This window comes from Pristiophorus japonicus, chromosome 1 (genome assembly GCF_044704955.1).
Source record: "Pristiophorus japonicus isolate sPriJap1 chromosome 1, sPriJap1.hap1, whole genome shotgun sequence".
Taxonomy (NCBI): domain Eukaryota; kingdom Metazoa; phylum Chordata; class Chondrichthyes; family Pristiophoridae; genus Pristiophorus; species Pristiophorus japonicus.
The window spans coordinates 322324599-322612956 of NC_091977.1; the positions used below are offsets into that span (position 1 = coordinate 322324599).

The window sequence follows — 288358 nt, forward strand, 5'->3', positions numbered from 1 at the left end:
CACCATTCAGATAATAGTCTGTCTCTCTGTTTTTACCACCAAAGTGGATAACCTCACATTTATCCACATTATACTTCATCTGCCATGCATTTGCCCACTCACCTAACCTATCCAAGTCACTCTGCAGCCTAATAGCATCCTCCTCGCAGCTCACACTGCCACCCAACTTAGTGTCATCCGCAAATTTGGAGATACTGCATTTAATCCCCTCGTCTAAATCATTAATGTACAATGTAAACAGCTGGGGCCCCAGCACAGAACCTTGCGGCATCCCATTAGTCACTGCCTGCCATTCTGAAAAGTACCCGTTTACTCCTACTCTTTGCTTCCTGTCTGACAACCAGTTCTCAATCCACGTCAGCACACTACCCCCAAGCCCATGTGCTTTAACTTTGCACATTAATCTCTTGTGTGGGACCTTGTCGAAAGCATGGGCCTCGTGTGCATTTATACTGTGTAGTAAGGACATATCAATGGCGACAAGAAACTGGGATTTAAACCACGCGAGCATGGCCACTAGCAGAACAGACGAGAGGTACTGTGTTAAGGAATGGTTGGACAGAGATTCAACATTGTTAAAGCAGCACACAGTTTTCCAGGCAGACAAGGGCAGTCAGGCATGCCCCAACATGTAGTCGAACCCAGAGCGGGAGTTCGACAGAGACAATGGCAAGCTGAACAGCGATTCACGCCATTGCAAGGGACAATGCGGCCAGTAATGGGGCCATCAACACCTGTTAATGGTGCACTCAAGGACAATAACAGGGGCAGTCAGGGACGATCAACTGGCAAGGGACCTTTTGTTTCAAACCGCAACTCATGCTGGAGGCGTGGAGGCACACATTCAGCCGGAGTTTGCAGAGATGAGCAAAATACCTGCAGAAATTGCAAAAATGGACACTGGGGGAAATCGCTGGAAGCTGAGGTTCAGCGAGTTCATGTGGAGCACGTATACAGTTCATACACCAGGACGCCACCGATAATGATGAAAGTGCTCCTCAATGGCATCCCAGTATCAATGGAGTTAGACACGGGTGCCAGCCAGTCGCTGATGGGTATCAAACAGTTCGAAAAGTTGTGGGCATCCAAGGCCAGGAGGCCAAAATTATCGCCGATTGACGCACAGCTACGGACTTACACAAAGCAGATTATTCCGGTGCTAGGCAGCGCCACGGTAGTCGTGACCCACAAAGATTCGGAGAACAGGTTGCCACTCCAAGGGAACGGTCCCGCACTACTGGGGAGGAGTTGGCTTGCTGTCATGAACTGGAAATGGGGCGATGTCAATGCAATTTCCTCTGTGGAGCAAGTATCATGCTCACAGGTCCTGGACAAATTTGACTCATTATTTCAACCCGGCATTGGCACTTTCATGGGGGCCAAGGTAGTGATTCACATAAACCCGGACGCCAGACCAGTACACCACAAGGCCAGAGCGGTGCCGTACGTGATGCGGGAAAAGATAGAAGGCGAATTGGACCGCCTGTTGAGGGAAGGCATCATCTCGCCAGTCGAATTCAGTGACTGGGCGAGTCTGATTGTGCCGGTGCTCAAGGCGGATGGGTCGGTCAGGATATGTGGCGATTACAAGGCCACCATCAATCGGGTGTCACTCCAAGACCAGTACCCGCTATCGAGAGCGGAGGACCTCTTTGCGATGCTATCCGGTGGCAAACTTTTTTTCAAAATTGGACCTGACCTCAGCTTACATGACCCAGGAGCTGGTGAGTGAGTCGAAGAAGCTGACCACTATCACGTCACACAAGGGGTTGTTTGAGTACAACAGATGTCCGTTCGGGATTCGCTCGGCCGCCGCGATCTTCCAACGAAATATGGAAAGCCTCCTCAAGTCGATTCCAGGGATGGTGGTTTTTCAGGACGACATCCTCATTACGGGTTACGATACTGAAGAACACCTCCACAACCTGGAGGAGGTGCTACGCAGACTGGACCGGGTAGGTCTGCGACTGAAAAAGGCGAAGTGCGTCTTCCTAGCTCCAGAGGTAGAATTACTGGGGATGAGGGTAGCAGCAGACGGGATCAGCCCTACTGCATCCAAGACGGAAGCGATCCAGAGAGCACCCAGACCCCGTAACACGACGGAGCTGCGTTCGTTCCTGGGGCTCCTGAACTATTTTGGTAACTTTCTTCCCAAATTGAGCACGCTGCTAGAGCCGCTACACGTGCTCCTACGCAAAGGTCGCGAATGGGTCTGGGGGGACAGCCAGGAAAGGGCTTTTAATAGAGCACGCAATTTGTTATGTTCCAACAATCTGTTAACGCTATATGACCCATGTAAGAAACTTGTGTTAACGTGCGATGCGTCGTCCTATGGTGTCGGGTGTGTGTTGCAGCATGTCAATGCCAAGGGTCAGTTACAGCCGGTAGCTTATGCCTCCAGGAGTCTGTCCCAGGCAGAAAGGGGCTACAGGATGGGAGAAAAGGAGGCGCTCGCATGTGTATATGCGGTAAAGAAAATGCACCAGTACCTGTTTGGCAGGAAATTTGAGCTGGAGACAGATCACAAACCCCTAACGTCCCTTTTGGCCGACAAGGCCATAAATGCAAAGGCATCGGCCCGCATACAGAGGTGGGCACTCACGTTAGCTGCCTATGACTACACAATAAGGCACAGACCGGGCACCGAAAACTGCGCCGATGCACTCAGCAGGCTCCCATTAGCCACCACTGAGGGGGCTACCGAGCATGGTGCTGAGATGGTCATGGCTGTTGAAGCTTTCAGAAGCGAAGGCTCACCCGTGACAGCCCGTCAGATTAAAGTCTGGACAAATAGAGACCCGCTATTGTCTCTAGTCAAGAAATGTGTCTTGAATGGGGACTGGGCAGCCACGTACAGGGCATACCCTGAGAAATTTAAACCATTTCACAGGCGCAAGGATGAACTCTCGATTCAGGCCGATTGCCTACTGTGGGGAAACCGCGTAGTCATGCCCCAGATGGGCAGAGAGGTGTTCATCAGAGAGCTCCACAATGGGCACCCGGGCATTGTCACGATGAAGGCAATTGCCAGGTCACACGTTTGGTGGCCAGGGATAGACGCCAATCTGGAACTTTGTGTTCGCAGGTGCAACACGTGTACCCGGCTCGCCCATGCGCCCAGGGAAGCCCCCCTTAGCCCCTGGCCCGCCAAGCCTTGGTCACGCATCCATGTGGACTACGCAGGTCCTTTCATGGGGAAAATGTTTTTGGTTGTAGTAGACGCCTACTCCAAATGGATCGAGTGTGACATTTTAAATTCAAGCACATCCTCTGCCACGATAGAAAGTCTACGGGCAATGCTCGCCACCCACGGTCTACTGGACATCTTGGTCAGCGACAATGGCCCGTGCTTCACAAGCACTAAATTCCAGGACTTCATGGCAGGCAATGGAATTAACCATGTTAGAACGGCACCGTTCAAGCCGGCCTCAAACGGCCAGGCAGAACGAGCATTGCAGATAATCAAACAGGGGATGCTCAGATTCCAAGGGGGTTCCCTACAAACCCGCTTATCACGCCTCCTGTTGGCCTATAGATCCCGACCACACTCGCTCACAGGGGTTCCACCCGCAGAGCTACTAATGAAAAGGATGCTCAAAACCCGATTATCCCTTATACACCCCACCATGAAAGAAATTGTCGAGAACAGGCGCCAGTCACAATATCACTACCGTGACAGGAATGCGAGGGCGCGATGTGTTGATGTAAATGATCCTGTTTTTGTCCTCAACTACGCTGCAGGGCCCAAATGGCTCGCAGGCACTGTGGTTGCCAAAGAGGGAAATAGGATTCTGGTAGTTAAACTTACCAATGGACAAATCTGCCGCAAACATGTGGATCAAACAAAAAGGAGGTTCAGCAACCCCATAGAAGAAGCAGAGGAAGAACACGATATAGAGTTCACTCCACCACAGGTGACCGAACACCGGAACCAAAGGGAGGAGAGCCCAGTCACTGCGGCAGTCCGGACAGGCCTGAGGCACTGCAAACAGCAGACACTCAGGCCAGTGCCCAACAAACGGAGCCCCAACTCAGGCGCTCTACAAGGGAGCGTAAACCACCAGAGAGACTCAACCTGTGATCCCAATAAGACTTTGTGGGGGGGGGGGGGGAGGTGATGTCATGTATTCAACCAGCATTGTAACCCATGTATAAACTGACCTAAGTTGTACACCGTGAGAACAATGACCACATGGTGGGAGACACTCCTAACCTGGACCTTCAGGTATAAAAGGGGAAGCTCCACCCACCTTCATCACTTGAGTGCTAAGGAATAAAGGACAGGTCACAGACTGACCTTCTCTCAAGCATGGGCCTCGTGTGCATTTATACTGTGTAGTAAGGACGTATCAACCACTATCAGGGAATTGTGAAATATTCACAGCTTTCTGCAAGACGTCAACTTCACACCAGTCTGAGAATCAATTAAATACTTTTTGAATAACAAAGAAACACTTTAATTGAAATACAATATAACATTGCTTCCGGGTATGTTTCATGGAAAGAATTCAAACATTTACAGCAAATCACCTCAAAATCTCTCTTCGGCACCTCCCCAAAATTTACCACACACTGAATGAAGAAATTTCTCCTCATTTCAGTCCTAAATGGCTGACCCCTTATTCTGAGACTGTTGACCCCTGGTTCTAGACTCCCCAGCCAGAGGAAACATCCTCCCAAGAATTTTGTATGTTTCAATGAGATCACCTCTCATTCATAAAAATCCATATGTTAAATAAGATGAGTCATCACAGAAGTCATCCCAAAGAACTGCTGTAATGAATAACAAGATCCGATTTCCATGAAATGGATTTCTGTTCTTCTTGATGAATCTTTTTGCGAACATGACAAATACAAACCCTGCTATTTTTAATAACATACAGATATTACGAATAGGATCAACAGTTTACAACATAGGAATGAAGCATAAAAGTAGGATAAATAAGACAGACCAATGTATTTTTATTTACATTTCATAGAATAACTTGGGAATAAAGTCAAAAGTATTGCTTTCTTTTTAGAACATTGATGTTCACCTTTTGCGGTACCTTTAGATCCAGTAACTACAAAATGCCACTCAAACTGCATCATTACCTGGAGTCACATAGCTTCCAAATTCCATAATTAATAAATATAGGTGAGTTGCAAATGTTGTAAAGCTCCCTCAAATCTTGTTAAATACACCAACTGCTTCACCACCTCGGAAAGTGCAGGTTTATAGTTCTCTCACTCATAGCTAAACTACTTGAAAGCTAAGAATTTCCGTTCAACTCTCAGAGCATTATTACTATAGCAAGAGGGCGGGCGGCCTTCTAATTTATTTCTCTTGGGTTGTGAGACAATAGAACAAATAAACATTTTTATAAAAAGTATGAAGATCTTCAATTCACATATCCATGCATGAAAATGCAGGGCCAATTTCCAGGCAGGTAAGATTCTGGCAAGGCTACTCTTTAACTTTTATGATATGAAAATTTTGAGCAGAAATAGGAATAGGGGTAGCCCATACGGTCCCTTGGGAAAGCTCTGCCATTCAATAAGATCATGGCTGACCTTCTACCTCAACTCCACTTTCCCGCCCGATCACCATATCCCTTGATTTCCTTTGTGCCCAAACATCTATCGAACTCCGTCTTGAATATACACAATGACTGAGCATCCACAGCTCTCTTTGGAGAATTCCAAAGATTCACAACCCTCTGAGTGAAGAAATTTCTCCTCATCTCAGTCCTAAGTGGCCGACTCCTTATCCCGAGACTGTGACCCGTAGTTCTAGACTCTTCAGCCAAGGGAAACAGCCTCTCAGCATCTATGGATATGATGTCCTCCTCCCAAGGAAAGGGCAGGGGGTGGCCGAGTGGGGTGTAAGCAGGAAGAAAATGCCTCCTTCCACATTTCCCCACTTCAGTGTAGTCGAAGTGTGGTAGAAACACCGACCTGTAAAACACTACCTGCCCATTTGTTCAAAGAATGGTTTATAGTGTGACAGGCTCAACAGATAATGAAAGTTGCTTAAAAACTAGATGAAATTGATAAAAATAAGTATATTTGATGTTCATCAGCTGAAATACTCATAACTTTGGTTTAAGAATGGTATACAGAGGGAAAACAAATCTCTCTCCTTACTCTCTCTCACCATCAAAACAAGACCAGATTAGAAAGTTGATAAATTGCTGTTAATGGCTCAAAATTACATTTCGGTTGCAGCGTAGAACGAAGATGGCAGAAGTGGTCTGAATGTTTTGACGTCAGCTGATGCACAATATTATTTAATTCACATTTGAAATGGTAATTACAATGGTAACCTGCAAAGATGTGCACAAAGTTTCTATAAACCCTATGCTTTCAATACAATTACAATAAAGCATTAAGTTAACCAAAACACTTATACCAGGAAGTCTAAAACTGACATATAGACTAATAAATCCCTGCTGATTCACTTGTGGTGTACAATGTTGGCCGTTTCTCACTACACTAAAGGAAAAATACACAATCATCAGTCAAAGAAGTATTCTGCAATTCAATTTCAAGACAAAGAATGTTGCACATTTTCTAAGTAGATGCAAAAAAAAAACCCCATTACCTTTAACCATTAATACATTATCAACAAACGTATTTACAATATGTTGGAAGAAAACTGGAAAGAATTTTAAAAATTGTAATTTACTTTAAGTTCATAAATAATTTGTAAATTATTGAGGATAATTAATGACAGAAAAAAGCAATGTACAGAAATAGAAATTGTAAGCATTTATCAGCCACATGCACAAACAATTTTGCTTAGAGACGATGAATGAAATATCAGTTAAAATTTAACAGCCAATTTATTTTCTCCCCACAAGTTGGTAGATTAGGGCATGTTTAAAAAAAGGTTTATTTCCAGTACAATATTTAAGAAAACTAGGCAACCAATCATGACATTTTAGGTCTCAAAATTAATTATTTTCATGTTATGAATTCAAAGATATTGATATTAAATTGAGCAGAATATCAGTTGCAGCAATAGCATGAGGCATTTGTACATTTAGATATGTAAATCAGAAAAGCGATATAGCATGACTAAAGCAAAGGAATTATGAAAATAAAAGCATACACAATGAGAAGAGGTAGAATATACAACAAATTGAGCCATTTATTTTCTACCAAGATCTTACTCAAGTGAGATCCTCCTTGTATAGTGTTTATTGAAAACTGGCAATAATTTAAAAACAAACTAATTTCTCTTATTTTGAAGTATACAAACTGCAGTTACACTTCATTATAATGTCATGAAGGACTAGTTATCCTATTCTTTTGGCTGACTTTTTGTGCTAATTATGATGAGGGATGCCAGTGCTGGGAATTAGAACACTTTTGTTCCCCCACTGTGAACATGCAGCGCCGGCATTAAGTACTCGAGATCAGGAATAGCACAACCAGCAACAGAGTAAAGCACCTATTATGATGTCCCAACAATGTGTCTGAAGCATAACACCATTCATTTAAATATAGTGCCACCTGAAAAGCTTTCTTGCGAGGTTTGGTGTGAACCAATCAACTTTAGATAGGCAGTTAAGTAACCTGTATAGTGATGAGTGGTACCAATATATGGCCCTGAAGATACAACATAGATTCTGAAACTTTAACCACTGCAGTGCAACAGGAGAAAACACACCTATATACCAACTCGCCAAGGCTTCTTCAACAGTACCTCCAAAACCAGTGACCTCTACTACCTAGAAGGACAAGGACAACAGGCGCATGGGTACACCACCACCTCCAAAGTTCCCCTCCAAGTCACACAGTACCTGACTTAGAAATATATCGGCTGTTCCTTCATCGTTGTTGTGTCAAAATCCTGGAACTCCCTCCCTAACAGCACTGTTGGGAGTACCTTCACCACATGGACTGCAGCTGTTCAAGGCGGCGGCTCACCACCACCTTCTCTTTGGCCTTTAGGATTGGGCAATAAAGGCTGGCTTTGCCAGCAACGCCCACATCCCCTGAATGAATTTTTAAAAAATGATCAGTGCCCTCATCAAGAATCATTTTGTTTGTGCTTACTTCAAAATAAGTCATTTGAATGCCAATTGGTGCTAAATTGTGAGTGGTTTTGTGTTGTGAACACAAAACTACAAGGAGCTGGATTAAGAATGCTCAAAGAATTTTCCATAGGGATGTGCTAAGCCACTACTCCATCCAGTCCACAGCTAATGGTTAAACTACAACAGTGTGACTAGCAGAAGTGTGTGCCAGTGTTTATTTCACCAGTTTATGCTGAATTTAGTCAACAGAAGTAAAATCAAAGGATTACACGAGTATTTCAGGAAATTAACAAAACAGCGTATTCTTTTCATACCTTCTATTATTGGGGAAGTTAAGACTATTTCTGTATCCCCCAGCTTTCTGTCCCTCCACCTACCTTATACTTAATTCGTAAATCATTTTTCTGGTTAGAAATTGCCTTGTTAAATGCAATTATTTGATACAAGTTCGAACTTGTTCTTGTTCAAAATTAAACTTGAGTAGTTATATAGTGGATACTAGATACAGTTTAAGATTTCTTTCCTTTTTTTTGCACAAATATAATGCAGTAAGTCAGTACAGTGGTTAATCACTAGATACCTTTGCATAAATTCCCCTTTCCAGCAAAACAATGTTTTAAAATAACGTTTCACCACAGTGGAAGAGTGTCTGGAAAAGTTCACCTACTGTAGTTCTAAAAATCAAAATTGCAATGATAATTTAGACTCTGAAGACAGTAAAGAGATTATTAAACTTTTCAATGCTATTGCGATGGTGCAGTGTATTAAATATTATAAAAAGTGGATTTTGCACCATTAAATATAGCCTACTTGGAAAAATAAAAGGGACGTTCACTTAGGAAAATCACAATGTAATGGGGCACAAATGTATGTAAAATAGTTAAGGAGCAGCATTAAAAATTCTATTTGGTACTACACAATGCTACAACATACACAATAAGACCAGTAGAAACGAATAAGGTGACACTTTCATTTACTCTGTCAAGTCAGTGTTGTTAGCATAGCACATGCAGATTCAAAAATAAACAAAGTACAGCATGTATGTGCGTAATAAATATTGATCCAGCAAATTCATTGACAGATCATATTAAATACAATTACAATTAGAGATCACTAGTACCGTTTGTTATTAAGCCACAGTGAAAGTGCAACCATGCGCTCAGATCTTTGACACAATGCCATGGATCAGAATATCTTGATTTCACGTGACACACCTTGTTGCCTTTAACTTCAACATCATAAATTTAAAGCTGTATTATCCCTTTTCCAATTATCTGCTTTTTTTGCCCTCGTCAGCCCAATTTTAAATATAACGAACCATGAGTTGTTTGAGTTTTGGTATTTGCAATTTTAACACCGTCCCCTCAACAAAACAAAAAAATCCAGCCTCTTTCAGATGCTTTTTGCAGGGTAAACCTAGATCTCAATTGTGATGATTTTCCCCTCTGGCCCCGATTTTAACTCCAGGTAGATTAGAGTTAAAATTACAGTCGGGTCTCAATGATGTCATAAGGCTGCGACATGCATATGTAAAGGAGGATCCTGTTGGCTCCAGGCGCATGTCTTGGCTGCCTGCTCAGAAGAGGTTAAAATTGCAGATGTTGCGATCATGGCGGCTTTCGGACAGCTAAGAGCCAGGGCGATTTAAACCGCCCAACCACCAGGTTTCTGTTAAGCGGGTAGAGTTAAAATCACCCCATATGTCACTATGGTTTGGCTGAGAATGGGTAAAATCCAAAGAGTAATGGAATTAGAATTTGAAATCATGGTTGAGACGTGAATTTCGATCTTGTAGGCGGGCTAAGTACAGCCGAGGTAGGTGGCAGACTGAGACCCCGTTCCGGTTCCATCGCGCTCTGTTAAAGTGATTTTGCCCTGATTGGGTTTGTTAAGCCCGCCCTGTGAGGTTCCCGGACAATTAAAAGGAAGCAGGTCTGATGACGGCAGTTGATGATGCGTCATCAACCGGTTTCCTTAAAGGGACCATGCCCACATTCATTTTGACAGTTGTGCTTTCAGTGTTATACAGCACTGAGCTGCTGTAAACACTGACAAGCACTGCACAGAGTGCACGGCTGCACCCAGGGTCTCCCATGACCCCCTTCATATGCTTATGGAGGGAGTCACGGTACGCAGGGAAGTTTTCTTCCCTTCCAATTGCGGAAGAGACCTCCCCAGGACACCAATGCAGCCTGGTTGTACATTGCACAGGAGGGCACAAGCAGGAATGCTGTCAGGAGGAGCAGGCTGCAGTGGCGCAAGCCTTTCAATGATCTCAGTAGATCACGAAATATTACTGCAAAGCCACACTCAACCTCATCCTGCTGTGCCACTGATCACATCCCAATCACCCTGCCTTCCTTACTCTACCCTTACACATCCTTACTCACACCAACTTACCTTGCACCTCCACCCATTTCTCACTCTCTACCTACATTATCACATCCCGATCTCACTAGCCACCCCTCACACTCACCCTCATCCTTGTACAACCATATCAACTAACAACACACATGGGTAAGCACTTGGATCTTTTAGCCAATGTTCATGTCAAGTTTCTGTTAATGTGTTGTCAAACATTGAAATCTTTATTTTTAACACTTTGCTTTCTTGGACAGATTTTGTGCTTCTTTGGAAGTGGTATAGTGAGTTGTAGTGAATGGTGAGACATAAGGGTACTACTTGCAATGGTGATGAGCGTAAAAGGAATGGCTTGGGCATTGAGTGGATGCTTTATGGTGTTAGTGTGGGATGGTGCCAACCTGGTGCATCATATGACAGCCAGGGTGCACAGCATCAAGTGAATTAAATCAAGCCATGCTGAGGCCATCCTTGGCCTCCAGGGCAGCAATGTGGTTGGGTGCTGATGCCCTATGTCTTGTTTAGCATCAGGTGATTGCAGAGAAGGTTGGTGTTGTTGTTGGTGCTGCCGGTGTGCCTGGTAATGTTGGTGTGCCCTAGTGATGTTGGTGTTGGGGCTGATTGTGGTGGGATTCTGAGGATCAAGGTGAGATTTTTACAAGGACACCGATGCTGATGGAATAGATGGCAGCTGAAGTTGAGATGACAGAAGTGATCTGTCAATGGTGAGAGGTTGTTCCAAAGAGGTGACAGTAGATTGAGTGTATGCTCCAAACACTTCCAAACTGCATACAGCACAAAAGTGTGTTCGAAATCCTGAAGGTTCCAGCTCCTAACAATGGAAAGTGAACAGCTGTGAAATGGTAGCTTTTATACCAATTTTGCAGCTGTCACCTATTCAAAGCAATGGAGAGTCACTGAAAATCCAATGTACTTACCTGATGTGATCCTCGAGCGACAAGAACCTCGTGAAAAAGTTGGAAAAATGGTTAGTAGTTGGTAAAATGCTGTTTAAATACCCTCTTAGGTATTTGAATTGGCTCACCCGCCGCTTAGTGCCGGGCCTACAAAGCGCAGACAGAGCCGGCACTTGGGAAACTGACAAGGAGGTGGGTGCAGAGCGGGATACCGTCCCGCTGCCAGACTTTTACTTTGACAGCGGACATGCCTCCGAACCCGCCCTCTGAACGCCGGCAAGATCCAGCCCGCAGAGTCCAATGTTCCACCATTCACCTATCCAGTCATCTCAGCCCATCTGTGGAATTCGACTCAGAAACAGGGCTATATAATCAGAACTTCAGTCTATTAGCTAATAAAAAGCTTTAAAAATAATTACAAAAATTCGAACTGGGGACAACACTTTTTATTTTTTGAATATGTAATCTTGCAAAAGATAGGAGGAAACAAGTTACTGCAACTTTAATTATGTTATACTGACATGAAGAAGTCAATATTGCACACCTCTAGCTGATTGAAGACTGGCTAGAGCAGTTTGCATTACAATATAAATGTAGCCTCTTACAATATCAAGCTGCTAACAATAATGTGCTTGTTAAATATTTTTTTCCTGCCATTTTGTACATCAAAGACCTAAAGATGTTACTGGACTCAAACATGATTTTTGTCATTCAGTATCTCTGTCCTCCTTGGTCAGGAGTTCAGCTTTTTTTGTAAAGTAGTGAATGTAAAAGATGTCAAAATAAGAGAGCCTGGTAGTGGTTACTAAATCTAAAAACAATGGGGACTCTAAGGGCACACCCTGATCTGCAAAGTTAACTCTCACCAATTATAAATGTAATAAAATCCCTAAATTGTACAAATCTGTTCAAAAACAGAAAAAATTATTTACAAAGATCCTTTCGATTGCAGTAGTAAAACTTTGGCACTATGGATATCATTGAATCTCTCGCTCTCTGAAAGATGCTTGTACGGGAAGTCAGTCCTTCATTCTGCCTCCATGTTTGCTGTTTCACACAATACAGAGTCAGAGCCAAAGTCTCAATTACTTTCTTTGCGTCACAGAGAATAGAAATGGTAGTTTTCTTTAGACAGATGTTGCAATGTGTGTCAGTATTTTCCTCATTTGGTTTCCTATGAAGGAGAAACAAAGAAATGTTACATGCTTAAAAGAAAGATACAAATCGTTAACCACTAACTTTGGCAAGCTATTTGCAAATCAATTGTGCCACATATTGTTGCAAGGAATTTTCATCCCTGATTTTCCACAAATTGTGTTCCTCGATCCCATCTCAGGCAAGTAGGTTTGCCGAGCATTTCGTCAGTGAGCCAGCCAATCAGATGTCAAGTTTATTTTGTCCTCTTCTTAGTCATAGAAACATAGAAACATAGAAAATAGGTGCAGGAGTAGGCCATTCGGCCCTTCTAGCCTGCACCGCCATTCAATGAGTTCATGGCTGAACATTCAACTTCAGTACCCCATTCCTGCTTTCTCGCCATACCCCTTGATCCCCCTAGCAGTAAGGACCTCATCTAACTCCTTTTTGAATATATTTAGTGAATTGGCCTCAACAACTTTCTGTGGTAGAGAATTCCACAGGTTCACCACTCTCTGGGTGAAGAAGTTCCTCCGCATCTCGGTCCTAAATGGCTTACCCCTTATCCTTAGACTGTGACCCCTGGTTCTGGACTTCCCCAACATTGGGAACATTCTTCCTGCATCTAACCTGTCTAACCCCGTCAGAATTTTATATGTTTCTATGAGGTCCCCTCTCATTCTTCTGAACTCCAGTCTTTGGCTCAATGGCAGTATTGAGAGATTTGTGGGGAAATGGACAAAGTCAAGTTGGGAAAATTGTGTGTAGGAATTGAAAAGATGAGTAAAAATAATTTTTTTTTTGAGGGGTGAAAGAGGTGAGAAACAGGTATGGGATGATTTGTTTGCTTCCCAACTACAATAAAAACCAATCTTCAGCAACAATTTGCATAGTTCCATTAAGATAGAATATTGTCCCAAGGTGCTTTACAGAATCAGAAACAAATCCTCAATCTATAAACCATTTTGTCTTCCAAATACTAAAGGAAGTTTCAATGTCAATGGAAAAAAGTGATGGGGGCAAGGTGTTATAGGGAGTGCCATCACCAGAAGGACTGCAGTGGTTCAAAAAGGTGACACGGCACTACCATCTCAAGCCATTAAGGAATGGACAATATTTGTGTTGCCCACATACCAAGAACAAACAAATACATTAGGGATCAATGAAATAGGCAGTAAGTGTGGGCAATTGGTATGTGTGGGACAGTATGATTTGTTTTCCCTTCTGTTTGCCACTTTGCCCCATTTTCATCCGCCTTATATATTCCGATGAGAAGGAAAGACTGTAAGAGAAGGGATAACTATCCGTGGCTAACTAAGGAAATAAGAGATGGTATAAAAACGTGAAAACAAGGGCATACAATGTGGCTGAGACTAGTGGGAGGCCAGAGGATTGGGAAACTTTTAAAAGCCAGAAAACAACTAAAAAAATAAAGAGAGGGAAGATAGATTATGAAAGTAAACTAGCACAAAATATAAAATCAGATAGTAAGAGTTTCTACAGGTACATAAAAAGGAAAAGAGTGGCAAAAGTAAATGTTGGTCCCCTAGAGGATGAGACTGGGGAATTAATAATGGGGAACAGGGAAATGGCAGAGACGTTGAACAAATATTTTGTATCTGTCTTCACGGTAGAAGACACTAAAAATATCCCAATTGTGGATAATCAAAGGGCTATAGGGAGGAAGGAACTTAATACTATCACTATCACTAAAATAGTAGTACTCAGTAAATTAATGGGACTAAAGGCAGACAAGTCCCCTGCACCTGATGGCTTACATCCTAGGGTCTTAAAAGAAGTGGCTGCAGAGATAGTGAATGCATTGGTTGTAATCCACCAAAATTCCCTGGATTCTGGGAAGGTACCAGTGGATTGGAAAACCGCAAATTAATGCCCCTATTTAAAAAAGGAGGCAGGAAACTATAGACCAGTTACCCTAACATCTATTGTTGGGAAAATGCTGGAGTCCATTGTTAAGGAAGCAGTAGCAGGACATTTGGAAAAGGATAATTCAATCAAGCAGAGTCAGCATGGTTTTATGAAAGGGAAATGATGTTTGACAAATTTGCTGGAGTTCTTTGAGGATGTAACGAGCAGGATGGATAAGGGGGAGCCAGTGGATGTGGTGTATTTGGATTTCCAAAAGGCATTCGATAAGGTTCCACATAAAAGGTTACTGCATAAGATAAAAGTTCACAGGTTTGGGAGTAATATATTAGCATGGATAGAGGATTGGCTGACTAACAGAAAACAGAGAGTGGGGATAAATGGGTCATTTTCCGGTTGGCAAACAGTGACTAGTGGGGTGCTGCAGGGATCGGTGCTGGGCCCTCAACTATTTACAATCTACACTAATGACTTGGATGAAGGGGCCGTGTGGAATGTAGCCAAGTCTGCTGATGATACAAAGATGGGTGGATGACACAAAAAAATCTGCAAATGGATATAGACAGGCTAAGTGACTGGGCAAAAAATTGGCAGATGGAGTATAGGGCCCAAGTTTCCACAAGAAAAAAAACGGGCGCCCCTCCGAGCTGGGCGCCCGTTTTTCACGCCTAAAACGGCGCCTAAAAAAATCCTCGGTATTCTCCACCGACTTACAGGTCCTGTGGCACTCGGCGCAGCCAGCACGAGCTGTGGGGGGGGGGCGGAGCCAGGTCCCTGCGCTGAAAACAGTGCCGGGACCTCTGCACATGCGCGCTACAGTCGGCACGCAAGTGCAGTAGCTCCAGGCGCCGAACTGTGTGGGAGGGGCCCAAAGCACGCAGCCCCTAGCCCTGGCCCAATGGCCTCACTGGGGCTGCGTGAATGAGGCTCCTCCCATGGCCAGCTCCTGCTCCCCGCCCGACCAGACCCGACACTCGCTCTCCCCCCCCCCCCCCCTCCCACCAGACCCGACTCGACACCCGCTCTCCCCCCCCCCCCCGACACCCGAGACCCGCTCCCGACCGAGACCCGAGACCCGCCCCCCCACCCCCCGACCCGACACCCGAGACCCGCTCCCCCCTGCCCCGACCGAGACCCGAGACCCGCTCTCCCCCCCCCGCCCCGAGACCCACTCCCCGCCCCGAGGCCCGCTCCCCCCCCCCCCCCCCCCGAGGCCCGCTCCCCCCGCCCCGACACCCGCTCCCCCCCGACCCGACACCCGCTCCCCCCCCCTCTCTTTCCTCCCTCTCCCTCCCCTCTCTCCCTCCCTCTCTTGCTCAGCGGCACGAATAGCTGCAGAATTCTCCCTGGCTGAAGCACTTTCACACAGGTAGGAAGATGGTTTATTTAATCTTTTCTTGGCTTATAAATGTTTATTCAGGTTGGATTTATTTGTATAATATTTGTAGAAGTATAAATAAGGATTTATTGTCGAATTTAATGAGTTCCCTTCCCCCCCACCTCGTTCTGGACGCCTAATTTGTAACCTGCGCCTGATTTTTTAATGTGTAGAACAGGTTTTTTCAGTTCTACAAAAATCTTCACTGGCGCCATTCTACTTTAGTTTGGAGTACATTTTCACTGTGGAAACTTTCAAATCAGGCATCAGTGGCCGGACACGCCCCCTTTTGAAGAAAAAATTCTGTTCTAAACTAGAACTGTTCTACCTAACTAGAACTGCAGAAAAAAAAATGTGGAGAATTGCGATTTCTAAAATAGTCCGTTCTCCACCAGTTGCTCCTAAAAATCAGGCACGAATCATGTGGAAACTTGGGCCCATAATGTGGGAAAATGCAAGGTTATCCACTTTGGCAGAAAAAATAATAAAGCAAATTATATTAAATGGAGAAAAATTGCAAAGTGCTGCAGTACAGAGGGACCTGAAGGTCCTTGTGCATGAAACACAAAAAATTAGTATGCAGGTACAGCAAGTAATCAAGGCGGCAAATGGAATATTGGCCTTTATTGCAAGGGGGATAGAGTATAAAAGCAGAGAAGTTCTGCTACAACTGTACAGGGCATTGGTGAGGCCACACCTAGAGTACTGCATACAGTTTTGGTCTCCGTATTTAATAAGGATATACTTGCATTGGAGGCTGTTCAAAGAAGGTTCATTAGGTTGATTCCGGAGATGAGGGGATTGACTTATGAAGATATGTTGAGTAGGTTGGGCCTATACTCATTGGAGTTCAGAAGAATGAGAGGTGATCTTATCGAAACATATAAGATAATGAGGGGGCTCGACAAGGTGGATGCAGAGAGGATATTTCCACTCATAGGGGAAACTAAAACTAGGGGACATAGTCTTAGACTAAGGGGCTGCCCATTTAAAGCTGAGATGAGGATGAATTTCTTCTGAGGGTTGTAAATGTGTGGAATTTTCTACCCCAGAAAGCTGTGGAGACTGGGTCACTGAATCTATTTAAGGCGGAGATGGACAGATTTTTGAGAGATAAGGGAATAAAGGGTTATGGGGAGCGGGCAGGGAAGTGGAGCAGAGTCCATGATCAGATCAGCCATGATCTTATTAAATGGCAGAGCAGGCTTGAGGGGCCAAATGGCCTAATCCTGTTCCTATTTCTAATGTTCTTTTGAAGAGGTTTACTTCTGCAGGGGTATTGTTCCATAGGTAATAGTAACCTTCAAGTGTCTCGCACCAATGGCCATTTCTAAACCTGTACAGCAAGTGTCCGGAGGCTGTTAGACCATATGGAAAAGGGACATCACAACAAAGCACAATCCCGTCAGGCATTCTTACACACGCACTTTCCAGGTAGTCACCTATAAGCATTCATGAACAGGAACCATAGCTAATTCCCCATGTCCCCCACAAACCCCATTAGCACAAAGCTCATGGATGCATTTAAGGGGAAGCTAGATAAGTACATGAGGGAGAGAAACATTGGAAGATAGGGTGATAGTGTTTGATGAAGAGGGGTGGGAGGGGACTTATGTGGAGCATAAACACCGGCACGGGCCAGTTGGGTCGAATGGCCTGTTTCTGTGTTGTAAATTCTGTGTAATTGTTACCCTGAGAACAGAATCGTTCCAAGAACCATCATTCTTTAAAGGAAACATTCTATTGTTGAACAGGAGTTCATCTTTCCACTATTAATATCTACCCAATTTCTTTTTTTTTTTACAGAAAATGGTAAATTGTTTTTAGATTGTATGTTTTTTGGAAGTAACAATACAGTAATATTAAAAAATAAAACATTTAAAAACTGCCATTCACTGACTTGAAAGGTACAACAAAAGGGTCCAAGGTCATCACTGGGCTGTATTGTAACAAAGAAGAAACACTTTTGAGGCCTTGATTTTTAAAGATCCCTCCTCCTTCTCCCCTCCATCTGAGAAACCAAGAGTGCAACACAACTTATACTGGCGAGGAATACTTCGGAGAGAAGTTGCAGCTGGTGTTATTTTCAGCTCTTGGTTCTTTTCCTCACCATTTCCTGAAAATCCATTGAGAAAGGGCATTTATATTTGTGGTGAGGTCCTACCCAAGGGAAAAATGTGGAAAGCCAAAGAGTACATGTGAAGAAGGGGAGAAACTACCCAAACACAATATAATGCCTTTCACGACTTCAGTACATCTCAAAGTGCTTTACAGCTAATTAAGTACTTTTGAAGTGTAGTCACTGTAGTAATGTGGGAAACACGATGGAATGTGATAATGACCAGATAATCTGGTTTTTTTGAGTGATGTTGACTGAAGGCTAATATTGGCCAAGTCACCGGGGAAGAACTCCCCTGCTCCTCTTCAAAATAGTGCCATGGAATCGTTTACATCCACCTGAGAGCACACAGTGCCTCGATTTAACATCTCATCCAAAAGACGGAACCTCCGACAGTGCAACGCTCCCTCAATATTACAGTGGAAGTGTCAGTCTAGAATTTTATGCTCAAATCTGTGGCGTGGATCTTGAACCCACGACCTTCTGGCTCAGTGACGAGAGTGCTACCCACTGAGCCAAGGTTGACATTTGGCACGCGACATAAAATAAACAGTCTTTCTCAAATTACTTAAGTTGAATGCCAGTAATGTGAACACTGTTGGAAAATTTACAGGAGTACATATAAATAAAGTGGCATACTGCAAGCTAATAGACGGAAAATGTCTTGAGTAGTCTAGGCCTATATTCGCTGAAGTTTAGAAGAATGAGAGATGATCTCATTGAAACATATAAAATTCTTAAGGGGCTTGACAGGGTAGATGCAGGGAGGATGTTTCCCCTGGCTGGGAAGTCTAGAACTAGGGGGCATAGTCTCAGAGTAAGGGGTCAGCCATTTAGGACGGAGATGAGGAGAAATGTCTTCAAAGTGTTGTGAAACTTAATTCTTTACCCCAGAGGCTGTGTCATTGAGAAAATTCAAGACAGAGGTCGATAGATTTTTGGATACTAAAGGAATCAAGGTATATGGGGATAGGGTGGGAAAGTAGAGTAGAGGTAGAAGATTAGCCATGATCTTATTGAATGGTGGAGCAGGCTTAAAGGGCTGAATAGCCTACTTTTGGTCCTATTTCTGATGTTGTTAGTTAGCATAAGAACCTAAATAGTTTTTAAAAGGCATACCGTACGGTCGTGGAGTCTTGGGAAGCTATCACCCAGAACAGAAGTCACTGGCACAAAATATGGCAAAGCACTTGTAAATTTGAAGCAATAGTGACCCAGTTAGCACAGAATAAGAAAATATCAAATAGAATCAAAGGCTGTGATTTTGCTGATCTCAGCAGGTCCATGGCAGGCAGCATTGGAGGCAGATCCCAACCCCGCTGCTGTCTCCATCCTGGCCTCTGAAGCCCAACCAGCGTGTTTTCTGGCTAATTAGAGGAAGCGGGTCTAGTGACGTCATTTGATGATGCGTCATCAGCCGGTTTCTTTAAGGAGACCATGCGCAAATTTACTTTGACACCGTCAGTGTTTGCAGTATTGAGGTGCTGCCAACACTGACAATCACTGCACAGAGGTGCAAGGTTGTACCCAGGCTCTTCCATAACTCCCTCCATATGCTTATGGAGGGAGGTCCGCTTCTCCTCCCATGGGCGGAAGAGACCTATCCAGAAGACTAACACAGCCTGGTTGCACATTGCAGAAGAGGGCACAAGCAGGGATGTGGTCAGGAGGACCTGGGTGCAGTGCCACAAATGTCTCAATGATCTCAGATGATCAGAAATGTTAGTACAAAGCCACACTGAACCTCATCCTATCCTCATAACTCTGCCTTTCCTGCTCTACCCCTGCACATCCTTACATAAGAAAATAATAGTAGCAGGAGAAGGCCACCTGGCCCTTCGAGCCTGCTCAGCCATTTAATAAGATCATGGCTGATCTGATCATGGACTCAACTCCACTTCTCTGCCCGCTCCCCATAATCCTTTACTCCCTTATCTCTCAAAAAACTGTCTATCACCGCCTTAAATATATTCAATGACCCAGCCTCCACAGCTCTCTGGGGCAGAGAATTCCATAGATTTACAACCCTCTGCGAGAAGAAATTCCTCCTCATCTCAGTTTGAAATGGGCGGCCCCTTACTCTGAAACTATATCCCTTAGTTTTAGTTTCCCCTATGAATGGGAATATCCTCTCTGCATCCCCCTCATCATCTTATGTTTCAATAGGATCACTTCTCATTCTTCTGAGCTCCAATGAGTATAGGCCCAACCTACTCAACCGATCTTCATAAGTCAACCGTCTCATCTCCGGAATCAACCTAGTGAACCTTCTCTGGACAGGTTCCAATGCAAGTATATCTTTACTCACACCAACTTACCTTGCACCTCCACCCATCCCTCTCTATCTACATTATCAGTTTCACATTTCATTATCCACCCCACACACTTACCTTCATCCTAGTGCAATCATACCAACCGACAACACAGAGGGGTAGGCACTTGGGTGTTTTATGCAATATTTATGAAAAGTTTCTGTTAATGTGGTGTCAAATATTGAAACCTTTATTTTCAACAGCTTACATTCTTGGACAGATTTGTGTGCACCTTTGGAAGTGGCTTAGTGAGTTGCAGTGAATGATGAGACCACCGCCCCCCCCCCCCGGTGATGAGTGTGAAAGGAATGGCTTGGACTTTGTAGGGATGCTTTATGATGTTGGTGTGGGGTGGTGCCAACCTGGTGCATCATTTGGCAGCCAGGGTGTACAGCGTCAACTGAAGTACATCTGGCCATGGTGAGGCCATCACTGGCCTTCTGGGTAGCAATGTGGTCAGATGCTGATGCCGTGTCCTGTGCAGCATCAGGTGATTGCGGAGAAGTTTGGTGGTGTTGTTGGTGCTGCTGATGTGCCTGGTGCTGCTGGTGTTGGGGCTGATCATGGTGGGATTCTGAGGACCAAGGTGAGAGTAGAAGGGCACCCATGCTGATGGAATAGATGGCAGGTGAAGTTGATGTGACAGAAGCGATCTGTCACTGGTGAGAGAGGTAATGAGGTCAGACTGGGATGGAGACTTATATAAAAACTTGTAGCATGTGAATCTGTTGTGGAACTGCAGCGAGGAAGAGCTTGTGACTGAGGGAAGATAGTTATGTAAGATGGGAGCTTTTATGTTACATTTGAAGCTGTCAACTTAACAGCTGATTCAATACTGAACTCCCGCCTCAACTCGACAGATGTGGTCCACAACCAGTGTGGACCCCGTGGGCGAGTTGTCAAATGTAAAAGCTGAGCTGAAATTCATTCTTAAGTGGCTCAAAACAAGCCACAAAACTAATGACCTGAATTGGGTCCCCCGCCACTGTGTGTAGGGACTGCTCTGCGCTGGCAGACCCGACATCAGGGAAAGGCGCGTGGTGGCAGGGTCACAGCGGGGTCCTGAGCTGCTGGGGAAAAAAGCTTTCCCATCCCACCTGCCACCGATTGTGCCCGCTGACTCACCTGGAAAATTCCAGACATAGCTTCTATGGGCCTGAATTTGATGGACTCACCACCCACTGCCGCCAACATTCCTCTTCGGGTTCCACCCAGTGCCACTTTCCATTTGGCCTGGAGCGGGCGGGAGGGGAGAACCGCCGGGAACTGCCCGCTGACGTCAGCGGACGGTCGAGTGGCATAAGTGAGCTCCTGCCCGGCGAGATGCCGTATCCACGCAGGCGGGAGTTGGCGGGGGCCGGCGCCATAACGGGGGTGGACCACTGCGAGGAGGCTGGTCCACCCCCGACGGTAGGTATGAAGATCCTGAAAAAAAGGTTAGTGAACTTAAAAAAAAATATATTCTTTTTCACAGCGACTTGCCTCAATGGTGTCCCCTGAAGGTCATCCGATAGAATTTCTCTGATGATTTTAATTTTTAGTTCTTCGACCCTCCATGGACCAAACTCCAGTCTCGGTGGCACTTGGGTGGCAATCGCCTCTGCCACCAAAAATGAAAGCTTCCGCTGGCTGCTGCCCAGATTGGCGGCGTGCGTCACAGATTTGCCGACCTTCGAGGGACCTGGGTGATAAAGATCCCACCCAAAGAACCGTCAGGGACCTCGGCAGCCATCAGCGGTCCTTTGGGTGGCACTTGGGTGGGCAGGCGGGGGCCTTCATCAAATTTGGAGCCTATGATTCTATTCAGCACAGAATAAGAGAAAACTCAAATAGTGAAGAGCAATTAGCTTGGAGAGTGATCTCTGTGCATGGAGTGCAGTACTGACGGCGATACATGAAGTGTGGTTATGCAAGCCAACTCCATGTTCATGGCTGAAACAAACTCATCACTCAAAGAAAATGCTTGATGGTGTTGAAGGAGTAACAGAAAAATAATTGAATTATTGTTCTTAAAAAGAGAATCATTATAGGCTGGAGGACCCCATAGCCAGTTTCCCAACAGGCCACTCATTCAACATAAGCACTTAATTTTCTGTCTCTTTCTTATGTGGCTCGGTGTCAAACTTTTGTCAGATAACATTCTTGTGAAGCATCTTGGGACGTACGTTAAAGGGCGCTATATAAATTCAAATTTTGGTGTTGCGTTTAGCTATGACAATCCAAAATTGAAGTGATTTTTTTTGGTACTGAAACAAGGAGTGACATGCATTGGAGAAAGGAACGTGTTCCATTCAGCATCAATACGTGACTGATAAAATGCATCTTATTGAGGCGTATTTCAGCCTGCACTGTGAGGAGTTTTTCATTCCATCAGTCTGGGATGGATTTAAATCTAACCCACTGAGCCATTTCTTTCCTTTAGCTGTTACCTAAACAAAATGTTTGCTATTTTCTTCGCGAACTCATTTTAAGGAATATTCTTCAAATTTTAAAGATAGTGGGGATATATAACTAACTTAAAACAATTGCAAACTGCTTCTTTCCACTGGCAGAATGGTTCGTAACCAGAGGGCACTGATTTAAGGCGATTGGCAAAAGTATCAAAGGTGACATGAGAACATTTTTTTTACAGTGAGTTGTGATTTGGAATGCGCTGCCTGAAAGGGAAACAGATTCAATAGTAATTTTCAAAGGGAAAAATTTATAGGGCTAAGGAGAAAGAGCAAGAGATTGAAACTAATTGGACAGCTCTACTAATGGCCGGCACAGACACAATGGGCTGAACGGCCTCCTGCTCTGCTGTTTGATTCTATGGTATTTTTGATTTTGATGATAAATGCCACAGCTCTAAAGAATTAAAAAGATCAACTAAAGACATACAAGCCATTTATTTCAACAGTTCTCTATGGTGGTCTGTTATCTACAATATTGGCGTGTCAAACCCTTGACTACAGAATGCCCCCCTGCTAAAAAAACACTACTTTCAGTCTTAACTGATATTCATAAACCAGTTTCACTCTGCCAAATCTAGGGAAATTGCCAAGAAAACTGGGCTAGACCCTTTCCTACATCACCAAAATATGCTTTCTGAGTAAACATGATCAACCCTTTGAGGATGTAACGAGCAGGGTGGATAAGGGGCAACCAGTGGATGTGGTGTATTTGGATTTCCAGACGGCATTCAATAAGATGCCACATTAAAGGTTACTGCACAAGATAAAAGTTCACGGGATGGGGGTAATATATTAGCATGGATAGAGGATTGGCTAACTAACAGAAACCAGAGAGTCGGGATAAATGGGTCATTTTTCGGTTGGCATCAGTAACTAGTGGGGTGCCACAGGGATAGGTGCTGAGGCCTCAACTATGTACAACCTAAATTAATGATTTGAATGAAGGAACCGAATGTAATGTAGCCAAGTTTGCTGATAATACAAAGATGGGTGGGAAAGCAAATTGTGAGGAGGACACAAAAAATCTGCAAAGGGATATAGACAGGCTAAGTGAGTGGGCGAAAGTTGGCAGATGGAGTATAATGTGGGAAAATGTGAGGTTATCCACTGACAGAAAAAATAAAAAAGCAAATTATTATTTAAATAATGAAAAATTATGAAGTGCTGCAGTACAAAGCGACCTGGGGGTCCTTGTGCATGGAACACAAAAAGTTAGTATGCAGGTACAGCAAGTAATCAGGAAGGCAAATGGAATGTTGGCCTTTATTGCAAGGGGGATAGAGTATAACAGCAGAGAAGTCCTGCTACAACTGTACAGGGTATTGGTGAGGCCACACCTAGACTACTGCGTACAGTTTTGGTCTCCTTATTTAAGGAGGGATTATTCATCATAGGCAGTCCCTCGAAACGAGGATGACTTGCTTCCACGCCAAAAAGGGATGAGTTCACAGTGTTTCAATGAAGGACCTAATATTCCAGATTCCGAACCTTGAAGGGTGGAAGATGCCTGTTTGTGGCTTTTTTTAATGTGGGATGGCCATTGCACACCAGCCACTACCCAGGCTTGATAGAGCTAGGTCTTGGTCCAGTGGTAAGGATTACCCAAGACGACTGGAGACCAGCTCTGCTGCACAGACTGAGCGCACACACATATCGCAGTGTGGGCTGGTCAGTGCTGTCCCTGGATCCTCGCCTCTTCTGGGTCCCAAATTCACGCCTCTCCTGGGTCCCGGTCACTTCCCTCGACAAACTCTTGCCGGTCCTTTGCCCCGACTTCGCCATTCCTGCTATGCCTGCCCGCACTGCAATCAGCGACCTGGCTTCGCAGCCATCGCCCTCCTGCAGCAGCACACGCTGCTCCCTGCTGTGGTTTGACGCCGCACATTGCTCCCTCTAATGGCCCCGGCCTGCTGATGGTCTTGGAGGGATATACTTGCATTGGAGGCTGTTCAGAGAAGGCGCACTAGGTTGATTCCTGAGATGAAGGGGTTGACTTATGAAGGTTGAATAGGTTGGGTCTATACTCATTGGAGTTCAGAAGAATGAGAGGTGATGTTATTGAAACATATAAAGTAATGAGGGGGTCGATAAGGTAGATGCAGGGAGGATGTTTCCACTTGGGGGGAATCTAGAACTAGGGGGCATAGTTTCAGAATAAGGGGTCGCCCATTTAAAACTGAGATGAGAAGGAATTTCTTCTCTCAGTGGGTTGTAAATCTTTGGAATTTTCTGCCCCAGGGTCAATGAATAGATTTAAGATGGAGATAGACTGATTTTTGGATAAGGGAGTAAAGGGTTATGAGGAGCGGGCAGGGAAGTGGAACTAAGCCCATGATAGTGACTAGTGGGATACCACAAGGTTCAGTGCTGGGACCCCAGCTATTTACAATATACATTAATGATTTAAACAAAGGAATTGAATGTAATACCTCCAAGTTTGCAGATGACACTAAGCTGGGTGGCAGTGTGAGCTGTAAGGAGGATGCTAAGAGGCTGCAGGGTGACTTGGACAGGTTAGGTGAGGGGGCAAATGCATGGCACGGTAATGTAGATAAATGTGAGGTTATCCACCTTGCTGGCAAAAACAGGAAGGCAGAATATTGTCTGAATGGTGACAGATTAGGAAAAGGGGAGGTGCAACGAGACTTGGGTGTCATGGTACATCGGTCATTGAAAGTTGGCATGCAGGTACAGCAGGCGATGAAGGCGGCAAATGGCATGCTGGCCTTCATAGCAAGAGGATTTGAGTATAGGAGCAGGGAGGTCTTACTGCAGTTGTACATGGCCTTGGTGAGGCCACACCCTGAATATGGTGTACAGTTTTGGCCTCCTAATCTGAGGAAGGACATTCTTGCTATTGAGGGAGTACAGCGAAGGTTCACCAGACTGATTCCCAGGATGGCAGGACTGACATATGAAGAAAGACTGGATCGACTAGGCTTATATTCACTGGAATTGAGAAGAATGAGAAGGGATCTCATAGAAACATATAAAATTCTGACGGGATTGGACAGATTAGATGTAGGAAGAATGTTCCTGATGTTGGGGAAGTCCAGAACCAGGGGTCACAATCTATGGATAAGGGGTAAGCCATTTAGGACCGAGATGAGGAGAAACTTCTTCACTCAGAGAATTGTGAACCTGTGGAATTCTCTACCACAGAAAGTTGAGGCCAGTTCGTTAGATATATTCAAAAGGGAGTTAGATGTGGCCCTTACGGCTAAAGGAATCAAGGGGTATGGAGAGAAAGCAGGAATGGGGTACTAAAGTTGCATGATCAGCCATGATCATACTGAATGGTGGTGCAGGCTCGAAGGGCCGAATGGCCTACTCGTGCACCTATTTTCTATGTTTCTATGATCAGTTCAGCCATGATCTTATTAAATGGCGGAGCAGGCTTGAGGGGCCAAATGGCCTACTCCTGCCCCTATTTCTTATGTTCTTACCAGTGTCATTCATAACATCTAGAATACTCATAGTATCAACCATCCCACTCTCCTGTCCAAGGAACCAAATACATTCGAGTGGTGGCCGACAGGAAATGAAATAATGAAGTCCTTTACCTTAGCTATATGTTGGAATTTTCAGCAGACATGCTTTCAGAATCCAGTTCATTAAACTCAGTTGAGCCACATTGTGATGTGTGTGCCCAGTTGCCTGTGAATTCAGAGACAACATATTCATCTCTCTCACTGAGGTCCTCTACCTCACCCCACTCTTCATCCTCCTCGCTGTACTGGTCATCTCTGCTATTGCTCTCCGATGTGTCCATGGCATCTTCTGTTTGCTTTTCTGCAAACCAGTCCCTGACCTGTTCATAGCTCATGCTGGACTTCGAAACCAACTCATCAAGGTCTTCTTCCCTTAGCTGCCTGTGTCGCAAGTAATACTGTAATAGGACGGTTTTACCAGCACGGCTGTATGTGGAATGCGCTATTCCACTCCAAACGCTAGCTGTTTTATGTCCTCTGCTACTTCCTCTTCGTTCATTTACTCCACTGCCATTGTGGTTATTCTGGCCATTATGACCTTCCGTATTTGCTCTTTGGTACTGGTCAAGCCATTTTAAGTTGCCATTTTTAATTGCATATCTGTTGTCGCCAAACCAACGTACTATGTCGTTTCTTGGCAACCCGCTTTGCACCGCTAAACTGTCATATTGCTCTACTGTTGGCCACTGTGTGCGCGCAAATGCACTCTTCAGGATGTGCAGCTGTTCCTGGCTTTTCTTATGAGTCTTGTCAATTGGACTGGTTGTTTTAATATGTTGTATTCCTGCGTTTGGTGGAGGGGTTCCAGGCTTGGATGGATAATTTGGACCTGAATGGGAGGTTTTCATATGGATATTGTCAGCTATTTCTTGTCCTTCTGATTTTATATTTTCTTGTTTCAAATCCTGATTGAGGTGCAGTTTGCTTGCTTCTAGAATCTCTCCTTCGAGCGAGTCTCTCAGTTTTCTCCGTTCAGAGAACCAGGCATCAATCTCTCTCCTGGTCAGCTTGGACTCTGTCCTTAGTCTTTCCTTTTCCTCATCTGTTGGAAAGGAGCTATACTGGAAACTCTCCTCCAGCACCTTCAGCTGTTCCGTACTTTTCTCTTTAAATTTCTGTGGTGCAAAATCAGAGAAAGTATTCCATGCAGATTTCCGATAGGGGTGGCCTCCTGAAGGAGAATCGTGGGGGGCGGTGGTCATGGTTTCAGTAGAAGCATGACTGGAATGGCCCTTTTGGGTCCGGTAACGGTTATCACTGAACCACTTCTTAATTTCTGCCCTGGTAAGTTTAGTGACCTGCATCAGCCGGAAAACTTCTTCATCATCGGGGAACTGGCTGACGGCAAAGCTGGCTTTCAGTTCTGCCATTTGTTCTTTAGTCTTCTTACGACTCGTGTTTACATCCGTGCCCCCTGGAGAAAACATAACTGAACTCCCCTGCGAGGTAAGCTGGCAAACCTGGACAATGTTTGCACGTTTTGAATCTGCAGTTACTTGTGAGGGCGCCAAACTCCGCTTCTGAGATTGGGCTTGACTTGCACTGCCAGCTACAGTCAAAGTGATGGGAGAACAAGACACCGCTGATCCGTTTGTAACTTGCGTCAATACAATACCTGTCTGACCAACTAACTGGCATGGCATTCCTGTCTGGATAACTTGCTGTGTAGTGCCTTTGGTAGACGATGGCATTTGTGCTGGTACAACATTGATTGTTGGCGTCTGAATGGTGCCGTTAAACATCACTTTTCTGGCCTCTTCCACTTCCTCAGGAGCCCAACTGATGCCATGTTTAAGACGCTGTGTTGAGAACCATATTTTAATTTGTTCTTCTGGATGCTTTGACACAGCTGTCAACCAAGATAGTTCTGCCTGTGTAGGATAGGGGAATTTGTTAAAGGAACCTATTAGGTTTGTGTTAACATCCATAGCAGCATTATATTTAGAGCCATGCATGGGTATCATGACTTTGGGTATTAAATTGATGTTTGGTGGTGACTGTATAGACGGCATCACATGAGGCACTCCATCCTTAATCACAGTTTCTGGAATAACCAATCCACAATTGACATTGTGGATAAGGTCACTGCTATTCACTTCCGTCTTGTTTTCATGTGTAGTACCATATTCATCTTTCACTCGTGGCAATACATTTATTCTTTTACCATCTGCTTTGTTTTTGATCATCTTCATGATTGGAGTTTTACTTATTGAGATTCCAGCTGGAGAAGTTTCCTCTTTATCTGCATTCCCACCATTAGTGGGATCTTCAATAGTTTGCTCAAGGATAGTCTGATTATTGCGCTTTATCAACTTCAACTTAAAGTTGTTCTCTCCTGGATGATGTCTACCATTATGATCGGTAAAGGTGTCATACCTTTTTGTTGTAAAGTTACAAACCGCACAGACATAAAATGGATTGAGGATAACATTTGGATGTATAGTATCAACATGTTCTGTAAACTCATTCAAGTCTTGTGATTCAAAGGTGCAGTATTTACATTCATAGCCTCCTTCTAGTTTCCTGGTCCGTTGATTGTCTAAGGCAGCTTTCTCCAAAACCTGATCCCCATCACTTATTCCATTATCTGTTGGCCAGTTCTCATCAGACAACTGATGTGGAGACCCATCGGCCAAAGTTCCATCCATCTCCAAATCTGGGTCCTGCTCCACGACATCTGTGGCACGAACCATGCAAGGTGTTGTCGACTTCCGTTTACTTGCCATGAGTGGTTTGAATAGAGGAGCAGCAGTTGGCGAAGGGCCTTCTTGAAGCCTCAATGGACCAGTGGCCTCTTTAAGGAAGTGTGCCCAGTACTACGTCAGATTGCAGTAACTCAGATTTTACTGTTTACCATCGGCTCCAGCTAGCAGCTTTGTTGGCCCACATCACAGGAGAATTTTACCTGCAATACAGAACAGTTGATTCAGAGTGCTTTGTAAATTATTTAAAATAAAATACCCATACAGCATTGAAAAATAGATTAAAAAGGACTTATTAGTATGTATTGTGACACCAGTCCCAGTGAATGAAGGATTTAGAAAACCACTTGTTTATTCGGACCATTTGAAGTTCCTCAGGACCATTTGAAGTTGCGTAGGCGCCAGCTTTGATTGGCTTCCATCTACTTCTGGCGAATTTGTTTTCATTAAACTAAAGGTCAGCACTGAGGAATAGAACACTTACTGCAACATGTCTACATTAAGCAGTCACAATGGGGGTTCGGTGCAGAGTTAAGCATTCTCCACTCCATGGGCCCAAATTTGCCCAGGAGTTGCTCCATTTTTTTTGGAGCAACTTCATTTTTCTGGAGTATCTTAAAAATCCCCGTTCAGCACATTCAATTTGCGCCAATGTAAGTGAGTCAGTTAGGATTTTTTTTTAGTTTAGTTTTTTATTTTCAAAAGGGGGCGTTACCAGACACCTACACCAGTTTTGGCCATTTAAGCCAGTTTGCACAGCTAATAGTTGCTCCAAACTAACTTAGGCCAGCGTATGTGGCCACTTGTAGCCGCACAGAAAACCCCTGCAGAGTGTTAAGAAATCAGCGCAAGTAGGTACTTAATGACGACTAAAGAATGTGAACAGGATCAAACAGCTATACAGGACATATGACAAACTTCGCAAAGTTAATTTACTATACAACAGAAGCATTCATGGAAGCTTAAAGTACAAAAATAATAGTAAAGAGACAAAACATATTTACATAACTGTTTTTATTTGGATATTTTGAAAAAATTATCACCCGCCCATCAAAGCTTTCCTCCCCCCCCCCCCCCCCCCCCCCCCGATATCAAAACTTTTCCCCCCACCCCCATCAAAACACTCTCCCTCCTTCCCCTCCCCCCCCAATCAAAACTCTTCTCACTAAACAAAGCACAACCATCAATAAATAAAAAATAAAACTCAAGTCCTACCTCGGCCCGGGAGGCCATTCGGCCGGGGTTAGGTGCGGGACTCTCTATGGTGTGCAGCAGGGCGCGCATCATGCCGCCATTCGGCCTGGAATAGGGGTGGGACACTGGGTCCCACGCTGCAGAGGAGCTACTGCGCATGCGCGAAACCTCCAGTGCACATGCGTTGAGCTCCCGGCACTTTTTTTTTTTGAGCGCAGGGCCCGAGCTCTGCACCCTAATTCAATTGCCATGGAAGGCACCACAGAGCGGCCAGAATGCGGGGACAACTTTTTGGCACCGTTTTTATCCTAGGAAGTTGGCACACCTCGGGTGAGTGCGGCAAAAATCGACAGGGGCCAAATTTGAGCCCCAACAAACTGCCCGTGCGATATTCGAATTTATCAGATAAGGTAACAAATCACCTATGAGAAAAATCTGCTCATTTTATGTTAAATTATGAATAATTTGTGAGCTTTGGATTCATTTGCAATATATTGATTGAAACTGCCTGAGCACATTTTTACACAACAGGTCTTTAAGATTATGAAGGGGTTCGATAGGGCAAACATAGATAAGATGTTTCCACTTGTGGGGGGAAACCAAAACTAGGGGTCATCATGTACATAAGATAATCAGTCACTAATAAATCAAATAGGGAATTCAGGAGAAACTTCTTTACCCAGAGAGTGGTCAGAATGTGGAACTCGCTATCTCATGGAGTAGTTGAGGTGAATAGTATAGATGCATTTAAGGAGCACCTAGATAAGTACATGATGGAAAAAGGAATAAAAGGATATGTTGATAACGTTAGATGAAGACAGAGGAGACGGCAGCAATGTAACTAGCAGTTTGAGCTGAATTTGTATCCACAGGTAATGTTCAAAATGCACTGTACCAGCTGTTTTGCTGTATTTTAAAACATTAGGAGCCAATTCAGGACTGGTTATCGCAGCAGCGGGTGGTAATATCATGCTTTACCCAGTATTGCTCCACTATTGGTGACCGTGCCTTCAGCTGCCTAGGCCTTAAGCTCTGGAATTCCCTCTCTAAACCTCTCCACCTCTCTCCTTTAAACCTACCTCTTTGACCAAGCCTTTGGTCACCTGTCCTAATATCCCCTTATATGGCTCGGTGTCAAATCTTGTTTGATAATGCTCCTAGGAAACGCCTTAGGATGTTTTACTACGTTAAAGGTGCTGTATAAATACAAGTTGTTGTCGTTGTATAATCATATGAACCAATGTTAAAGTCTCACCTATGGCTCACAAGGCACCACATAAACACGCACATTGACATGTTAAGATTTTTGGGTTCAAATCTAGCTTAGACTGATGGGATGAACGCTTCCTTGAAGAGTCATACACAAAATGAGTTTTAGCAATCTTCAATCTCGATTCCAGTAGAGATGGCCATGGGTCAACAGGACAAATTGGCCCTTAATTCAGCATGAATTCACAATCCCACTACAAGGTCCTAGGTTGGTTCATGTGTAAAATGGACAAATGTCAAACTGGTGCAGTTGGAGGGGGTGGGGGAATGCCCTTCTGATGGCTTGGCTGAAGCACATTGTTAGGGCAGAGTAGAGGAGTGTCACTGACATGCAGACCGTGGGTGCTTGAAATAGAAAGGCCGGAATTTTAATCCTTGGGTGGGTTGGAAGTGGAGGGGATCAGAAACGGTCAAGAAAGCTGGGAGAATGAGTTTTCTACAGTCCTTGCCGAATTTAACGGCAGGGCCTGATTTGCTTTTGAAACCTGTGTTTCTCAGCAATGAGTCATGCTGCAAAAGCAAAGTAAAGGGAGGGCAGAAAATAGGCAAGACAAAGAAAACAAAATACAATTATTGGTACAATTCTCGGTGTACTTTACAGGCCAGTAGAGATAAATTGGTGGTGGAGATGTGCAAATAGTTCAAAGAAATATTCAAGAACAATAAGATAATATAATTGGATGATTTTATCTATTCCAAGATAGGTAGGAACAACAGCAACGCTTGTGGTCAAAGTGGGGAATGCATTTTAGAATCAATATGTTTCGAGTCCAATAAGGAAAGAAGTCTTGCTTGATTTACTTCTGGGAAATAAAGTAGGGCAAATAACTGATGTGAGAGTAGGAGAACAATTGTGGAGTGGTGAGTCTGTCCTGCTGGTGGGACAGGATATACCCTGGGATGGTGACGGAGTAATCCCAGTCTCCTGCATCACCATTGAGGGCACAGCAGCAGACAGCTGGTGGGAGGGGGGGGGGGGGGGGGTGGGGGGAGGGCACAGAGAGACCTGGGAATCCTCAACACTGACTCCAGACCCCATGGAGTTTCACAGCTTCAGGTCAAACATGGCAAGGAAACCTCCTGCTGATTACCATCTAAGTACTCCTCCGTGTTGAACACCACTTGGAGGAAGCACGGAGGATAGCAAAGGCACAAAATGTACTCTAGGTGATAGCCATCTCCAAGAGTGGTTCGGCAGTACCAGCACTGGCTGAGTCCTCATGGAGAATGTCGCCAGGATGAGCTTGCAGTGGGTAGTGAGTCAACCAACACAAGGGAATAACCTACTTGACCTGGTCCTCACCAATTTGCCTGTTGCAGATATGTCTGCCCAGGATAGCATTGATAGGAGTGACCATCACACGGTCTTTGTAAAGAATAAATCTCGTCTTCACAAACTCTTATCGTGTTGTGTGGCACTACCACCATGTTAAGTGAGATAGATTAAGACCAGATCGAGCGGATCAACACAGGGCATCCTTGAGGCACTGTGGGCCATCAGCAGCACCACAATCCGTAACCTCATGGCCCGGCATATCCATTATAGAAAGGGCATTAAAGCTATATAGAGCATACAATGTAGAGTAGATTCACTAAGATGCTGCCAGGGAAGGGAATCTATGATTATGAAGGGAGACTTGAGGTGTGGGGATATTTTCACCAGAGCAGCAAAGGTGAAGATTTTTAGTGGAGGTCACGGTCATGGCCAACATTTATCTATCAACAAACACCACTAAAAAAAAGGTTGTCTGGTCATTTATCTCACTGCTGTTTGTGGATCCTTGCTCTGCACAAATTGGCTGCCTACATTACAAAAGTATTTAATTGGCTATAAAGCACTTTGGGACGTACCGAGGATGTTGTATAAATGCAAGTTTGTTCTTTCTTTTAAAATTATGAAGAGATTTGTTAGCGTCAATAAAGAAAGAGCATTTCCTCCAGTTGGGAAGCCAGTGACAGGGGATCATTAATTTTAAAATGATTAGAGTGTGAGAAGAGATGTTAGGAGAACTTTCTTTACACAGAGGGCTTTTGGAGCATGAACTGCTTTGCGACAGGAAGTAGCTGAGACAGAGACAATTGCACTTTTTAAGGGAAAATTGAATAAATATTTGAAGTGGAAGATACGAAGCTATGGGGAGAGAGCAGGGTGTTTGGTTTGCCATAGCAAGGAGTCGGTGGGCAAAGTGGGCTCTCTCTGTGCTGTAAACTGGTTTGGTTCCATGTGACTAAGTTAACTAACTAACCCTTCACTACGATTTAGGTCCAGCTCAAACTGATCGGATTTCATAGACGTTAATGTGAGAAGAGCCTATGAAATAGCTTCTTTTTATTCGGTCATAACAACATCAGACTATGGTAACTTGTACAATTTATAGTTCACTTACAACACAATGACATCATTAAATCATGGGCCCTGATTTTGTGGTCAGTGGCAAACGAAAAGCACTCACTGTTAATTACATTTACACTTGCCCACAGAAAGTTTTTACACTGCGATTTGCTGTAATTAGAGAGTGAAAACAGCACGTCGCCCTTTACAGTGGATCTGGGGCTTGTGTGAATAGGGCAAGCAACAGCAGGTCTTCTTAATCAATCAAACTGAAGAATCCTTACTGAGACACGCAGAGTCTAAACCAGGAAGTGTAAGTTAGAATAGTTAATTCAATGCCAAGTCATGTACAGAAAGCAATGTAAAGAGAGGGAAAGAAAGATGGAATGAAGAGAGAGAGAGAGAGAGAGAGAGATAAGAGCCAGAAAGAGAAAGTAAAATTTTTAATTTTTTTTTAATCTCCAACAATAATTAACATCTGAAGAAATGAGACTCCACTCTTTCTAAATTAAATTTTCAGTGTCAGAGAAGTTGTTTGGCAGTAATTAAGACTCATCACTTACACTTGAATGGACAAGTCCTAACTTTTTCTGGCGTATTTAGTGGGTATGTAGTGGGTAAGTACAGCACCTTCACACCCTTCCATGTATTTGAATGCCAAGTCTGTCGACGAGATACTGTAAGCATGAAGCTTCTGGAGGAACAGGGCAACTTGGACAGCAACTTCCTGATTTTGTGTCTAACTGCGCATGTGTGGATGCCAGAAGTTGCTGTCCGATTTATACTTTAATTACAGTGACGCTGAGAGCCTCCTGTTATTTCTACTGCAAAATCTGGGCCAATATCTTTGCATAGATAGCAAAGAGTCTGTACAAATTCCATTATATTCAATCCATTCTGTTCTCAGAGAAGTATTAATCTGTCGGTAACAAATCTAGTCTAATTAAAGTATGATTCACTTGTAAATATCTCTTAATTTTCAATACCTGGTAAAAAAGACAAAGCTAATTTATCCACAATGCACCTTATTTTGTTTTGTTTAAAGAGAAGTAATTTCTTCCACTTGCCAAGGCTGTAAATTAGAATCATCGGAAGAACCCGTAAAACAAATTGTGGAAATGCAACAATGATACTGTTCGACACACACTAATTAGCGCCCTGAACTTTAAAGACTGAGATAAAGAGGTGGTACTCAGTAAGATAATGGGACTAAAGGCAGATAAATGCCCTGGACCTGATGGTTTGCATCCTAGGGTCTTGAGAAGTAGCGGCAGGGATTGTGGATGCATTGGTTGTAATTTACCAAAATCCCCTGGATTCTGAGGAGGTCCCAACAGATTGGAAAACTGCAAATGTAACGCCCCTATTTAAAAAAGGAAGTAGACAAAAAGCAGGTAACTATAGACCAGTTAGGCTAACGTCGGTGGTTGGGAAAATGTTGGAGTCCATTATTAAAGAAGCAGTAGCAGGACATTTGGAAAAGCAAAATTCAGTCAGGCAGAGTTAGCATGGATTTATGAAAGGGAAGTCATGTTTGACAAATTTGCTGGAATTCTTTGAGGATGTAACGAACAGGGTGGATAAAAGGGAACCAGTGGATGTGATGTATTTGGATTTGGACTTCCAGAAGGCATTTGACAAGGTGACACATAAAAGGTTATTGCACAAGATAAAAGTTCACAGGGTTGGGGGTAATATTAGCATGGATAGAGGATTGGCCAACTAACAGAAAACAGAGAATCGGGATAAATGGTTCATTCTCTGATTGGCAACCAGTAACTAGTGGGGTGCCGCAGGGATCAGTGCTGGGACCCCAACTATTTACAATCTATATTAATGACTTGGAAGAGGGGACTGAGTGTAATGTAGCCAAGTTTACGGACAATACAAAGATGGTAGGAAAAGCAATGTGTGAGGAGGACACAAAAAATCTGCAAAAGGACATAGACAGGCTAAGTGAGTGGGCAAACATTTGGCAGATGGAGTACAATGTTGGAAAGTGTGAGGTTTGGCAGAAAAAAAAATCAAAGGACAATTTATTGTTTAAATGGAGAAAGATTGCAAAATGCTGCAGTACAGCAGGACCTGGGGATACTTGTGCATGAAACACAAAAGGATGGTATGCAGGTACAGGAAGTGATCAGGAAGGCCAATGGAATCTTGGCCTTTATTGCAAAGGAGATGAAGTATAAAAGCAGATAAGTCTTGCTACAGCTATACAGGGTATTGGTGAGGCTACACCTGGAATACTGCGTGCAGTTTTGGTTTCCATATTTACGAAAGGATATATTTGCTTTGAAGGCAGTTCAGAGAAGATTCACTAGGTTGATTCCGGATATGAGGGGGTTGATTTATGAGGAAAGGTTGAGTAGGTTGGGCCTCTACTCATTAGAATTCAGGTGATCTTATCGAAATGTATAAGATTATGAGGGGGCTTGACAAGGTGGATGCAGAGAGGATGTTTCCACTGATGGGGGAGACTGGAACTAGAGGGCTTGATCTTAGAATAAGGGGCCGCCCATTTAAAACTGAGATGAGAAGAAATTTCTTCTGAGGGTTGTAAATCTGTGGAATTCACTGCCTCAGAGAGCAGCTGGGACATTGAATAAATTTAAGAACAGAAGAACATAAGAAATAGGAACAGGAGTAGGCCATCAAGCCCCTCGAGCCTGCTCCGTCATTCAATAAGATCATGGCTGATCTGGCCGTGGACTCAGCTCCACTTACCTGCCCTCTCCCCATAACCCTTAATTTCCTTACTGGTTAAAAATCTATCTATCTGTGACTTGAATACATTCAATGAGCTAGCCTCAACTGCTTCCTTGGGCAGAGAATTCCACAGATTCACAACCCTCTGGGAGAAGAAATTCCTTCTCAACTCGGTTTTAAATTGGCTCCCCCGTATTTTGAGGCTGTGCCCCCTAGTTCTAGTCTCGCCTACCAGTGGAAACAACCTCTCTGCCTCTATCTTGTCTATCCCTTTCATTATTTTAAATGTTTCGATAAGATCACCCCTCATCCTTCTGAACTCCAACGAGTAAAGACCCAGTCTACTCAATCTATCATCATAAGGTAACCCCCTCATCTCCAGAATCAACCTAGTAAATCGTCTCTGTACCCCCTCCAAAGCCAGTATATCCCTCCTTAAGTAAGGTGACCAAAACTGCACGCAGTACTCCAGGTGCGGCCTCACCAATACCCTATACAGTTGCAGAAGGACCTCCCTGCTTTTGTACTCCATCCCTCTCGCAATGAAGGCCAACATTCCATTCGCCTTCCTGATTACCTGCTGCACCTGCAAACTAACTTTTTGGGATTCATGCACAAGGACCCCCAGGTCCCTCTGCACCTCAGCATGTTGTAATTTCTCCCCATTCAAATAATATTCCCTTTTACTGTTTTTTTCCCCCAAGGTGGATGACCTCACACTTTCCAACATTGTATTCCATCTGCCAAACCTTAGCCCATTCGCTTAACCTATCCAAATCTCTTTGCAGCCTCTCTGTGTCCTCTACACAACCTGCTTTCCCACTAATCTTTGTGTCATCTGCAAATTTTGTTACACTACACTCTGTTCCCTCTTCCAGGTCATCTATGTATATTGTAAACAGTTGTGGTCCCAGCACTGATCCCTGTGGCACACCACTAACCTCCGATTTCCAACCCGAAAAGGACCCATTTATCCCGACTCTCTGCTTTCTGTTCGCCAGCCAATTCTCTAACCATACTAATATATTTCCTCTGACTCCGCGTAACTTTATCTTCTGCAGTAACCTTTTGTGTGGCACCTTATCGAATGCCTTTTGGAAATCTAAATACACCACATCCATCGGTACACCTCTATCCACCATGCTCGTTATATCCTCAAAGAATTCCAGTAAGTTCGTTAAACATGATTTCCCTTTCATGAATCCATGCTGCGTCTGCTTGATTGCACTATTCCTATCTAGATGTCCCGCTATTTCTTCCTTAATGATAGCTTCAAGCATTTTCCCCACTACAGATGTTAAACTAACCGGCCTATAGTTACCTGCCTTTTGTAAACAGAGGCGTTACATTAGCTGCTTTCCAATCCGCTGGTACCTCCCCAGAGTCCAGAGAATTTTGGTAGATTATAACGAATGCATCTGATATAACTTCCGCCATCTCTTTTAATACCCTGGGATGCATTTCATCAGGACCAGGGGACTTGTCTACCTTGAGTCCCAATAGACTGTCCAGCACTACCCCCCTAGTGATAGTGATTGTCTCAAGGTCCTCCCTTCCCACATTCCTGTGACCAGCAATTTTTGGCATGGTTTTTGTGTCTTCCACTGTGAAGACCGAAGCAAAATAATTGTTTAAGGTCTCAGCCATTTCCACATTTCCCATTATTAAATCCCCCTTCTATCTTCTAAGGGACCAACATTTACTTTAGTCACTCTTTTCCATTTTATATATCTGTAAAAGCTTTTACTATCTGTTTTTATGTTTTGCGCAAGTTTACCTTCGTAATCTATCTTTCCTTTCTTTATTGCTTTTTTAGTCAATTCTTTGCTGTTTAAAATTTTCCCAATCCTCTAGTTTCCCACTAACCTTGGCCACCTTATACACATTGGTCTTTGATTTGATACTCTCCTTTATTTCCTTGGTTATCCACGGCTGGTTATCCCTTCTCTTACCGCCCTTCTTTTTCACTGGAATATATTTTTGTTGCGCACTATGAAAGAGCTCCTTAAAAGTCCTCCACTGTTCCTCAATTGTGCCACCGTTTAGTCTGTGTTTCCAGTCTACTTTAGCCAACTCTGCCCTCATCCCACTGTAGTCCCCTTTGTTTAAGCATAGTACACTCGTTTCAGACACAACTTCCTCACCCTCAATCTGTATTACAAATTCAACCATACTCTGATCACTCATTCCGAGAGGATCTTTTACTAGGAGATCGTTTATTTTACCTGTCTCATTACACAGGACCAGATCTAAGATAGCTTGCTCCCTTGTCGGTTCTGTAACATACTGTTCTAAGAAACAATCCCGTATGAATTCTATGAATTCCTCCTCCAGGCTACCCCGTGCGATTTGATTTGACCAATCGATATGTAGGTTAAAATCCCCCATGACTACTGCCGTTCCTTTTTCACATGCCTCCATTATTCCCTTGATTATTGCCCGCCTTACCGTGAAGTTATTATTTGGGGGCCTATAAACTGCGCCCACCAGTGACTTTTTCCCCTTACTATCTCTAATCTCCACCCACAATGATTCAACATTTTGTTCATTAGAGCCAATATCGTCTCTCACAACTGCCCTGATATCATCCTTTATTAACAGAGCTACCCCACCTCCTTTCCCTTCTTGTCTATCTTTCAGAATCGTCAGATACCCCTGTATGTTTAATTCCCAGCCTTGGCCATCCTGCAACCATGTTTCTGTAATGGGCACCAAATCATACCCATTTGTAATGATTTGTGCCATCAACTCATTTACTTTATTTTGAATGCTGCGTGCATTTAGGTAGAGTGTTTTAATCCTAGTTTTTAAACCATGATTTTTAGTTTTGACCCCTCCTGCAGCCCCTTTATATTCAGTGGCCCTTTTTGTTTTTTGCCTTGGGTTTCTCTGCCCTCCACTTTTACTCATCATCTTTCTGTTTTTTGCTTTTGTCTCCTTTTTTTGTTTCCCTCGGTCTCCCTGCATTGGTTCCCATTAGTTTAACTCCTCCCCAACAGCACTAGCAAACACTCCCCCATGGACATTGGTTCCGGTCCTGCCCAGGTGCAGACCGTCCGGTTTTTACTGGTCCCACCTCCCCCAGAACCTGTTCCAATGCCCCAGGAATTTGAATCCCTCCCTGCTGCACCACTGCTCAAGCCACGTATTCATCTGCGCTATCCTGGGATTCCTACTCCTACTTAAGACAGAAATAGACAGTTTTTTAAACGATAAGGGGATAAGGGGTTATGGGGAGCGGGCGGGGAAGTGGACCTGAGTCCATGATCAGATCAGCCATGATCTTATGGAATGATGGAGCAGGCTTGAGGGGCCGTATGGCCTACACCTGTTCCTAATTCTTATGTTCTTATAAAGCATTAAAAACATACATGGGTTAAGTTTAATTGTAAGTGGGTTTATTAAGATTGCTTCAGGCTCCATTATTTTAAACCAATTCTAAAACATTATTTGATCCGTTACCCTTGAACGAGTAGAATATAATCTTCATTCTGCAAGTAGTCAATTCTCTTTATTTTCTTGTAACAATTGAAAAACAAAAGCACTGAGAAATGTTGTTTACCTCAGGAAAGTTTCAGATTGGAGCCAGAATCAGCTGATGTCTGATTTGTGCAGTATTCGCTGAGTAACTTTATTAGAGCTAACTTCAACTAGTAAGATTTTTTTCTGCTAGGTTACATTTTCTTTCTGGAAAAGTAGGTTTTCATTTTTAAAGGGGACAAAAAAAATTATATACAAGTCTGGAATTTGCAGTGCATCAGCTGTGAAATAGCACTGCCCTGAAGCCAGCAGTCAAGCCCAATACCAGATGCCGACATCTTGTGCCAAATCGTAAAGAATCACCACTCACACATGTTAAGGAGACTGCCACTTTACATTCTCGTTTTCACCGAGCATGTCACAGAAAATAATCTTAACCTAGTGAAGCACAGCTCTACAAAATAAGACAAAGATTTTCCGAACTGCCTGAATGGGTAAAAAATAAAGTGTTCAGCACAATGTACTATGGAGCCAATGATGATAAAGAAATAAGCTCCCACTAAGTAGGGAAGGGTTTACATGTTATGAATAGTAAATGCATGCTGAGGGCATGTAATGACACAAAATAAGTCACTGACTGACAAGTATAAATGTTAAAGTGGCCAAGCCATGGGCAGTTTATTTTTTTGCAAGCAAGCTATAACAGCCACACTATGAGATTTACTTTGCATAAACTGCCAGTCTCAATAAATGCTGTTTTTTATGCTTTTATTGAAGTATGACAAAGAAATTAGAGTGTGTCACTTGAGTCTGTCGGAATGCAAAATAATCTCAGTCTCAGGATGGTATTCAAGCAGCAATGTTATGGAGAAGGTAAATCAAGAACACTACTGTAGGTGAAGAGAACTTGCATTTATATAGCACCTGTCATGAGCACAGGTCATCCCAAAGTGCTTAAGTACGTTGGGCCGTTTTACTACATTAAAGGCACTATATAAATGAAGGTTATTGTTGATTACAGCCAATGAAATACTTTGAAGTGTGGCACTGTTGTAATGCAGGAAATGTGGGAGTCAATTTGCACACAGCAATCTCCCACAAACAGCAAGGTGAATATGGCCAGTTAATCTGTTTAATGATGTTGGTTAAGGGGTAAATATTGGCCAGGATACTGGGGAGAATTTCTTCAAATAGTGCCATGAGATTTTTTACATCCACTTGAGGGGGCAGACAGGGCCTCGGTTTAATGTCTCATCCAAAAGTGCAGTGCTCCCTCAGTAGTGCACTTGGACTCGAACCCATGACCTTCTGTCTCAGAGGTGGATACCATGTTCATCATCATAGGCAGTCGCGAAATCGAGGAAGACTTGTTTCGACTCTAAAAGTGAGTTCTTAGGTGACTGAACAGTCCAACACGGGAATTACAGTCTCTGTCACAGGTGGGACAGACAGTCGTTGAAGGAAAGGGTGGGTGGGGAGTCTGGTTTGCCGCACGCACCTTCCGCTGCCTGCGTTTGCTTTCTGCATGTTCTCGACAACGAGACTCGATGCCCTCCCGGATGCTCATCCCCGCCACTTAGGGTGGTCTTTGGCCTTGAACTCCCAGGTGTCGGTGGGGATGTTACACTTTATCAAGGAGGCTTTGAGGGTGTCCTTCAAACGTTTCCTCTGTTCACCTGGGGATCGCCTGCCGTGTAGGAGTTCCAAGAAGAGCGCTTGATTCGGGAGTCTTGTGTTGGGCATGCGGACAATATGGCCCACCCAACGGAGCTGGTTGAGTGTGGTCAGTGCTTCAATGTGGAGGATGTTGGCCTGATCGAGAACATGGACGTTGGTGCATCTGTCCTCTCAGGGAATTTGCAGGATCTTGCAGAGTCATCGTTGGTGGTATTTCTCCAGCGATGAGGTGTCTACTGTATATGGTCCACGTCTCTCAGCCATACAGAAGGGTGGGTATCACTACAGCCCTGTAGACCATAAGCTTGATGCCAGATTTGAGGGTCTGATCTTCGAACACTCTCTTCCTCAGGTGACCGAAGACTGCACTGGCGCACTGGAGGCGGTGTTAGATCTCATCGTCGATGTCCGCCTTTGCTGATAATAGGCTCCCGAGGTACGGAAAGTGGTCCACGTTGTCCAAAGCCGCGCCGTGGATCTTGATGACTGGGGGGCAGTGCTGTGCGGTGGGGTCAGGTTGGTGGAGAACCTTTGTCTTACGGATGTTTAGTGTAAGGCCCATGCTTTCGTACCCCTCGGTGAAGATGTTGATGATAGCTTGGAGTTCAGCCTCAATGTGCGCAGACGCAAGTGTCGTCCGCGTACTGTAGTTCGACGGCAGAGGATGGGACGGTCTTGGATTTAGCCTGGAGGCGATGAAGGTTGAACAGGTTCCCACTATTTCTGTAGTTTAGTTCCACTCCAGTGGGGAGCTTGTTGAGCGCGAGGTGGAGCATTGCAGCGAGGAAAACCGAGAAGGTTGGCGCGACGACGCAGCCCTGCTTGACCCCGGTCCGGATGCCGATTGGGTCTGTGGTGGATCTGCGGCCTGCATGTCGTCGTGGAGCAGGCAGAGAATGGCGACAAACTTTTGGGGACAGCCGAAACGGAGGAGGACAGTGTCAAAGGCCTTTGGATACCATGATAGGAGGAGAGGGAGACACAGGTTCAAAGAAGTGAAAGACAAATTATGGTCAGGTCATGTCAGCAGCTTCTTCACACAATATCCAGGAAGGATTGTGGATGCAAAGACCTGGAAATCATTTAAGCAACAGTTGGATGTTGTGATGGGGTTGTTGGCAGGGGGGGGGGATGGGAGAATTACAGATCTTTTTCTGGATGGATGATCTTAACTGGCTGAATGGCCTTCCTCCTCAATCTATCTGGTGATCTTGATCTTGTGACAATGGATACAGGTGGTTGGGATTTATTTTGAAGACAGATTGTGGCTGCGGGTTGCTTACCTCCTCCTGTAACATATATTAATTAGTCTATATTTGGCTCCACCCAAATTGATACTCGACTTCTATTAAATGACCTGAAGTTGAAACCCATCAAATCAATTTTGCTTCTGACACCTGGTGTATCGAGATGCTAACAGGGGTAAACCCATCTCTCCTGTGCTTGTTGACCTACATTGATCTGGCAACGCTTCAATTTTAAAATTCTCATCCTTGTTTTCAAATCCCTCCATGGCCTCGCCCCTCCCGATCTCTGTAACCTCCCCCAGCCCTACATAAGAACATAAGAAATAGGAGCAGGAGTAGACAATTTGGCCCCTCTGAGATCTCTGCACAATTCTGACCTATTGCGCATCCCTGATTTTAATTGCTCCACCATTGGCGGCCGTGCCTTCAGCTGCCCTAAGCTTGGGAATTCCGTCCCTACACATTTCCGCCTCCCCCACCTCTTTTAAAAGGCGCTTTAAAACCTGCCACCTGTCCTAATATCTCCTTTTGTGACTAGGTGTCAAATTTTGTTTGCTAACTCCTCTGTGAAGTGCCTTGGGATGTTTCATTACATTAAAGGCGCTATATAAATGCAAGTTGCTGTAGTAAACAGCTGAACTCAGCTTTTTAGGGCGAAGTGAAGCAGCCTCAGTTTCCATTTTTTTTCAATTCAACCTAAGTTGACCTCAGACCAGATGTGAACGATGAAAATCTCTCTGCCAAACACAATAGCGCAAGGGGATATCTGGACTCAGCTCTAATTTCATCATCAGCTTTAGATTTCTTGACAAAACTCAAATTGTGCCTTTTTAAAAAAAAACAAGAAATGTAGTTCACTGAAGCCTTGTTTTGACTTAAGATTAGTTTAGATGTATCTGTTTCAGCTCAGCATTGTACCATACTTAACACAATACCCTATGTAGCCCTTTCCTTGAGCTTAATAGTGGGAGTTAGGTCTTTTCTGCCCTGTAACTCTAGATTTTTCAATTCCATCTTTTAGATTCCGTCTTTCAGATGAGACGTTAAACCGAGGCCCCGTTTGTTTTTTCAGGTAGACGTCAAAGATCCCATGGTACTATTTTGAAGAAGAGCAGGGAAATTATCTCCAGTACCTTGGCCAAATTAGGCCAACGATGACTGAAAAATTTACACATTTGCATTAATTTAGGCTGCGACAAGGTTTCTGTGAATGCAGCCGTTTCTCTTAACTCTTGTGTGGCGTTGCTGAATTAAAAGGAGCCACGACCAGGGTAACACTATTTTAAAAATGCTTCAATGTTGTCATTATAAAACATATGGTTATAAAAGTTCCAAACAACTTGTATTTCTATATACCGTTCGTGCTGCGCGGTCTGGAGGTACCGCACTCACCGGCTTTTAAATGAAAGAAACCACATATGCGCAAAAATCTGAATGGGCCACACAGCTACTTAAAGGGGCCGCACACGCAAAGAAAAATGAGAGAGAGCAGTATTTATATCACGCATTTAACGTAGTAAATCACCCCAAGGCATTTTACAGGAGTGTTATCAATCAAAATTTGACACGGAGCCACATAAGGAGATATTAGGGCAGATGTAGGTTTTAAAAAGAGCGTCTCAAAGCAGGTGAGAGAGATAGAGAGGCGGAGAGGTTTAGGATGCGAATTCCAGAGCTTCGGGCCTCAGTGACTGAAGGCACGGCCGCCAATGGTTCCAGCTATGTACAGTCCAAAACCACACTAGATTCAACATGTGCAGATCGATCTTTGCCATGATATATTTGGCTACAAACAGCGACAGCACTTCAAAAAAAGAAAGGAAATAATTCAGATTGAAAGTGCCCTTTCGTCAATTAGATGCTGTGAAAACTCATTCAAAAAAAATCTTACCTATTCATAGTCTTAATTTGCTCTTCTCCTCAAGTCAGCCAAGGAACCACTTCTCTGATATCAGCAAGAGATGACTGGAATCATGGTTGCTAAGAGAAAGGATCCCAATTAATTTGATGGGGGTGGGGGCAACTTACATAGTTGATGCGATTTTATATACATGAATTCAAAATTAATTTCTAAAATGCATTTCTATTCTTGTATCACATAGTATTCAAATGGGACAGTGTATACATTATTGTACTGAGGATTACTGTATAATTCTAAAAGTTACAAAAAGATATAGATTCACATACTGGTGTCTTCTAAGTCACTCCTTTTCCCCCGTTTCCAGCTTTACAACTGCTGGTTAGAGGCAGACATTTTGTAGAGAACTTTGCTGGACGTAAAGTACTCTTCCTATGACATCATGAATGAGAACAATTGGACGCGTGCATTACTTCACATTGATGCTGTTACTGGAGCAGAACTTTGCACAGGGGAAAGTTCTACTCACAATGTCTGCTCAGAAGAACTAAGAAACAGGAGCAGGAGTAAGCCCTTCGAGCCTGCTCCGCCATTTAATAAGATCATGGCTGAACTTCGACCTCAACTCTACTTTCCCGCACTATCCCCATATCCCTTGATTCCCCCAGAGTCCAAATGACTGGGCATGCACAGCCCTCTGGGGTAGAGAATTACAAAGATTCACAACCTTGCCCTTTAGAGGAACTCATTGCTAGATGCTGCTGCTCCAACATTGCTGTGGTGTTATGGAATTGAAAGCCCTTAGACTTGCTTAGCCTATTGGGAGCCTAACAAAACTTTGTCATACTGTAAATGCAGTGCGTCCAAGGCCTAATGAGCTCCCATTACCATAGAACCATACAACACAGGTCCATCGTACCTGCGCCATCTTTTTGCAAGAGCTATCCAATTAACCGCACCACCCCCCCTCCCCCCGTCCCCGCTCTTTCCCCATAGCCCTGTAAATGTTTCCGTTTTATTCAATTCCCTTTTGAAAGTTACTGTTTAATCTGCTCCCACCACCCTTTCAGGCAGTGCATTCCGAATCATAACAACTCGCTGCATAAAATTAAAAAAAAATCTCATTTTCCCCCTGGATTTTTTGCCAATTATTTTAAATTTGCGTCCTCCAGTTACTGAACCTCTTTCCAGTGGAAACAGTTTCTCCAGCCCCCAAAGCCTTGGTCTGGCTGTCGGACTGTGCCAATTCGTTCAAAGTATTCAATGAAAAAAAATCAAAACTACACGATTAGAAAGATGGCACTACTTTCTGGTTATATGTACATTTAGCACCTCAAATAGGTTCGTCTTAGGACCCCAAATGAGCTTGAAGGTTCTTTATGTTGCAATTACCAGTCATTGTGGCTGCAAATTTGGCTAATAAACTAAAGGACGTGTTAGTTTGCAACACCTAAAGCTCTGATTGGGTCCCGTTGACTACCTGATTGCTTATTGGTCCCCTTGCTAAGACACACCCAGCAGCATTTCTGGAATGTGTAATTCGAACCGTCCTGCCTACATAATCGGTGACTTTCGAACTATTCTGACTGCCGACTCCAGACAGCACAGAGCTCACTTGGAACAGACAGGGCTCGCTCTCACGGGTTAAGTCATTCTCCCAACCCCACAAGCAAGTTCCTGCCCCCATCCCCTACTGCCCAAGTGCCTGACCTCCCCCCCCCCCCCCCAACAAGCCCAAGTTTCTGATCTTCTCCCCCCACCTAAGTGCCTAACCACCCCCACTCCATCCGGCCCAAGTTCCTAACCTACCCCCAACCCTCCCACCCAAGTTCCTGTCCTCCTCCTCCTGCCCAAATTCCTGACTTTCTCCCCCTGCCCAAATTCCACCCCCCCCCCCCACGGATTCATGACCTTCTCCCCCGCTCCCCCCCCCCCAACAAGTTCCTGACCTTACCCTTCCCCCACCCCACCATAGATGGGGCATTGTGAGTGGGTCACGGAGTGTTAATAGGTTTATTGGGTGGGAAGTGAATAGTGAGTGTCGTGACTTCCGGATTTCGTCCAGTTCAATGATGACACTTGCCACACATGCACCGAGCTTTCCGAGAAATCAAACAGGTGTAGGGGAAGGAGATGGAGAACGTGGTGCGGGTGAAAAGGAGGTGGGGTTGGAAGAATATGATCTGTCTTATCATCTGGATCATGTTTTTGCTCTCAACTCCCTCTCCTCCTTCCCCCCCACCCCCCTCCCCAACCCCTTTCGACGTGATTACCTTCTTCCCCCCATCCCCAAATCGAGTTCCTGACCTCCTTTCTTCCTTCCGATCCCCTCTCCCTGCCTCCTACCAGTCTCTGTCCCTCTCTTCCTGCCCACCCTCTCTCTCCCCCCACCCCACTCTCTCTCCCTCCCCCCAGTCTCTCTCTCTCTCTCTCTGTCCCACCTTCGATTTCCTCGCTCTCTCAGAAGGCCGCAAAAATGTTCATGGAGATAATCACAGCGACAGTCCTGGAGTCTCCTTTAGTATAGTCATTGATTTTCCATAGATAACCTAAAAGCCCCAGTAGCAGGTTCAAAATCGAGCTCCAAGCTCGGCAACGTAGTTCGGCCCCACTTCCGCCTTCTTCACATATCGTACTGCGCCTCTGCAACCAGATCGAGCGAGCATGCACAAAAAGGGGCAGAGTCCACGGTGCGCATGCGCAAATGGACACAAAAATATTGGTGCACATAATCACTCCGTAAACTAAAGGCGAAGAATCCATTTCAGTGTTTTGGTTTATTTCTGAGGTTAAGGAGCCGCAATTGCCCTTCGCCCCAAACGGAATGCACAATTCGGGAAATTGGCCTCTTAAAATTTTTTAAATGTGACCGGGCGGTGTTTGGGGCAGACGTGCTTTGGGAGCGGGGCGGAAGGCGGAGCGAGGCAGTGTCATCAGCGCCACGCTGATGTGTAGCAATGTCCCTCCCTTTCAGTTAAAGGGGAGGGACGCTGCGAACTCTACAGTCACTTTGTGGTGCCCACTGGGCCTCCAGGGAGGGTTTTGGTTGGGCCAGCGGCCCAGCACCCAAGAAGGGGTGTGGGGCTGTCTGTTGGCGGCCTGGCCAAACCCGTGGCCGCCACGGTCAGGCCGACTTCAGAATCAGCAGACAATTAAAATAAAATGGCGACCGCGGCGGCGGGTCCTCACCTTTCAGAGCGGATGTGCCGCCCAGCCACTTGCAGCTTCCCGCCAGGAAAAGCTGTCGGGGACACCGAGCGGCGGCAGCTTCGCTCCCGTGGGGCAATTTCCTCGCGGGGCAGAACGTGGTCACCGCCGGGCGGTAAGGGGTCGGCACATGCCCAACGGGGCGGGAACACGGGCGGGGCAGATTCCCGTTTCCGCTGCACCCATCCTCGGGAGCAATTTCGGATGGGCTGGAGGATCCACCTGCCCCCGGTCGGAAAGGCCTTACCACCCCAAAATGGACCATAAAAAAAGGGGGTCAATTTCGGCCCCTAAATGTCAAAATGTTCTGTGGAAGACGACTGTTGTATATAAGTGTTCCATGCCCACAACTGACTCCGCTAAGATAACCGTATGGTGCATTGATGGCTTCAGTCAAGGGAAAATGAATTCACTAATCAGTGTCATTTAAATAGCATAGCCCTGTGAAGGCTAATACAAGATTAACTGTTATGTTTTCATACTGTGACCATCGAAGAAAGATATGTTGCAAGGTACCAAAAAGACTATGTAGAAATACACAAGATTTATGAATAATTTCATGGCTAAATTAGTATATTTAGTGAAAAATTATCTTCACAGCAAAGAAATGCAAAAGCTGTACTGCCATTTCCCTCCGATTATTCCTGGTAACCCACAATTGGCAGTGTGCTGCACAGTGCCAACACGTCATAAAACTTGAGATTGAAACCGAAGATCTTTAATGTCATCTCAACCAGAAATGTGTTCCTTCTTTAGAACATGTTCTAGAATGCTGGCATGTACAACATAAGAAAAATGAGAGGAGCAGGCCATACCAGCCTTCAAGCCTGCTAGGCCATCCAGTAAGATCATGGCTGATCAAACATAGAAACATAGAAAATATGTGCAGGAGTAGGCCATTTGGCCCTTCGAGCCTGCACCGCCATTCAATAAGATCATGGCTGATCAATCACTCAGTACCCCTTTCCTGCTTTCTCTCCATACTCCTTGATCCCCTTAGCCGTAAGAGCCATATCTAACTCCCTCTTGAATATATCCAATGAACTGGCATCAACAACTCTCTGCGGCAGGAAATTCCACAGGTTAAAAACTCTGATTGAAGAAGTTTCTCCTCATCTCAGTCCTAAATGGCCTACCTCTTATCCTAAGACTATGTCCCCTGGCTCTGGACTTCCCCAACATCGGGAACATTCTTCCCGCATCTAACCTGTCCAGTCCCGTCAGAATCTTTCTATGAGATCCTTTCTCATCCTTCTAAATTCCAGTGAATAAAGGCCCAGTTGATCCAGTCTCTCCTCATATGACAGTCCAGCCATCCCTGCAATCAGTCTGGTGAACCTTCGCTGCACTCCCTCAATAACAAGAACGTCCTTCCTCAGATTAGGAGACCAAAACTGAACACAATATTCCAGGTGAGGCCTCAACAAGGCCCTGTACAACTGCAGTAAGACCTCCCTGCTCCTATACTCAAATCCCCTAGCTATGAAGGCCAACATACCATTTGCCTTTTTCACCACCTGCTGTACCTGCATGCCAACTTTCAACAACTGATGAACCACGACACCCAGGTCTCGTTGCACCTCCCCTTTTCCTAATCTGCCGCCATTCAGATAATATGCTGCCTTCGTGTTTTTGCCCACAAAATGGATAACCTCATATATATTCACATTATACTGCATCTGCCATGCATTTGCCCACTCACCTAACCTGTCCAAGTCACCCTGCAGCCTCATAGCGTCCTCCTCAAGGCTCATACCTCCACCCAGTTTAGTGTCATCTGCAAACTTGGAGTTATTACACTCAATTCCTTCATCGAAATCATTAATGTATATTGTAAATAGCTGGGGTCCCAGCACTGAGCCCTGCGGCACTCCACTAGTCACTGCCTGCCATCCTGAAAAGGACCCGTTTATCCCGACTCTCTGCTTCCTGTCTGCCAACCAGTTCTCTATCCACGTCAGTACATTACCCCCAATGCCATATGCTTTGATTTTGCACACCAATCTCTTGTCAAAAGCCTTTTGAAAGTCCAAATACACCACATCCACTGGTTCTCCCTTGTCCACTCTGCTAGTTACTTCCTCAAAAAATTCGAGAAGATTCGTCAAGCATGATTTCCCTTTCATAAATCCATGCTGACTTGGTCCGATCCTGTCGCTGCTTTCCAAATGTGATGCTATTTCATCCTTAATGATTGATTCCAACATTTCCCCCACTACTGATGTCAGGCTAACCAGTCTATAATTACCCGTTTTCTCTCTCTCTCCTTTTTTTTTTAAAAAAGTGGTGTTACATTAGCTATCCTCCAGTCCATAGGAACTGATCCAGAGTCGATTGACTGTTGGAAAATGATCATCAATGCATCCACTATTTCTCGGGCCACTTCCTTAAGTACTCTGGGATGCAGACGATCAGGCCCCGGGGATTTATCGGCCTTCAATCCCATCAATTTCTCTAACACAATTTCCTGCCTAATAAGGATATCCTTCAGTTCCTCCTTCTCACTAGATCCACTGTCCTCTCGTACATTCGGAAGGTTATTTGTGTCTTCCTTCATGAAGACAGAACCGAAGTATTTGTTCAATTGGTCTGCCATTTCTTTGTTCCCCATTATAAATTCACCTGAATCCGACTGCAAGGGACCTACGTTTGTCTTCACTAATCTTTTTCTCTTCGCATATTTATAGAAGCTTTTGTAGTCAGTTTTTATGTTCCCTGCAAGCTTCCTCTCGTACTCTATTTTCCCCCTCTTCATTAAACCCTTAGTCCTCCTCTGCTGAATTCTAAATTTCTCCCAGTCCTCAGGTTTGTTGCTTTTTCTAGCCAATTTATATGTCTCTTCCTTGGTTTTAACACTATCCTTAATTTCCCTTGTTAGCCACGGTTGAGCCACCTTCCCCGTTTTATTTTTACTTCAGACAGGGATGTACAATAATTGAAGTTCATCCATGTGATCTTTAAATGTTTGCCATTGCTTATCCACCGTCAACCCTTTAAGTATCATACGCCAGTCTATTCTAGCCAATTCACGCCTCATACCGTCGAAGTTACCTTTCCTTACGTTCAGGACCTGAGTTTCCGAATTAACTGTGTCATTCTCCATCTTATTAAAGAATTCTACCATATTATGGTCACTCTTCCCCAAGGAGCCTCACACAAGATTGCTATTTAGTCCCTTCTCATTACACATCACCCAGTCTAGGATGGCCAGCCCTCTAGTTGGTTCCTCGACATATTGGTCTAGAAAATCATCCCTATTACACTCCAGGAACTCCTCCTCCACCGCATTGCTACCAGTTTGGTTAGCCCAATCAATATGTAGATTAAAGTCACCCATGATAACTGCTGTACCTTTTATTGCACACATCCCTTATTTCTTGTTTGATGCTGTCCCCAACCTCACGACTACTGTCTGGTGGTCTGTACACAACTCCCACTAGCGTTTTCTGCCCTTTGGTATTCCGCAGCTCCACCCATACCGATTCCACATCATCCAGACTAATGTCCCTCCTTACTATTGCATTAATTTCCTCTTTAACCAGCAACACCACCCTACCTCCTTTTCCTCTCTGCCTATCCTTCCTAAATGTTGAATACCCCTGGATGTTGAGTTCCCAGCCTTGGTCACCCTAGAGCCATGTCGACCTGAAAACCACTTTCCCGCCCTATTTTCTGTCTTGAATATACCGAACGACTGAGCATCCACACCTCCTTGGGACAGAGAATTTCAAAGATTCACAACCCTCTGAGTGAAGAAATTTCTCCCAAATGGCCGACCCCTTATCCTGAGACTATGCCCCCTAGTTCTAGACTCTCCAGCCAGGGGAAACAGCCTCTCAGCATCTGTTCTGTCAAGCCCTCTAAGAATTTTATATGTTTGAATGTGATCACCTCTCATTCTTCTAAACTCCAAAGAATATAGGCCTAATAGAATGGGCCTATAATCTCTGAAGTTCAAAGAATGAGGTGATCTCATTAAAACAACATATAGAAGCACATCAATTTCCAACTATATTCCCTTTTTATTGCTGCCAGGGTTGTCACAACAGGCTGCAAGTGGACACAACCTAAGTCAACTATTTGAAAAGCAGTGAGCAATTTGAAAAGCAGTGGTATTGTACCATCTGATTAGCTTAGCAGGGATGCTTAGATTCTATGGATTGATACACAGGCTATCGTAGGTTTGTGTAATCCATAATATTGAAAGTCTTATGGCCATTACTTTGATCAGTCAGATTCCAGAATCAGAGATCAATTTTCCTCTAGTCACCTGATCATAACTTGATGAGCAATGTCCACTAGTAGATCGGCTTTTGTGCTGAAGGGTTTTCTTTGAGCAGATCACTGAATATCTTTCTGCTTGTGCTTCATATAGTTATATATAAAGAACACGGGCTGGATTTGAGGCTTGTTGCTGTCTCTGTTTTCGCCCCAGAGGGGAGGCAATGGCGGTGGTAAGCTCTTCTGGGCAGGCAGCCAGCTTCCAGTGCCCTGCCGGGGTTTTCGGGTCTGGTTTCGGCAGGGCGCGAAGCATTATCGCCCGGAGGCGGCGAGCCGGTGTACAACACCCCGGTTGCGACACTGGCTCGAGTTTTGGCCCCGACTCGACCCATAGTTATTTTTTCTTCCCAGGTCTCTCAGAGCGCTCCGAGGCCGGCTCTTTAGCTTGGAATCTATGCATGCTCATAAGGCCTAGTGTCCTAAGAGAGATGTGCAATGCCTCCCTTAGCGCTCCACCCCACACTCAGGCCCAGCTGCCCAATTTTGCTGATTGAGGCAGTATCAGGACCGCTCCACCACCTTGAACGCTCTGAAATCTGAAAAGCTGAAAATCCAGTCCCACACATCGCGCTCTCTATTGCCATCCTCAAGTAGGATTCCACTGTATTTCAGGACATAAAAGAGACTGTATAAATTATTCCCATTACTCTTGTCTTTACCTTCCCCCCCTCCCAAATGCAGTTCTGCTTTTGCTTCATGACAGTTACAATTATTTATACTACTGCTAAATGCAACAGAATGCAGCTGCAAAATGCTAGTATTAGTGGTGACAATCTATTGGGAGATAAATTAATGAAGCAACATGCATTTGTTCTTTCGATTCAAGGTTTGTCTTGAATTAGCTGAATTTAGCCAGAGGAACAAATGCAATGCTACGATTAGCCTCAAATGCCCATAGGAGGGCAAGGAAAGGGGGAAGAGTAAGGATTAGCCGGGGTTTTTAATCCTGATCACTTTTGCTGGATGTTAGACAATGTGAGTAGCAGTATTGCAAGCAAAAACAATAACTTGCATTTATACAGTGCCTTCAATGTCGTAAACATAGTTTGTTTATGTCTTTATAATACTTCTGTGAAGCACCTTGGGTCGTTTTACTATGTTAAAGGCGCTATATAAATAGAAGTTGTTGTTGTTGTAGTAAAACATCCCAAAGCGCTTTGCAGGTGCATTATCAAACAAAATTTGAATCTGAGCCTCATATGGAGATATTAGATACAGGTGGCCAAAAGCTTGATCAAAGAGGAAGGTTTTAAGGAGCGTCGTAAAGCAGGAGAGAAGTAGAGGGGCGGAGCGGTTTAGGGACGGAATTCCAGAGCTTACAACCGAGGCAGCTGAAGGCACGGCTGTCAATGGTTGAACAATTAAAATCGGGGATTGTCAAGAGGTCAGAATTAGAGGAGTGCACATATCTTGGAGGGTTGTAGGGCTGGAGGAGGTTACAGAGATAGGGAGGGGCGAGGCCATGGAGGGATTTGAAAACAAGAATGAGAATTTTAAAACTTCAGACATTGCTGGACTGGGAGCCAGTGTAGGTCAGCGAACACAGGAACAGTGGGTAAATGGGACTTGGTGCGAGTTAGGATATGAGCAGCAGAGAAAATATATTTGGAACTAATTTTCTCCCCAGTTTATAGCCATAAATGCATTAATGATTTCAGGGAAGAGAACAATTAGTAATGCATTGACTATATTAAACGGTGTACTTATTGTGTACAATGAGTGGCTTCAGACTGGGGTTGCCAGACAGGTACAGTCTACTATTTATTTAAAGTTGTTTAATTCAAATTATACGATAATGCACCAAATTTCGCTTTGTTGTGTCATTTATACAGGTGCAAGACATTCTGAAAAGGGAGGGTGAACAGCCAGTTGTCATGGTGCATATAGGCACCAACGATATAGGTAAAAAAACAGGATGAGGTCCTACGAGACGAATTTAGGGAGTTAGGACTAAATTAAAAAGTAGGACCTCAAAAGTAGTAATCTCAGGGATTGCTACCAGTGCCACGTGCTACTCAAGAGTAGGAATCGCAGGATAGCTCAGATGAATATGTGGCTTGAGGAGTGGTGCAAAAGGGAGGGATTCAAATTCCAGGGACATTGGAACCGGTTCTGGAAGAGGTGGGACCGGTACAAACCGGACAGTCTGAATCTGGGCAGGAACATAACCAATGTCCTGGGAGGAGTGTTTGCTAGTGCTGTTGGGGAGGAGTTAAACTAACATGGTAGGGGGATGGGAACCTATGCAGGGAGACAGAGGGAAATAAAATGGAGGCTGCAGCAAAAGATAGAAAGGAGAATAGTAAAAGTGGAGGGTAGAGAAACCCAAGGCAAAAAACAAAAAGGGCCACATTACAGCAAAATTCTAAAGGGGCAAAGTGTGTTAAAAAGACAAGCCTGAAGGCTCTGTGCCTCAATGCGAGGAGTATTCGGAATAAGGTGGACGAATTAACTGCGCAGACAGCAGTTAATGGATATGATGTAATTGGCATCACGGAGACATGGCTCCAGGGTGACCAAGGCTGGGAACTCAACATCAAGGGGTATTCAACATTTAGGAAGGATAGGCGGAGAGGAAAAGGAGGCGGGGTGGCATTGCTGGTTAAAGAGGAAATTACTGCAATAGTAAGGAAGGACATTAGCCTGGATGATGTGGAATCGGTATGGGTGGAGCTGCGGAATACCAAAGGGCAGAAAATGCTAGTGGGAGTTGTGTACAGACCACCAAACAGTAGTAGTGAGGTTGGGGACAGCATCAAACAAGAAATAAGGGATGTGTGCAATAAAGGTACAGCAGTTATCATAGGCGACTTTAATCTACATATTGATTGGGCTAACCAAACTGGTAGCAATGCGGTGGAAGAGGATTTCTTGGAGTGTATTAGGGATGGTTTTCTACACCAATATGTCGAGGAACCAACTAGAGGGCTGGTCATCCTAGACTGGGTGATGTGTAATGAGAAGGGACTAATTAGCAATCTTGTTGTGCGAGGCCCCTTGGGGAAGAGTGACCATAATATGGTAGAATTCTTTATTAAGATAGAGAGTGACACAGTTAATTCGGAAACTAGGGTCCTGAACTTAAGGAAAGGTAACTTCGACGGTATGAGACGTGAATTGGCTAGAATAGACTGGCAAAGGATACTTAAAGGGTTGACGTTGGATAACCAATGGCAAACATTTAAAGATCACATGGATGAACTTCAGCAATTGTACATCCCTGTCTGGAGTAAAAATAAAACGGGGAAGGTGGCTCAACCATGGCTAACAAGGGAAGTTAAGGATAGTGTTAAAACCAAGGAAGAGGCATATAAATTGGCTAGAAAAAGCAACAAACCTGAGGACTGGGAGAAATTTAGAATTCAGCAGAGGAGGACTAAGGGTTTAATTAAGAGGGGGAAAATAGAGTACGAGAGGAAGCTTGCAGGGAACATAAAAACTGACTACAAAAGCTTGTATAAATATGTGAAGAGAAAAAGATTAGTGAAGACAAACGTAGGTCCCTTGCAGTCGGATTCAGGTGAATTTATAATAGGGAACAAAGAAATGGCAGACCAATTGAACAAATACTTCGATTCTGTCTTTATGAAGGAAGACACAAATAACCTTCCGAATGCACTAGGGGACAGTGGGTCTAGTGAGGAGGAGGAACTGAAGGATATCCTTATTCGGCTGGAAATTGTGTTGGGGAAATTGATGGGATTGAAGGCCGATAAATCCCTGGGGCCTGATAAGTACTCTGGGATGCAGACTAAGTAAGTGGCCATAGAAATAGTGGATGCATTGGTGATCATTTTCCAACATTCTATTTACTCTGGATCAGTTCCTATGGACTGGAGGGTAGCTAATGTTACACCACTTTTTAAGAAAGGAGGGAGAGAAAACAGGTAATTATGGACCAGTTATAGCCTGACATCAATAGTGGGAAAAATGTTGGAATCAATCACTAAGGATGAAATAGCAGCGCATTTGGAAAGCAGTGACAGGATCGGACCAAGTCAGCATGGATTTACGAAAGGGAAATCATGCTTGACAAATCTTCTGGAATTTTTTGAGGATGTAATTAGCAGAGTGGACAAGGGAGAACCAGTGGATGTGGTGTATTTGGACTTTCAAAAGGCTTTTGACAAGGTCCCGCACAAGAGATTGTTGTGCAAAATCAAAGCACATGGTATTGGGAGTAATGTACTGACGTGGATAGAGAACTGGTTGGCAGACAGGAAGCAGAGAGTTGGGATAAACGGCTCCTTTTCAGAATGGCAGGCAGTGACTAGTCGAGTGCTGCAGGGCTCAGTGCTGGGACCCCAGCTCTTTACAATATACATTAATGATTTAGATGAAGGAATTGAGTGTAATATCTCAAAGTGTGCAGACGACATTAAACTGGGTGGCGGTGTGAGCTGTGAGGAGGACGCGAAGAGGCTGCAGGGTGATTTGGACAGGTTAAGTGAGTGGGTAAATGCATGGCAGATGCAATATAATGTGGATAAATGTGAGGTTATCCATTTTGTGGGCAAAAACACAAAGGCAGAATATTATCTGAATGGTGGCAGATTAGGAAAAGGGGAGGTGCAACGAGACCTGGGTGTCATGGTTCATCAGTCACTGAAAGTTGGCATGCAGGTACAGCAGGTGGTGAAGGCGGCAAATGGTATGTTGGCCTTCATAGCTAGGGGATTTGAGTACAGGAGCAGGGAGGTCTTACTGCAGTTGTACGGGGCCTTAGTGAAGCCTCACCTGGAATAGTGTGTCCAGTTTTGGTCTCCTAATCTGAAGAAGGACGTTCTTGCTATTGAGGGAGTGCAGCGAAGGTTCACCATACTGATTGCAGGGATGGCTGGACTGTCATATGAGGAGAGACTGGATCAACTGGGCCTTTATTCACTGGAGTTTAGAAGGATGAGAGGGATCTCATAGAAACATATAAGATGCTGACGGGACTGGACAGGTTAGAAGCGGGAAGCATGTTCCCGATGTTGGGGAAGTCCAGAACCAGGGGTCACAGTCTTAGGATAAGGGGTAGGCCATTTAGGACTGAGATGAGGAGAAACTTCTTCACTCAGAGTTGTTAACCTGTGGAATTCCCTGCCGCAGAGAGTTGTTGATGCCAGTTCATTGGATATATTCAAGAGGGAGTTAGATATGGCCCTTACGGTTAAGGGGATCAAGGCGTATAGAGAGAAAGCCGGAAAGGGGTACTGAGGGAATGACCAGCCATGATCTTATTGAATGGTGGTGCAGGCTCGAAGGGCCGAATGGCCTACTCCTGCACCTATTTTCTATGTTTCTATATATACTGCTTAATTTAAATTAAGAGATAATTCAATTTTGTTAGCACACAATATTGACTAAATTATCAGGAGATTGTACTAGATTGTACCAGAAATTCTGTTTTTTTTTTTAATAATCAAAAAGCTGAAATTCTCAAAACTAATTCTGCAGAAAGTTCAGGTCTCCAACATAATCCCTGTCATCAGCACCATTTCCCCCCAGTGATTTTGCCTCTAAAATCTAAAACATTCTTTAAATATCTCAAGAATCATTCTAGGTCCAGTGTAGCACTAAGCCAAGCAGAACAGATTTGATTCAGGGTCTGTGTTGAATTAGCTGAATTGAGCCAGGCGCACAAATGTGCCACTACAATTAGCCTCGAATGTCTCTTGCGCAAGGAAAAGGGGAAGAGTAAGGATTGACAGGGGTTCTTAATCCTGATCGCTTCCCAGTGACCTCCAGTATGAACGTGCACCTGTGTGGAGGTCAGGTGAGAATGGGATTAGCTCAGATCTCTACGGCGAAAAATCGTGGCACCACTTGTTGGTTGGTTCACATGGGCAAGATACCAGAGCGCTCTTGGTGTGTGTGGAATTGTTCCAGATAGAGTCAGTACCTTCAGGAGGGGGCAAGAAATTCACAAAAAAGGAGTTGATCAGTAAAGATAAGACTAACGAAAGCTAGGAATTGACTTAACAGGTTGCTACTTAGCCGTTGCCCTCTCTTTTAGCAGCTGTATAACGAGTGATTACATGATACAGTTCACAACGATTGAAAATAATCCCATGAAAATTGCTATCACGTTTCTCCGTGATATAAATATTTTCACTTGCGATACTGATTTGTGACTACAATTATAAGGAGAGACATGAGGCTATTCCACTGGAACATAGAAGGCGAAGAGGAAACTTAATAGTAGTCTTTAAAATTACAGAAGGGTTTTGATAGAGTGAATAGGGAAAGACTGTTTCCTCCAGTTGGGCATTCAGCGATGAGGGACCATGTATTTAAAATCATCACTGAGTGAGTGAGGCTAAAAATGTCAGTTTTTTGGAGAGTGAAACCTTTTTACATAGAATTACATATTATATACAGCACAGAACCTGCACATTCGGCCCGACCAGTCCATGCTGGTGTTTTTGCTCCACTCGAGCCTCCTCTCATCCTTCCTCATCTAACTCTATCAGCATAATCCTCTATTCCCTTCTCCCTCATATGCTTATCGAGCTTCTCCTTAAATACCTCTATACTATTCACCTCAACCACTCCTGTGGTAGCGAGTTCCACATTCTCAATACTTGCTGGGTAAAGAAGTTTCTTCTGAATTCCCTATTCATTTCCTGGTGACTATCTTATATTTTGGCACAAGGCATGGTTGAGGCAGAGGCCATTGCACCTTTTCATGATAATTATCTGAAGCCTTTTAAGATACAGGGTCATGGGGAGAGAATGGGTCAGTGGAATTAACTTGGGATTGCTCTAGCAACGAGCCAACACAGACATGGCCTCCTTCTGTGCTGTAAAACTGTATGGTTCTGTTTCCATTTGTGAATGATATGATTGACCACTCTTGCAGGGGTGGTGGTCACTACATGTATCACAGAAGCAGAGTTGGCTTAATCCTGGTAAACTACAATGAAACAGCTCACCATTTCAGCTTTTGTCAATGGCACAAGCATTCATGCTCCATCTGTCCTTTATCACAAATGGAAGACGGAGGGGCCGTGATTGTGCTGTGCTGGGTTTGGGGTGGTCATTTCGCTGATGGAGATTTTTTTGTGCTCACGTGGGATGTGCCTGTCCAACGTGGATTTAGGCTCTTTGTGCAAAAAAAATGTTGACTGTGCTAACCTGGCGTTCCCCCGGCACTTGCGTAGTGCTCGTGGAATGTGACGCTCAGTAAATCAGTGCCATGCTGATGGCGTCAGTATGTCGCTGATGTGCCGCGTCATGGTGCCGCATCGCAATGTACCTCTCCTTCATTTAAAGGGGAGGGATGCTGTGATCTGTGCAGCACATTCAGTTAAGCCTACTGGGCCGCCAGGGAGGGTGTCGGCCCGGCACCCAAGAGGAGGTGCTGAACTGCCTGTTGGTAGCCCCGCCGAACCAACGGCCACCGCACTACTACCTATCCTTTAATGGCGGCCGGGACACCGCAGCTTCGCACACTGAGAAGCTGTCGGTGGCATCGCCCCACGCAGACCTCGCTTCCATGGGGTCCGAAGGGTGCAAAGGAGCTGGCGAGAGACGATAAGGGGTTGGCGCGCACGGCGTTGATGTCATTGCCATGTGCGCGAATCACGGGGCGCGACGCAAACCACCTTTGCCAGCGGAGCCCCAGGGGGCGAATTTACACAGGTTGATCCAGCTGCCGCGCTCATGTGCTAACGTATTCGCCCTGTAGCGTGTAAAAACAACAGCATAAACTGTTACCAGTGAGAACCCCTAAAAATGAACTGGACCAGCTACATAAATACTGTGGCAACAAGAGCAGGTCAGAGGCTGGGTATTCTGCGGTGAGTGTCTCACCTCCTGACTCCCCAAAGCCTTTCCACCATCTATAAGACACAAGTCAGGAGTGTGATGGAATACTCTCCACTTGCCTGGATGAGTGCAGCTCCAACAACACTCAAGAAGCTCGATACCATCCAAGACAAAGCAGCCTGCTGGATTGGCACCCCATCCATCGCCTTAAACATTCACTCCCTCCATCACTGACGTACTGTGGCTGCAGTGCGTACCATCTACAAGAGGCACTGCAGCAACTCACCACGGCTTCTTCGGCAGCACCTCCCAAACCCATGACCTCTAGCACCTAGAAGGACAAGGGCAGCAGGCGCATGGGAGCAGCACCACCTCCAAGTTCCCCCCAAGTCACACACCATCCTGACTTGGAAATATATAAGCTGTTCCTTCATAGTCGTTGGGTCAAAATCCTGGAACTCCCTACCTAACAGCACTGTGGGAGCACCTTCACCACATGGACTGCTGTGGTTCAAGGTGATGGTTCACCATCACCTTCTCAAGGGCAATTAGGGCTGGGCAATAAATGCTGGCCTTACCAGTGACACCAACAACCCATGAATGAATTTTTAAAAATTGGAAAAAATACCTTATTTTAATCATTCCACAGTAAAACCAACATTAAACAATCAGGAGGAGGTCGGTCAGTATAAGCCTTTAGGGCGGCTGTGTACCTCCATCTGAACAGCATTAATCCCGGCAGGTAAAAAAGAGGCGAGATGGTCCCAATCCATCAGGTAAGTGCCTTTACAGCACTGCTTGTGGGCCAGGAGGAGCAGGAGTGTCCGGCCCAACAAGCAAACCTCCTGCATGATCGGCCGATCCCACCAAGTGATGTCAGACTCACCTGATATCCGCTCCCTGGATGCTTTCCTGCCCGACAAGACTGTCAATCACGTCCTATGGTTAATCTTGTCAAGACGTCCGGGAAATCCTAACTTCCAGATTTCCTGCCCGAAAATCCTCCCCCTCTCCCTGTCGCCCCCACTCTTTTCCTGGCCCCCAGTAAATATCGAGGCCTTAGTGTCAGTATCAAGGTATCTTCAAGTGCCTCAGCTCAAAGTGAGAAGGGCATCCTCATTCTACAACAATCTGAATTATTCTCTTCCTTTGCCAACCATTCCTGTGGCCTGAGTGAAATTGCCAATTATGTACAAACTTTCTACTTTGAACAAGGAACTGACTTCAGGCGGCCCAAATAATCTTAATTATGGCCTTTAAGGTTAGAGGAGAGTTCCACTCAATAACGCTGGGCTGAATTCAAATCCACCGGGCTATCTACTTCCCCTGGAAATTATTACAAATATTTGAATGTGATCCCTTAATTCATCAAAATATGTCATAAATGATAAATAGCTCTACAAATGAAGCTGGTTCTACAAGATTTAGGGTGATATTTGTCATATCAGTGTATTTTTAGCACTTGGAAGTCAAATTTACAGAACTATGGCCCAAATTTTCCTCAACACTGGGTGCCGTTTATTCAGCGAAATAGCTATTTGCACTGCACTTTTCTTTGACAGACAGCCGTCTGTCAAGCCCCGCCCCCCCCCTCCCGGCCAAATCATTCCATGCACATGGTGCCGAGTAGCGGGATTTGAGGCTCCGACTTTCTCCCCCACACCCGGCCAGTGCCGGTGTGAGGAGGTCAAGAGTGGCCGGCAGGGACCAGATAGCGGTGGTCCTGGGCCCGATAGCGAGAGAGAGAGGCTGGGTGGGTGGGGGAGGGGAAAGAGACAGACTGGGGCGAGAGTGAAAGGCTGGGGGTTGGGGGGGGGGGGTGGGGGGGAAAAGAGAGGGGAAAAGAGTTCAAGGCGGGGGGGCGGTTGAGAGAGCGGCTGGGGGGAGAGAGAGAGGGACTGATGGGAGGAGAGTGAGAGGCGGGGGGGGGGGGGGGGGGGAGAGAGGGGGCTGGGGAGAGTGAGAGACATGGGTGGTGGTGGGTGGGGAATCGGAGGGGAGAGAGGGAACTCAGGGAAGACGATTACGTTCTTCCAAACCCCTGCAAGGAACATTGTTGGAGTGGATGATATCCAAAAGTCACGACTGTCATTATTCACTTCATACCCAATAAATAAACCTGTTAACAATCCGTACACAATGCCTGTCCCATCTATGGTGAGGGTGGGGGGGCGGGGGGATGCAATTGCGCTGGGGTAAGGCACTTCGGCTGGTCCTTGCTGTCTCTGGGGAGCTCTGTCCTCTGTTGCTTCAGGAAGTCAAAGTGGATCAAGTTACAATTTGCAAAGTCAGTGAGACCTTGGGATGGGCTGTTCCAGTGACAATTTCCTGTGAAATTTCAGGGTGTGGCTTATCCTCCAAAGGGACCAATCAAAAACAAAGAGCGGAGCAGGTTGGCCATTTTGGCAGTACAAATAAACGCATCCTTTATTTGGTGCCCAGTGAGTTTTTTGCGCCGAAGGCCAGTTCAAAGATTCCCCAGTGTCGGGGCGTGTAGGCGTGTACTACCAGCGCCAGAATGGTTGCCGCCATGCATTCTGGCGCTGGTGTACCTGTGAAGAAGGTTCCCGTGCCATTTCAGGGCTTAAGGCCAAGTTTCCACCCTACGAAAAATTTTAACCCGGCGCACAGACCCTATAATCACCGTAGGAAAAAACCTGATCTTCAGTTGGTGAAACCATCGCTGGCCCACTCCTATCCCCGGCCAAATGTACTCCCTCGCTAAAACTTTAAAATACTATATTATTCCTGCGAAGTTAAACTGTATTCAGGCCAGTTTGGTTCTTATTTGGCAGGGGGGGGGGGGGGGGGGGGGGGGGGGGGAGTTGTGCGCATGTGCAATGCGTTTTTTTATTTTTCTTTGCGCATGCACAATTACTTGCCCGTTTTTTTTTTCCTGGAGCGCATGTGCTGTGTGGTTCCAACGCACACTGGAAGCTGCGCCCTGCGAATTCAGCTCGGGTAGCGCCAGCGCCAGAAGGTGCACATGGTGGAAGGAGACTTCATTTTTTTTATTTTCAGCACTGAGAGGGCCAAATAAAAACAGGCATCCAGGTAAGTGAACGCCATTATTTTTTTGGGGGGCAACTTGGGCCCATTGATTTTTGTTTCTACTGGTATTCCTTCACCCAAGATTTCTTGTGGATATATACTGCTATTGAAAGCATGTACTTTTCTTTTGTCATTGCTTATGCTGGCTCCCCTTTTGCACCCAACATGATTCCAGGCCATTGCCATTTGCACAGTGGCACTTCAACATGTAGTGTCCACGTTAGCTCATAAACTTCTTTGAATTTTGTAAAAGCCAACTTGTGTTCCCTTCCCTAGGCTGGAAATTGCCCCTTGCCCAGATTGGGGGCGGTAACCTTCCTGCAGAATTGGGCTGTACCCCCCTCAAACGAAGCGAAGCGCTGTCTCCGGCACCCCGCTTTCGTTGAGGGGTACTCCCGGGGCGGTAGCGCAGCGCTGAGTCCAGTGCCGTGAGGAGCAGGCCAGCGCTATGTGGATGGGCTACAATGCCCCTCCCTTTCCATTAAAGGGGAAGGCTGCTGCGCACTCTGCAGGCCCTTTGGTGGCCGCCACTGGGCTACCAGGGAGGCAATTGACCAGGCCGGCAGGCCTGGCACCCAAATGGAGTGCCAGGCTCCCGGTCGATGCGAGGGCCGCCATTGTCGGGCCGCCCCAAGAGTCAGCCGACAAATAAAGATGGTGGCCTGGGGCATAAAAGCCGTCCCCTTTAAATAAGGCCCTGGCAGCAGATGTCCACCAGCTTCGCAACCCGCCACGCTGGTGTTAGCATCGACCCGCAGGGCAGAAAGGGGTCGGCCAGAGATCGGTGCGCATGGGGACGATGACATCGCCGGTTGTGCGCTGGCCCGAGGTTCTAACCATGAGGTGCGGCGCTGCGCCCCCCCCCAAACCTCCAGGGCAATTTCCCGAGAGGCGGCAGTATCCCCCACCCCCCCCAAAGGGTGAAAACGCCATTGCGCTCTGTTTACGCCCCGTCCCGGTCGGTGCAAACAGGGCTACTATAAAAAGGGGCAATTTGCCCCAATATTGATAGCAAAACTTGGATACATTTGAAGCAAAACACTACAATGTAGCTTTTTGCAAAATGGATTCCAGTTGCCAAATCATACCATAAGATCATCAAATTAACAGTAACATTACCTTCATGCAGCACACAAACAGGCCTTTCATGCAACAAGTCCATGTTGGTGTTTATGCTCCACAAGCCTTCTCCCACCCTTCATCTAACCCCATCAACATTTCCTTCTCTTCCTTTCTCCCTCATGTGTTTATCAGCTTCCCTTTAAATGCATCTATGCCAGTCACCTCATTTACTCTGTGGTAGCCAATTCCACATTCTCACTACTCTCTGGGTAAAGAAGTTTCTCCTGAATTCCCTTTTGGATTTATTAGTGACGGTCTTATATTCATGTCCCCAAGTGGAAACATCTTGGGCCGAAATTGCCTTCCACCCAAAACAGGACGCACCTACCATTTTTTTAGGTGCTCCGCCCCTCCCAATGCATGGGGCAGACATTCTGGCGATTTTCAGCTCTTTGGTTTATATTTCCGGTCGATGTGATGTTGGGTGTACGGAGAGGGGCGGAAGTGCGGTCGATCGGAGTAGTCGCCAGAAAGTGGGGGCGGGTCGGAGGAGCCGACGCTCCAAGTCATCAGCGCCGCAAAGATGACGTCATCACACTGACGTGTCACAACGTCCCTCCCCTTCAGTTAAAGGGGAGGGCCGCTGCGAACTTTGCAGCAACTTTAATAGCAAACACTGGACCACCAGGGAGGGTTTTGGCCGGGCCAATGGTCTGGCACCCAAGAGGGGTTAGGGGTGCCAGGCTGCCTGTTGGCGACCCGGCCAAACCCGCGGGCATAATTGTCGGCCCGACCTGGCAGTTGGCCAACAATAAAAAATAAAATGGAGTCGCTGGCAGTGTGATCTGGCTTTTAAGGGTGGCTGTGCCGCCCAGCCACATAAAGGATACCTGTAACGCGATAAGGTATAGCGCCCTCTAGCTAGGAGGTATCAATAGAATGTATAGCGTCTTCTAACTCGGAGGTATAGGGAGCTGTGAGAGAGGGGGTCTGTGAAGGAACACCATCTTAAGCTCCACATGGCTGTCTGAGATCTCCCAAATAAATATAGAGTTGTTGAACTAAGAGTGTTCAAGAGACAATAAAATACATGGTTCCGATCTTTCGTCAAACAGCTTTTTGTAGAGCCTCGATTGAAAAAATATTTCTACAAATACATGCCACAATATTTTACTATTAGACTTGTTCTAGTCCTCTGGGTATTTGAAATGTATACATGTATGTGACAAACTCAAAGTCCTAAACTATAGTGAGCTATCATGCCCACCACGTGCCAACTCTCGTGCATGTTCCTCTCCCACCTCTATTGCCGGTGACTGGTGATTTGAAAGCCAACTGGAATAAATTCAAACAGCTGTGGGACAGCTATGAAATTATCACGAATATTGTGGAAATAGCAGATAGAGTTAGGGGTGCAACGTTTATCATTGCCATTGGCAGCGATGCCCTAGATATTCACAATAACCTTCTCTACAAATCAGAGAAAGACAAGCAGGAAAGTGAGATTATTTTGAAGCTCTGGGAAGAGCACTGTAAACGTACAACCAACATAATCTATGAACGGTACCAGTTCAACAACTGTATATAAGGGGACGAGCAGTTTGACAGATATCTCGTGAAAGTGAAAGAGAAAGAGCTAGCATCGTCATTTGATTTTGGCAATTTGAGGGATGATTTCATCAGACACCGCAAAGTCTGCGGAATATCTGATAACACTCTGCGTATGAGGCTGTTGCAAGAATCAAGCCTAACACTCAATAAATGTGTGATGCTCTGTAAAGCTACAGAGGCCACAATTCCGCAAATTAAATCCATGAAGCTCACTAAAATAGACTCCGAAGATGTTTCACAGACAAAGAGTTCACGAACAATTGCAGATATTGTGGCAAAAGACATGAGCTGTCAAAAATTAAATGCCCAGCATATGGGAAGACCTGCACAAGTTGCAACAAATTAAATCATTTTTTCAAAAGTGCAAAGTGGATCGAGGCAGAAGTCTACACATAACCCTAAATATAAGGGCAAGCCAGAAGTTCATGCACTATATGAAGAGAGTTATGATTCTGATTTTGAAGTCATGACTGTAAAGATGCTAAGGATAAGGGGTAAGCCATTTAGGACCGAGGTGAGAAGAAACTTCTTCACTCAGAGAATTGTGAACCTGTGGAATTCTCTACCACACAGAAAGTTGTTAAGGCAGTTCGTTAAATATATTCAAAAGGGAGTTAGATGTGGCTCTTACGGCTAAAGGGATCAAGGGGTATGGAGAGAAAGCAGGAATGGGGTACTGAAGTTGCATGATCAGCCATGATCATATTGAATGATGGTGCAGGCTCGAAGGGCCAAATGGCCTTCTCCTGCACCTATTTTCTATGTTTCTATTCTTGGACAAAGCTGGCTGAAAGTATCCTATCAAGATTATGGCTACCTTCTCCATTAAAAGTCAAATGGTAAAAATGCAAATAGATTGTGGAGCCACATGCAATGTGCTATCTCTTAGGTACTTACCTAAAGGCTTAAAGGTAAATGAATCTAAGACAATACTGTCACTATATGACAACCATGCAACCATTCCTGTGGTAGGGACTTGTAATGTGCCACTGGAAAATACAAAGAAGAAGCAAAAGTACGTTGTGCTCTTTGTGATCATTGAGGGCCAAAGTGCACCACTGATTGGCTCACGCACTGCTCAACAGCTACAAGCGATAAAAGTGCAGCATCAGAATATCGCGGTGATAAATGAACCACGCGAATCGCAAACTACAAACAAGGCAAACATCTCTCTTGCATCAAAAACTGTTGTCCACAATGCGTATCCGGATGTGTTTAAGGGACTTGGACACATGCCAGGGACAGTTCACCTTGAACTTAATGAATCAGTGACACCAGCTGTAATGCCAATAGCGATCAAACAAACACTAAAAGAGGAACTTGATCGTTTGGAAAATCGGTAAATCATCACAAAAGTGGTTGAACTGACGGACTGGGTATCCAATCTAGTGACTGTGCAAAAACCAAATGGAAAGATACAAGTATCTGAACAATGCCCTGAAACGTGGACACTATCCACTTTCTGTGATCGATGACAGCTTGCCACAGTTGTCAAATGTAAAGGTCTTCACTAAAGCAGATTGCAAGGAGGGTTTCTTGCAATGTGACCTAGACATAGAGTCCTCCTACCCCACGACGTTCCAGACACCATGGGGACGATATCAATATAACAGAATGCCATTTGGCATCAGTCCTGCCCCAGAAATCTTCCGGCAGAAACTAGACCTGAACCTTGAGGTTCTAGATGGAGTCTACAAGATTGCAGATGATATCTTGATCACGGTGAGCCACTTAAAGAGGCCAATCACAATCATGATGCAAATTTACACAAATTCATGGAGATGCAGAGAGTGAAACATCAAACTAAACTTCGATAAGTTCGAATACAAGAGCTCCTAAGTGAAATACATGGGACACATACTGTCCAGTGATAGACTCAAAGCCGATTCAAGCAAAGTGGTCGCAATCAACGAAATACAGAAACCACAGGATGTCGCAGGTGCACAACGATTTGTCGGCATGACAAAGTAGCTCGCAAAATTCTTGCCCGATCTTTCAGACCTCAGCGAGCCTCTGCGACGGCTTACTCAAAGACACGGTCTGGAAATGGACTGAAGAAGACGACAAAGCGTTTGAAGCTATCAAACAACACGTGACAGATTCTCCGGTGCTCAGGTACTTTGACCACAAACTTGCAACCGGGGGAGAAGGAGATGCTTCGAGCAAAGGTCTTGGGTTCGTCCTTATGCAACAGGGACAAGCAATTGCATACGCGAGCCGAGCGCTCACTGTGGCAGAAACGCGATACTCTCAAATCGAAAAGGAGCTGCTTGCTCAAGTTTTCGGAACGAAACAAAACCATCAGTATGTATACGGTCGCAAGATCACGCTATGGACAGACCATAAGCCTTTGGTTGCTGTACGATGCAAGCCGTTATCTGCAGCACCTAAGCGACTACAACGTCTGCTCATTCGGCTCAACCTATATATCGTCGAAATAAAGTATCAACCAGGAAAAGAAATGTATCTAGCAGACACCCTCTCACATGCATACCTCGAAAACGTGGAGTGATCACTGACAGAAATTGCAGTGGAATGCATCTACCTGGTGGACTTTCTCCCACTCTCCAAACAAACACTGACTACCATATAACGCGCAACTGCAAGCGACTCCACACTACAACTGGTCATGCAACAAATCACAAAGGGATGGCCAGAAACGACACATGAATGCCTGCCTGAAACGCATGCATACGCCAAAGCTCGTGACGAACTCACAACACAGGATGGCATAGTCTTCAAGGGCTATCGTTGTGTCATACCAAAATCACTGAGATCCGACATTCATCAGCGACTTCATGCTGCACACACTGGCGTCGAGAGCACTCTTCGACGTGCCAGAGAATCCGTTTACCGGCCAGGACTGAACAGTGATAGAAAAGACTACGGGCGCAATTTTCACCAAAGCTGTTTTTTTGGCGTACTTGAAGAGTTACGCCCGTTTTTTTCAGGCCCAAGTACGCCAAAAACAAATTATCCAAGTTTCCCCGTTTGAATTCTTTCTTTTGGCGCCGTCTAGCCTGCCGTTTAGTTTTGGGGGCTGGAGCCCAAGATCTGCACCAAAAATATTGGGTTGCCACAGAAACCAGGGACACGATGCGGACGGAAGCTGGAAAGTGACACATACAGCCAGCTCATAGCAACCTGCACAAGCACATTACAGCAACATACCTCCATTAAATTATTAAAGTGTTGTGACAAAAGTCTATCTCGCCCCACCCCCCCATCCTGATGCTGGTCTCCGCTCCTATCCCTGGCCGAATGGCCTCCCGGTCCCCGCTTCTATCCCTGGGCGAACGGCCTCCTCCCTCCCGGTCCCTGCTCCTAACTATGACCGAAAGGCTTCCCCCTCCTCGCTCCTGCTCTCACTTACCTCTCTGCTGCTGCTGCTGCTGCTGCTGTACGGGCCCTGGAACTGCATCTGCTGCGCTGATTTACTTACCTGCGCGATTTTCTTAACTCACCAGAAAGTTTTTCCACAGAAGCCACATACACCATCCTAAGAAGAATTGGGAGTAAATCGCAGCTGGCCAAACTTGCTTAAATGGTGAAAATTGGTGCGGGTGGCAGGTTACGCCCCCATGACACAAAAAAAAACGAACCTAAAAAATCGTAACCGAGTTATGCTGGCGCACATTGATTGGGGAAACTTGTATTTTTTTTTTTAAACATAGGCCAAAAAAACTGGCGCGCGCCAAAAAAAGTGCAAATCATTGAAACATAGGACTCAATTTTCCCCAAAGTGTGAAACATGCAACACTTGGATAAAGAATCAATAAGACAAAGTTTTGTTGTTGTTTGTTAAACTTAGTTGTTTACTACATGTATTCTTAAGAGGCTGAGTACTAGTTTATATTGAAGCTAACTTTAATTCATTTTTTGTTTCTTACGAAAGGAAAGGTGTAACGAGATAATGTATAGCGCCCTCTAACTAGGAGCTATATTGAGAAAGAGGGTCTGTGAAGGAACGCCATCTTAAGCTCCACGTGGCTGTCTGAGATCTCCCAAATAAATAGAGTTAAGTTGAACTGAGTGTGTTCAAGAGACAATAAAATACAGCACCGACAGAAAAGGTTGTCGGGGTCATGTCCAGCAGTGGCATCGCTCCCGCAGGGCAATTCTGCACGGGGCAATTTCCGAAAGAGGATCACCACCAGTTGGTAAGGAGTCGGCAAGTGCACGACGCGATGGGAAAACGGGCAGGGCGGTTTCCTACTCCGCTCCAGAACTAAAGGAGGGCAATATACAAAATGGCAGCCCCTTACCGATCTGTGACACGGCCCTTATAGAAAGGGGCAATTTTGGCCCCCTTCGCTATGTCTACCCTATCAAACCTTTTCATAATTTTAAAGACCTCTATCATGTCACTCCTTAGTCTATTTTCTAAAGAGCCCCAGCCTGTTCAATCCTTCCTGATTAAGTATAACCTCTCAGTTCTGGTATCATCCTAGTAAATTTATTTTGCACCTTCACCAGTGCTTCTATATCCTTTTTATAATTGGGAGACCAGAACTGTTCGCAGTACTCCAATTGTGCTCTAAAACTGAGGTTCTATAGCAATGTAGTTATGATAAACTCTGATAATGTAGTTTATCATAACTACATTGCTTTTCAATTCTATCCCTGTATAATTTTTAGTGATTTGTGTATCTGTACCCTTTTGCTCCTCTGCCTCATTTAGACACATGGGGGAATTTTAACCCTTAAAAATGGGTGGGTTAGGGTCGGGTGTGAAGTTAAAGTGTTAAAAGTCTGAATCCCAAGCCTAACCCACCCACTTCCGGTTTTAAACGGGTCTCCTATTTAAATATTATAATGAGGCTGCCATGCCTCAGATTTAACCACCGTTTTAAATTTAACTTTGCACTTACCTCCAGGATCCAGCATCCCTGCCTAACCCACCCCCCACGATCAGAGACCACCACACTCCCCAGGAGGCGTCCGATCCCCACCCCCCCGACCTCCGACTCCCCCATGCGATCCCTCCCTCTGCGGTCTAGTGCTGGAGGCCTACCCGCCCACTGCCAGACAGCTTCTCAATTTGGCTGGTTGCGGGTGGGGAAACAGAGGTTTCCAAAGCAACTCAACCCCTGCCGTTAAATTCAGGTGTACTCTCGTGTTTCCTGACTGCTTCCGAGCCCCCACGCTCCCAACCCACCTCCCAATTAAAATTCAGGCCTTATTTTTCCAAAGAGTATGTGGCCTCCTTAGTATCCTTACCAAAATGTACTACCTCACACTTACCTATATTGAAGTTCAATAACATTATCACCTCCATATATCCTACATAAGGATTATTTCACCTGGGATGAAAATGATTTCTACCTCTACTAACCCAACATTCAACTCTCAACCCGTAAATAATCAAGAACAAATGTACTTTCGGGAAATAACATGAATATAATTATTTAAATGTTTGTGTAGATGGTGTCCTGGATAGCCAATTTCCACTCTTTTGAAATGAGATCCACATTTTTGTCCTGTTCCACACATCCCACCACATTGTTTGAAAATACACCCAGTCCAATTGTTTGCATGTGTGTGCATTTGTAATCTGTTTCTCCCTTTAGGCTCGTAAGAATCATACTTCTGGCTGGGGCTGGAAGCTGATAGGAGTTCTTTTCAGTTGAGTGGACTGTAAATTTCCGATCAATTTATAAACAAGGATTCAGTGTAATGTGCAACAAACTTAGGTAACTAGTTAAAACCAGATCAGAAGTGGTAGATTGCAAACAAAAAAAAAGGAAAAAAATGCTACCATGCCGGTAATACATTTTACACATCCATCAACTACCTGCCAGGTCTAAGCTTGTCAAGGGCACGCCTAAACCTTCCCAACGCAGCAAATTATTAAGACATGTTCAGCCATTGTGCTGGGAAAAATAAAGGCGTCAAGCCTTCACAACAACAACGGGCAAAATGACTTTTTTTTAATGTCACGCCATTTTATGTCAAGGCAAGTTTGTTTTTTCCATGTCGAATCAGGCTGGCAGAAAAGACACAAGTTATTAAGTACTTTAATACTGCAGTTGGTCAGCACAGGGTGTTGTCATAGGACATGGCTTTCTTTACCCTCTACACTGCGCACATGATATTACTCAATTCAGCTGTTGTGTGGAGCTGCCAAGTAGTGTCCAAGGGCTTCCTCAGATGGAGAGAAGGGAGAGAAAACGGAGATAGGGCCATTTTGGGTTGCTGTTGATGCAGATTTCCTATTTTCAGGAAGGTTTCAGACTAGCACTGTTAAAGATCTAGCAGGTGGTCATTCTTTCGGCTAGGAAGCATGTGTCACATGGGAATATACCTCAGAAATGTGGCCTAAAATTCATAACAAAAAAAAACCCGATAGTACAGAAGATTACAACCTAAAATGCAAGTTCAACCAATAGAACTGTTTTGATACAAAATGCGTACTGCATAATCATCTTTTACTACTTGTAATCCGTTTACTGTAACCAATAAGGGGCGATGAGGAGAATTAATTTTTTTTAAACGCGTGAATTGTGATCTGGAAAGGGCAGTGGAAGCAGATTCAATAGTAACTTTCAAAAGGGGAGTGGATAGATACTTGAAAAAGAAAACATTTGCAGGGCTCCGGGAAAAGAGCAGGGGATGTGGGACTAATTGGACATCTCTTTCAAAGGGGCCGAATGATCTCATTCTGTGCTGTATGATTATATGACTTATGTCTGGTAATCTCTAAAATGCTTGAAAAATTCTGTGATAAAAATTTAGGAAAGGATCTAAAAAAGAAAATCTGTAAAAAGCCTTTTGTATCCTAAAAGAGTACAGGTTGAATTCGGTACTGAGGACAACATTACCATACCAGTATACTCGTGTGCACTTAAGAGATTATGCCGAACATACGTGGGTTTCTAGGTCAGTCATGTCAACGGGAACTTATCCCCAAATTTCCCGTGGATCACATTAGCAATGGTGTTAAGCAAATGGAAATCATCATAAACAATTGGGTCCCGAGGAAAGCGCAGAATAAACGCCATCTTCCTTCTTTAAGTCCCTCTTTATCGTGTTGGTGTTATGAAAGTTAAAGTCTGAAGTCACCAAACCATAATATATATACTTTAAGCACAACATGTTTAAGAAAATGCAATTGTGGAAGATTTTCTCAGTCTATTATTGTTTATGGTGATTTCCACTTGCTTAACACCATTGTTAATGTGATCCACGGGAAATTTGGGGATAAGTTCGCATCGACATGACTGACATAGAAACCCACGTATGTTCGGCATAATCTCAATCATGGAGATGATGGAAGAAGCCATCAGTAGCACTATCAAGCGACACCTACTCACCAACAACCTGTCCACTGACACTCAGTTCGGACAACGCTAGAACCACAGGGCTCCAGATCTCATCACACTCTTAATCCAGAGATGGAAGGCAAGAGCTGAATGCCAGAGGAGAGGGAGAGGCAGTATTCCATCAAGAGTGGAGCCACAACAAAACTGAAGTCAATGGGGATTATGGGGAAACCTTCCAAGAGCTGGAGTCATACCTGGCCCATTAGAAGATGATTGTGGTTGTTGGAGTCTGATCAACAGCCCTAGAATGTCAATGCATGTGTACCGAAGAGCAATATCCTCAGACCAAACATCTGTACCTGCTTCATCAATATTGTTTCCTGTCATAAGTCAGTGCTCGTCTATATTCACAACTCTGATAATGAAGCTGGCTAGCAGCAAGTAACTTTCACGCCACCCAAGTGCTGGTCAATTACTATATTGGTCTAGAAAAGGCCCAATCATGTCCCCCTCCCTCCCGCGACCTTCAGTGACACCATTACCAAGACCCGCACGATCAACATCCTGGAGTTCACCACTGAGTAGAAGCTTAACTGCACCAGCCATATCGACAGTGACTACAAGAGAAAAACAGAGGCTGGTACGATGAAGAGCATCTTTAAAAAAAATTAAGTCCTGGCATGTGGGCATTGCTGGCAGGACCAGCATTTATTGCCCATCCCTAATTGCCCTTGAGAAAGGGGTGATCCGCCTTCTAAAACCGCCGCAGTCCTTGTGGTGAAGGTACTCCCCCATGGCTGTTAGGGAGGGAGTTCCAGCATCTTGACCCCGTGACGATGAAGGAACAGCGATATATTTTCAAGTCAGGATGGTGTGCGACTTAGAGGGGAACTTGGAGGCGGTGGTGTTCACATGTCCTTCCAGGGGGTAGAGATCGGTAGTTTAGAAGGTAGACGAGCACTGTAGAAGAAGCCTTGGCGAGTTGCTGCAGTGCGTCTTGTAGATGGTACACACTGCACCCATGGTGCGCCGGTGGTGGAAGGAGTGAATGTTTAAGTTGATGAATGGGGTGCCAATCAAGCGGATTGCTTTGTACTGGATGGTGTCGAGCTTCTTGAGTGTTGATAGAGCTGCACTCATCCAGGCAAGTGGAGAGTATTCCATCACACTCCTGACCTGTGCCTTGTAGATGGTGGATTGGCTTTGGGGAGTCAGGAGGTGAGTCACTCGTCGCAGAACACCCAGCCTCTGACCTGCTCTTGTAGCTACAGTATTTATGTAGCTGGTCCAGTTAAGTTTCTGGTCAATGGTGACCTCCAGGATGTTGATAGTGGGGGTTTTGGCGATGGTAATGCCGTTGAATGTCAAGGGGAGATGGTGAGACATGGAAATAGCCACTGCCTGGCACTTGTGTGGTACGATTGTTACTTGCCAATTATCAGCCCAAGCCTGAATGTTGTTCAGGTCTTGCTGTATGCGGACATGGACTACTTCAGTTCTATTCGCAACTCCTCAGATAATGAACAGTCTGCAGTCAAGTACATCTCCACTTCTGACCTTATGCTGGAGGGAAGATCATTGATGAAGCAGCTGAAGATGGTTGGGCCTAAGACACTGCCCTGAGGAACTCCTGCCGCAATGTCCAGGGGCTGAGATGATTGACCTCCAACAACCACCTTCCTTTGTGCTTGGTATGACTCCAGCAAGTGGAGAGTTTATCCACCGATTCCCATTGACTTCAATTTTAGTAGCATTCCTTGATGCCACACTTGGTCAAATGCTGCCCTGATGTCAAGGGTAGCCACTCTCACCTCACCTCTGGAATTCAGCTCGTTTGTCCATGTTTGGACCAAGGCTGTAATGAGGTCTGGAGCCGAGTGGTCCTGGACGAACCCAAACTGAGTATTGGTGAGCAGGTTGTTGGTAAGTGCCGCTTGATAGCACTGTCGATGACACCTTCCATCACTTTGCTGATGATTTGAGAGCAGATTGATGGGGTATAATTGGCCAGATTGGATTTGTCCTGCTTTTCGTGGATAGGACATACCTGGGCAGTTTTCCACATTGTCGGATAGATGCCAGTGTTGTAGCTGTACTGGAACAGCATAGCTGGAGGTGCAGCTAGTTCTGGAGCACAAGTCTTCAGCACGACAGCCGGGATGTTGTCAGGGCCCATTAGAGTTAGTGTTGTAATCATCTTCTGCTTGAAAGTTTCCCATTGTTTCGCCATTACCCTAGCTACCATCCCCCCACACCATCCCCCAAATTTATCTGGTCTAGTTCCCTATTTAGCTCACTGAAATTTTCTTTTCCAGTCAAACACTTAACATTAACTGTTCCCTCTCCTTTTCTATTTTAATTTCAAGCCTAATCATCTTAGTTTCCCAGATGTTCCTCCATCCTTACATTACCAACTTACCTCACTTCATTTCCCAGAACAAGATCTGGTGCTGCCTCCTTCCTTACTGGACTAAAAACATACTGATCTAAAACAAACAGCCCAGGACACATTGTAGAAACTCTTCGCCTTCTTTGCTAGTGACACTTCTTTCACCCCAGTCCATCTGTGACTAATTAAAGTCATCATTATTACATCTCTGTTATGTTTGCATGTTTCTTTAATTTATCTGCATATTCTATTTCCATTCCACTTTTTAGCGGTCTATAATAAATTCCCAACAGTGTAATAGTTCTCCTCTTATTCGTCAACTCTCACCAAATAGATTCAGCTTTTTTTTTTATATAACCCCCCTACTGCGCCTTACATTCTAGTTCTAAAATGGAATTCCATCCCACCACCTTTTCCTCCTACTCTATCCTTCCTAAATACTTTGTAACCAGAAATATTTAGCCCTCAGTTCTGCCCTAGCCCAAGTCACATCTCAATTAAAGATATTGTCCAGTGTTTTGTGGTAGAAATAACAGTGAGGCGCTCTGCACTCACTTTTATTAAGGAGTAAATCCTTAAACTTCCGGCGTTCGCACATGTGCAGTTAAACATGGAAATCAGGAAATTTCTGCCAGAGTTGCTCTGATCCTCCAAAAGCCGTGCTCTACCCTGTGATATGTACCTTGCCGAGGGACTCGGCATTAAAACACATGAAGAGTCTGAAGTTGCAGTATTTACCCACTAGGTACCCACTAAATATGGCACAAAAAGTTAGGGCTTGTCCATTCAAAGTATGTCAATTTTTAAACAGTGAGAGAAGTCTTAATTACTGCCAAACAACTTCTCGGACACTGAAAATTAACTTTTACAAATGTGGAGTCTCATTCCTTCAGATTTAATTATTGTTGGAGATTTTTTTTTAAATGTTAATTTCTTTTTTACTTTGTCTTTCTGTCTCTTACGCTTTACGCCTGCTTTTAACAGTCGTAAGAATTTCAAGGACAATCGTTGGGCAAACAGCCCAACTCTCCACCCGCGGAGGCCCTTTACTTCTGTGCGAGCATTCTTGACAGATCGCAAGTTCCGGGTTTAGGCACATGCGCTTCACATGCCTAAACCTGGAACTTGCAGGGCTCCTACGGGCGCATGCGCACCACGTACGCACTCGTAGGGGCCGTGAATTCAGGGACAATATTTGATTGCAGTCAGGAGGCACTAGGTGGTAAATGATGTGTTGTGAAGAAAGGAAATTGCTTGAAGTAACCAAAAGAAGATGACAAAGCACAACCGATATTTTATCACTTATAATGCAAGTTGCTGTATTGTTGACCGCACATATTCTTGCAAGAAAGATTTTAAATCACGGTATAATTCTTTTGATACCTTGATTATAAAACATGCAGGATCGGACAACTCTGAAAGAATGTAAAGAACATGAATTATTATTTAAAACATCTTCAAATCTGCACTACCTATTGCTGCTAGGTACAAAACTATTCAGTGAAATATACATTTTGGGCAAATAGGTTCACTCATGTGGATTAATGAATCTGTACCTTGAAATTGTTACCAATACCCAAGGGCAGAAAATTATGTGGTTAGACCACACTGCATCTTTAAATATCACAGCTGTTCTTATTTAATAAAAGCAAAGATGCAAGTTTCATTTATCCTATTGTTTCATTTAACATCTTTACAAGCATCTGAACTCCAAAATACTGGAATGTGGCATTTGTTTATTATTTGTTTGAAGAAGAGTGTAGGGGGTGGGGGAGGAAAAGAGGGGATGCACAATAGAAAATAAATATTTGCCTTCAGTACTGACATCCACCTGTAAAAAGGCCCCAAATCTGCCATTTCTGCAAAACACGCAGTTATTTTGTTCCCCTTTCAATAGAAATGATAGAATGTTAAGTATCAGTTGAGCAGAGTGTCCCTCTGCACTTTCAGTTTAACTACTTGTTTTTGTAGGCCTATATCCAGGGCTAATTTTGGGTGTCCAGCTTTTCATGAAACTGCTGGCCAGCCTTTGGTTGGGAATTATGTAGAGGATCAATGCTGTTCCAGTATCCCAGCACCAGGCATATTATCTGGTAGCTCATTTTCCCCCAAACAGGCTCCATTTATTTACCTTCCACCACCCCCTCAAGAAGTTGTTATTTGACAACTGGCAAACAAATTTGTACCTAGCAACATGGGTAAACTGATTTAAGGTGATTGGTAAAAGAACCAGAGGCGACATAAGGGAAAACTTTTTTACACAACAAAAAAGTGGTTGGGATTTGGAATGCACTGCCTGATAAGGTGGTGGAAACAGATACAATAGTAGCTTTCTAAAGGGAATTGGGTAAATATTTGAAGGAGAAAAAATTGCAGGAATATGGAAAAAGAGCAGGGGGAGTGGGACTAACTGGATTGCTCTTCGAAAGAGTCGGCACAGACTCGATGGGCTGAATGGATTCCTTCTGTGCTGTACTATTCTATTATTCTATGAAACACAGATTAGTGTCTTTGCGTGAGAGATAGCAAGTACTGCAAATTTTTCCTAATTGGCCTGGTAAGCAGCACAGCTCACTGCAATATTTGCATAAATGGCAATGGCACTAGCATGGACACACACCAGTACTAGCAAACTTTGGTTTTACCAGTATGACGTTTAGGCGTTTCACAGCAATTGCTTGCTTCCAACTAAGGGAAGTAACACATTCTGGATAGATGAGCATGTGTTGATATACCAATCTCCAAGTAATGCTTTCAGCGGCTGTTGTTCCAAGCATCGGAGTTTCTGCAGCAGCTATAGGACAGATATCTCCCTTCAATTTTAAAATTCTCATCTTTGTTTTCAAATCCCTCCATGGCCTTGCCCCTCCCTATTCCAGTCCTGCAGCCTTCAAGATCTCTGCACTCTTCCAATTTTGGCCTCTTGCATATCCCTGATTTTCATCGCTCCACCATTGATGGCTGTGCCTTCAGCTGCCTGGGCCCTAAACTTTGGAATTCCCTCCCTAGACCTCTCTGCCTCTCTGCCTCTCTGCCTCTCAAACGCTCTCTCCTCCTTTAAGGCTCTTTGTATCTCCTTGTGTGGCATGGTGTCAATTTATTTTGCTAACTGCTCCTGTGAAGTGCCTTGGGACGTTTTACTACATTAAAGACGCTATATCAATGCAAGTTGTTGTCGTAATTTAATTACGATGGAGGACCTATGTAGAACAGCTGCAATGTGCCTACCCTGATGTCCTGAACATTCAGGTGCAACGCCTAATACGAGGTTTATTTGTTTACTCAAGATCCTCATGTAAAAGGCTTTGGCAAAGAGAGGTATCTACAATGAGGCTGATTTCCCCTCCAGGGTGCTGAGCAACAGATTGTGCCACAAATTGACCTCTCAGCTTGGTTCTGGACCTTGCACATAGGCCAAGGGAAGCTTTTCTGTTGCATACTTAGAAGCAACCCCTGGGGACCAAGATTATCATGATTGAGAACACACGAATAGTTTACATAGGATATACGGCACAGAAACAGGCCAGTTGGCCCAACCAGTCCACGTCGGAGCAGGCTCGAGGGGCTAGATGGCCTACTCCTGTTCCTAATTCTTATGTTCTTATGTATTCGCTTCAACCACACCCTGTGGCAGCAAGTTCCACATTTTCAACACTGTTTGGGTAAAGCATTTTCTTGGTGACTATCTTACATTGATGGCCTCAAGTTATGCTCTTCCCCACAAATGGAAACATTCTCTCTGTAGCCACTCTATCAAAACCTTTCATAATTTTAAAGACCTCTATTAGGTTGCCCCTCAGCCTTCTTTTTTTGAAGAGAAGAGGGACCCAGCCTGTTCATCCTTTCCTGATATGCAAACCCTCGCATTTCTGGTATCATCCATGTAAATCTTCTCTGCACACTCTCCAGTGCCTCTATGGGGCCAAGTTTCGGCTTGAGTTGCTCCTTATTTTTTGGAGCAACTGGTTTAGAATGGAGTATCTTAGAAATTTGAATTCTCGGCATTTAGTTTGCTCCAGTTCTAGTCAGTTAGAACAGAACAAAAATCTTTTTCAAAAGGGGGCGTGTCCGGCCACTTACGCCCGTTTTCAAAGTTTAGGCAATGAAAACTTACTCCAAACTAACTTAGAATTGAGTAAGTGAAGATTTTTGTACGTTCGAAAAAACCTTGTCTACACTTTAGAAAATCAGGCATAGGTTACAAATTAGGCGTAGGGAATGGGGGGAAGGGGGTTTAAAGGGAAGTTTACAAACATAAAACACTTCAGTTTTACAAATAAAGAGCCATCATCAATAATAAATGATAAATACATCAATAAATCAACCACTAAATCAATCAAAAAAAAATTAATAAAAAATAAAAAAAGGTAAAAAAAATAAAACAAAACATTTTCTACTTACCAACTGCAGCACCGGGAGTCCTCAAACAGTGTGCTGGGATGCCCCCCCTCCTCCCCCCCTCCTCCCCCCCCCCCCCAGTGTGTCTCTATCTCTCTGTCTGTGTGTGTGTTTCTGACAGCGAGGGAAGGGGGAGAAGGGGGGTGGGGAGGGGGGAGGGGGAGAGGAGGAGGGGGAGAGAGGGAGGAGGAGGGAGGGGAGAGGAGGAGGAGGGGGAGAGGAGGAGGAGGGGGAGAGGAGGAGGAGGGGGAGAGGAGGAGGAGGGGGAGAGGAGGAGGAGGGGGAGAGGAGGAGGAGGGGGAGAGGAGGAGGAGGGGGAGAGGAGGAGGAGGGGGAGAGGAGGAGGAGGGGGAGAGGAGGAGGAGGGGGAGAGGAGGAGGAGGGGGAGAGGAGGAGGAGGGGGAGAGGAGGAGGAGGGGGAGAGGAGGAGGAGGGGGAGAGGAGGAGGAGGGGGAGAGGAGGAGGAGGGGGAGAGGAGGGAGGGGGGAAGAGGAGGAGGGAGAGGAGGAGGGAGGAGGGGGGGAAAGAGGAGGAGGGAGGAGGGGGGAAGAGGAGGAGGGGGAAGGGAGTGAAGGAGGCTGAACGGCCGGGCCCAAGACTTCGGGCTGGATTTACAGGTAGGTGGCGTCGGGTCTCAGGGGGGGGGTCGCGGAGAGTCGTGAAGGTCTGGGGGGGGGGGGGGGGGGGGGGGAAGAGAGAGAAGAGTCGCGGAGGTCGGGTCGCCCGGGGGGGGGGGGGGGGGAGGAGCAGAGGTCGGGTCCAGTCGGGTGGGAGGAGCCTTATGCACACAGCCCCAGTGAGGCCATTCGGCCAGGGCTAGGGGCTGCATGCTTCGGGCCCCTCCCACAGTTTTGGGCGTCTGGAGCTACTGCACATGTAGCGCGCGCATGTGCAGAGGTCCCAGCACTGTTTTCAGCGCAGGGACCTGGCTCCGCCCCCTACAGCTCGTGCTGAGCTGCGCCCGGCTCCAGAGGACCTGCAGGGAGCCGGAGAATAGGTAAGTTTTTTTTTTAGGCGCATTTTGTGGCGCGAAAAACGGGCGTCCAGGTCGGCGCGGCCCAATACTTGGGCCCTGTATCTTTTTTATAACGTGGCGACTAGAACTGTATGCAGTTTGTTGTTAGATTGTTATAAATTTTACACATCTCACTATTCTCAGCAGGGCTGCCACACATGATGAATTGCAGATTGAACAGCATTGTTCCTAGCTGGGAAAAAATATTTAGATATTGTGCAATGTGGGTCAGTGTCACCAAACATCAATATGTACCAATGTAGAAAATGTCACTAGGATCACCACCAGCATGCACTTTCCCCAGAATGTTCATGTCTCTTTCACACACAAATGGGTTTTGCACATGCAAAGTCGTGCGCACTTCCAGTTAACTTTTGTAAGACGAGTTATACTAATTTTTATAATGTACAGTCTTCGCATAATAAACAAATTTATAATTGAACATTCACGTCCCAATAGATTATGAGCAAGATGACTTGACTTGTTTTTTTTTGGCAGAAAATGGATGGAATCATGATTCTTGAAACACGGGTAAGTATCCAGAAAATTGCACGCAATGAAAATAAAATGTGACTCATTCAATCATTGTAATCAGTAGCCTTAATTCTGAATTTGAAATTCCAAGCTGCTACATTTAAGAGACTTGCCTTAGATTTAGCAAAACTTTAGCTATTCTTATCTGGTTCCTCGTTATCATATCTAGGAATTAAGAGTCGCTAGCTGGTGTTGCTGCAGTCGCCAGGAACAACACAATTATGACCTAATGGCTTTGTGATGAATGGAGGCAGAATTTCTATGGCTTTTAAAAAATAATTTACTATTTTTCTCTTGGAGTCTCTAAATCATTAGTTAAATTGCTAAACCATTGTTCGTTTCACTCCAAAAACATTTTTTTGGGTGTACTGTGTAATCTGTAGTCAAGAGGGAGCTTTGAATGAGCATAAATTTTTTAAGACTTCCATTAGCCAACTGTACTGCCTTTGGTAAATAAACATTAGTTCATACTACAATTTTACTTCCAGTGCAAAACTGATCAACAGAGAAAAAGAAAATTTCTCGCTTCCTGCAACTGATTTGTTCTTTTCTATTCTAATTCTGTTCCTGTCTTTCTTTTAGTGTCTCATTCTTTTTCTCCCCCTCATTTTAAATGGCTCTGACATGTGTTTCTCATTGGGGTGTCTGTATCTTGGCTTGTCTCCAACACTTTTTAATTATAATTTCTCTCTCTTTATTTGCCTGTTTCTTCCCTATTCCGCAAGTCCCCCAATCTCTCTGTATGACTCGCATACAAGTTCCTTTATCAGCTTTTTAACCTCTTTCCTTTTTTAAAGCCCAGGATTCATGCTGCAAAGTAGTCCTGAAAACCAAAACTAGGGGCCATAAGTACAAGATAGTCACCAATAAACCCAATAGGTATTTCAGGAGAAATGTCTTTACCCAGAGAGTGATTAGAATGTGGAACTCACTAGCACAAGGAGTAGTTGAGGCGGATAGCGTGGGTACATAAGCACATGAGGGAGAAAGAATGATATGCTGATAGGATGAGATGAAGAGGGGTGTGAGGAGGCTCGTGTGGAGCATATACGCAGACATGGATCACTTGGGCCGAATTGCCTGTTTCGGTGTTGTAAATTCCATGTAAACTGCTGGAATATCCATCCATGCATGAGGCTGTGGGAAGTTGGGAAAAGGGAAAGGTCTGGAAGTACTCAGGATGGGGTGGGCTGGGCTACAAAGAGTGGTTGCCACATTCTGGAGCAGAGAATGCAAGAATTTGGGCCAAGTTGAGTAAGAAAGACATGATACAGAAACTGACAGCACATGTGCAGAGCAGAGGAGACCAAGGGCTTTGAAGATCACATATGTGGGGAAGCCCAAAAAATATCTCAGAGAAAAGTTTAAAATCCACGCTGCAAGAGAATACAAGCATACTGTTCGGTCCACTTTAAGAACATAAGAAATAGGAGCAAGAATAGGCCATTCGAGCGTGTGCCACCAGTCAATAAGATCATGGCTGATCTTCTACCTCAACTCCACCTTCCTGCCCTATCTCCATATCCCTTGATTCCCTTAACATACAAAAATGTATTGATCTCAGCCTTGAATATACTCAACGATTGAGCATTGACAGCTCTCTGGGGTAGAGAATTCCAAAGATTCACCACCCTCTGAGTGAAGTAATTTCTTCTCATCTCAGTCCTAAATGGCCGACTCCTTATTCTGAGACTGTTGACGCCTGGTTCCAGACTTCCCAGCAGGGGAAATATCCTCCCAGCATCTACCATGACAAGCGCTTTAAGAATTTTATATGTTTCAATTAGATCATTCTTCTAAACTCTAGGGAATATAGGCCTAGTCTACTCAATCTTTAAAAAGCTCTTACTTGATTAACGGTCACTTGGTATCAGAGGACGACAGGAGCCCATAAAATGATAACCCCTGCAAGGAGTCATTTGGATTGGAGGAGGAAGAGACAAAATTGGTGAAAAGAACATTTATGCTGCAGATCCCTTGATGGCTCTAATAGGTAAACAACTTATATATATACACATACATGCATATACACACACACACACACAGTTGTTTTGTATGTTTACCTAAAATTTGACACCGAGCCACATAGGGAGATATTACGGCAGATGACCAAAAGCTTTATCAAAGAGGTAAGTTTTAAGAAGCGTCTTAAAGGAGAGGTAGAGAGGCGGAAAGGATTAGGCAGGGAATTCTAAAGCTTAGGGCCTTGGCAGCTGAAGGCATGGCCGCCAATGGTGGAGCGATTAAAATCGGGGATGCTCAAGAGGGCAGAACTGGAGGATCCCAGATATCTCGGAGGGTTGTAGGGCTGGTGTGTAACTGATTCATACAGATAGACCAAAAGGTCCCAAGTTTATTCTTTTCCTTTGCCAAGTTAACCAACCTCAGCTGAATGGCAGGAGTGCTACAATTGACCTCAGCCATTCTGGGTTTCCAATCCTGGTGGCTGTCCAGCAATCTTTGTACTCAAATGCTCATGAAATGTACCTCAGCAAGGAGTCAATAACTTCAGGTACAGTAGAGAAGAAATGAGGGAAAATGGTTGAAAAGGAGGGTTAAAAAGAATGACTGGCAGGATAAGGCAAGCTGCTAACCATCTTTATCCTGCTAATCATCTTTATCCTGCTAATCATCATCGTCATCATCATAGGCAGTCCCTCGGAATCGAGGAAGACTTGCTTCCACTCCTAAAATGAGTTCTTTGGTGACTGAACAGTCCAACACAAGAGCCACAGATCCTGTCACAGGTGGGACACATATTCATTGGGGGAAGGGGGGGGGGGGGGTGGGACTGGTTTGCTGCATGCTCCTTCCGCTGCCTGCGCCTGACCTCTTCACGCTCTCAGCGTTGAGATTCGAAGAACTCAACGCCCTCCCGGATGCACTTTCTCCACCTAGGATGATCTTCGGCCAGGGTCTCCCAGGTGTCAGTGGTGATGTCGCACTTCACCAGGGAGGCTTTGAGGGTGTCCTTGTAACGTTTCCGCTGCCCACCTTTGGCTCGTTTGCCATAAAGGAGCTCCGCATAGGGCAATTGCTTAGGGAGTCTCGTATCTGGCATGCGAACTAAGTGGCCTGTGGTTAGTGCTTCAATGTTGGGGATGTTAGCCTGGGTGAGGACACTGATGTTGGTGTGCCTGTCCTCCCAGGGGATTTGCAGGATCTTGCGGAGACATCGTTGGTGATATATCTCCAGCGACTTGATGTGTCTTCTGTACATCGTCCATGCCGCTGATCCATAAAGGAGGGCGTGCATTACTACAGCCCTGTAGACCATGAGCTTGGTGGTAGGGTTGAGGACCTGGTCCTTGAACACTCTTTTCCTCAGGCGGCCGAAGGCTGCACTGGCGCACTGGAGGCGATGTTGAATCTCCGCATCAATGTCTGCCTTTGTTGACAAGAGGCTCCCGAGGTATGGGAAGTGGTCCACGTTGTTGAGGGCCGCGCTGTGAATCTTGATGATAGGGGAGTAGTGCTGTGCGGCGAGGACAGGTTGGTGGAGGACCTTTGTCTTACGGATGTTGCGTAAGGCCCATGCTGCGGGATGGAGTTGAGAACACTCAAGTCAAAGACAGAGTCTCGATTGAGGAGATCTTCAAAGTGATCCTTCCAGTGGGCCCCGACAGCCCTGGTGTCCTTGATGAATGTTTCCCCGTTCTTGGCCAGCAGTGGGGTGGGGCCTTGGGAGTTTGGACAGTAGGTGGCCTTGACTGCAATGAAGAATCCTCGCATGTCGTGGCTATCGGCTAGTTGTTGTATCACCTGCGCTTTCTCCATCCACCACCTTTAGGTCCTGTTCTTTAGTTCCCGGGTTTTTTGTTGGACCTCAGCCTTGAGCCATCTGTAACGTTACTTTGTAGCTCCCTAGTTGGGTTGTTGCTTGAGACTCAGAAATGATCTGTGCTTACGATCTGTTAGTTCTTGGATTTCCTGATCGTTTTCATCAAACCAGTCCTGGTCTTTCCTGGTTGAGTAACCAAGTGTCTCTTCACAGGCACTGGTTATGGAGGCCTGGAGGGCAGACCAAGCGCTGTGGGCATTCAGCATCTCAGGGTCATCAAGGCACGCCAGATTGGCTGTGAGGCGTTGGCTGTATAACGCTCTCTTAGCTGAGTCTTTAAGTGCCCCGGTATTAACTTTTTTGCGGCACTGCTTCTGCTGTCCTCTCTGCTTTGGGGCTATGTTAATATTGATAACGGATCGGATTAGGCGATGGTCCGTCCAGCAGTCGTCAGCTCCTGTCATGGCGTGGGTGATGCGCACATCCTTGTGATCCCTGGCTTGGATGATGACATAGTCCAGCAAGTGCTAGTGTTTGGAGCGAGGGTGATGCCATGTATTTGTCCCTCCGCGGAACAGGATGTTAGTGATAAGGAGTTCGTCTTCTAGACATTTTGTCAGGAGTAGGGTGCCGTTGGAGTTGGATTTCCCTACCCCTTCTCTGCCAATCACGCCTCCCCAGATGGCTGTGTCTTTGCCGACCCTGGCATTAAGGTCACCTAGGAGGATCAATTTGTCGCCCTGCCAATATCAGTAAAGGAAATCTCATCTCCCACATCAGATACAAAACTACAAACAGCTGGATTCTACAGCCAGTTTAATGAAAACTTCACCTAGAAGTTGCGGGAGAGAGACAGATAATAGGTTCCTGAACGTGATTAGTGTGGAGAGAAGTAAAAATAAAACGCCAATAATGTGAACAGGTGTAAAGAGAGCGGTCAGGAAGAAAGCTATCAAATGAGAAGCAACCTTAAAAGCAAAATATTTTTTAAAAAAGGGGGAAAAATTAAAGCAAAAATCTCTCAAACAGCAGTATTGCCCACCATTATGCTTAACGGAAATGTTAGTGGCAACCCCATGTGTTCGTGGTAACTGGCAGAAAAGATTCCCAGTGTAATTTTAAATCAGCTGATATTTTAGAAGCACATGCAACTACAGTACCATCATCATCATCATCATAGGCAGTCCCTCGAATCGAGGATGACTTGCTTCCACGTCAAAAAGTTCACAGGTGTTTCAATGAACAACCTAAAATTCCAGGTCCCGAACTACATCTTGAAGGGTGGAAGATGCCTGTGCATGGATTTTTTTTTAAAACTTGTGGTGGCCGTTGCACACCAGCCACCACACGGGCTTGACAGAGCTAGGTCTTGGTCCAGTGGCAAGGGTTAACCAAGACGACTGGAGACCAGCTCTGCTGCACGGACCTAGTGCGCACACATATCGCAGTGTGGGCTGGCCCATGCTGCCCCTGGGCCGTCGCCTCTTCTGGCCCCGAACTCCCGCCTCTCCTGGGCCCCAGTCACATCGCTCTACAATCTCTTGCCGCTTCTTTGCCGCTCCTGCTGTATTTACCCGCACTCCAATCAGCAACCTGGATCTTGGTGACGTCTCTCTTCACTGCAGTTGCTCTCCTGCTCCAGAGAACAATTCCAGCCTCTCCAATCTCCCCACACAACTTAAGTCCCTCATCCCCAGAACCATTCTGGCAAATCTCCTCTGCACCCTCTCCAAGGCCCGGACACCGCCCCCCGCCAAAGTGCGGTGCCTAGAATCGGCCACAACACAGCTGGGACCCAACCAGCGATCCACAAAGACACAGCACAAATTCCTCGCCCCTGCACTCCACGCCTCTATCAACAAAGACAAGGATCCCACTTGCCCCCCCAACAGCCTCTCAACCTGTCCCGCCACCCCAAAAGACATGCGCACACACCCCCGCAGGCCCCTCCGCTCCCGAAGGTCCCCCAAAACTGCATCATCTCGTCTACACTGCCTCTCCTCACTCGTCCCACCAAATGTAGCACCCCACACCCCTCCGCGCCAAACCTCTTCCGCCACGCGTCCAGCCATCTCACCAGTCTGTCCATGTGCTACTTCCGCTCCCCGGCCTGCTGCAAGGACTTTCAAAAGGCTGTTGAGATTGATTCCAGAGGTGAGGGGTTGACTTATGAGGATAGTTTGAGTAGTTTGGGCCTATACACATTGGAGTTCAGAAGAATGAGAGGTGATCTTATTTGAAACTTATAAGATAATGAGGGGGCTTGACAGAATGGATGCAGAGAGGATATTTCCACTGATGGGGGAAACTAGAACGAGGGGACAAAGTCTCAGAATAAGGTCCTTTGGAATTGTGTCATTTGGTTTGTGTTACCTCTCCTCATTCGTCCTGCCGGGTGTGGCACTTTGCACTTTTCTGCGTTCGATTTCATCTGCCACGTGTCTGCCCATTTCACCAGTCTGTCTATGTCCTCCTGAAGTCTGGTATTATCCTCCTCATTGTTTAATACCTTTCCGAGTTTTGTGTCATCCGCAAACTTTGAAATTATGCCCTGTATACCCAAGTCCAGGATATTAATATACATCAAAAAGAGCAGTGGTCCTAATACCCCTGGGGAACACCACTGTATACTTCCCTCCAGTCTGAAAAACAACTGTTCACCACTACTCTCTGCTTTCTATCCCTTTAGCCAAATTTGTATCCACACAACCACTGTCCCTTTGATCCCATGGGCTTCCATTTTGCTAACGAGTCTATTATAAGAAGATAAGAAATAGGAGCAGGAGTCGGCCATTTGGCCCCTTGAGCCTGCTCCGCCATTCAATAAGATCGTGGCTGATCTGATCATGGACTCAGCTCCACGTCTCTTCCCGCTCCCCATAACCCTTGACTCCCTTATCGCTCTGTCAATCTCCACCTTAAATATATTCACCAGCCTCCACAGCTCTCTGGGGCGGAGAATTCCACACATTTACAACCCTCTGAGAGAAGAAATTCCTCCTCATCTCAGTTTTAAATGGGCGGCCCCTTATTCTAACTACAGTACATAGCTGTTTAGAAAACAGTTATTAACACTACCATTATAAGCAAGAATCACATATTGTTAAATCATGTAAATCAGTTCTCTACATCCCCATTTTGATGCAAAATCAAAACTTTAAAAAAAATTTCATCATCGAGATGCATACTTAAAACAGTTTTACAACAGAAATTTAATTTGCATCATTTTAAAAAAGATTAAGCAATCCAAACTTGCGGTCAAAACCTTCAATTTAGAAAAAGTAGCATGAATATAAAAAGGAAAAAGAAATGATCACATCATAGTCAAACTCTGTACAAACTGTACATTACTGCAGTTTGTATCCTCCAGCCCCACAACCTCCGAGGTCTCTGTGCTCCTCGAATTCTGGCCTCTTGAGCATCCCCTATTTTAATCGCTCCACCATTGGCAGCCGTGTCTTGAGCTTCCAAGGCCCTAAGCTCTGGAATTCCCTCCCTAAACCTCTCTACCTCTCTCTCCTCATTTTAAAACGCTCCTTAAAACCTACCTCTTTGACCGAACTTTTGATCATCTTATGTGGCTTGGTGTCAGATTTAGTTTGATAATGCTCCAGTGAAGCACCTTGGAACATTTTACTACGTTATAGGTGCTGGATAAATACACGTTGTTATTTCCTTCACACATCTTCTCCAAGATGAAAAACCGTACCAATCATTTGACTAATACATTTTTGAGTTTCCATATGCATCTTAATACCAAACAACCAGAAGTTCCATTTCTAAAAAATAAAGAAATTCACATTCAGAAATATTACTAAAATATAAAAGTTCAAATATGGGGCATTAAAATCTCAAATAGATTTACTAAGATGCTTACTTGCAACTAACTCAGATTCTGTACCACTCTTTTGTACTTCATTGGCTGTAAAGCACTTTGGGATGTCCGGTGGTTGTGAAAGGCACTATATAAATCCAATGATTTTTTTCTCTTTCTTTCTGCCCAATGCTGGTTTTCAAGTACATCTTAATCCTTTATTTACTCATTATTTAGTTCTTCAAGGACCCATTAATTCCCAAGTCTGAAAGTGGAAGAATACCTAAATATACAGAACAAAAAGCAGCTTTACCTGCTGGAGTGGAATACTCTGGACAAGAATGGGAAGATTAGATACACTATACAGCCAGGCTCGCAGACAAAGCTACTAAACCGTGAGAAAATCCACAAGTCAGGTCAAGGCTTACAAAGATGACTCTTAAGTGACAAATACTGGCACTGATTGACAACAAAAATCTTTAGGCTGGTTCCCTGGCTTGTTATGGATGCTACCGTGGATAGTGAAGACAGGTACAAAGGCAACCCTTTTTAAAGCAAAATTCTAGCTTGGTATAGACACTATACTGTTGCAAATCAGCAAGATAGATTACATTAGAATACTGATTGTTCAAATGGCTACCTTTAGTCTTACATTTTAGTGTTGTTTAGCTCTTTGACAAGGTGGGGAGTCCTCAAAACAGTTTGTTTTTTGTATTGTGTCCATACATAGCTCCATTTACAGGTCAGAAATAGTGCAGATTATCTAAAATGTAATCACAGAATAGTACAGCACAGAAGGAGGCCATTCGGCCCATCAAGTCTTTGTCAGCTCTTTCGAAGAACAATCCAGTTAGTCCCACTCATTAGAACATAAGAAATAGGAGCAGGAATAGGCCACCTGACCTCTCTAGCCTACTCCGCCATTTAATAAGATCATGGCTGATCTGATCATGGACTCAGCTCCACTTCCCTGCCCGCTCCCCATAACCCTTTATTCCCTTATCGCTCAAAAATCTGTCTATCTCCGCTTTAAATATATTCAATGACCCGGCCTCCACAGCTCTCTGGGGCTGAGAATTCCATAGATTTATAACCCTCACAGAAGAAATTCCTCCTCATCTCAGTCTTAAATGGGCAGCCCCTTATTCTGAGACTATGTCCCCTAGTTTTAGATTCCCCAATGAATGGAAATATCCTCTCTGCATCCACCTTGTCGAGCCTCCTCATTATCTTTTATGTTTCAATAGAATCACCTCTCATTCTTCTGAACTCCAATGTGTATAGGCCCAACCTACTCAACCTATCTTCCTAAGTCAACCCCCTCATGTACTGAATCAACCTCGTGAACCTTCTCTGAACAGCCTCCAATGCAAGTTTATCCTTCCTTAAATACAGAGACCAAAACTGTATGCAGTATTCCAGGTGTGGCCTCACCAATACCCTGTACAGTTGTAGCAGGACTTCTCTGCTTTTATACTCTATCTCCCTTGCAATAAAGGCCAACATTCCATTTGCCTTCCTGATTACTTGCTGCACCTGCATACTAACTTTTTGTGTTTCATGCACAAGGAACCCCCAGGTCCCTCTGTACTGCAGCACTTTGCAATTTTTCTCTATTTAAATTATAATTTGCTTTTCTATTTTTTCTGTCAAAGTAGATAATCTCACATTATATTCCATCTGCCAAATGTTTGCCCACTATATCCCTTTGCAGATTTTTTATGTCCTCCTCACAATTTGCTTTCCCACCCATCTTTGTATCATCAGCAAACTTGGCTACATTACACTCGGTCCCTTCATCCAAGTCATTAATATAGATTGTAAATAGTTGAGGACCCAGCACCGATCCCTGCGGCACCCCACAAGTTACTGTTTGCCAACTGGAAAATGACCCATTTATCCCGACTCTCTGTTTTCTGTTAGTTAGCCAATCCTCTATCCATGCTAAAATATTACCCCTAACCCAGTGAACTTTTATCTTGTGCAGTAACCTTTTGTGGCACCTTATCGAATGCCTTCTGAAAATTCAAATACACCACATCCACTGGTTCCTCCTTATCGACCCTGCTTGTTACATCCTCAAAGAACTCCAGCAAATTTGTCAAACATGATTTCCCTTTCATAAATCCATGCTGACTCTGCTGGGTTGAATTATGCTTTTCCAAATGTCCTGCTACTGCTTCCTTAATAATAGACTCCAGCATTTTCCCAATGACAGATGTTAGCCTTACTGGTCTATAGTTTCCTGCTTTTTGTCTGCCTCCTTTTTAAAATAGGGGCGTTACATTTGCGGTTTTCCAATCCGCTGGGACCGCCCCAGAAGTCAGGGAATTTTGGGAGATTACAACCAATGCATCCACCAATTCTGCAGCCACTTCTTTTAAGACCCTAGGATGTAAGCTCTTTCTCCATATCCCAGCAATTTTTCCTCCTTCAAGTATTTATTCAATTCGCTTTTGAAGGCTACTATTGAATCTGTTTCCTCCACCCGATCAGACAGTGCATTCCAAATTCTAACCACTAGTTGCGTAAATAATTTTTTCCTCATGTTGCTTCTGGTTCTTCTGACAACCACCTTAAATCTGTGCCCTCTGGTTGTCAGTCCTTCAGCCATTGGAAACAGTTTCTCTATCTAAACCCTTCATGATTTTAAACACCTCGATCAAATTTCCTCTTAGCCTTCTCTGCTCCAAGGAGAACAACCCCGGCTTCTCCAGTCTATCCACATAACGGTAATCCCTCATCCCGGGAAGCATTCTAGTAAATCTCTTCTGTACCTGCTCCAAAGCCTTCATATCCTTCCTAAACTGTGGTGCTCAGAATTGGATACAATACTCCAGCTGGGGATGAACTAATGTTTTATATAGGTTTAGCATAACTTCCTGGCTTGTATACCCTATGCCTCTATTTATAAAGCCCAGGATCCCATATGCTTTATTAACTGCTTTGTTAACCTGTCCTGCCACTTTCAAAGATTTGTGCACAAACATCCACAAGTCTCTGTTCTTATACCCCCTTTAAAATTGTACTTTTTAGCTTGTATTCCTTTAGCTTATGCTAATTTCTTCCACTAGTTTGCACAAGAAAAGAGCAAAAATGCAGTGAAGACCTGGAACTCCACCAGCAAGTACAATGGTAACATGTTTTGTCTACGTAGATTCATAACCTTCAGAGGATCCACTTATTCAAATCTCAGCCTTCATGGATGCTCAAATTCATCTGCTCTCCTTGGAGTAAATTACACCAGTTTGGTAGACAGGTCGTGCCCCTCACAGCAACCAACCGCACCCAACATAGTACAGAAGGGGCCACTTGGTCAATTGTGTCCATGTCACCTCTTTGTTACAGCAATCCAAATCTAATCTCGCTGCCCTGCATCTTTTTTTACTTCAAATATTTATCCAATTTTCCCTTAAAAGCAATGGTCTCTTCCTCAATCACTCAATGTAGCATAGCATTACATGCTCCAACAACCCTATGTATGAAGGAATTTCTCCTAATCACTCTCCGCACTTTGTGATAAGTGTATGTGCCTATTTCTTGTTTCTTCTCCTAAAAATGTATCAATCACACGTATTCACAGTAAATTGCACACCCGTCACCTGTCTATGTTTCCTAGAAGTCTGGTCAATGTTTTATAATATATATTCTCATGTGCCATGTCATGAATTAAAACCAACATCATTGTAGTTCAAACGAGTTGATGAAATAGCACCATTTCAAATTGCATGGTTAGATCAAGGGGAGCTTGCTATCTATAAGAACATAAGAAATAGGAGGAGTAGTAGGCCTTTGAGCCAGCTCCGCTATTTAATAAGATCATGGCTGATCTTTGACCTCAACTCCACTTTCCTGCCCAATCCCCATATCCCTTGATTCCCCTAGAGTCCAAAAATCTAACATCCTTAAATATACACCGATTCAGCATTCACAGCCCTTTGGGGTAGGGAATTCCAAAGATTCACAACCCTGAGTGAAGAAATTCCTACTAACTTGAGTCTTAAATGGTGGTCCCCTAATCCTGAGACTGTGCCCCCTAATTCTAGACTCTCCAGCCAGGGGAAACAACCTCTCAGCATCTGCTTTTCAATCCCCCTCAGAATCTTCTACGTTTCAATGAGACCACCTCTCATTCTTTTAAACTACAGAAAGTGTAGGTCCAATCTACTCAATCTCTCCTCATAGGGCCACCCTTTCATCCAAGGAATCAATCTAGTGAATCTTCACTGCACCGCCTCCAAGGTAAGTATACCCTTTCTCAGCTAAGGAGACCAAAACTATGCACAATACTCCAGGTGAGGTCTCACCAAAGCCCTGTACAATTGTAGCAAAAATGCCTTACTCTTGTTCTCTAACCCCCTTGCAATAAAGACCAACATGCCATTTGCCTTCATAATTGCTTTCCTGTACCTGTATGCTAACTCTGTTTCCTGTACGAGGATACTTAAATCTCTCTGAACACCAACATTTAATGTTTTTTTTACCATTTAAAAAATGTTGTTTTTCTATTCTTCTTACCAAAGTGATTAACCTCACATGTCCCCACATTTTACTCCATCTGCCACCTTATTGCCCACTCACTTAACCTATCTACATACCTCTGTAGCCTCTTTGTGTCCTCCTCACAGCTCACTTTCCCACCTAGGTTTGTATTGTCAGCAAACCTGGATACATTACACTCAGTCTCTTCGTCTAAGTCATTAATATAAATTGTAAATAGCTGAGGCCCAAGCACTGATCCTTGTGGCACCCCACTAATTACAGCCTGTCAACCTGAAAATGACCCGTTTATCCCTACTCTGTTTTCCAATCCTCTATCCATGCTAATATATTATCCCCAACTCCATGAGCCCTTATCTTGTGTAACAACCTTTTATGTGGCACCTTATCGAATGCCTTTTGGAAATCCAAATATACAACATCCACTGGTTCCCCTTTATCTACCCTGTTAGTTACATCCTCAAAAAACTCTAATAAATTTGTTAAACACTATTTCCTTTTCATAAAGCCATGCTTAATCATATTATGATTTTCTAAATGCCCTGTTAACTCTTCCTTAATAATGGATTCCAGCATTTTCCTGACAACTGATGTCAGGCTAACTGGCCTGTAGTTCTCTCTCCCTCCTTTCTTGAATAACAGGGTTACATTTGCTACCTTCCAACCCACTGAGACCGTTCTAGAATCTAGGGAATTTTGGAAGATCACTATCTCTGTAGCCACCTCTTTTAGAACCCTAGGATGTAGGCCATCAGGTCCAGGGGATGTCAGCTTTTAGTCCCATTCGTTTCTCAAGTACTTTTTCCTCTACTGATCTTAATTACTTTAAGTTCCTCACTCTCATTAGCTCCTTGCTTCCCCACTATTTTTGGTATGCTTTTTGTGTCTTCTACTGTAAAGACAGATACAAAATATTTGTTTGAAGTTTCTGCAACCAAAATGTTTTCTGTTTTTAATGTTTGATGCTTGCCACATCTGTGATAACACCAACCAACCTGTAAATAGAAAAATGCCTCACCACAAAGATAAGTTACTACAGTTTAACACATTTCAACCTATGCTCATCCAACATATGCAGATATTCAACCAAACACAGTACGCCCTAATTTGTTTGAATTGCAGCCCGAGATTCAGACAAACTTACCTTCTCCCTCATATATCCATCCACGCAAGAGTTACATAAACTTTTAAGTACTGAGCCACACGGTTGTCAATGTTAAGAATCCATATTCTTTACAGCAAACACTAAATGGCATTGTTTATTAATACTCTGATATTCTGCTTCTGCCATACAAGGTGTTAAAAAGTGATGCGGCCTAAACCTGGTCTTATATTACACTTTTAAAGGAAGGAAACATAGAAACATAAAAAAATAGGTGCAGGAGTAGGCCATTTGGCCCTTCGAGCCTGCACCACCATTCAATAAGATCATGGCTGATCATTCACCTCAGTACCCCTTTCCTGCTTTCTCTCCATACCCCTTGATCCATTTAGCCGTAAGGACCATATCTAACTCCCTTTTGAATATATCTAACGAACTGGCATCAACAACTCTCTGCGGTAGGGAATTTTACAGGTTAATAACTCTCTGAGTGAAGAAGTTTCTCCTCATCTCAGTCCTAAATGGCCTACCCCTTATCCTAAGACTGTGACCCCTGGTTCTGGACTTCCCCAACATCGGGAACATTCTTTCTGCATCTAACCCGTCCAATCTTGTCAAAATTTTATATGTTTCTATGAGCTCCCCTCTCATCCTTCTAAACTCCAGTGAATACAGGCCCAGTCGATCCAGTCTCTCCTCATATGTCAGTCCTGCCATCCCAGGAATCAGTCTGGTGAACCTTCGCTACACTCCCTCAATAGCAAGAATGTCCTTCCTCAGATTAGGAGACCAAAACTGGACACAATATTTCAGGTGAGGCCTCACTAAGGCCCTGTACATCTGCAGTAAGACCTCCATGCTCCTATACTCAAATACCCTCGCTATGAAGGCCAACATACCATTTGCCTTCTTCGCTGCCTGCTGAACCTGCATGCCAACTTTCAATGACTGATGTACCATGACACCCAGGTCTCGCTGCACCTCCCCTTTTACTAATCTGCCGCCATTCAGATAATATTTCACCTTTGTGTTTTTGCCACCAAAGTGGATAACCTCACATTTATCCACATTATACTGCATCTGCCATGCTTTTGCCCACTCACCTAACCTGTCCAAGTCACCCTGCAGCCTTTTAGCGTCCTCCTCACAGCGCACACTGCCACCCAGCTTAGTGTCATCTGCAAACTTGGAGATATTACACTCAATTCCCTCATCCAAATCATTAATGTATATTGTAAATAGCTGGGGTCCCAGCACTGAGCCCTGCGGTACCCCACTAGTCACTGCCTGCCATTCTGAAAAGGACCCATTTAACCTGACTCTCTGCCAACCAGTTCTCTATTCATGTCAGTACATTACCCCCAATACCATCTGCTTTAAGTTTTCACACCAATCTCGTGTGGGACCTTGTCAAAAGCCTTTTGAAAGTCTGAATACACCATATCCACTGGTTCTCCCTTGTCCACTCTACCAGTTACATCCTCAAAAAATTCTAGAAGATTTGTCAAGCAGGATTTCTCTTTCATAAATCCATGCTGACTTGGACCAATCCCGTCACTGTTTTCCAAATGTGCTGCTATTTCATCTTTAATAATTGATTCCAACATTTTCCCCACTACTGATGTCAGACTAACCGGTCTAGAATTACCCGTTTTCTCTCTCCCTCCTTTCTTAAAAAGTGGTGCTACATTAGCTACCCTCCAGTCCATAGGAACCGATCCAGAGTCGATAGACTGTTGGAAAATGATCACCAATGCATCCACTATTTCTAGGGCTACCTCCTTAAGTACTCTGGGATGCAGACGATCAGGCCCTGGGGATTTATCGGCCTTCAATCCCATTAATTTCCTGCCTAATAAGGATTTCCTTCAGTTCCTCCTTCTCACTAGACATTCAGTTCCCTAGTATTTCTGGAAGGTTATTTGTGTCTTCCTTCGTGAAGACAGAACCAAAGTATTTGTTTAACTGGTCCGTCATTTCTTTGTTCCCCATTATAAATTCACCTGAATCTGACTGCAAGGGACCTACGTTTGTTTTCACTAATCTTTTTCTCTTCACATATCTATAGAAGCTTTTGCAGTCAGTTTTTATGTTCCCGGCAAGCTTCCTCTCATTCTCTATTTTCCCCTTCCTAATTAAATCCTTTGTCCTCCTCTGCTGTATTACAAAATTCTCCCAGTCCTCAGGTTTGCTGCTTTTTCTGGGCAATTTATATGCCTCTTCCTTGGATTTAACACTATCCTTAATTTCCCTTGTTAGCCACGGTTGAGCCACCTTCCCAGTTTTATTTTTACTCCAGACATGGATGTACAATTGCTGAAGTTCATCCATGTGATCTTTAAATGTTTGCCATTGCCTATCCACCGTCAACCCTCTAAGTATCACTCGCCAGTCTATTCTAGCCAATTCCTGTCTCATACCATCGAAGTTACCTTTCCTTAAGTTCAGGAACCTAGTCTCTGAATTAACTGTGTCACTCTCCATCTGAGTAAAGAATTCTACCATATTATGGTCACTCTTCCCCAAGGGGCCTCGCACAACAAGATTGCTAATTAGTCCTTTCTCATTACACATCACCCAGTCTAGGATGGCCAGCCCTCTAGTTGGTTCCTCGACATATTGGTCTAAAAAAACATCCTTAATACACTCCAGGAAATCCTCCTCCACTGCATTGCTGCCAGTTTGGTTAGCCCAATCAATATGTAGATTAAAGTCGCCCATGATAACTGCTGTACCTTTATTGCACGCATACCTGATTTCTTGTTTGATGCTGTCCCCAACCTCACTAGTACTGTTTGGTGGTCTGTACACAAGTCCCACTAGCGTTTTCTGCCCTTTGGTGTTCCGTAGCTCCACCCATACTGATTCCACATCATCCAAGCTAATGTCCTTCCTTACAATTGCATTAATTTCCTCTTTAACCAGCAACGCAACGCCACCCCACCTCCTTTTCCTTTCTGTCTATCCTTCCTAACTGTTGAATACCCTTGGATGTTGAGTTCCCAGCCCTGGTCACCCTGGAGCCATTGGAGTGATGCCAATTACATCATTTCCGTTAACTGCTATCTGTGCAGTTAATTCGTCCACCTTATTCTGAATACTCCTTGCATTGAGGCACAGAGCCTTCAGGCTTGTCTTTTTAACACACTTTGCCCCTTTAGAATTTTGCTCTAATGTTGCCCTTTTTGCTTTTTGCCTTGGGTTTCTCTGCCCTCCACTTTTATTTTTCTTCTTTCTATCTTTTGCTTCTGCCCCCATTCTACTTCCCTCTGTCTCCCTGCATAGATTCCCATCCCCCTGTCATATTAGTTAAATCGATCTCCGACAGCACTAGCAAACACTACCCCGAGGACATTGGTTCCGGTCCTGCCCAGATACAGACTGTCCGGTTTGTACTGGTCCCACCTCCCCAGAACCGGTTCCAATGTCCCAGGAATTTGAATCCCTCCCTTGTGCACCACTCCTCAAGCCACGTATTCATCTGAGCCATCCTGCGATTCCTACTCTGACTAGCACGTGGCACTGGTAGCAATCCTGAGATTACTACTTTTGGAGGTCCTACTTTTTAAATTTAGCTCCTAGCTTCCTAAATTCGTCTTGTTTTTTTACCTATATTGTTGGTACCTATATGCACCATGACAACTGGCTGTTCACCTTCCCTCTTCAAAATGTCCTGCACCCACTCAGAGACATCCTTGACCCTTGCACCAGGGAGGCAACATACCATCCTGGAGTCTCGATTGCGGCCGCAGAAACGCCTATCTATTCCCCTTACAATAGAATCCCCTACCACTATAGCTCTTCCACTCTTTTTCCTGCCCTCCTGTGCAGCATAGCCACCCACAGTGCCATGAACTTGGCTGCTGCTGCTCTCCCCTGATGAGTCATCCCCCTCAACAGTACCCAAAAATATCTTGAATCTTACACCAAACTTTCTCATTGAAAATAATACTTGTATGTGACAACTTTCAAAAGCAGAATTGTGACAAAATAGGAAAACAATGTTGTGGTTAGCTACAGAGGGGTGATTTTCATAGCTTAACCATAAAGATCCACCACAAGAATTGTGGCAAATATGCAGAAAGCTTTGTGAATAGCAGTAACTAACAAGTCATGCACCCGTCTAGACAATACTAACCAAACATGATTTTTTTTTTTTTAAAAAGGTGATTGTTTAAATGGTGATTCATTTAAAAAAATTTAAATTGATGCAAAAGCAAGATCAAATAGCCTCAAACACTGCACTTAGGCCTCTGCCACTGGAGTCAATAATAGCAGTAACATTATTATTTTAAGTTTTATAACTTTCCTAAGATATTGTGATTAAGGTCTTTGTTAGTTGTGTCCCTTTAAAAAGAGGAGGGGGCACTTTTTGGTTTTCAGTTGGCAACCCTGTGTCTCCTCATGGGTTATTTTACAAGAGAAAAACATTGCCCTTTTGTGATCAAAGGTCCAGGTGCAAATGGGTACATTAGCTCCTTGGGATTATCAGCGCTTGCTGACTACCAAAAGTATTAACGCCGGCTCTTGACACCTTCCTGCCAACCGCCTTCCCACGCAATCCATCCCATGGCCAATCAAATCCCGCTACCTCCGCCCCATGGACAATCAAATCCCACTACCTCCGCCCCATGGACAATCAAATCCCGCGCCATTCACCCAGTGGCCAATCAAATCCCGCTACCTTCACCCGTGGCCAATCAAATTCCGCGCACTCCACCCCATGGACAATCAAATCCCGCGCACTCCACCACAAGGCCAAGTTTCAAATGCCGCGGCTCCTAGTAACCGTCATGCCGAAGGGAAGTTAAACTATCAGAAATCCGTGTCCCCCCACGTTAATTAACACATTGTATTTAAAAAAAAATTAAATATACCAAGTTTAGAAATAACCTATTTAAACGCCCTATTTATGATGGTGCTGCACCACGCCAGGAGCCACGAGATAGGCTGTAGCCTTCTCCAAGGACAACGCGGAACTTTTGTATGGGGAAACAAACAAAAAACACCGGTAGGGGCAGTTTATTTTCATTCGGCCGGTGAGGCGCGAGCCAATGGATTCTTCATCTTGACGACGATCGGTGTTTCCCCCGTTAGTGGTGTGAGCCTCCTCAAAACCGCCGTATCACCCAATCTCCCTCACCCTCCAACATCCCCTTAACCTCAATCCACCAACCCCGCCCCAATCTCACTAACCCTGCCCCCAATCCACCAACCTCGCCTCAACCACGCCCCCACCCCCACACCAACCACATTCCTGAACCTCACATTCAATCTCAACCATAACCCTCAACCTCCATCCCCTCACCCTAATCATAATCCCATACCACCCAACCTCATCCTTAACACCCAACCTCCTTAACCCCCAAACCCAACCTCACCCACAACCCCCTTCACCCCAACACCACGAACCCCAAACCCCTTGACCTAACCCCACCCCACCCCCACCACCTTAACCGGAACCCCAACCATCTTAACCCCACCCCTAACCAACCGCAACCTCGCACCCTTCACCCTCGCCTCCACAACCAGCCCCTTCACGAACCCAACCCTTACTATTCCACACCCCTAGCCCCAACAAACCAACCCCCCCCACCAACCAACCAACCCCCTTAGCCCTAACAAACCTACCATTCAAACCCGTTAACTCAACCAACTCCCTTAACCCCAGCCTACCAATGCTCCCCCTAAGGTGCATGATCACTCATCAATCGGGAGGTCCCATGCAGACGGCTCACCAGCTGTTGCCATTTGAAGATAACGTATAGCAAATTTAAAGGGACGGTGCATGGAAAAAAAAAAATTAGGAACATTGCAACCCCCAACCCTCCTTCACCCCCAACCCTTCCAGACCAGCCATCCTTATGACCTCTTGAGTAAGAGTGAAAGGACAGTTGGAATGTTTTGGTCATGTGGGCAAGTTATTTTTGTTTCCCCCTTCCTCTGCCTGCCATAAATATGTAGTTTGGAGATGCAGGCCTTTGGGATGGAAATAATTAAACATGGTAAATAGAAATGTTCATACATATTTTGTGCTAACAGTGTCACATTTGATGCACAATAATTGAGCCCTTCTTCCGTTAAGCGATTACCATTAATTGATTATATTGATATATAATGTTCATCAAATGTTAATACGGCATTGTGTTCGACAAGGCTTTACACTTCAATTTTAGATTAGTTTGAAGCTTTAGACATATTTTTAAAGCATTGAAGCTTTGGTTCCAAATGTGCAGGGCATCCAAAGACAGCAAGAATCGCGGCCAGAGCTGAAACTTTGAACTTGATATATGATCGCTGAAGCCAAGTTGAATGAATGGAACTTCAAAGCACCTAACCTTCATTACAGCTCTACTTATTTATCGCTTCAATCCCCAACCCATACAATAGTTTATATCCATGTGTAACCTCCATTGACTATCAACAATAATTGTACATTTTAGCGAAGAAAGGCTCATTTACATTGAGTGGGGATATCAAAAAACAATTGCAGTCAATGTGCCAATTGTAAATTGTGCAAAATTATTTTAGTATGAAAAGTTTTACAATCTTGTCAATAAAGCTGAATCTTACAACTATAACTGCATAATCAATTTGCCAAAGAAATGTTATGCTTGGATCAGAATGACTGTAAAATAGGAATGAATTGTTAGAATTCCAAGCTTGCATCAGATTATCTGGATTCCATTTAACAAACATTAGGAAAAAAACTGGCTGCTTTTAAAATGTTTTTTTAAAGCTTGCAATCTACTATATTAGCCTCAAGCAGCAAAGTAATTTGATTTCTGTAGTTCCACTCTTAAGCAAAGTGCTAAAAGCAGAATTTATTCATTGTTACCTTATGTGGGCAAGAGCCCAAAATAAGTAGAAACTTCACAAAAAATGTTTAAAAATTCATTTCTCCCATATTTTTTGTTTAGATTCCACTGCTGCTTCCTGCCAGCATTCCTTGTCCTTAACTCGAAGATAAAGTGATGCGAATTGTGGACTTTTCACAATCACCATCAATACTGTTGTATGATTGAAACCACAGAGTGTGCCTAGTCCTGCCAGCTTTTTCTCTCTCCATCCTCCTTATTCCAAACAAGGGAATTGAACACTTTCCTGCAATAAGTTCCATTTAAGTTATCCCGCCGAGAACTGGCAAAAGACTCGCTCTGTGGGGATGGCAGTCATGGCTGGAATTTGAACTGTGGCACTATGGTTGAGTCCAGAAACATTGGGGTCAAGTTTCGGCCTGAGTTGCTCCTATTTTTTTGGAGGAACTAGTTTAGAATGGAGTATCTTAGAAATTGCAATTCTCGGCCTTTAGTTTGCTCCAGTTCTAGTGAGTTAGAACAGAACAGATTTTTTTTCCCAAAAGGGGGCGTGTCGGGCCACTTACGCCTGTTTTGAAAGTTTAGGCAGCGAAAACTTACTCCAAACTAACTTAGAATGGAGTAAAAGTAAATTTTTGTACACTTAGAAAATCAGGCGTAAGGAAGAGAGAAAGAGGAGAGGGGGGGAAAGAGAAAAAGAGGAGGGGGGGAAAAAGAAAGAGGAGAGGGGGGGGAAGAGAAAGAGGAGAGGGGGAAGAGAAAGAGGAGAGGGGGGGGGGAAGAGAAAGAGGAGAGGGGGGGGAAGAGAAAGAGGAGGGGGGGGGGAAGAGAAAGAGGAGAGGGGGGGGGGGAAGAGAAAGAGGAGAGGGGGGGGGGAAGAGAAAGAGGAGAGGGGGGGGAAGAGAAAGAGGAGAGGGGGGGGAAGAGAAAGAGGAGAGGGGGGGGAAGAGAAAGAGGAGAGGGGGGGGAAGAGAAAGAGGAGAGGGGGGGGAAGAGAAAGAGGAGAGGGGGGGGGAAGAGAAAGAGGAGAGGGGGGGGAAGAGAAAGAGGAGAGGGGGGGGAAGAGAAAGAGGAGGGGGGGGGGAGAGAAAGAGGAGAGGGGGGGGGGAAGAGAAAGAGGAGGGGGGGGAAAGAGAAAGAGGAGAGGGGGGGGGAAGAGAAAGAGGAGAGGGGGGGGGAAGAGAAAGAGGAGGGGGGGGGGAAGAGAAAGAGGAGAGGGGGGGGGGAAGAGAAAGAGGAGAGGGGGGGAAGAGAAAGAGGAGAGGGGGGGGGAAGAGAAAGAGGAGGGAGGGGGGAAGAGAAAGAGGAGAGGGGGGGAAGAGAAAGAGGAGGGGGGGGGGAGAGAAAGAGGAGAGGGGGGGGGGAGAGAGAAAGAGGAGAGGGGGGGGGGAGAGAAAGAGGAGAGGGGGGGGAGAGAAAGAGGAGAGGGGGGGGGAAAGAGAAAGAGGAGAGGGGGGGGAAAGAGAAAGAGGAGGGGGGGGGGGAAGAGAAAGAGGAGAGGGGGGGGGAAGAGAAAGAGGAGAGGGGGGGGGAAGAGAAAGAGGAGAGGGGGGGGGAAGAGAAAGAGGAGGGAGGGGGAAGAGAAAGAGGAGAGGGGGGGGGAAGAGAAAGAGGAGAGGGGGGGGAAGAGAAAGAGGAGAGGGGGGGAAGAGAAAGAGGAGAGGGGGGGAAGAGAAAGAGGAGAGGGGGGGAAGAGAAAGAGGAGAGGGGGGGAAGAGAAAGAGGAGAGGGGGGGAAGAGAAAGAGGAGAGGGGGGGGGAAGAGAAAGAGGAGAGGGGGGGGAAGAGAAAGAGGAGAGGGGGGGGGAAGAGAAAGAGGAGAGGGGGGAAGAGAGAGAGGAGAGGGGGGGGGGAAGAGAAAGAGGAGAGGGGGGGGGGAAGAGAAAGAGGAGAGGGGGGGAAGAGAGAGAGAAAGAGGAGAGGGGGGGGGAGAGAGAGAGAAAGAGGAGAGGGGGGGAGAGAGAGAGAGAGAAAGAGGAGAGGGGGGGAGAGAGAGAGAGAAAGAGGAGGGGGGGGGAGAGAGAGAGAAAGAGGAGGGGGGGGGAGAGAGAGAAAGAGGAGAGGGGGGAGAGAGAGAGAAAGAGGAGAGGGGAGAGAGAGAGAGAAAGAGAGGGGGGGGTGGAAGAGAGAAAGAGAGGGGGGGGGTGGAAGAGAGAGAGAGAAAGAGGAGGGGGGGGGAAGAGAGAAAGAGGAGGGGGGGGGGGGAAGAGAGAAAGAGGAGGGGGGGGGAGAGAGAAAGAGAGGGGGGGGGGAAGAGAGAAAGAGAGGGGGGGGGGGAAGAGAGAAAGAGAGGGGGGGGGAGAGAGAGAGAGAGAGAGAAAGAGGAGAGGGGGGGAAGAGAGAAAGAGAGGGGGGGGGAGAGAGAAAGAGAGGGGGGAGGGAGAGAGAAAGAGAGGGGGGGGGGAGAGAGAAAGAGGGGGGGGGGGGGGAAGAGAGAAAGAGGGGGGGGGAGAGAGAAAGAGGGGGGGGGAGAGAGAAAGAGGAGGGGGGGGGGGGGAAGAGAGAAAGAGGAGAGGGGGGGAGAGAGAAAGGGGGGGTGAGAGAGAGAGAGAGAGAGAGAGAAAGAGGAGAGGGGGGGGGAGAGAGAAAGAGGAGTGGGGGGGAGAGAGAAAGAGGAGGGGGGGGAGAGAAAGAGGAGAGGGGGGGAGAGAAAAAGAGGAGAGGGGGGAGAGAAAAAGAGGAGAGGGGGGGAAGAGAGAAAGAGGAGAGGGGGGGAAGAGAGAAAGAGAGGGGGGGAGAGAGAGAGGAGAGGAGAGGAGAGGAGAGGGGGGGGGAGAGAAAGAGGAGAGGAGAGAAAGAGAGGAGAGGAGAGGGGGGGGAAGAGAAAGAGGAGGGGGGGGAGAAAAGAGAGAAAGAGGAGAGGGAGGAGAGAAAGAGGAGTGGGGGGGGGGGGCGGTGGAGAGAAGGGAGGAGACCGGGGAGGCTGAACGGGCCTGGCCGATGAGAAGAAGCCGGACCGAAGACTTCGGGCGGGACCCGTCTCCAGTAAGATGCCGGGCGGGCGGGCCCCACCAAAGTCATGAAGAGGGAACAGACCGGACCTGAAGGGCGGAGGGAGAAAGAGGAGCCGGAGCGGAGCGGAGCAGGAGCTGGGGGGGAGGGGCGGGCGGGAGAGAGCGGGAGCGGGAGGTGTAGTCTGATTTTCGCCGTCCCAGTGAGCCCATTCGGCCAGGGCTCGGGGTGGCATGCTTCGGGCCCCTCTCGACGCCTGGAGCTACTGCACATGCGTGCCCACTGTAGCGCACATGTGCAGAGGTCCCGGCACTGTTTTCACTGCCGAGACCTGGCTCCGCCCCCCCCATAGCTTGTGCTGCGCCGCGCCAAGGGCCTGGATCGACCTGAGGGAGTGGAGAATACCGAGGTAAGTTTTCGGCGCGGTTTTGAGCACGGAAATCAGGCGTGGCTTACGGGGCTGCGCCGTTCTAGGCGCGGCCTGAAAGTTGACCCCATTATCACGAAGGCTACTAGGCTGCCCCAACACAATGCTTCATTTTAAAATATCTGTTTGTTGTCCTTTCCCACGTAACATAGTTAAGAAAACAAATGTTGCTGTCTTAATAAATTTGTTCTCATTTGGGACCCAATTGATTTTGTTAAAGCTTTGAATTTAATTATATAAACTACATGAAGAAGACCAATGAATGAAGACTATTGATATGTATGTGCAAAAGAGCATTTTCATAAATGAGGCATTTTCTTCCTATTTTGGAAGAGTTTTTTTTGCCAAAAGTAGTAATTTTAGATTCCAGTATATATTGTCTGAAATTGTTGAAATTAAGAGTGAAAATCGTTAAACTGTATAGTCAACAATATGGAGAACAAAAGCTTTGTGTACACTTTGTTATAATAAACATTGTTAGAAGGAAACAAAAGAATAAACCCCTTCCCGTGTAAACATCTTATAGAAAACATAATTTAAAAAATGCTTATAAAGATGCTAGTCAAAATGGCACACTTTCCACTTCGGGCAACCGTTGTCTGCATCAAGCACACCCATGTCAGTATGTAGCGAAGCTGAATGCCTCTACTCTAGCCCAACAGTGCGCGCTTCAGTCACAACCTCAGGATAACCTGCTACTGCACCAATGTGACAGTTTCTAACCCAATGTTACCCATTTCCATACTTTTTTTAATGCTCAAACATTAACAAACCTACTGAAATCTTGCTATTTTTATTGGTTAGTGCTTTGTTTACCTTTAGGCATACTATTTCAGGCACTGATCGTATCAAAATGTTTAGGTCCTCAGAGAAAAGATACAGTAATGCATTAGTATATCCTTGTAAATAAAGATAGAAATATTTTTCCATCAAAAATCTGAAGACTTAAATATAATTTTTTTGGTTCTGTACAGGTACCTTATAAAAATTTCCTCTATGGGGCAATCTTCTCTCAAAACTTGTGTTTTGTTACTAATTGGTCCAAATTACTTATTTTAAACTTATTGTAAAACACTCAACCATCAGTACAACACATCAGAGAATGTGATGCTGGCAAGCCTTTGGTTATTCTCTAGCCATGTGTCACCTTAGCTCTGAATCAGGAGATTATGGGTTCAAGCCCACTCCAGGACTTGAGCATGATCTAGGATGACATTCCAGTGAAATACTGAGTGTTTGCTGCATTGCCAGAGATGCCATTCTTTAGATGAGATATTAAGCTCAAAAAGAACCATTTGTTTGTTCTGGTGGACATTGACTTTTCCATGGTACTGTTCCAAGAAAAATAACTTCTTCTGATGCCATCTTGCTGTGTGCAAAATGACTACTGTGCATGCACATACAAGTAGTTCAATGTATTTGTAAATGCTTTGAGATATTTCTGAGCAATGTGATGAGGTGCTGTATAAGTGCTTCTCTTTAGACTACTTAAAAGAAAAAAACTTGCATTTATATAGCACCTTTTGGGATCTCAGGCTGTCCCAAAGCACTTTACAGCCAATTAAAATCAATCAAATAAATAAATGTAGTCACTGTTGCAGTATCTTGTTTGTCTGCACCTGGGCAAGACTGGAACCAATGTCCTGGGGGAGTGTTTGCTAGTGCTGTTGGGGAGGGTTTAAACTAAAATGGCAGGGGGATAGGAACCTATGCAAGGAGACAGAGGGAAGTAAAATGGGGTCAGAAGCAAAAGGTATAAAGGAGAAAAGTAGAAGTGGAGGGCAGAAAAATCAAAGGCAAAAATCAAAAAGGGCCACATTACAACATAATTCTAAAAGGACAAAGAGTGTTTAAAAAAAAACAAGCCTGAAGGCTTAGTGTCTCAATGCGAGGAGCAATCGTAATAAGGTGGATGAATTAACTGCGTAGATAGCTGTTAACGGATATGATGTAATTGGGATTACGGAGACATGGCTTCAGGGTAACCAAGGCTGGGAACTCAACATCCAAGGGTATTCAATATTCAGGAAAGATAGACTGAAAGGAAAAGGAGGTGGGGTAGTGTTGCTGGTTAAAGAGGAGGTTAACGCAATAGTTAAGGAAGGACATTCGTGTGGATGAGATGGAATCTGTATGGGTGGAGCTGCGGAACACCAAAGGGCAGAAAACGCTAGTGGGAGTTGTGTACAGACCACCGAACAGTCATAATGAGATTGGAGATGGCATCAAACAGGAAATTAGGGATGCGTTCAATAAAGGTACAGCAGTTATCATGGATGACTTTAATCAACATATAGATTGGGCTAAACAAACTGGTAGCAAGAGGAGGATGATTTCCTGGAGTGTATAACGGATGATTTTCTAGATCAATATGCCGAGGAACCAACTAGAGAGCTGGCCATCCTAGACTGGGTGTTGTGTAATGAGAGAGGATTAATTAGCAATCTTGTTGTGCGAGGTCCCTTGGGGAAGAGTGACCATAATATGGTAGAATTCTTCATTAAGGTGGAGAGTGACACTGTTAATTCAGAGACTAGGGTCCTGAACTTAAAGAAAAGTAACTTCGATGGTATGAGACGTGAATTGGCTAGGATAGACTGGCGAATGATACTTAAAGGGTTGACGGTGGATAGGCAATGGCAGACATTTAAAGATCACATGGATGAACTTCAACAATTGTACATCCCTGTCTAATGTAAAAATAAAACGGGGAAGATGGCTCAACCGTGGCTTACAAGGGAAATTAGGGATAGTGTTAAATCCAAGGAAGACACACATAAAGTGGCCCAAAAAAAGCAGTAAACCCGAGGACTGGGAGAAATTTAGAATTCAGCAGAGGAGGACAAAGGGTTTAATTAGGAGGGGGAAAATAGAATGAGAGCAAGCTTGCAGGGAACATAAAAACTGACTGCAAAAGTTTCTACAGATACGTGAAGAGAAAAAGATTAGTGAAGACAAATGTGGGTCCCTTGCAGTCAGAATCAGGCAAATTTATAATAGGGAACAAAGAAATGGCAGACCAATTGAACAAATACTTTGGTTCTGTCTTTACTAAGACACAAATAACCTTCCAGAAATACTAGGGGACCGAGGGTCTAGCAAGAAGGAGAAACTAAAGGAAATCATTATTAGTCAGCAAATTGTGTTTGGAACATTGATGGGATAAATCCCCAGGGCCTGATAGTCTGCATTCCAGAGTACTTAAGGAAGTGGCCCTAGAAATAGTGGATGCATTGGTGGTCATTTTCCAACATTCTATCGACTCTGGATCAGTTCTTATGGACTGGGGGGTAACTAATGTAACACCACTTTTTAAAAAAGGAGGGAGAGAGAAAACAGGGCATTATACACCAGTTAACCTGACATCGGTGGTGGGGAAAATGTTGGAATCAATTATTAAAGATGTAAAAGCAGCACATCTGGAAAGCAGTGACAGGATCGGTCCAAGTCAACATGGATTTATGAAAGGGAAATCATGCTTGACAAATCTTCTAGAATTTTATGAGGATGTAACTAGTAGAGTGGACAAGGGGGAACCAGTGGATGTGGTGTATTTGGACTTTCAAAAGGCTTTTGACAAGGTCGCACACAAGAGATCGGTGTGCAAAATTAAAGCACATGGTATTGGGGGTAATGTACGGACGTGGATAGAGAACTGGCAGACTGGAAGAAAGAGTAGAAATAAACGGGTCCATTTCAGAATGGCAGGTAGTGACTAGTGGGTTCAGTACTGGGACCCCAGCTATTTACAATATACATTAATGATTTAGACAAAGGAATTGGATGTAGTATCTCCAAGTTTGCAGGTGACACTAAGCTGGGTGGCAGTGTGAGCTGTGAGGAGGATGCCAAGAGGCTGCAGGGTGACTTGGACAGGTTAGGTGAGTGGGCAAATACATGGCAGATGCAGTATAATGTAGATAAATGAGGTTATCCACTTTGGTGGTAAAAACAGGAAGGCAGATTATTATCTGAATGGTGACAGGTTTGTAAAAAGGGAGGTGCAATGAGACCTGGGTGTCATGGTACATCAGTCATTGAAAGTTGGCATGCAGGTACAGCAGGCGGTGAAGACGGCAAATGGCATATTGACCTCCATACCAAGAGGATTTGAGTATAAGAGCAGGGAGGTCTTACTACAGTTGTACAGGGCCTTGGTGACAGTTTTGGTCTCCTAATCTGAGGAAGGACATTCTTGCTATTGAGGGAGTGCAGCGAAGGTTCACCAGACTGATTCCCGGGATGGCAGGACAGACATATGAAGAAAGACTGGATCGACTAGGCTTATATTCACTGGAATTTAGAAGAATGAAAGGGGATCGCATAGAAACATATAAAACTCTGACGGGATTAGACAGGTTAGATGCAGGAAGAATGTTCCTGATGTTGGGGAAGTCCAGAACTAGAGGTTACAATTTAAGGATGAGGTAAGCCATTTAGGACCGAGATGAGGAGAAACTTCAGAGAGTTGTGAGCATGTGGAATTCTCTACCACAGAAAGTTGTTGAGGCCAGTTTGTTAGATATATTCAAAAAGGGAGTTAGATGTGGCCCTAGCGGCTAAAGGGATAAAGGGGTATGGAGAGAAAGCAGGAATGGGGTACTGAAGTTGCATGATCAGCCATGATCATATTGAATGGTGGTGCAGGCTCAAAGGGCCGAATGGCCTACTCCTGCACCTATTTTCTATGTTTTTATGTCATGTCTAATCTCCTGCAGAACATCCTCCACACATTCCACTCCACTCTCCTCTAGCCACGATCTCTGGCCTTATGAAAAGTACCAATAACTAATAATGATTTTTGTTCTGTGTGTCTTTCAGCAAAAATAAATGGACACTCCAGGCGGAGGCGGGTCTTTTGTAGTCCACTGCCGTAAAATTGGTCACATGGGGATGCCTCTGATGTTATGACATCACAAAACAACTGCCAGAAAATTTGTTGCTTATGTGATTTTTCCTCAGTTCGAACATTTGAGTGTTAGACCATCTATTGCAGCATGCTCAGAAGATTGTCAAGGTAGGTCAAATTTTGGCATTAATGGGTACATAAATATTAAAGTTTCTAATGGCAAAAGAAATTGTTCTTCAAATTAGTGAATAGCAAGGTCTTTCCACACAGGCATGTGTTAGTTCTGTACACATGCAGCAATCCTGGAAGTTTGAAAAACCTTATTTTATGATAGGAACTCAGCTTTCAATATTTGAATGGGGGTATGAGGGAAAAGAATGTGAAAGCGAAGGACAAAAATGGTACAGAATAGAGGCTGGTAGGTGACTGAATCTCTGTTTTTGAACATACAGTAAGTAAATATGCAATGTAAAAAGATGAGGCCACGAGGAAATCATCAGGAAAGACTGAACAGGCTGGGGCTCTTTTCTCCAGAAAAGAAAACGCTGAGTGGGCGACCTAATAGAAGTCTATAAAATTATGATGGGGTTTCATAGCATAGTCAGAGAGATGTTTCCACTTATGGGAGAGTTCAAAACCAGGAGTTAGAAATATGATAGTTACTAATAAATCCAATAGGAAATTCAGGAGAAGTGTTCCCACATGGAGCAGTTGAGGTGAAAAGCATAGATGTATTTAAGGGGAGGCTAGATAAGGGAGAAAGGAGTGGAGGGTTATGCTGATAGTGTTTGATGAAGAGGGGTGAGAGGAGGCCCGTGTAGAACATAAACACCGACCTAGACCAGTTGGGCTAAATGGCTTGTTTCTGTGCAGTAAGTTCTATGCAAAAAAAAAGAGCTAAAGCTGCAGATGGGTGCTACATGTCACACCTGCTTTGTACCTATGGATATCCCTCTTTACTTCAACCAGTTTTATCTAGTGTCAGTTGTGGCTCAGTTGGTAGCACCCTCACCTCTGAGTCAGAAGGTCGTGGGTTCAAGTCACACTTCAGAGACTTGAGCACAAAAATCTAGGCTGACACTCCAGTGCAGTACTGAGGGAGTGCTGCACAGTTGGAGGTGCCGTCTTTCGGATGAGACATTAAACCGAGGCCCCGTCTGCCCTTTCAGATGGATGCAAGAGATCCCATGGCACTATTTCGAACAAGATCAGGGGAGTTATCCCCAGTGTTGTGGCCAATATTTATCCCTTAATCAACATCGCTAGAATAGATTATTTGGGGGGGAAGAGTGTTTGAAGACCAGGACCTCAAACCCGGCACCAAGCTCATTGTCTACAGAGCAGTAGTGATACCCGCCTTCCTATATGCTTCAGAGACATGGACCATGTACAGCAGGCACCTCAAAGCACTGGAGAAGTACCACCAACGCTACCTCCGCAAGATCATGCAAATCCATTGGCAGGATAGGCGCACCAACGTCAGTGTTCTCGCTTAGGCCAGCATCGAAGCACTGACTATGCTCGATCAACTCTGTTAGGCGAGCCACGTCGTCCGCATGCCCGACACGAGACTCCCAAAACAAGCACTCTACTCGAAGCTCCGACACGGCAAGCGAGCCCCAGGTGGACAGAGGAAACTATTCAAGGACACCCTCACAGCACTCCTTGAAAAAGTGCAACATCCCCACCGACACCTGGGAATCCCTCGTCCAAAACCGCACAAAGTGGAAGAAAAGCATCTGGGAAGGCGCCGAACACCTCTAGTCTCTACGCCGAGAGCAAGCTGGAGCCAAGCGTGAACAGCGGAAGGAGGGCAGGGCAGCTCAAGCGCCCCACCCCCTTGTTCCTTCAACCACCATCTGCCTCACCTGTGAGAGACTGTAGGCCCCACATAGGACTCATCAGTCACAAGAAAACTCATTTTTAGCGTGGAAGCAAGTCATCCTCGACTCCGAGGGACTGCCTAAGAAGAGGAGATTATTTGGTCATTATCACATTGCTGTTTGTGGGAGCTTTCTGTGCGCAACTTGGCTGCCGCGTTTCCTACATTATAAACAGTGACTGCATTTAGCATTTGATTTCAAAACAGTTATCAGCAGTGCGGGAGGCGCGGGGGGGGGCGAGGTGGGGAGGGAGGAGGAGGAGGGTGGTATCTTCAATGAATATTACTATCTGGTTACAGTCTGTAATCACCTTATTAAACGTAACTTGCTGCAAGCTTTTAAAGTACACCAAAATATCGCATACAGATTAGTTTTATTCTGCTTGTAACTGTCGGTTCAATGTACTTGCCTGAAAATATGGGTACACTTCACAAGCATCTATTTTTACCAGCTAAGACATCCAAGTAGGACATCTAGCACAGCTATTAAAATTTCACACTTAACATAGGGCAAGATGTGGTGCAAGCTTCATTTTCTGATCCCCTTTGAATATCTTCTCTCTTTTCCTCCCACAGCAGCTAATTGTGTTGCTACTGTATTATAAAAGCACTACCTCTAGTGCTCTTAGCACTTGGAACATTTTTTGTTCAAAGTTCTCAATTTAATAACCGAACAAGGTAGGAAACAGAGAGCCGCCTGGTTCAGGAAACTAATCATATAGTTTAGTTTTCATAAACTACATTCTTCTTCCCTAAAAGTATTTCTGTCCTACCTACGAATAGCAAAATCTCTGCATACACTGGTAATCAGGGTTCCCAAAAAATTAATTTATTCAATTTTTTCCTGGGTAGGGTCACAGAAATAAAACAGTTTTTGAATATATCTCGCTGTATCGAAGTTTACAAAATTAAGGATATGTTACCATGCAGCACAAATCCTTTTACTTGATATTGGCCATGCTGGAGCCTTGGAAAAGTTAACTCTTACAGTATCATCATCATCATGGCATGTTGGCCTTCATAGCAAGGGGATTTGAGTACAGGGGCAGGGAGGTGTTGCTACAGTTGTACAGGGCATTGGTGAGGCCACACCTGGAGTATTGTGTACAGTTTTGGTCTCCTAACCTGAGGAAGGACATTCTTGCTATTGAGGGAGTGCAGCGAAGGTTCACCAGACTGATTCACGGGATGGCGGGACTGACCTATCAAGAAAGACTGGATCAACTGGGCTTGTATTCACTGGAGTTCAGAAGAATGAGAGGGGACCTCATAGAAACATATAAAATTCTGACGGGGTTAGACAGGTTAGATGCAGGAAGAATGTTCCCAATGTTGGGGAAGTCCAGAACCAGGGGTCACAGTCTAAGGATAAGGGGTAAGCCATTTAGGACCGAGATGCGGAGGAACTTCTTCACCCAGAGAGTGGTGAACCTGTGGAATTCTCTACCACAGAAAGTTGTTGAGGCCAATTCACTAAATATATTCAAAAAGGAGTTAGATGAGGTCCTTACTGCTAGGGGGATCAAGGGGTATGGCGAGAAAGCAGGAATGGGGTACTGAAGTTGAATGTTCAGCCATGAACTCATTGAATGGCGGTGCAGGCTAGAAGGGCCGAATGGCCTACTCCTGCACCTATTTTCTATGTTTCTATGTTTCTATCATAGGCAGTCCCTCGGAATCGAGGAAGACTCACTTCCACTCCTGAAGCGAGTTCTTTGGTGGCTGAACTGTCCAATACGAGAGCCACAGACTCTGTCACAAGTGGGACAGATAGTCGTTGAGGGAAGAGGTGGGTGGGACTGGTTTGCCGCATGCTCTTTCCACTGCCTGCGCTTGATTTCTGCATGCTCTCGGCGTGGAGACGCGAGGTGCTCAGCGCCCTCTCGGATGCACTGACTCCACTTAGGGCGGACTTTGGCCAGGGACTCCCAGGTATCAGTGGGGATATTGCACTTTATCAGGGAGGCCTTGAGGGTGTCCTTGTAGCGTTTCCAATGCCCACCTTTGTCTCGTTTGCCGTGAAGGAGCTCAGAGTAGAGCACTTGCTTTGGGAGTCTCGTGTCTGGCATGTGGACTATGTGGCCTGCCCAGCAGAGCTGATCGAGTGTGGTCAGTGCTTCAATGCTGGGGATGTTAGCCTGAATGAGGACGCTGATGTTGGTACGCCTGTCCTCCCAGGGGATTTATAGGATCTTGCGGAGACATCGTTCGTAATATTTCTCCAGCAACTTGAGGTGTCTACTGTACATGGTCCATGTCTCTTAGAAACATAGAAAATAGGTGCAGGAGTAGGCCATTCAGCCCTTCTAGCCTGCACCGCCATTCAATGAGTTCATGGTTGAACATGCACTTCAGTACCCCCTTCCTGCTTTCTCGCCATAACCCTTGATCCCCCGAGTAGTAAGGACTTCATCAAACTCCCTTTTGAATATATTTAGTGAATTGGCCTCAACTACTTTCTGTGGTAGAGAATTCCACAGGTTCACCACTCTCTGGGTGAAGAAGTTTCTCCTCATCTCGGTCCTAAATGGCTTACCCCTTATCCTTAGACTGTGACCCCTGGTTCTGGACTTCCCCAACATTGGGAACATTCTTCCTGCATCTAACCTGTCTAAACCTGTCAGAATTTTAAACGTTTCTATGAGGTCCCCTCTCATTCTTCTGAACTCCAGTGAATACAAGCCCAGTTGATCCAGTCTTTCTTGATAGGTCAGTCCTACCATCCCGGGAATCAGTCTGGTGAATCTTCGCTGCACTCCCTCAATAGCAAGAATGTCCTTCCTCAAGTTAGGAGACCAAAACTGTACACAATACTCCAGGTGTGGCCTCACCAAGGCCCTGTACAACTGTAGCAACACCTCCCTGCCCCTGTACTCAAATCCCCTCGCTATGAAGGCCAACATGCCATTTGCTTTCTTAACCGCCTGCTGTACCTGCATGCCAACCGTCAATGACTGATGTACCATGACACCCAGGTCTCGTTGCACCTCCCCTCTTGAGCCCTACAGGAGGGCAGGTATTACTACAGCCCTGTAGACCATGAGCTTGGTGGCAGTTTTGAGGGCCTGGTCTTCAAACACTCTTTTCCTCAGGCGGCCAAAGGCTGCACTGACGCACTGGAGGCGGTGTTGGATCGCGCCGTCGATGCCTGCTCTTGTTGATAGGAGGCTCCCGAGATATGGGAAGTGGTCCATGTTATCCAGGGATCTTGAATAACTGGGGTGCAGTGCTATTCGGTGAGGACAGGCTGGTGGAGGAACTTTGTCTTACGGATGTTTAGCGTAAGGCCCATGCTTTCGTACGCCTCAGTAAATACGTCCACTATGTCCTGGAGTGCAACCTCTGTATGTGCGCAGACGCAGGCGTCATCCGCGTACTGTAGCTCGACGACAGAGGTTGGGGTGGTCTTGGATCTGGCCTGGAGACGGCGAAGGTTGAACAGGTTCCCGCTGGTTCTGTCGTTTAGTTGCACTCCAGCGGGGAGCTTGTTGACTGAGGTGGAGCATGGTGGCGAGAAAGATTGAGAAGAGGGTTGGGGCGATGATGCAGCCCTGTTTGACCCCGGTCCGGATGTGGATTGGGTCTGTGATGGATCCGATGGTAAGGATCACGGCCTGCATGTCGTCGTGGAGCAGGGGGAGGATGGGTGATGAACTTTCATCTTCTGCATGACTGGTATATTTCACCATTAATATATATTTTAAAACATACATGTTCATATTTCTGTACGTTGCACTAGTTCAAAGCTGCTTCAGTGATACCTTGAGTCAAGCCTCAAACTTCAGTCAGGGACAGGATGATGCAGTTGACTAGAAAACTTTTGACCACTGCAATAGATAGATGCAAGTTTCCTCTGTTGCTGTCTTGACTGGTCCTGCGTGGAATTAGTTTTGGTAGACTTAATCTAGTCCCTAGTAGACTTGGGCATACTTTATTGCAGTCACGGGTGCTGAAAATGGAAAATGTCACACTGATGCAACATATGGGTGCTCTACTTGTCAGGATTGAAGCACATCAGAGTAGAGAGTTTTTTTTTTACCCTAAATCTAATTGTACTCTACCTGACCTGGGAATATTCTATTTCCTTCAGCTTGATAAACACAAAAAACAATTAAAAAAATCTTCAAAGAGTGATGGAACTATCCTACACAAACATTAGTACCTTTCATGCAGATTATGTACAAAACATTGCCTTTGGAAGTTAGCTTTCCCCCTCCCCCACCCAACTAATGACTTCAGTGCTTCAGTAATAAATAACTTGTTTTATACAGTGGTAAAGTTAGCTCCTAAGCAGCACCTCACAGCAGTGTGTCCAAGTTGCACACACTGCACAGACTTCATAGCCAAGGTTTTGGCGTAAAACAGTTCATTTGGCTTGGAGAGCTTCCAGGAAGCAACTACTTACCTCTGAAAACTCCTCTTTTGGAGCAAAAATGTAGCTTTTGCGCAAAGCAAATTTAGACCAAAAAAAACAAATCCCTGAAAATATAGCCATGGTCATACTTCTATCTGTCAACCAACATACTCTATTCAAATTGAGCTGTCAAAAATGTCTGATTTCAAGGCCTGCAGTTGAGAACAGACTGGCCTGAACTCACTAGTGTTCAGCCATCTCATTTGCAATGCTTAATAAGTAACTTTCTTTTGTTTCTATAAAAGCTCCACTCAGAAGCCAAAATTTGCCAACTTGATCTGTTTTTTAACGCCCATTTTGTACAGTTTTCACAACTCTACATTCTGATTTCCATTGCTTTAATTAATTAGCTAATTTGGTAACTAAAACTGCAATGTTCATACAATTTAACAATACAAGGATTGAAATTTTGAATAGTAAGGGTGCCTTTTTGTTTAGAAATAGCTATGGCTTCCATTTTGGTGGTCTCATTCCTGTTAACCACTGTGTTAGATCTAGGGGAATGGTGCAGAGCAGAGGTCAGTGCTACTCATCAACAAATGCATGTCTCAGCATTATCTTCTCCATTACAAAGATCTAAAATATCTGAAAAATGGATCATGTCTGACACACACTTTTGCTAGGAGTGCACTGGTTTAATAATACTACTTGCAATAATTATTTTTAAAGAAAAAATGGCTTTAATTAGATTGAATTAACTGAATAAATTGATTGGCCAATTAAACTTATCACGGCAGCATTTGACCAAGTATAGCACCAAGGAGCCCTTGCAAAACTGGTCAATAAGGGTCAATGGGGAAACCCACCCTGGAGTCATACTTGACACAAAGGAAGATATTTGTAGTTTTTGGATCCCACTTATCACAGCCCAAGAACAGCGTGCAGGAGTTCCTCAGGGAAGTGTCATTGGATAACCATCTTCAGCTGCTTCATCAATGACCATTCCTCTGCCATGAGGTCAGAAATGGCGCTGTTCGCTGATGACTCCAGTGTTCAGCTCCATTCACAACAACTTCAGTAATGAAGCAGCCCATGACAGCCTACAGCAGGACCTGGACAACATCTAGACTTGCTCGGACAGGTAACATTCAAGCTACATAAGTGCCAGGTAATGACCATCTCTAACAAAAGAAAGCCCATCCATCTCCTCTTGACCTTGAACAATGTCACAGTTGCTAAATTCCCCACCACCAACATCCTGGGGTCACTACTGGAAGAAGTTGAACTGGACCAACCATATGAACAGTGGCTATAAAAGCAGGGCAGAAGCTAGGTACGCTGAACAGTGGTCCACTTCCTGACTAATCAAAGCTTCTCCACGATCTACAAGGCTCAAGTCAGAATGCGATTAAATACTCACCAGTTGCCTGAATGGGTTTAGCCATAACACTGGATGCTTGACACCATCTGGGACAGAACAGTTTCCTTGATTGCTCCTGCCACTAGACTTAATATCCACCCTTCCACCATCAGCACACTTTGGGTGTGGTATGTACAATCTACATGATGCACTGCAGCAATTCACCAAGGTAACTTTGACAATACTGCCATCCCTTATGACCTCTACCACCAAGAAGGACAACAGCAACAATTTTGTGGGAACTCAAGTCTCACCATCCTGATTTAGACATATATCTGTGTTCCTTCATTGTCAGTGCGTCAAAATCCTGGAATTCCCTACCTAACATCATGTGATGGGGAGCACCATCATCACATGGACAGCAGCAGTTCAAGCAGAAAGCCGACCACCACCTCGGTAACGAAGACTGGATAATAAATGTGGCCATGCCAGTATCACCCATGTCCTGAGAAAGAAAAAAACAAACTTCCTGCTGTAGAACCAGCCCATATAGGCACATGACAGTACTGTATACCTGGCATTTGATCTGGATATGTATTTTTGAATGTGTTGGTCAGGTGCCACCAAGATAGCAAAACATTGAAATATTAGTCTTGATTAACTAGATCTCTAATACAATTATTGACTTAAGTGTAACCTGATCATTGGGAGGGAAAAATATTAAATGCAAATACAACAAGGACCATGTTGGCACAGATCATTATCAGAGGCATCATTTTATGAGCTAAACTCTATTTTTATTACAAAAGGTTGTGGGATTTTTACCAGTATTTTGGAGATTGAACTCCACAATTCCATCAATGTGAAAACTGTAAATCAGTAAGTAACTTTGAATATTATTACTGTCTAAGGCTTTAATCCTGGCAATTTCTGAATGACTACCCATCTGCAACAAATTGGCTGGCTGGTTTAATTATATTTTTTAATGTGTAATACAAAACCGATTTGGAGCCAAGGCTCAATAATTTCACCACAATCGGACACATTCTGCCAAGGATGGAGGAAAGAATGTCAGGGTGGGTGAGTGTACATAAGCATGAAAAAAAATTAAAACCTGCTGCTGCTTCAAAGTGTGCGTGGAGTATGCAGACAAAACTACTGATTTAGCCAAATAGTTATACTAGCTTTGGCAATAAAGTTAACTGCTTTACTTTGGAGCCATTTCCATTTTCTGCCCAGCTCCAAAAGTATTCAATCAGTTGGTGGGCAGCTAATTTGGATTATTGACCTGCGCTTTATTTACTGTGCGGAGGCTAGCCAAGCACTTTTATTCTAATGATCAGAGGAGACAGTGAAGCTTGCATCTGGAGAAATGAGTGTGCCTGTACTGGGTTTTTTTTTCTCCCCCTGACCCCCATGGATGTAGGGAGAAGCATGCCTTTGAGGTTGACATAAAGACCAAAAAAAAACATTTTCCAGGTGCAGCTAAACTACACCAACACGTGCAACAGTTTTTAAGTGAAATACCAAAAAAAAGGGACCGGCATATGGTTGTAACCGATACAGCTGCTAAAGGAGATATGTCTTAAGACTTCATGTTTGAATAACTGATGGTCTATGTCAGCTATAATATTGTGCAGGACTTGCATGTTTAAAATGACAGTGTTTTGGGATCCCCTTCCACATACATTGTTCTGTGACTAATCTGAGCCTTGCAATATGGTGCTTTGTTGCACAATAATTAGAACAGGCTAATGCAGCCACATTATAACACTTGTACAGGCAGTGGTAAAAAGAAAAGCCTCTCCTGATGGTTGATCAAGCTTATCTAGTTGGTTGAGCCATAAAGTCCAGGGAGGTTCCATGTTCAATCCCTAGTCTACATTGACTTAACTGATCTCACCAGGGATTGGAGTCAGCCTCAGCACCAGAGTCAGGGAGGGGAAAAGCAGCTAGGGGCCCCATCCTCATTTAGCCACCCTGATTTAGGTGCGTGGGCTAAGGCAGAATCAGGCTTTGCTGATTAGCCTGCTAACTCCAAGAAGGATCACACACAAATGAGGGCAACTTGCATGAGCTTATTGGAGAGTGACTAGCCCAGTCGAACTGAACCCCAGCAAGCACTCAATACTTTCAGAAGAGAAAGGGAGGTGAGGAAATTGGTGAAGTTTTTTTTGAAAAAAATCCTTTCCCAGAGTTGGTTTACTGCAGATCAATCTGAGCCACTAACTGGTCTAAGTGTGCACAGTGAAAACTGATTAATATGGATCACAAGCATATCCCAATCCCTAACTTGCAGACTGCTTAATCGGTCTGCAGCTGGTCTACAAAGACTACAAATTGAACATTACAGATGAAAAAAATCTACACTATTTTAAAGTGAGGATAAGTCTCATTAAAAAGAGAATATTCTAGTTTGGAATGTGATAGTTGAAAAAAAACATTTTAAAAATGCCTTAATATTTCTTCTGAAATAGCAACCTCACATTTGAGACTATGCTTCAGTGGTTTATAACAGTGGGTTTAGGATGGGCTTAGCAACTGTGCTTAGAAAACATTCTAATTTTGTAGGTTAAACATTACCAACAGCACTTCAGGCACTGATTTGAATCAAGTTAACTATCGGGCAAACAAAACTTGAGTTGCAGGAGTTAGCTATTCAAGAAATGGCAATTATGACATTAGAAATGGTAAAAAACATTTGGCTTTGCAAGATTGAAAAGTGCAGCAAAGATGAATATTTTGACTCTGAATGACAGTTAGGCCTTAAGTGGCATGTCCTACCATTTTACCCATAATCATGAGGTAAACACTGAATTGATCATTAGTGAGATGAAGGAAATAGACAGAACTAGAACTGGCTTGTCAATTGAAACTTAAATTTAATAATAAATTGTTTAGTCAGGGATACCTAGTAACCATTTTTATTCATGCCAGCTTTAATAAAGCCACCAATTTAAAAAGCTCATGTTTCTGCCAGGGAACAGACGGTTCATTACTGTACAGTTTCAGCTTCATCTCATCAGCAGCTGCTCAAGAGCAACAACCTCAACCCAATCTTTCACAGCTATTTTTTTATTTGTGCGGTTTAAAAATGACATTGCATGTTAAAAAAGGAAATAAACTATTCTACCCACAAAAAGGACACAAAAAGAAAAAAAAGTTGTCAGACCTATAATTAATGAAACAGTGACTCGAGCCACTGTGGTATGTTTCAGAGGTTTACTTTACATTTCAAATACGGAAGAGGATTTCAAGTTCCTTCCCTTTCCAGTAATATCAAAGAACATTAGTACTGCTGTATGAAAAGCTTTAATTCAGACACAAGTGTTCCAGTAGCTGCAAATTCACAGGACACATTACATGCAACGATACAAAACTTAAATAAAAATTATTGCATATCATAACCACTGAACAGAAAAATTTTAGTAAGCTCAAATATAACTAAATTATTCCCTATATTGATTTGATTTACTATCATTGGTATATATTTAATTACTGATTGATCTCTGATGATTAGCATCACATAACATAGCAGTTCCGCTTGTTCAAAATAAGTATATGTCTGTAAATTGTTATAAAAAACGTACCAAACACAGAACATTCTGTTGCTATGTAAAAGGTCATGTATGATATGACATTTTTTTTTGTTGACCAGATACTCTCCCTCAAACTGTGGTTGAAGGAAAATGGATTCTAAAATTCATTCTTGTACTTTTCCCCCCCCAAAAGTGTTTTTTTAAATCTCTGTTTCCTCTCCCTTAAACACTCCCAGTCAATTGGTGAGAGAACAAGCAGGAAACAGCAGACACAGGAAAATGTGTTAGCTATTCAGCCCCTTGAGCCTATTGCGCCATTCAATCAGTTCATGGTTGATCTGTACCGCCACTGCAACCGCGTTGATCCATATCATTTCATACCATTACCTAATAAAAATCTATCAAACTCAGTCTTGAAAAGGGGTCTCCAGATTACCACTACCTTTTCTATGAAAAAGGATTCCAGATTTCACTCCTGATTGGCCTAGCTCTAATTTTAAGATTGTGCTGCTTTGTTCTGGATTCCCCACCAAATAGTTTCTGTGTATATACCCTATTGAATCCTTTTGTCATTTTAAACACTTTAATTAGATCATCCCTCAAACCTTCTAAACTAAAGGGAATACAAGCCAAGTTTAAGCATCCCGTCCTCATAATTTAATCCTTTAAACCCCGGTATAATTCTAGTGACACTGCACTAAGGCCAATATATCCTTCAGGAGGTGCAGTGCTCTGAACTGAATACAGTACTCCAGATGGGGTCTGACCAAGGTTTTGAAGCACATCTTCCTCCCCTTTGCATTCCAACCCCCTTGAGATAAAGGTCAACATCCCATTAGCCTTTTTGATTACTTTTTATACCGGTGCACTAGCTTTTAGTGAATTGTGTACATGAACATCCAAATCTCTGCTCCTCCACAATTCCTAATTTCTCACCATTAAGAAAATATTCTGATGTCTTTCTTGGATCCAAGTGTAAGACCTCACACTTCCCCACATTGAACTCCATCTGCCACAGTTTTGCCCACTCCCTTAATCTGTCTGTCACTTTGTAACTCCTGCTCTCATCTGCACAACTTACTGTGCCTCCTAACTTAGTATCATCTGCAAACTCGGATATACACCTCTCTATATATCAATGACTTGAAGGAATATAATGAAAAGCTGAGGTCCCAGTATAGATCCATGGGGAACACCACTTGTTGCATCCCGTCAATCAGTATGTTCCCTTTATCTTTAGTCTCTAATTCCAATCTCCCAACCAATTTCTAACCCCTGTCGTAAGGTTGGATCTAATTCAGTGTCTTTTCATAGGAACAGGAGTAGGCCATTTAACCCCTCAAACTTGATCCGCCATTCAATGATACCATGGCTGATCTATGATCTAACTCCATAACCTGCCTTTGCCCCATATCCCTTAGAATTTTGTTAACCAAAAAGGTATTATCAATCTCAGATTTTAAATTAACAACTGACCTAGCATCAATTGTTGTTGGCAGAAGAGAGTTCCAAAGTTCCAAACTTCTACCACCCTGAAAAGGTCTGGCTCTAATTTTTAGACTATGCCCCCTAGTTCTAGACTCCCTAACCAGCAGAAATAGTTTTGCTCTATCTACCCGATCTGTTCCTTTTGATATCTTGAAAACGTCAATCAAATCACCACTTAACCGTCTAAATTCCAGGGAATATAACCCTCATGTGTGTAATCTCTCCTCCTTAGAGTCCAGGTCTCATTCTGGTAAATCTACGCTGCACTCCCTCCAAGGCCAATATATCCTTCCTAAGATGCATTGCCCAGAACTGCTCGGAGTACTCCAGGTATGGTCTAACCAGGGTTTTATATATTTGTAGCATAACTTTTACGCCCTAGCATTCTAATCCTCTAGAAATAAAGGCCAGCTTTCCATTAGCCTGTTAGATTATTTGATGTGCTGTCCATGACATTTTAATGATCCACGTACATGGACCCCCAAGATTTCTTTGGACCTTCACTGTTTCTAGCTTTTCACCATTTAGAAAGTACTGTTTTGGTCCAAAGTGGATGACCTCACATTGGCCTACATTGAAATCCATTTGCCACAGTTTTGCCCATTCACTTAATCTATCAATATCCCTTTGTAATTTTATGCTTCCATCTACACTGCCTACAATGCCACCCATCGTTGTGTCATCGGCAAACTTGGACATGTGGCTTTCTATTCCATCATCTAAGTTGTTAATAAATACTGTGAATAGTTGAGGCTCCAACACAGATCCTTGTGGGCCAGCACTAGTTGCATTCTACCAATTGAGAGTACCTGCCCATTATCCCTACTCTGTCTCCTACCGCTCAGCCATTTTCCTAACCAGGTCAATTCCATGAGCTTCAACTTTAGCCAACAGTCTTTTATGAGGGACTTTATCAAATGCCTTCTGAAGTCCATATAAATAACATCCATAGATATGCCACTGTCCACTACTTTAGTAACCTCTTTGAATTTTTTTTTTTAAATCAGGTTCGTCAGGCATGACCTTCCCTTTGCAGATCTATGCTGGCTCTCTCTGATCAGCTGAAAATGTTCAAGGTGTTTAGTCACTCTATACTTAAATTATAGCCTCTAGTAATTTCCCAACAAGAGGTTAGGCTAGAATTCCCTCCTTGCATTTTTGCTAATAAATTCTCTGCCTCTTACAAGTTCTGATAGATATCAGACATTTATCCACCATGTTAGTGACCTCTCCATGCTCCAGATGTTAGAGACAGCTCCATGCTCTCTGACCACTTTGCTGGGAATACTAAAAGGCAAATTTAGTTGGAGTGCCCTCCTTTTATTATTTTCCCCTTTTACCTGATGTACCCAACTGAAACAGTTAAGCGTATCTGGTTGAAACATGAGGTTAAATATTACATAAGAACATAAGAAATAGGGGCAGGAGTAGGCCATACGGCCCCTCGAGCCTGCTCAGCCATTTAATACGATCATGGCTGATCCGATCATGGACTCGGGTCCACTTCCCTGCCCGCTTCCCATATTCCCTTATCGTTTAAGAAACTGTCTATCTCTGTCTTAAATGTATTCAATGTCCCAGCTTCCACAGCTCTCTGAGGCAGCAAATTCCACAGATTTACAACCCTCAAAAAATGTCTCCTCATCTCGGTTTTTAATGTGCGGCCCCTTATTCTAAGATTATGCCCCCTAGTTCTAGTCTCCCCTATCAGTGGAACATCCTCTCTGCATCCACCTTGTCAAGCCCCCTCATAGGGCTCAAAATTGGCCAGGAGTTACTCCGTTTTTTTTGGAGCAACTTGATTTTTCTTGAGTATCTTAAAAATCCCCATTTTGCACATTCAATTTGCGCCAGCGTAAGTGAGTTCATTAGGATTTTTTTAGTTTAGTTTTTTTTCCCCCAAAAAGGGGCGTTACGAGCCACCTACGCCCATTTTGGCCATTTAGGCCACTTTGGACAGGTAATAGTTACTCCAAACTAACTTAGGCCAGCGTATGTGGCCGCTTGTGCAAACCCTTGCAGAGTTAAGAAATCAGCGTAGGTAGGTACATCGGAAACCATTCGGCCAGAGATAGGGGCGGGAAGGGAAGCGGAGAGGACCTTGCAAAGCACTAAACTAAGCACAACAAGTAGTAAGCATTCAAGAAGACATAAAAACATTCAAGAAGAAATAAAAAATAAAACTAAGTCCTACCTTCATTTCAAAACTCTAAAAATAAGCATTCAATAACAAATAAAACATAGCAGGAAGCGGAGATGACCTGCACCTAAAGCACAAGACTTACACAGCACTAAAAAATAATAAACATTCAATAATAAAAAATAGAAGTCCTACCTTCATCTCAAAACACAGCACTCCGTTCATCTACACTCACCGCTTCCTGGTATTGTAATATTGATGTACAAAATTCTAAATAAATGACAATGCCCTCTGAACAGCACTTACTTACAATCCTTCACATTTACAATGCGTTCCACAGCGGGCCCGGTCAGTGCGGGAGGCCACTCGGCCAGGGATCGGGGCGGCAAGCATCGGGTCCCTCCCACACGCGCTGGGGGCGAGGAGCTACTGCGCATATGCGCACACTCTTATCGCGCATGTGCAGACGTCCCGGGACTGTTTTCAGCGCCGGGACAGTAGCACTGCCCCCAATCCACTGACCACGCTGCGCCAAGCCCCAGGAGAGGCAACACAGCAGCCAGAATCAGAGGACATTTTTTCAGCGCCCTTTTCATCATACAAATGCGACGCAACTCTGGTGAGTGCGGCAAAAATCTGCAGAGGCCAATTTTGAGCCGATAATCTTAAATCTTTCGGTAAGATCACCTCTCATTCTTCTGAATTCCAATGAGTAGAGGCGCAACCTACTCAACCTTTCCTCATAAGTCAACCCCCTCATCCCCGGAATTAACCGAGTGAACCTTCTCCGAACTGCCTCCAAAGCAAGTATATCCTTTCGTAAATATGGAAACCAAAACTGCACGCAGTATTCCAGGTGTGGCCTCACCATTATCCTGTATAACTGTAGCAAGACTTCTCTGCTTTTATACTCCATCCCCTTTGCAATAAAGGCCAAGATTCCATTGGCCTTCCTGATCACTTGCTGTACCTGCATACTATCCTTTTGTGTTTCATGCACAAGTACCCCCAGGTCCCGCTGTACTGCAGCACTTTGCAGTTTTTCTCCATTTAAATAATAACTTGCTCTTTGTTTTTTTTCTGCCAAAGTGCATGACCTCACACTTTCCAACATTATACCCCATCTGCCAAATTTTTGCCCACTCACTTAGCTTGTCTATGTCCTTTTGCAGATGTTTTGTGTTCTCCTCACACATTACTTTTCCTCCCATCTTTGTATCGTCCGCAAACTTTATCTACGTCACACTCGATCCTTTCTTCCAAGTCGTTAATACAGTATAGATTGTAAATAGTTGGGGTCCCAACACTGATCCCTGCAGCACCCCACTAGTTACTGATTGCCAACCAGAGAATAAATCATTTATCCCGACTTTGTTTTCTGTTAGTTAGCCAATCCTCCATCCATGCTAATATATTACCCCCAACCCTGTGAACTTTTATCTTGTGCAGTAACCTTTTATGTGGCACCTTGTCAAATGTCTTCTGGAAGTCCAAATACACCACATCCACTGGTTCCCCTTTATCCACCCTGCTCATTACATCCTCAAAGAATTCCAGCAAATTTGTCAAACGTGACTTCCCCTTCATAAATCCATGCTGACTCTGCCTGACCGAATTATGTCCTGCAACTGCTTTTTTTAATAATGGACTCCAACATTTTCCCAACCACAGATGTTAGGCTAACTGGTCTAGATTCCTGCTTTTTGTCGGTCTCCTTTTTTAAATAGGGGCGTTACATTTGCATTTTTCCAATATGCTGGGACCTCCCCAGAATCCAGGGAAGTTTGGTAAATTACAATCAATGCATCCACTATCCCTGCCGCTACTTCTCTTAAGATCCTAGGATACAAGCCATCAGGGCCCAGGGGATTTATCTGTCTTTAGTCCCATTATCTCAGAGTACCACCTCCTTAGTGATTGTGATTGTGTTAAGTTCCCCCACCCCCGACTATCCACTGTTGGGATATTGTTAATGTCCTCTTCCGTAAAGACTGATACAAAGTATTTGTTCAAAGTTTCTGCCCTCTCCATGTTCCCCATTACTAATTTCCTGGTCTCGTCCTCTAAGGGACCAACATTTACTTTAGCCACTTTTTTTCCTTTCTATATACCTATAGAAACTCTTGCTATCTGTTTTTATATTTCGTGCTAGTTTACTTTCATAGTCTATCTTCACTTTCTTAATCAGTTTTTTAGTCATTCTTTGCTGCCTTTTAAAAGTTTCCCAATCTTCTGTCCTCCCACTAGTTTTGGCCACTTTGTATGCCCTTGTTTTTAATTGGATACCATCCTTTATTTCTTTAGTTACCACGGATGGCTATCTTTTCTTTTATACCCTTTCCTCCTCACTGGGATATATTTTTCTTGAGAGTTGTGAAATATCTCCTTAAATGTACACCACTGTTCATCAACCGTCCTACACTTTAAATCTATTTTCCCAGTCCACTTTAGCCAACACTGCCTTCATACCTTCATAGTCTCCTTTATTGAAGCTTAATATGCTGGTTTGAGATCCAACTTTCTCACCCTCCATCTGAATAAGAAACTCAATCATGCTATGGTCACTCATTCCAAGGGGATCCTTTACCAGGAGATTGTTTATTAATCCTGTCTCATTACAGAGGACCAGATCTAAGATAGCCTGCCCCCTGATTGGTTCCGTTACATACTGCTCAAGGAACCCGTCCCTTATGCACTCTATGAACTCTTCCTCAGAGCTCCCCTGACCAATTTGATTTATCCAATCAATATGGAGGTTAATATCACCCATGATTATTGCTGTTCCCTTTTTACAAGACCCCACTATTTCCTGGTTTATGTTCCGACCAACAGAGTTGCTACTGTTAGGGGGCCCATAGACTACGCCCACCAGTGACTCTTCCCCCTTATTATTCCTTATCTCCACCCAAACTGTTTCAACATCCTGATCATTTGAGCCAATATCGTTTCTCACTATTGCAGTGATTCAATCCTTTATCAATAGAGCTACCCCACCTTCTTTTATTTTCTGTCTGTCCTTCTGGATTGTCAAATACCCCATAATATTTCATTCCTGGTCACCTTGCGACCACGTCTCTGTTAGGCTACCAGATCATACCCATTTGTATCTATTTGTGCCGTCAACTCATCTATTTTGTTGCGAATGCTACGTGCATTTAAATTTGTTTTATTTTACCCTTTTTTTTCCTGCTTGTTTCCTCTCCTTCAAACTCACTTTCTTTATTTTGTCTTTCTAATTTTAGCTTTATTCCCCTCCCTACTGAATCTATTTTCAGGTTCCAATTCCCCTGCCAAGCTAGTTTAAACCCTCCCCAACAGCACCCCCGCTCCGCGAGAATATTGGTCCCGGCTCTGTTGCGGTGCAACCTGTCCGGCTTGCATAGTTCCCACCTTCCCCCAGAAGTGGTCCCAATGCCTCGGGAAACTAAAGCCCTCCTGCCTGCACCATCTCTCCAGTCAAGTATTCATCTGCTCTATCCTCCTACTTCTGTACTCACTAGCTCGTGGCACTGGGAGTAATCCGGAGATTACTACCTTTTGAGGTCCGGCTTTTTAAATCTCTCTCCTAGCTCCCTAAACTATGCCTGCAGGACCTCATCCCTCTTTCTACCTGTCATTGGTCCCGATATGGACCACGGCCTCTGGCTGTTCACCCTCTCCCCCCAGAATGCCTTGCAGCCACTCTGACAGGATTTATATCGAGGTCTCATTATATTGACAGGCTGCACCACTGTTCCTTGTCCTCAGCTCCCCATACCATTTGATTTTTTTTTAAGTTTTATTTTCTCCTGCAACTTCAGGGTTTTTAAAATTCGCATACCTCTATTTACAAGTTCAGAGAAACTCAACCTTCCAACATTAATTCTTGAATCTTGTGACAAATCAAGAATTAGCATTACAGGATTGAGGTCCATGAAATTTGTAAACAGAAAAATTTACATGCATCTCAAACTCAAAACAGTTTTTATAAAAGCACACAAGAGTTTTTGGTTATTTACCTTTCAAAAAATGTCAATACCAAGCTTAGTTAAAAGGGGTAAAATGCTTACGCACTGGCCCTTCAGTGAATGATACCAATCTCTTAAAAGTGGCCACCAGGAGATAGACTTGAATGACATAATGGGACAAATCGGTGCATCACCTATTCCCAATTCAGACAAACTCACTTCTCGCTTGTCTTTGTGCATCACTGAGAAAGCTTGAGCGTCAATGTCATCTATAAGTGCAACTCTGACTGTGTTTCTGTTAACACTCGCACTGCAGTTACTAACTGCTCAGTAAACATGCTGCCATAGTAAAAAGCACTTTGACTGCAAACTACATTGTACCTCCACTATCCCTTCCAGTCAACTGGTAATGCACTCCCATCTAAATTACAAAATTCAAATGTGGCTTCCCGTTCCTTCACTTGCCTTTCTCTTTTCTTTGTCCACTGATGATCTATTGTAATTTTTCTTTTGATGGTTGAAAGTCAATATACAGTAAATACAAAATTTTATTTATTTTTTAAAAAACTGAACAGATCTAACCCATCTTTTCTAAATAGCTTTAGTGTTTAAGCCCACCCAGTACATTTGTATTTTTTCCATTGTGGCAGTTTCACATAAAAACAGAAAAATAGTTGGTGAAGGAAGATTTCCAACACAAATCACAAGAAAAGTGCAGGGAGAGAAACAAAGACGCCACACCAAAAGAAAATAAAGGAGGAAAAGCTTGGGAAAGATTTGGGAGACAGCACTGCCTTTTGTCCAGTGTCATTACGTTTCTTTTAAATTAAAGTTAAAAGATTGGAATGATTTGTTAAAGTTGGAATTTCTCTCTCAAATCAACTTCAATGAAATACATTAAAAAGATTTCTAACTAGCAGTCTCTATACACTTCAGCTGATTATGATTTGGCTGCAACAATGTCATTTTTTTTTTAAGTGACTAATAAATTAACTTGAAACAAGACAATATAACTAATTAAGTTTCCTATAATATATGACAAAAAAGATGCTGTTGGACTATAAGATGTGAAGTAAGCAAACATAAAAGGAGCACTGTCTTCTTAAATGGTACCATTTATAACCATACATAAATACATCAATTTTAGTTCATCTGAATTATTAAAACAATTTTCTCTAATGCATTTGTATTGAAACATTTATTTCCACAATCTTGGCTATAAACATTTGCTGGCACCTTATCCTACATCTTAAGTAATTTACATCCAATTATACAATTTCAATCTGAAAGATGTTTATCGCAGAACTTGAGCGAGAAAAGACTCATTTTGCTATTTTTAAAAAGGGACGTCACGTTGCCAAGCTGCATGATCAAGTGACAGTGAGGTGATACTGGCGCAACGCAATAAGAACAGGTTCACTTGACCTCTCTAATTCAGATTGTTCAGTAGAATGTTGCCTTTTATCATTTTTTCTTAGCACATGGGTATCACTGGCAAGGGTGCATTTTATTGCCCATCCCTAGTTGCCCTGAGAAGGTGAGCTTTCTCTTTGAACTGCTGCAGTCCTGTGATGGTGCACTCACAATGGTGTTCAGAAGGGAATGCAAGGATATTCATTCAATGAAGGAATGGCAGCGATACATGTCCAAGTCAGGATGGTGTGTGACTTGGAGGGGAATCTGGAGTTAATGGTTTTCCCACAACACTGCCGTTCTTTTCCTTCTCAGTGGAAGAGATCAGAGGTGAGGGAAGTTCTGTTGATGTAACCTTGGTGTGGTGCTGCAGTGCATCCTTTAGATCATACATGCTAGTGTGCTAGTGGTAGAAAGGATGGATACCGAGCAATGTTCCTCCTAAACTGCGCGGCTGTCCGCCGGTTCCGCGTGCACGAAACCTTAAATGGGCCGTGCAGCCTATTAAAGGGACCGCGCACTCCCCCCTGAAAATTAGGGGGAATATTGATACCGAGTCCAGTGGCATTGGAACCAAAGAGAACTGCTCTGTTCTGGATGGCGGTGAGATTCTTGTGTGTTTATGTAGCTCCTATCCAGGCAACTGGTGAGTAGTCCATCACAGTTCTAACAAGCCTTGTAGATGGTAGAGACTTTGAAAGGGAAGAGGTGAGCCACTTATCAGAGTACTCAGCCTGTCCCTGTACCACGGTGTTTATATGGCTGGTCAGCTGTGGCTCAGTGGGTAGCACTCTTGCCTGAGTCAGAAGGTTGTGGGTTCAAGTCCCACTCCAGGGACTTGAGCACTAAAATCTAAGGCTGACACACCAGCGCAGTCCTAAAGGAGCGCTGCATTGTTGGAGGTGCTGTCTTTCGGATGAGATGTTAAACTGAGGCCCCACCTGCTCTCAAGTGGACATAAAAAATCCCATGTTACTATTTCGAAGAAGCGCAAGGGAGTTATCCCCAGTCTCCTGGCCAATATTTATCCCTCAAATCAACATAACAAAAACAGATTATCTGGTCATTATCACCTTGTTGTTTGTGGGAGCTTGCTTGTGCACAAATTGGCCGTCATGTTTCCCACATTACAACAGTGACTACTCTCCACAAAAGTACTTCATCGGCTATAAAGCCCTTTGAGACGTCTGGTGGTCGTGAAAGGTGCTATATAAATCTAAGTCTTTCTTTCTTTTGGTCCAATTGAGCTACTGATTACTGGTGATCACCAAGAGGTTCATGGTGGGGACTCGGTGATGATCACACAGTTGAAGATCGGGGGAGATAGCTGGACGTTCTCGTTGAAGATGGTCACTACCTGGCACTTAGGCGGCATGAAAGTTACCTCCCACTTCTCAGCCCAAGCTTGGATGTTATCCAGGTCCTGCTGGAGGCTGTCACAGGCTGTTTCATTATCTGATGAATGATGAATGGATCTGAACACTGATATTTGGGCTAAAAATCGTGGTCTCTACGGGTGTGTACGATGTCATTAGACTATGTGATCCTACAACTCGGAACTCCTACTCCTAATGATACTTAAAGGGTTGACGGTAGACAGGCAATGGCAGACATTTAAATATCACATGGATGAACTTCAACAATTTTACATCCCTGTCAGGAGTAAGGTGGCTCAATCGTGGCTAACAAGGGAAATTAGGGATAGTGTTAAATCCAAGGAAGAGGCATATAAATTGGCCAGAAAAAGCAGCAAACCTGAGGACTGGGAGAAATTTAGAATCCAGCAGAGGAGGACAAAGTGTTTAATTACGAGGGGGAAAATAGATTATGAGAGTAAGCTTACAGGGAACATAAAAACTAACTGCAAAAGCTTCTATAGATATGTGAAGAGAAAGAGATTAGTGAAGACAAACGTAGGTCCCTTGCAGTCTGAATGAGGTGAACTTATAATGGGGAATAGAGAAATGGCAGACCTTTTGAACAAATACTTTGGTTCTGTCTTCACGAAGGAAGATACGAATAACCTTCCGGAAATACTAGGGGACAGAGGATCTAACGAGAAGGAAGAACTGAAGGAAATCCTTGTTAGTCAGGAAATTGTGCTAGGGAAATTGATGGGATTGAAGGCCGATAAATCCCCAGGGGGTGATTGTCTGCATCCCAGAGTACTTAAGGAAGTGGCCCTAGAAATAATGGATGCATTGGTGATCATTTTCCAACAGTCAATCGAATATGGATCAGTTCCTATGTAACACCACTTTTTAAAAAAGGAGGGAAGAGAGAAAACAGGGCATTATAGACCAGTTAGCCTGACATCAGTAGTGGGGAAATGTTGGAATCAATTATTAAAGATGAAATAGCAGCGCATTTGGAAAGCAGTGACAGGATCGGTCCAAGTCGGCATGGATTTATGAAAGGGAAATCATGCTTGACAAATCTTCTGGAATTTTTTGAGAATGTAACTAGTAGAGTGGACAAGGGAGAACCAGTGGATGTGGTGTATTTGGACTTTCAAAAGCTTTTGACAAGGTCCCACACAAGAGATTGTTGTGCAAAATTAAAGCACATGGTATTGGGGGTAATATACTGACGTGGATAGAGAACTGGTTGGCAGACAGGAAGCAGAGAGTCGGGATAAACGGGTCCTTTTCAGAATGGCAGGCAGTGACGCAGGGCTCAGTGCTGGGACCCCAGCTATTTACAATATACATCAATGATTTAGATGAAGGAATTGAGTGTAATATCTCCAAGTTTGCAGATGACACTAAGCTGGGTGGCAGTGTGAGCTGTGAGGAGGATGCTAAGAGGCAGCAGGGTGACTTGGACAGGTTAGGTGAGTGGGCAAATGCATGGCAGATGCAGTATAATGTGGATAAATGTGAGATTATCCACTTTGGTGGGAAAAACACAAAGGCAAAATATTATCTGAATGGCAGCAGATTAGGAAAAGGGGGAGGTTCAACGAGACCTGGGTGTCATGGTACATCAGTCATTGAAAGTTGGCATGCAGGTACAGCAGGCGGTGAAGGTGGCAAATGGCATGTTGGCCTTCATAGCTAGGGGATTTGAGTATAGGAGTAGGGAGGTCTTACTGCAGTTGTACAGGGCCTTGGTGAGGCCTCACCTGGAATATTGTGTTCAGTTTTGGTCTCCTAATCTGAGGAAGGACGTTCTTGCTATTGAGGGAGTGCAGCAAAAATTCACCAGACTGATTCCCGGGATGGCAGGACTGACATATGAGGAGAGGTCGGATCGACTAGGCCTGTATTCTCTGGAGTTTAGAAGAATGAGAGGGGATCTCATCGAAACATATGGACAGGTGAGATGCAGGAAGAATGTTTCCTATGTGGGGACCGAGATGAGGAAAAACTTCTTCACTTTCTGTGAGTTGTGAACCTGTGGAATTCTCTACCGCAGAGAGTTGTTGATGCCAGTTCATTGGATATATTCAAGAGGGAGTTAGATGTGGCCCTTATGGCTAAAGGGATCAAGGGATATGGAGAGAAAGCAGGAAAGGGGTACTGAGGTGAATGATCAGCCATGATCTTATTGAATGGTGGTGTAGGCTCGAAGGGCTGAATGGCCTACTCCTGCACCTATTTTCTATGTTTCTATGTTTCCTACACGGCAAGCGAGCCAAAGATGGGCAGAGGAAACGTTTCAAGGACACCCTCAAAGCCTCGTTGATAAAATGCAACATCCCCACCGACACCTGGGAGTCCCTGGCCAAAGACCACCCTAGGTGGAGGAGGTGCATCCAGGAAGGTGCTAAGCACCTCGAGTCTCGTCGCTGAGAGCATGCAGAAAACAGGTGCAGGCAGCGGAAGGAGTGTGCGGCAAATCAGTCCCACCCACCCCTTCCCTCAACGACTGTCTGTCCCACCTGTGACAGAGACTGTAATTCCCATATTGGGCTGTTCAGTCACCTAAGAACTCACTTTTAGAGTGGAAGCAAGACTTCCTCGATTTCGAGGGACTGCCTATGATGATGATGATGCTATAAAAACTACAGGCCAAGTTACAGAGTTCCTCCTTAGCAGCAGCAAACATTATTCATTAAATTATATAATGTTCAAGTCCTTATATTGTGAGCAATGCCATTGAAGGAGATCCATTTACTAAATAAATATATTGATGTAGGTGACTTATTGAAGCCATTATTCATATATAGCCATTGTTAACACCAAGTCCTGAATAGAAGTCTCATTAAAATGTACTAAGATATAGACAGACCTATTGGAATTAATTTAGTTACTAAATGCCACAATACGGTTTTTAGGAGGAAGTAGTTTAATTGACTTGACAGATTACTGCTTACACCATTTCTGCAAAAAAAAAAGTATTTCTACTCTACATCTCTCTGACTTAGCACAAAGGAGTGAGACCGTTGATTCCTGTTACGTGAGTTCTACATGGTTCCTGAAGATAAAGAGCTAAACAACATGAAGCTGCAAAAATAAATGTGAAACACAAAAACAAAAAGACAAGCCACAGGATAGTTTACTAACACAGTGCAATCTTTCAAGAAGTAAACTATAACATGCCTTTAAAATTATTGAGCTCTGAAATAATGAAAGAGGGTTCAGCTTGGGCCATGCTGGTCCAGTATTATAAACAGAACATTGAGGTAAGTAGTACTAACCATGGGCAGTTTATAGAATTGTCCAAAAAGCATTATTTAAGCAATTTAAAAGTAAAAATGTTGTGTAATGTTTTATTAAGAAAATACGAGCACTAGGAGTGAGGCTTTAGTGTGACTGTTGTCTAGGCAACAGTCGATGTACTGTAATTTGAAACTATCTAAACCCACACAACCTAGCACATGCTATCCCCTTTTCATTCATCAGGCTTGTTAAAACTCAGTGCTAATAGCAGGAAACCTGAATGTTCATTTGGATTTCTTCCCCTCTGAAATTGTGAAAACTTTTAAAACTTATTTTAAACAACTGATGAAAGATGTCAGATCAAAAGGATTTTATGAATAGGCATGGCTTTAGCTTATGTTAAATGTACAATTATATTTGTGTAAATTACATAGTAATGTTGCCACACCCATTGTACATCTTGGAGAACTAATAGAAGTTGACAATTCTTAAATGGTACAATTGAAGATGTAAAAATGTTATCTGGAGCCCCACCATTTGCTAGATGCAGGCCGGTGATTTGAGACAAACTTTTTTTAGCAGCACAAAATTTTTTTGAATGTTGTGTAGATGTAAAGCTGCAAAACCCATGAGCAGATCGGGTGAAACTGAACCAGCAAAGTGGTGATTTCATACTTATCTGGTTTTTGAGCTACTGAAAAACATGACCGCCTGCCTGCTGCACCCAAAATGGGTTTAGTCAGTTATTAGCCAGAGAACTAAACAGGGTCAGCTGAGATGCAGTGGGTGCAGTGCAACAAATAGCTAAACTGGGAAGGTAGGAAAGGCAGAGAAAGTAAATAAATCTTACTTTTACTATTGAAGTACCCTTTTCAGCTTTTAAAATAAAATCACAAGCTCTTCTATCACACAATCTCTGCAAATGAACTCTCTGGAAGTTTCTTATACTGGCTTTTATCAAGTAGAAACAAAGAGACCAAAATTATTTCATATCCTGACTTAAATAAAATTAATTTAAATTCAATAATGCCACTACTGTAGTTAAGAGAAATGTCTTTACTAATTAACGTGTTTTCAGTTTTCAACAGCGACAATGGGCCCCAAGTTTGCCCCCTCTGCTAGAACGGTGCACCGAGGTGCATCGACTTTGTAGTACAGATACGGCGCCGATTTCTTACCTCCGTATTCTCCCCCATTGGTTCCAGGCTTGTGGCGCAGAGCATCGGAACGCGTGGTGCGCAGAGCTACAGCCCTGCACTGAAGATAGTGCCGGCAGCTGCACGCGTGCGCAGTGGAGTCTGCGCACATGCGCAGTAGCTCCCAGCTGTCCCAGCGCAACCTGGCTCCGGGCGACTCTATCCCTGCCTGCCGAGTTCAGCCTTCTTCCTCCCTCCCTCCCTCCCTAAAGATGCCACTTTCTCCCACACCTACCCCAGGCCGAAGGGACTCCCGCACCAGCTGGTGCGGGCCTGCAGTGCATCTCTTCCCCCCACCCATCCCACCCCAAAATGCCGCATTTAGCACTTACCACCCCCAGCCTGCCGCGTTGAGCATTCTCCCCCCCCCCCCGCAAGATGCCGCGTTCTCCGCACCTACCCCAGGCGGAAGGGACTCCCGCATGGACCGCTGCTGCCGACTTTAGTTTAAGGTAGGATTTACTTCAGTTCTTTACTTGTTGAACTGAAGTAAATAACTACATTTTAATTTTTTTATTGAATGCATATTACTTTTTGTGGTTTGATTGATACTTGGTGGTGCTTTAAATGTAGTTACTTGCGCCGATTCCTTAACTCTAGGTAAAGTTTTTCTGCGCGGACAGAAGTGGCAACACACGCTGGCCTAAGTTAGTTTGGAGCAATTATTTGCTGGCCTAAATGGCCAAAACAGGCGTAAGTGGCTGGGAACGCCCCCTTTTGAAAAAAAAACTAAACTTAAAAAAAACCTAACTAACCCACTTACACTGGCGCAAATTAAATGGCCAGAATTGCAACTAAAAAGATACTCCAGAAAAATCAAGTTGCTCCAAAAAAAAAAAAGAGTAGCTCCTGGGGAAATTTGGGCCCAATGCGGGTACATTCAGATCATCATGGCTAGTCATTCTCACCGTTACCTATTAGCATATTGGAATGCTGTATATAATAAAAATATTGCCGACAAATGTTTCAGAAAAGCTAGGCACAGAGATGGCCACAACCCAGCAAGCGTTTTTAAAAAGTGGGGCAGGGGATAGGAATGCTATTGTCTTTGGACTGCCTGATACTGAATACCAAAAAATATCTACAAACTGAGACTTTCAAATATTGTGAGTTGCAGAGAGGAGGAGAAGCAGAGAACAAGTTTATTAAAAGGGAGTGGAGAATTAACTCCACTTCTTGTGCTATTTTATCCAAAGATAAACAGCTGATAATGTGTTTACAGAGTTGTGTGGGATGGCCACAAATATAAAACATAAAACCCATTCCTTAGAACTCAGGTTTACAAATTTTGCAAAAGCAGCGAGAGCAACACCCTGACTCTTTGAGCTTCACTAAATTCACACAAATCATCCCATTTCAGCAAGTATTAGTATTAGTCTCCAAGCAGCATGTAGATGATCAAACCAATGTATCAGCCTTCTTTCGAAAACAGGGAAATGTTTAAAAAGCATTCATTAAGAAACAAAAATTACTTTTGCAAGATAATTACAGTTTACAAAATACACTGTAGGCAAGGAGAGTAAAAGGCAGGTCTCACAACCTTGGATCTTGCTTTGGTTTCATTCCTTCTGCTGCACCCTCAAAAAAACCCCAACCAGATATAAATACACACCGTAACGCCCATTTCTACTGCTTACAATTTTTGACCGCTTGTCACTACAAACTTTTGTTTTCAGTAGAAATGCTTGATATTGCTAAGGATATCCAAAGACAGTAAATATGGAGTTTATAGATTATAAAACATGCCACATGCAAATAATGGAATGTCTTCCAGTTGCTTTCAACCAGAAAGCTATACATTTGTTCCAGCTAGAACTTGAACTAAGCCCCCAAATCACGCCATACAGCTACAAATTCATGTTGTGATTGCACTACCAATTTGTAATAAAATTCTTAGCATAAACATTTACAGTGATTTAACAAAAAACTCATAGTATAATATAATGTTTATAAAACAAATAAATAATACATCCAAATTTAATCCAGGTTTTCTAAAGTGAAGGAAACCCAGCACGAGTTTAATTGGTAATCCAATACCCCCTGGCACATGAATCAATTCGGGGACAGCAAACAGTCTAAGCACTAGGTGGGTACATTAAGCACAGATCATCCTAATCAGAAGTAAATGCATGCTTATAGATGTAGATAGTTACATGTAACACAGCAAAAAAAATCCCAAATGAAATATTCACATACATTTCTTCACAACTAGCCACTTGAGCAGCAAAAATTTGATATTTAAAAAAAATTGTATGACATTTAATATTTAGAACATTTTAGTTCTCTGTCACAAAATGTGCATTTTATCCGGATATTATAAAAGTATATTTTAGCTACATTTGGGCCTATTGTGAACAGCATAAATATTCCTACTGCCGAACACCAGATTTTGCTGTAGTTCGCCATTACACACAAGACTAAAAAGAGAAAATGTTATTTAAACTTGTATCAGATTTAAGTAACCTTCGATTTTTTTTCCCCAGGTTAGAATTCCCCTGGATCACCTTATCACCCATAGATTGTCATCATTCTTCCTTTAAAACCAAAATAATAGATATGGAAAATATCCAGGTTCTTTGTGTGAATTTTAATGGTATGTCTGTCATCATCCACTACTTATTTGAAACCTTTCCCAAAGCTTTAACAGCATATTCAATGAAGGATCATCACTTTCAACATCAGTGCTAAATGCTTACTTTTTAAATTATAAAATTTAATTTAACACAGCTGAAAATAGCTATCCTGTCAGCCTTTGTAGACTATAAAGATAGTGCGATCATCTTATCGAAACGTATAAGATTATGAGGGGGCTTGACAAGGTGGATGCAGAGAGGTTGTTTCCACTGATGGGGGAGACTAGAACTAGAGGGCATGATCTTAGAATAAGGGGCCACCCATTTAAAACAGTGATGAGAAATTTCTTCTCTCGGAAGGTTGTAATCTGTGGAATTCGCTGCCTCAGAGAGCTGTGGAAGATGGAACATTGAATAAATTTAAGACAGAAATAGACAGTTAAACAATAAGGGGATAAGGGGTTATGGGGAACGGGCGGGGAAGTGGAGCTGAGTCCATGATCAGATCAGCCATGATCTTATTGAATGGTGGAGCAGGCTCGAGGGGCCGTATGGCCTACTCCGGTTCCTATTTCTTATGTTCTTATATTTCATCCATTCCTGTGTAACAACAGAGCAACTGAGGGTGGGGATGTGCAACTGTTGCTCCCCATGCTGTTTCAGTTCCAAGGTGACGGGCCTCTTGCAAACACAACCAAGGATCATAGCATATTTTTTTAATTATTTTTTTTTGCATAATCATAGTACTTTTTCTTAAAAGCAGAATTTAATTTTAGCAGAGCTACACCTTAAAATGGCAAAGAAAACACTAAATTCAATATTGATATATTTACACTCAATGCACTCTGCGCTTGAGTTACAGTGCACTGTCAAAACATGGGGTAATAGGGAAGCTCCATAAAGACCTGCTCTGAGATGGGGGCAGTGATCTGATACAAATTGTTATTCTGTATTAACAAGACATAATCTTACAATATTTTGTTCTAGTCTACTGTTCATTATTTATGGTTTGTGTAACTATTGATGTATAACATAATTTTGAGTTGCTAAAAGCTTGTGACCAAGCAAGCAGGATAAAACAATACTATTATAGTCCTAGGGTTTGGAAATTATTTTTACATATTCAGAAAACAACAAGCTGTCCATACAGACTAACCAAGTCCCATTGTTGTTATGAAGACCCATTGTTTTCATAAAGGACTCAGTATTTTCTAAACTGTTTGCCTGTCCACACTTGAAAATAAATACCTTTCTCTCAGTTTTCGTATTCTTTAAAACCACTCTTGTAAAAGCACAGATTGGCATCTGAACACTGCTCAGTTCTCTGAGCACAACCATGCCAAAGGCCCCACAACAAGCTTTAAAGACACCAGATCTCATGTTCAGTAACCCATACGTACTTGTACATTTTAGGATTCATTGGCAATGGTTTCAGAAAAGTCCACTGTGTTACAAAGGTGACTGACTATTGCAAACATGTGAACGTATGATGTGGGCAAGAAAAGACAATGTGACTACAATCAGATCTTGAAATATAGAACTTAATCTCATTTGCTGAACTCAACCGTAATTGTTTTCGTCTTTACGGTAATGCCGAGATAAATAAGTGAGAATGAAAGTACTGGTTTTGATTTTGGGAGGGAGGGTTGTTTAAATGCCAGCCACCCAATAAGTACAGTTAAAGGAGTGGGATGGATGAGGCGCTGTCTCTTTAACCTGAAGTTTGGGGAATTTAAATCCCAGGCAAGAAGCAAACAAAAGCCAAACGTGAACTAACTGCTCCGACCCCGGCACACCTTTTGAAGTTTCCGTCTCCTTTCAAACCCAGGTAGTACTTTCGCCAAAAAGACCGGACATCCAGCTCGCATCGTTGACCAATCGAGGCCTTTGATTTCACGTCCAGATTAGATTAGGATTATTTCTTTAAAAAAACCAAAACAAGATCAGGCCGCAGCAAACGGCCTCCATCACCGAATCCGAGTGCAGCGAGCAGCAGCATCATTCCCCCACCCCGCCATCCCCAGCCCGACCAAGATCGCGCATTTCCTGCACACAATACGGTAAACAGTCATCGGCACCGTTTACATAGCTCCAAAACACACACTACCTCACACTTCTGCACAAAAAGCGCCGGCTGACAATCCTTTCAAACAACCGCGAGGATCTCGGAGCAACGAGGGGGTGAGAAAAAAGACACTTTTTAAAAGCAACATCTGACAGCGTACCGCCCGCGCCGAGCTGGGAGCCGTGGACGCCATGTTTCGCCCTACTTACGACATGGGCAATCGGAGACATGTTTAAGTTGGTTTTATTCCTGTATCGCTGTGTGTGGTGTGTGGGTGTGTGTGGTGCGGTACGCCAGCTCGGTGGGGAGAGGATCATGATGTGTGTTTTTCTCTGTGGGGGAGGAGGAGGGGGGGGGGGGTTAAAGTTTCTTACCTGGTGTGCTGTGGGATCCTGAGGCGATACCGCCGCCGCCGTCTAACTCTTTCTCGCTACAGTCAATCCAACGCGAAAATGTGGCAAAATGGGAAAAAGAGGCAGAAGAAAGCCTCGGACGGGGGAGATACGCCGGAGCACATGATCGCGAACGTCAGCACCACTATTTGCATACGATACGAGAAGCCTCTTTCAACCACTTTTTTCTTGTCTGGGAGAATTTGTTCGCATTGTTTTTTTTTCTCTCTCTCGCGAAGTTGTTGTGAAGCGAAGGCGATCTGATGAACTTTGGCCCAAGGTGGGATCTGTCTTTCTCTCCCTCCTGAGTGAACTGTTGATACTGACCACGTGTCCTTAATATTGCTGGTGGTGTTAAAAAAATAACACATTTCAACAAGCTCCACAACCAGCTACATCAAACCTGGGGATACACTTCTTATTCCTTGAAAATGTAATGCTCAAATCGATAGACTAAAACAAGATAATATTTTCAATCTAATAATATGGCATGTTTGCATTTAATTCGCCTGTAATTAATCCAATTGCATTTTTACCCATTTCACATTTGTGATTTTTAACATTTGGAAATAAATGTGTGTTTATAATAATGCAACAGTCACGGTACGGGTGCAATAGTAGTTTTGATGCAACTAAATTTGTTAAAATGGTTTGTGAATCCGACATTTCAGGGTATAGCTTGGTTTATCGAGTTATTTTTGTTCCACTTTTTCCCCTCCAGGTTTTGAACTTTTTTTTGTACTGTGAAATTAAGACGTTTCATTCCGATTTAAAATGCAGCTGAATTGTAAAAAAAATAACATTTATAGCAAGTTCAATTTCTATGTGGTTTAAAACATAATAATGGGTCTATTCAAAATTATTTCCCCTGCATGTGGCGGTCAGACGGATGTTTTTAATCTGCTTCAACATAAATAAAGAAAAACACCTGAAGATGTACTAACGTTCTTACAGAATTCCAGTGACTAATTTGTGCCCGATGGGTGACTTACCAGTTCACTGAACTCCAAAAGCGAAGTGGCCTTTTATTCCTGCAGTTCTTCCTCACGTGCTTATTGAATCTGACATCAAGGCTTTCCAATGAAAGATTGGAGTGAGATCTACGGCCGGGGAAAGCCCTGTAGTTAGAAAAAACACACAGGGGATTCCGTATGACGGAGAGGAAATGACACACATCACCAACTCCAAACAGCAGGCGTGCTGCCCCAAACGGTTTCACAGTGACACCCGCTGATCTTCTGTATCTGGTCAAGAGCACGGCACAATCAAAATATTTAAAGGGACATGATCTTTAGTTTGGTAATCCAGTCTATGTTAGAAATGTGCCATTAGAAACTCCTTAGACATACACACCATTCAGTACATTAACGACTTAGCATAATCTTTGTATATTTTTAGGTTGTGTTTCAAAAATATGCAACCAAACCTGGGTGGAAGTGTTTTACCGCATTCAATGGATTTCACAAAGCAAAGACAACATGTACAGCGTGAGAAATGTTTTCATGGGCGAAATGACAGTGATGATGACGAGCGTCAGCTGTGGCTCAGTGGGTAGCACACTCGCCTCTGAGTCCTACTTCAAGGGGCTTGAGCACAAAGTTTAGGCTGATAGCGGAGTGCTGCACTGTTGGAGGTGCCGTCTTTCGGATGAGACATTAAAACAAGGTCCTGTCTGCCCTCAGGTGGACATAAAAGATCCCATGACACTATTTTGAAGAAGAGTAGGGGAGTTATCACATTCCAAAAGTACTTAAGTGGCTGTAGTGCTTTGAGACGTCTGGTGGTTGTGAAAGGCGCTATAAAAATGCAAGTTTTTCTTTTTTTCTTTATAATGCAGCCTACTTTTCACAAGCCAGGTGAACCTTTTGCCAAGGGGTTAATTTTTATTCTGCCAGCCTTTCATTCTGCAATTTCTCCTCTGCTGTGGTAGGACTCCACTGGCGCTGGTCGCCCTCTAGTAATATCTTGCCCAAGTTGCCATTTATGACAGTGAATATTTGCAAACTATTTTATGATGGTGGGGGGGAGAGAAGGCAGCACAACAGTCGATTGTAACCAACAACTTGCATTTATAGACCAAGGTGTTCACTAGCGCGTTATCAAACAAAAGTTGTCACCCAGCCATATAAGGAGATATGACGGGACCAAAAGCTTGGTCAACGAGGTAGGTTTTATGGAGTGTCTTAAAAGAGGTGAAGAGGGTTAGGGAGGGAACTCCAGAACTTCGAGTCTGGACAACTGAAGGCATAGCAACCAATGGAGAGGCAAAGGAATTCGGGGGTGCATAAGAGGCCAGAATTGGAGGATCTGCTCAACCACATCCTCACCACCATCTTTGATGCCCTAGTCCCTATTAAAACCATTACTCCCTCTCACCGTGGCCGTTCCCCACGGTACCGCCCTCATCTTCACTCCACCCTCAGGGACGCAGTCTTGAACGAATCTGGCGGACACTTGGTTTAGCCATTCACCGCCAGATTGGCTGGACCACATAAAGCATTATCGGGTCCTGTTCTCAGCTGCGAAAATTGCTCATTATTACAGAATCATTCTGAAATGCAAAGATGAACCCTGGCTTATATTCTCCACTTGCTAACCATCTTCTTAAACCCCTCATCCTTTCTCCACCCTCACTTCCGACAATAAGTGTGAGGAGCTCATGGACTTCTTTGTCTCTAAGATTCAGACCATCCATCTTGTCTATGAGACCCATTTCCTGCTCCCTCGATCCAATTCCCAACAAATCGCTGACCACCCAACTTTCTTTTCTGGCTCCCATGCTAGCTGACATTGTTAATGGTTCTATCTCCTTAGATACTGTCCCCCTCCCTCTGCTGTCATCACCCCTCTTCAAAAAAACAACCCTTGACCTCTCCGTCCTTGCAAACTATCCAACCTTCCTTTCCTCTCCAAAGTCCATGGTGTTGTCACCTCCCAAATCCGTGCCCATTTTCCCCACATCTACATGTTTGAATCCCTTCAATCTGGTTTCCGCCCCTGCCACAGTACCGAAACGGCTCTCTACAAAGTCACAAATGACATCCTTTGTGACTATGATAAAGGCAGACTATCGCTCCTCATCCTTGATTTGTCTGCAGCCTTTGACACGGTTGACCACTCTATCCTCCTCCACCATCGTCCAGCTGGGTGGGACTGCACTCGGCGGGTTTCATTCTTTTCTATCTAATCATAGCCAGAGAATCACCTGCAATGGCTCCTCTTCCCGTTCCTGCATCGTTACCTCTGGTGTCCCCCAAGGTTGGCCCCTCTCCTATTTCTCATCTACATGTTGCCCCTTGGCAACATCATCCGAAAACACAGTGACAGTTTCCACATGTGCACTGATGACATCCAGCTTTACCTCATTACCACTTCTCTCGACACCTCCACGGTCTCTAAATTGTCAGTCTGCTTGTCCAACATCCAATTCTGGATGAACAGAAATGTTTTCCAGTTAAATACTGGGAAGACTGAAGCCATTGTTTTGGTCCCTAGCCACCGTTCCCTAGCTACTGACTCCATCCCTCTCCCCAACATAGGTCTGAGGCTGAACCACATGGTTCGCAACCTTGGTGTCATATTTGACCCTGAAATAAGCTATCGACCATATATCCGCAGCATAACTAAGACCGCCTATTTCCACCTTCATAACATCACCCGTGTCCGCCATTGCCTCAGCTTATCCGCTGCTGAAACCCTCATCCATGCCTTTATAACCTCTAGATTTAACTATTCCAATGCACTTCTGTCTGGCCTCCCATATACTACTCTACGTAAACTTGAGGTGATCCAAAACTTGGTTGCCCGTGTCCTAACTTGCACCAAGTCCTGCTCACTCATCACCCGTGTGCTCACTGACCTACATTGGCATCTGGTTAAGCAATGCCTCGATTTCAAAATTCTCATCCTTGTTTTCAAACCCTCCATGGACTGCCCCTCCCTATCTCTGAAATCTCCTTCAAACCCACAACCCCCCGAGATAACTACGCTCCTCTAATTCTGCCCTCTTGAGCATCCCTGATTATAATCGCTCAACCATTGGTGGCCGTGCCTTCTGTTGCCTGGGCCCTAAGATCTGGAACTCCCTATCTTAATCTCTCCGCCTCTCTACCTTTTTCCTTCTTCAAGATGCGCCTTAAAACCTACCTCTTTGATCAAGCTTTTGATCACCTGCCCTAATTTCTCCTTATTATGTGCCAGCTCTGGCTCATGTGGTCGCACTCTCACCTCTGAGTCAGAAGGTTGTGGGTTCAAGTCCCATCGCAGAGCACATAAATCTAGACTGACATTCCAGTGCAGTACTGAGGGAGTGCTGCACTCTCGGAGATGCCGTCTTTCAGATGAGACGTTAAACTGAGTTCCCGTCTGCCCTCTCAGGTGGACGTAAAAGATCCCATGGCGCTATTTCGAAGAAGAGCAGGGGAGCTATCACCAGTGTCCTGGCCAATATTTACCCCTCAATCAACATAACAAAAACAGAACACATTGCTGTTTGTGGGAGCTTTTTTTGCGCAAATTGGCAGCCGCGTTTCCACCTTGCAACAGTGATTACACTCCAAAAGTACTTCATTGACTGTAAAGCGCTTTGAGATGTCTGGTGCAAGTTTTTCTTTTTTTCTTTTTATGTCAAATATTTTGTCTATAATATTCCTGTGATGCGCCTTGTGACGTTTTACTACGTTAAAGGAGCTATATAAATATAAGTTGTTGTTGTTATAGGGACAGGCCAGGCTATGGAGGGATTTGAACACAAGGATGAGAATTTTAAAATCGAGATGTTGCTGGACTTGGAGCCAAGGTAGATCAGCAAGCATAGGAGTGATGGGTGCGAGTTAGGATATGCGTAGTGTTATGTATGGAGAAAGAGTTATAAGGCTGGAGGAGGGTACAGAGATAGGGAAGGGCAAGGCCATGGAGGAATTTGAAAACAAGGATGAGAATTTTAAAAACAAAGTGTTGCCACATTGGGAGCCAATGAAGATTAGCAAGCACAAGGGTAATGGGTGAATGTGACTTGGTGTGAGTTAGGATATGGTCAGCAGAATTTTGGATGAGCTCAAGTTTACAGAGAGTGGCAAGTGGGGGCCAGCTGGAAGAGCATTGGAATAGCCAAGCCTACAAGTAACAAAGGCATGGATGAGAGTCTAAGGACAATATTTTCAGAGGCCTCGACAGTGGCAGACTTTCAGGAAATTTTGCCCGCAGTGCTTGCACAGCATTGGAGACATGGTGCTCAATATGCGCATTATCGGCACCTTTTACCCAGCACCATTCATGTACTACACATCAAATCGGGAGGCTATAATTTAATTTACCCTTTGACATCAGTTTTCTACATGTAATTAATGATTTCAGTGATGAACAAATTTAGCATTAACAATTAATTGGTTTCTCCACCTTGCATGCAGGAATGGTAGCATAGTGGTAATGTTACTGGACTAGTAATCCAGAGGCCTGGACTAATGATCCAGAGACACATGGACAAGAGTTCAAATCCCACCATGGCAGCTGGGGAATTTTAATTCAGTTCACTGAATAATAATTATCAGTAATGGTGACCATGAAACTATTGGATTGTTGTAAAAACCCATACAGTGCACTAATATTCTGCAGGGAAGGTCTTCTATTGGGCTGATATGTGACTCCATTTCCACAGCAATGCAGTTGACTCTTAACTGCCCTCTGGAATGGCCTAGCACAAGCCACTCGGCTGTGGTTCACCACCACCTTCTGAAGGGCAAGTAAGGATGGGCATACATGCTGGCCTTACCAGTGATGCCCACATCCTGCAATGTCACCCCTACTGTCTGGGGAAGGCATGGAGTACAGGTCAAATATTCCTCTACTGCACGGGGGGAAAAAAATCAAAGGAAAATTTGCCATGTGCAACTCTCGTGTCCTTTCTTTGCTGTTTCATTCTGTGGGGTAGAAATTCGTCTTGGGTGGTATTGCATCAGCCGCCTGTTATAGAATAAAGTGAACTGCGGGTATAGAAGTGAATATTGAGCGGGACATATAATGATTTGATACTGCCAGTTTTGCGCTACTGCTCAAGACACATTTCTACCCCTTTGTGTTTAAGATGCAGAAGGAAGATTAGGAAATACACTTTTATATTTTTGCATCCAATGGCAGTTTTGAGCACTGGTGAGGTATTGTATGGATTAGATGCACAGTAAAGTTCTCTTACATTACCCCAACAATGTGGCTTGACCCCAATCTGATATTGCCACATCCCACACCAGCGATCTTCATGGTCTCAATGATATTGCCATTTAATGCCAAATTGTATCAGCTGTGTGCTATGGTTCCAGGCTCATTAAGAACTAGTTTAAGACTGCTCAAACTCATCTTATGTAGCACTGTTCTAAGGGATTGTTCTCCTTAGAGCAGAGAGGGCTAAGGGGAGATAGTGTTGTTCAAAATCATAAGGGGTTTTGATAGAGTAGAGAGAAACTGTTTCCAATGGCAAGAGAGTCGGTAACCAGTTTAGGGTGATTGATAAAAGAACCAGAGGGGCGATGAGGAGAATTTTTTTTATTTAGCAAGTTGTTATGGTGTGGAATGCATTGCCTGAAAGAGTGGTGGAAGCAGATTCAATAGTAACTTTCAAAAGGGAATTGGATCTCTACTAAAAAAGGAACATTTTGCAGGCTGTGGGGAAAGAGCGGTGGGATGGGAACTAATTGGACAGCTCTTTCAGAGAGCGGGCACGATGGGCCAAATGGCCTCCTTCTGTACCGTATGATTCTATGATTATATTTGGCCAGTGGAGAGACAACTCTTATTATATCAGTCTTAGCTGAATTCAAATCCAGATCCAATGTCCTAATCCTTAGGCCATGTATACTTCCTCTTCCTGTCACATGGTTCAAGATCAGGGCTTACTCTAGTCTATTGGCCATGGAAAGGTACATGATATAGGGAAGCCTAAAATAAATTAAACCTGAAGGAAAAAATACTTTATTTAGTAAGCAGATTGCAGCAGTTTCACATTGGCGGGTTTTACGACTGCCCCATTGCAAACCAATCAATGGGAGGAAAATCCAGGCCAAATTCTCCTAAATTGGGATTCATTATGAAATTCATGGTACAGTCTCAATACTAAGTGTAACTTAGTTTACAAGTGGGTCAGGAAGTTAATACAAACCTTTTTGCTCTATATATCGATTTCAATATGTATTAAAAAAAACAATATCTGTTGCAATTCATCATCATGTTTTGTAACTTAGTGCATCAATTCCCTTTCATAAAAGGCTGTGTTACTGCATCAAAATAACATAGAATGCAGTAGATTTATCAAAGTAACTGCTTGTCTTGTAGGCTGCTGAATGACGTTGAAGCAACAAGCAATGAGTTTATTTCCATACTATGACATGTAGTGAATTTTAATGGATATTTAATTCTTTTGAATGTGTTTATATCAAGTTATGAACCAGACTATAATGCTCGCTGCATGACTCACTACTGAAACAGACTGCATTCAATAATGAGATTGTTATATATGTAAACTTGTATATACCTTGTACAGCCACTAGAGGGCTCATCCCCTGGAGTCCCAAGGCATCCCACAAACCCTTGGGAGCACGGATACTTAAGGAGGCCTCACCGGCTGGAGAGGCACTCTGGAGACCTGCAATAAAAGACTATGGTCACACTTTACTTTGAACTCACAGTATCCAGTCAGACTCTTTCTTCATACATAACAACTGGCGACGAGATACAGATGATGAACCCAACGATGCAGTGAACAGTGGACATCGTGGAGAATTTCTCGGAGGGAGATGATTCAGAAACCTTCGTAGACGACTCGACGGAAACGCCATGGCCAACAAGCTGGAAGGAGAAGCGAACGCTGCCAAACGAAGGGCGATTCTCCTCACCGTCTGCGGGGCACCAACCTATGGCCTCATGAAAAATCTGCTTGCTCCAACGAAACCCACAAAGAAATCATATGATGATTTGTGCACACTGATCCGGGAGCATCTGAACCTGAAGGAAAGCGTTCTGATGGCGAGGTACCGGTTCTACACCTACAAAAGGTCTGAAGGCCAGGAAGTGGTGAATTACGTTGCCGAGCTAAGACGCCCTGCAGGACATTGCGAATTTGAAGGACATTTGGAGCACATGCTCAGAGACTTTTCCGTACTTGGCATTGGCCATGAAATGATACTTCGCAAACATTTGACTGTAGAGACCCCAACTTTGGGTAAGGCCATAGCGATAGCCCAGGCGTTCATTGCCACCAGTGACAATACTAAGCAAATCTCTCAGCACACGAGTGATGCTACAAGTACTGGGAACAAAGTGATGTTGTTTTCAAATCGCAACGTACACAGCAGGCCCCACATGCCTGCAGCTGCACGTCCGCAGATGTCTCAGAGTCCACCATCAAGGGTGATAAATGCAAGTCCATTAACAACTTGTTGGCACTGCGGGGGTGATCATCGTTTCCATTCATGCTGCTTCAAAGGGTACGTTTGCAAGGGCTGTGGAACAATGGAACACCTCCAATGTATGTGCAGGCGAGCTGCAAACCCTGTTAATCCTGCAACTACCATGTTGCAGAGGAGGACAGATCCACGGTGGATCACAACGAACCAGAGCCTCAGACCGAGGAGGCAGAGGTATATGGGGTGCACACATTTACCACAAAGTGTCCCCCGATAATGCTGAAGGTTGAATTAAATGGACTCCCGGTGTTCATGGAGCTGGACACGGGCGCGATCCACTCCATTATGAGCAAAAAGACTTTCGAAAAATTATGGTGCAGCAAGGCCTCATGACCAGTCTTGACTCCCATTCGCACGAAACTGAGAACTTACACAAAGGAACTGATTCCCATAATCAGCAGTGCTACTGAAAAGGTCTCCTACGATGGAGCGATGCACAAGCTACCACTCTGGGTGGTATCGGGCAATGGTCCCACTCTGCTCGGCAAGAGCCGGCTGGGAAAGATATGCTGGAACTGGGACGATGTCCGAGTGCTCTCGTTCGCTGACGACACTTCGTGTGCCCAGGTCTTAAACAAGTTCCCTTCGCTGTTCAAACCAGGCATTGGGAAGTTCCAAGGAGCAAAAGTGCAGATCCACCTAATTCCAGGGGCACGACCCATCCATCACAAGGTGAGAGCAGTACCGTACATGATGAGAGAAAGGGTAGAGATCGAGCTAACCGGCTGCAAAGAGAGGGCATCATTTCGCTGATTGAATTCAATGAGTGGGCCAGTCCTCAAGGAAGACGGCACCGTCAGAATCTGTGGTGATTACAAAGTAACTATCAATCATTTCTCCCTGCAAGATCAATACCCACTACCAAAGGCTGATGATCTTTTTGCTATGCTGGCGGGAGGAAAGACGGTCACGAAGCTAAACTTGACCTCGGCTACATGATGCAGGAGTTGGAGGAATCATCGAAGGGCCTCACCTGCATCAACACACACAAAGGTCTCTTCATTTATAACAGATGCCCGTTTGGAATTTGATCAGCCGCGGCGATATTCCAGAGAAACATGGAAAGCTTACTGAATTCGGTCCTGCGCACAGTGATCTTCCAGGACGACATCTTGGTTACAGGTCGGGACACAGTCGAGCATCTGCAAACCTGGAGGAGGTTCTTAGTCAACTCAACTGCGTGGGGCACAGGTTAAAATGCTCGAAGTGCATTTTCCTGGCGCCTGAAGTGGAGTTCCTGGGGAGAAGAATCGTGGCGGATGGCATCAGGCCCACCAATTCGAAGATGGAGGCAATTGAGAACGCACGAAGGCCACAGAACGTGACGGAGCTGCGGTCATTTCGAGGACTCCTGAACTACTTTGGTAACTTCTTACTGGGTCTCAGCACACTGTTAGAACCACTGCACGCCTTACTGCGTAAAGGAGACGAATGGGTATGGGGCAAAAGCCAAGAAAATGCCTTTGTAAAAGCTAGAAAATTGTTATGCTCAAACAAATTGCTTGTGTTGTATGATCCATGTAGGCGTTTGGTACTACTATGTGATGCGTCGTCATACGGGGTCAGGTGTGTATTGCAACAAGCTAATGATTCTGGGAAATTGCAAGTGGTTGCTTGTGCATCCAGGAGTCTGCCTAAGGCTGAGAGAGCCTGCAGCATGATTGAAAAAGAAGCGTTAGCGTGTGTCTGTGGGGTAAAGAAATTTCATCAATATCTGTTTGGGCTAAAACTTGAATTGGAAACTGACCATAAGCCACTAATATCCCTGTTTTCCGAGAGTAAGGGGATAAATACAAATGCATCGGCCCGCATCCAGAGATGGGCGCTCATGTTGTCCACATACAACTACGCCATCCGCCACAGGCCAGGCACAGAAAACTGTGCCGATGCTCTCAGTAGGCTGTCATTGCCCACCTCGGGGATGGAAATGGCGCAGCCCGCAGATTTAGTCATGGTTATGGAAGCATTCGAGAGTGGGCAATCACCCGTCACAGCCTGACAGATTAGAACCTGGATGAACCAGGAGCCCTACTGTCCCTAGTAAGAAATTGTGTGCTTCACGGGAGCCGTTCCTGCATTTCCACTGGGACACTGGAAGAGATAAAGCCGTACCAGCGGCGCAAAGATGAAATGCCTATACAGGCAGACTGCCTTCTGTGGAGCAATCGGGTAGTGGTCTCCAAGAAGGGCAGAGACACGTTCATCAGTGACCTCCACAGTACCCACCCAGGCATCGTAATGATGAAAGCGATAGCCAGATCCCATGTGTGGTGGCCCGGTATCAATGCGAACTTAGAGTCCTGCAATGTAACACATGCTCGCAGTTAAGCAATGCACCCAGGGAGGCGCCACTAAGTTTATGGTCTTGGCCCTCCAAACCGTGGTCCAGGGTCCATGTCGACTATACAGGCCCTTTTTTGGGTAAAATGTTCCTTGTGGTTGTAGATGCATACTCCAAATGGATTGAATGTGAGATAATGTCGGCAAGCATGTCCGCTGCCACCACTGAAAGCCTGCGGGCCATGTTTGCCACGCACGAACTACCTGATGTCCTTGTGAGTGACAACGGGCCATGTTTTACCAGTGCTGAGTTCAAAGAGTTCATGACCCGTAACGGGATCAAACATGTTACATCTGCCCCGTTCAAACCAGCATCCAATGGTCAGGCAGGGAGAGCAGTCCAAACCATCAAGCAGGGCTTGAAGAGGGTAACTGAAGACTCACTGCATACTCACCTATCCCAAGTCCTGCTTAGGTACCGCACGAGACCCCACTCGCTCACTGGGATTCCACCTGCTGAACTGCTCATGAAAAGGGCACTTAAGACAAGGCTCTCGTTAGTTCACCTTGATCTACAGGTAGAGAGCAGGCGACTTCAACAAAGTACATATCATGATAGCAAATGTGTCACACGAAATTGAAATCAATGATCCTGTATTTGTATTGACAAAGGTCCCAAGTGGCTTCTCGGCACTATTGTGGCCAAAGAGGGGTCAAACTTTCAAATGGACTCATTCACCGGAAACACTTGGACCAAATCAACCTCAGATTCACGGACTATCCTGAGCAACCCACTTTGGACCCTACCTTCTTTGACCCCCCAACATGCACACCAGTGGCAACCGATACCGCGGTTGGCCACGAAGCAGAACCCATCAGCAGCCCAGCAGGACTCACCACACCAGGCAGCCCAGCGAGGGCCCAACAAACGATTCACCAAAATCAGCATTTGCACCGCGACGATCAACCAGGGAAAGAAAGGCCCCAGATCGACTCACCTTGTAAATAGTTATATTGTTGACTTTGCGGGGGGGGGGGGGGGGGGCGCGGGTGTTGTTATATATGTAATTCCAGGTGCGTGGAGAGTTGGGAGGTGCGTCGCTGAGGCCTATAAAATGGCCCAACGCGTTGGAGAGGCTCGGGAGCTCCAGGTGTGTGGAGAGAGTCGGGAGGTGCGTGGAGAGGCTTGTGCAGCTATAGGGAGAAGGCAAAAAAGAAGTAGAAAGAAATAGAAAGGTGACGTCACAGCCAAGTGGGTAAGTGATTCGCTGGTGACTGGTAAGTAGTTTTTCTTTTTTCCCTTCTATATCAGTGAGTAACTTTTAGCATTGTTGTTGCCAATTTAAGTTAATCTAAGGGTTAAATCATGGCAGGAGAGCTCGGACACGTGTTATGCTCCTCCTGTACTAAGTGGGAAATCAGGCATGCCTTCGGTGTTCCTGACGACTACGTGTGCGGGAAGTGTATCCGCCTCCAGCTCCTGACGGACCGCTTTGCGGAATTGGAGCTGAAGGTGGATTCACTCTGGAGCATCCACGATGCTGAGAATGACGTGAATAGCATGTTTAGTGAGTTGGTCTTACCGCAGGTAAAGGGTCCATAGCCAGATAGGGAATGGAAGACCAACAGGAAAAGCAGTGCAAGGAAGGTAGTGCAAGGATCCCCTGTGGTCATCCTCCTGCAAAACAGATACACTGCTTTGGGTACTGTTGAGGGGGACGATTCATTCCAGGGGGGAGCAGCAGCAGCCAAGTTCATGGCACCGTGGCTGGCTCTGCTGCACAGGAGGGCAGGAAAAAGAATGGGAGAGCGAGAGTGATAGGGGATTCAATTGTAAGGGGAATAGATAGGCGTTTCTGCGGCCACAACCAAGACTCCAGGATGGTATGTTGCCTCCTTGGTGCGAGGGTCAAGGATGTCTCGGAGCGGGTGCAGGACATTCCGAAAGGGAGGGTGAATAGCCAGTTGTCGTGATGCACATTGGTACCAACGATATAGATAAAAAAACGGGATGAGGTCCTACGAGACGAATTTAAGGAGCTAGGAACTAAATTAAAAAGTAGGACCTGAAAAGTAGTAATCTCAGGATTGCTACCAGTGCCTCGTGCTAGTCAGAGTAGGAATCGCAGGATAGCTCAGATGAATACGTGGCTTGAGCAATGGTGCAGCAGGGAGGGATTCAAATTCCTGGGGCATGGAACCGATTCTGGGGGAGGTGGGACCAGTACAAACCAGACGGTCTGCACCTAGGCAGGACCGAACCAATGTCCGACGAGGAGTGTTTGCTAGTGCTGTTGGGGAGGAGTTAAACTAATATGGCAGGGGAATGGGAACCAATGCAGGGAGACAGAGGGAAACAAAATTGAGACAGAAGCAAAAGACAGAACGGAGATGAGTAAAAGTGGAGGGCAGAGAAACCCAAGGCAAAAAACAAAAAGGGCACTTTGCAGCAAAATTCTAAAGGGTCTAAGTGCGTTAAAATGGCAAGCCTGAAGGCTCTGTGCCTCAATGCGAGGAGTATTCGGAATCAGGTGGACGAATTAACTGTGCAGATAGCAGTTAACGGATACGATGTGGTTGGCATCACGGAGACATGGCTCCAGGGTGACCAAGGCTGGGAACTCAACATCCAAGGGTATTCAACATTTAGGAAGGATAGACAGAAAGGAAAAGGAGGCGGGGTGGCATTGCTGGTTAAAGAGGAAATTAATGCAATTGTAAGGAAAGACATTAGCTTGGATGATGTGGAATCGATATGGGTGGAGCTATGGAATACCAAGGGGCAGAAAACGCTAATGGGAGTTGTGTACAGACCTCCAAACAGTAGTAGTGATGTTGGGGAGGGCATTAAACAGGAAATTAGGGGTGCATGCAATAAAGGTGCAGCAGTTACCATGGGTGACTTTAATATGCATATAGATTGGGCTAACCAAACTGGAAACAATACGTTGGAGGAGGATTTCCTGGAAGGCATAAGGGATGGTTTTCTAGACCAATATGTCGAGGAATCAACTAGGGGGGAGGCCATCATGGACTGGGTGTTGTGTAATGAGAGAGCATTAATTAGCAATCTCGTTGTGTGAGGCCCCTTGGCGAAGAGTGACCATAATATGGTGGAATTCTACATTAGGATAGAGAATGAAACAGTTAATTCAGAGACCATGATCCAGAACTTAAAGAAGGGTAACTTTGAAGGTATAATTCATGAATTGGCTAGGATAGATTGGCGAATGATACTTAAGGGGTTGACAGTGGATGGGCAATGGCAGACATTTAGAGACCGCATGGATGAACTACAACAATTGTACATCCCTGTCTGGCGTAAAAATAAAAAAGGGAAGGTGGCTCAACCGTGGCTATCAAGGGAAATCAGGGATAGTATTAAAGCCAAGGAAGTGGCATACAAATTGGCCAGAAATAGCAGCGAACCCGGGGACTGGAAGAAATTTAGAACTCAGCAGAGGAAGACAAAGGGAAAATAGAGTACGAGAGGAAGCTTGCAGGGAACATTAAGACGGACTGCAAAAGCTTCTATAGATATGTAAAGAGAAAAAGGCTAGTAAAGACAAACGTAGGTCCCCTGCAGTCAGAATCAGGGGAAGTCATAACTGGGAACAAAGAAATGGCAGACCAATTGAACAAGTACTTTGATTTGGTATTCACTAAGGAGGACACAAATAACCTTCCGGATATAAAAGGGGTCAGAGGGTCGAGTAAGAAGGAGGAACTGAGGGAAATCCTTATTAGTCGGGAAATTGTGTTGGGGAAATTGATGGAATTGAAGGCCGATAAATCCCCAGGGCCTGATGGATTGCATCCCAGAGTTCTTAAGGAGGTGGCCTTGGAAATAGCGGATGCATTGACAGTCATTTTCCAACATTCCATAGACTCTGGATCAGTTCCTATGGAGTGGAGGGTAGCTAATGTAACCCCACTTTTTAAAAAAGGAGGGAGAGAGAAAACAGGGAATTATAGACTGGTCAGCCTGACATCGGTAGTGGGAAAATGATGGAATCAATTATTAAGGATGCCATAGCAGCGCAGTTAGAAAGAGGTGACATGATAGGTGCAAGTCAGCATGGATTTGTGAAAGGGAAATCATGCTTGAGAAATCTTCTTGAATTTTTTGAGGATGTTTCCAGTAGAGTGGACAAGGGGGAACCAGTTGATGTGGTGTATTTGGACTTTCAGAAGGCTTTCGACAAGGTCCCAAACAAGAGATTAATGTGCAAAGTTAAAGCACATGGGATTGGGGGTAGTGTGCTGACGTGGATTGAGAACTGGTTGGCAGACAGGAAGCAAAGAGTAGGAGTAAATGGGTACTTTTCAGAATGGCAGGCAGTGACTAGTGGGGTACCGCAAGGTTCTGTGCTGGGGCCCCAGCTGTTTACACTGTACATTAATGATTTGGACGAGGGGATTAAATGTAGTATCTCCAAATTTGCGGATGACACTAAATTGGGTGGCAGTGTGAGTTGCGAGGAGGATGCTATGAGGCTGCAGAGTGACTTGGATAGGTTAGGTGAGTGGGCAAATGCATGGCAGATGAAGTATAATGTGGATAAATGTGAGGTTATCCACTTTGGTGGTAAAAACAGAGAGACAGACTATTATCTGAATGGTGACAGATTAGGAAAAGGAGGTGCAACGAGACCTGGGTGTCATGGTACATCAGTCATTGAAGATTGGCATGCAGGTACAGCAGGCGGTTAAAAAAGCAAATGGCATGTTGGCCTTCATAACGAGTGGATTTGAGTACAGGGGCAGGGAGGTGTTACTACAGTTATATAGGGCCTTGGTGAGGCCACACCTGGAGTATTGTGTACAGTTTTGGTCTCCTAACTTGAGGAAGGACATACTTGCTATTGAGGGAGTGCAGCGAAGGTTCACCAGACTGATTCCCGGGATGGCGGGACTGACATATCAAGAAAGACTGGATCAACTGGGCTTATATTCACTGGAGTTCAGAAGAATGAGAGGGGATCTCATAGAAACGTTTAAAATTCTGACGGGTTTAGACAGGTTAGATGCAGGAAGAATGTTCCCAATGTTGGGGAAGTCCAGAACCAGGGGTCACAGTCTAAGAATAAGGGGTAAGACATTTAGGACCGAGATGAGGAGAAACTTCTTCACCCAGAGAATGGTGAACCTTTGGAATTCTCCATGACAGAAAGTTGTTGAGGCCAATTCACTAAATATATTCAAAAAGGAGTTAGGTGTAGTCCTTCCTACTAGGGGGATCAAGGAGTATGGCGAGAAAGCAGGAATGGGGTACTGAAGTTGCATGTTCAGCCATGAACTCATTGAATGACGGTGCAGGCTCGAAGGGCTGAATGGCCTACTCCTGCACCTATTTTCTATGTTTCTATGTTTCTAAACTTGTATATACCTTATACAGCTATCGGAGGGCTCATCCCCCACGGTCCCTTGGGACCATACGTACTTAAGGAGGTCTCACAGGTTGGAGAGGCACTCTGGATACCTGCAATAAAAGAATATGGTCACACTTTACTTTGAGCTGACAGTATCCAGTCAGACTCTTTCTTCATACACAACAGAGATGACTGGAGAATTTTAATATTTTTTAGTGATTATCTGAACCATGGAGATCAGCAAGATCCCTGGTCCAATCTGGAGGCTCTGCTGAGCTACCTGATCTCAGCCATAATGTTACTTGGGGCACTACAATTGACCTCAGCACCCTGCATTAGGGAGGAAAAATTCAACACTCATTGTGAAAACTGTTCTTTGCTTAATGCCCACTTGGATGAGGTGTTAAAGGATTGCCATCACCCATGAAACGGTATCCTAGCAAGGAGTCAACACTCGTAGGAGAGGAGAGGCCAACTATTGGCAAAGAAAGACAATGGGAAATTTAAAACAATCTTATCCATGCTTAAAATAATATTGACTAAAAATAACTAATGGCCCAATTTTAAACCCCTGCACTCTGCCTTCAAATGCCCCTTGGAAAAGATCCCTTCAACTGTGCCATTTGTTTCCCGTCTCTCAAACTCCTCCTTTTCCTGCTCAGTACCCACTTCGTCTCTTGTAAAAATGCTCTGAAATGTTCCTTTGTGTGACTAATGCTATATAAATCTAAATCATTATTGCTGCTGTTGTGATAATATCCAGTTCAATTTTTTATGGGGCAAAGCTACTCTGTATTTATATTTCTGCCTCATTCACCCTGAGTGGTTAGTTGTCTTGCAAAATGGTAGTTGCACCTCTTTGCTTTGCTGAGTGCTAGTTTCGTTTGTACTTCTCATCTTCCCTATAAAATTGGTGGATGTCTTGTGGGAATGCTGTATGGACCTTTCCACTGTTCAGAAAAGTGTTTTGCTCTTTTTTGATCAGATAAACAAGACCCATGAAAGTCTCAGTCTGTGATGCAGCTGCAACTCCAGAAGTCACCTCCCCTACAACAAGAAAACTGCTCATCCACCATTGATAACACTCCTTCAAGGCAAAAGACAAAGGGCTAAAAATTCGCCAACCTTGTGCGTGTTTTCTTGGTGCTATTGCGCCGTTTTTGGCGAAAAACAGTGCAGCGGAAAATTCGGAGAAGTCTTGCGGCGGCGGTTTTTAAGTACTGCTGGGGAGAAGACCGCTGCCATGCAAGACTCGAAATAGAGCTTTTGGCAAAAATTTGACTCACAACGCACCCGTATTGTGCGCGAAAAAAAATGCCTGCGGTAGGAACAGCGGTAGGAATGAAGACCTGCAAAAACCGTACGTTTAAGGGCTCAATTTTCCCCAATGCCGTTTTTTGGCATACTGCAAGAGTTACGCCCATTTTTTTTGGCTTCAGTTACTCCAAAAAATAACTAGCAATGTTTCCCCATTCTATTTTTTGAAATTGGCGCCACGCAGCCTGTCCTGTAGCTTCGTGGGGTGGAGCCTAATGTCTGCGCATGAACATTTTTGACGTGATTGCTATGGGTGCGCATCACCAGTACAGCTCCCGGTCTGCATTTGGCCATTTTTAAAGAGCCAGTTGTGTGTGAGAACTTTAATTCATGAGAAATGAGAAGACTGTCCAGGAACATGAAGGAGGCAGCTGATACAATGTCGGTGCACATGAGGGAGAGAATGTTGCAGGCAGCTGATACACTGTCGGTAAACATGAGGGAGGGAATGTTTGGAGGTAGTTGAGACACTGTCAGGGCATATGAGGGAGGGAATGTCACTGTTAGCTGCTGCAATAAGGAAACACGCACAGATCCTGCGCCCATTGACAGAATCAACTGCCACTCCCACTCCAATCCCCAGACCAGCCTCTGAGGAGGCCCAAGCCGGGCCTTCCACATTACCACCTGCACCCCCCGCCCGCCCCATCAAGAAATGCACATTACCCGAGATGTTCGAAAGAATAAGTTTGGTACCAACCTGAGAAACGCTGCGCCACTGCCTGCGGGCAGGGGTGGAGTCAACAAGACCAAGCGCAGCGGGCGGTCTTAGAATAAGGTGGAGGTGCAGCCTATCTTTGCTGCTGCTGTTGTTGTTATTATTATTGTTGTTATTATTGTTACTGTTGTAACTGTTCTCCAATTAAAAGGTTTTTGTAAGTTATGTGAATTTACAAGTTTAAAAGTTTGTAAGTGATCTTAGAGTTTGTAAGTGATCTTAAAGTTTGTAAGTGATCTTAGAGTTTGTAAGTGATCTTAAAGTTTGTAAGTGATCTTAACTGAAAATTTTAAAGTTTGATACAAGAATATGTTTATTAAAGTTAAGTTAAGTACAAACAAGTGTTTGTTAAACTTTTGGATAAAATATATTTTAAAATTATAACTGAATGATTTTTATTATTTGTTCCATTATTAATACAACTTTTTGAAGTAAAGAAGAATCATTTCCATTATTTGTTCCATTAACACAACACAACATTATGGAACAGGTCCAAACAGTAAACATGGTCAATTTGGAATAGTTGCCGCTGAGCCTTCAGGCAGCAAAGCGTTCACGGATGAGCTGCTGGTGCAAGACTCGAGGAATCATTAAAGGAGCAAGACGACCCGCTTACCCTCCGCCATCGTGCTCCAGGTTCAGGTAGTTGCATGGTTTCCTCATCCTCCTCCTCCTCCTTGTCATCTGCATCTTCCTCTTCATCATCAGCCACTCTCACCTCAGGTGGGTCTTCTATGACCAGCTGCTGCTGTCTCATGATGGCTAAGTTATGCAGCATACAGCACACAACAGTAAACTGACCGACAATCTCAGGGGAGTATTGCAAGTAGCCTCCGGATTGATGCAGGCATCGGAAACGCTGTTTCAAAATGCCATTGGTCCTCTCTATTATGCTGCGCGTCGCAATGGGCGACATGTTGTATTCCCGTCTGGGTTACGCGTGGGGGCGTCATGAGCCAGGTGGTGAGGCCGTACCCTTTGTCTCCCAGCAGCCAGCTCTGCTCTTACCCGATGTGGGTAAGGCTTCCTGCCCATCATCCTACATGCTCTGAGGTCCCTCATGCGATGCACGAGGTATGGCACTGTCTGTATTGCCCCCATGATTAAATTGTACCTTTGCAAGAAGCTCAAAACAGCTCTGCCCTCTGGCTGCTGCTGAAACATGGCAGATATACCGCCATCGCGTAGGATGAACACATCATGGGTGCTCCCAGGGTATCTTGCATCAGCTGACATGATGCGATGCATCTTGTCACACACGAGCTGCACATTTATGGAGTGGAAGCCTTTTCCGTTCCTGTACATCTCGGAATCCTCCAAAGGTGCTCGCAAAGTGATGTGGGTAGAATCAATGCAGCCCTGTACCTTTGGGAAGTCAGCAATCCTGGAGAAACCCACAGCCTTTAAAGGATCCAGATGCATAGAATGAAAGTGCAGCTGTAACGTTCACTTCAACTGACAAAGCAATCCTCCTGATGCTTCTAGGTAGCAGATAGACTTTTACTAATTCACACATCTCGGTGACAACTTCTTTGCGGAAACACAGCCTTGTCACACAGTCTGCATCACTCAGGTGCAGATATGAATGCCTCTTTCGATATACCCGACGTGGGTAAGGCTTCCTGCCCATCATCCTACATGCTCTGAGGTCCCTCATGCGATGACGTCGAATCAATCATCTCCTCCGCAGCACGAGGTATGGCACTGTTTGTATTGCCCCCATGATTAAATTGTACCTTTGCAAGAAGCTCAAAACAGCAGGACAAGCTTCTTTGTTGTCTCTCTCCCCAAGGTCGACGGCCTAATATGGACCACACCCAGGTCTGCACATGTGCAATGGGTTTGTTTAGAATGGGAGGCTAGGCATTCAAATGAGGATATTTGGGGCAACAAAGTCTAATGTAATTCTTTAATTTTAGATTTTTTTCAAAGTACCACCCACCACCGACCGAGCGTCTCCTCACCGGGCTCGAGGGTCAGCCGGCAGTGTCGCTCCCTCGCCCGGACACAAGAGCTCGGCCAGCAACTCATCCCCCGCCCCGCCCCGGGTCTTCTTTTGAAGCTGCTGCATAGTGTAAGGGTTCTCAACCCCTCAGTTCGACTTCCACCCCCCTCCCGCCCCGGGCTTCTTTTGGAGCCGATCCCCGAGCCCGTGTCCGGGCGAGGGAGTGATTCTACCGGCCGATGCTCTGACCCTCAAGCCTGGTTTGGAGATGCTCAGTGGTGGCGTGGCACTTTGAAAAAAATACAAAATTAAAGAATTGCATAAAATTTCCATTTTCTGCGTTTTAAGTTTGAAAAAAATAAGCTTCATGATGCATATTTAATGTGTTCTTGACTCCCTCGAAAACTGTGACAAAAAACAATGGCGTCTTTCTGCGCTGGTTTTTTAAATGTGCCCAGAAGGTTTTTCGGGAGTGGCCACATACACCATCCTAGGAAAAGTGTAAGTTGGCCAAATTTGCGTAAATGTGAAAAACTGGCGCAGACATCATGTTATGATGCAAAAAAAAACAAACCTAAAATAATCGTAACTAATTGAGTTATGCTGGTGCACAATCTTTGGGGAAACTTGGATATTTTAATTTAGGCCTAAAAAATGCAGATCACTGGGGAAAATTGAACCCAAAGTTTTTATTTTTAAATTCTTTTTCAGCGATTCGCTCGTAAAGTGTTACGTGAATGTTTTCTGATTTTTTATTTTTTGTATTTTGCAATTTAAAAAAAATGCTTTCTCCCGCTCCCAAGGCTTCTCTCGCAGTGGTATCGGCCTCAGTGAAAAGTTGCAGAAAATTCGCAGTTTGCGCCACGAATCCTCATGCAATGCTTATTTTTGCCACTGCGCAAAATGAAGCCTGAATCTTAGGCCTCGTAGCAGAGTGAAAGCGGTATTTTTGGCAAGAGAATACTGCTTTCACCAAAAAAACGAATTTCTAGCCCTTTTTAACTCTGTCTATCTGGCCACACTTTAGGAAAGAGATTGGCAGTTCTTTCAATATCTCTGCATATTAATGCAGTGAGCAGTTAAGCTATAGCGACCAGGAAGGTACCATGTTTGATTCCTTGCTATACTGAGTGAACTAATCTTAGCTGGAGCAGTGTTAGAAGTGCTACAATTAGAATCTGTGCCCTTCAGTTAGGGACAGGAAAAGCATCCGGTGTTCCCACTCCTGATTGGTACTCGGAGACCCTTACTGGACACATCGGGTATGTCCCTGCAATCAAATAGCCTGTCAACATTCCATGTCAAAGCTCACATGAATGTTGGCATTTGAAGAAGCTATCAGAGGGTGACCGGTGGAACCATACACCAACAAGAAATCAACCTGTTATGTCTGTAATGTACTTATGAATGACCCCACGAGGCAATGTGTTGTACTCAAACTGTAGTGACCTTGGTCCTTTGTTCGTGACTCCAGAGTGAGGCGGCCGCATGGTGGCTCCCTTTTTATATAGCCCCTGCCATCAGGGCAGGAAACCCTGGTCTCCACCAGTTGCACCCTCTAGTGGTGCCAGCATAGTATATACACAGTGTAACCCTTATTGATAGTACATCAGGTAAACAAGTCTCCATCTTATGCAACTATACAGTGACTACAACACAGAGCGTATATCTATAGTCTGCATATATAACATCACTCTCCCCAAGTCCTTTGTGCCAATTACCTTCGCACTATATGCTTTGGCTTAGTGCCAATAGCTGTTGCACCTTGGCTGTGCTTTGGCTTGGCTCTCTCCCTGTTAACCCCCAAGTCCTTTTGCCACAACGTTGGGTAGTAGTTACCAGTTTGGATGGTTCAATGATGCAGTGGAAGTTCCAGTGGGTTCTGGGTGTGATCCATCTGTGTGTGTCCATGACTACATACATCCATGTGCACCCCCAACACCCCACCCCCCCCACAAGTGCGAGATCATGCAACTGGCCTGTTACATTAACATATAGGATCAGACACAGTGCAAGTATAAAGAAAGGAAGAAAAACATTTTTTTTTACAGTTTGTATGGTGACACCTTGGTTCGGTGACTTACATTTGTTATGTTTTACGGTTGTGCGTCAGATTGCATAATTAGTTCAGTCATTGGTAGATTGCATAATTAGTTCAGTCATGGTCAGTACTGAGGTAGCAGTACAGGTATGCGAGGACGCTGGTTCCAGAGCAACCGGACGGGGTCCTAGTCATCTGATGGTGATGCTGCGCCCCCTGCTAGCGGGGTGGGCTTGGTTCACTCACCTCGCCAGGACTCAGGGCCCTTGCCGTTGCCTAGTGGTGGGCAGAGCCACAGATGTGTGTAGCCTCCCTGTCCTCCTTTGAGGGCTCAGAATCTTCTACTTGCTCTCTAAAGCTGTTGGGAACCTGGCTGTTCCAGGTCCCGTTTGGGGAACTCGTTGGTTCTGACCTTTCGCTCCTGGACATGGCTGACGTAGAGACTGGGTCTGGGGGCTGCGCTGTCTCCACCCGGATGGAGGGCAACAGCGGCCGACTGCATGTATTGGTGCTGTTTTCGTTTCCAGGTCCGTGGCGAATAGTGCCATCGGGTGCCTGCAGCACGGGATAGACCTGGCCTAAAACTTATGGGGACGCCTGGGGCAGGGCATCAGGATCAGCGCCTTTACCCTTCCAAATTCGCTCGCTTGCTACTTTTGGGGACACTCTATTCCCGACATCTCGCAACAACATTTTGTTCTTTACATTAGAAATAGTACCGACATCTCGCAACAACATTTTGTTCACAATCTTAATCGGTTCGTTACATTGATTGCCATGCATACAATGTCTCTTTAAGTTCAGTTGGTTGCAGGTCTCCTTTAAGAGAACCCTGCTGGCTTTACCCCAATCAAATCCTTTGTTAGACACCACGTGTTGGTCCCTCAGTGTTGCACCTCGTGGTATGGCTGCGGCCATCTTTTTTTTCAGCCACGCTGTACCTCTCGGTAGCAAGGACTCCATCTTGCCTCTGTCCTCGAGGTCGACTGCCTTGATCCCTCTCTCCCGCGCTTCTGCCACAAAAGCTGGAAGAGTGCCTGTGAAATTGATCTTCCTCCCCAGGAGTCCTGCCACTGGAGCCAGGAAGGTACTTTTAGGTCGTTCCGGTCGGATCATTGACACGCAGTTGTGATGGACGGTCTGTGCCTCAGGTGCTGCACTGGTCTGTTCTCTGGTGCCTGGCCCAAGTGAAGGTAAGGTTTTGCTCTGCCTCTGAGCACAGGGGACATCGATTGCTGGAGTGAAGAGGTCTTCCCATTTCCACTGGATCTTCCCCATCCACCTTCTTCCGAGTAGCGTTGGACCATCACCTGCAACAATCCATAGAGGTAACTTGTGCACCACGCCATTATGGATTACACTTACATCCGCACTACCAAGGACTGGGATCAGCTCCTTGGTGTAGGTGCGCAACTTTTCCTGTACTGGAACCAGCTCGGATCGTTTTTCGTTCCATAGCCTCTCAAAGGCATCCTGGCTCATCACTGACTGGCTCGCTCCCATGTCCACTTCCATGAAGACTGGAACGCCATTTATCTCGACTTCCATCTTCACTGGAGGACAATCAGTGGTGCAGGTATATACTCCATACACTTCTTCTTGGGGCTGAGCTGCCTCTCTGGCCAAATCATCATATTCCCCACTGGATTCAACGTCATCTACCGACTCCTGCTAGACGGTGAGTCGTATTTCTTTTACACATATGCTGGAGGTGGCCCTTCGTGTTACAGGCTTTGCATACGTACTCAGCAAACTGACACTGGTGAGCCCTATGGTTTCCTCTGAAACACCAGCATGGTGCTACTCGATTAGCACCCCTCGGCGGACTCTGAGTTCTGGAACCCTGAGTCTGTGCTCTCTGCCCTGGGCAGAGCCACATTCTTCGGTCTTGCCTGTGAAAGCCACCATTCTGTGTACAGTACTTGCCGGGTTTGAGTCCACGAGATGAATAATTTGCTAGGTACTGCAGGTCGAGCTCATGAATGCCTGACTGATGCTGATGGCCTTCTGCAGGTTGTGGTGTCGGCAGATAATAGCTTGTGAAGGAGATCCTCGTGGCCAATTTCTATAATGAAGATGTCTCGCAATGCTTCGTTGAGGTGCGTGCCAAAATCACACGGTGCCGCAAGTCTCCTGAGGTTGGCAGCATATTTTGCAATCTCCTGGCCCTCAGATCTGTGGTGAGTGTAGAATCTGTGCCTGGCCCTGAGGATTCTCTCTTTTGGTTTTAGTTGGTCGCGAATTAGTTCAGTCAGCTCATCGTATGTCTTATCCTTCGTGGATGCCAGCAAGTCCCTGACGAGGCAGTAGACCTCGGGCCCACAACTGGTCAGCAGTCGAGCCTTGCACTTCTCCGCCAATGCGTCCGTTTCCCCTGCCAGGTCATTTGCCATGAAATATAGTTCGAGCCTTTCCGTGAAGGCATCCCAATCATCACCCTCTGCGAAGTCTTTTAGTGTGCCAAAGGTAGCCATAATCGTGTGAAAGTCCGTATTCTCGTTGCCAGTTGTTATGTCTGTAATGTACTTATGAATGACTCCACGAGGCAATGTGTTGTACTCAAACTGTAGTGACCTTGGTCCTTTATTCGTAACTCCAGAGTGAGGCACAAGCATGGTGGGCAGCCTTTTATATAGCCCCTGCCACCAGGGCAGGAAACCCCGGTCTCCACCAGTTGCACCCTCTAGTGGTGCCAGCATAGTATATATACAGTGTAAATCTTATTGATAGCACATCAGGTAAACAAGTCTCCATCTTATGCAACTATACAGTGACTGCACAGAGAGTACATCTATAGTCTGCATCTATAATACAACCCTTTAAGGAAAGAAGGGAAGAGAAGAAAATTGGTGAGGAAAAAAAGAGATTTGAGTTATACAAAAACATCTTACATTGCTACAAAGCTCTTTGCGTACACAAAGACAATCAGAGTAATTAACGTAACAAAAACATTGATAAGGGTTTCAGTGATGATGAGGGTGAGGTAAGCGGAGAAGCAAGTAATATTACAAAGGTGGAAGTAAGCAGTCCTGCTAACAGATAGGACACAGGGATTGAAGCTCAGGCTCCAGATCAAACAGGATGCCTAAACTGTGCACTTTGATCCAAGCAGCTGAGGAGGGAGATGCAGTCTGGGATAAGGACATAACGTTTTTGGTGGGAGCCAAATAAATGGATTCAGTTTTTCCTAAGCTGAATTGGAAAATCCCCTGGCTTAGTACAACTTGACATCAGATAGGCATCTGAAAAAACAGTTAGTCATGGTGTTATTATGCAATAAAGGTTCAAACTGAGTACTGTTTAACTAAGCAAGGTGTTATATATGTGGACTTGTAGTTACTCTGTACAGCCACCAGAGGGATCATCCCCTGGAGTCCTAAGGGATCCCATAATCCCTTGGGAGCACAGGTATTTAAGGAGGCTTCACAGGTTGGAGAGGCACTCTGGAGACCTGCAATAAAAGACTACGGTCACACTTTACTTTGGGCTCACAGTGTTCAGTCTGACTCTTTCCCCATACATAACAACTGGCGACGAGATACAGATAGCAAACCCAAAGATGCAGCGAACAGTGGGCATCCTGGAGAAATTTTCAAGGGAGATGATTGGGAAACTTTTGTGGAGTGATTCGACCAATACTTCATGGCCAACGAGCTAGATGGTGAAGAGAGTGCTGCCAAACGAAGGGCGATCCTCCTCACCATCTGTGGGGCACCAACGTATGGCCTCATGAAGAATCTGCTCACTCCAGTGAAACCCACGGAGAAATCGTACGATGATTTGTGCGCACTGATCCGAGAGCATTTGAACCCAAAGGAAAGTGTTCTGATGGCGAGGTACCGGTTCTACACCAACAAAAGGTCTGAAGGCCAGAGAGTGGCGAGTTATGTCGCCGAGCTAAGACGCCTTGCAGGACATTGCAAATTTGAAGGACATTTGGAGCACATGCTCAGAGACTTTTTCGTACTTGGCATTGGCCACGAAACCATACTTCGCAAACTTTTGACTGTAGAGACCCCAACCTTGAGTAAGGCCATAGCAATAGCCCAGGCATTCATTGCCACCAGTGACAATACGAAGCAAATCTCTCAGCACACAAGTGCTGCTACAAGTACTGTAAACAAGTGATGTTGTTTTCGAATTGTAACGTACGGGGCAGGTCACACATACCTGCAGCTGCACGTCCGCATATGACTGAGTCCACCATCAAATGTGATGAATGCAAAGCCATTAACACCTTGTTGGCGCTGCGGGGATGAGCATCGTTTCCATTCATGCCAATTCAAAGAGTACGTTTGCAAGAGCTGTGGAACAATGGGGCACCTCCAACGAGTGTGCAAGCGAGCTGCTAGGCCTGTTAAACCTGAAAATCACCATGTTGCAGAGGAGGACAGATCCATGGAGGATCACGACGAACTAGAGCCTCAAATTGAGGAGGCAGAGGTGCATGGGGTGCACACATTCACCACGAATTGTCCTCCGATAATGCTGAATCTTGAACTAAATGGACTACCGGTGTCAATGGAGCTGGACACAGGCACGAGCCAGTCCATCATGGGCAAAAAGACTTTCGAAAGGTTGTGGTGCAATAAGGCCTCAAGGCCAGTTTTAACTCCAGTTCGCATGAAACTAAGAACTTACACGAAAGAACGGATTCCTGTAATTGGCAGTGCTACTGTAAAGATCTCCTACGATGGAGCGGTGCACAAACTATCATGCTGGGTGGTACCGGGCGATGGTCCCACGCTGCTCAACAGGAGCTGGCTGGGAAAGATACGCTGGAACTTGGACGATATCTGAGCGCTATCGCCCACTGACGACACTTGTTGTGCCCAGGTCTTAAACAAATTTCCTTCACTGTTCAAAGCAGGCATCGGAAAATTCCAAGGAGCAAAAGTGCAGATCCACCTAATTCCGGGGGCGCGACCCATCCATCACAAGACGAGAGCAGTACCGTACATGATGAGAGAAAGGGTAGAGATAGAGTTAGACCGGCTGCAAAGAGAGGGCATAATTTCACCGATCGAGTTCGACGAGTGGGCCAGCCCGATCATTCCTGTCCTCAAGGGAGACGGCACCGTCAGAGTCTGTAGCGATTACAAAGTAACTATCAATCGTTTCTCCCTGCAGGACCAATACCCACTACCAAAGGCCGACGACCTCTTTGCAACGCTGGCAGGAGGAAAGACGTTCACGAAGCTGGATCTGAGTTCAGCCTACATGACGCAGGAATTGGAGGAATCATCGAAGGCACTCACCTGGTATCAACATGCACAAGGATCTTTTTGTTTATAACAGATGCCCGTTTGGAATCCGATCAGCGGCGGCAATATTCCAGAGAAACATGGAAAGTTTACTGAAGTCGGTTCCATACACCATGGTCTTCCAGGACGACATCTTGATCACAGGTCGGAACACAGTCGACCACCTGCAGAACCTGGAGGAGGTTCTTAGTCGACTCAACTGCGTGGGGCTCAGATTAAAACGCTCAAAGTGAGTTTTCCTGGCGTCTGAAGTGGAGTTCGTGGGAAGGAGGATTGCGATGGACGGCATCAGGCCGACCAACGCGAAGACAGAGGCAATCAAGAACGAACTGAGGCCACAGAGTGTGACAGAGCTGCGATCGTTTCTGGGACTCCTGAACTACTTTGGTAACTTCTTACCGGGTCTCAGCACACTGCTAGAAACACTACATGTCTTACTACGAAAAGGGGGCGAATGGATTTGGGGCAAAAGCCAAGAAAATGCCTTTGTAAAAGCGAGAAAATTGTTATGCTCAAACAAATTGCTTGTGTTGTATGATCCATGTAAGCGTTTGATACTAGCATATGATTTTTTGTCATACAGCATCGGGTGTGTATTGCAACAAGCTAATGATTTCGGGAAACTGCAACTGGTTGCTCATCCAGGAGTCTGTCTAAGGCTGAGAGAGCCTACAGCATGGTTGAAAACGAAGCGTTAGCGTATATCTATGGGGTAAAGAAAATGCATCAATACCTGTTTGGGCTAAAATTCTAATTGGAAACTGACCATAAGTCACTTATATCCCTGTTTTCCGAGACGAAAGGGATAAATACCAACGCATCGGCCCGCATCCAGAGATGGGTGCTCACGTTGTCCGCATACAACTACGCTATCTGCCACAGGCCAGGCACAGAAAACTGCGCCGATGCTCACAGTAGACTGTCATTGCCCACCATGGGGGTGGAAATGGCGCAGCCCGCATATCTAGCCATGGTTATGGAAGCATTTGAGAGTGAGCAATCACCTGTCACTGCCCGGCAGATGAAAACCTGGACAAGCCAGGACCCCTTATTATCTCTAGTCAAAATCTGTGAGCTTCATGGGAGCTGGTCCAGTGTCCCAGTGGAAATGCAGGAAGAAATAAAGCCATTCCAGTGACGCAAAGATGAAATGTCTATCCAGGCAGACTGCCTTCTGTGGGGCAATCATGTCGTGGTCCCCAAGAAGGGCAGAGACACCTTCATCAATGACCTCCACAGTACCCACCCAGGCATCGTAATGATGAAAGCGATAGCCAGATCCCACGTGTGGTGGCCCGGTAACGATGCGGACTTAGAGTCCTGCATTCACAGATGTAATACATGCTCGCTGTTAAGGGAGGCGCCGCTAAGTTTATGGTCTTAGCCCTCCAAATCATGGTCTAAGGTACACGTCGACTATGCAGGCCCGTTCTTGGGTAAAATGTTCCTTGTGGTTGTAGACGCGTACTCCAAGTGGATTGAATGTGAGAGAATGTCGGCTAGCACGTCCGCTGCCACTACTGAAAGCCTGCGGGCCATGTTTGCCACACACGGCTTACCCAATGTCCTGGTGAGTGACAACGGGCCATGTTTTACCAGTGCTGAGTTCAAAGAATTCATGACCCGTAACGGGATCAAACATGTCACATCTGCCCTGTTTAAACCAGCGTCCAATGGTCAGGCAGAGAAAACAGTGCAAACCATCAAGCAAGGCTTGAAGAGGGTAACTGAAGGCTCACTGCAGACTCACCTATCCCGAGTCCTGCTTAGCTACTGCACGAGACCCTACTCACTCACTGGTATCCCACCTGCTGAACGGCTCATGAAAAAAACACTTAAGACAAGGCTCTCGTTAGTTCACCCTGATCTACATGAACAGGTAGGGAGCAGGCGGCTTCAACAAAGTGCATACCATGATCGCGCAAATGTGTCACGCGAGATTGAAATCAATGACCCTGTATTTGTATTGAATTATGGACAAGGTCCCAAGTGGCTTCCCGGCACTGTCGTGGCCAAAGAGGGGAGCAGGGTGTTTCGGGTCAAACTTTCAAATGGACTCATTCATCAGAAACACTTGGACCAAATCAAACTCAGATTCACAGACTATCCTGAGCAACCCACCTTGGACCTTACCTTTTTTGATCCCCCAACATACACACCAGTGGCAACCAGCAGCACGGTTGACCATGAAGCAGAACCCATTATCCACAGCAGCCCTGCAGGGCCCAACATACCAGGCAGCCCAGCAAGGCCAGCTGCACAGCAGCCCAGCGAGGGCCCAACAAATGATTCAACAATACCAGCTTTCACACCAAGATGATCAACCAGGGCAAGAAGGGCCCCAGATTGACTCACATTGTAAATAGTTACACTATTGACTTTGGGAAAAGAGTGTTGTTATATATGTGGACTTGTATTAATTCTGTACAACCACCAGAGGGCTCATCCCCTGGAGTCCCAAGGGATCCCATAATCTCTTGGGAGCACAGGTATTTAAGGAGGCTTCACAGGTTGGAGAGGCATTCTGGAGACCTGCAATACAAGACTAAGGTCACACTTTGCTTTGAGCTCACAGTGTTCAGTCTGACTCTTTCTCCATGCACCACACAAGGTACAGCCTTGCTTCTGCGTTATTTAGGCCGAAAGTGCCTGATTCTCAAAATGGCTGGCCTTTTATACCTGAGCAGCACCATGTGCGTCGTGCTCAGTGGCCTCCAACAATGACGCCATCTGGTGGCTACAAACAGAATGTACATACATGACAATACCTCCCTCTGAGATCTTATCACAGTCTTTCACAGGTTGAGACTGTCCGGTGCTTTGCGCTCCCAGGTTGACCGTCTCAATTCGATTCCAGCCTTGGGTTTGTGTGCGGAGTCTGTTGTGGCTGATGGCTGGATGACTGACTTGTTGGGGGTGGCAGTGGCCATGTCAGGAATTGCAAGTCCATTTTTATTGAACAGGTCAGTGATAGAAATTCCGGGTTCACTGATACCTTTGAGTCCTCTGAAGACTGTAGCAATGTCGATGGTTTCTTCGTCCGACTGTTCTGGCTCATCTGTGTGCCTCAGCTTTTTCTGATCCATGTGTTTCCTGCAAGTTTGCCCATTCTTGAGCTTAATAACGAATACTCTGTTGCCCTCCTTGGCCATGACTGTACCAGTGATCCATTTGGGACCCTGACCATAGTTCAACACATATACAGGATCATTAACAGAAATCTCGCGTGACACAGTTGCGCAATCGTGGTACCCTTGTTGACTCTGTCTTCTATATTCAACATGATTATTTAAATCCGGGTGTACCAGAGATAACTTGGTCTTAAGACCTCTTTTCATCATGAGTTCAGCAGGCGAGACCCCTGTGAGTGTGTGGGGTCTTGTCCTGTAACTCAGCGGTATGCAGGACAAGTGGGTCTGCAGTGACCCTTGGGTTACTCTCCTCAGTCTTTGCTTGATAATTTGTACTGCACGTTCTGCTTGCCTGTTGGATACAGGCTTGATCGGTGCTGACCTTACATGTTTTATGCCATTAAGTTTCACAAACTCCTGAAACTCCTGATTGGTGAAGCACGATCCATTGTTATTCACCACTATGTCAGGCAGACCATGTGTCGCGAACATGACATTGAGATTCTCTATGGTTGCCGTGGAAGTGCTGGATGACATAATTATGCATTCTATCCACTTCGAATAAGCGTCCACCACCACTAAAAACATCTTGCCCAGGAAGGGACCTGCAAAATCTACATGGATCCTGGACCAAGGTTTGGATGGCCATGATCACAGACTCAGCGGCAATTCCCCTGGTGCTTTGCTGAGCTGCATGCAGGTATTGCACTGATGCATGCATGCTTCCAGCTCAGAATCATTTCCTGGCCACCATACATGGGACCTGGCGATGGCCTTCATCATCACTATACCCGAATGTGTGCTGTGCAACTCACGCACGAACTTCTCTCGCCCTTTCTCGGGCATTACAACGCAATTGCCCCACAAGATGCAATCTGCTTGAATAGACAGTTTGTCCTTGTGACGAATGTACGGTTTGGCCTCCTCGCACATTTAGTTAGGTATGGCAGACCAATCCCCTTTGAGGATGCAACCCTTTGCCACTGATAAAATCGGGTCCTGGCTGGTCCAGGTCTTAACTTGTTGAGCCATGACAGGGGTTCCTTCACTTTCAAAAGCATCCATGATTAACATTAAATCTGCTGGTTGTGGCGTTTCCACCGCCGGTGTGGACAACGGCAACTGGCTCAAAGCATCGGTACAATTCTCTGTGCCAGGTCTGTGGCAAATGACATAATCATAGGCAGATAATGTCAGCGCCCACCTTTGGATGTGGGATGAAGCATTGGTATTAATACCTTTGCTCTCAGAAAACAATGAAATGAGCGGCTTGTGATCAGTCTCTAATTCAAACCTCAGACCGAACAGGTATTGATGTATCTTTTTAACACCCTACACACACATGCTAAAGCTTCTTTTTTTATCATGCTGTCGGCTCTTTCCACTTTAGACAAACTTTTGGATGCATACGCGACAGGTTGAAGTTTCCACGACTCATTAGCTTGTTGGAGTATGCAACCAATTCCATATGATGATGCGTCATAGGCCAAAACTAAACGTTTATATGGGTCATAATGAACCAGCAGCTTGTTCGAGGAAAGCAGATTGGTGGTTTTCTCAAAAGCTCTGTCTTGCGATGCGCCCCACACCCAGTTGTTGCCTTTTCTCAATAGCATGTGCAGTGGTTCTAGTAAGGTGCTCAATTTAGGTAGGAAGTTACCAAAGTAGTTGAGTAGACCCAGGAATGAACGCAGCTCCGTCACATTCTGCGGCTTGGGTACATTCTTGATTGTCTTGGTTTTCATGTCAGTAGATCTGATGCCATCAGCGGCGATTTTCCTCCTGAGGAATTCGACCTCCGGTGCCATGAAGACGCACTTCGAGCATTTCAGTCTGAGTCCAACTCTATCCAAACACAATAGAACCTCTTCCAGGTTGTTCAAATGGAATATTAATGCAGCCGAGCGAATTCCGAAAGAGCACCTGTGATAATGCACGTCTCTTCGACGTCTCAACCAACTCCTGTGTCATGTAGGCCGATGTCAAGTCCAGTTTTGTGAATGACTTCCCTCCGGCTAGCGTCGCAAACAAGTCATCAGCCTTCGGTAACAGATACTGAGGCGTCGCTGAGGGGTGAGTCCGGGGTCGGCGAGAGGCCTATAAAGGCCGCGAGTTCAGCAGTTGGGAGGTGCGTCACTGAGGCGTGAGTCCGGGGTTGGCGAGAGGCCTATAAAGGCCGCGAGGTCAACAGTTGGGAGGTGCGTCGCTGAGTCGTGAGCCCGGGGTCGGCGAGAGGCCTATAAAGGCCGCGAGTTCAGCAGTTTGGAGGTGCGTCGCTGAGTCGTGAGTCCGGGGTCGGCGAGTGGCCTATAAAGGCCGCGAGTTCAGCAGTCGGGAGGTGCATCGCTGAGTCGTGAGTCCGGGGTCGGCGAGTGGCCTATAAAGGCCGCGAGTTCAGCAGTCGGGAGGTGCGTCGCTGAGTCGTGAGTCCGGGGTCGGCGAGTGGCCTATAAAGGCCGCGAGTTCAGCAGTCGGGAGGTGCGTCGCTGAGTCGTGAGTCCGGGGTCGGCGAGTGGCCTATAAAGGCCGCGAGTTCAGCAGTCGGGAGGTGCGTGGAGAGGCGTGTGTCCGGGGATCGGCAGAGGCCTATAAAGGTCCAGCCAGTGCAGCTACAGGGAGAAAGCAAAATGAAGTAGAAAGAAATAGAAAGGTGACGTCACAGCCAAGGGGGTAAGTGATTGGCTGGTGATTGGTAAGTAGTTTTTCTTTTTTCTCTTTTATATCAGTTGTTGCCAATTTAAGTTAATCTAAGGGTTAAGTCATGGCAGGAGAGCTCGGACACATGTTATGCTCCTCCTGTACTATGTGGGAAATCAGGGACGCCTCCGGTGTCCCTGACGACTACGTGTGCGGCAAGTGTATCCGCCTCCAGCTCCTGACGGACCGCGTTGCGGATTTGAAACTGAAGGTGGATTCACTCTGGAGCATCCACGATGCTGAGAATGACGTGAGTAGCATGTTTAGTGAGTTGATCTTACCGCAGGTAAAGGGTCCACAGCCAGATAGGGAATGGAAGACCAATAGGAAGAGCAGTGCAAGGAAGGTAGTGCAGGAGTCCCCTGCGGTCATCCTCCTGCAAAACAGATACACCGCTTTGAGTACTGTTGTGGGGGATGACTCATCAGGGGGGAGCAGCAGCAGCCAAGTTCATGGCCCCATGGCTGGCACTGCTGCACAGGAGGGCAAGAAAAAGAGTGGAAGAGCGATAGTGATAGGGGATTCAATTGTAAGAGGAATAGATAGGCGTTTCTGTGGCCGCAACCGAGACTCCAGGATGGTATGTTGCCTTCCTGGTGCAAGGGTCAAGGATGTCTCAGAGCGGGTGCAGATCATTCTGAAAAGGGAGGGTGAACAGCCAGCTGTTGTGGTGCACATTGGTACCAACGATATAGGTAAAAAACGGGATGAGGTCCTACGAGACGAATTTAAGGAGCTAGGAGCTAAATTAAAAAGTAGGACCACAAAAGTAGTAATCTCGGGATTGCTACCAGTACCACGTGCTAGTCAGAGTAGGAATCGCAGGATAGCTCAGATGAATACGTGACTTGACCAATGGTGCAGCAGGGAGGGATTCAAATTCCTGGGGCATGGAACCGATTCTGGAGGAGGTTGGACCAGTATAAACTGGACGGTCTGCACCTAGGCAGGACCGGAACCAATGTCCTAGGAGGAGTGTTTGCTAGTGCTGTTGGGGAGGAGTTAAACTAATATGGCAGGGGGATGGGTACAAATGCAGGGAGACAGAGGGAAACAAAATGGAGACAGAAGCAAAAGACAGAAAGGAGATGAGTAAAAGTGGAGGGCAGAGAAACCCAAGGCAAAAAACAAAAAGGGCCACTTTGCAGCAAAATTCTAAAGGGTCTAAGTGTGTTAAAAAGGCAAGCCTGAAGGCTCTGTGCCTCAATGCGAGGAGTATTCGGAATAAGTTGGAAGAATTAACTGTGCAGATAGCAGTTAACGGGTACGATGTGATTGGCATCACGGCTCCAGGGTGACCAAGGCTGAGAACTCAACATCCAAGGGTATTCAACATTTAGGAAGGATAGACAGAAAGGAAAATGAGGCGGGGTGGCGTTGCTGGTTAAAGAGGAAATTAATGCAATTGTAAGGAAAGATATTAGCTTGGATGATGTGGAATCGGTATGGGTTGAGCTATGGAATACCAAGGGGTAGAAAACGCTAGTGGGAGTTGTGTACAGACCTCCAAACAGTAGTAGTGATGTTGGGGAGGGCATTAAATAGGAAATTAGGGGTGCATGCAATAAAGGTGCAGCAGTTACCATGGGTGACTTTAATATGCATATAGATTGGGCTAACCAAACTGGAAACAATACGGTGGAGGAGGATTTCCTGGAGTGCATAAGAGATGGTTTTCTAGACCAATATGTCGAGGAACCAACTAGGGGGGGAGGCCATCATGGACTGGGTGTTGTGTAATGAGACAGGATTAATTAGCAATCTCGTTGTGCGAGGCCCCTTGGGGAAGAGTGACCATAATATGGTGGTATTCTACATTAGGATGGAGAATGAAACAGTTAATTCAGAGACCATGGTCCAGAACTTAAAGAAGGCTAACTTTGAAGGTATGAGGCATGAATTGGCTAGGATAGATTGGCGAATGATACTTAAGGGGTTGACAGTGGATGGGCAATGGCAGACATTTAGAGACCGCATGGATGAACTACAACAATTGTACATCCCTGTCTGGCGTAAAAATAAAAAAGGGAAGGTGGCTCAACCGTGGCTATCAAGGGAAATCAGGGATAGTATTAAAGCCAAGGAAGTGGCATACAAATTGGCCAGAAATAGCAGTGAACCCGGGGACTGGGAGAAATTTAGAACTCAGCAGAGGAGGACAAAGGGTTTGATTAGGGCAGGGAAAATAGAATATGAGAGGAAGCTTGCAGGGAACATTAAAATGGACTGCAAAAGCTTCTATAGATATGTAAAGAGAAAAAGGTTAGTAAAGACAAACGTAGGTCCCCTGCAGTCAGAATCAGGGGAACAAAAAATGGCAGACCAATTGAACAAGTACTTTGGTTTGGTATTCACTAAGGAGGACACAAACAACCTTCCGGATATAAAAGGGGTCAGAGGGTCGAGTAAGAAGGAGGAACTGAGGGAAATCCTTATTAGTCGGGAAATTGTATTGGGGAACTTGATGGGATTGAATCCCGATAAATCCCCAGGGCCTGATGGTCTGCATCCCAGAGTACTTAAAGAGGTGGCCTTGGAAATAGCGGATGCATTGACAGTCATTTTCCAACATTCCATAGACTCTGGATCAGTTCCTATGGAGTGGAGGGTAGCCAACGTAACCCCACTTTTTAAAAAAGGAGGGAGAGAGAAAACAGGGAATTATAGACCGGTCAACCTGACATCGGTAATGGGTAAAATGATGGAATCAATTATTAAGGATGTCATAGCAGCGCATTTGGAAAGAGGTGACATGATAGGTCCAAGTCAGCATGGATTTGTGAAAGGGAAATCATGCCTGACAAATCTTCTGGAATTTTTTGAGGATGTTTCCAGTAGAGTGGACAAGGGAGAACCAGTTGATGTGGTGTATTTGGACTTTTAGAAGGCTTTCGACAAGGTCCCACACAAGAGATTAATGTGCAAAGTTAAAGCACATGGGATTGGGGGTAGTGTGCTGACATGGATTGAGAACTGATTGGCAGACAGGAAGCAAAGAGTAGGAGTAAATGGATACTTTTCAGAATGGCAGGCAGTGACTAGTGGGGTACCGCAAGGTTCTGTGCTGGGGCCCCAGCTGTTTACATTGTACATTAATGATTTAGACGAGGGGATTAAATGTAGTATCTCTAAATTTGCGGATGACAATAAGTTGGGTGGCAGTGTGAGCTGCGAGGAGGATGCTATGAGGCTGCAGAGTGACTTGGATAGATTCGGTGAGTGGGCAAATGCATGGCAGATGAAGTATAATGTGGATAAATGTGAGGTTATCCACTTTGGTGGTAAAAACAGAGAGACAGACTATTTTCTGAATGGTGACAGATTAGGAAAAGGGGAGGTGCAACGAGACCTGGGTGTCATGGTACATCAGTCATTGAAGGTTGGCATGCAGGTACAGCAGGTGGTTAAGAAAGCAAATGGCATGTTGGCCTTCATAGCGAGGGGATTTGAGTACAGGGGCTGGGAGGTGTTGCTACAGTTGTACAGGGCCTTGGTGAGGCCACACCTGGAGTATTGTGTACAGTTTTGGTCTCCTAACTTGAGGAAGGATATTCTTGCTATTGAGGGAGTGCAGCGAAGGTTCACCAGACTGATTCCTGGGATGGCAGGACTGACATAATCAAGAAAGACTGGATCAACTGGGCTTGTATTCACTGGAGTTCAGAAGAATGAGCATGGATCTCATAGAAACGTTTAAAATTCTGACGGGTTTAGACAGGTTAGATGCAGGAAGAATGTTCCCAATGTTGGGGAAGTCCAGAACCAGAGGTCACAGTCTAAGGATAAGGGGTAAGCCATTTAGGACCGAGATGAGGAGAAACTTCTTCACCCAGAGAGTGGTGAACCTGTGGAATGCTCTACCACAGAAAGTTGTTGAGGCCAATTCACTAAATATATTCAAAAAGGAGTTAGATGTAGTCCTTACTACTAGGGGGATCAAGGGGTATGGCGAGAAAGCAGGAATGGGGTACTGAAGTTGCATGTTCCGCCATGAACTCATTGAATGGCGGTGCAGGCTCGAAGGGCCGAATGGCCTACTCCTGCACCTATTTTCTATGTTTCTATGATCTTGTTTTTAAACCCTGTTGATCGTAGCCTTGTAGTCTCCACAGATTTTGACTGTGCCATCACTTTTCAGCACAGGAACAATGGGGCTGGCCCATTCATTAAATTCGACCGGTGATATGATCCCTTCACGCTGGAGTCTGTCCAGTTCATTTTCGACCTCCTTCCTCATCATATATGACACTGCCCGAGTTTTATGATGGACGGGTCTTGCATCTCAGTCCACGTGGATCTGCACCTTGGCTCCCGTGAAGTTGCCAATACCCAGTACGAACAACGAGGAGAACTTGCGACTTGGGCACATGTATCTTCCTCCAATGGCAATGCCTTTATGTTGTTCCAGTTGCATCTGATTTTCTCCAACCAGCTCCTGCCGAGCAGCATTGGGCCATTGCCTCGAACAATCCATAGCAGTAACTTGTGAACCGCACCGTTATATGATACATTAATTTGTGCATTTTATCTTTGGTGTATGTGCACAGTTTGGTGTTAACAGGGCTCAGCCTGGGCCTCACAGTCTTAGTATCCCACAGCTTATAAAATGCCCTCTCGTTCATGATCGATTGACTCGCCTCTGTGTCCAGTTCCATCGATACCGGTATCCCGTTAAACTTCAGATTAATCAAAATTTGTTTACTCTTGTTTATGAAGGAGTACATCCATACACTTCCTCCTCTGGCATCTCGGATTATGTATCCGGATCCGCGCTAGTCTGACTCTCATCCTCCACGTGGTGTGTCGCAGCTCGCTTGCTCATCTGCGGACACTTGCGTTGGAGATGCCCCACTCTCAGACAGCCTTTGCAACTATATTGTTTAAATCGGCATTGTTGGTGCCGATGTTTTCCCCCACAATGCCAACACAGAGAAGTTGGATACATTCCTGCTGGCGGACTTTGGGCAGCCACAGGTTTTGCGAACGCAGCCGGATAGGCCCTGCCATGTGCCGCTCTGCCGAACGCCAAATCAATTGCATTTACAGTACTTGCCGAGGTTCAGTTCTTCACCGATATTTGCTTTGAACTCCTGTCCGTCGTCATACCTGATTGAGTGATCTGGATGGCCCTTTTTAAATCCAACTCCTCCATTGTCAGAAGTTTGCGCAGGATCACCTCGTGGTTGATACCGATAACAAAGAAGTCCCGCAGCATGTCTGCCAACGCCGTCCCGAACTTGCACGGTCTTGCTCGACATCTCAGGTCGGCAATGAATTCCGCCACGCTCTGGCCCTCCGATCAAACGTGTGTATAAAACCTGTATCTCGAGATGATGATGCCGTCATCTGGCTTGAGGTGCTCCCGTACCAATGTACACAACGGCTCGTACGTTTTCTCTGTTGGGCCACTAGGCATGAGTAGATTCTTTATCAGACTGTAGATCTTTGAACCGCACACAGTGAGGAACACGGCCCGGTGCTGATCTGCATCGTCAACCCCCTTCATTTTGTTGGCCACGAAGTACTGGTTCAAATGGCTCACAAAGTCTTACCAATCTTCTCCCTCCACGAATCGTGATAAAAATCCAATCGTGCTCATTTTGCAAACAAAGGTTCTTGTATTCTCGTCATCAAATGTTATGTATGCAATAAAGGTTCAAACTGAGTACTGTTTAATTAAGCACGGTACAACCTTGGCTCTGTTTTATTTAGGCCCAAAGTGCCTGACTCTCAAAATAGCTGGCCTTTTATACCTGAGCAGCACCATGTGCGCGTGCTCAGTGGCCTCCAACAATTCCGCCATCTGGTGGCTACAAACAGAATGTATATACATGACACATGGAATCCAGGATGGTAGTGGAGAGTTAAACTGGGTGTAATGCATGGGGATAATGGGGCTGAAATTGCCTATTTTCTGCGCCCCATTTGCACCTCCGGGAGGCACTAATGGGGCCAATGGCCTTTTCGCCCGACAGCGGGCGGAGCGGTAGCGCCTCAGGCAAAATTGCCCCTGAGATTTTTGGGACGATTTGTCGGTAGCACCGCGCCCCGCGTTTAGTGCCCCGGGCCAACACACAACAGGCAATGATGTAATCGCCGTGTGCGCCAACCCCTTTGCGCCCCGCGCCGACCCCTTTGTGGCTTGTGGGAGAAATTGCCCCATGGGCCAGGAGGCTGGCACGGGCCGATGTCAGCGGGGTGCTGACATCCGCCCGAGCACCCCTTAAAGGGAAGGCCGTGTGCACCCCATGCCGCCATTTTATTTTGTCAGCCGACTCTTTTGACAGCACAACAATGGCAGCCCTCGCCTCGACCGGGCTGCCATTGTGCAGTCCGGCACATCCTTTTGGGTGCCCGGCCGCTGGCCTGGTCGAGCGCATCCCTGGCGGCCCTGTGCCAGCCACCAAAAGGCCTGCAGAGTGCGCAGCGGCCAACCCCTTTTCTGAAGGGGAGGGACACTGCAGCATGTCAGTGCTACACGGAGCTTCCGCATAGCGCTGACCTCTTCAGCGTGGCACTGAACTCAGCGCTGTGCTGACACCCTGCGAGTGCCCCTCCAATGAGAAACTCTGCCTTGTTGGAGGGGTGCAAAGCCTAATTGCACGCTGGGGGCGGAACTTCTGGCCCGGGCGATAAAAGTCCCGGGCCGGAAGGTTACCGCCCTCAAACGAGCAATTTCGACCCCAATGTCTCTGGAGCAAAATATGTAAATGAAGATAAGGAGGAGGCTGAGGACGGAGCCTTGAGGTACTCCAGAGGTGACCATGTGGAAGAAAAAACTATTGCTGGGGATGGGACAGGCGGGAGTGGAACCAAGTGAGGGCAGTCCCCTAGAAATGCATGATGGAGTGAAGCACGCTAGTGGTCAACCTTGTTGAATACCATAGAGGAGTTGCATTTAAGGGAGGGATAAATTAATCAGGTTGAATAATGTGGATTAAAATGCTAAATTGAAATCCTGAACTTTAAGGCTTCATCAAGAAATGATGTATTTCTTTTCTTGTTTCTTTGTTGTGTTTCTTTTCTTGAAAATTTCACGTATGAGAGCTGATTTCACAAATGCACATCCCAGAGGAGGTCTCCCATTAAGTGCGCATATTGGGAAATCATGGGTGTGCACCATTTTCCATCCATTAAAAATTAGCCAGAAATCACATTTATAATATAACAGAAGTCACAAAATTCTGGAACAAAAATTGTTAAACTTACCCACAAAATTGATAATTTATTATTAGAAATGGCTGCTGTTGTGTCCTTAGATGCTCTAACAATGACTCCTTGAGGCAATGTGTTGTACTTGAACTGTAGTGACCTTAGTCCTTTATTAGTTAACTCAGAGTGAGGATCACACCTGGTGGCCTGCCTTTTATACTAGGCCAGGCACACCTGTACAGGTAACCTACAAGTCTCCCACTGCTGTGCCCTCTGGTGGCACACCTTAAGATAGTACCAACAGTAGCCGTATAGGATACATGACATTACTCCCCCTTGAACCCTCAGTGCAAATCGCCCCTGCATTGACTGAGCTCTGGGCTTAGCTCTATATGGGTTTTGTCTGGTAGACCTCTGGCAGGCCCGCTCAACCTTGGGTGGGTAGTGGGTGCAGTAACTTGCTGGTGGTTGCTGTTTGTGTGTGTGTTCCTGACCACTCCATTCTCTCCCCCCCTCCCACGTTGGTGTGGCGGGGGCTCCTGACATTCATGTACATTTGAGTTCAGGTAAGTGGGTTTTGCGTTTTTTTTGTGGTTCCGTGTGCGACAAGAGCGTTAGATGCTTTGTCGATGAGGTGACTGGTGCGTGAGCACGAGCTAGTTCCGGAGCTGCTGGGTTGTGACCCTGCAGTCTGGTGGCGGCTCAGTGCCCGGTGCTGGCAGTGGAAACCCGGTTGGCTCACGTAGCCTGCTCTCAGGGCTGTTGCCGTTGTCCCTAGCGTCAGGCAGGTTCACAGATGTCTGTGACCCCCCCCCATCCTTCCTTTACGCCCTGGTCCCAGCTGCTCCCTGAGGAGCTGTCGTCTAGCAGTGCACTGCTGACTCGCTGGCCTGGCTGGTGCTTGTTTCCTCTGGGGAAACAGTGGCGGGTGACCCTACATCTAGGGATATGGCCTTGGTGCAGTCTGCTCCTTCAGGCTCGTGGCCATTGGTGCCATCTGTTGTCTGAGAGATGGAGCCGACCCACGGCATGGTATCACTACCGTTGCCGTTGCTCTGCTGAGATCGCTTGCTTTGCAGCTTGTGTCTGTTGGCTGCTTGTGGCCACACTTCGTGGTGCATGACTCTGGTCCCCGGGACGCAGGCTACAGCATTGGGTAGCTCGCTGGACCTGATGGGTGTCTGCCCGCTGCATTGGCTGTGTGCAGTGGGAACCCTGCATCGCACAGCTTTTCCTTACTTATGATGGACACTATGAAGGTCCGATCACGATCGCGCGACTTTTCCTCGCTGGTTGCATATGCACAGTTCAGATCATCAATTACACATTATACATAATCGCGTGACTTTTTCTCGCCAGTTGCATGTATACAATTCCAATTATCAGTTATACATTTTACATGGTCAGTTACACGCTTTACATAATCCGTTACACCTTTAGTCTCTAACTTACAATTACTGTTACATTGCTTAAATGTGTGGAACTGTCCCTTTAAGTATGGTGAGTTGCAGGCCTCCTTTAAGAGAGCCTTGCTTGCTTTACCCCAATCCTCTTCTCCGTATGATGCCACGTGTTGCTCCATCAGTGCTGTACCTCGTGGTCTGGCCGTGGCCATCTTTGTCTTCAGCGCATTACCTTGTGGCTCGGGCGCCATCTTTTCTTTGTCCACGATGTTGACTGCGGCGATCCTCTTCTCCCTGGGTTCTGCCTCCGAAGCTGGGAAGTCGTCTCTGGATCCGATTTTCTTTCTCCAGAGTCCTGCCACTGCAGCCTGGAAGGTGCACTCGGGTCGTCCCAGCTGCATCATCTCCATGTAGTCATGCTCGGCGGTCTGTGCTTCGGGTGCTGTGCTGATCTGCTCTCTGGTGCCGGATCCAACCTCAGGTGAGGGTTTGCTTTGCCTCTGAGCGCAGAGGACGTCGATCGCTGGAGGGATGAAGTCTTCCCACTTCCAATGGATTTTCTCCATCCACCTTCTGTCAAGCAGCGTTGGTCCATCACCTGCAACGATCCACAGAGGTAACTTGTGCACCCAGCCATCATGGAGTACCTTTACATCCGCACTACCAACGACTGGGATAAGTTCATCGGTGTAGGTGCGCAGCTTTGCCTGAACTGGGTCCAACTTGGGTTGTTCAGTTTGATTGTCCCATAGCCTCTTAAAGGCTTCTTGATTCATTACTGACTGGCTCGCCCCCGTGTCTACTTCCATGAAGACTGGAATGCCATCTATCTCGACTTCCATCCTCAACGGGGAATGCTCGATGGTGCAGGTAAACATGCTATATACCTCATCGTGGGGCTGAGCTGCCTCTCTGCCTATTGTTTCATAATCCGCGCTGGATTCATGGCCATCTGCAGACTCTTCATCAACACAGTGAGTCATATTTCTCTTACACATTTGCTAGAGGTGGCCCTTTGTGCTGCAGCCTTTACACACATAGTCTTTAAAGCAGCACTGGTGAGCCCTGTGATTCCCTCCACAACGCCAGCATGGAGCTACTCGACTATCCCTCCTCGGCAGACTCTGAGTTAAGAGACTTGGGGCCTGTCCTCTCTTCTCTGAGAAGGTCCGTTGTATAGTTCAGCCTCTAAAAGGCGCCACTCTGTGCACAGTACTTGCCGGGTTTGAGTCCTGAGGGTGAGTCATCTGCCTAGAACCGCAGGTCGAGGTCATGAATGCCTGGCTCACGGAGATGACCTTCTGCAGTGTGACTGTGGTATCCGCCGACAGTAGCTTATGAAGAAGGCCCTCATGGCCGATTGCAATGACAGAAATGTCCTGCAGCGCTTCGGTGAGGTGGTCGCCGAAATTACACGGTGCCGCCAGTCTCCTGAAGTCTGCTGTGTATTTCGTGATTTCCTGACCTTCGGGCCGTTATTGGGTGTAGAATCGGTGTCTGGCTGTGAGGATGCTCTCCTTGGGCTTGAGTTGCTCATAGATCAGTGTTACGAGCTCTCCGTACGTCTAGGTCGTTGTTTTCGCTGGTGCCAACAAGTGCCTGACGAGGCCATAGACCGTGGGCCCACATGCGAACCTTCAATCACTAACTCCAGTAGTGCATTCCACAGCCTTTGTAAAAATGTTTCTCGTGCTCTCTGTCCTAAATTCCTAATATTAATCTTGTATATATGTCCCCTCGTTCTAGACCCCCAATCACTGGAAGCATTGGGCTGCTTTTCAACTGCTGACTATCTGTTTCTCACCTCAGTTATGTTGAATTAGTGGCCTAATGAGCCGAATGAACAGATAATAGTGCACAGTCTCTGCTTGTATTTGGACGTACTGAGCACCTTGGACACATTGTAGGCTTCAGGTCTCTGCCTGATTTTTCAGGGTGCCTGACCCTAAAAAGTTCAGCATAGTACTGGCATATGCAGTACCAAGTGTCATACAGAGCCATGAAGACCTGCAAGATCCCGGGTTTGATTCCTGGTTAAAGCAAGTGATCTCAACTGGGCAAAGAGCAGGAATGACATAACTGAAATAAAAACAGAAAATGCTGGAAATCTCAGCAGGTCAGGCAGCATCTGTGGAGAGGAAGCAGAGTTCACGTTTCGGGTCGATGTCCCTTCGTCAGAACTGGAGAATGTTCGGAAAGAACAGATTCTTAACAAGCACTGAAAGGGGGAGGGGAAGAAAGAACAAAAGGGAAGGTCTGTGATAGGTTGGAAGACAGGAGAGATTAGAGAGACAAAAGGGATGATGGGCCAAATTCAAATGGTAATACCAGGAGTTAGAAAAACATTAGTCAAGATAGGGTGTGAATGGTGGGATAAGGACCAACTGCCATTAGAGACAAGGAGAAAAAAAGATAGAAAAAAAACAGGTTCTGAGGTGAGAAAAGTGAGCCAAAGATTGGCAGTGGTTACGCTCTGAAATTGTTGAACTCGATGTTGAGTCCAGAAGGCTGTAAAGTGCCTAAACGAAAGATGAGGTGCTGTTCCTGGAGCTTGCGTTGAGCTTCATTGGAACAGTGCAGGAGACCGAGGTCAGAATGGGAATGGAGTGGAGAATTAAAGTGACAGGTGACCAGAAGCTCGGGGTCACACTTGTGGACTGAACGGAGGTGCTCCGCAAAGTGGTCACCCAATCTACCCTTGGACTCTCCAATGTAGAGGAGACCACATCGTGAGCACCGAATACAGTATATTAAATTGAAAAAAGTACAAGTAAATCACTGTTTCACCTGGAAGGAGTATTTGGGGCCCTGGATAGTGGGAAGGGAGGAAGTAAAAGGACAGGTGTTGCATCTCCTGCGCTTGCAAGGGAAGGTGCCGTGGGAAGGAGAGGGGTGCTGGGGGTGACTGCAGAATGGACCAGGGTGTCGCGGAGGGAGTGGTCCCTTCGGAATGATCTCAGTATTCCCTGGATATGGAGAGCGAAAAAAAATCCATCAGGGCTCTAGCACTTGATCACTATGCAGTGATGCTTACTGAGATGTGTGTGGGTATGGGTGTGAGGACAGGATTGGGCTCAAATGTGATAACCCAATGTATAAATAGCCCACCAGTGCTTGGTTCTAGGTTCACATACAAAGAAAGTTCAGTTAGATGAGGAAAAAGGAAATTAATGGGCAAATTAAGCCCATGTCCCAGCATGAATGGCACCTTCAGAAGAGTCGAAACTGAAGAAACATATCAATCCAAATGAATTGAACACTATTGTAGAATAGTGGTGGAAATTTTGACCCCCTAAAACGGGTTGGTTCCGATCCCTCCCTCCTCTGCGTTCTCCGGCTGCGGCTTCCGATTTCCCCCGACTCTTCCCATCTGTGATATATTCCTTACGACATCACAAACACACACATACACAAGATGGCTCTACAGGAACTTGTTATGTAACCTTGTCACATGATCCTTTTATTATATACATCAGTAGTTGCATTATCACAGTAGTCCAATAGGGGGAGCTCTATATTACACCATCTAACCCCCCACCCCCCAGACACTTCTGATCTCCCCCGCTCCTCCACCTCGACCCTTCCGATCACCCCACCGACACCTCTGATCTCCCACTCCCACCAGCCTTTCTGATCCCTCTGTCCCTCCTCTCCGCTCCCTGGCTGTGACTTGGTGCTGCACGCTGACTCGCCTGACAGTCAGCCAGCCAGCCAGCCTCTCAAACTAGCTGGCTGCAGCCAGGAAATGGAGACAAAAAATGGCCCGAGGGAAACCCGTTTTTCCGGGTTTCATGACTGCAAAATGTTTCCTTGATCCCTCCCTGCCTCCGAGCTAATATCAGGGCCAGTGTGTTTTAATGTAAGTGTACAGGTTGCATCGTATAAACTCTGTGAAATTCAATTTATAACTTAGTGTTCTTCAGAAAAACACAAGAGGCTGGAAATTTGGTAACGCCCATTTTGAGGCGTGAATGCTGTCGGGGCGGTAACTGTAGCGCCCTCAGAATGTTTGTGCCACCTACCGCAAAATTAGGTTTCAGCGCCCCAAGAGAGAAAGGGAGCGCTAAATCAGTCGTTCCACAATTCTCTTAGAGAGGTGGAACCGAAAATCTCAGCCATAAATTTCCAGAACGAATGCGCATGCTGTGAAGGCATCATACACACACACATGTACATTCTTATAAAGGCGTGGTAAGATAAGTATGCCCATACACAGTTTCAACTTCTCAGTCTGCTTGGAGCAGGAAAATGGATGAACAAGAAGGATGCCAGCATGCCCACTGCTTCTTGCCCGCGGCCGTCGAGACATTAATCGAGGCAGTGGAGAGGCGCTGGAATGTGCTGCAATCTCTTTGTTGAAGGAGGCCCGTTCCTAGAGTGTTTAGAAGGCTATGGAGGTAGATGGCCCAGCACATCTCTGCCAGGAACACGGTGGCCAGAACTGCGACACAATGTCGCAAGAATTTCAATGACCTCACTAGGGTCGTCAGGGTGAGTACCCTTTCTATAAACCTTGCAATGCCATAACGTTAACCTCACTGTCACACTATGTGTACCAGGCCACGGTCTTCGTTGGTGTAGCCACCATAAAAGTTCAGGCTCAGCTCAGCAGCCATGCCCTGCCCATCCAAGTGTCGCTGACCTTCTTGTTCCCTACTAAGCCTGACCCTTCCTCGTCTTACCGTTTCACTGTTGATATGCGTTCGCAACACTTCAGCCTCAATCTTAATCTTAGGTGGTTGTCACCTAATCCCACCATTCACACAGCCACTCTGCACAGCCATGTAGAGTCAAATGGAGATCTGCACACTTTCATACAGTAGCAACTATTCAACTATGGAAGGCACATGTGCACACGATGAGCTGCACACTCACACACACCTTCTTATGTTTGTTATTGCAGTCGAAACTGGCACACAGCAGGAGCGAGCAGATATACACCGGAGATGGGGAGTCTGCCATTCAGGATCTCACGGAGGTGGAGGAGCGACAGTTGATGGGCACACCAGTTGGTGCGGTAGCGGTCGTCGATGCTAATGCCTTTTGCATTTTATGTGAGACCCTTTACCCTTGATACCACATGCCTTACCCCCTTTACATATCAATGTCCAATGCCACCTCCTTCTTCCCTTCCTGCCCCCTCCCCTGCTGCTAACCACAGTTTTGTTGCTTTGTGCTTACAGATGATGAGCACATCAACTTGCCTGTGGGCCCGCCACATCGAACAATGAAGGAAACAAGGAGAAAGGGGACGGCAGTGGTGCACCAGATGGGGACGCTCCATCAGTTGCACTGAGTGGGGACACCACCTGGGGTTTGAAGAGCCTGAGGCTCATGGCCCCAGTAGCCTGCAGCAACACCCAGCGTGAGGGGAAGCTCAGGGGCCAGTGCCCCGGCGTCCTGCTCAGAGACACTCAGAGGTGGACCTGGATTTGGAGGCTATGTCGAGAGAGTCCATGGTAATAAGAACATAAGAACATAAGAATTAGGAACAGGAATAGGCCATCTAGCCCCTCGAGCCTGCTCCGCCATTCAGCAAGATCATGGCTGATCTGGCCGTGGACTCAGCTCCACATATCTTGTTGAGTGGCGGAGCAGGCTCGAGGAGCTAGATGGCCTACTCCTGTTCCTAATTCTTATGTTATGTTCTTATTGCCACTGTGCCTCCTCTGTGGCTGCTGCTCCTCCTCCTCATCTGGCTGGTCATTTGGGGCTTCGGTGGGCTCCTCTTCCTTTTCCTCCTCCTCCTCCTGAGGTGGAGCTGCAATCCCCACTGGCAGGGCCTGGGTCCTCATTATGGCCAAGTTGTGCAACATGCAACACACCACAATGAATAGCGACACCTATTGAGGGGAGTATTGAAGGATGCCTCCACAGCGGTCCATGCATCAGAAACACTGCTTCAGAACCCTTGTTTTCTGCTCGGTGATGTTCCGGGTGGCCGCATGGCTCTCGTTGTAGCGATGCTCTGCTTAGGTGGTGGGGCTGCGGAGGGGAATCATTAGCCAGGTGGCTAGGCCGAATCCTATGTGCCCGAGCAGCCAGCGGTTCCCGTGGTGGCCGAAACAATCGTGACACAGTGCTCTCACGCAGGATGGACGCATCATGTGCGCTGCCAGGATAGCGGGCATTCACTGTGAGGATGCACTGCATGTGGTCACGCAACAGCTGCACATTCAGGGAGTGGTATCCCTTTCGGTTTTGGCATCTGGAATTCCTGAACCCTCGGGAAGCCCACTCCCGCATCGTTCCCTCTGTTGTCCCCCAAGGATCTGTCCTTGGCCCCCTCCTATTTCTCATCTATATGCTGCCCCTTGGCGACATCATCCAAAAACACAGTCAGTTTCCACAAGTAGGCTGACGATGCCCAGCTCGACCTCACCACCACTTCTCTCGACCCCTCTATGGTCTCTAAATTGTCAAACTGCTTGTCCGACATCCAGTACTGGATGAGCAGAAATTTTCTCCAATTAAATATTGGGAAGACCAAAGATATTGTCTTTGGTTCCCACCACAAACTGCGTTCCCTAGCCACCAACTCCACCCCTCTCCCTAGCATCTGTCTGAGGCTGAACCAGACTGTTCGCAACCTAGGCGTCATATTTGACCCTAAAATGAGCTTATGGCCACATATCCGTGGCATAACTAAAACCGGCTATTTCCACCTCCGTAACATTGCCCGTCTCTGCCCCTGCCTCAGCTCATCTGCTGCTGAAACCCTCATCCATGCCTTGGTTACCCCTAGACTTGACTACTCCAATGCACTCCTGGCAGGCTTCCCACATTCTACATTACTTAAACTTGAGGTCATCCAAAACTCGGCTGCCGGTGTCCTAACTCGCACCAAGTCCCGCTCACCCATCATCCCTGTGCTCACCGACCTACATTGGTTCCCGGTTAAGCAATGCCTCAATTTTAAAATTCTCATCCTTATTTCCAAATCCTCCATGGCCTTGCCCCTCTCTATCTCTGTAATCTTCTTCAGCCTCATAACACCCCCGAGATGTCTGTGCTCCTCAAATTCTGCCCTCTTGAGCATCCCTGATTATAATCGCTCAACCATTGGTGCCGTGTCTTCAGTTGTCTGGACTCCAAGCTCTGGAACTCCCTCCCTAAACCTCTCCTCTCTACCTCTCTTTCCTCCTTTAAGATGATCCTTAAAACCTACCTCTTTAATCAAGCTTCTGGTCATTGCCGTAATTTCTGCTTATGTGGCTCAATGTCAAATTTATTTGTTTTGTCTTAAAACACACCTGTGAAATGCCTTGGGATGTTTTACTAATTTAAAGGTGCTATATAAATACAAGTTGCTGTTGTTGTTATGTACTCAGTCTGTACAGAACCTGTTTCACGTCGCGGATGCAGCGATGTGCAGCGAATTGAGAGACGCTGTATATGTCCCCTGATGCAGCCTGGAAGGAGCCGGAGGCACAGAAGATCTGCGCCACAGTGACCTTCACTGTGACGGGCAGCGCAGTCCTGGTGCCAATGTCAGGCTGCAGGTCTGGCTGCTAGAGATGGTATATCTCTGTCAGGACCTCCTTTCGGATGCGCAGCCTTCTGACACACTGGTCTTCTGACATGTTGAGGAATGAGCGTAGCTCATGGTAAACCCATGGGGGTTAAGGCCTCCTGTCCCGACATCTACGGGGTCTCCTCAGTTGTGGGCCGACATGGCCAACAGCCCTTCTATCTTGACACCGCCTAACAAGAGCATGTAGAAGGCGTTGCTGGCATGCTAGTAATGCATCCATTTAATTCTCAAACTCAAGTTGCCAGGAACCTGTAAGGTCAGATAAATCTGCCGCTGCCAAGTAAGAGGTTCACGCACCGTGCTCTGTTGAAACGTTGCACTCACTGCGACCTCTGATTAATCTGGTTGCTCCTCCCTTCAAATAGTCTCCAGGTATTGCCTAAAGAGGGTAGGAATGCCTGGTTTCTCCGGCGTGTTCAGCAGCTGATGCTAAATGAGGTGGCCACACCTAATTTTGCGAGCGGGGCTCTAGTGGGTTGTTGCATGCGTACTGACGTCATGATCTGACTGAAGTTAGGCGGCGAGGCGATAGCATTTTGCACTGCTGGTAAACCTAAACCAAATTTCCCCGTGCGCCGCTACAATCTGCACTGCTAGGCGCTAAACCATTCGAGGTGCATTAATGGCCCCCTATGGCGCAATATGAGGTGCTACAAAACCACATTTTTTGCCCCAGGTCTTTTCAAGTATACAAAATATCAGTTTCATCAATAGGATCCAAACATTTGTGGGTTGTGATCCTGGTACTTTTTGCGTAATTGTGCCAGCAGTGTTCAGCTGGGCAACAGGGCGGGGGTGTACCTAATTTGCATGGGGCATATACAGGTGTACCTCAGGTATGCATTAGCCCAACACTGCTGGAAACTCCCACACCCACATGGTATCTGAGAGATTCCATGCCACTAGCTCTGTCCCTTCCACATCAGTGGCTTTGCAATGGGTGGCAGAGGCTTTGAGTGAGAAATCCCAGTTTAGTTAAGGATCCAGTGCATCTGGTATTAGGCCTTTTTCCAAGCCTTTCTGTCACACTCTCGCTGGAGGTAATTTGATTTAATGGTCTTGTAGATACATAGAGGAATTCTGTGCGGCTACACTTTGACGGGGATCATATTGGAAATTCGGCAGGCACTGCCCACGATTTTCCATTCATTAAAATTAAGACTCATAATGAAGAACAAAACTATATGCAGAATTACAATTGCAAGAACATCCATCAATGATTTCAGGTGGACAATAAGCATGGGCTTATAGCTCTGATAATCTTTTCCTAACTGGTTATATTCCACACATTTGTGTTCTCCAAATTGTTCTATACTTTTCCTGTATACCTGGATGAATATCTAGTCACGAACAAGATTACGAGATAGAAGAATAAGTACAGGTTGATTCCTGAGATGAAGGGGTTGTCATATGAAGAAAGGTTGAGCCTATACTCATTGTTTAGAAGACTGAGAGGTAATCTTATCAAAGTGTATAAGATTCTGAGGGGGCTTGACATGACAGATGCAGAGAGGATGTTTCCTCTCATGGGGGAATCTAGAACTAGGGGGCATAGTCTCAGAATAAGGGGTCGCTCATTTAAAACAGAAATGAGGAATTTCTTCTCTCAGAGGGTCATGAGTCTTTGGAATTCTCTACCCCAGAGAGCTATGGAGGCTGGGTCATTGAATTTATTTAAGGCGGACATAGACAGATTTTTGAGAGATAAGGGAGTCAAGGGGATATGGGGAAAGGGCAGGGAAGTGGAGCTGAGGCCATGATCAGATCAGCCATGATCTTCTTGAATGGTGGAGCAGGCTCAAGGGGCCAGATGGCCTACTCCTGTTCCTATTTGTTATGTTCTTATGTTCTACAGATAAAGATAATTGAATATTCTGTGGAACATTATAGCCCTGAAAACCTGGTTCCTTCTTCCCGCGGGCATTTGACTCAATTCTAGAGAAAAGATACGCACTTACCTTTTGCTGCTGCGCCCACCAGAGATCCCGGTCCTGAGGCCTCCTCTCCCTGCGCATCGGAGTGCGTGCACTTCTGGGCGGATGTGGAGCTGAAGCTGGAGTCACGTGGCACTGGGCAGCCAATCCTGGTAAAGTATTTTCTCATTCATAATAGTGGGAACTCCGTTACTAGGAGTTCTCATTATTATGATTGAGAAATACCCACCCAACACCAAAACACCAATAAAAAAATAGAAAAAAAATTACATATTAAAGTTAATGTCTCAGGAAGAAAAAATATTTTTCCGATTTTTAAAAAGAGTTTTAAAATTATGGTTTAAAATAAACTTACCTTAGTGGGCAGGGTTTTTAACATTAAAATGTGTTTTTAAAATTTTATTTTTCTATATTTTTGCATGCTTTAAAACTTTTACGCTGCTAAAAGTACGCTATGCACCTGCTTTTACCAGGCGCAAGAGTTTGAAGGACATTCGCTGGGCAAGAGATGGGCAAATAACACAATCTTACCCATGCGAATGTCCTTGCTGCCGCGATGTGTGCGATCTGTCAAGCCAGAACTTGGCAGATCGGAAAAAACGGTTTTCTGCACATGCGCCTCGCGCGCCGAAAACCGGCTTTTGCGATGCCTTCCCGAGTCCGTAAACACTCTGTACAGACACGGGGAGGACGCAATTTCAGGGCCAATAGCTCCTGAATCACTTGGACATTGAAAATATAATGCCAAGGAAGGCAGCCATTCTAGGATAAATAATTGTAGAGTGTAAGATTAGATAGACATTTTGGAGCAGTTTCTTCCTTTAGGGCAGGAAGAAACTTTACAGAACGTTTCCTCAGGAGACGGAATGTGTTGGGCAGAGTTCATCAAAACAGACTGCGGAAGGCGACTCCTTCATGGAAAAATTGGGCTGGGAAGTGTTCTAGACGTGAAGTTTTCCCTCATCAAACCAGTTAAATCCCTCTACATGCGCACATGTCCTTGTCAGGGAAACTGAAATAACCCCCCAGCACTGTTTACTAAGGCAAGACAAACAGGATTTGACAGAAGATGGGAATAATTCAGAATTTCAGCCAACTCCTGCATCACTCAGTGCAAGCTGGTTTGGTTAAGGTCAGTTTTAATAGAAATCTATGCAGGTAAGTTTTCCACAGGTCTTGTGCAAATCAAGATATTGATATTTTTGCAGATTCCATTGAAATTTTGAAGTTGCAAAGCTTTCAGGGAAGAAAACTGTATAAAATTGGATATATTTTGAAGCCATGTCTGGTATATTTCCATTATTTTGTCCGCCCCAAATATAAAATAACCAAGTGATTATTGGCTAGCAGCAAAATGCCACATTGCACTTTGTCTCATAGAGTAGGAGTTTCTGTTACAAATGTTCACAATGCCCCAGTCAAAATGGGCAGTAATGTTATTGTTATCAATCTTTGGTACTCACATTTCTGGGCAGCACTGAGTAACAGATTGAGCTGCCAGTACAACAAAGTCCTGCCCTACCACAGAATCACATTTCAGACACCTAAAAGGATGTATAAACATTTATTTTTTATGAGACTAAATTGCTGTACGAATGAACTTATGGATCTGATAGTTTATGAAGTTAAAGTTTATTCAAAAATGATTCACCTTCTCAAGAAGTGTGTGATGATGAAGGAGTTGGGGCTACTTAGTGAGCCTCACAGCAGCCAATGTAATGAAGGAAAGGCATCCAAAAGCATACATACTACAATATTTTGATAGTATATTGAAATACAGGCATCTAATCGAATCAAATGTGATGGAGGCCAACGGAATTTATTCAGCAAACTAGCCAGAGAGGAGCAGCCTCTTCCTCAATTAAATGAGAACATATCGCACAAACACTTCCTGGAATCCCAACATAAAACTCTCCTCAGCTGGCTCGGCCAACTGAGCCATTGAGGAAGCTCAAGCTTTTATCAGCTGCAGAAGTCAAAGTTTAAAATATATTGACTATGGAGCTGATAATGGGATTGGAGGTGTCTAAAGTACAGCTCCAATTTGAGTCCGGGGCCAGGAATTGTTAGGTGCTGAAGTTTGAGGCCTACTCAGTTACTCAATATGCACAGTGCATGACAATGCAGGCTACAAGCAATTTATTGTCACATGTATCTCAAGCCATCTGGGTGTGTTGAACACGAGCACCAAGTGTGCACAAGATGCATTAAAGCTATATTTTTCAGGTAAATGAAGGGAATCGTCATAGTGTAGCTGGGGCATCTGAAAGGCACTTAGTCATTCAGTGTCCCTTTCAAATGAGCTCTTTAAAAGAGAGCTGTACAAAATTTGACCTTTCTTCCTGAGTTATGTCTCTTCCATATAGGGTATTCATTCATTTTTTGTACCTTCAGAAGGCAATTTATGAATGGGGTTGTTGTGACCCAAAATCTGCTACAACTTTAATGGCAGCTAGCAGCCTTTTAATAGCTATTGGTGCCCAATAATCTGGCTACACCTAGCATGCCCAGTGGATGTAAAAGATCCCATGGTACTAGTCGAAGAAACATAGAAACATAGAAAATAGGTGCAGGAGTAGGCCATTCGACCCTTCAAGCCTGCACCACCATTCAATAAGATCATGGCTGATCATTCCCTCAGTACCCCTTTCCTGCTTTCTCTCCATACCCCTTGATCCCTTTAGCCGTAAGGGCCATATCTAATTCCCTCTTGAATATATCCAATGAACTGGCATCAACAACCCTCTGCGGTAGAGAATTCCACAGGTTAACAACTCTCTGAGTGAAGAAGTTTCTCCTCATCTCAGTCCTAAATGGCCTACCTCTTATCCTAAGATTGTGTTCCCTGGTTCTGGACTTCCCCATCATCGGGAACATTCTTCCTGCACCTAACCTGTCCAGTCCCGGCAGAATCTTAAAAGTTTCTATGAGATCCCCTCTCATCCTTCTAAACTCCAGTGTATAAAGGCCCAGTTGATCCAGTCTCTCCTCATATGTCAGTCCCGTCATCCCAGGAATCAGTCTGGTGAACCTTCGCTGCACTCCCTCAATAGCAAGAACGTTCTTCCTCAGATTAGGAGACCAAAACTGAACACAATATTCCAGGTGAGGCCTCACCAAGGCCCGGTACAACTGCAGTAAGACCTCCCTGCTCCTATACTCAAATCCTCTAGCTATGAAGGCCAACATACCATTTGACGTCTTCACCGCCTGCCGTACCTGCATGCCAACTTTCATTGACTGATGAACCATGACACCCAGGTCTCATTGCACCTCCCCCTTTCCTAATCTGCCGCCATTCAGATAATATTCTGCCTTCGTGATTTTGCCCTCAAAGTGGATAACCTCACATTTATCCACATTCTAATTCATCTGCCATGCATTTGCCCACTCACCTAACCTGTCCAAGTCACCCTGCAGCCTTTTAGCGTCCTCCTCACAGCTCACACTTTCACCCAGCTTAGTGTCATCTGCAAACTTGGAGATATTACATTCAATTCCTTCATCTAAATCTTTGATGTATATTGTAAATAGCTGGGGTCCCAGCACTGAGCCCTGCGACACTCCACTAGTCACTGCCTGCCATTCTGAAAAGGATCCGTTTATCCCGACTCTCTGCTTCCTGTCTGCCAACCAGTTCTCTATCCACGTCAGTACATTACCCCCAATACAATGTGCTTTGATTTTGCACACCAATCTCTTGTGTGGGACCTTATCAAAAGCCTTTTGAAAGTCTAATACACCACATCCACTGGTTCTCCCTTGTCCACTCTACTGGTTACATCCTCAAAAAATTCCAGAAGATTTGTCAAGCATGATTTCCCTTTCATAAATCCATGCTGACTTGGACCGATCCTGTCACTGCTTTCCAAATGCGCTGCTATTTCATCTTTAAAGAGCATGGGAGTTCTCCCTGGTGTCCTGGACAATATTTATCCTTCAACCAACATCACTAACAATGAGCTGGCCATTATCACATTGCTGTTTGTGGGAGCTTGCTCTGCGTAAATGGGCTGGCATGCTTCCTACATTACAACAATGACCACACTTCAAAGGTTCGTCATTGGCTGTAAGGCACTTTGGGATGTCCTGAGGTTGTGGAAGGTGCAATATAAATGCTAATTCTTTCTTTTTTCTTTATCATGTACTAAATGCTAAGAGAAGCACAAAAATATTTAAATAAGCTGTTGTGCATTCAAGTGCGAGTTTAGCCTCTTGCTCCCAATGTGTGTGTTGTGACTGATGTAAACTGTTCCAGTGCTGCTGTGCTGCGACTATATTAACTGCCCCTATATATGAGTTATTTCATTTCAATCATTTTAATATTGACAGAAACTGGATAGATAGACAGAAACTGCCAATAGAAAAGCATCATTTTTATTTTGAATTTCAAAATATGGTTTCTCAATGGACTAGAATCTGGCTCGAAAAATGTTGTCAATATGTTTTTCAGTATCTTAATTCGTAATCCTATATTTTCCACTAAGACCGGTTTCATTTCATTTTTCATTTCCTTTTTCATATGCCAGGTGCAGTCTCTGCAGTGCCCTAAGCATATGTGCTGCTCTCTCATCTTTTCCAAACTCCAAGATTCACTGCCTCAGATATTCGCTTGCTGATTCTATTCCATGCCAAACTCAATAATTCTGTGCTGTTGAATAAGAGGTTAGAACCAATCACACTGGATTTTCTTCAGTAATTCACGGGGTACCGAATTACATGAGGATTGAGAAGACAACTAAATAATAAAAAATAAAATTTGTGACTTTATGATGCCATTTGCAGAATAATTGCATTTGAAAGCTCTAATCAGCCTTGTAAGATTATTCTTAGTAGATCAAAACTTGCCAAACATCTTTCTGTCATTGTTACATACAAACAAAATTGTTCTGTAAATTATTGCCTGTGTCGGAGAATGTTTTTTCTATTAATTGTTTATGGTTTTAGTTTTGCTGTATTAGTAAAGCTCATGCATCTGTTAACAATACCAGCAGGAAGTTGATGAAATTAGCCCAAACATATACAATATACAATAAAAGAAAGTCTTGGATTTATATAGCGTCTTTCATGACCACCGGACATCTCAAAGCACTTTACAGCCAATGAAGTACTTTTGAAGTATATTCTCTGTTGTAATGTAGGAAATGCAGCAGCCAATTTGCACACAAGCAAGCTCCCACATACAGCAATGTGATAATGACCAGATCATCTGTTTTTGTTATGTTGATTGAGGGATAAATATTGGCCAGGACACTGGAGATAACTCCCCTGCTCTTCTTCGAAATAGTGCCATGGGATCTTTTACGTTCACCTGAGAGAGCAAACAGGGCCTTGGTTTAACGTCTCAACCGAAAGACGGCAGCTTAGTGCAACGCTCCCTCAGCATTGCACTGGAGTGCTCAAGTCTCTGAAGTGGGACTTGAATCCACAACATTCTGACTCAGAGGCAAGGGTGCTACCCACTGAGCCACAGCTGACACTGTAATTTAACACAAAATGATCTTCCTTTTTAACTTCTTTCAAGCCTGCCATTACGTCGATAATATATTCCGTAAGATCTTTTTCCACCCAACTTCCATTCTAAGCTTTAAATTCATTAAAAATATATTTCGATAGATAATTCCATCAAATTCAAAAGCTTTAAAGTCTGAAGCAGGGGTACTAATTTCCAAGCCTATAGCTAACTGCGACTCTGCTTTCGCCATCAAGCTCTCGAGTTTCTACCCAACCCATGGATGAAGTGACTAATCAACCCAATTCCTCGACGTGCTTTAGCTGCTCCTTCCTGGGTCTGCTTAGCCAATTAGAGGTATTCAGCACACACTGCAGAGATATGATTGCACCCTTTTGATCTAATGCAAGACTTAGACAGTAAAATTATTCCAAACATCTCGATCACCTGGTTCACAGAGTAATGACGGTGCCCTGTGAGCACATTGGTTTTTGACCTGTGGCAGTGGGGCTTCTAAATGAACTCACAGCCAGGATAGATTTTCAGTCCTTTGGGGGCCTTAGTCACTCTCTCTCAAAAAGCACTTTCTTCCTCTGCTTCATTTGGTCCAGCAGCACTTCTACACCTGCCTCAAGGAACCTGGGTCTCTCCTACAGAACTAACAAACATATTGCAATAGGAAGTCTTCAGCCTCTGCTCCCAAGCCAGCCTGGTCCTTTAAGCTGTTTAAGTCCTGAAGGTGCATGCTATTTACTGCCCCCAAATGGACAAGGTCCTAATGTGAGGCATCTACAATGGATGAGTCCATGAGGGGAGTTCTGATGGTATTGATAAACCATTGATGAGGTATCCAAGTGGAGTATATTCAATCTGGTTTAGATGAAGATACCAAAGTCTCATGGTGTCCTTATCCAGTGGAAAACAGCATTAATGGCTGATCCTCTCAAGTAACCTCATAATTTTAACTAAGCATAAATGAAGTATCGAATGCCTGCTCAGACTGGAATTCTTCTCAGAAATATTTATTCTTACTTTCTAAGTACGCTGCTGATAGTTTGAAAGAGGATCTCAGAGCCAAATCGCGCACACAATCTACCCAGTGTTCCTTTTGTTTGTCCAATTAAGAAGTTGAAGGTTTCCATTGGGCCCAGATTTATTATTTTTTCTTAATTTTTGCTGAGTTGACTGTTTGCCACCTTGGCCAGGATAACTAAGCTAAGGCATTGCTGCCTTTACTGTTACACCCTTCCCTGGAATTACTAATAAAATTAATGAGGGGAAATAGTGGTTAAGAGAAAGGCAAAGTCATCCAAGCAGGACCATTAGTGGCACAAAAAAACAAATAGCATTCTGTAGTTGTTCAAGAATTTGAAACTTGGATCAGGCACATGCTGAAAACCCAGAAGACATTTTGGATTAAAAAAAAATGTTTCAGGCCAGCAAGCCAGAAAAACCATGTAGCACAATGAAGTATACAGGGTTTCTCGTGCAGTGGATCAGTTGCAGTGGTAACTGATGGGGCATAAATGGTACAATTTTAAAGGGGGTGCAGGAACAGAGAGACCTAGGGGTTGACCTACACAAATCTTTGAAGGTGGCCGGACAAGTTGATAAAGCTATTAAAAACACATATGGGATCCTTGGCTTTATTAATAGAGGAATAGAGTACAAAAGCAAGGAAGTGATGTTAAACTTTTTTAAAAAATCACTGGTTAGTCCTCAGCTGGAGTATTGTGTCCAATTCCAGGCACCTCACTTCAGGAAGGATATTGAGGCCTTGGAGAGGATGCGGAAGAGATTCAGTATAATGGTACCAGTGACGAGAAACTTCAGTTATGTGGAGAGACTGGAGAAGCTGGGATGGTTCTCCTTAAAGCAGAGAAGGTTAAAAGGAGATTTAATAGAAGTGCTCAAAATTATGAAGGGTTTTAATAGGAAAATAGGGAGAAACTGTTTCCAATGGCTGGAGGGTCAGTAACCAGAGGACACAAATTTATGGTATTTGGCAAAAGAGGGGAAATAAGGAGAAATGTTTTTATGCAGCAAGTTGTTATGATAATGCACTACCTGAAAGGGCGGTAGAAGCAGATTCAATAATAATTTTCAAAAGGGAATTGTATATATACTTAGAAGGGAAAACATTTGCAGGTCTATGGGGAAAGAGCAGGGGAGTGAAACTAATTGGATAGTGTCATGTATGTAACCTTCATGTAACAACACTGCAATACTGTATATACTTGAGAAATGCACACATTGACCACAGGGGGTGAACTTGTGGGAGACACTCCTCACCTGGTCATCCAGGTATATAAAGGGAGGTCCCACGCAGGGTCATCACTTCTTGGTCCTGTGAATAAAGGTGCAGGTCACAGAGTGACCTTGTCCATAGAATGTGCCTCGTGTGGATTTGTGGTATTGTGTAAGGACTTTACAGATAGCTCTTTCAAAGTACTGCCACAGGCTATTGGCTATTGTACCAACAGGATAATTATTCAGGAGCTCATACAGTCACAGTGCCTGATCTGGTGGGGTTACCATTTGTCTTTACTGCATTCTCATAGGTGAATACTTCCAGTTTGCTTGTAGACATAGTTAATATACAAAGAATTCTAAAGAGAAAAATAGAGCTCACTTTTTAGCTTGTCATTTTCCTTATTATCAATTTTGATTTTAAAGCATTTATCCAATTCCCAGGTGCAGACATGGAGAAAGCATTACCCTCCCTGCCTCTGCCTGTCCATGAGGTTGAGGGAAGATAGCAGAGGAAATAGATTTTCTTGTTCTGTAGCAAGGAAAGCATTCAGCTCGCCGAGATTAGGTAAGCAGAGGTCAGTTAGAATACATTGTCCCAACTATATGCAAAGATTGGAAGAATCCAATCTTTTTATTCCACCATACAGGCTATACACATCCCTTCAGTTATAGTGCCAAACTAGTGTCCATGTACCAAGTTTGAGAATAGTTTCACCTGTCATCTTATGTCTACCATCATCTGAATTACAATTGCCTGAATTCAGAGGGGAAGACCTTAATCCCAACAGTTTTTCTGAATTGAAACAGAATTCTACAGTCCAAGTCTATTTTTAAAAATTCGTTCACAGGATGTGGGCATCACTGGTAAGGCCAACATTTATTGCCCATCCCTAATTGCCCTTAAGAAGGTGGTGGTGAGCCACCTTCGTGAACTGCTGCAGTCTGTGTGGTGATGGTACTCCCACAGTGCCGTTAGGAAGGGAGTTCCAGGATTTTGACCCAGTGATGATGAAGGAATGGCGATATGCTTCCAAATTAGGATGGTGTGTGACTTGGAGGGGAACGTGGAGGTGCCCTCATCCTTCTAGGTGGTAGAGGTCGCGGGTTTGGGAGGTGCTGCCGAAGAAGTCTTGGCAAGTTGCTGCAGTGCATCTTGTAGATGGTACACACTACAGACACGGTACACCGGTGATGGAGGAAGTGGATGTTTAAGGTGTTGGATGGGGTGCCAATCAAACGGGCTGCTTTGTCCTGGATGGTGTCGAGCTTCTTGAGTGTTGTTGGAGCTGCACTCATCCAGGTAAGTGGAGAGTATTTCATCACACTCCTGACTTGTGCCTTGTAGATGGTGGAAAGGCTTTGGGGAGTCAGGAGGTAGACACTCACCACAGGATACCCAGCCTCTGACCAGCTCTTGTTGCGACAGTATTTATGTGGCTGACCCAGTTAAGTTTCTGGTCAATGGTGACCCCCAGGATGTTGATGGTAGGGGATTCAGCAATGGTAATGCCATTGAATGTTAAGGGGCGGTGGTTAGATTCTCGCTTGTTGGAGATAGTCATTGCCTGACACTTCTTTGGCCCGAATTTTACTTGCCACTTATCAGTCAAAGCCTGAACGTTGTCCAGGTCTTACTGTATGCGGGCATGGACTGCTCCATTACCTGAGGAGTTGTGAATGGAACTGAACACTGTGCAATCATCAGCGAACATCCCCACTTCTGACCTTATGATGGAACGAAGGTCATTGATGAAACTGATACGTCCTTACTATACAGTATAAATGCACATGAGGCCCAGGCTTGAGAGAAGGTCAGTCTGTGACCTGTCCTTTATTCCATAGCACTCAAGTGATGAAGGTGGGTGGAGCTTCCCCTTTTATACCTGAAGGTCCAGATTAGGAGTGTCTCCCAAAAGTTCACCACCTAATGGTCATTGTTCTCACAGTGTACAACTTGTCAGTTTATACATAGGTTACAATGCTGGTTGAATACATGGCATCACCTCCCCCCCCCCCCCCCAAGTCTTATTGGGATCACAGGTTGAGGTCTGGTGGTTTTACGCTCTCTTGTAGAGCGCCTGAGTTGGGGCTCCGGTTGTTGGGCGCTGGCCTGAGTGTCTGCTGTTTGCGGTGCATCAGGCCTGTCCGGACTGCCCACAGTGACTGGGCTCTCCTCCTTTTGGTTCCGGTGTTCTATCACCTGTGGTGGAGTGAACCCTATATCATGTTCTTCCTCTGCTTCTTCTATGGGGTTGCTGAACCTCCTTTTTGTTTGATCCACGTGTTTGCGGCAGATTTGTCCATTGGTAAGTTTAACTACCAAAATCCTATTCCGCTCTTTTGCAATCACAGTGCCTGCGAGCCATTTGGGCCCTGCAGCGTAGTTGAGGACAAAGACAGGGTCATTTACATCAATACATCGTGCCCTCGCATTCCTGTCATGGTAATCACATTGTGATTGGCACCTGCTCTTGACAATTTCTTTCATGGTGGGGTGTATAAGGGATAACCTGGTTTTGAGCGTCCTTTTCATTAGCAGCCCTGCGGGTGGAACCCCTGTGAGCGAGTGTGGTCGGGATCTGTAGACCAACAGGAAGCGTGATAAGCGACTTTGTAGGGAACCCCCTTGGATTCTGAGCATCCCCTGTTTGATTATCTGCACTGTTCGTTCTGCCTGGCCGTTTGAGGCCGGCTTGAACGGTGCCGTTCTGACATGGTTAATTCCATTGCCTGCCATGAAGTCCTGGAATTCAGTGCTTGTGAAGCATGGGCCATTGTCGCTGACCAAGATATCTGGTAGACCATGGGCGGCGAACATTGCCTGTAGACCTTCTACCGTGGCAGAGGATGTGCTTGAATTTAAAATGTCACACTCGATCCATTTGGAGTAGGCGTCTACTACAACCAAAATCATTTTTCCCACGAAAGGACCTGCATAGTCCACATGGATGCGTGACCAAGGCTTGGCGGGCAGGACTAAGGGCTAAGGGGGACTTCCCTGGGCGTATTGCCCAGCTGGGCACACGTGTTGCACCTGCGAACACAAAATTCCAGATCTGCGTCTATCCCTGGTCACCAAACGTGTGACCTGGCAATTGCCTTCATCATAACAATGCCCGGGTGCTCATTGTGGAGTTCTCTGATGAACACCTCTCTGCCCATCTGGGGCATGACTACACGGTTTCCCCACAGTAGGCAATCGGCCTGAATCGAGAGTTAATCCTTGCGCCTGTGAAATGGTTTAAATTTCTCAGGGCATGCCCTGTACGTGGCTACCCAGTCCCCATTCAGGACACATTTCTTGACTAGAGACAATAGCGGGTCTCTATTTGTCCAGACTTTAATCTGACGGGCTGTCATGGGTGAGCCTTCGCTTCTGAAAGCTTCAACAGCCATGACCATCTCAGCAGCATGCTTGGTAGTCCCCTCAGTGGTGGCTAGTGGGAGCCTGCTGAGTGCATCGGCGCAGTTTTCGGTGACCGGTCTGTGCCGAAATGTATAGTTATAGGCGGCTAACGTGAGTGCCCACCTCTGTATGTGGGCCGATGCATTTGCATTTATGGCCTTGTTGTCGGCCAAAAGGGACGTTAGAGGTTTGTGATCTGTCTCCAGCTCAAATTTCCTGCCAAACAGGTGTTGGTGCATTTTCTTTACCGCATATACACATGCAAGCGCCTCCTTTTCTACCATCCCGTAGCCCCTTTCTGCCTGGGACAGACTTCTGGAGGCATAAGCTACTGGCTGTAATTGACCTTTGGCATTGACATGCTGCAATACACACCCGACACCATAGGATGACACATCGCACATTAACACATGTTTCTTACATGGGTCATATAGCGTTAACAGATTGTCGGAACATAACAAATTGCGTGCTCTATTAAAAGCCCTTTCCTGGCTGTCCCCCCAGACCCATTCGCAACCTTTGCGTAGGAGCACGTGTAGCGACTCTAGCAGTGTGCTCAATTTGGGAAGAAAGTTACCAAAATAGTTCAGGAGCCCCAGGAACGAACGCAACTCTGTCGTGTTACAGGGTCTAGGTGCTCTCTGGATCGCTTCCGTCTTGGACGCAGTAGGGCTGATCCCCTCTGCTGCTACCCTCATCCCCATGAATTCTACTTCTGGAGCTAGGAAGACGCACTTCGCCTTTTTCAGTCGCAGCCCTACCCGGTCCAGTCTGCGTAGCACCTCCTCCAGGTTGTGGAGGTGTTCTTCAGTATCGTAACCCGTAATGAGGATGTCGTCTTGAAAAACCACCATCCTTGGAATCGACTTGAGGAGGCTTTCCATATTTCGTTGGAAGATCGCGGCAGCCGAACGAATCCTGAACGGACATCTGTTGTACTCAAACAACCCCTTGTGTGTCCTGATGGTGGTCAGCTTCTTCGACTCACTCGCCAGCTCCTGGGTCATGTAAGCGGAGGTCAGGTCCAATTTTGAAAAAAGTTTCCAACCGGATAACGTCGCAAAGAGGTCCTCCGCTCTCGGTAGCGGGTACTGGTCTTGGAGTGACACCCGATTGATGATGGCCTTGTAATCACCACATATCCTGACCAACCCATCCGCCTTGAACACCACAATCGGGCTCGCCCAGTCACTGAATTCGACTGGCAAGATGATGCCTTCCCTCAGCAGGCGGTCCAATTCCCCTTCTATCTTTTCCCGCATCATGTATGGCACCGCTCTGGCCTTGTGGTGTACTGGCCTGGCATCCGGGTTTACGTGAATCACTACCTTGGCCCCCATGAAAGTGCCAATACCGGGTTGAAACAGTGAGTCAAATTTGTCCAGGACCTGTGAGCATGATACTCGCTCCACAGAGGAAACTGCATTGACATCGCCCCATTTCCAGTTCATGACAGCAAGCCAACTCCTCCCCAGTCGTGCGGGACATTCCCCCGGGACAATCCAGAGTGGCAACCTGTTCTCCGAACCTTTGTGGGTCATGACTACCGTGGCGCTGCCTAGCACCGGAATGATCTCCTTTGTGTAAGTCCGTAGCTGTGCGTCAATCGGCGATAATTTTGGCCTCCTGGCCTTGGACGCCCACAACTTTTCGAACTGTTTGATACTCATCAGGGACTGGCTGGCCCCTGTGTCTAGCTCCATTGATACTGGGATGCCATTGAGGAGCACTTTCATCATTATCGGTGGCGTCCTGGTATATGAACTGTATACGTGCTCCACATGAACTCGCTGAACTTCAGCTTCCAGCGATTTCCCCCAGCGTTCATTTCTGCAATTTCTGCAGGTATTTTGCTCATCTCTGCAAACTCTGGCTGAGTGTGTGCTTCCACACCTCCAACATGAGCTGTCTCTGACTGCCTCTGTGACTGTCCTTAAGTGCGCCATTAACAGATTTTGATGGCTCCATTACTGGCCGCATTGTCCCTTGCAATGGCGTGAATCGCCGTTCGGCTAGCCATTGTCTCTGTCGAACTTCCCCTCTGGGTTCGACTACATGTTGGGGCATGCCCAATTGCCCTTATCTGCCTGGAGAACTGTGTGCTGCTTTAACAATGTTGAATCTCTGTCCCAACCATTCCTTAACACAGTACCTCTCGTCTGTTCTGCTAGTGGCCATGCTCGCGTGGTTTAAATCCCAGTTTCTCGTCGCCATTGATACGTCCTTACTACACAATATAAATGCACACGAGGCCCATACTTGAGAGAAGGTCAGTCTGTGACCTGTCCTTTATTCCTTAGCACTCAAGTGATGAAGGTGGGTGAAGCTTCCCCTTTTATACCTGAGGTCCAGGTTAGGAGTGTCTCCCAAAAGTTCACCACCTAGTGGTCATTGTTCTCACAATGTACAACTTGTCAGTTTATACATGGGTTACAATGCTGGTTGAATACATGACAACTGATGATGGTTGGGCCTATGCAACACTCAGTCCTCTGCTGTTTATATTTTATAATTGGTGTAAACATTTTAAATTACTGCTTGAAAGAGTGGAACATTTGAACACACAGACCATATTTTAAAGCGTTTAAAGAAAGACCTATAGAACTATGGAAGAAGTTAAGAGAACAAAAATAACAATTACCTTTTAAAGACTGTTCTGCAACAAATACTTGCAACATTTGAGACCGTGAAACCTCAGAAGCTTCCAGAAAGAATTATCTCGTTTAGAATACCAGTGAAACAATCTTTGAAATTTAATGAATGCACACTATTGGCTGGGAGCCTCATCTGCCAGACTTCCATTTTGGGAAATCACGGGCTTTCAAAATCCATGAAAACTGATAATTGACCACAGTTTCCCAATATGGGCATTTGCGAGTGAGGCTTACTGCCAATGCTACTGTTTGTTGGCCCTACACATAGATCTTTTTTTTTAATGGAAATTAGGAACACTTATCTGTACATGGATAACTAATTGGACTTGACCTTGGCTTCAGCGTGCACCTGATCCACTGAAAATTAGCAAATAAAAGTATCACAGAAATTGATTTAAAAAATGGATTGCGAATATCTGAGAGAATTTGTTTGCTGAGGTGTGACTGTTTCCAGATCACGTTTTGCTCCTGCCGCATTAGTATCTATCTTACTTTCTCATCAGGAAAATAATTTCTTCCCTTGAGACTTCTTTGCTGCACCTTAGGATGACATTGAAGAAGTTTTGTCTCCCTAAGGTCTGGCATGCAGTGTAGCCTGAACATTCCACAGGTTTGAGATTGTAAATCTTGTTCTCTAAAACTTAGTAAAGCCCTTGATCGCCTTGTGCTAGAATCACTGTAAATAAAGAAACAAAAGACAAAAGTAGGAAAAAAATCTGCTTCTATATATGATCCCATCATGTCCTCAGAATTTCCCTCACAACCAATTAATTACTTTTATTTTGAGGTGCTTTGGTTTTTATATACGCATATACAACACTAATGCCAAAGAACTTTAACAATTTAGTAAAGAATGAATAGATGATGAAGAATCAGTTATAATGAATTGCCTATTATTTTTAGAGCTGCAGTATCCCTCGTAACATATGAAAACGTATGAAGTGTAAAAACACAACCAACCATTTCTAATGGATCTGATTAAATGTCAGTGAGCTCCGCCCAAATACAGGCCTAATTTCTGGATGGGTGATTTTGACTTTCTAATATTGTATTAAACAGGTATTGTTCTCTCAGATTTCTGGCTTACAAACCATAAAGTTTTGCATATAAATAGCAGCTGGGTTAGAGTATCAACAATGCTGGGAAGAGAAAAGGGCCATTGAAATGATCACAGATAGTTTCAAAAACGTATTATTTTACCATCATTGAAACATTCAAAGGCAGTTTAAGAATAAACACTACACCAGGTTCCTACATTTCAACTATAATATTGGATTTTCGCAACTGGGTTTATAACGAGAATTTCAGCGTACAATGGAGAAACTAACAACTTACAACATATGTGTGAAACATATGAGATTTTCATCATCAGCTTTTTCTTTAGAGTTAAACTGTATTCCAGAGACTTTTATCTGCTATATTGGTCTTAATGCCTTCCTTTCGGGCATTGGTAATGCAGCTTTAGAGTATTTTTTGACATTATAGCGTTGGAACTTTAAAACCAAAATCTTGTTACTATTTCCATCTAGTGGCGGACGATGGTGCTGCAATTTAGTGAGAAGCCAGACTTTGGAGCAGATTTGGGCAAACTGAGCCTACTAGGCTGCTGGAGATTCCACTGTTTAGCATTGAAAATATGTTTAATAATCTGCAGGTAAATTCCAAAAGGTGTTCCATTGTGGGGTTGCTTTCCAATTTCAGAGTTCCCCATAATCTGCTGCCTCAATTTATTCAGATTGCAGCCACAAAATCAACCTGATTAAATCAAATTAAATGCATTTGCTAAACAACTTGACCAGTCCCACCCAGAACACAAAGCCATTTTGTTTCTATTTAATTCAGTAAATACTTGTCACCTTTCCCTTTTCGGTTGAGCTCATGCTGGCACACCACTAAAACAGCTCTAACAGTTCTTAAACCAAGTCCAACAATGAAGAAAGACATTCATTTTTGTAACGCCGTATCACACACCACAAAAATATCTCTAAGATGCAATGGATTTTGGAGTGTAGTTTGGTTTATGTGGGCAAACATGGTAGCCATTTTGCCTGTAGCAAGATCTCACAATCAGCACTGCAATGAATGACCAGTTAATTTGTTTTTCGTGGCATTAGTTGAAGGAGGAATGTTGAGCTGGACAAATACTGCCATGGGATCTTACAAAAAACAACCTGAACTACTGTAACAAGATCTCATCTGAAGGATAGCACTTCTGACAATACAGCAGTCCCCCAGTACTGTGCGAGTCTCAACCTGACCTGGATTATGCCTTGGATTTTCCTTTGCATTACTGCCCATTTTGGGACGAATTTGCTATGGTAAAATGAGAAAATTTCAATCTGAAAGGCTACTGCGTCAAATTGTGTACAAAAAACTGCACTTGAATTCCCCTCCCAAGAACTGCCAGTTCCATTTCAGGCCCGTCACAAGCCCGTATGTGCCACATTTAATTGAGGTAAGAGGATGTGGCTAAACACACCGCCCCAAATAATTACTGCCACTATATTAGTGGTGCTCAGAGTTGCTGCAAGATATCCCTATAGCAGCTACCATATCGAGGACGCCATTTTGTGTGCTTTAAGACGCTCCTTAAAACCTGCCTCTTTGATCAAGCTTTTGGTCATCTGTCCTAATATCTCCTTACCGTGACTTGGTGTTACATTTTGTCTGATTACACTCCTGTGAAACACCTTGGGATGTTTTACTACTTTAAAGGTGCTATATAAATACATGTTATTTCTGTTACTGAAAGCTGCTGTTTCTGTTCCTGCTTTTTTAGTACTTTTGGGCTTGAGTCAATTACTTTTATTCAGCACTGTTCAAAGTACTGCTTTGCACTCTAAACATGGATTTCTCAATGGGGATACATTTATTTTGTTACAAAGAGCAGCAAGACAATGAAGACATGGTAGAGGCCAGATTGGATGCTCTTAAGTCTGGATTTTAACGCACGGCAGGAGTCATACGAGTTGAAATCTTCAGGGTCTTATCTTTATGGGCTCCAACAGTGCTGGATCCACTTGCTGCCAGGTTGGCCTGATGGTGAAGCTATGCAGGCCTGGGGTTAAAATTGTAGTCAGAACCCGATGAAGTAAGCAGAGCCTGATCTCCGTATTTAAATAAGGACCCTGTGGCCTTCCAGCGATGTCTTGCTCACCTTCTCAAAACATTGCAACCCAAGGGAAGGCAGCAAGATCAGAGTGGGTAAGTCACTCTGGTCATTTTAACTGCCAGGTTAAACCAGGTGGTCAGGGTTAAAATCAGCCCTTTAGAATCAGTATCACTGAAGGTACCTTTTCCTTACACATACACACTCATTCACCAGGCTCCAAGGACCAAGAAGGTTAGACTTTGTCATCACTGCAGCACAAGAAGGAGAGGAAGTGAAACAGGAGAGACAGCAGACAGCTGCCAGAGTAAAGAGAGCACAACATTCAATAAATAAAAGTTGACTCACCAAACACCTAACTGTTCTCCTTCCACACAAAGTCCGCGGGGTCAATTTTGAGTCCCTTCACCTGGCATTAACGGGGCGGTAACTGCCTCAAAATGGGGTTGGTAGCCTCACCGCCCTGTTAACTCCAGCAATGATGCTGGCTCCATTTGGACAGGAACCTACCACCGGGCGTCCAAAACGATCGCCTGATTCAGACGATAGGCCACTTTTAATATGGATATCGGGTTCCTGTGACGTAAATATGTTCCTGTGGCAGCTCCGAGCAGTTCCATGGGCGATGGAAGAGAAGAGGTCCTCTAAAGGTAAGTGTACAATTATTTTTGTTCGCTCTTGCTCCTACGGGTCCCACAAAAATAATCTGGGCTGCTGCCGCCCGGGACTGCCACCCTCCACAACCCCGTCCTCACCTTACCACTGGTGACTGCTCAGGCTCAATTTCCAGTCTTCAGTCTGGTGAGCTGTGTTGGGACACCCTGTTTGAAGCCCTGCAACTCGTCTGATGAATTTAAATGGGTCGCAGCCTCAAGTCTTGCTCCAGTTATACCGGGTATTGGTGAGGCCACACCTGGAATACTGCGTGCATTTTTAAGAAAGGCTATATTTGCTTTGGAGGCAGTTCAGAGAAGGTTCACTAGGTTGGTTCTGTAGATGAGGGGGTTGACTTATGAGGAAAGGTTGAGTAGGTTGGGCCTCTACATAAGAACATAAGAAATAGGAACAGGAGTAGACCATACGGCCCCTCGAGCCTGCTCCGCCATTTAATAAGATCATGGCTGATCTGATCATGGACTCAGCTCCACTTCCCTGCCCACTCCCTATAACCCCTTATCGATTAAGAAACCGTCAATTTCTGTCTTAAATTTATTCAATGTCCCAGCTTCCACAGCTCTCTGAGGCAGCGAATTCCACAGATTCACAAACCTCAGAGAAGAAATTTCTTCTCATCTTTGTTTTAAATGTGCACTCTAGTTCGAGTCTCACCCATCAGTGGAAACACCCTCTCTGCATCCACCTTGTCAAGCCCCCTTATAATCTTACACGTCTCGATAAGATCACCTCTCATTCTTCTGAATTCCAATGAGCAGAGGCCCAACCTACTCAACCTTTCCTCATAAGTCAACCCCCTCATCCCTGGAATCAACCTAGTGAACCTTCTCTGAGCTGCCTCCAAAGCAAGTATATCCGTTCGTAAATATGGAAACCAAAACTGCACGCAGTATTCCAGGTGTGGCCTCACCAATACCGTGTATAGTTGTGGCAAGACTTCCTGCTTTTATACTCTATCCTCTTTGCAATAAAGGCCAAGATACCATTGGCCTTCCTGATCACTTGGATACTATCCTTTTGTGTTTCATGCACAAGTACCCCCAGGTTCCGCTGTACTGCGGCACTTTGCAATATTTCTCCATTTAAATAATAACTTGCTCTTTGATTTTTTCTGCAAAGTGCATGACCTCACACTTTCCAACATTATACTCCATCTGCCAAATTTTTGCCCACTTACTTAGACTGTCTATGTCCTTTTGCAGATTTTTTGTGTCCTCCTCACTCATTGCTTTTCCTCCCATTTTTGTATCATCAGCAAACTTAGCTACGTTTCACTCAGTCCCTTCTTCCAAGTCGTTAATATAGATTGTAAATAGTTGGGTCTCAGCACTGATCCCTGCGGCTTACTGGTTGCCAACCAGAGAATGAACCATTTATTCCGACTCTCTGTTCTCTGTTAGTTAGCCAATTCTCTATCCATGCTAATATATTACCCCCAATCCCGTGAACTTTTATCTTGTGCACTAACCTTTCATGTGGCACCTTGTCAAATACCTTCAAGAAGGATAGACAGAAAGGAAAAGGAGGTGGGGTAGCATTGCTGGTTAAAGAGGAGATTAACGCAATAGTAAGGAAGGACATTAGCTTGGATGATGTGGAATCTGTATGGGTAGAGCTGCGGAACATCAAAGGGCAGAAAACACTAGTGGGAGTTATGTACAGGCCACCAAACTGCAGTAGTGAGGTTTGGGATGGCTTCAAACAGGAAATTAGGGATGCGTGCAATAAAGGTGCAGCAGTTATCATGGATGACTTTAATCTACATACAGATTGGGCTAACCAAAATGGTAGCAATACGGTGGAGGAGGAGTTCCTGGAGTGTACAAGAGATGGTTTTCTAGACCAATATGTCAAGGAACCAACGAGAGAGCTGGTCATCCTAGACTGGGCGTTGTGTAATAAGAGAGAATTAGGGGGAAGAGTGACCATAATATGGTAGAATTCTTCATTAAGCTGGAGAGTGACAGTTAATTCAGAGACTAGAGTCCTGAACTTAAAGAAAGGTAACTTCGATGGTATGAGACGTGAATTGGCTAGATTAGACTGGCGAGTGATACTTAAAGGGTTGACGGTAGATAGGCAATGGCAGATATTTAAAGATCACATGACTAAATTTCAACAATTGTACATCCCTGTCTGGCGTAAAAATAAAACGGGGAAGGTGGCTCAACCATGGCTAACAGGGGAAATTAGGGATAGTGTTAAATCCAAGGAAGAGGCATATAAATTGGCCAGAAAAAGCAGCAAACCTGAGGACTGGGAGAAATTTAGAATTCAGCAGAGGAGGATAAAAGGATTAATTAGGAGGGAGAAAATAGAGAATGAGAGTAAGCTTGCAGGGAACATAAAAACTGACCGCAAAAGCTTCTATAGATATGTGAACAGAAAAAGATTAGTGAAGACAAATGTGGGTCCCTTGCAGTCAGAATCAGGTGAATTTATAATGGGGAACAAAGAAATGGCAGACCAATTGAACAGATACTTTGGTTCTGTCTTCACTAAAGACGACACAAATAACCTTCCGGAAATACTAGGGAACCGAGGGTCTAGCGAGAAGGAGGAACTGAAGGAAATCTTTATTAGTCAGGAAATTGTGTTAGGGAAATTGATGGGATTGAAGGCCGATAAATCCCCGGGGCCTGATATTCTGCATCCCAGAGTACTTAAGGAAGTGGCCCTAGAAATAATGGATGCATTGGTGGTAATTTTCCAACATTCTATAGACTCTGGATCAGTTCCTATGGATTGGAGGGTAGCTAATGTAACACCACTTTTTAAAAAAGGAGGGAGAGAGAAAATAAGGAATTATGGACCAGTTAGCCTGACATCGGTAGTGAGGAAAATGCTGGAATCAATTATTAAAGATGTAATAGCAGCTCATTTGGAAAGCAGTGACAGGATCGGTCCAAGTCAGCATGGATTTATGAAAGGGAAATCATGCTTGACAAATTTTCGAGACTTTTTTGAGGATGTAACTAGCAGAGTGGACAAGGGAGAACCAGTGGATGTGGTGTATTTGGACTTTCAAAAAGGCTTTTGACAAGGTCCCACACAAGAGATTAGTGTGCAAAATTAAAGCACATGGTATTGGGGGGTAATGTATTGACGTGGATAGAGAACTGGTTGTCAGACAGGAAGCAAAGAGTAGGAATAAATGGGTCCTTTTCAGAATGGCAGGCAGTGACTAGTGGGGTGCCGCAGGGTTCAGTGCTGGGACCCCAGCCATTTACAATATACATTAATGATTTAGACGAAGGAATTGAATGTAATATCTCCAAGTTTGCAGGTGACACTAAGCTGGGTGGCACGGTGAGCTGTGAGGAGGATGCTAAGAGGCTGCAGGGTGACTTGGACAGGTTAAGGAGTGGGCAGATGCAGTACAATGTGGATAAGTGTGAAATTATTCACTTTGATGGCAAAAACAGAAAGGCAGATTCTTATCTGAATGGTGACATATTAGTAAAAGGGGAGGTGCAACGAGACCTGGGTGTCATGGTACATCAGTCATTGAAAGTTGGCATGCAGGTACAGCAGGCGGTGAAGGCGGCAAATGGCATGTGGGCCTTCATAGTGAGAGGATTTGAGTATCGGAGCAGGGAGATCTTACCGCAGTTGTACAGGGATTAGTGGGGCCACACCTTGAATATTGTGTACAGTTTTGGTCTCCTAATCTGAGGAAGGACATTCTTGCTATTTAGGGAGTGCAGCGAAGCTTCACCAGACTGATTCCAGGGATGGCAGGACTGACCTATGAAGAATGACTGAATCGACTAGGCTTATGTTCACTGAAATTTAGAAGAATGAGCTGGGATCTCATCGAAACATATAAAGTTCTGACAGGATTGGACAGGCTAGATGCAGGAAGAATGTTCCCGATGTTGGGGAAGTCCAGAACCAGGGGTCACAGTCTAAGAATAATTGGTAAGCCATTTAGGACCGAGATGAGGAGAAACTTCTTCACTCAGAGAATTGTGAACCTGTGGAATTCTTTAACACAGAAAGTTGTTGAGACCAGTTCGTTAGATATATTCAAAAGGGAGCTAGATGTGGCCCTTACAGCTAAAGGGATCAAGTGGTGTGGAGAGAAAGCAGGAATCGGGTACTGAAGTTGCATGATCAGCCATGATCATATTGAATGGTGGTGCAGGCTCGAAGGGCCGAATGGCCTAATCCTACACCTATTTTCTATGTTTCCATGTTTCTATATTTCTGGAAGTCCAAATACACCACATCCACTGGTTCCCCTTGATTACATATTCAAAGATTTCCAGCAAATTTGATAACGATGACTTCCCCTTCATAAATCCATGCTGGCTCTGCTTTTCCAAATGTCTACTCATTGGAATTCAGAAGAATGAGAGGTGATCTTATCGAAACGTATAAGATTATGAGGGGGCTTGATAAGGTGGATGCAGAGAGGATGTTGCCACTGATGGGGGAGATTAAAACTAGGGGGCATAATCTTAGAATAGGGGGCCGCCCATTTAAAACTGAGATGAGGAGGAATTTCTTCTCTTAGAGATCGCAAATCTGTGGAATTCGCTGTTTCAGAGAGCTCTGGAAGCTGGGTCATTGAATACATTTAAGACAGAGATAGACAGTTTCTTAACCGATAAGGGAATAAGGGGTTATGGGGAGCGGGCAGGGAAGTGGACCCGAGTCCATGATTGGATCAGCCATGATCGTATTAAATAGCGGAGCAGGCCCGAGGGGCCAAATAGCCTACTCCTGTACCTGTTTATGTTCTTATGTAAAATGACGGATGGCCTCTTCACTGTCAGAATGTGACCGGTTGGCTGCCCAAAGGTCAAAATCAATCCCCGTCACTCTCCATGTCTTCTATCAAGCTTCTTCACAAGACAGAAGTCTACATTTTTCCTGCCATCATCCAGCTCCCAAAAAATGAAAGCTGATCAAGCTATCTTTATTGGAAACAATGCTATTCACCAGGAAGTGTTTTGTGCCTGATAATTTACTTATTCTAGTTCTTAATGTACTATTACAAAATGTTTCCTGAGTGGCATGAGGTTGAGCAGTGGGTGGGTTCCCTGGTGACTCTTGTCGCAGGGTAGCTGTTGTCCCAGGGGAATCTACCTTTGCGACATCTGTGCCCATTTCTTGCAGCCCACTGGTGCCGGACACAGGCTCAGAGATGCCATTACAAATCTAAAAGTCCCAGTGAGGTCTCGGAAGCCATGTGAAAGTATTCTGTTCAAAGCATTTAGTGAAACATTGGGAGCTGCCACACTGCAAGCCGCCAATGTCCTTGGAAGCTGTGTCTGGCATATTGTTGCTACAGTAATTTACTAAGCTGTCACATTCCCTGGGATGTTCCTGCAAGTTGTCAGAAACTTCCTGCAAGATGTTGCAAATGTGGCTAGTGGGCTGCTGCCGCGTGTACATTATCTCAACCACATGCACTGTAAAGGTCATCACGGCCTGCCCATGAGACAAGATTTCTGAATCATTGCTTTTTTGAAGACTGGACCCCTGATATTTGGGTTCCCAGGTTCCTCAGCCAAGGGTGGTTATTTCTCCCTCTTTCATGGAGGAATGGCACTCTTGATCTTTCTCCTCCCAAGTCCCCATTCTCACTAGTGCTCAGTGACTCACCACTTAACAACCCTTGTGACTGTCTAACGAATTCCCCGCGAGTGAGCGTCTCCGTGGTAGTTGTGCAGGTAAGATGCCAGGACAGAATTGGTGAGGTCTGGAAGTGCCTGGATGGTGATTGCATTGGCTGGTCTCTTCCTCCATGATATGCACATAGCGGCATTTTCCCCTGAAGAAATAGCGCGTGAGTGTAACGGCATTTCAATACTTTGCGAGTACAAGAAGCTGAAACTACATACGCTGAATCTTGCACAGCATTTACCAATCTTCTCCTGCCAACTTGCAAATTTGGCAGTTGCCTGCTTCTCGCCAGCAGAAATTCAGCAGTCCAGCTTTCTGAGTGCTGCCCAGGCACCCCCAACCCTGGCAATGCACCAATTGGTCCCCAAGATAGCCGGGGGGGGGGGCAATCCAGGATCATTTCTGTTTCACTTTTTTTTCTTGGAGGTTCCAAACCACTTGCCAGGTTGGACCTCATTGGTGGGCTCACATGTGGCCTTGTGGAGGCGTTTCATCTTTCTTCATGTGGTAGCTTCTACTACTATATTGGTCCCCAGTGAGTGGGAACTCTGGCTTAGAGAGCCCCCAGCCCAACTCCACCTCTTTCCCTATCATTTGCCTTGTTAGGGGCAGATCTTAGCTCTGTCTCTTACAAGACAACCAGGAAACTCCCAGAAATGGCAGTGACCTCCACCGTTTCCTTTGAAGTTCTGTCAATCTCCTGCTGAAGTGACAGCGATAGAAGGACTTGCATTTATATAGCACCTTTCACAACCTTAGGACGTCCCAAAGTGCTTTACAGTCAATAAAGTACTTTTGAAATGTAGTCACTGTTGCAATGTAGGAAACGCGGAAGTCAAATCATGCACAGCAAGCTCCCACAAAGAGCAATAAGATAAATGGCCAGATAATCTGTTTTAGTGACGTTGGTTGAGGGATAAATACTGGTCTGTGGACACTGGGGAGAACTCCCCTGGTACACCAGTAACACCCCTATGGAATTTCAGGGCCTATATGATTTTATCACACAGCTAAATCATTTTTAACATTTGTTTTCTCCCACGCTGCTCTCTGTCCTTTTGAAATAATATACATCACAGTTATGCTAGCAACCAGCGTGCAGGTACTTAGCAAGGGCAAGGTTAAAAAAGCATTAATTGTTGATGGAATAGTTGAAATAATTCCAAATAGGTCCAGTTTATAAACATAGATTTCCCCATAATACTTAGTTTGTAACAAGGATATTAAAATATAAAAAGAAATTGCTCTTTTAGAATTATGTTTTAAATTGTCTTTTCATCAGGTAGCCAGTAATAGTAATAGGTTCCATTTAATTTATGCGTTCTTAAACAAACATTACAAGCAAAGAAAAATACACAATAATGTTTGACGCCACACCCAAGAATGACATTTGTTATTATTGAAACAGAAATGCAGTGACAAGTAGATAAGATTGCAGATTTGATATAATATATATTAGCCCAACCGATGTATGGTTGCCAATAGTCTGCTGGAAACCCGCCACGCCAGGTCATCCAGCCAGAAGAAAGGTGCCCTGCTGGTATATGCAATGGGACTACTGGTGTGGAGCTCCCATTGTGGGACTGGCGCTCTTCCCAGTTCTTGATGCCAATCCTAGAGCTCCAGAGGGATTACACAATGCAGTACTAACTGGAGCTCGGCAGCACCAAGTTTCATTATATTTTCTAAAGGAGCTGAATATATTAAGTACTTAACTTTCAAAAGATCTGAAAGCTGCCAAAGACTGTTAACCAGCTCCTTGTGGTCCATTAACTTGCATAACAGCATACAGTTGGAGGCATCTATTAACAAGGACAGAGGTCCATCTAATTGACCCTACTGGTTGCTGAGAGCAGAAAAGGCCGACAGAATTTGTGCTGCAGTGCCAAGCCAGAACTTTCCACTGACCTAAAGCATGTTCCAACAACACTGGCTCAGCAGTTGAATATTATCTTTGAATTTCAGCATACAAAGTGCCTGGTGACAACACCAGGGGAAAGTGTGTAAATCTTTTCCATTATTGTCCCACGTGGTCGTGTCGACTTTTTAGATCAACAACAATAACAACGTATTTATATGGCGCCTTTAATATAGTAAAATGTCCCAAACGCGCCCTAGGAATGTTATCCAACAAAATTTGACACCGAACCACATAAGGAGAAATTAGGGCAGATGAAAGGAGGTAAGATTTTTTTTTTTAAGAGGAGAGAGAGAGAGAGGTAGAAAGGCGGAAAGGTTTAGGGAGTGAATTCCAAGGCTTGGGGCCTATGCAGCTGAAGGCACAGCCACCAATGGTGGAACGATTATAATCAGGGATGCTCAAGATGCCAGAATTAAAGGAGTATAGATATCTCGGGGGTTTGAGGGGCTGGAGAAGATTACAGATATAGGGAGGGGCGAGGCCATGGAGGAACTTGCAAAGAAGGAGGAGAATTTTAAAATCGAAGCATTGCTTAACCAGAATGCAATGTACGTGAATGATATGGAATTACATCCGCAGCAGCTCTTGTAATCTAGACAAAGGCTGCCTGGTTTAAGTGGCATTTAACATTGCACGGTGGGAAGGTGAGGGGTGCAGGATGAGAGGTGTGCGGGGTGGGTCGGAAACTCCCACGATCTCCTTGGTGTGAGGCCCAGGCCATTTTAACTCCCGGGCCTCATTTACATTTCCCCGCACAAAGCGGGCAGGAATGATGTAAGAGCTGGAGGGCGGGAATGGGAGATCGGGTGGGAGGTGTCATGTATCCTACATGGCTACTGTTGGTACTATCACAAGGTGTGCCACCAGAGGGCACAGCAGTGGGAGACCTGGAGGTTATCTGCACAGGTGTACCTGGCCTAGTATAAAAGGCAGGCCACCAGGGGTGATCCTCACTCTGGAGTTCCCAAATAAAGGACTAAGGTCACTACAGTTCAAGTACAACACATTGCCTCGTGGAGTCCTTACTAGAGCATCTAAGGACACAATAATAGGCGATGAGATTACGAACTTTCACGTGAAAATGGCTACCCTTGATACGTTGCAGCAGTTCGCCGATGGTGATGATTGGGACGTCTTTGTGGAGAGGCTCGAACATTTCTTCACAGCAAACGACCTGGCAGGAAACAACCTGGCCACACATGCTGGCAAGCGCAGAGTTTTCCTGCTAACCAGTTGTGGGCCCACCATCCATGGCCTCGTCAGGGATTGCTGGCACCAGCGAAGACAATGACCAAGACGTACAAGGAGCTTGTAACCCTGATCTATGAGCAACTCAAGCCCAAGGGGAGCATCCTCACAGCCAGACACTGGTTCTACACCCACTGACGGCCCGAAGGCCAGGAAGTCATGAAGTACACCACAGACCTCAGGAGGCTGGCTGCACCGTGCGAGTTTGACAACCACCTCAACGAAGCGCTGCAGGACATTTTTGTCATTGGAATTGGGCATGAGGGCCTTCTTCACAAGCTACTGTCGGCGGATACCACAGTCACACTGCAGAAGGCCATCTCTGTGAGCCAGTCATTCATGACCTCGACCTGCGGCTCTAGGAAGCTGACTCACCCTCAGGACTCAAACCCAGCAGGTAACTGTACACAGAGTGACGCCGTTTGGAGGCTGGACTGTAGAGCGCGAACCCTCTCAGGGAAGAGAGAACAGGCCCCCGATTCCCTTAACTCAGAGTCCGCCGAGAGGGGCTAATCGAGTAGCACCATGCTGACGTTGCAGAGGGAAGCACAGAGCTCACCAGTGCCGCTTTAAAGACTATGTATGCAAAGACTGCAGCACAAAGGGCAACCTCCAGCGAATGTGTAAGAGAAATATGACTCACTGTCGATGAAGAGTCTGCAGATGGCCAGGAATCCAGCATGGATTATGAATCGATAGTCAGAGAGGCAGCCCAGTCCCATGGGGAGGTACATAGAATGTTTACCTGCACCACTGAGAGTTCCCCGCTGAAGATGGAAGTCGAGACAGAGGGCGTTCCAGCCTTCATGGAAGTGGACACGGGGGCGAGCCAGTCAGTGATGAATCAAGAAGCCTTTGAGAGGCTATGGGACAATCCGGCTGAACGACCCGAGTTGGCCCCGGTTCAGGCAAAGCTGCGCACCTACACCGATGAAATCATCCCAGTCGTTGGTAGCGCGAATGTAAAGGTACTCCATGATGGCACGGTGCATAAGTTACCTCTGTGGATTGTTGCAGGTGATGGACCAATGCTACTCGGAAGAAGGTGGATGGAGAAGATCCATTGGAAGCGGGAAGACTTCACCCCTCCAGTGATCGACACCCTCTGCGCTCAGAGGCAAAGCAAGCCCTCACCTGAGGGTGGACCCGGCACCAGAGAGCAGACCAGCATGGCACCCGAGACACAGACAGCTCAGCACGACTGCGTGGAGATGATCCAGCTGAGACGACCTGAACACACCTTCCAGGCTCCAGTGGCAGGACTCCTGAGGAAGAAAATCGGATCCAAAGGTGACTTTCCAGCATTGGTGACAGAACCTGGGGAGAAGAGGATCACCGCAGTCGACATCGTGGATGAAGAAATGATGGCGCCCGAACCACAAGGTGAGGCACTGAAGACAAAGATGGCCGCAGCCAGACCATGAGGTACAGAGCTGATGGAGCAACATGTGGCACCAAACGGAGAAGTGGATTGGTGTAAAGAAAGCATGGCTCTCTTAAAGGAGGCCGGCAACCCACCACAATGAAAGGGACAGTTCCACACCCTTAAGCAATGTAATAGTAATTGTAAGTCAGAGAGAAAAAAGTGTAATTGATCATGTAAAATGTGCAACTGATAAACTGAATTGTATGTACACAACCAGCGAGGAAACATCGTGTGATTATGTAAAATGTGTAATTGATGATCTGAACTGTGCACATACAACCAGCGAGAAAAAGTTGTGCGATCGCAATCGGACCCACAGTGTGTCCAGCATAAGTAATGAAAAGTTGTGCAATGCAGGATTTCAACTGCACGCAGCCATTGCAGCGGGCAGACACCCATCGGGAGCACACAGGTCCAGCGAGCTACTCAATGCTGTAGCCTGTGTCCCGGAAACCAGAGTCATGCACTATGGAGTGTATCGACACAGATGAGCTGCAGAGCAAACGACCTCAGCAGGGCAATGGCACCGGTATCGATACCATGCCCCTGATCGGCTCCACCTCTCAGGCACCCGATGGCACCAACTGCCACGAGCCTGAAAGAATAGACTGTACCAAGGCGCAGTCCCCAGACTCCATCGCCACCAAGGTCATACCCGGGAATGAAGGGTCACCCACCACAGTTCCCCCAAAGGAAACCGGCACCAGCCAGGATCCCAAACCAAACGATGCTCAGGCCAGCGAGTCAACAGTTCTCTGTGCACTGCTAGACAACAGCTGCTCAGGGAGCAGTAGCGACCCAGGGTGCAAAGTAAGGACAGGGAGGTCACAGGCATCTGTGAATCGGCCCGACGCTCGGGACCACGGCAACAGCCCCGAGAAAGGGCTACGTGAGCCAACCAGATTCCCACTGCCTGCACTGGGCACTGAGCCGCCACCAGACTGCAGGGACACAACCCAGCAGCTCCTGAACTAGCTTGTCCTCACGCACCGGTCACTGCATCGATAAGGTATCTAATGTACTTGTCACACCATGGAACCACAAATATAATGCAAAACCCATTTTCCTGAACTTGAATGTTAGGAGCCCCCACCATAATCAATGTTGGGGTCGGGGGAGAATGGAGTGGTCAGGGACACACATACACAAACAGCAACCACCAGCACGCTACTGCACCAACCACTCACCCAAGATTGAAATGACCTGCCAAAGGTCAACCAGACAGAGCCCACATAGAGCTAAGCCCAGAGCATAGTCAATGCAGACGCGAGTTGCACTAAAGGCTCAGGGGAGAGTAATGTCATGTATCCTACATGGCTACTGTTTGTACTATCACAAGGTGTGCCACAAGAGGGCACAGCAGTGGGAGACTCGTAGGTTACCTGTACAGGTGTGCCTGGCCTAGTATAAAAGGCAGGCCACCAGGGGTGATCCTCACTCTGGAGTTAACAAATAAAGGACTAAGGTCACTACAGTTCAAGTACAACACATTGCCTCGTGGAGTCATTACTAGAGCATCTAAGGACACAACACAAGGGAACGATGCCCGTGTAAGTGAAGAGGAGGGAGGGTCCTGGGCCGATTGTGGTCAGAGGTGGGAAGGAAGGAAAATCGTTGGGAAGAAGATGCCCAACGTTTCCTTGTTGGATCAAGGGGAGCACTCCTGCACCTCTTGGACTGCAAGCAGCCTCGTGAAAAAGTTAAAAAAACAAGTTTATCTACATCTCTTCTGGCCCAATGCTGATTGCTGCCGACTTTTGCTGGCTGGTTTGGCACTGTGCAGGCCTCCCAATCCTGGGAGTTAAAAAATTTGTTATTCTAATTAAATACCCTGCTCCCCTGGGGCAGGAGGCCATACTGTGCATGCTTTCAGGCCAGTTAAGATGGTGGGATGGCAGAATGCATCAGGAATGCAGGGAAAACCCCACCCAGCTATCCTAAACCAGCCTCCCTCTGCCTGCACTGTTCCTACCTGGTATGGGAAGGGGTTAAAATGCTACCTATAGTCTCCTACAGCAGTTGGTAATAAGGTGTTAACAACAAAGTATTAAAAAGCTATGTCTAATATTCACAGAAACCAAACATGCCTAAATTACAGCTCAACCAACATAGGCACATTTATTTTCTAAAGCTAAAATAATTGAAAATTCTAATAATCTATTTCTAAGGCCAGTGGGTCCCTTTTATACTTGATGACTTCACCTCTATGAAATTTTATAGGTGCAATGTGATAGTTAAGAAAAAAATAGTATGATGGGTGGAAAAAGATGTACAGCAAAATCACTGGAACCAGTGAGCAATCTGAATATCAATGTAGTTCTCATTTAAAATTAATATTTACATCTCATTTCTATCATATTAAATGTTTATTCAACTATGTGGTACAAAGAATACATGATGTTGAACCGTTGGATATGATTTGTGTCCCAGTCATGGAACTGACCTGTTAATTCTAGCACCGATTACAGAAACTGGCAGTTTGCTGATCTGCAATACCATTCATATGCCTGGTCTCCAAGTTGAAAAGCTACCCCAGTATTTCATAGTTTCAATTGATGAAACTTAGATATTTGCCAGCAGTAAAAAGTGATGGCATTATGCCAGAGGTCACGGCTTTAAATAGTTCTGAAGACCATCACCTTTCACGGCTGTTACACTCTTCCTTAACTGCTTGTCCCCATCGTGCAATTGGATTCCAACATATGGCAGTGAGCTATGCGTCCTTTGTTTTAGTTTCCGTATTGTCTTGTTATCTCATGAGATTAGCACTTATGCTTTTAAATTATCACTGATATATTAAAGAGGAACTTTTAGTGTAGGATTTACCCTATCTCAGTTCAGCCTTTTGGTTATAATAGGGAATTCCTTCCCTAAACCTGCCTACCTCTCCCTCCTCCTTTTGGTTATAATAGGGAATTCCTTCCCTAAACCTGTCTACTTCTCCCTCCTCCTTTTGGTTATAATAGGGAATTCCTTCCCTAAACCTGTCTACTTCTCCCTCCTCCTTTTGAGACACTGCTTAAAACCTACTTCTTTGACCTGCCCTAATATCTCCTTATGTGACTCAGTGTCAATTTTTGTCTGACAATGCACCTTGGGACATTTACAAAGTTAAAGGTGATATATATATATATATACACACACAAGTTGTTGTTGTTGAGGACTTATCTGATGTAATTACCTGGGAATTATAATTTAGAAAGAAAACTATTGGCTCAGCAGTTGAAAATCCCAGCTACAGGGTACAACAGAGTAACTGTGAGTTCATCCATTTCAGGAGAGCGGATACACTAGTCTGATACAACGCAGGAGGATCCCTTTTCATTAACTCTGATATTAATATAACAGTGAGTTTATATACTAATCGCTTCCAGTGTCCAGTAAGCATTTTCTGGAAAATAGTTCTAAAAATATGTTCAGAAAATCTGAGAATAAATTCAGTGTAACAGTAAGGATGAGAATTAATCCTCTAATGAGTTACAGAAAAACCAGTGGCTGTATCTACACTTTGCCAGGTAGTTCCAGCACGATAAAACCTATGGAAGAGTTTGTGAATTAGCATATATTACTAGATCAAAAAAGTGTACATGAACATAAATAAAGCTGTCCACATTTTACTTAGCCTTAGTCACTGTCTAGGCAGCTTCCCTTTTGTTCAGTAGCTCAAGGAGACTGTTGACCTTTGGAAGGACTGGTGCAGAAAATTTGAGTAGAATCCCAGTCTAAATAAACACGCCTTCAAAAATGCATAAAATGAATCACAATCCACTTTGCAGCAATCATTGTCAAAATCAGTGAGAATGTTGGCCTTCAGGTTATCATCAACTGGACCTAATCCTATGCAGCCTAAATAGTCGTTATCCTAATTTATCTTCTGTTGGAATTTATCAGCGATTTCCTGTGTGTGTGTATGTGTGTGTGTGTGTGCACTTCTGCTAAATAAATGGCCTCATATGGAAGGCAGGAACAAAAGATCAAACGTTGCTAACAACATTCACAATTATCATTGTGTGATGGTGCTCAAGATTACAGTGTATATAGTCCAAAAGGAGATGCAGTAGGTACTGGTCTGTTGTGTTTTCTTGGATCATGACTTAGTTTATGTTGTTTGTACAAAACTAATAACCATACCCCTCCCCCACTGCAACTTCTTTGCCCTTCTGGGGTAAAGTTTGTTGTTTTATTATTAAAATAGACACTGAATATTCAGCTGCATTAAAAGCAGTGAAGGGACCTCCAATCCACATTAAGGTGTGGGCTGGAGAAGAAAATACATTAGTGGGTATACGTCTTGGGTGGTAGCGAATCGGCAGCGCATTTTATACTCCACCTCTTTACCAATGACTTCCGCCTAAGACAAATATATATTTATATGTAAAAAATGTAAATCCTACCATCCTTCCAAATTGCTACAAAGCAGAAGGCTGGATTCAATTCTAATGAGGGCGCAACTCCAGATGTATCCACTCAGAGAAAATAAGTGCCATAGCGATGGAGAGGAAACAAAATGATACAAACTAGCCCTTAAAAAAGGAGAGTGTAACTGAAATATTTAAACTTGCAGTCACCCTTTTCACTTTTTAAATGTATTATGAATTTGTTATTTGTTTTATTTCTCAGTCCATAAAGGCAGCCACACCACATAGCTCAAGACAAGATTTCAGTCCGATATCTGTAACACAGTGGGTGATTTTAACTCTACTCACTCAGCAGAAACCTGGTGAGTGAGCAGTTAAAATCACCCTGGCTCTTACCTGTCCGAAAGCCGCCATGATGGCAACATCTGCAATTTTAACCTGCTCTCCTGAGCAGGCAGCAAGGACACACAACTGGGTCCTTCTTTACATGTGCATGTTGTGGCTCAATGACATCATTGAGACCCGACTAATTTTAACTCAAGCCTGAGCGGGAAATCCACCTGGAGTTAAAATCGGTGCCACAGCTTTTAATATTTCTCTAAATAATTGTTCAGATCAATATTGCGAATATTGGCATTGATCACCCAATGGAGAAAGTATATTTTATCTATAGTACGGTACTTCATTGGCTGTAGAGCACTTCAGGACATCCTAAAAGGCGCTATATAAATACAAGTTCTTTTTTAGTAGGTGATTACCCATAGATCAGTTATATTTGTGTGCTTTACTCAGGAAATGGTGTTAGGGAAATTGATGGTATTGAAGGCTGATAAATCCCCAGGGCCTGATAGTCTGCATCCCAGAGTACTTAAGGAAGTGGCTCTAGAAATAGTAGATGCATTAGTGGTCATTTTCCAACATTCCATGGACTCTGGATCAGTTCCTATGGATTGGAGGGTAGCCAATGTAACACCACTTTTTAAAAAAAGGAGTGAGAGAGAAAACAGGGAATTATAGACCGGTTAGCCTGACATCAGTAGTGGGGAAAATGCTGGAATCAATTATTAAAGATGTAATAGCAGCGCATTTGGAAAGAGGTGACATGATAGGTCCAAGTCAGCATGGATTTATGAAAGGGAAATCATGCTTGACAAATCTTCTGGAATTTTTTGGGGATGTAACTATTAGAGTGGATTAATGAGAACCAGTGGATGTGGTGTATTTGGACTTTCAAAAGGCTTTTGACAAGGTCCCACACAAGAGATTAGTGTGTAAAATTAAGGCACATGGGATTGGGGGTAATGTATTGACGTTGATAGAGAACTGGTTGGCAAACAGGAAGCAAAGAGTAGGAATAAATGGGTCCTTTTCAGAATGGCAGGCAGTGACTGGTGGGGTACCGCAAGGTTCATTGCTGGGACCCCAGCTATTTACAATATATATTAATGATTTAGATGAAGGAATTGAATGTAATATCTCCAAGTTTGCAGATGACACTAAGCTGGATGGCAGTGTGAGCTGTGAGGAGGATGCTAAGATGCTGCAGGGTGACTTGGACAGGTTAGGTGAATGGGCAAATGCATAACAGCTGCAGTATAATGTGAATAAGTGTGAAATTATTCACTTTGGTGGCAAAAACAAGGCGGCAGATTATTATCTGAATGGTGACAGATTAGTAAAAGGGGAGGTGCATCGAGACCCAAGTGTCATGGTACATCAGCCATTGAAGGTAGGCATGCAGGTACAGCAGGCAGTTAAGAAAGTAAATGGCATGTTGGCCTTCATAGCGAGTGGATTTGAGTATAGGAGCAGAGAGGCCTTGCTGCAGTTGTACATGGCCTTGGTGAGACCACACCTTGAGTATTGTGTGCAGTTTTGGTCTCCTAATCTGAGAAAAGACATTCTTGCTATTAAGGGAGTGCAGCAAAGATTCACCAGACTGATTCCCGGGATGGCAGGACTGAAATATGAAGGAAGACTGGATTGACTTGGCTTATAATCACTGGAATTTAGAAGAATGAGAGGGGATCTCATAGAAGCATATACAATTCTGATGGGACTGGACAGATTAGATGCAGGAAGAATGTTCCTGATGTTGGAGATGTCCAGCACCAGGGGACACAGTCTAAGGATAAGGGGTAAGCCATATAGGACCGAGATGAGGAGAAACTTTTTCACCCAGAGAATCGTGAACCTGTGGATTTCTCTACCGCATAAAGTTGTTGAGGCCAGTTCGTTAGATATATTCAAAAGGTGTGGCCCTTACAGCTAAAGGGATCAAGGGGTATGGAGAGAAGGCAGGAATGGGGTACTGAAGTTGCATGATCAGCCATGATCTATTTGAATGGTGGTGCAGGCTCGAAGGGCCGAATGGCCTGCTCCTCACCTATTTTCTATGTTTCTATGAGTTTTTCTTTTAAAAATACATATGCTATTATCCACTGTTTTGGCATAAAGAATGGCCAATCAGATGAGGTACTCGAGGGCCGCTGAGCTCCTTGGGCTGTTCACAGAATGAGTCACCTCCTTCAGGAGGGGAATAAAACTAATGGTCGGGGGTGGGGACAGAGACTCATCCGTGGAGCTCTTTACTCATCCTTTGCAGGCAACAGGCTAGAACGGATACCCTGCAATGACACAGAGCAAAGGGATCTTTCATAAACGGATCTGCTCAGCATCAGTGTGTTCATTCCTTTTTACAGTTATCATCTCCCCCTGCTGAGCACTTTTACATTTCCCACCCCAAACTTCCTTCTCTCCTGAAGGTATTGATTCACATTGGGCTATATGATTCTACAGGCCTGGGCAGCCTCCTGGCACCTTGCCCAAGTGCCTTTTTGTTCATGCGTGAACCTAAACAATAATGTTGGCATGTTATTTCCTTGTCGGGAAGGCTTCCCAGCTGAACCTGATCCTGTCTTTGCCTCAGGTCTAAATACACATGAATAGCCATTGGTTCCTCGCTGCAATGCTCCATCTCACGCTCAACAAGCTCCCCGCTGGAGTGGAACTAAACTATAGAACCAGTGGGAACCTGTTCAACCTTCATCGCCTCCAGGCTAGATCCAAGTTCGTCCCATCTTCTGTCATCAAACTACAGTACACGGATGACGCTTGCGTCTGCGCACATTCAGAGGCTGAACTCCAAGCCATCGTCAACACCTTCAACGAGGCGTACGAAAGCATCGGCCTTACGCTAAACATCCATAAGACAAAGGTCCTCCACCAACTTGACCCTGCCACACAGCACTGCCTGCTGGTCATCAAAATCCACGGTGCGGCCTTGGACAATGTGGACCATTTTCCATACCTCAGGAGCCTACTATCAACAAGGGAAGACATTGATGACGAGATCCAACACCGCCTCCAGTGTGCCAGCGCAGCCTTTGGTCGCCTGAGGAAGAGAGTGTTCGAAGACCAGGATTTCAAATCTGGCACCAAGCTTATGGTCTACAGGGCTATAGTGATACCTGCCCTTCTATATGGCTCAGAGATGTGGACCATATACAGTAGACACCTCAAAACTCTGGAGAAATACCACCAACGCTGCCTCCGCAAGATCCTGCAAATCCATTGAGAGGATAGATGCACCAACGTCAGTGTTCTCGATCAGGCCAACATCCCCAGCATCGAAGCACTGACCACACTCGACCAGCTCTGTTGGGCGGGCCACATCGTCCGCATGCCTGACAAGAGACTCCCAAAGCAAACGCTCTATTCGGAACTCCTACATGGCAAGCGAGCCCCAGATGGGCAGAGAAAATGTTTCAAGGACACCCTCAAAGCCTCCTTGATAAAGTGCAACATCCCCACCGGCACCTGGGAATCCTTGGCCCAAAGACCGCCCTAAGTGGAGGAAGAGCATCCGGGAGGGCGCTGAGCACCTTGAGTCTTGTCGCCGAAAGCATGCGGAGGACAAGTGCAGGCAGCGGAAGGAGCGTGTGGCAAACCAGACTCCCCACCCACCCTTTCCTTCAACCACTGTTTCCCCCACCTGTGACAGAGACTGTAATTTCGGTATTAGACTGTACAGCCACCTGAGAACTCATTTTTGTAGTGGAAGCAAGTCTTCCTCGATTTCGAGGAATTGCCAAGATGATGATGATGACGAGCAGAAGTAGGAACCCCAGCTGATTTTTTTCCTCTCCCTGGGCCATGATTTTCTGTTTTTACATCAAATTAGGCCATATAAGTTGAACTGAAGAACAAAAAAGGAGCAATCACACTTCTGGGAGTGTACTATAGACCCCCAAATATTTTGAGGGAGATTGAAGAGCAAATATGTAGGCAGATTTCCGAGAAGTGCAAAAACAGTAATAGTTGGGGATTACAACTACCCTAATATTAATTTGGAAATCAGTGTAAAATGTATTGAGGATGCAGAATTCTTAAAATGCATTCAGGAGTATTTTTTTGGCAGGTACGTAGCAGGCCCAATAGGAGATGGGACAATTCTGATTTAGTTTCAGGGAATGAAGCTGGGCAGGTGGAAGGATTTCAGAGAGAGTACATTTTGCTGCTAGTGATCATAATTCAGTTAGATTGAGCATAGTTATGGAAAAGGACAAAGATGAACCAGGAGTAAAAGTCTTCAATTAGGGAAAGGCCAATTTTACTGAGCTGAGATACGATTTAGCAAAAGTGGACTGGATACAGCTACTTAAAGGTAAATCAGTATCAGAGCAGTGGGAGACATTTAAGGAGGAGATAGTGAGGGTTCAGAGCAAATATATTCCCACAAAGAAAAAGGGTGGAATTCCCAAATCTAGAGCCCCCTGGATGTCAAAGGGCATACAGGGTAGGATGAGGCAAAAAAGGAAAGTTTATGTCGGATACTCAGAGCTAAATACTGCAGAAAGCCGAGAGTAAAGAAAGTGCAGGGGTGAAATTAAAAAGGAAATTAGGAAGGCAAAGAGAGGGCATAAAAAGCTATTGGCAAGTAAAATCAAAGAAAACCCAAAAATATTTTATAAATGCACGAAGAGCAAGAGGATAACTGAAGAAAGTAGGACCTATTAGAGTCCAAAAAGGTAATCTGTGTGGACGGTTCTTCATGAATACTTTGCATCTTCAAAAGAGAGGGACAATGCAGACATTGTAGTTAAGGAGGAGGAGTGTGAAACATTAGATGAGATAGTGAGAGAGGACATATTAAGGGGTTTAGCATCTGTGAAAGTAGATAAATCACCAGGCCTGGATAAAATGCATCCCAGGCTGTTAAGAGATTCAAGGGAGGAAATAGCAGAAACTTTGACCATCATTTTCCAATAATCTCTGGCGACAGGCGTGGTGCTGGAGGACAGCTAACTTTGTACCATTATTTAAAAAGGGAGGAAGAGATAGACCGAGTAATTACAGGCTAGTAAGCCTATAGGAATATAGAAAACACAGGGGTGAAATCGGTGGTGGGCAAATCGTTGGTAAAAAGTCTGAGGGACAGTATTAATCATTACTTAGAAAGGTGCAGGTTAATCAAGGACAATCAGCATGGATTTGTTAAGGGAAGGTCGCATCTGACTAACTTGATTGAATTTTATGTTGGTAACATGGAGGGTTGATGAGGGTAGCATGTTTGATGTAGTCTACATGGATTTTAACAAGGCTTATGACAAGGTCCCATATGGCAGACTGGTCTAAAAAGTAAAAGCTCATGGGATCCCAGGGTTGATCGTGAGAAGAAAGCTGTATAGAAACATAGAACATAGAAAATAGGTGCAGGAGTAGGCCATTCGGCCCTTCTAGCCTGCACCGCCATTCAATGAGTTCATGGCTGAACATGCAACTTCGTACCCCATTCCTGCTTTCTCGCCATACTCCTTGATCCCCCTAGTAGCAAGGACTTCATCTAACTCCTTTTTGAATATATTTAGTGAATTGGCCTCAACAACTTTCTGTGGTAGAGAATTCCACAGGTTCACCACTCTCTGGGTGAAAAAATTCCTCCTCATCTCGGTCCTAAATGGCTTACCCCTTATCCTTAGTCTGTGACCCCTGATTCTGGACTTCCCCAACATTGGGAACATTCTTCCTGCATCTAACCTGTCTGAACCCATCAGAATTTTAAACGTTTCTATGAGGTCCCCTCTCATTTTTCTGAACTCCAGTGAATACAAGCCCAGTTGATCCAGTCTTTCTTGATAGGTCAGTCCCGCCATCCCGGGAATCAGTCTGGTGAACCTTCGCTGCACTCCCTCAATAGCAAGAATGTCCTTCCTCAAGTTAGGAGACCAAAACTGTACACAATACTCCAGGTGTGGCCTCACCAAGGCCCTGTACAATTGTAGCAACACCTCCCTACCCCTGTACTCAAATCCCCTCGCTATGAAGGCCAACATGTCATTTGCTTTCTTAACCGCCTGCTGTACCTGCATGCCAATCTTCAATGACTGATGTACCATGACACCAAGTCTCGTTGCACCTCCCCTTTTCCTAATCTGTCACCATTCAGAAAATAGTCTGTCTCTCTGTTTTTACCACCAAAGTGGATAACCTCACATTTATCCACATTATACTTCATCTGCCATGCATTTGCCCACTCACCTAACCTATCCAAGTCACTCTGCAGCCTCATAGCATCCTCCTCGCAGCTCACACTGCCACCCAACTTAGTGTCATCCGCAAATTTGGAGATACTACATTTAATCCCCTCGTCTAAATCATTAATGTACAGTGTAAACAGCTGGGGCCCCAGCACAGAACCTTGCGGTACCCCACTAGTCACTGCCTGCCATTCTGAAAAGTACCCATTTACTCCTACTCTTTGCTTCCTGTCTGACAACCAGTTCTCAATCCATGTCAGCACACTACCCCCAATCCCATGTGCTTTAACTTTGCACATTAATCTCTTGGGACCTTGTCGAAAGCCTTCTGAAAGTCCAAATATACCACATCAACTGGTTCTCCCTTGTCCACTCTACTGGAAACATCCTCAAAAAATTCCAGAAGATTTGTCAAGCATGATTTCCCTTTCACAAATCCATGCTGACTTGGACCTATCATGTCACCTCTTTCCAAATGCGCTGCTATGACATCCTTAATAATTGATTCCATCATTTTACCCACTACTGAGGTCAGGCTGACCGGTCTATAATTCCCTGTTTTCTCTCTCCCTCTTTTTTTAAAAAGTGGGGTTACATTGGCTACCCTCCACTCGATAGGAACTGATCCAGAGTCAATGGAATGTTGGAAAATGACTGTCAATGCATCCGCTATTTCCAAGGCCACCTCCTTAAGTACTCTGGGATGCAGTCCATCAGGCCCTGGGGATTTATCAGCCTTCAATCCCATCAATTTCCCCAACACAATTTCCCGACTAATAAGGATTTCCCTCAGTTCCTCCTCCTTACTAGACCCTCTGATCCCTTTTATATCTGGAAGGTTGTTTGTGTCCTCCTTAGTGAATACTGAACCAAAGTACTTGTTCAATTGGTCTGCCATTTCTTTGTTCCCCGTTATGACTTCCCCTGATTCTGACTGCAGGGGACCTACGTTTGTCTTTACTAACCTTTTTCTCTTTACATATCTATAGAAACTTTTGCAATCCGTCTTAATGTTCCCTGCAAGCTTCTTCTCGTACTCCGTTTTCCCTGCCCTAATCAAACCCTTTGTCCTCCTCTGCTGAGTTCTAAATTTCTCCCAGTCCCCGGGTTCGCTGCTATTTCTGGCCAATTTGTATGCCACTTCCTTGGCTGATTTCCCTTGATAGCCACGGTTGAGCCACCTTCCCTTTTTTATTTTTACGCCAGACAGGAATGTACAATTGTTGTAGTTCATCCATGCGGTCTCTAAATGTCTGCCATTGACCATCCACAGTCAACCCCTTAAGTATCATTCGCCAATCTATCCTAGCCAATTCACGCCTCATACCTTCAAAATTACCCTTCTTTAAGTTCTGGACCATGGTCTCTGAATTAACTGTTTCATTTTCCATCATAATGCAGAATTCCACCATATTATGGTCACTCTTCCCCAAGGGGCCTCGCACAACAAGATTGCTAATTAATCCTCTCTCATTACACAACACCCAGTCTAAGATGGCCTCCCCCCTAGTTGGTTCCTCGACATATTGGTCTAGAAAACCATCCATTATGCACTCCAGGAAATCCTCCTCCACCGTATTGCTTCCAGTTTGGTTAGCCCAATCTATGTGCATATTAAAGTCACCCATTATAACTGCTGCACCTTTATTGCATGTACCCCTAATTTCCTGTTTGATGCCCTCCCCAACATCACTACTACTGTTTGGAGGTCTGTACACAACTCCCAGTAACGTTTTTTGCCCTTTGGTGTTCTGCAGCTCTACCCATATAGATTCCACATCATCCAAGCTAATGTCCTTCCTAACTATTGCATTAATCTCCTCTTTAACCAGCAATGCTACCCCACCTCCTTTTCCTTTTATTCTATCCTTCCTGAATGTTGAATACCCCTGGATGTTAGGTTCCCAGCCCTGATCATCCTGGAGCCACGTCTCTGTAATCCCAATCACATTATATTTGTTAACATCTGTTTGCAGAGTTAATTCACCCACCTTATTACGGATACTCCTTGCATTAAGACACAAAGCCTTCAGGCTTGTTTTTTTTAACACCCTTTGTCCTTTTAGAATTTTGCTGTACAGTGGCCCTTTTTGTTCTTTGCCTTGGGTCTCTCTGCCCTCCACTTTTCCTCATGTCCTTTCTGTCTTTTGCTTTTTGTCTCCTTTTTGTTTCCCTCTGTCTCCATGCATTGGTTCCCATCCCCCTGCCATATTAGTTTAACTCCTCCCCAACAGCACTAGCAAACACTCCCCCTTGGACATTGGTTCCGTTCCTTCCCAGGTGCAGATCGTCCGGTTTGTACTGGTCCCACCTCCCCCAGAACCGGTTCCAATGCCCCAGGAATTTGAATCCCTCCCTGCTGCACCACTGCTCAAGCCACGTATTCATCTGCGCTATCCTGCAATTCCTACTCTGACTAGCACGTGGCACTGGTAGCAATCCCAAGTTTACTACTTTTGAGGTCCTACTTTTAAAATTTAGCTCCCAGCTCCTTAAATTCGTTTCGTAGGACCTTATCCCTTTTTTTACCTATGTTGGTGGTACCAATGTGCACCACAACAACTGGCTGTTCTCCCTCCTTTTTTAGAATGTCCTGCACCCACTCTGAGACATCCTTGACCCTTGCACCAGGGAGGCAACATACCATCCTGCAGTCTCGGTTGCGGTCACAGAAACGCCTATCTATTCCCCTCACAATTGAATCCCCGATCACTATCGCTCTCCCACTCTTTTTCCTGCCCTCCTGTGCAGCAGAGCCAACCACGATGCCATGAACTTGGCTGCTGCTGCCCTCCCCTGATGAGTCATCCCCCTCAACAGTACTCAAAGCAGTGTATCTGTTTTGCAGGGGGATGACCACAGGGGACCCCTGCACTACCTTCCTTGCACTGCTCTTCCTGCTGGTCTTCCATTCCCTAGCTGGCTGTGGACCCTTCTCCTGTGGTAAGACCAACTTGCTACACGTGCTACTCACGTCATTCTCAGCATCGTGGATGCTCCAGAGTGAATCCACCCTCAGCTCCAATTCCGCAACGCGGTCTGTCAGGAGCTGGAGGCGGATACACTTCCCGCACACGTAGTCGTCAGGGACACCGGAAGTGTCCCTGAGTTCCCACATGGTACAGGAGGAGCATATCACGTGACCGAGCTCTTCTGCCATGACTTAACCCTTAGATACACTTAAATTGGTGACAACACTGTTGCAGGTTACTTACTGATATAAAAAAGAAAAAGAAAAACTGTAGACTGCATCATCATCATTGTTATGTCTGGAGGAAGAGTCAGACTGAACACTGTGAGCTCAAAGTAAAGTATGACCGTCTTTTATTGCAGGTCTCCAGAGTGCCTCTCCAACCTGTGAAGTCTCCTTAAATACCTGTGCTCCCAAGGGATTATGGGATCTCTTGGGACTCCAGGGGATGAGCCCTCTGGTGGCTGTACAGAGTAAATACAACTATACATATATAACAATGCCTATGTCTCTCTGAACACCAACATTTAATAGTTACTCATCATTTAAAAAAATGTTCTGTTTTCCTATTCTTCCTACCAAAGTGAATAACCTAACTTTTCCCCACATTATACTCCATTTGCCACCTCATTGCCCACTCACTTAACCTGTTTATATCCCTTTGCAGGCCCTTTAAGGGCTAGAAATATATTATCACCCAGGAATGGGCGGTATCATTAGAAAAGTTTGAGAATTAGCGCCAGGTGCTAATGCTTTAGACTGAATGCAAACTTCGTTCTCACTGCTCAGAGAAATGATTAGAGTGCTAATTCAAGTCTTGTGGGTCGAAATTGGCTATGGCCCCGGATGGGCCAGAAGTCCCACCCTGGAAGCAAAATTGAGGTTACTGCGCCTCATAGGAAGTGGAACACAATGTCGCACGCTCCACTTCCTATTGGGGCTGCATCTGGGACGCTACTCGGGTGGGATCGGCATCGATACACGGCTTCTCCACGTAGCACTGACATGTTTCTACGCGCCTCCCCTTCCGTTAAAGGGAAGGACCGCTGTGCACCCTGCAGGGCCTCTGATGGCCTCCACTGGGCCACCAGGGGGTGGTGTGGTGCCGAGGCCGCAGCCCAGCACCCAAATGGAGTGCCAGGCTGCATGTTGGCGGCCAGGACCATGCCAAGACGCAGCAAGACAGGCCGACCGGTGAGTCAGCCAAAACAACAAAATGGCAGCGCGCGGCACGGCGCACCTCCCATTTAACTTCCGCCCCAGGAGCAGAGCTTGGCCCGGTTCATGACCCGTGAGGCTGGCAGTCGCACCACCTGCTGCAGCCCCACTGGCCAATTTCTGCCGCGGGGCGGAAAGGGGTCGCCGAGGGATGATACGGGGTCGCCCCCTTAAAGGCCTAGCTTATTGACGTTTCACTCAAAGGGTGGAGCAATATCAGATGCTGTCTAATTGCAACTCATTATTGCCACAGGCTTTCCCCAGTAATTAAAGGGGAGTTTCATTGACACTGCAGCATCTCATTCTCAGCTGCCAGGGGGAAGGGGGAAAGGGGGAAAGGTGGAAAGGGGGGGAAGGGGGTAGGTCAGTCGGGTGGTCAGGGTGAGTGAAGGCTTCAACAAATGCTACAATTCATCATCTGTACCACAAGCTTCACACACTGCCAAAAGCACCACACCTCCAGCACTCACCCACTAACAATCTTGACCTAGCAACATTCACAGCCACATCTCACACCTTGCACACAATGACAACTATTCAACTATGACAGGTACATGGGTCATTAGTTATTAGAATGAATGTGATATGTGTGATATGTTTATGCGTAAATTTATTAATGGAGTTTGCAATATTTTGTGGTCTCTCATTTCACATTAGCGCCCAGGAGGGTATGATAGGGATGTGGTGAGCAATTGGGATCTGGGGTTTAAGTGATCCTGGTGAGAGGCTGGAGGACTGTTTGGAGGAGGTTAGCAGAATTCTGTGACCACCACCTTGGTGATGTGGAGCCATGTAATACACTCGTACTCGCTTAATTGAAGATAGGCGAACTGCTGTTGGAATACCATCGGGGGTAAGGTCTCCTGGTGACAGCACTGATGTCCCTCCTCATTCCTCTGTGTGCAAGTTTCCGTATTTCTCACTGCCCTCGCTTCCTCCATCGTAGATCCTGGAGGGCGAGGTGGCATGTCATACAGCCCCCATTATCATCATCATCATCTTCATCATAGGCAGTCCCTCGGAATCAAGGAAGACTTGCTTCCACTCCTGAAGTGAGTTCTTTGGTGGCTGAACAGTCCAATACGAGAGCCACAGACTCTGTCACAGGTGGGACAGATAGTCATTGAGGGAAGGGGTGGGTGGGACAGGTTTGCCGCACGCTATTTCCGCTCCCTGCGCTTGATTTCTGCATGCTCTTGGTATTGAGACTCGAGGTGCTCAGCGACCTCCCGGACACACTTCCTCCACTTAGGGCGGTCTTGGGCCAGGGACTCCCATATGTCAGTGGGGATGTCACACTTTATCAGGGAGGCTTTGAGGGTGTCCTTGTAGCGTTTCCGCTGTCTACCTTTGGCTCGTTTGCCGTGAAGGAGCTCCGAGTAGAGCGCTTGCTTTGGGAGTCTCGTGTCTGGCATGCGGACAATATGGCCTGCCCAGCAGAGCTGATCGAGTGTGGTCATTGCTTCAATGTTGGGGATGTTAGCCTGTATAGCTCAGAGACATGGACCATGTACAGTAGACACCTCAAGTTGCTGGAGAAATATCACCAACGATGTCTCTGCAAGAGTCCCCATTAATGTTGCCGAATGTAGCAGTTTGAATCTTTGAACAATAAATGTGGCTACTTTGTAGTATAAATGTAGCTACTTTGTAGTTGCCAGAAGACTGCTGATACAAAAGAAGTTTGAAATTTCTCATAGAAACTGTTCCAGTGGCTGAAACTGACAAGAAACCACTGAAACTAAGCTGCCCTGCAGCTGGGAGTGATTAATGCTGATGCCTTTAAATAACATCACTCAACCCGGCTTCCTGGAGCTGCATGCCAACTCTCCCTGTCACTGTCTGGTTGAGGTGCTAAAGTAAGTGGTGACAATCAATCTTCTATATTGGCTGGCCAGTGAAGGTTGCACCCTCACTGAGGTCATGATCTGCCTGGTGTTGATGTCCCCGGCAGTACCTTGGACCAGCGGCTCTGTAGGAGGGCTGGATGGGATTTGCCGTGCGGTGCTGGATTTGTCTTGCCCCAGCACTACTGCATCAGCGTCCTGTTACTGCCATCATCTGGCAATAAGGGGAGGTGCTAATGTATTGAATTTATCCCCCTTTGTGTCCTCCCACAGCTTACTTTCCCATCTAGCTTTGTATCATCTTGGATACATTACATTCGGTCCCTTCATCTAAGTCATTAATATAGATTGCAAATAGCTGATGCCCGAGCTGATGATCCTTATGGCACCCCACTAGTTACAGTCTGCCACCCGGAAAATGACCTGTTTTTCCCTACTCTCTGTTTTCTGTCCATTAACCAATCCTCTATCCATGCTAATATATTACCCCCAACCCCATGAGTCCTTATCTTGCATAACAACCTTTTATGTGGTACTTTATTGAATGCCTTTTGGAAATCCAAATATACTACATCCACTGGTTTCCCTTTATCTCCCCTGCCAGTTACATCCTCAAAAAATACTAATAAAGTTGTCAAACACGATTTCCCTTTCTTAAAACCATGTTGACTCTGCCTAATCATATTATGATTTTCTAAGTGACCTGTTGCCACTCCTTAATAATGGATTCCAGCATTTTCCCAATGACTGATGTCAGGCTCACTGGCCTGTAATTCCCTGCTTTCTCTCTCCCTCATTTCTTGAATAGTGGCATTACATTTGCTGCCTTCTAATCCACTGGGACTGTTCTGGAATCTAGAAAACTTTGGAAGATCACGACCAATGTATCCACTATCTCTGTATCCATCTCTTTTAGAACCCTAGGATGTAGGCCATCAGGTCCAGGGGATTTGTTGGCTTTTAGTCCCATTAGTTTCTCAAATACTTGTTCTCTTCTGATCTTAATTACTTTAAGTTCCTCACTCTCATTAGCTCCTTGGTTCCCCACTATTTTTAGTATGCTTTTTGTGTCTGCTACTGTGAAGACAGATACAAAATATTCGTTTAAAGTCTTTGCCATTTCTTTGTTCCCCAATATAATTTCTTCTGTCTCAGCCTCTAAGGGACCAATGTTTACTCTCTTCCTTTTTGCAATCTTGTAAACGCTCTTACAATCTGATTTTAGATTTCTTGCTAATTTACTCTCATTCTATTTTCTCCCTTTTTATCAATTTTTCGTCATCCTTTGGTGATTTCTAAAGCGCTCCCAATCATAAGGCTTACTACTATTCTTCACAACATTATAAGCTTCTACTTTTAATTCAATACTATCCTTAACTTAAATAAAAACAGAGAATGCTGGAAATCTCAGTGGGTCAGGCAGCATCTGTGGAGAGAAAAACAGAGTTAATGTTTTGGGTCGAAGACCCGTCACCAGAACTGCTGAATGTTTGAAAAGAACACATTCTTAAGCAGTGAAAGGGGGAAGGGAAGAATGAACAAAAGGGAAGGTCTGTGATAGGGTGGAAGGCAGGAGAGATTTGAGAGATTTGATGGGCCGAATTGAAATGGTAATGACAGAGGTTAGAAAAAAGTTAATCTTGATAAGATGTGAATGGTGTAGTAATGACTAGCTGACATATTCAGCGTTCTTTGAACCATTGCTCTCACCACATCCTGAGATCCACACTCAACACTATGCACTGCCACATGCACACTCCCGACAGCAGCATTGACTCACTATCTCTAAGCTATCCTGGTCTGCAGTTCCATTTCATCCCTTGCTTCATCCGGCGCTTTAACCAAAAACTTTTTTCCTTCCTTTCAGGTGTCAAGGATCGTAAACTTCAACAACTCTTGGACATCCTCCACCCCTCCGGAACCTTCTTCCCCGACACTCCCCTCTGATTCCATCCCGTCTTCCAATCTCATCCCCAGCCGTGTTTTCACTATCCCCTCTGACCTTCCCCTCTCTGACCCGAACGATCAGTTCTCAGCAAAGGTCTGAGCTACATCCCCTTATGCCCCCACCTCAATGAATTTTGAGCTCGGCACGATGCTGAGCTCTTTCCACCGTCTTCGCCTCTGTGCCCACTTCTTCGGCCAGGAGTCTTCCCCCCCGCACAGCTGACCCTTTCTCACGCTTTCAGAATTCTCGCTCTACCTGGACCCCTCCCTCGGGCCTCTTACCCTCTCTAGACCTCTTCATTGCAAACTGCCGACGGGACATTGGACGTCTCAATTTCTCTGCTCCCTCACTCACTCCAACCTACCTCCCTCTGAACTTGCAGCACTCCGCTCGCTCAGATCTAACCCCAACCTTGTCATTAAATCTGCTGAGGCTGATTGCCAACTCTCTGACATCTCCTCCTACCTCCCCCTGGACCATGACCCCATTACTGAACATCAAGCCATCATTTCCCAAACCGTCACTGACCTCATCTCCTCTGGAGATCTTCCCTCCTCAGCCACCAACCTCATAGTTCCCCAACCCCACATAGCCTGCTTCTACCTCCTTCCCAAGATCCACAAACAGGACTGCCCCAGTAGACCCATCGTTTCAGCCTGTTCTTGCCTCACAGAAATTATTTCTTCCTATCTCAACTCTATTTTTTCTCCCCTTGTCCACTCTCTTCCTATATCCGCGACTTCTCCGACGCCCTCCGCCACTTTAACAGTTTCCAGTTTCCTGGCCCCAAACATCTCCTTTTCACCATGGACGTCCAATCCCTCTACACTTCCATCCCCCACCAGGATGGCCTGAGGGTGCTCCGCTTCTTCCTTCTTCCTGGCTGAACTTGTTCTCACATTGAACAACTTCTCCTTTAACTCCACTCACTTTCTCCAAATTAAAGGTATTGCTATGGGAACCTGCATGGGCCCTAGCTATATTTGCCTTTTCGTGGGATATGTGGAACATTCTTTATTCCAGTCCTACTCACGTCCCCTCCCTCACCTCTTTTCCCGGTACATTGATGACTGTATCAGTGCCGAATCTTGCTCTCGCCCTGAACTTGAAAATTTCATTTACTTTGCATCCAATTTCCACCCTTCCCTCAGCTTCACATGGTCCATCTCTGACTCTTCCCTTCCCTTCGTTGACTTCTCTGTCTCCATTTCTGGGGATAGACTTTCGACCAATATCCACTATAAGTCCACTAACTCCCACAGCGACCTGGACTACCTTCCTCCCACCCCGCACCATATAAGGACTCCATTCCATTCTCCCAGTTCCTCCGGTTCTGTCGCATCTGCTCTGATGACGCCACCTTTCACACTAGTGCCTCTGATATTTCTTCCTTTTTCCTCAACCGAGGATTTCCCTCCACTGTGGTTAACATGGCCCTCAACCATGCCCATTCTATTTCCCGCACCTCTACTCTCACCCCTTCCTCTCCCTCTCAGAACCATGACAGTGTTCCCCTTGTCTTCACCCCACCAGCCTCCAAGTTCAACGGATCATCCTCCGCCATTTCCGCCACCTCCAGCGTGATCCCACCACCAATCACATCTTCCCTTCCCCTCCCCTCAGCATTCCGAAGGGACCGCTCCCTCTGCGACCGCTCCCTCTGTGACTCCTGGTCTATTCCGCAGTCACCCCCAGCACCCCAGCCCCTTCCCATGGCACCTTCCCATGCAAGTGCAGGAAATACAACACCTGCCCTTTTACCTCCTCCCTTCCCACTATCCAGAGCCCCAAATACTCCTTCCAGGTGAAACAGCGATTTACTTGTACTTCTTTCAATTTAATATACTGTATTCACTGCTCACGATGTGGTCTCCTCTACATTGGGGAAACCAAGCGGAGATTGGGTGACTGCTTTGCTGAACACCTCCGTTCAGTCCGTAAGTGAGCTTCTGGTCGCCTGTCATTTTAATTCTCCACTCCACTCCCACTCTGATATCTCCGTCCTTGGACTCCTCCACTGTTCCAATGAAGCTCAACGCAAGCTCAAGGAACAGCACCTCATCTTTTGTTTAGGCACTTTACAGCCTTCTGGACTCGACATTGAGTTCAACAATTTCAGAGCATAACCTTTGGCCATCTTTGGCTCCCTTTCCCTCCCCCCCATCTTATGTTTTTTTTCTTTCTTCTCTTTTTTTCTCTTTGTCTATAATGGCAGCTGGTCATTACTACACCATTCACACCCTATTCAGATTAACCTTTTTCTGACTTCTGTCATTACCATTTCAATTCGGCCCATCATCCCTTTTGTCTCTCTAATCTCTTCTGCCTTCCATCCTATCACAGACCTTCCCTTTTGTTCTTTCTTCCCCTCCCCCTTTCAGTGCTTAAGAATGTGTTCTTTTCGAACATTCGGCAGTTCTGACAAAGGGTCATCGACCTGAAAAGTTAATTCTGTTTTTCTCTCCACAGTTGCTGCCTGACCCGCTGAGATTTCCAGTATTCCTTGTTTTTATATTATATTATATACTATCTATCCTTAACTTCTTTATTTAGCCATGGATGGATCACTTTTCCTGTGGATTTTTTAAATTTTTCAGTAGAATGTATATTCGTTGAGAATTTTGGAATATTTCTTTAAAAGTTGCTTATCTATCATCATATCTTTTGATCTAATTGCCCAATCTACCTTAGCCAACTCACCCCTCATACCTATTTAATTGGCTTTATTTAAGTTTAAGACTCTAGTTTCATATTAAAGAATGTCACTCTCAAACTCAATGTGAAATTCTATCAATTATGGTCATTCTTCCCTAGAGATGCAACAGACATTTATCACAGATGTGGTTGCCTGGGATCACACTGCTCTCCACATCTGCAGTTACAACACACCACCTGTCCTGCATCTCTATCTAACATTATTTAATTTATTTAATTAGTTTAAAGTTTTTATCCAAACGATTATTTTTAGTTTTGAAACATTTTGGTAGGAGAAACAAGGAGAGGCAATCTAAACCAAAGGGTACAATACTAAAGGGGGTGCATGAACAGAGAGACCTGGGGGTATTTGTGCACCAATTTTTGAAGGTGGCAGGACAGGTTGAGAAAGCGGTTAAAAATGCATATGGGATCCTGGGCTTCATAAATAAAGGCATAGAATACAAAAGCAACAAAGTTACGATGAACTTTTATAAAATACTGGTCGAAAACTGGAGTATTGTGTCTAATTCTGGGCAACGCACCTTAAGAAGGATGTGAAGGCCTTAGAGAGGGTGCAGAAAAGATTTACAAGAATGGTTCCATGGATGAGGGACTTCAGTTACGTGGATAGACTGGAGAAGCTGGAGTTGTTCTCCTAAAAGCAGAGAAGGTTGAGAGGATATTTGATAGAGGTGTTCAAAATCATGAGGAGTAGATAGAGAGAAGTTGTTCCCATTGGCAGAAGAGTCAAGAACCAGTGGACACAGATTTAATGTGATTGCCAGAAGAACCAAAGGCGATATGAGGAAAACCTTTTTACGCAGCGAGTGGTTAGGATCTGGAATGTATTGCTTGAGAGGGTGGTGGAGGCAGATTTAATTGTGGCTTTCAGAAGGGAATTGGATAAGTACTTGAAGGGAAAAAAAATGCAGGGCTATGGGGAAAGGGTGGGAGAGTGGGACTAGCTGAAGTGCTCTTGCAGAGAGCTGGCATGGGCTTAACGGGCCTAATGGCCTCCTTCTGTGCTGTAACCATTCTATGATTCTATGATTCTAGTTTTAATTAGTGAATCTAGTTTAAGTTATTAAGAAAGTTATAAAGTTATAAGAAAGATGGTACCTTCGACTGTGTAGCGCTTCCTCAGTAAAATTACTGGAAGATGAAAAGGCATTGGAGAGGTCCACACAAACAGAAAACCAGAATGAGGAAAAAAGCAAAGAATGAGGAAAGAATTTGCAAGGCTATGGGGAAAGGTTGGGGGAGTGGGACTAGCTGAAGTGCTCTTGCAGAGAGCCGGTGTAATGTATGAAATGATACAATGAACTCCGTACTGTGAGCCAGTGACTAGGTATAACCTGGTCAGTCTTTAATGGCTTCCAGAAGCGAAGATACAAAGGTGAAGTTCAGGTTATATACCGGGCCCAGCACGAGTGTACCTATGACCCTAGGACCTCTGATGGTAGTGCCCCCTGCTGGTGGGCAGACCTTATGTACATACATTACATCATTTCCCCCCACCCCCCCCCAGTTCTTGGCACTAGTCCATATTACAAGTTCAGACGGTCCGGAGCCCTTCGCTCCTCAGTTGACCGTCTCAGTATAATCCCAGTGCTTTCCGAGTCTCTCACGACTTGGGGCTGGGCGTTGATCACAGTGGGTTCTTCTGATGGCTGGACGTGAGTAGGTTGGTCATCTAGGCTCGCGGTGTCTTCTTCCAACTGTTCCGGTTCGTCAGTGTGTCTTAGCTTGATTTGATCAATGTGTTTCCTGCACATCTGTCCATTCTTGAACTTAACCATATACACCCAGTTACCCTCCTTATCCATAACATTGCCCGGGAGCCACTTGGACACTTGAAACATAGAACCATAGAAAGTAGGTGCAGGAGTAGGCCATTCGGCTCTTCGAGCCTGCAGCACCATTCAATATGATCATGGCTGATCATGCAACTTCAGTACCCCATTCCTACTTTCTCTCTATAGCCATAAGGCTTGATCCCTTTAGCCGTAAGGGCCACATCTAACTCCCTTTTGAATATAACTTTCTGTGGTAGAGAATTCCACAGATTTGCAATTCTCTGAGTGAAGAAGTTTCTCCTCATCTTGATCCTAAATGGCTTACCCCTTATCCTTAGACTGTGTCCCCTGGTTCTGGACTTCTCCAACATCGGGAACATTCTTCCTGCATCTAACCTGTCCAATCCTGTCAGAATTTTATATGTTTCTATGAGATCCCCTCTCATTCTTCTAAATTCTAGTGAATATAAGCCCAGTCGATCCAATCTTTCTTCATATGTCAGTCCTGCCATCCCGGGAATCAGTCTGGTGAACCTTCGCTGCACTCCCTTAATTGCAAGAATGTCCTTCCTCAGATTAGTGGACCAAAACTGTACACAATGTTCAAGGTGTGGTCTCACCAAGGCCCTGTACAACTGCAGTAAGACCTCCCTGCTCCATACTCAAATCCCCTAGCTATGAAGGCCTGCATGCCATTTGCTTTCTTCACCGCCTGCTGTACCTGCATGCCAAACTTCAATGACTGATGTACCATGTCACCCAGGTCTCGTTGCACCTCTCCTTTTCCTAATCTGTCTCCATTCAGATAATAATCTGCCTTCCTGTTTTTGCAACCAAAGTGGATAACCTCACATTTATCCATATTATACTGCATCTGCCATGCATTTGCCCATTCACCTAACGTGTCCAAGTCCCCCTGCAGCCTCCTAGCATCCTCCTCGCATCTCGCACTGCCACCCAGCTTAGTGTCATCTGCAAACTTGGAGATATTACATTCAATTCCTTCATCTGAATCATTAATGTATGTTGTAAATAGCTGGGGTCCCAGCACTGAACCCTGCGGCACCGCACTAGTCACTGCCTGCCATTCTGACCCATTTATTCCCACTCTTTGCTTCCTGTCTGCCAACCAGTTCTCTATCCATGGTTAAGTACATACACTGAGTCATTTACAGATATGTCGCGTGACACTGCGGCGCGGTCGTGATGCTGGCATTGAAGTCGGGTTTCGACATGATCGTTAAGGTCAAGATGGACTAGAGAGAGCCTGGTTTTGAGGCCTCTCTTCTTCAATAGTTCCGCAGGCAGGACCCCGGTGAGCGTGTGTGGCCTTGTCCTGTAACTGAGTAGTATGCGTGACAGGCGTGTCTGCAAGGAACCGTGAGTTACGCGTTTCAGGGTCTGCTTGATGGTTTGAAATGCCCGCTCCGCTTGACCATTGGACACAGGTTTGAACGGGGCTGATCTCATGTGTTTTATGCCGTTGCTTTTCATGAACTCTTGAAACACCAGGCTCGTGAAACACGGTCAGTTGTCGCTGACAACGATGTCTGGCAGACCATGTGTGGCAAACATGGCTCTCGGGTTGTCAATGGTGGCAGTGGAAGTGTTGGATGACATGATCACACATTCTATCCATTTGGAGTATGCATCCACCACCACAAAAAACATTTTACCGAGGAAGGGGCCCGCAAAGTCGATGTGGATTCTAGACCACGGTTTGCATGGCCATGACCAAAGACTGAGCGGAGCTTCCTTTGGGGCATTGCTTAACTGCATGCAAGTGCTGCACTGATGCACGCATGACTCTAAGTCTGAGTCAATGCCAGGCCACCAAACATGGGACCTGGTGATGGCCTTCATCATGACAATACTGGGATGCGTACTATGTAACTCCCGTACAAATCTCGCCCTGCCTTTCTTGGGCATTACATGATTACCCCACAGTAAACAGTCGGACTGGATGGAAAGCTCATCTTTGCGACAGCTGTACCGTTTGGTTTCATCACCCATTTCCTTGGGGATGGTCGACCAGTCCCCGTTAAGAACACAACGTTTTACAACCAATAGGGTCGGATCCTGGCTGGTCCAGGTCTTAACTTGTTGAGCAGTGATAGGCAACCTTTCACTCTCAAAGGCATCCATGACCATGAGTAGCTCTGCGGGCATTGGTGTTTCCACCTCCGGTGTGGGCAACGGTAACTGGCTCAATGCATCAGCGCAGTTGTTGGTGCCTGGTCCATGGTGAATGACATAATCATAGGCAGATAATGTCAGCGCCCACCTCTGGATGTGGGACGATGCATTGGAATTGATACCTTTATGTTCCGAGAACAACGATATAAGCGGCTTGTGATTGGTTTCCAGCTCGAAGCGAAGCCCAAACAGGTGCTGGTGCATTTTTTTTACCCCATAAACACATGCTAAAGCCTCTTTCTCTACCATGCCATAGGCTCTTTCTGCCTTGGACGTGTATGCAACTGGTTGTAGTTTGCATGACTCATTGGCTTGCTGGAGTACGCAGCCGACCTCATAGGACGACAAATCACAGGTCAAAACTAGATGCTTGCATGGGTCATACAGTACCAGTAGTTTATGGGAACACAACAGATATCTAGCCTTCTCAAAGGCTCTGTCTTGAAGTTCACCCCACACCCAGTCATCTCCTTTCCTGAGCAGCTTGTGTAAAGGCTCTAATACTGTGCTCAATTTGGGTAAGAAGTTACCGAAGTAGTTGAGAAGACCCAGGAGTCAACGCAGCTCCATCACATTCTGGGGCCTGGGCGCATTTTTGATGGCCTCTGTTTTCGCGGCTGTAGGCCTGATTCCGCCTGCAGCAATCTTTCATCCAAGGAATTCGACCTTTGGTGCCATGAAAACGCATTTCGAACGTTTCAGCCTGAGTCCCACTTTGTCCAGATGACGCAGAACCTCTTCCAGATTGTGCAGGTGCTCGGCGGTGTCACGACCCGTGACTAGGGTGTTGTTTTGGAATACCACGGTCCTGGGGATGGATTTCAATAGGCTTTCCATGTTTCTCTGAAATATGGCTGCTGCTGAACGAATACCAAAAGGGCACTTGTTGTAAATAAACAGTCGTTGTGCGTGTTGATGCATGTAAGTTTCTTTGATGATTCAACCAGTTCCTGTGTCATGTAGGCCGACGTTAGATCCAATTTGGTGAACGATTTCCCCCCGGCTAGCGTTGCAAACAGCTTTCGGTAGTGGGTATTGATCTTGTTTCGAAACTAGGTTGATCGTGACCTTGTAGTCTCCACAAATCCTGACCGTGCCATCGCTCTTTAACACCAGAACAATGGGACTGGCCCATTCATTAAATTCGACCGGTGAGATGACCCCCTCGCGTTGTAGCCTGTTCAATTCGAGCTCAACCTTTTCTCTTATCATGTGCGGGACCGCCCTGGCTTTGTGATGGATGGGCCTTGCGTCTGGGCCGAGGTGAATCTGCACCTTGGCTCCCTTGAAGCTGCCAATTCCCGATTCAAACAGTAAGGGAAATTTGCTCAGCAATTGAGCACACAAATCATCATCCGCTGATGACAAAGCTTTGATATCATACCATTTCCGTTTTATTTTCTCCAGCCAACTCCTGTCGAATAACGATGGGCCGTTGCCCGGGATAATCCATAATGGTAGATCATGAACCACCCCCTGGTACGACACTCTTACTGCTGCCCTACCGATCACTGGTATGAGCACTCTTATTGATGTAGGTACGCAACTTCGCATTTATCGGACTCAGCTTGGGTCGCTCTGCCTTGGTCTCCCACAGCTTTTCGAAAGCCCTCTGGCTCATTATCGATTGACTCACACCCGTGTCTAATTCCATGGATAGTGGCGCGCCGTTTAATTTTACCTCCATCATTATCAGTTGGCTCTTTGTTAGGACCGCATGTATGCTATACACTTCCTCCTCTGAGCTCTCAAATGCTTCGGGCAGCATCGTCAGATCCACGCTAAATTGATCATCATCCACATTGATGTGTCGCAGCTCACTTGCTCTGCTGTGGACACGTCCGCTGAAGATGCCCCGTCTTCGCACACCCTCTGCATAAATACTGCCTGAAACAGCACTGATGGGGTCGGTGATTGCCCCCGCAACGCCAACACATTGAGCTCGGATTTACGCCCGATGGTGGGTTTGAGCGGCTCCCATTCTCACATACGCAGTCAAGTAGGCCCTCGATGGCGAACTTTGAGCGGCTCCCGTTCTCACATACGCAGTCAAGTAGGCTCTTGATGGCGAACTTTGAGCGGCTCCCGTTCTCACATACGCAGTCAAGTAGGCTCTTGATGGCGAACTTTGAGCGGCTCCCGTTCTCGCATACGCAGTCGAGTAGGCCCTCGATGGCGAACTTTGAACGGCTCCTGGTCTTGCAGACGCAGTCGAGTAGGCCCGGCCATGTGCAGCTCTGCCAACCGTCGATACAATTTTGTACACAGTACTTGCCATGGAGTTCCTGTTTTGTCATGATATCTGCTTCGTGCTTTTCTGCATGGACATGCAAGCCTGGGTGATGGTGATCACCTTGCTGAGGTCCGGCATTTCTGCAGCCAGCAGCTTACTTGAGATCGCCTCATGGTTGACCACGATCACGAAAAAGTCACGCAGCATGTCTTCCAATGCAGGCCCAAATTTGCAAGGCCCTGCAAGGTGTTTCAGGTCGACAACAAATGCCGCTACATCCTGGCCTTCTGGACAAACGTGAGTATAGAAGTGATATCTGGATATGAGGATTCCTTCCATGGGTTTAAGGTATTCCCGAACTAGAGCACACAGTTCTTTGTAATCCTTTTCTGTAGGAAGAGTGAGTGAGAGCAGATTCTAGATGAGTGCATAGATCGTGGGGCCACAGACGGTGAGAAGAACTGCATCCTTGTCTTTGTTTAGGTCGTTTGCTATGAAGTACTGCTCAAGACAATCTGTGAAATCTTCCCAATCCTCTCCCTCATTGAATCTCTCGAGAATTCCAACAGTACTCGATCATGCTGTGCTCGCTATACTTTTGCGTGGGTTCGTACTTTCCTCGTCGCCAGTTATAGTGTATGAAATGATACAATGAACTCTGTACTGTGAGCCAGTGACTAGGTGTAACCTGGTCAGTCCTTAATGGCTTCCAGAAGTGAAGATACAAAGGTGAAGTTCAGGTTATATACCGAGCCCAGCACGAGTGTACCTATGACCCTAGGACCTCCGACGGTAGTGACCTCTGATGGTGGACAGACCTTATGTACATACATTACAGCCAGCATGGGCTCGATGGGCCTATGGCCTCCTTCTGTGTTGTTACTGTAATGTTGACATGTTACTGTAATTTTCAAGGACTGTGCTTTCGGCCATTTAAAAAAAAATGTTTGTTCCATTCGCTCCAATCCTTTGGTGGGACTTCCAATTCTAATGATTCCTTACAGAACCTCAGCAGAATATTTAGTTAGTCATTTCTTTAAGTATCTTTGTGTACTAGCCATCTTGTCCTGGGGTTTAATTCTCTTTCAGTAATTTCAATGTATCTGTCATTTCCTCAAGTAATTATTGATGTCCTTAAATTTTCCTTCTCATTTCACAGAATATCAACTCTGATTTTCAAGAGCAAAACAACGGCTTCTTCTGTGAATTCTTCTGGAACAAAATTGTACAGGATATCTATAATTCTCCAATTACCAGATCCCACAAACTAAATGGTGCTTTTCAATGGCTTTACGACTTCCTTGACGAGCTATTTAATCTAGATGTACGTACCCTGATGCCTTTTTATATTGTGTTTTTTAGAATCTTCTCCCCAATCCTAATCCAATTTTTTATTTTTTGGCTGTATAATCTTTTTTAAAAACAGTTTCTGGACTCAAATGTGATGTAGGCCTCCGCCTGCCCAAGTGCCACCCAAAGGAGCACCGCTGGCCGGCGAGGCCCCGACAGTTCTTTGGGCGGGGTTTTCATCACCCAGGTCGCTCGAAGGTCGGGGGCGGCAAATCTAGGCGGCAGCCGGCAGGAGCTCCCATTCTCGGTGGTAGAAGCGCTTGCTGCCCAAGTGTCGCTGAGGATCGAGTCGGGCCCACGGAGGGTCGAAGAACTCAAAATAAAAAGCATCAAAAACAAAAACAAAAAAATCTAACGACCTTCAGGGGACTCCATCCAGGTAAGTACCTGTAAAGAAATAATTTAAATAAACTTCACTAACCTTTTATACAGCATCTTCACACTTACCGTTGAGGACAGAGCTGCCTGCACTTAGCGGTCGACTGCCAGCCTGTCGCTAACTGCAACCGACTCCTGCCCTCATCAATATGGCATCTCGGCGGGCAGAGTGTACGTCGGCGGGCGCTTCCCGGTGGCCCTCCCCTCCCGCCTGCTCCAGGCCACGACGAATGTGGCACTGGGCGGTTCAAGCAGAGGAATGTCGGCGGCAGTGGGCGGTAAGGCTATCAATTTTGTCCCCTCTATCTTATTCAACTGTGGAACCCCAACCTCCAATATAGTCCCTCTTATTTCCTACTGGAATATATTTCACCGCTGGTTTAACTCCCATTGCAATTATGTGATTCTATTTGCCAATTTTCCCTTCTTTTTAACCTTTTCATTTCTTTATAATTAGATTGTTTCCAATTAATTACTTTGTGATCAATTCTTGTTTTTACTTTCCTATTCTTACACTGAACCTAATTATATTATGGATGCGGTTTCTCAAATGCTCCCCTCCTTTTAAGTCCTTTCTTGTAACAGCAGTACATTGACTGAGAAAACAATCACTCTCTTTCTCACCACAAATATTTTTCCTATTCCTGTCGATTTTTGTATAATTAAAATCTCCTACAATTATTATACGCATCTCTAAATCATCTACAAATTTCATATGCACTTTACGTTCCCCTGTTACTCCCAGATTTATGATTATAATAATACTTAAAATGAGGTCCTGTCCCAGTTTCTGCCTCTCACCCAGACCTTTCCCAATTTCACAGTGCTATCAGTAGCTAGTTCCAATCCATGGCTAGCTTTATTGCCTGCTACTGGTCCTAGTTCCTGAGTTCTGCTAATGACCAGCCCAACTGTTCTATCCTGGATCCTCCTTCCACCGCTCTTCATGTAAACCTATCAGCATATACTTCTATTCCTTTCTCCCTCATGTACTTATCCAGCTTCCCCTTAAATGCAGCAATGCCATTCACCTCAACCACTCCTTGCGATAGTGAATTCCACATTCTAACCTCTCTCTGGGTAAAGAGGTTTCTCCTGAATTCCCTATTGGATTTATTGGTGATTATCTTATATTTATGGCCCCTAGTTTTGGTCTCCTCCCACAAGTGGAAACATCTTCTCTCAGTCTACCCTATCGAACCCCTTCTTAGTTTTCAAGACCTCTATCAGGTCACCCCTCAGCCTTCTCTTTTCTAGAGAAAAGAGCCCCACCCTGTTCAGCCTTTCCTGATAGGTATATCCTCTCAGTTCTGATATCATCCTTGTGAATCCTTCTCTGTTGTCTTTTTCAGTGCCAGAATCAGTATTCACAACCCCCATCTGTGCTACATATTTTTCTTTCAGCAACCCAGAGGATATATTTGCCTCAGATCATCTCTCAAATGGCAACACCTGGAAAATCTTTGTATCCGGACTGAGCTGTTGAATCTTCTGTTTACATTCAAACGCCATGTGACAATCCAAGATTGTCTATAAATATACTGGTGTGTGGATCTCCTGGAGAATGCTGATGCCATCCTATGGTCTGCTGTGCTTGTCGAGTAGTCGAGAGTTTGCTGATTATTTAATCATGCTGCATGTGGCAACTGTGTAAACACCATGGGCTATTCCAGACATTTTGTAAATACCCCAAATATTCAGGGAGATGTCACATGCCCTTTAATGAGTGTAGCATGGCCATGTTTTTCTCTATTACTAAATTATATTTTACCTCAGATTCCAAAGAAGTATTTGCCATATTATAATAGTAACATTAGCATCTGTGCTGGATCAGTAAGGTTGAGTCAGTCCCCTGTTCAGTGCTTTGTTATCTCACCCTGAAAGGATGCATTGATGCTGATATCTAAACTAGGAAAGAACTAATTAGAATGAGCAATTACAGGTCAATGTAATTGCAGCCGATTAATAAGATAGATTATATAGAATTGTTGCAGTACACAATATTTACTTCATTTAGTTTTGTCTACAAATCCATTACAGAAACATGGCTACGCCTTTTTGATTAATTTAACATATTTTATTATTATTCTTTACCATTTTTATCACAAAAAATTACACAGTAATTATTTGATGTAAGAAAATCAGAAAAATGAGATGTAAAAGGCTGGTCTAGTGCATTTTCCCATCGTGGCATTGTATTTAAATAATCTCAATGCAGGCTGCTTTTGTAATCTTCAACTTCAAATAAATTGGGGAAAAACACAATACACTGCCAATATACTGTACTTTATCTTATAAACGAATGTATACAACAACAACAACTTGCACTTATATAACACCTTTAACGTAGTAAACATCAAAATATGTTTCACAGGAGGGTAATCAGACAAAAATGGAAGGAGACGTTAGGACAGATGACCAAAAGCTTGGTCAAAGAGAGAGGTTTTAGGGAGTGCCTTAAAGGAGGTGGAGAGACGGAGAGGTTTAGGGAGGTAATTCGAGTGCTTACGGCCTAGGTAGCTGAAGGCACGGCTTCCAATGGTTGTGCGATGAAAAGATGCCAGAAACGGAGGAGTGCAGCGATCTCGGCTGATTGTAGGGCTGGAGGAAGTTACAGCAAAAAGGAGGGGTGAGGCCATGGAGGGATTTGAAAACATGGATGAGAATGCTAAAATCGAGAGTTAGTTTCGGTATAATTTAATCTGAGAATTAGCAATCTCGCAAATGCTAATTTTGTGTGAAGAGGAATAAGTTCAGGAATTTGTGTTAAATTGTGGGGTTCTGCAGGGCTCAGTACTGGGTCCCTTGCTTTTTGTGGTCTATATCAACGATTTAGATTTGAATATAGGGAGTATGATTAAGAAGTTTGCAGACAACACTAAAATTGGCTGTGTGGTTGATAATGAAGAGGAAAGTCATGGGCTGCAGGAGGATATCAGTCTACTGGTCAGGTGGGCAGAACAGTGGCAAATGGAATTTAATTCAGAGAAGTGTCAGGTGATGCACTTTGGGAGGGCTAATAAGGAAAGAGTATATACATTAGGCGGTCGGCCACTTAATAGTGTAGATGAACAAAGGGGCCTTGGAGTGCTTGTCCACAGATCCCTGAAAGTAGTAGGCCAGGTGGATAAGGTGGTTAAGAAGGCATACGGAATGCTTGCCTTTATTGACCGAGGCATAGAATATAATAGCAGGGAGGTTATGCTCTAATTGTATAATACTTTGGTTAGGCCACAGCTGGAGTACTGCGTGCAGTTCTAGTCGCCATATTATTATAGGAAGGACGTGATTGCACTAGAGAGGGTGCAGAGGAGATTTACGAGGATGCTGCCTAGAATGGAGAATCTTAGTTATGAGGACAGATTGGATAGGCTGAGTTTGTTCTCATTGGAACAGAGGAGGTTGAGAGGAGACCGCATTGAGGTGTACAAAATATTGAGGGGCCTGGACATAGTGGATAGTAAGGGTTGATTTCCATTGGTGGAGGGGTCTATAACGAGGGGGCATAGTTTTAAGGTGGTTGGTTGAAGGTTTAGAAGGGATTTGAGGGGGGGGCTTCTTTACGCAGAGGATTTTGGGGATCGGGAACTCGTTGCCTGGAAGAGTGAGTGGTGGATGCAGAAACCCTCACCACTTTTAAGAGATGGTTAGATGGGCACTTAAAGTGCAGTAACCTGCAGGGTTACGGACCTAGAGCTGGTAATTAAGATTAGACTGGGTGACCATTTGTTGGACGGTGCAGATATAATGGTAAGTACTGCAGGGAATAGAATACGGCCGGCGCGATCTCCTTGACTAGTTTCGATCGCCTGGATGGATCGGAGAGGAATTTTCCCAGATATTTTCTCTCTAAATTGGCCTGGGTTTTTATCTGTTTTTTGCCTCTCCCAGGAGATCACATGGCTCCGGTTGGGATGGAGTGTAGAATGTTTTCAGTATAAGGGGTGTCGCCGTTGTGTGTGGTGGACTGGTTGGGCCGGGTGCTCTTTGCCTTCCGCCATTGTTGATAGGTTTATATGTAACCTTTAGGGCTGCTGACCAAGGGCCGTGTGGCTCTTTGTCAGCTGGCGCAGACACGATGGGCCGAAATGGCCTTCTTCTGCGCTGTAAATTTCTATGTTTCTACTCTATGTTTCTATGTTTTCTAAAGTACCATGTGTTAACCTTAGAGGACGCTCCAAAAATGACCCCTGTGAGTAAAATAGTATAAGACACAAACAATAATGCACACTGTGTTTTATGTTAACTACATGTTAAGCTGTAATTAAACAGAAACAAGCAAATTTCTATTAAAGTTACTGCTTCTGCACAATGCATTAATGGCCCAGAAAATGTGGTCGGAGGCTTCCCACGGGCAGATGTCTCCAATCTGAAAAATGTCTGTGAATGTACCTGGTGGTCCAGGAGGTTGGGAGACTTCTAGTCTTGTATTCCAGGGACTTGGGTACTTCGTACACCTCCCTGGGATCACATGGGCCGGCCCAACCTATTCCTAAATCACCATAAGTATGAATGGGAATAAATACCCCCCAAAACACACAAACACTGAAAAATATATTTAAAAAACATCACATATTTAAAATTAGTCAAAATGGAATTTGATTAATTATTTAAAACAAAATTTTAATTTTTTGAAAAATAAATTTACATATCTTAAAGGGTCTAAAAATAAACTTAACCTTATTTAACAGGATATATGTTCAAATTATTGAAAAAAGATGTCTTTCTGTCCTTTAAAAGTCTTACGTTGATAAGTAACTGCAGGAGCAGGCAGACTTTGCACAAAGCTTATGTTTATTGGCGCCCGACAACTTTAAGCAGAAAGGTGCAGTGCAAAGTCTATTGCTGAATATGTTGAAGGATGAGAAGCAGGAGTAACGAACCATGATCAAGGAGATTTGCAATGCATTTGGAGTGGACCTTCTGGATTTGGTTGGACACACGGATAAGGTTCTTTTTCAAATTTGTCTATTCCCCAAGTACAAGTGCTATTTGGACGCCGTGCCACAATACCCTTTCTCTTGTCAATAGAAAGGGTTACTGTTCGCTTAATGTACACATGGTACAAAGCCATAAACAAAAAATACACAATGTAACTGCTCGTTTGTGGTTATTGTTCATAACATACACATCTTGATGTAATGCCATATCCATGGTCTCAACAATTTAACCCTATTGGACATGTTCAAAAATTCATTAGAAACTTGATCAGGAAGCAAGGGATTGATGGCATAATAAATTGGTATACCAACATGGCTGTTAGGATGTGGATTTACAATTCAACGCATGCTGACTTTTAGGTACTGTACTTCCCACTCAGTGGAAAGGACAATTAGAGGGCAAGTTACCCTGCACTGCTGTCATGCACTTCTTTGTGATCGATTATGGAGCTGAAGCCTGAGAATGGGATGTTTCCTTGTGCTGTCAGACAGGGTATGACACAGGGAGTTGCGTGAATATAAATGGAAAACAAAACAGCATGCCAAGTTATTGTGTACTAAACTGTAAAACAAAATTCCATTTGGAGCAAATAATGCAAGCATTGAGCAAATATACACACGAAACACAAGGGCTGAATTTTCGGTCTGTTGCCACCTCTGTTTGTGCCCCGGAAGGGCGGTAATTGCGTTGGAAATGATTTCCGGCCGGGCAGCCAGCTTCCAGCACCCCGCCAGGACATTCGGTGCCGGTTTTGTGGGGGCGCTGAGCAGCACTGCCCAGGAGAGCCCAGCCGGTGTGTGAAATGCCTCCGGTTGCGACACCATTCTGAAATTTGTTTGCAGCGGGGCCCATAGCGCCCTGTAGTGGGACCGTCTGAGAAAGCGGGCGGTCTGAGCTGTTCCGGCGGCGTTGAGGGAAGGAATGACTACCTGAGATAAGTGTGATTGTTTTTTATTTTTGCGATTTATCTTTATGTGGGGTGAGCAAGGTATTGGGAATGTTTTTATGGGGTTTTTATGCGATTTTTATTTTTTCTCCAGGGAAGCCAACCTTAGGGCGCTCCAAGGCCAGCTCTTTAGCTCCGGATTTTCAGTTGCTCAGCCAACCTAGAGAGGTGTGAAATGCCTCCCTTAACGCTACGCTCCAAACTCAGGGCGCAGCTGATGAATTTTGTGGCTGCAGACGCAAACCATTTCCCGGCGCAAAATTTACTGTCATTGTTAGCCTCAAACCGAATTTCCACCCGAACCTTACGCAGATATAAGCAACAATGTAGTGGTGAGGGTGTTTTCGTCATTCTGTTCTACAGAGTTGTGTGCTGTTCTAATTACTTAACTGGTCAGATGTACCAATTGCAATAATTCTCCTGTTATGTCACTAGGGGGCCCCAGTACTTAAAAAAGAAGCATTGTGATCCCTGTTTGATTGCTGACTGTTCTATGAGATGGGCAGCATTATCACACTCACAAGTTAGAGATATCCACATTGCTGTAACTGAGCCTCTGGTTGAGATTGAGTCTTGAATTCTGTTTCCTGAAACCATCTGACTTCATTAAGCAGGGAGTTAGTTGACAGTGGACTGGATGACATAAGTACCTCTCGGGCATTAGCAGTGAATAACTCTTCTTTTTCTACTGCACAGATGCCCATGTTTCAGGACAGTACTGCTTCATTTTCCTTGCTGGTACACCTTCTGATTGCTTCTTTTGTGCCAGTGAATTTATGTCCATAACATAGACACGGTCTCCTCCACATAAATAGGTGAAGGGATGCACAGCTCACATTCTTCAAAGTTCCGTCTGAATCATTGCGGAACCCACAATCATGATTCATTTATCCTGCACCAGCCCTCTGTGCCAGCTCGATTCCAACCAGGCTCCATTCAGCTTCAAGGGTCTTGCGTTTACTTAACTACAAATATTAACACCAACACCAAATCCAGAACAAAATCTTGATTCCAACAACTCAATTAATATTTGTATAACTTCATTTGCAGATTAAGAATCACCTTTGTTCAATCCCTTCGTGCCTGTCTTGTGTGCTCATTTGCCTATCTTAGTTCTCCTGCAAGGTGTATTCCCAGTGTCTACAGCTTGAGAGGTGGAAGACTACTGAGCTCCCATTGAGGACACTTCAGATGACCATGGTGGGCAACCTTGAGCAGCTCTGGGCCTTGAGTGCCCGGCTACAGACTGCAGCATCTTGGTTTGGGTCGGAGCAGTCTGGTCTGTTCCAGCTGGCTGTGTGGCACTGACGAGGGCAGTGGTGGAATGGGTGGTCGGTGCGTGTAATGTATGCATGCCTGGGTTTACCTGCCACCAGGGGGAGCGACCGTCAGAGGTCAGTGGACCACAGACACACATGTGCAGCCCTTGTATATAAAGAAAGCCTCCATATTTAATCCTCACTTTGAGAGCTAATAAAGTAGAGTCAGGTCGTACCTGATTGAGTTCACGGTATTAAGCCTATTGAGTTATTGAATACGCAACATTTGGTGACGAGGCACAATACGAACTTTCACACACAAAATAAAAGAGCACTGTTGGAATCCTGGAGTGATTTTGTGGAGGGAGAAGACTGGGAGGAATTTACAGATCGCCTCGACCAGTACTTCGTGGCCAACAAGATGGATGAAGACGCTGACGCAGTTAGGCACAGGGCGGTTTTCCTCACGGTTTGTGGTCCAAAAATCTCTGGCCTCATAAAGAATCTGCTCTCATCTGCACTTCCAATGGAAAAGACCTATGAGGAATTGTGTGCTCTGATTCGGGACCATCTCAAACCTAAAGAAAGCATCATTATCTCGAGATACCGCTTTTACAAGCATGTTCGTTCTGAGGGCCAGGACGTGGCGGAAGTTGTTGCCGCCCTGAGACGTCTCGCTGGGCCGTGTAAGTTTGGAACCGCGTTGGAAGACACGCTGCGCGACGTCTTTGTAATAGGCATAAACCACGAGGTGATCCTGCGGAAGCTGCTGGCTGCGGAGACGCTGGATCTCAGCAGGGCCATCACGATCGCCCAGGCTTGCCTGACCACGGTCGATAGTACAAAGCAGATATCCTCGCAGAGTCGGAACTCCACAGCAAGTACTGTGCACCAGATTGTGTCGTCGGGTGGCAGAGCTGCACCTGGCAGGGCCTACCCGACTGTGTTTGTAAAATCTGTAGCTGCTCGAAGTCCGCCATTGGGTACGAATCCGATTTCACCCTGTTGGTGTTGTGGGGACAATCATTGGCCTCATCAGTGCCGTTTCAGACAGTATATTTGTAGAGGCTGTGCAAAAATGGGGCACCTTCAGCGGATGTGTCTACAGCTCAGCAAGCGTGCTGCGACACACCACGTGGCTGATGATGACCGATCCAGAGCGGATCCGGCAATGCAACCTGAGGTACTCGAGTGTATAGTGTATATTCGTTCCTGACAACGAGCCAACCGATAATGATCGAAGTAAAATTAAATGGAGTGCCGGGATCTATGGAATTAGACACGGGTGCGAGTCAGTCACTTATGAGCCAGAGGACTTTTGAAAAGCTGTGGGACACCAAGGCCGTGAAACCCAAGCTGAGTCCAGTTAATGCAAAATTGCGTACCTACACCAAAGAGCTCATACCAGTGATTGGCAGTGAAGCAGTCAAGGTGTCGTAAGATGGGGCGGTTCATGATCTATTGCTTGAGATTGTTCCAGGCAATGGTCCAACACTGTTCGGCAGGAGTTGGCTCAAAAAAATAAAGTGGAACTGGAACTATATTATCGGTGGATGAGGCTTTGTGTGCTCAAGTGCTGAGCAAATTTCCCTCGTTGTTTGAACCGGGCATCGGCAACTTCACGGGAGCCAAAGTGCAGATCCACCTGGACCCGGATGCAAGACCCGTCCATCATAAAGTCCGGGCGGTCCTGTACATGATGAGGGAGAAGGTCGAAATCGGACTGGACAGAGTCCAACGTGAAGGGGTCATTTCACCGGTCGAATTTACTGAATGGGCTAGTCCCATTGTTCCTTTGCTGAAGAGCGATGGCACTGTCAGGATTTGTGGAGACTACAGGGTTACGATCAACCGAGTTTCAAAACAGGATCAGTACCCATTACCAAAGGCTGATGATCTGTTTGCAATGCTAGCTGGGGAAAAGTAGTTCACCAAATTGGATCTGACATTGGCCTATATGACAAAGGAGCTTGTCGAATCATCGAAAAAACTTACGTGCATCAATACGCATAAAGGGCTGTTCATTTACAACAGGTGTCCTTTCGGAATTCGCTCGGCTGCAGCCATATTTCAGAGAAACATAGAGGCTTTCTTTATATACAAAGGCTGCAGTTGTGTGTCTGTGGCCCAATGACCTCCGACGGTCACCCCCTGGTGGCAGGTAAATCCAGACATACATACATTATAAAATTCTGACGGGATTGGACAGGTTAGATGCAGGAAGAATGTTCCCGATGTTGGGGAAGTCCAGAACCAGGGGGTCACAGTCTAAGGATAAGGGGTAAACCATTTAGGACTGAGATGAGGAGAAACTTCTTCACTCAGAGAATTGTGAACCTGTGGAATTCTTTGCCACAGAACGTTGTTGAGGCCAGTTCGTTAGATACATTCAAAAGGGACTTAGATGTGGCCCTTACGGCTAAAGGGATCAAGGGGTATGGAGAGAAAGCAGGAATGGGGTACTGAAGTTGCATGATCAGCCATGATCATATTGGTGGTGCAGGCTCGAAGGACCGAATGGCCTACTCCTGCACCTATTTTCTATGTTTCTATGTTACAGTGTGCAAGCATGCTGTTGTCTTGAGAGGTGCCAGGTCACCAGGTGCCTCTCCCATAGAGCCAATGCCACTCTCCCAGAACTACACCTCCGCACTCCTACTGCTTTGCGTGTGAACACAGTACAGGAGTGACTTGATGCTCTGGAAGCCCTTGTCAACACTGACAGCCAGAGCCAAGATCTGAGCAGCAATCTGAGGTTCCGTCGTAGCAATGTGAGTTGTCAGAGCTGTCAGCAGAGGCTTCATCATGGTGGGCACCACCTGTCGCTCCTTATTGGACACAATAGTCTCCGTGCTCCGTACAAAGCCTTGAAACAAGTTGGAGCTGGCCTCCTCCATGCTCTCAGCCTATATGCATCAGCTCTCTGGCAGGCTGTCCAGTCCACCTAGCACTTGCTGGTATATGCCCGTGAGTCTTCGGTAACCTGGGTCCTCAAAAGTCAGACTAGTATGTGATCTTGCTCTCCATCGAGAATGCACCTTTCACCAAATTGATGGCCTTCCAGCAGCAGTTGATTTGTGTCTCTAGATACTTTTGCATTGTCGTTTGTTTAGCTCGGATCATGGGAGACTAGTCTGTTTGTGTGTGTGTGTGTGTGTGTGGTGTGTGTATGAGTGTATGTGGTGTGTGTAGTGTGTGTGTGGTGTGTGTATGAGTGTGTGTGTGTGGCTGTGTGTGTGTGTGTGTGTGTATGTGTGTAGTGTGTGTGTGGTGTGTGTGTATGTGTGTAGTGTGTGTGGTGTGTGTATGAGTGTGTGTGTGTGGCTGTGTGTGTGTGTGTGTGTGTGTGGTGTGTGTATGAGTGTGTGTGGTGTGTGTAGTGTGTGTGTGGTGTGTGTATGTGTGTAGTGTGTGTGTGGTGTGTGTATATGAGTGTGTGTGTGCGGCTGTGTGAGTGTGTGTGTGTGTGTATGTGTGTAGTGTGTGTGGTGTGTGTGGCTGTGTGTGTGTGTGTGTGTGTGGTGTGTGTATGAGTGTGTGTATGTGTATAGTGTGTGTGTGGTGTGTGTATATGAGTGTGTGTGTGGTGTGTGTATGAGTGTGTGTGTGCGGCTGTGTGTGTGTGTGTGTGTGTGTGTGTGTATGTGTGTAGTGTGTGTGTGGTGTTTGTATGAGTGTGTGTGTGTATGTGTGTAGTGTGTGTGTGGTGTGTGTATGAGTGTGTCTGTGTGTGGCTGTGTGAGTGTGTGTGTATGAGTGTGTGTGTGTGTGGCTGTGTGAGTGTGTGTGTATGAGTGTGTTTGTGTGTAGTGTGTATGAGTGTGTGTATGTGTGTAGTGTGTGTGGTGTGTGTATGCGTGTGTTTGTGTGGCCACTCCCTGTGTATCAATATTAAATCAGGTTCCCTTATCCCAGAGGCAGAATCACTGACCTGCCTTTGTATTTGCAATAATTCTGGTTTACAAGAAACCAGTGGCTCAGCTTATGTCTGTAGAACATTTCAAGTACCTGTCCAACTCCCTTTTAAAATTATTTATGGAATCAGCTTCCAACACCTTTTGAAAAAAATTCTCCTCATCTCCGCTCCAGATCTTTTGCCAATGATTTTAAATCTATGACCTCTGGTTATTGACCCACTCCCCAGAGGGAATAGTTTTTCTCTAACTACTCTTATCAAAACCTCTCATCATGTTGAAAACCTTTATTATGTCATCTCGTCACCTTCTCTGTTCCAAGGAGAACAGCCCTAATTTTTCCAAACTCTCCTCATAACATCGTAACATAATGTTAAAGAGGAATGATAAAGTAACTTGCATGCCACTTTATCAAATTTGCTACAGGAATGCACAAAGATAGAATGCCGAAAACAATACTTTTGCTATTTAAACATGATATAAACTAATCTAATACTGTTAAAGAAATACAACATTTCACACTACATGCAACTGTAGGGGAGGGGTGGTTGGTGCTGTAAGGTCCTGAGATGAAATTGCCCGGTATATGTCCAACCAGAGTTAGCAATCCTAATTGGATGGGGTGACTTAAAGCTTGGTCATAGCGGTGTGCTTTAAGGGGGTCTTTAATAAGGAGAGATGGTGGAGAAACAGAGGAGTTAAGGGAGGAAATTCCATAGCATAGGGCCAAGACAGTTTCAGCACTGTGGCAGGGGCAGAAACCTAATTGGAGAAATTCAAAAACATAGCCATAAGAGTAAGATTCATATATGGTAGAATATCCTCCATTTTATCACACAGACGATAAAGCTGCCTTTCCTTAGTGCCAGTGTAGAAAGAGTTCAAAGCCGAATGGTCTTTTTTCTTCTATACTTCATCCTGGTGAGATTTTGTCATATGTTAAGATAAATACGGGAGTGAGAGAGTGAAATATTGACAGTAGCAAAAATTCTTCACACTGTCACCTGTGAAAGAAAAAAAGAAAGACTTGCATCTATACAGCGCAATTCACGACCACCGGATGTCTCAAAGCGCTTTACAGCCAATGAAGTACTTTTTGGAGTGTAGCCACTGTTGTAATGTGGGAAGTACAGCAGCCAATTTGTGCACAGCAAGCTCCCACAAACAGCAATGTGATAATGACCAGATAATCTGCTTTTCTTCGAAATAGTGTCATGGGATTTTTTACGTCCACCTGAGAGAGCAGACCGGGTCGGGCAGATGGTTTAATGTCTCATCCGAAAGATGGCACTCAGACAGTGCAGCACTCCCTCAGCACTGCACTAGAGTCAGCCTAGACTTATGCAAGCAGGCATAAAACTCTTTGCTTACACCCCCATCCACCGGGTGTGTTTGCTTCATTGTTTATAGTTTGAGAGATATTTTAAGCTCCATGGAGTTAACTGCTACTATGAATATCTTAAAAATGACAACTTTTTTACAGAAAAGGTACCCACCCACCTGAGACACATCAAAAGCAAGTACTTACCATTCACAGTACGGAGCCCTGGACTTTAAATAAGTCTGTAGTTTTGCAGTCTGCACACTCTTTGGGCCCAAGTTTCCACATGATTCGCGCCTGATTTTTAGGAGCAACTGGTGGAGAACGGACTATCTTAGAAATCGCAATTCTCCACATTTTCTTTTCTGCAGTTCTAGTCAGGTAGAATAGTTCCACTTTGGAACAGAATTTTTTCTTCAAAAGGGGGCGTGTCCGGCCACTGACGCTTGATTTGAAAGTTTCCACAGTGAAAACGTACTCCAAACTAAAGTAGAATGGAGCAAGTGAAGATTTTTGTAGAACTGAAAAAATCTGTTCTACACATTAAAAAATCAGGCGCAGGTTACAAATTAGGCGTCCAGAACGGGGTGGGGGGGGGGGGAGGGGGGTGGGGGGAAGGGAAGTCATTAAATTCTATAATAAATCCTTATTTATACTTCTACAAATATTATACAAATAAATCCAATCTGAATAAACATTTATAAGCAAAGAAAAGATTAAATAAACCATGTTCCTACCTGTGTGAAAGGCAGCGGTTTGCCGTCGGGACCGAAGGCTGAACAGGCCAGGCCCGAGACTTCGGGCCTGGCCTGTCGCCAGCACCAGATTTACAGGTAGGTGGCGTTGGGCCGGGTCGGGTCGGGAGATTTGGTTCGGGTCGGCGGGGAGGGAGAGGGAGGGAGGGAGAGGGAGGGAGGGAGAGGGAGAGGGAGAGGGAGAGGGAGAGGGAGGGAGGGAGAGGGAGAGGGAGGGAGGGATAAGGAGGGAGGGAGAGGGAGAGGGAGGGAGGGAGAGGGAGGGGGAGAGAGGGAGGGAGAGGGAGGGAGGGGGAGAGAGGGAGGGAGAGGGAGGGAGGGGGAGGGGAGGGAGGGAGAGGGAGGGAGAGGAAGGGAGGGAGAGGGAGAAGGAAGGGGAGAGAGGGAGGGAGGGAGAGGGAGGGAGGGAGAGGGAGGGAGGGAGAGGGAGGGAGGGAGAGGGAGGGAGGGAGAGGGAGGGAGGGAGAGGGAGGGAGAGAGAGGGAGAGGGAGGGAGAGAGAGGGAGAGGGAGGGAGGGAGAGGGAGGGGGAGAGAGGGAGGGAGAGGGAGGGAGGGGGAGAGAGGGAGGGAGAGGGAGGGAGGGGGAGGGGAGGGGGAGGGGAGGGAGGGAGAGGGAGGGAGAGGAAGGGAGGGAGAGGGAGAAGGAAGGGGAGAGAGGGAGGGAGGGAGAGGGAGGGAGGGAGAGGGAGGGAGGGAGAGGGAGGGAGGGAGAGGGAGGGAGGGAGAGGGAGGGAGGGAGAGGAAGGGAGGGAGGGGGGGGAGTGGGAGGGGGAGGGAGGGGGGGTGGGAGGGGAGGGAGAGGGAGAGGGAGGGAGAGGGAGAGGGAGGGAGAGAGAGAGAGGGAGAGAGCGGGAGGGGGAGAGGGAGGGAGGGAGAGGGGAGGGGGAGAGGGAGGGAGGGAGAGGGAGAGGGAAGGGGAGGGAGGGAGAGGGAGAGGGAAGGGGAGAGAGGGAGGGAGGGAGAGGGAGGGAGAGAGAGGGAGAGAGAGGGAGGAAGGGAGGGAGGGGGAGGGAGTGGGAGGGGAGGGAGAGGGAGAGGGAGGGAGAGAGAGAGAGGGAGAGAGCGGGAGGGGGAGAGGGAGGGATGGGGAGAGGGATGGAGGGAGGGGGAGAGGGAGGGAGGGAGGGGGAGAGGGAGGGAGGGAGGGGGAGAGGGAGGGAGGGAGGTAGGGGGAGGTCAGGTCGGGGAGGGGGAGGTCAGGTCGGGGAGGGGGAGGGGGAGGTCAGGTCGGGGAGGGGGAGGTCAGGTCGGGGAGGGGGACGGGGAGGTCAGGTCGGGGAGGGGGAGGTCAGGTCGGGGAGGGGGAGGGGGAGGTCAGGTCGGGGAGGGGGAGGGGAAGGTCAGGTCGGGGAGGGGGAGGGGAGGTCGGGGAGGGGAGGTCGGGGAGGGGAGGGGGAGATCAGGTCGGGGAGGGGGAGGTCAGGTCGGGGAGGGGGAGGTCAGGTCGGGGAGGGGGAGGGGGAGGTCAGGGAGGGGAGGGGGAGGTCAGGGAGGGGAGGGGGAGGTCAGGGAGGGGAGGGGGAGGTCCGGTCGGGGAGGGGGAGGTCAGGTCGGGGAGGGGGAGGTCGGGGAGGTCAGGCCGGGGAGCGGGAGGTCAGGTCGGGGAGGGGGAGGTCAGGTCGGGGAGGGAGAGGTCAGGTCGGATCCAGTCCGGGAGCAGCAGTCGGGTCGGGTCGGGTCCAGTCGGGGGGAAGCGGGAGCGGGAGCGGCAGTCGGGTCGGATCGGGTCCAGTCGGGGGGGAGCGGGAGCGGCAGTCGGGTCCGGTCTGGTCCGGGGGGTGGGGCTGGGGGGTGCGGGTGCCGGGTCCGGTCCGGGGGTGGGGGATAGCGGGTGTCGGGTCCGGTCCTGGGGGGGGCGGGGAGAGCGGGTGTCGGGTCCGTTCCGGGGGGGGGAGCGGGTGTCGGGTCTGGTCCGGGGTGGGGGGGGGGGGGGCGGGTGGGAAGCGGGAGTCGAGTCGGGTCGGGAGGAAGCAGAAGCTGGGCGTGGGAGGAGCCTTATTCACGCAGCCCCAGTGAGGCCATTCGGCCAGGGCTAGGGGCTGCGTGCTTCGGGCCCCTCCCACACAGTTTTGGGTGCCTGGAGCTACTGCACTTGCGTGCCCACTGTAGCGCGCATGTGCAGAGGTCCCGGCACTGTTTTCAGCGCAGGGACCTAGCTCCGCCCCCTACAGCTCCTGCTGCGCTGCGCCGAGGGCCAGAGGACCTGCAGGGAGGTGGAGAATACGGAGGGTTTTTTTAGGCGCACTTTGTGGCACGAAAAACGGACCTCCAGGTCGGGACTGCGCCGTTCTAGGCGCGTGTGGAAACTTGGGCCCTTTTTCTCACTATTGCAAATGCTAATCTCATAATTATTTGTTTATCTACTAAAGTCCCTGCTTACTTTAGGCATCACTGTCTAAGGTGTTCATACAGGCATAACTTGTGCAATGATTGTAAATATAAAACAATATGTGTGAGAACAGATGCTTTTTTATTACAGCATATGTAAAGCATTTTATATTTGTTTTACTTTAATGTGCTTTCTTCTTATCACAATGTTATATCTCTTCAGAGCCATAAATTGAAAAAACAGTCAAATAATTCAGCCATGCACTATCTTTTATGGCCATCTGAACATGGCAAGATGGGCTTCAAAGTAGAAAGAAATCACTACAAAGGGCCAGTAATAGATTCAGAGTCCTGTGTCACACTGAGCTGAAGCCATGTGTTGAGGTCACCATGATGTATGGAGTCACATTGAAATCTTTTAATTTGAGCGCGCCAGATCTGTAGCTGGAGCATGTTCAACAAGCATTCTCAGCAAAATACAAACGAGCCTTATTATTCAATGATGATACTGTATTGACGTCAGTGTTCTGCTTTAGCTTGCAATGGGCAGGGGTGTTGTAACTCTGTCAGGAACATTCACTTCTAAAGTCCACATCCTTAGGAGGAAAATGTTTCTTTCTAATCAAAACATTATTTGTTGCAAATTCAGTTTATCTTCAGAGGAAAGGCACGGGAAACTCGCATTTCGTTGTTAATTCATAAAAATCCAGCAATATGCAGAGTAAAAGATATAGGCCATGAGTTGCGATTTGCCGCAAATTGCTGGATTTTTAAGAACTTTTGTGAGGCCTCAGATGCAACATTGACCTCACTGCACCATTACTGGATCGAGGTTCCAAGAATTTGCTTTGTAAAAATAGTGCAATGTGAATGGTGAGTATAAAAGTCCAATTGGCATTCGCCGTCAAACCCGCCATTGTAACAAATTCTGGCCCAACTTATTTTATGGTTTCAAAGGGCACTCGACAGCAAAGCAGCATATCCAGAAGGACCTGCAACAAATGGCAAGATGCAAGGAAGTGATTTAAAGAAAGTGCCAAGTAAAGCCGCTATGTTTGGGTCGGATTCTGAGAGACCGGTGTCTGTGAGCCAGCTCCCAGTGTTTACACAACAAAATCTTGCTGACAGAATCATTGATCCTGTTTTTGATGGGTCCATAAGTCTGCAATTGGGAATAAAGATCTAGTAGCATAAGCTCCAAGAGCTGAGTCACAGATCCTGGTCCCGGTATCTGACCCAACAAGCACTTGCAAAAGAGCGGCGTTAGTAAGAAGGACTGTCAATCATCTTACACTAATATATATGAGTCTGCATCACAATTAGCTTATCAAGCAATATACTGGCGCGATTTGCAATGAGCTTACACAGCTCGATATGGATTTCATGTATCTGCCATACATTGATGTCAATGATAATTCAAGCAAGTACCTGTAGTTGGTTTAATAACTCGTTTCACTAACAAGTATTGCTAATCTGACTTTATCCAGTAATGTGATGTAAATGAAGTACAAAAGACAGAAAGTGAAGGTATTACATAAGGGGAGTGAGTGCAGGCTACACAAACCTGTATGCCAAGTTACAGCGGGGATAGCCTGCTCTGCAAAGCTGCTTTTTTATTATGTTGCAACCGGTGCTACTGTGCACGCTCCTGAATGTGCTGGTTTGGCAAAGCCTGGGTGATGCAGAAGTTTGTGCGGATTCATAATTCTGAGGGTTTCCGCAATGTTAATTGCATATACTTTATTGCATCACAAATCGTCACTTGAATAATATGCCTCTCATGCAAAGAACACAGACTAAAACATCAAAATGCTTAAAATGCCTAAGTATTAATCATTGAGGAAGAATGCTGTGTGTAACAAAATGGTAAACCTGTATATAAACCATTTTGTTACACATAACATATAGAGGAAATATTCTCCCTTTACTTTTATTTTCTAACAGCAAGACAAGAACCATCCATCCCTAAGGTTAACCTAGTCCTTCAGGATTGTAACACACATCACTCACTGCCACAAGGAGTGGTTCAGGCAAATAGCATAGATGCATTTAAGGGAAAGCTGGATAAGTACATGAGGGAGAAAGGAATAGAAGGACAAGGATTAATATCAACAAAAAAGTAAAATCATTAGCTGTCATCCAAGAGTCTTTAAAATACTTCTGATCACTTACTTTGAGGAAAGGTTGCCATGTCTTGTAGAGAAAGGGCTGGAGGGCAATCGATTTTATGGGATCCCATTATCGGTTTCTCATTATTCAAAGAAAAAGGAACAATTTAAATTAAGCTGGCAAAAAATGTCCATTAGTCACCTTGTTCCAATTAAGAATCTCACAATTTATATGTATTATAAATAGAATGTTGTTTTGTTTTTAATTCAGTTTTTAAAGTCCCTTGAGCTTTTGTGCCACTGAATTGATTGGACAGTTTACATTTTTGGCACTGCCGATAGCTCAATGTGTTTGCCACTTCCCTGGAATCATAGAGGTCCATCAGAAACAGTCTATAGTGCCAGGACTGTCTACAATTACATCTGTCTTGGCTGGATGTACCCAGCGAGAGGTTACTTCTTTGAGATAAAAATAATTATCTTAGGGGGATTAATCTTAACAATCAACATATTATTAAAATTTAATTACTTCGCCAAAAATTGAAATCGCAAAACCTGTCCCAGAAGCAACACGAACTGATATTTAAAGGCTTTAGCACCCTCATGGGTGCTATTTTTAATTCGTCAGTTAATACAGTTGCATAAGGTCCTGTTATTTCTTTGCTTTAATGCAGATATTAATGTGCTTATTTATAAGATACAGATCTTTTAAAGGTTATGTAATTATGTTGCATAATTCCTGCATCCTATCGATCCAAGTCTTGTTCACCCACCGTCCTTCCTGCACCATCCTGCACACACTCTCCAATCTCCAATGACTCCCCGCCCCCAGGTCACTGGTTTCAAAATCCTTATCCTCATTTACAAAGTTTGCTCCACGGTACCTCAGCAACCTTCCACCAGCCCTACATCCCTCTCAGACACTTGTTCTTCCGTTTCTGGCTTCTTGTACATACCTCCCTCCCTCTATTCCACCATTAACGGCAGAGCCTGCCACCACCTCATCCCATATGCTCTTTATCAATATGCCACTTCACTTCTCTTCAGCTTGAAAAGCCTCCTTAACACCTACTTCTTCAACTCATCATCATAAGCAGTCCCTCGGAATCGAGGAAGACTTGCTTCCACTCTTAAAATGAGTCTTTAGGTGGCTGAACAGTCCAATACAAGAACCACAGTCCCTGTCACAGGTGGGACAGATAGTCGTTGAGGGAAGGGGTGGGTGGGACTGGTTTGCCGCACGCTCTTTCCGCTGCCTGCGCTTGATTTCTGCATGCTCTCGGCGACGAGACTCGAGGTGTTCAGCACCCTCCTGGATGTACTTTCTCCACTTAGGGAGGTCTTTGGCCACGGACTCCCAGGTGTCAGTGGGGATGTTGCATTTTATCAGGGAGGCTTTGAGGGTGTCCTTGTAACTTTTCCTCTGCCCACCTTTGACTCGTTTGCCGTGAAGGAGTTCCGAGTAGAGCACTTGCTTTGGGAGTATCGTGTCTGGCATGCAAACTATGTGGCCTGCCCAGCGGAGCTGATCAAGTGTGATCAATGCTTCAATGTTGGGGATGTTGACCTGGTCGAGGAAGCTAATGTTGGTGCGTCTGTCCTCCCAGGGGATTTGTAGGATCTTGCGGAGACATCGTTGGCGGTATTTCTCCGGCGACTTGAGGTGTCTACTGTACATGGTTCATGTCTCTGAGCCATACAGGAGGGCGGGTATTATTACAGCCCTGTAGACCATGAGCTTGGTGGCAGATTTGAGGGCCTGGTCTTCAAACACTCTTCCTCAGGTGGCCGAAGGCTGCTCTGGCGCACTGGAGGCGGTGTTGAATCTCGTCTTCAATGTCTGCTCTTCTTGATAAGAGGCTCCCGAGGTATGAGAAATGGTCCACATTGTCCAGGGCCACGTCGTGAATCTTGATGACTGGGGGGGGGGGGGGGGGCAGTGTTGTGTTGCGAGGACAGGCTGGTGGAGGACCTTTGTCTTACGGATGTCTAACGTAAGGCTAACTTCTTTATCTACTTCTGCTTTGGACTGATCCCATTTTGCGAAGTGATCTTTTTTGCTACATTAAAAGTGCTATAATTAGGCAGCTTTTGCAAGGTCTTGCTGGCAGTGCGGGGCTTCGCACACAGCCAATATGTTTTGGAAAACGACGAGCACTTTGTCTGTGGCTTTTCATCAGGCACTGGCTGTGTGAGGCCCCAGTGGCGCACCGAACCGTGCCGAATCTACCAGCATCAATGCCAGTTGTCTGGGATATTTACTCAGGAATTCCTAAGGTAGGGTGAGAAAGGATTGTCCCATACTGTTCTCATCTTGCAAGTTCTGGAATTGTCCCAGATGTATGTATTTATATAATTGTGGCTGCCGTTTAGTTCTCTATGGGATTAATATTGGAATCAAAATGTCCTGGCACTCATATACACTTGGGTCGGAATTTTCTCCAGGGAAGCGGATTGGGGGCGGGAGCGTCCGAGGCGGGCGGGAAACCCAAGAGGCCAGGTTTCACGCAGACCCTGTCGACTTTAATGGCAGGGTCTGATTTGCATGTGAGGCTTCGAATTCCTGCCCGCTGCCAGCCAGATTGAGAGGCTGGCTGGCTGCGGGCAGATAGGCCTGTAGAAGGGTCGGTTCAGGAGAGAGATTGCGGGGAGTGGAGTGGGGGAGTGTCAGAAGGTCGGTACTTGGGGACCGGGGATCGCAGGAGAGAAAGAAAGAAAGACTTGCATTTATATAGCGCCTTTCAAGACCACCGGATGTCTCAATGCGCTTTACAACCAATGAAGTACTTTTGGAGTGTAATCACTGTTGTAATATGGGAGGAGGGGTGGCGAGAGAATCAGCGCTGGCCACCAGAGGATTGTGTCCGGCCTCAGCATCATCGGTAGGGTGGGGGCTTGGGGTGACCTCATGGTGGGGATCGAAGGCCTGGGGGGTGACCGGCGGCCTCGTGGTGGGTAGGTATGGTAGGGACACTGCATCCAGGAGGTAGGTATAATGCCACTTAGCTCCTGGATACAGAAGTCCCCGCCTCCGTTTAACTGCCGGGATTCATGAATTGTGTGACGCCCGTCCACATTCAGTTAACTTCAAAATGGAGGGGAAAATACAGGCTTTCAGCCTCATTATAATATTTAAATTGACCTTCCGCCCCGTGGGAGCGGGTTGGTTAAAAGCAGGAGTGGGCAGGTTAGAGACGGGATCCTGTCGGGAATCCCAATTTTAACAATTTAACTGCCCCCACGTCCCAAACCCATCCGTTTTCTTTTTAGGGGGGAAATTCCTGCCTCGGTGTCAGTCATCCGAATACAATCACGCTAATTCCGACCATAAGTCCGTGTGTAACAAACAAAAATCCACATACATCTCTTACACGTACACTGGTATCTTTATGACAAACCATACGCATGGTTATTATATGGAAATGTTATGAAAAAATAGTAACTTTTTAATCATATGAGTAGTTCGATATGCACATAGCTGGTGGCTCCTGTTTCCCCTCACAGAAACCTGATCAGGAAAACATTTTGAATCAAGTTCAGCAAGGCTCCTGTACAACTGCACAACAATCTAAAATAGAAATATCATTTACTGCAAGTCAAATTGACAGCTTTTATTGTGGCATAAGCATATAAGAGAGTCATTTAAAAATTATTTTTTCCCTAAAATACCATGGCGAGAATTTTGGTTGCCAGGGTTACCATTTTCAATCTTATACTAAAAAAATCTGTTGTGCAGCACTTGTTTTTGACCTTGGAACATATTTTGTGCAGAGGGAAACGTTTATGTTGTAGAGGGCTCGGAGAATATTTTGACTGGCTCACTTCTAGATTGGTCCCTGGTTCCTAAAAATAAAAATATTTTCTTGGAATAATCTGGTCATTCTGGCCCCCTAACACGTGAATTTATGAAGTGGCAACGTTTGTTTATTATTCTAAAGGGAAGCGGTTCAATCCAGAAAACCTGTTGTTGAATATTTGACATTAATATTACTTTCACTGGTGATATTCTGGAGCTCTCTTTGGATCCCAATGTTGTTTGGTACAATGTTATCTATAATTCTATACCTTTCTAACTGATTAATATATGAAGTAAGGGGGTCAAAATTACACTGTTTTGTGATGCATGTTAGCGGCTCCAGGGGGCGCTAGCGCTGCGTGAAACAGTTTCTGCCCTGGGGAGGGGCACGCTACTGGCTCCCGCGGAATAGCACGGGGGTTAGCGGAGACGTTGCCACGGTAGCACCATGCCCCGCCGGTAGAACCCCAGTCCGCCGCACAACCGGCGATGCCGTCATCGCCATGCGCGGCGAACCCTTTCCGCCCCACGGCAGACATTAGCCAGCGCCCCGCAAGGCTGCCACGAGCGGTGTCAGTCACAAACCGGGCTGACATCCGCTCGCAGGATGGAAGTTGTCATGTATCTCACACTACTGTATATAACTCTATCTTACCATGCTATACATGACTGGAACTAGATATGACCTGTAACCACAAGCATACTTTACCACCAGGGGTGCACTTGCAGGAGACACTGCATACCTGTTCCACACAGGTATATAAAGACAGGTCTCAGGCAAGTATGGCACTCAAGAGCTGTGAAATAAAGGTGCAGGTCCTGAGTGACCTTGACTTCAGCATGTGCCTCGTGTAAGTCTGTACTGCAGGGTCAGGATTTTACAGTGGCAACGAGTTACGGGATCACAGAATCCACAGAATGGCTACCAACGGATCCGATGAGAAATACAATGCTGGAGACAATTGGGAGGACTTTATAGAAAGGCTCCAGCAAAGCTTTGTAACCAAAGACTGGTTGGGCGACGATAAGGCAAACAAGAGAAGAGACCATCTCTTGACCAGCTGTGGCTCGAAAACGTACGCCTTAATGAAGGACCTGCTGGCACCTGAGAAACCAGCAAGCAAGTCGTTTGAGGAGTTGAGCACACTGGTGAGAGACCACCTGAAGCCAGCGAGCAGCCTACACATGGCCAGACACAGGTTCTACAACTACAGATGCTGTGTGGACCAGAGCATACCCGACTTTGTGGCGGAACTTCGGAGGCTGGCGAGCTTATGTGAGTTCTCCAATGAACTAAGGAGAGAAGTACTGAGAGACTTTTTTATTGAAGGAATAGGCCATGCAGGCATATTCCGAAAGCTTATAGAGACCAAGAACTTGACCTTAGAGGCAGCAGCACTGGTCGCACAGACATTCTTGGCAGGAGAAGAAGAAACGAGGTCGATCTACACTGCAGGTACGACAACTAACGAAACATCGGAACAAGGGGTTCACAGCGTGAAACAAGCCACTACCCCCACACACAGACAAAGGTAGGAGAGCAGGCCTTCAACAGCAGGCAGTGGAGCCAGAAGCCATCAAGGGCCACATGAACGGCCGTTCACACCTCATCATCCCACAATGCGAGTAATCAACTACAGACTGAGAGAAGCTCAAGAGAGATCAGCTAGATGCAGCTCACCCTTCGGAAACAATGGAAGCGGTCTGTGCTGGAGATGTGGGGGAAGGCACTCAACAAGGGGGTGTCGATTTCAGCATGCTGTTTGCAGAAACTGCAACTATACAGGGCATCTGGCTCGCATGTGCAGAAAAACAGCAGCTCGGCTGGTATACGAATCGGAAGGGTCGGAAAGCGGATGGGAAGACGGTGGGGACAGTGCCCGGGACACCGAGGTACAGCGGGTCAACATGATCAATGTCCACTGTTCTTACAACAAGACGCCTCCAATAATGATGAGGGTTCTACTCAACGGGATACGCGTCAACATGGAACTGGACACGGGAGCTAGTCAATCTCTCATGAGCGTCCAACAATTTGAACAGCTGTGGCCGCACAAAAGCAACAGACCAAAACTCACAAGGATTGACACCAAACTAAGGACTATACCAAAGAAATCATCCCAGTCCTTGGCAGCGCCATGCTCTCAGTCACACACAAAGGGACGGTGAACTGACTTCCCCTGTGGATTGTCCCCGGAGATCTCCCAGCACTGTTGGGGAGAAGCTGGCTGGCAAAACTAAACTAGAAATGGGATGATGTTCACGCCATGTCGTCAGAGGAACGGACCTCTTGCTCAATAGTTCTAAGTCATTTTGAACATCTCTTTCAGCCAGGTGTGGGCACCTTCAAAGGGGCTAAAGTTAAAATCTACATCACACAGGATGCCAGACCAGTCCATCACAAGGCTAGAGCTGTGCCTTATGTGATGAGGGAAAAGATTGAACATGAACTGGACCGGCTTCTGCAGGAAGGCATTATCTCACCCGTGGAATTAGTGTCATGAAGCCTGATGGATCCGTACGAATCTGTGGGGATTACAAGTCTACCATAAACAGAGTCTCCCTACAGGACCAATACCCACTGCCCAGAGCGGAGGACCTATTTGCCACATTGGCTGGAGGAAAACTTTTCTCGAAACTAGATCTCACATCTGCGTATATGACGCAAGAACTGACCGAAGAGACTAAGCTACTCACCACCATCAACACACATCGAGGCTTTTTTATGTACAATCGATGCCCATTCGGCGTCAGGTTGGCAGCTGCTATATTCCAGTGCTACATGGAGAGTCTGCTCAAGTCCATCCCGGGGACGGTTGTGTTTCAAGATGACATACTCATCATGGGCAAGGACACCGACTCCCATCTCCGCAATTTGGAGGAAATACTAAGTCGATTGGATTGGGTAGGCCTAAGAGTTAAGAAATCTAAGTGTCTGTTTCTCGCGCCTGAGGTTGAATTTTTGGGCAGAAGGATAGCCGTTGATGGAATCCACCCAACAGAATCCAAAACCCAGACCCTGGAATGTCTCGGAACTGTGCGCCTTTCTCGGGCTACTCAATTACTTTGGGAATTTTATGCAGAACTTGAGCACGCTGCTGGAGCCTCTCCACATGCTACTCAGAAAGCGGTGCAATTGGTTTTGGGGGGACGCCCAAGAACGTGCCTTCAATAAGGCACGCAACCTTCTATGTTCCAACAGTGTTTTAGCCTTTTTTGACCCAGGTAAAAAGCTAGTCCTTACGTGTGATGCATCAGCGTACGGGGTCAGGTGCGTTTTACAGCATGTCATTGATGCGGGTAAATTACAACCCATTGCTTATGCCTCCAGGTCACTTTTGCGGGCGGAGCGCGGGTACGGTATGGTTGAGAAGGAGGCGCTCGCGTGCGTGTACGGTGTCAAAAAGATGCACCAATACCTTTTCAGGGCCAAGTTCGCGTTAGAAACCGACCACAAACCCCTCACGTCCCTGCTATCCGAGTGCAAGGCAATAAACGCCAACGCCTCGGCGCGCATTCAGCGGTGGGCACTCATGCTGGCGTCTTAAGACTACACAATAAGGCACAGACCTGGTACAGACAACTGTGCCGACGCGCTTAGCAGGCTACCCCTGGCGACCACGGAAGGGTCCGATGAACAGGACTGTGAGATGGTCATTGCCTTTGAATCCACAGGTTCGCCCATGACGGCTCGCCAAATCAGAGCCTGGACGACCAGCGACCCCACGTTATCCTTAGTAAAAAGATATGTCTTAACTGGTGACTGGGCAGAGACTCGCGATGCCTGCCCCGAGGAGATCAAACCTTTCCATAGGCGCATGCATGAACTATCGCTACAGGCAGACTGCCTGATGTGGGGCAGCTGAGTAGTTATGCCCTTGCGAGGCAGAGAGGTGTTTGTCCGGGAGCGCCACCGCGAGCACCCGGGGATCGTCCTTATGAAGGCCATAGCCAGATCCCACGTCTGGTGGCCTGGCATTGACGCGGACTTGGAGCTCTGCGCCCAGCGGTGCACCATTTGTGCCCAACTCAGTAATGCCCCCAGGGAGGCCCCCCTAAGGCCCTGGCCCACCAAATCGTGGTTGCGGGTGCATGTAGACTATGCAGGCCCATTCATGGGCAAAATGTTCCTCGTAGTCATCGATGCATTTTCAAAGTGGATCGAGTGCACCATTTTAAACTCGAGCACCACCTCCACCACTGTGGAGAGCCTTAGAACCATGTTTGCAATGCACGGAATTCCTGACATATTGGTCAATGATAATGGTCTGTGCTTCACCAACGCAGAATTTCAAGATTTTATAGTTGACCACGGCATAAATCACGTTAAGACGGCACCGTTCAAGCCAGCCACCAATGGCCAGGTGGATCGAGCAGTGCAAATCGTTAAACAAGGCATGCAAAAAATCCAAGATCCCACGCTGCAGAGCCGACTGTCGCGACTGCTGCTGGCATACAGATCTCGTCCGCATCCGTTGACTGGGGTTCCCCCCGCGCAACTATTGATGAAACGGACCTTAAAGACTAGGCTCTCGTTAATCCTCCCAGACATGCATGAAATTGTTGAGGCAAAGCGCCGGAAGCTAATTGAGTACCATGACCAAAATTCGAGGGGAGGTGGAATGAGATAGGGGACAAAGTGTTTGTGCTAAACTATGGCAGGGGTCCCAAATGGCTTGCAGGGACAGTAACAGGCAAGGAAGGAGACAGGCTACTGGTTGTACAAATGGACAATGGCCAAACCTGCCAGAGGCATGTAGACCAAGTAAAAAGTAGATTCACCAACAACACTGCAGAACCAGAGGCAGACTACAATGTGGAACTCACACCACACCTGGTGGACAGACAGAGGGAACAACCTGAGAAAAGGGCAGTCTCAACAGACAGTCCAGGCGAGATACCAGCAATCATACTGAACGAAACAGACAGCCCTGGCGAGATACTAGCAATCACACCGAAAGAAAAACAGGCATCAAGGCAAACAACTGAACCACAACTCAGACACTCCACGCGAGAGCGTCGACCACCTGAGAGACTGAATCTATAAAGACAATAAGACCTTGGGGGAGGGTGATGTCATGTATCTCACACTACTGTATATAACTGTATCTTACCATGCTATAGATGACTGTAACTAGATATGACCTGTAACCACAAGCATACTTTACCACCAGGGGTGCACTTGCAGGAGACACTGCATACCTGTTCCACACAGGTATATAAAGGCAGGTCTCAGGCAAGTGTGGCACTCAAGAGCTGTGTAATAAAGGTGCAGGTCCAGAGTGACCTTGACTTCAGCATGTGCCTCGTGTAAGTCTGTACTGCAGGGACAGGACTTTACAGAAGTTAAAGGAGAGGTGGGGAGAGCCCCGGGCTACCAGCTTGATGGTTTGGCTGACTCGCTCTCAGCCCATCTTCTTCTTCTTTTGTGTGGTCCGGGCCGCCATCGTGCAGCCCGACACTCCATTTTGGGTGCCAGGCTGCGACCTCGGTACCACGCCGCTTGGGTGGCCCAGTGGAGGCCATCAGAGGCCATGCAGAGTGCGCAGCGACCCATCCCTTTAACCGAAGGGGTGGGAGAGATTGAACCATGTCAGCGTTACGCGGAGCTAGTGCTGCCAGTCGCACCCCAGTAGCGTCCCGGAACCCACCCTAACAGGAAGTGGAGTGTGCAAGATTCCCCTTCCTGTGAGGGGAGGTAACTGCAATTTCACTGCCGGGTCGGGATTTCCGCGCTGGGTGCAGGGAGTCCCACCCTGAGTCGGTTAACGCCCCCAATCGGGGTGCTGGGGAATTTCTCCCCCAAGGACTCCTTGGGCTGAAAATTCGGTTGCATAGCACCTCTGTTAATGCCATCTGTTAGCGTGTCGAATTGCTTACTGCCCGGCATCACGCTTGGTGGGTGTTTTGCGGCGGCGCCAAACGTTACTGCCTCGGTCGGTACTTTAATTCAGATCATGACGTCAGTCATCATGCAACGTCCCGTGAATGCCCTGATCGCAAAATTAGATGCATCTGTCGCATTTAGCGCCCACCCCTAACCACGCCAGAGAAACCAGGCGATTCCACCTTCCGTTGGCACTATCTGCAGCGTATTTAAAGGGAGGGAGGAGGATCATAAATCGGAGGGCACATTGAGGGCAACCTTTCTGCACAGCACGCAGTGCCAACCTCTGACTAAATCGGAAGAATGATCTGCCATTATGGGGTCCTTACAAGCTTGAGTGAAATAATTTAATGGGTGCAGTACTAGTTCAGTTCGCCAGCATCGCCAACCATGCTCTGGTTAGGCAGCATGATGATAGAAGCTGTTGGCCATATAGGGCCACGACTGAGAGGCCGCAGAAGTCTGGACAGGAGGCCTTGCCGCCCATGAGTTTACAGGCAGCAACGCTCATACCGCCACCTCTCTGAGGAGCAGTGTGTGAGAAGGATGCGCTTCTGAGAGGAAGTACTGATAGAGATATACCATCTCATACAGGTAGACCAGCAGCCTCACATCGGGAGGAGGAGAATGAGGAACAGGAACCTGGTGAGGCCCCGAATGGACAGCCACACCAGGAGGAGCACCATCCACGCTGGAGGTAACCTGGCAATGCTGCCAGTGCAAGAGCCACACGTCGGTGGCTCATAATGCATCAGGTCTCTTGAATGGAGGAAGCTCAAGGATGCAGCTAATACTGACCGTGCTATGTGCCACCATAATGGCACATTTCCCCATGACTCACGAAACAAGCGCTCTACTCCGAGCTACGTCATAGCAGGCGAGCCCCAGGAGGGCAGAGAAAACGCTTCAAGGACACCCTCAAAGCCGCCTTGAAATAATGCAACATCCGCACCAACTCTTGTGAATCCCTGGCCCAAGACTGCTCAAAGTAGAGGAGAAACATCCGGGAAGGCGACGAACATAGAAACATAGAAAATAGGTGCAGGAGTAGGCCATTCGGCCCTTCGAGCCTGCACCACTATTCAATAAGATCATGGCTGATCATTCACCTCAATATCCCTTTCCTGCTTTCTCTCCATACCCCTTGATCCCTTTAGCCGTAAGGGCCATATCTAACTCCCTCTTGAATATATCTAACGAACTGGTGTCAACAACTCTCTGCGGTAGGGAATTCCACAGGTTAACAACTCTCTGAGTGAAGAAGTTTCTCCTCATCTCAGTCCTAAATGGCTTACACCTTATCCTTAGACTGTGTCCCCTGGTTCTGGACTTCCCCAACATTGGGAACATTCTTCCTGCATCTAACCTGTCCAGTCCAATCAGAATTTTATATGTTTCCATGAGATCCCCTTTCATCCTTCTAAATTCCAGTGTATGCAGGCCCAGTCGATCCAGTCTCTCCTCATATGTCAGTCCTGCCATCCTGGGAATCAGTCTGGTGAACCTTCACTGCACTCCCTCAATAGCAAGAACATCCTCAGATTAGGAGACCAAAACTGAACACAATATTCCAGGTGAGGCCTCACCAACGCCCTGTGCAACTGCAGTAAGACCTCCCTGTTCCTATACTCAAATCCCCTAGCTATGAAGGCCAACATACCATTTGCCTTCTTCACCGCCTGCTGTGCCTGCATGCCAACTTTCAATGACTGATGCACCATGACACCCAGGTCGCGCTGCACCTCCCCTTTTCCTAATCTGCGCCATTCAGATAATATTCTGCCTTCGTGTTTTTGCCACCAAAGTGGATAACCTCACATTTATCCACATTATATTGCATCTGCCATGCATTTGCCCACTCACCTAACCTGTCCAAGTCACTCTGTAGCCTCTTAGCGTCCTCCTCACAGCTCACACCACCACCCAGCTTAGTGTCATCTGCAAACTTGGAGATATTACACTCAATTCCTTCATCTAAATCATTAATGTATATTGTAAATAGCTGGAGTCCCAGCACTGAGCCCTGTGGCACCCCACTAGTCACTGCCTGCCATTCTGAAAAGGACCCGTTTATCCCAACTCTCTGCTTCCTGTCTGCCAACCAGTTCTCTATCCGCGTCAGTACATTTCCCTCAATACCATGTACTTTAATTTTGCACACCAATCTCTTGTGTGGGACCTTGTCAAAAGCCTTTTGAAAGTCCAAATACACCATGTCCACTGGTTCTCCCTTGTCCACTCTACTAGTTACTTCCTCAAAAAATTCTAGAAGATTTGTCAAGCATGAGTTCCCTTTCGTAAATCCATGCTGACTTGGACCGATCCTGTCACTGCTTTCCAAATGCACTGCTATTTCATCTTTAATAATTGATTCCAACATTTTCCCCACTACTGATGTCAGGCTAACCGGTCTATAATTATCCGTTTTCTCTCTCCCTCCTTTTTTAAAAAGTGGTGTTACATTAGCTACCCTCCAGTCCATAGGAAGTGATCCAGAGTCTATAGACTGTTGGAAAATTATCACCAATGCATCCACTATTTCTAGAGCCACTTCCTTAAGTACTCTGGGATGCAGACTATCAGGCCCTGGGGATTTATCGGCCTTCAACCCATCAATTTCCCGAACACAATTTCCCGCCTAATAAGGATTTCCTCCAGTTCCTCCTTCTCACTAGACCCTCGGTCCCCTAGTATTTCCGGAAGGTTATTTGTGTCTTCCTTCGTGAAGACAGAACCAAAGTAGTTGTTCAACTGGTCTGCCATTTCTTTGTTCCCCATTATAAATTCACCTGAATCTGACTGCAAGGGACCTACGTTTGTCTTCACTAATCTTTTTCTCTTCACATATCTATAGAAGCTTTTGCAGTCAGTTTTTATGTTCCCAGCAAGCTTCCTCTCATACTCTATTTTCCCCCTCCTAATTAAACCCTTTGTCCTCCTCTGCTTAATTCTAAATTACTCCTAGTCCTCAGGTTTGCTGCTTTTTCTGGCCGATTTATATGCCTCTTCCTTGGATTTAACAGTATCCTTAATTTCCCTTGTTAGCCACGGTTGAGCCACCTTCCCCTTTTTATTTTTATTCCAGACAGGGATGTACAATTGTTGAAGTTCATTCATGTGATCTTTAAATGTTTGCCATTACCTATCCACCGTCGACCCCTTAAGTATCACTCGCCAGTCTATTCTAGCCAATTCACGTCTCATACCATCGAAATTACCTTTCTTTAAGTTCAGGACCCCAGTCTCTGAAGTAACTATGTCACTGTCCATCTTAATAAAGAATTATACCATATTATGGTCACTCTTCCCCAATGGGCCTCGCACAACAAGATTGCTAATTAGTCCCTTCTCATTACACATCACCCAGTCTAGGATGGCCAGCCCTCTAGTTGGTTCCTCGACATATTGGTCTGGAAAACCATCCCGAATACAGTCCAGGAAATCCTCCTCCACTGCATTGCTACCAGTTTGGTTAGCCCAGTCAATATGTAGATTTAAGTCGCCCATGATAACTGCTGTACCTTTATTGCACACATCCCTAATTTCTTGTTTGATGCTGTCCCCAACCTCACTACTACTGTTTGGTGGTCTGTACTTCGAGTCTCTTCGCTGGGAGCACATAGATGCTAAATACAAACAGTGGATGGAGCGTACAACAAATCAAGCACCCCACCCACCCATCCTTCAAACTACCACCTGCCTCACCTGTGACAGAGACTGTAGATCCTGCATTGGTCTCATCAATCACCTTAGAACTCATTTTAGTGTGGAAGCAAGTCATCCTTGACTCCGGGGGACTGCCTACAAAGAATAAAAACATCTTCGTTAAAGCCCACAATCAGACACAAGACGCCAATGCAAAACGGTCAAAGTAAAATTTTATTGACGACCCAATGTAGTCGCCTCAAACACCACAACCAAACCCCTCGCCAGCAAGTAACAAAACAAAACACAACTTCCCCTTCAAAGAGCAAAAAACACAATAACGTTAAACAATGTATGGACAAAGGCCCTTTCCAGTAGTCATCCCACAGCAGCATCCATGTGGCATATTAGGCACACACAGTAGGTTGCTTCAAACAATGCAATGACATTTAGAGCCATTACTTACATGATGAGGACACCTGTCCATGGTGGGCAAAGTCCTCACTCAGACTTTGCCTGACATTTCCCACCCCTCACCTTTACCTCACTCCCACTCCTAGTGCTCCTCCTCAATGTGGCCTCAGTACCTACAGCAAGGCTGCTGTGTGTGTGGGGAAGGCAGTACAGATGGCCGACCAGGATGCCCTGAACCAGCTCTGGGCTTGGAAGGCCCTGCTGTAGACTCCGCATCAGTGGCAGCAGTCTGGGATAACTCGGGTGTAGACCGCAGCAGGTGCAAAGGCAGAGGGGCAGTAGTGGGAAGTGGAATGCTATCATCTTGAGGAAGGACAGCACCTTCCATTAGCAGGAGCCCACTGCCGCTAACATGGGGCGGAGCATCAGCATCTGGATCAGGATGTGTGAGCACAATTTGCTGGCCTGCTTTGGCACCATCACTTCCCTGTCGGACTGTAGGGAACACAGAGAGAATGGCAGCAGTCAGTGATTGCATTGCATTACACTGAGACTGACTCAGAGCACACTAAGCCTGAAACGCAGCAATCACTGACTGCATCACATCACGAAGTTCTTGCGTGGCTTGGGCCTGTGATGCAATTGCTGCTCCCACGTCAACCATAGCACACGCCAGCCCCTCTGGGACTCCATGATCGCCCGTCGAGCCCATCTCCCTCTGTAAGCAGGTAAGGATGGACTCGTTGGACTTCTGAGAGGCACGGGCAATGCTTGAGGCAGCCTCCGCCATACTCACAGCAACTACGTCCATGCTCTGCATGCACCCATGAGGTCATGGTGTATTTGCGTGGTCTCCCTGGACAGAGCTACCAAGACCAGGTCCACGTCTGCCTGTCTCTCAGTGGGATTCCTGGGCCGACTCACCCTCTGGGGAGCTGGCCTCCGAGCTTCCCCTCCCACTGTACGTTGCTGTAGGCCACTGGAGCCAGGAACCTCAGGCACTTCAAACCCCACGAATTCAGCCTCCTCCACCGATGTGGTGTCCCCACTTGGTGGGACTGATGGAGTGTCCCGCTCAGTTATCACAATCTCGTCCACTCCCTCGTCATCTCCCCCGTCGCCTGATGTTGATGGCTCAGGGCCAGGCTGCTGCGCTTGTGACTGATCATCTGTAAGCACAAAGCAACAGAGGTTGGTTAGCAGCAGGGGAGGCCGCAGGGTGATGAGGGGAAGCTGGCATTGGACATGTATATGTAAAAGGGGTAGGCCACTTGATATCAGGGGTCAAGGAACTCACAGAAATTGCTAACGCCATTCACACAACATCACTACCCATAGGAGGCTCTGCCTTGCTGCTGGCCACCGAGTGAACTGGGTGCCCATGAGGGCCAACACTCGCTGCTCCACCTCAGTGAGGTCCTGCAGATCAGGCTCTCCACCTCCGGTCCACTGCTGCTCCCGACAATTATGCACCAATTTTGCCTACATTAAGAAGAAGAAGAAGGTGTGAGTGAGTGTGCAGCTCATCGTGTGGCACATGTGCCTTCCATCGTAGAGTAGCTACTGTTGTAACGTCAGAAACAGGGCAGCAAATTTGCCCACAAGCAAGCTCTCGCAAAAAATGTGATAACGACCAGATAATCTGTTTTTTTGTTATGTTGATTGAGGGATAAATATTGGCCAGGACTACTCTGCTCTTCTTCGAAATAGTGCCATGGGATATTTTACGTCCTCTGGAGAGAGCAGATGGGTTCCTCGGTTTAACATCTCCTCCGAAAGACGAATATTGGGCATGAAATTCCGACCTTGCCAGGTCGGTACGAAGTACGCATGGACCCAGCAAAGCCTTGTAACAGCCGGTTTTCGGGGCGCGATGTGCATGTGCCAAAAAACGGCTTTTCCAATTTGTCCTCTGCATCCTCGGGAGACGGACATTCGAACAGGAGAGTTTGGGCTATTTGCCCATCTCGTGCCCAGTGAATGTCCTTCATATGGTTACACCTAGTAAAAGCAGGCGTATAGCTTACTTTTGCCAGCGTAAGAGTTTTAAAACATATAAAAATGTAATTTAATCATACATTTTTATGTTAAAAACCCTGTCCATTAAGGAAAGTTTATTTTAAACCCTATTAAAACACATAAAAAAAAATTCCCCAAAATATATATTTTTTCTCAAACATTTAATTCACTTTAATATCAATTAATTTTAAATATGTGAGGTGTTTTTTTTTATTTATTATGTTGTGTTTCTTGTTTTAGGGGGTTATAACCATTGATAGTAATGGGAACTCGTAAAAACGGAGGGAGTTCCCATTATTATCAATGAGAATACTGGACAGTGATTGGTGGTCCAGGCCCACATGACTCCAGCATTTTTGTGCGTACGGACAAGTCCTCTCCCCGTATGCTGCATATCGAATGAAGGCCTCCGACCGGAATCGAAGGTGCCTCCGTGATCACCAGATATTTTTGCGAAACGTTTTCGGGTCGGAGGCATTCGACGGAGGAAGCCTCCGACCGCAATTTCCTCCCCGCAATATCTCCTTATGTGGCTCGGTGTCAAATTGTATTCATAATGCGAATGTGAAGCGCCCTGGGACGTTTTACTACATTAAAGGTGCTATATAAATACAAGCTGTTGTTGTTGTTGTTTAAAGCACTTGTAGATTAAAGTTGTGCTGTGGGTTATTAGTAATGATCCCATTAACGTGGAAGCAATACGGTGGAGGAGGATTTCCTGGAGTGCATAAGGGATGGTTTTCTAGACCAATATGTCGAGGAACCAACTAGAGGGGAGGTCATCTTAGACTGGGTGTTGTGTAATGAGAGAGGATTAATTAGCAATCTCGTTGTGCAAGGCCCCTTGGGGAAGAGTGACCATAATATGGTGGCATTCTACATTAGGATGGAGAATGAAACAGTTAATTCGGAGACCATGGTCCAGAACTTAAAGAAGGGTAACTTTGAAGGTATGAGGCGTGAATTGGTTAGGATAGATTGGCGAATGATACTTAAGGGGTTGACAGTGGATGGGCAATGGCAGACATTTAGAGACCGCATGGATGAACTACAACAATTGTACATCCCTGTCTGGCGTAAAAATAAAAAAGGGAACGTGGCTCAACCGTGGCTATCAAGGGAAATCAGGGATAGTATTAAAGCCAAGGAAGTGGCATACAAATTGGCCAGAAATAGCAGTGAACCCGGGGACTGGGAGAAATTTAGAATTCAGCAGAGGAGGACAAAGGGTTTGATTAGGGCAGGGAAAATGGAGTACGAGAGGAAGCTTGCAGGGAACATAAAGACGGACTGCAAAAGTTTCTATAGATATGTAAAGAGAAAAAGGCTAGTAAAGACAAACGTAGGTCCCCTGCAGTCAGAATCAGGGGAAGTCATAACGGGGAACAAAGAAATGGCAGACCAATTGAACAAGTACTTTGGTTTGGTATTCACTAAGGAGGACACAAATAACTTTCCGGATATAAAAGGGGTCAAGAGGGTCGAGTAAGAAGGAGGAACTGAGGGAAATTCTTATTAGTCGGGAAATTGTGTTGGGGAAATTGATGGGATTGAAGGCCAATAAATCCCCAGGGCCTGATGGATTGCATCCCAGAGTACTTAAGGAGGTGACCTTGAAAATAGCGGATACATTGACAGTCATTTTCCAACATTCCAGATACTTGGATCAGTTCCTATGGAGTGGAGGGTAGCCAATGTAACCCTACTTTTTAAAAAAGGAGGGAGAGAGAAAACAGGGAATTATAGACCGGTCAGCCTGACATTGGTAGTGGGTAAAATGATGGAATCAATTATTAAGGATGTCATAGCAGCGCATTTGGAAAGAGGTGACATGATAGGTCCAAGTCAGCATGGATTTGTGAAAAGGAAATCATGCCTGACAAATCTTCTGGAATTTTTTGAGGATGTTTCCAGTAGAGTGGACAAGGGAGAATCAGTTGATGTGGTGTATTTGGACTTTCAGAAGGCTTTCGACAAGGTCCCACACAAGAGATTGATGTGCAAAGTTAAAGCACATGGGATTGGGGGTAGTGTGCTGACGTGGATTGAGAACTGGTTGTCAGACAGGAAGCAAAGAGTAGGAGTAAATGGGTACTTTTCAGAATGGCAGGCAGTGACTAGTCGGGTACTGCAAGGTTCTGTGCTGGGGCCCCAGCTGTTTACATTGTACATTAATGATTTAGACGAGGGGATTAAATGTTGTATGTCCAAATTTGCGGATGACACTAAGTTGGGTGGCAGCGTAAGCTGCAAGTAGGATGCTATGAGGCTGCAGAGTGACTAGGATAGGTTAGGTGAGTGGGCAAATGCATGGCAGATGAAGTATAATGTGGATAAATGTGAGATTATCCACTTTGGTGGTTAAAAACAGAGAGACAGACTATTATCTGAATGGTGACAGATTAGGAAAAGGGGAGGTGCAATGAGACCTGGGTGTCATGGTACATTAGTCATTGAAGGTTGGCATGCAGGTGCAGCAGGCGGTTAAGAAAGCAAATGGCATGTTGGCCTTCATAGCGAGGGGATTTGAGTACAGGGGCAGGGAGGTGTTACTACAGTTGTACAGGGCCTTGGTGAGGCCACACCTGGAGTATTGTGTACAGTTTTGGTCTCCTAACTTGAGGAAGGACATTCTTGCTATTGAGGGAGTGCAGCGAAGGTTCACCAGACTGATTCCCGGGATGGCAGGACTGACATATCAAGAAACACTGGACCAACTGGGCTTGTATTCACTGGAGTTCAGAAGAATTACAGGGGATCTCATGGAAATGTTTAAAATTCTGATGGGTTTAGATAGGTCAGATGCAGGAAGAATGTTCCCAATGTTGGGGAAGTCCAGAACCAAGGGTCACAGTCTAAGGATAATGGGTAAGCCATTTAGGACCGAGATGAGGAGAAACTTCTTCACCCAGAGAGTGGTGAACCTGTGGAATTCTCTACCACAGAAAGTTGTTGAGGCCAATTCACTAAATATATTCAAAAAGGAGTTAGAGGTAGTCCTTACTACTAGGGGGATCAAGGGTTATGGCGAGAAAGCAGGAATGGGGTACTGAAGTTGCATGTTCAGCCATGAACTCATTGAATGGCGGTGCAGGCTCGAAGGGCCGAATGGCCTACTCCTGCACCTATTTTCTATGTTTCTATGTTTCTATGTTTCACCAGTGCTGAATTCAAGGAATTCATGACCCGCAATGGGATCAAACATATCACATCTGTCCCGTTGAAGCCCACATCCAACGGCCAGGCAGAACGGGCAATTCAGACCATCAAGCAAAGCCTGATACGCGTGTCGGAAGGCTCCCTGCAGACCAACCTATCCTGTGTGCTGCTCGGCTACCATACCCGACCCTACTCACTCACCGGAGATCCCCCAGCCGAGCTGCTCATGAAAAGGGCGCTCAAAACAAGGCTCTCTCTTGTCCACCCTGATCTCCATGATCACGTGGAGGGCAGGCGGCATCAACAAAGTTTGTAAACATAAAAACATAGAAACATAGAAAATAGGTGCAGGAGTAGGCCATTCGGCCCTTCGAGCCTGCACCACCATTCAATAAGATCATGGCTGATCATTCACCTCAGTACCCCTTTCCTGCTTTCTCTCCATATCCCTTGATCCCTTTAGGCGTAATGGCCATATCTAACCCCCTCTTGAATATATCCAATGAACTGGCATCAATAACTCTCTGCGATAGGGAATTCCACAGGTTAACAACTCTCTGAGTGAAGAAGTTGCTCCTTATCTCAGTCCTAAAAGGCTTACCCCTTATCCTTAGACTATGTCCCCTGGTTCTGGACTTCTCCAACATCGGGAACATTCTACCTGCATTTAACCTGTCCAGTCCCATCAGAATTGTATATTTTTCTATGAGATCCCCTCTCATCCTTCTAAACTCCAGTGAATACAGGCCCAGTTGATCCAATCTTTCCTCACATGTCAGTCCTGCCATCCCGGGAATCAGTCTGATGAACCTTCGCTGCACTCCCTCAATAGCAAGAATGTCCTTCCTCCAATTAGGAGACCAAAACTGAACACAATATTCCAGGTGAGGCCTCACCAAGGCCCTGTACAACTGCAGTAAGACCTCCCTGTTCCTATACTCAAATCCCCTAGCTATGAAGGCCAACATACCATTTGCATTCTTCACCGCATGCTGCACCTGCATGCCAACTTTCAATGACTGATGTACCATGATACTCAGGTCTCGTTGCACCTCCCTTTTTCCTAATCTGCCGCCATTCAGATAATATTCTGCCTTTGTGTTTTTGCCACCAAAGTGGATAACCTCACATTTATCCACATATACTGCATCTGCCATTCATTTGCCCACTCACCTAACCTGACCAAGTCACCCTGCAGCCTATTAGCTTCCTCCTCACAGCTCACACCGCCACCCAGCTTAGTGTCATCAGCAAACTTGGAGATATTACACTCAATTCCTTCATCCAAATCATTGATGTATATTGTAAATAGCTGGCGTTCCAGCACTGAGCCCTGCAGCACCCCACTAGTCACTGCCTGCCATTCTGAAAAGGACCCATTTATCCCAACTCTCTGCTTCCTGTCTGCCAACCAGTTCTCTATCCATGTCAGTATATTACCCCCAATACCATGTACTTTAATTTTGCACACCAATCTCTTGTGTGGGACCTTGTCAAAAGTCTTTTGAAAGTCCAAATACAGCACATCCACTGGTTCTCCCCTGTCCACTCTACTAGTTACATCCTCAAAAAATTCTAGAAGATTTGTCAAGCTTGATTTCCCTTTCATAAATCTATGCTGACTTGGACCGATCCTGTCACTGCTTTCCAAATGCGCTGCTATTTCATCTTTAATAATTGATTCCAACATTTTCCCCACCATTGATGTCAGGCTAACCGGTCTATAATTATCCGTTTTCTCTCCCCTCCTTTTTTAAAAAGTGGTGTTACATTAGCTACCCTCCAGTCCATAGGAAGTGATCCAGAGTCGATAGACTGATGGAAAATGATCACCAATACATCCACTATTTCTTGGGTCACTTCCTTAAGTACTCTGGGATGCAGACTATCAGGCCCTGGGGATTTATCGGCCTTCAATCCCATCAATTTCCCTAACACAATTTCCTGCCTAATAAGGATTTCCTTCAGTTCCTCCATCTCTCTAGACCCTCGGTCCCCTAATATTCCTGGAACGTTATTTGTATCTTCCTTCGTGAAGACAGAACCAAAGTATTTGTTCAACTGGTCTGCCATTTCTTTGTTCCCCATTATAAATTCACCTGAATTTGACTGCAAGAGACCTACATTTTTCTTCACTAATCTTTTTCTCTTCACATATCTATAGAAACTTTTGCAGCCATTTGTTATGTTCCCAGCAAGCTTCCTCTCATACTCTATTTCCCCTCTCCTAATTAAACCCTTTGTTCTCCTCTGCTGAATTCTAAATTTCTCCCAGGTTTGTTGCTTTTTCTGGCCAATTTATATGCCTCTTCCTTGGATTTAACAGTATCCTTAATTTCCCTTGTTAGCCACGGTTGAGCCACCTTCCCCGTTTTATTTTTACTCCAGACAGGATGTACAATTGTTGAAGTTCATCCATGAGATCTTAAAATGTTTGCCATTGCCTATCCACCGTCAACCTTTCAAGTATCATTCGCCAGTCTATTCTAGCCAATTCACGTCTCATACCATAACCGCGCATATTTGTCACACGATACTGAGGTCAATGACCCTGTGTTTTTACTCAATTATGGACATGGTCCCAAATGGCTCACTGGCACAGTCATAGCCAAAGAGGGGAGTAGGGTGTTTCAGGTCAAATTGGCCAATGGACTAACGTGCAGAAAACAAATTGCGGTTCACCAACAGTTACTAACAACCCGAAGAAGACACCACTAACTTTGACCTTCCAACACACACACAAGTGGCAACCGACATCATGGTTGCCCACGAAGTTGAACTCACCATCCCCAGCAGCCTGGCAAGGCCAGCTGCCCAGCAGCCCAGTGAAGAACCAACCAACTCACCCACACCTGCATTTGTACCGAGACGATCGACAAGGGAGCGAAAAGCCCTAGATCGTCTCACCTTGTAAATAAGTGCACTATTGACTTCACGGGGGAGTGATATTATGTATTTAACCCCTTGTAACCTGTATTACACTACCACCAGTGGGCTTACCTGCTGGA

The 288358-nt window shown here is 45.5% G+C and overlaps 1 protein-coding gene across 3 annotated transcripts; it reads right to left on the reverse strand.

Moving 5' to 3' along the window:
- Nucleotides 1-11739: 11739 nt before the first annotated feature.
- On the reverse strand, nt 11740-141354 carry zhx2a (zinc fingers and homeoboxes 2a). 3 transcript variants are annotated; one of them, XM_070888755.1, is made up of 6 exons: nt 141300-141354; nt 140290-140652; nt 139647-139771; nt 44581-44669; nt 26152-28984; nt 11740-12476 (listed from the first exon to the last, which is right to left on the reverse strand). In XM_070888755.1, exon 5 carries the CDS (start codon nt 28803-28805, stop codon nt 26157-26159), a length of 2649 nt encoding a protein of 882 aa, XP_070744856.1. In that variant the 5' UTR covers nt 28806-28984; nt 44581-44669; nt 139647-139771; nt 140290-140652; nt 141300-141354; the 3' UTR covers nt 11740-12476; nt 26152-26156. The 3 variants fall into 3 exon arrangements, with proteins under 3 accessions (XP_070744856.1, XP_070744849.1, XP_070744860.1); XM_070888748.1 differs by lacking the exon at nt 139647-139771; XM_070888759.1 differs by lacking the exons at nt 44581-44669; nt 139647-139771.
- Nucleotides 141355-288358: the final 147004 nt, after the last annotated feature.

Coding starts and splice junctions, on each gene's coding strand:
- zhx2a (XM_070888759.1), bottom strand. CDS start 28,805: ATGGCAAGTAAACGGAAGTCGACAACACCTTGCATGGTTCGTGCCACA.